We start from the raw sequence: 288,358 nt of genomic DNA, 5'->3' as shown, positions 1-288,358 counted from the left end.
CTTTTTTAACTTTTGCATAAAATGATATTTTTTTTTTGTATGAGCTGTGCCAGAGGAAGTTCCATTTTTAGCATCTATTATATGCTTGAAATGCACATAATGGAATTCAATCCAAGGCATTCATTCAAATGAATAGTGAGAAATTGGGACACAGCATGAAGAATGTCGTGTTTTTGCCTCTTAACAATTTTAGTTCGAGCTTTAAGCCAAAAAAGCAGTTTAGAAGCCAGAACTACTTTGATTAGACAACTGATGCGTCAACACTTTGATAGTATTATCTGTAGACTTACAATTTGAGAGTCACAATTAAATAAGTAATTGTTACTGTGTTGCAATTTACTGTTGATAGTGATGTGATAAAACAATGACTGCCTCCGAACTCTATTATCCGACGAACACAGTAGAAATCACTTAAAAAAAATACCCTGAATCAGAAAGGCAGTATTCTTATTCCAATCGCTAGTGTAAACTATTCCAGAAGAGTTCTTCTGAGGTGACGCTTTCATCTTCAGTAAAATAACTCTTTCTTAACTGGTTTGTGGCTTGCAGGACTGCTATTTCCAAACTGGTGCCAGAGTCTTGTGCTAGTTTTGCATTGTTTTGCACTGCGAGCCCCACATTTGATGCTGCCCTCCCAAACTGAGTAACTGACTTTCAAACCGGGGACCATAGGTATGCAAAACTTGGCATCAGTTTGCAGGGGATCCAGAATTTCAGGGTCACATGTTAATGAAGCTTAGATGGATTTTCTTATGTCAGATTTTATGTAAGGCACGTCACTTGATGATCAAGAGATGTCAGCAATCTTTGGTGGAAAACCACTGTATTCTTGTTCTCTGCCATTTGGAGTTCTGGAGTTAATTTTGCTGGCAAGTGAGCACCCTCCTTATGTAACAGAGCTATATAGGAATCCATTATACAATCCACTGATTATAACAATCTGCTACAATACTAAGCTACATCACCTAGTAAGAACCACGGCAGTGCTTAAAATTTAATTTCTGGAAAACGTTTTGTAAAGCAATCTCAATCAACAAATTTTATGGGGATAATCCAGTCAGCATCATTCACTTTAGGATTACTCCTTATTGAAAAGTGCTCTTGGCAGTACTTATCTGGGAGTAAAAGCTAAATAGTTCAGCTAACACAATCAAACTCCCTGAAGTTCTTATCTACCTGATATACATTTTAGGCATCAGTGATGGTCCTATTTAAAAGGTAAAAGGTCTATTCATATAAAGGGCAATCAATTGCATTGTGTTTGTTTTTTTGTTTACCCACATTTTACCAGTGACAATGATGAAGACAGTTGAGGATGGTAAAACAGTTGAATTGTTCTTTGATAACTCAAATTCCTTATCAAATTAAGCAAGCTGTAAGCTTCTCTTCTCTCGCTGCAAGCGTATTTTCACTGAATTCATGTTATGAAAGCTGCAAAGCTTTGCAGATTTACTCGGGGATAAACCCCACTGAACAAAGTAGGGCTTTTATTGGAGTCTGTATGCATAGGATCAGACCTTCAAAGCCCCAGTAAAATGAACAGCATGAAAGGTAAACACAATGGATCTGGGTGCACTCTGAAGATTCCTTCACCATATACCTATACTCCCGCTTGGACTACTGCAATACGCTCTACATGGGGCTACCTTTGAAGGTGACCCGGAAACTACAACTAATCCAGAATGCAGCAGCTAGACTGGTGACTGGGAGTAGCTGCTGAGACCACATAACACCGGTCCTGAAAGACCTTTATTGGCTTCTAGTATGTTTCTGGGCCAGTTGGCAGGAGCTGGGACTGAACAACGGGATCTCACCCCGTTGTGGGGATTTGAACCGCCGCCCTTCTGATCGGCAAGTCCTAGGCTCTGTAGTTTAACCCACAGTGCCACCAGTGTCCCTTGGTTGGTGCTGACCTTTAAAGCCCTAAACAGCCTCAGCCCAGTATACCTGAAGGAGCATCACAACCCCCATTGTTCTGCCTGGACACTGAAATCCAGCTCCAAGGGCCTTCTGGCAGTTCCCTGACTGCGAGCAGTGAAGTTACAGGGAACCAGGCAGGGGGCCTTCCTGGTAGTGGTGCCTGCCCTGTGGAACACCCTCCCACCAGGTGTCAAAGAAATATATTTAGTTAGGGAAGCTATTAATATTTGATGAATTATTGTATTTCAATATTCTGCTGGAAGCCGTCCAGAGCGACTGGGGAAACCCAGCCGGATGGGCGGGGTATAAATAAATAAATTTGTTGTTGTTGTTGTTGTTGTTGTTGTTGTTTCTCAGCTATTTCTCTTCACCACTGCTAACCAGCACTTTCCCTAGTGCATAGCTGGCATGTAAAAAGTCCAAATTCAACTCTTGACACCTTCAGGTAGGACTAGGAAAGATTCTTCTCTAAAACCCTGGGGAATAGTCACCGCCTGACAGTATTGACCAGTGATAAGGAACCTGTGGCCTTTCCCGACCATTGGTCATGTGGACTGGACTTGATAGAGTCCAACAATCTTAGTACTCACGTACAAAGCCCTAAATGGCTTTGAACCCAAGTACCTAGAAGTGTGCCTCTCCCAGTATCAGCCATTTCAGGCCCTGTGATCAGCTGGGAAGGTCCTGTTGGTGGTGGCCCCAATCGGTGCTGCTCAGCTGACACTGCCCCATTACAGGGCCTTCTTGGTGGTGGTTCCCCATTTGTGAATGCTCTCTCTGGAGAGTTGCACCCTCCTTCCCTCATGTTTAACATGCACGAGAAATATTAGACCAATTCCTCTTCACCCAGGCATTTGATAACTGATTTGTGCTGTTTTTGAAAACCTTGAAAGTTTCAGCTGTGAGGGTATGTTACTGTTTCTTAATGAAAACCAAACCAAACCATGTTCTTAATATTTTTTAAAAATTTCCAATATGCTTTTGGTTTATTTTTAATTGTGTTATTTTGCTACTTTGTTGATTGCTGGAGTCCTTTGGAAGGAAAGACGTGATAGACATTTTTGTAACAAGAAGAAGAACTTGTCAGGAATGCTGCTTCCTGTACTGTTGGAATAGTTGACCCTCCCAACTCTCAAATCCCATGATTCTGTGGGAATGAGTCATAGCTCAGTAGCAGAGATCTTCGAGATAAACACCTTTGCCAGAGATCTTAGAGAGATACTGCGAATCCGAGTAGACATACCAATATATCATATCTTCACATCAGTCCTTGTTGAGCCATATTAAATAGATTGGATCATCACCCTCTCCCATCCCTCCAAACTTAATATTCTTTTTAAAATCCCTTTTACAAGACAACAAAAGCTACCTTTGATCAGTCCCATTGAAAGCAGCACACTGGGACATTCAAACGGGGCCATGTTTGCTCCGAAGTGCTTGTACTGCATTCATTCACAAGTATTTTGGTAATAAAATGGATTTGGAAGACAAAACCCACTGTTGATATCAAACTTAAACCTATGCATAGCAGAAGGCCTTTCAGGTGCCACATAACACAAAATGCACCAAGTTGTATCTACCACTACATTGGCTATTTTTCATTTTTGAACATACTGGATCATGTGTTACTATCCTCCCCTGCCCCTTTTTATATTACTTATGTTAAAGAAAGCACATTCTGTTCTTGTTTTGTTTTGTTTTACAATCAGAAAATGGCAAAATGTAGCGTTTTGGTTTGTGTGTGTGCCATGATGTGCACAGAGGTCAGTCTGCAATGCCCCCTGCAGGACAACCTAAACATTTATTGGGGTGAATTACTGACTTGAGCATTTAATTCATGCGTTTGAGCTGCCTGAAATGCTTCACCACTCGCCTTCCCTATCTCCCCAGCCACTTTCATTTGCACCAGCTTCAGATCTCTCTCTGATATTCTCTGGACTGCTGGAACTGCTAGATGCAGAATACATCTTCCGAGTTTCATTTATACAATCAGGCTAACTGCAAAGATTAGGTACACATGGCATAGGAGACTGTACAGGCTGCATGTTTAGGACTGTATAGGATGAAAAGTGTACAGGTTTCCTATTTAGGAAGGAATATAGGAAGCTGGCTTCTGCCAAGGCAAACTGTTGGTCCATGTAATTCATTCTTGTCTCCACTAACTGGCAGCAGCTCTCCAGCATTTCAGATAGAGGATAATCCGAGTCCTAGCTGAAGATGTCAGAAATTCAGCTGCTACACACAAACTACTACCACAGAACTACAGAATTCCAGGAAGTGCCGTTGGTTAAGGGTGCCGAGAGTTGTTAGTCTGAAGGAGCATCTCCACCCCTATCGTTCAGCCTTCTGGTGGTTCCCTCACTGCGAGAAGCGAGGTTACAGGGAAGCAGGCAGAAGGCCTTCTCAGTAATGGTGCCTGCCCTGTGGAACACCCTCCTATCAGATGTCAAGGAAATGAACAGCTATCTGACTTTTAGAAGACATCTGAAGGCAACCCTGTTCAGGGAAATTTTTAATGTTTGATCTTTTATCATGTTTATTCTGTTGGGAGCTGCCCAAAGTAGCTGGGGCAACCTAGTCAGATGGATGGCATATAAATAATAAACTATTATCATATTATTATAATACAGTGGTACCTTGGTTTTTGAACGCAATCCATTCTGGAAGACCATTCGACTTCCGAAACATTCAAACACCGAGGCACAAAGGGTAGTATGCCAATTCGGTAGAGAAAATTGTGAAAAACAACAGATACATGCAGTGGAAGCCGTTCGATTTCCAAGGCGCGTTTGAAAATGGAAGCATTTACTTCCGGGTTTTTGGCATTTGAAAACAGAAACATTCGGCAACAGAGACATCCGAAAACCAAGGTACCACTGTAATTATTATTACTGATCTGCATCCTCATCACAGAGCTATACTTTGCAGAGTTCTCTGGGAAGAGAGATTGCCTGTTTAACTACTCTAGAAATGGTAGCTCTCTGAGGGGAATAGGGGGTCTCTCAGAACCCTTAACAAATAGAGTTCCCAGGATTCTCTGGGGAAAGCCATGTTTGTTTAAAGTTGTATGATACTTATTCACAGAATCACAGAATCACAGAACTGTTGGAAGGGACCCTAAGGATCATCTAGTCCAACCCCCTGCAATGCAGGAATATGCAGCTGGTCCATACAGGGATCGAACCTGCAACCTTGGTGTTATCAACACCATGGTCTAACCAACTGAGCTATCCAGGCTCATCCATATCTTAGACCAGGAGGGCGCAACTTGCCTAATTCCAAAAGCCCTCTCGGGTGATTAGCAGAGTCCTCTGTCATTAGCAATCTGTCCCTTCCCTTGTTGGTGGGAAGGAAGAGCAGGTGAGCCCACCCACCACTGATATCATCCCCGCCCACAGTTGAGATGCAGTCTTCCTAGATATATTGGCTCCGAGGGAATGCAAAGGAAAAGGTTGTCCTTTCTATTGCAAGCCTGCAGGCAAGGCTTGATTTGTTTTGAGTTGTTGTATATTCAACAGATACTGAAGGAAGTATATGTTTTATCAATGGGCCTCTAAAGTGTCTATCATAGGCTAGAGGGTGCGAGTGACATTTGTCACACTTGATAGCATACTATGAGGTATATAATTGAATCAGAATAAGTACTTGTTGCGCAAGGAAAGTATCATGCGCAAAAGAGTCCATGGCAAAAGCCCTCTGGCAGAATGTTTGGGTGAATACATTCAATGAACACATTCAACTTGTTTCTGTCTTTTGGATCTATATTGCTCTTTAAAAACAATTCTGTCCTGCTTTTCTAAACTGGATGACTACAGAGTAATATAATAGGCAGTAATGTCAAGTGGGGACGTATATGTGTGAAGGAATCATTACGGTAGGCTTCACAAACCTGGTGGCCTTTATCATCATTATCATCATCATTTACCCACCCTTAACCTTGGGTCCCCGGGCAGGTTACAACAATTAAAAATTAAAAACTAAACAGATTGTGATCACAAGCATAGGGTGGACCCTGAAAAGAGGTGCCTCTTCAGCATTCAGTGAAGGTTGTACTGTATAGTGAAGAAGCCAGACACACCTCTATGTGGTTTACAAGAGATATTAAAATTATCCATAAAAACCAGATAAAAACAATTTAACACATTCAAAAATAATTGCATTAACAATAAAAGATTGAAACAATCCAACTTGACAGACTCTAGGGTTGTGCGCTCATTTCACTCTAGAGGCCAGGAGCCAGCGCTGTCCACAGACACTTCCGGGTCACGTGGCCAGCGTGACAAGCTGCATCTGGCAAGCCAGCGCAGCACACGGAACGCCGTTTACCTTCCCGCTAGTAAGCGGTCCCTATTTATCTACTTGCACCCGGAGGTGCTTTCGAACTGCTAGGTTGGCAGGCGCTGGGACCGAACGACTGGAGTGCACCCTGCCGCGGGGATTCGAACCGCCGACCATGCGATCGGCAAGTCCTAGGCACTGAGGTTTTACCCACAGCGCCACCCGCGTCCCTTGCTTAGGCTTGCCTAAACAAAAACGTTTTCAGCAAGCACCAAAAAGATTACTGCCTGATGTCAACAGGCAGGGAGTTCCAAATGTGGGTGCCGTCAGAATAAAAAGTCCATTTCTCACAACTGCAGGATGATGTGGCACATCTGCCGATTGAAGCGGTTGAGTGGGTGCATATGGAGGAAGGCGACCCTGCAAGTCAACTGGTCCCAAGTATTTAAGGACTTCCCAGCTCCAGTTCGAAAACATGTCAAAGTGCAAGTAGATAAATAGGTACCACTCCGGCGGGAAGGTAAACGGCGTTTCCGTGCACTGCTCTGGTTCGCCAGAAGCAGCCTAGTCATGCTGGCCACATGACCTGGGGAAACTGTCTGCAGACAAACGTTGGCTCCCTTGGCCAGTAAAGCGAGATGAGCGCCGCAACCCCAGAGTTGTTCGTGACTGGACTTAACTGTCAAGGGTCCCTTACCTTTTTTTTTAAAAAAAAACCTATAAAGTAACTGGATGATTAGTTTAAAGTAACTGGATGATTACTAATGTAACTGGATGATTACTATAAAGTAAAGTACCTGGATGATTACTATAAAGTAACTGGATGATTACTAATGTTGCAGTGTGGGATGTTCCTGTTCATCAGCCCTGTCCATGCTTTCCTTCACGAGGACCTGGGATAGCTCAGTCAGTAGAGCATGAGACCCTTAATCTCAAGGTTGTGGGTTCAAGCTCCACGTTGGGAAAAAGATTCCTGCTCTAGAGTGGGTTGGACTAGATGATTCTTGTGGTCCCTTCAATTCTGTGATACCCCATTCCATTCTCACCACACCTGGCTTTGCCTCCCCTTCCTCGCCGCAGCATTCTGTGGCTCCTGAGCACACTCAGTCTTTGCTGGATGGTTCTGAGTGTGTGTGTATGTTTTCCTGTTAGAGATGCGTTGCACTCCTGCCAGCCTCAGGGTTGCCCAAAGCCTTCTGCGGCCTTCCTTCTTGTATGTGGATGGGTGCCCTTTTGCCTACACGCTGCCCCTCAGAGCATTTGGATCGCTCTCAGTCTCCATGACGACCCCAGTCACTGCAATTCAAAAGAGCGAACCCAAATTTTGTTATGACTGATCTGTCTTTTATGCAGGAAGATAATGCCCTTTCTACGTCTCTGGACTGAGAACGGAGAGGAAAGGTTGGCATGGCAATTATCAAAAGACCTTGAGCAAGCTGGCTAGGGAGCCCCACGGATATGCTGGATGCGTCAGCTTGGAATGAGGCGGAAATTGTTCAAGGGCTCTCAGAGAAGAACAGAACCAAATCTCAAACATTAGGCTGATGACAGAAAATGCTTTAGAGTGCTGTCAAAGGAACACAGGAAGCAACCTTAGGCCAGGTTATGCTATTTGCTCATTTAGCTGGTATTGTCTGCTCTGACTGGCAATGGCTCTCCAGGGTCTCATAAAGGAGTCTTTCCTATCAGCTGTAGTAGCTATGGGAAGGGCCATAGCTCGGTGGTGCAGTATCTGCCTAGTGTACAGAAGGTCCTCAAGTGGGGTCCTGGGTTCAGACTCCTGCTTGAAACCTTGGAGAGCTGCTACCAGCCAGTGTAGGCAATATTGAGTGAGATGGACCCAATGCTTTGACTTGGTATGAGGCAGATTCCTACCTAGCCCTTTTACTGAACTGTCCTGGGATAGAACCCGCTGGGACCTTCTGTATGCAAAGTATATATGTTCCAGTAGACCCAGAAACAGAGGTCTACTGCAGTTGGCTGTGCCAACCAGATGCCTGTGGCAAGCAAGCAGGTTTTCAGCACAAGGGCCTCTCCCCTTCTGTAAGGTAAAGGTAAAGGGACCCCTGACCATTAGATTCAGTCGTGACTGACTCTGGGGTTGCGGCGCTCATCTCGCTTTATTGACCGAGGGAGCCGGTGTACAGCTTCCAGGTCATGTGGCCAGCATGACTAAGCCGCTTCTGGCAAACCAGAGCAGCGACCGGAAACGCCGTTTACCATCCCACCGGAGCGGTACCTATTTATCTACTTGCACTTTGACGTGCTTTCGAACTGCTAGATTGGCAGGAGCAGGGACCGAGCAACAGGAGCTCAGCCCATCGTGGGGATTCAAACCACCGACCTTCTGATCGGCAAGTCCTAGGCTCTGTGGTTTAACCCACAGCGCCACCCGCATCCCCTCCCCTCCTGTAGTTTCCAGCAGCTGGTATTCAGAAGCAGTGCTGCCTTCAGCTCTGGAGACAGAGCCAAGCCATCATGGGTAGTAGTAACCATTCTGAATACCAGTTGCTGGAAATCACAGGAGGAGAGAGGGCTCTTACGCTTGGGTCCTGCTTGCAGGTTTCCCACAGACATCTGGTTGGCCACTGTGAGAACAGGATGCTGGACTAGATGGGCCATTGGTCTGATCCAGCAGGCTCTTCTTATGTTCTTGCATACTCACCCATAGAACTCAGTGTGACTTACTTCTGGGTAGGATTTGCATAGAATTTAATTGTTCATTTCAGTGATTCTAGATTAAAGCTGCAAAGAGGTAGAATCCAAATACAGTGGTGACTCGGCTTTCAAGCATCTTGGAAGCTGAACATTTTGGTTTTCAGACGCCGAAAACCCAGAAGTATTTGCTTCCGTTTTCAAACGCTTTTTGGAAGTTGAACGGCTTCCGCTGGTTTTTTTTTCAATTTTCTCAGTTGATTTTGCCAACTGCCCTTTGTGCCTTGGTTGTTGAACATTTCGGAAGTCGAACAGACTTCTGGAATGGATTATGTTCGACAACCGAGGTACCACTGTACTAAGTAAAAGCATAGATTAGTTAAAAGGGTTCAGAGCTGAGGAATAAGTACAGTGGTACCTCAGGTTAAGTACTTAATTCGTTCTGGAGGTCCGTTCTTAACCTGAAACTGTTCTTAACCTGAAGCACCACTTTAGCTAATGGGGTCTCCTGGTGCTGCCGCGGCGCCAGAGCCCGATTTCTGTTCTTATCCTGAAGCAAAGTTCTTATCCTGAAGCACTATTTCTGGGTTAGCGGAGTGTGTAACCTGAAACGTATGTAACCTGAAGCGTATGTAACCTGAGGTACCACTGTACTGTATGGTAGAGTAGGGAGTTTATGGATTAAAATTATACACAAATTATAAACACTACCTTTGAGTTACTCATAAAGCCTAGTTTGGCTCCCATCCTAAGCACATTTAACCAAGAAGTAAATCTCACCGACTGACTTCTGTGCTTAAGGTTCCACAGTGTGTTACTCAGGAATGAAAAATAATGGTCATCTTTTGGCTTTACTGTGCGGACCAAAGTCATGATGCCTGCCAGGGATGGCTTTGATAACAGGGAGGAACAGTTGATCTTTCAGCCGGCTTGGTAATCAAAAGAAAAACACTGTTGCGGAAACACAATGAGAAGAATGAAAGGACGGGGCTTTGCTACCGCTCTGTGAAAGCCAATTAAGTGTATGGAGGGGAAGAGGTGAAATCAGAGCCATCGATGGATTTATTAAGCCAGAACAACAAGCGCAAAGTCGAAGGACATTCCTCCCACACGTTCTGCTTTTAACGAGTTTCTCATGTCCCCTTGCCTGCGCAGGGAAAGATATGAGGTTTCCGGCTGCAATACAGTGCAAGGGTAAAATGTCTACTTGGGGAAAACAAATCAGGTAAGAGGCTACCTGGGTTTGAATATAGCAGCCTGCTGCATCAGGCCCATGGCCCATATAGTCCCTGTGATCCTGTTCTCACAGTGGCCAACCAGATGCCTGGGGAAAACCAGCATGCAGGATTTAAGCACAAAAGCACTCTTCCTTCCTGTAGTTTCCAGCAACTGGTATTCAGAAGCATCGCTGCCCCCATTTCATGGCTAGTAGTAGCCACAGATGGCCTTCTCTGCTGTGTATTTGCACAATCCTCTTTTAATACCATCCTTGGTTGCCTCAGGAGGGTGAGGAAAATTCTCAGGGGTAATTCACACCCTGGCCAGCACTTTCTTGATCTCCTGCCCTTGGGCAGAAGATATAGAAGCATGATTAGTAGCACCAACAAGGTAAAGAACAGCTTCTATCCGTGGGCTGTTAGGCTGCTGAATGAAACGATAACAACAGGGCAACTGACTTTCGGGTTTGGTGTGTGTGTGTCAGTAAACGAGGGGAATTAAGACTAAGAATGTTGAGTGGGGGGTGCTCATGTAATCTCACTGTATACAAGTTGTACAAGTGACAATAAAGTATTTCAATTCAATTTCAGTTCAATAAAGCCACCAGCTTGGCAGCCAGCTCTGTCCCCTATGGGAGTGAGTTTCATAGGTTGCCTATGTGCTGTGTGAAGAATTACTTTCATTAAGACTGCAGCTCTACATATGCGTTTATCTGGGAGTAAGTACCATTGAACTCAATGGAACCTGGAGAAAAAAGGCATAGGATTGTAATGCAACACTTAATAGTGCTAAAATAGGCATAGAACATCACTTTGTAATTCAATTCTTCCATTGAAGAGTGCTTAGTATTGTGGCCCAAGATATCTGTTGTTCTGAGGGGAGGCAAGGCAAGTAGGTATTACAGTGGTACCTCAGGTTAAGTACTTAATTCGTTCCGGTGGTCCGTTCTTAACCTGAAACTCTTCTTAACCTGAAGCATCACTTTAGCTAATGGGGCCTCCTGCTGCTGCCACACCACCAGAGCACGATTTCTGTTCTCATCCTGAAGCAAAGTTCTTACCCTGAGGTACTATTTCTGGGTTAGCAGAGTCTGTAACCTGAAGCGTCTGTAACCCGAGGTACCAGTGTATTATTATTATTATTATTATTATTATTATTATTATTATTATTAATTTTTCATACTGCCCTTCATCCAAGGATCACAGGGCAGTTTACAATATAAAAACACAAAAATACATACCATAATGACAAACAAAAACAACCCATCACATATAGTTTAAAAGGCCATAGATTGTTTAATTAGCCAAAAGCCTGGGAGAAGAGGAATGTTTCTGCCTGGTGCCTAAAGATATGTAATGAAAGTGCCAAGTGAGCTTCCCTGGGGAGAATGTTTCATAAATGGGGAGCTGCAACAGAAAAGGTCCATTCTCATGTTGCCTCCAGGCATTTCACGGAGGAGGCACACTAAGAAGGGACTCAGACGATGATTGCAGGGTTCAGGTCAGTTCATATGGGGAGAAGTAGTCCCAACAGGCATTGAGGTCCTTGAGGCATTGTGGTATCAGCTGTTTAAGGCAGTATAGGTCAAAGGTCAAAACCAGCCCTTTGAATTGGGCCCGGAAAGTTAACTGGCAGCCAGTGCAGTCAGGCCAGGATTGGTGTTCTATGCCGAAACTGTCTTGCCCTGGCAAGCAACCTGACCTCTGAATTCTGCACCAACTGAAGTTTCCAAACCTTCTTCAGAGGCTTCATCATATATAAAGCATTGCAGCAACAGATCCTCCAAGCATCCCTATTTTTCAGGGACAGTCCTGGATTTACAGAAGCGGTCTTGGTTTCTGATTAGATCCCAGAATGTTTTGCTTTTCCTTTGTTCTTGTTTAGTTGTTTAGTCGTGTCCGACTCTTCATGACCCCATGGACCAGAGCACGCCAGGCACTCCTGTCTTTCACTGCCTCCCGCAGTTTGGTCAAACTCATGTTAGTAGCTTCGAGAACACTATCCAACCATCTCGTCCTCTGTCCTCCCCTTCTCCTTGTGCCCTCCATCTTTCCCAAAATCAGGGTCTTTTCCAGGGAGTCTTCTCTTCTCATGAGGTGGCCAAAGTATTGGAGTCTCAGCTTCACGATCTGTCCTTCCAGTGAGCACTCAGGGCTGATTTCCTTAAGAATGGATACGTTTGATCTTCTGGCAGTCCATGGGACTCTCAGAGTCTCCTCCAGCGACATAATTCAAAAGCATCAATTCTTTGGCGCTCAGCCTTCTTTATGGTCCAGCTCTCACTTCCATACATCGCCACTGGGAAAACCATAGCTTTAACTATACGGACCTTTGTTGGCAAAGCAATTTCTCTGCTTTTTAAGATGCTGTCTAGGTTTGTTATTCCTTTTCTTCCAAGAAGCAGGCGTCTTTTAATTTTGTGACTGCTGTCACCATCTGCAGTGATCATGGAGCCCAAGAAAGTAAAATCTTTTCCTTAGGATGTCCCTATTTTCATTGGAGAAATGTTGGAGGGTATGGAGTTATCCAGGGCTTCTTTTTCTGGGGGTACGCATACCCCTAAACATTTTGTGAATCTAAGTTTGACCTCATTGAGGGGCAGTATTTCAATATGAATAGGAAAATGAGAGTACCCATAAGCATTTTATAGGGGGGGGGGAAGCACTGGAGTTATCTGACCCCCGAGCCATCTGAAGGAAGCCTTGTATAGGGAAGGAGTGTTTTTTTTTTTATGTTTAATGCTTTATTATGTTTTTATATATGTTGGAAGCCGCCCAGAGTGGCTGGGGCAACCCTGTCAGAGGGGTGGGGTATAAAGAGTAAAATTATTATTGTGGAATAGAGCGTCCCTATTTTCATCAGAGAAATGTTGGAGGGTATGCAGTAATATAGCCTAGAGGTTACCTGCATTGGTTCTAGTTGTTTGTGGGCCACATTTTACAAGGACTGCCCCTTCTGAGATCTCTGAAGTAGGTTACAATCTTACCCATCACGGCAGCAAAGCAGATCTGCTCAGAAACTAGACTCACTCTGCTGCTGCCTGTTACCACTTCTTGTTCACTTCCACTTCCACTGAAGCCCTGCTTCGTAACTTCACAAAGAAAGTTCTGGAACAGCCAATTGCAAATCTTTTCTACAAAGCTCTTACAGGGAGCAATGCAGCACTGAATCAATCTACTTAGAAGAGACTTCCTCACACATTTCTATAGAAATTACTTCCAGCGGGTGGCGCTGTGGGTTAAACCACAGAGCCTAGGGCTTGCCGATTAGAAGGTTGGTGGTTTGAATCCCCGTGATGGAGTGAGCTCCCGTTGCTCGGTCCCTGCTCCTGCCCACCTAGCAGTTCGAAAGCACAAAGTGCAAGTAGATAAATAGGTACCGCTCCGGCGGGAAGGTAAACGGAGTTTCTGTGCGCTGCTCTGGTTTGCCAGAAGCGGCTTAGTCATGCTGGCCACATGACCCAGAAGCTGTACGCGAGCTCCCTCGACCAATAAAGCGAGATGAGCGCCGCAACCCCAGAGTCGGCCACGACTGGACCTAATGGTCAGGGGTCCCTTGACGCTTTTACCAACACTTTGAATCATGCCTGGAAACATACTAGAAGCCAATAAAGGTCTTTCAGGACCGGTGTTATGTGGTCTCAGCAGCTACTCCCAGTCACCAGTCTAGCTGCTGCATTCTGGATTAGTTGTAGTTTCTGGGTCACCTTCAAAGGTAGCCCCATGTAGAGCGTATTGCAGTAGTCCAAGCGGGAGTATAGGTATATATATATAAGGTTGGTGGTTCGAATCCCCGTGATGGAGTGAGCTCCCGTTGCTCGGTCCCTGCTCCTGCCCACCTAGCAGTTCGAAAGCACAAAGTGCAAGTAGATAAATAGGTACCACTCCGGCGGAAAGATAAACAGCGTTTCCGTGCGCTGCTCTGGTTCGCCAGAAATGCCTTAGTCATGCCGGCCACATGACCTGGGAAAACTGTCTGCGGACAAACATCGGCTCCCTTGGCCAGTAAAGTGAGATGAGTGCCGCAACCCCAGAGTTGTTCGAGACTGGACTTAACTGTCAGGGGTCCCTTACCTTTTTTAAAAAAAACTATAAAGTAACTGGATGATTATTACTATTGGACAAGTGGGACCTGCAGCAAAATGTTGCAGTGTGGGATGTTCCTGTTCATCAGCCCTGTCCATGCTTTCCTTCATGAGAACCTGGGATAGCTCAGTCAGTAGAGCATGAGATCCTTAATCTCAAGGTTGTGGGTTCGAGCCCCTTGTTGGGTAAAAGATTCCTGCATCACAGCAGGTTGGACTAGATGACTCTCGTGGTCCCTTCAATTCTGTGATACCCAGTTCCATTCTCATCACACCTGACTTTGCCTCCTCTTCCTTGCCGCAGCATTCTGTGGCCCCTGTGTTCTAGATGTGTGTGTACGTTTTCCTGTTAGAGATGCATTGCACTCCTGCCAACTTCAGGGTTGCCCAAAGCCTCCTGTGGCCTTCCCTCTTTGTCATGCTGGCCACATGACCCGGAAGCTGTATGCCAGTTCCCTCGGCCAGTAAAGCGAGATGATCGCCACAACCCCAGAGTCGGCCACGACTGGACCTAATGGTCAGGAGTCCCTTTACCTTTTTAAGTGTGCTTAAGATTGCCACCTGGATAATATAATTTAGAGATAACAGATTAATAAGGGGCCCTCATATTTTTGGGACTAGAGACACAGCAGGAAATGTAAGGAATTGTTGTGGCAACCACAAAATACCCATTTCATAGAAGAAAAGCTAGTGATGCTCAGAACACTCCCCCTGTAGGTAAAGCGCCTATATTCGTAAAACAAACAAAGACAAAAAGTTCCCAACAGAAAACTCCCTCAAAGCCAAACAAAGTCAAATTTAAAATAAAAATGGGGAGAGGAGACCTTGTCAAACATCAAGGGTAGTGTCTGAGAGTAGCCTGGTGCCCAGAGATGTTGGCAGCCTCAGTGATGGAATAGTGTATTGATACATTATTTGTCTATATTCTTCCCTATTGCGTTGGTTTCACCAAAATCCTGCTGTTGTGTGCTGAACTAGAGTAGTCAGGTCAAAGGAGGACTTGAATCATCTCTTGTGATAATTCAGAGCTGCGTTCTTTTATCAGCTGTAGTTTGTCACACAGGGGTCAGGAAAAAAGCTGAACTGGATGAAATTATCCCTTTTATGAAAAGGTACTACTCTGACTATTTTATGAAAAGTTGTGGTTTAAAAAGATAACGGCACTCTGCATGTGCCCTGAGGCTCTCTTTCTTTGGGCAAACAGATACCACAATAGCTATACCTGGCATCTGTAGAGGGGAGATCCTTTTAACCTGTTCTGCTACATTTGCATGGATGCCTGGGCCGCAACGTAATTTGCAAGCCACTAGTAAACCAGATGGTGCCAACCTTTTGGGGCAACCACTGTTTCATTCTAATAGCTTAACAGAAGTTTGGATTTAACAATACAACCTATGCCATGAGCATCTGAGGAACAATGCATTGACAGCTGCTTAAAATGCATCTGTAAAATGCATGTCTGTAAGAAGCCAAAAGTGGATACTAATGCCACCCCACCATGGTGTGTGTTCCGTTGTTTCTGCACAGGATCAGACCAGAAAAGCAGCAGGTTCATTGCCAAAGGAGGCTCCCATCTTCTCTTTGGCTCCCTAAGCTGCATTTTAAATATCTAGAAGCTTTCCCTGTTTTAAGCATTCGCCATTATTTTGTTGAGATATACAGTGGTACCTCGGGTTACATACACTTCAGGTTACAGACTCCGCTAACCCAGAAATAGTACCTCGGGTTAAGAACTTTGCTTCAGGATGAGAACAGAAATCGTGCTCCAGCGGCATGGTGGCAGTGGGAGGCCCCATTAGCTAAAGTGGTGCTTCAGATTAAGAACAGTTTCAGGTTAAGAACGGACCTCCAGAACGAATTAAGTACTTAACCCGAGGTACCACTGTAGGTGGGAACGGGAGCGATAAATCAGCGAAGATTGTAGGGTGTTCAGACGCAAAGGGCAGGGGGAGCATTTTAACAGGTGAAACTTTTCTCATCCTTGAGCTGAACCTGTATGGCAACCCACATTGTGCCTGCTGTAAAGCCACCACCCCTCTTTACCCAACTACTAGAGCTTCAGGAGTTCTGTCTACCTTTATATTAGTTTTCTTGGAAAAGAGAAGGAAGGCTGAACATCAATATTTTTGGACATGCCCCCTGACCCCACCCTGAGTTCAATGGGGCACACTCCCAAGTACCTGGGCATAGGATTGCAGCCTGATTCTCCCTGTATATATAATCCATGAGAGTCTTCAAATTGTGTTGCTTTCCTCGAGACCCTTGAACTAACACTCATAGGCTGGCTGCTTACTTGTACAAACCCCAGACCACTTAAATCTATTATTCATTGCTAAGTTTTTTAATGATAGGACACTGAATGCTTATCTCTAAGTTCTGCTACCCAGAGAGCTGGAGCTTCAACCATTTCGTTCGATAGCCTATCAAGAGACATGTGCCCCAATAGATATCTGTGAATGAACGAAATGATTGGTTCCAGGCACAGAGCTAGTAACTGAGTAACAATTCACATATTTAAGCAGCACATTGCAAACGTGGGCTGTGATCCTGTGCAGACTTCCATGTAAGACCCATTAGGACATAGTGAGACTTAACTTCTGAGTAAATATACATAGGGTTGCACTGCTGAGCTGTGGATTTCTCTATGAGCCAGATAACTTAAAAAAAAAACCCAACCCACACTGACACCAAACTCTACATACATTAAGCATAATAGAAACAACGCTACCCGACCCCACCCCCACCCATCTCCCCTCCCTCCACCCCCTTTCTTTTTTTCTTTTTTTTTCTTCTCCCCCTAATGCCTCAATAAATGAAACGGATTTGTAAAAATGTTACATGGAAGAAAAAAATACGAGGCATTACACTTACACTGGAAAACAAGAAAACCCTTAATAAAATATTTTTTTAAAAAAAAAACTTCAGCGTCTGAGAGACTCGGCTGTATGATTTAGCTAAGAAGCGGGGCTGAATCCTGCCATTGCATATGGATATGGATATGGCGCAGCATTTTTTAAAATATTATATATATATATATATATATATATATATATATATATATATACTTTTCAGTTTTATACATTTCATTAATTATACAATCATTTTAACATGTCAAAACTTGACTTCCTTCCTCCTCTTTCTGTGGTTCCTTAAATTTATTTTTTAATATCTTCTGCATATCCAAATTCATTTAATTTGCTCATTTATTCATCTACTTTAAATATATATTATAAAACTGCAGGTTATTACAATGTTTTTATCTGTTTGCAATTTATCCGTAAAAATTCAATAAACCATTTCCATTCTTTTATAAAAAAAAAACAACCCCAACCCAACAGCAACATACCCTAAAAGTACATTACAGAGTTTCAAGGAAATATTGGAATAAATGCATTCTATGGCTTTTTATTCCCTATTATCACTGACCCCAGTTGTTCTTAATACTGTATTTGAAAGAGAGTGTGTATGGGTTTTTTTGCAGGAGAGGGGGTGCATTTTCAACTAAATATATGTAAAAAGAAATGCCCTAGCACCCCTTTTCTTTTCACCTTTTATATGGATAGAAGCATTGTGTTTTTAGCAGCTGCAAAGTAAGTAGAAATTTAACATGTGAAGTTTATTCCCTGTTCAAAAGTGGGGGTGCTGTGATAAGGAAAGCTCCTGTTCATTTGTCTCTCAGGCAGTTGTTAAAGACACAAAGCCTCTGTCCATATAAATGAACAGATGAGGCTTTCCCTATCACTGCATCCTTATTCATGGAGAAAACTTTACCTGTTGAGTTTCTACCCAATTGTCCCCTGCACTTAGCTTCTCTCAATAAATAAAAAAGCAAGGGGAATAGCTGTTGCTCAGTGGCAGAGCATCTACGTAGTTAGCAGACAAGTGTCTTCAGTTACAGAGCGGAGGGACCCCTGTGTGAAACCCTGGAAAGCTGTTGCCAGTCAGTGTAGGCAATACTGAACTAGATGGAGCAATGTATATAAGGCAGCTACCTGTGTTTCTGTGCAAGAGTTCCCAATTTTATCCCTCCCCACCCCAGTTTGAACAAGTAGTTATTGATGAGATTTCAACACACAGAGCTGGTTTCGAGATGAGGAGCTCCTGCCCTCAATGCAGAGTAACCTCAGCACCCCGGAATGCCCGGTTTTGGTGGAACCTAAATGTTTTAAAAGTGTACTTAAACTTCTCTGGTTTCCATGGGGTTTAGGAGCATGTGTGCTGCCAAGCAGCCTTTTAAGAAGATGTTGAAATGTTGCTTTTGCTTAACCACACTGCAGTGAACCCCAAGTGCCATTGTGTTTCAATATACAATTACCACACCGTGAACCAGTGCACCAGTTGTTTGCTTGTTGTGTAACGTTACAGTTTCGGGATCATTGGTTGTGTGTGTGTGTGTGTGTGTGTGTGTGTGCAGAGGCACCTAGATTTAAATTAAAAGATGTTGAGGCACCCACAAACACATTGAATCACCCCAAACTAATTTCCCAGTCCGGCTAAGCGAAAGCATTGCTACAATAACACACGGTTTCTATTTCTTCCCTCGCTCTCACTCCACCCGTCTTAATGCAAAATAAATAAGAGGCATAAGTGCAGTCAAGAGTTCTTTTATTGTTCAGCAACTCAAAGGGGAAGCACATTTACAAACTGAATGAAGCCAGGAAAGGTGACACAAAACAATCAAAGCAACCACATTTTCCCACAAATTGATAGCATTTATGAACTTGTACTTTTTGAACATTATTGCAGTGTATGCTTAAAATTCAATACATCATTAAATTCAGCACATCATTATGCAAAGTTCTGTCAGAAAACATATAGGCATATTACACAGCAATTCTATACAGATGAGTAAGAATTAGAAAATTAATTGAACTGAAAGGGATGCAACAATCTCGAAACAGATCTTTAAAAAAAGTAAGGCAACGATTCCCCCGCTGCTTTAACATTGAGAGTTACATGAAAAATGATCTGTGGATGAAACAAAGAAGAAAATTAGTTTTATGTTCTCTTATATTCTAACAATATAATATCACATAATCACACCCAGGCTTCCTTACTGAGAAACACTTGCCTTTAGCAAGACAGAAATAAACAGATAGAGCATTTCCTATTAACTGATTCCCTGTGCTGGGGAAAGCTGCACCTGTTGAATTTTGCCTACTATGCAGCCGTTAAAAGCACCGATCCTTTGACTACGAAAAGGTGGCAATTCTAAATGAGCTCTACATAACAGATTTCCTAAATCAAATGCTAACTCACTTTTAAAAAAGCATGATTCACTACACTTTGAATTACAGCCAAAGCTAACCTGCTTATTAGATTAAAGAACCTGTTTTTAAGTACCCTTTCACATTCAAAAACCTAACTGGCATGCAAAATAATAATCTTTAGAATTCATGCAAGGTTCTCATACAAGCGGTTTTGCAAATCAACCCTACAGCCCAGTTTACTCAGAAGTCCTCCCCCCCCCCGCTCCCCACATTTTGCCTGTGGAAGATGTCTTGCCGCAGAAGAGCAGGGCGGTGGAGCACCTCAATCGCCCCATTTTCCCATGCCGTATGCCTCTTTAGATCAGATTCTCAAAGAAGTATATGCATAGGAAAAAGGAACAACGAGCAAGTATGGACAGGAATCCTGCAGCTTGTAACAGAGGTCGCCAAGAAACCTAGAAGAAAAACATACATGAAACACACACAAATATATTCCCTATGCACCCATTTACATTTCCACATGAGGAAACATTAATTTATTTGCAGTGCCCCCATTCACTGCTTCTTTCAACAGCATCTAAAACACAAGAACTAGATATCTCAAAGAAAAGACACTCACATATGGACCAACGTGCGGCAGGAAGAAAAAGACTGAACAAAAAGTGATTTCGTTGCTTTAAAGAGTGGCACAATGCAAGAAAACTCCTCTGTAACCCCAGGAAATCTCTTACTAGTGCCATAGCGTTGCAAGAAAAAGTAGAAAAATCTCCCCAAAAAGTGCCCGGAACACCGAAGGCGCTGGACTTGTCTCCTGCTCCCAATGTGAAGAGGAACTCCTCGCAATGAGTCTTACCTGATCAGTTGCCGGGGCTCCTCTGTGCTCCACGTCCCTCTCCCTCAGAATTTATCCTTTGGCCAAGACCTTGAGGAAGGATTACAAGACAGTGTTGCTGTTTTCTGAAGCGATAACCATCCTTCCCCCTTGCCAAGGCCTCGGCTGCACCTGCAGATGGGGGCCACGCAAGAACTGTGCTTTGCTGAAGGCTTGGGAAGTATCACTTTTGCAAGAGAGGGGAGGAGGGGAGGGAACGCAGCTGGCAAAGGGGGGGCTGATCCGAGCCATGGGAAGGCACAGCCCAAGGTGCCCCGTTATCGCCTGTTTTTCATTCACATACGTCAGCAATTTCTGAAATGTTAGCCTGGGAGAGGACTTTCAGTTCTGGGAAAAGTTGTTTTTCATTTTCTTCCTTTTGTAAAAAAAGAAAGGCCTTTCTTGCTCACATGTCTGTCAAGGCCAATGCTTCCCTCTGTTTTTCTAAGCGCTAGTCAGGATCCCTGAAATTTTATTCTTTATTGCTAATGAAGGAAGACATTCTTTACTTTGCACAGAACTACAGTTCCTAGAGTGGTATAATAATCAACCCCCTTTCCCAGGGAATGCTGGGAACTGCAGTTCTCTGTCAGGAGTAGCGGTCTCCTAACAGCTCTCAGCATCCTGAACAAACAACAGCTCCCAGAACTCTTTGGAGGAATCCATGACTGTTTAAAGTGGTTTCAAATGCATGGCTTTAAATTTGTGTTGTGATTGTGGCCTATGGTGCCCCTACTTGTGAACTGTTGGTGAAGGATTTTAGCCAGTCTAAATGTGAATTTTGTGAATGATGTGCAAATTCCAGAAACTCTAATAGTTGGTGATAAAGTGAGATTTGACTAGGAGATCCTTTTTACAAAGATATCTTTGGGTTGTGGTGGTTGTTTTTAACCAGCTCTTGAAACATGTTTATGAATTTATATACAGCAGACCCTCCAAGTGTCCCTATTTTCCAGGGACACCCCAAATTTACAGAAGCCATCACAGTTTTTGATTTGATCCCAGATGGTCCTGCTTTTCCTTAGGATGTCCCTATTTTCATTGGAGAAATGTTGGAGGGTATGGAGTTATGTGACCCCAGAGCCAAGGAGATAAGTAACTATACAACCTTTAGAAGATATCTGAAGGCAGCCCTATATAGTTTTATTATGGTTTTAAAGTGGTACCTCGGGTTAAGTACCGCAGGTCTGTTCTTAACCTAAAACTGTTCTTAACCTGAAGCACCACTTTAGCTAATGGAGCCTCCTGCTGTCGCCGCGCCACCGGAGCATGATTTCTGTACTCATCCTGAAGCAAAGTTCTTAACCTGAGGTACTATTTCTGGGTTAGCGGAGTCTGTAACCTGAAGCGTATGTAACCCGAGTTACCACTGTATATGTGTTGGAAGCCACCCAGAGTATCATCATCATCATTATTATTATGAAATAGGACATCCCTATTTTCATTGGAGAAATGTTGGAGGGTATGTATACATACTTTTCTAATTTTTTTGGTAAGCTGTTATGGGTATTTATTGCAGAAGACCAAGATATATTACTGTATTTTTCGCTCTATAAGATGCACTTTTTCCCCTCCAAAAATTAAGGGGAAATGTGTGTGCATCTTATGGAGCGAATGCAGGCTCCATGGCTTCAGCGAAAGCAACGCGAAGCCTCCAAAGCACAGCGGGAGCGCTCCCGCCACGCTCCGGAGGCTTCCCGTTGCTTTCGCTGAAGCTTGGAGAGTGAGAGGGTTCGGTGTGCACCGACCCTTCTCGCTCTCCAGGCTTCAGGGATAGCCACCTGAAGCCTCCGGAGCACAGCAGGAGCTCCCGCTGCACTCCAGAGGCTTCATATTTCTTTCGCTGAAGCCAGGAGAGCAAGACTCTCCTGGCTTCGCTTCACTGGAGAAGCACTGCGCAGCTTTCCCTCTCTGCGCAGCGCCCCTTCAGCAAAGTGGGAGGAGAAATGGAAGGGGCTCCGTTTCTCCTTCCGCTTCGCTGAAGGCGCACTGTGCAGAGAGGGAGATAATTTTTCCCCCTTGTACTCCCCCTCTAAAACTAGGTGCGTCCTATGGTCGGGTGTGTCCTATAGAGCGAAAAATACGGTAAATGGCATTGTCATTATTGCTGCAATTATATACCCACTTATCTGGCTGGAACTAAAACGTATTGAACTCTGTGGGTTTTTCTTCTAGGTGGACGTGCACAGGATTGCACCTTTCTTTCATTGAGCTCAGGGTAGTGTCCATGGCTCTTTGGTCCCTATTTTGTCATCACAGCAGCCCTGTAAGAAAGGCGAAGGTCAGTAACTTTTTATCCAACTAGTATTGAAGTGCTTTTAATCACATCTTGATAGGGTAGATGATACTGTTTATCAGCCTGCTGTGGAAGGTTTCATGCAGCTGCTAAAGGCCATGTGGGCTTTTCTCCAACTTGGCAGTGTTAGCTGCAAACTCTATCTCAAAGAAAGACCTACTGAACTTAGGAGAGCTTTCTTCTGGAAAAGATATGCATGGAATTGGGCTGGAGAGATTTTAAAGCAGTCAGAACTGCGAAGTCAAAACGTTAATATATGGTGGCTGCGTACACAAAGACTACATAGGCAGAGAAGACTTCCTGGGATTTCAAGCTCTAAAGTGGAAACATGTAGGGACCCTCTGTAACATATAAAGTACGAGAATCATATAGTGCCCGTAATGATCAAGTTCAGTTCTCACAAAAGATGATTTTCAGAACTTAGCTCTGCAGCTGTCCCTTCATGCTGTCTTGTGTGCATTGCAGGGTTTGTTTACTTGTTGGTGGCAACTTTAGACATATTAAAATTATGTCCCTTGGAATGCTGGGGGTATTATTCAGCCAATAAGATGCTAAGCTTCCTCCACAGACACCTAAAGGGAAGGCAGAGGTTTCTTTTAGTACCCTTTAAAAAATTACCCCATAAAAGCGGCCCTACTGTTAGGCAGATTGAGGTGGCCACCTTGGGGGACAGGTGCTGGGGGCAGAGGTGGCACTTGCCCTAGCTGTTCCTCTTGATCTCTATGACTGTTCCTTCTCTTGGAGGAGAGACCTGGGTGTGCCAGACAGCCTGTCCTGTGCCCCATAAACTAGCAGGAGGTGCAGGAGAAGATGTGATTCCTTCACTTTTGTGGGACAATTCAGGAAAAGGCCTCAAGCCTCTTAACCAGGTTGGGGAAACTGGGTCCCTTCAGACATTGTTAACCCCCATCAGCCCCAACCAGCATGGCCAAAATGGTCAGGGATGATGGGAACTGGAGTACAACATCTGGAGTGCCACAAGTTTTCAAACCCTGACATAAAGAAAGCTCAGATATTTTAAGTTGTTTTATTCTGCCCTTCCTCCAAGGAGCTCAGAAAGGCATATACTATATGCCACATATAGTTCTTCAAGTCACCTTTAAATAATCCTGTGAGGTTGGTTGGGCTTGCTTTATAGATGACTGGGAATATCTTAGACCGCCACGCGAACTATTACAACCATACCAGCTCTTATTTGGGGGACGCTGGCACTTTTCTTAGCACTTCCAGGTGCCCCAATGTCTTACCTTTTGATTTCTGCCTGCAATGAACCAAATATTATAGGCTAATTGATTTTTTTAAAAGCATGCCCTATCAGACTGTACATTTTTTTGTGCTGCATAAGGATGGCAAGGTAGTTAAAGGCGGGCCAAAGACTTTCAGCACTCCTGCATTTGTGCACCAAGACACCTGAGCCACAAAGTTCCCAGGAGAACAATAAATCACACTGACACGGAGTATTTTGGTTTATGGGTTCAAATAGGCCACAACTTTATTGATTACAGATGTGAATGGTTTGGCTTAGGCATTGGGGTGAAGCCAGGCTATATCTTGACTGCTGCCCATCTGCAGGGAGTCCACGGAAGGGTAAACCACTGATATAACTTACATCAGATAGTGGCACCACCTCGAGGGGTCCCCGTAGGGGCTGTGACATGGCCCTAGCCCACGCCAAGGCTTCAGACAGTACTCACACCCTGATCCCTTTAACAGGGAACACTTACTGAGGAGGGGCAGGAGAAGGCAACAACCTCCCCTCCAACCAAACAAAGGCATACCCAGTGCCTAACCTCACAAAAGTTGTGACGATTGCTACTAGGTGGGTGGGAACCAAATGGCCGGTGCCAATTTGCCAAGTGGAAAAAATTCCTACCCGGCCACAACAACATGGCGACTGACAATTGCCATAGCAAGGTCATCTCAGAGCAAAGCATGAAAAGAGGGTGGGTGGGCAGGGAGACCCGACGAAGAGGCAAGGAAGAGGGAGCTGGCTGGCTGCACCAAGATTAAATGGCCCACGGCCACACCCACCCTGCAAGCTGATTGGCTAGGGCTGTTCCTCAACACAGGTGAAGCAGCCGGCCGTTGCATAGGGGTGAGGTGGTGTATCTCCACCCCTACGCTATAAAACTATTGAGGTCATGAGCAAGAAACAGGTTGTGCTCACACTGCCAGCATACGAGGTCTTAAACTGAGTTAGACCCTTGGTCCATCAAGCTCAGAACTGTCAACACTGCCTGGTAAAATCTCTACAGGGTTTCAGGCAGGACTTTTCCAGCCCTACCTGAAGACGCCAGGGATAGAACCAGGGACTTTCTGCATGAGAAGCAAGTGCTCTAACATGGAGCTACAGCCCTTTCTCTTAAATCCTGGTCAGTGAATTGGAGTGCAAACCTAGACTGTGGTAATTAGTCTTAGTTCATTAATTCATAGTTCAAGGGGCGAATCTCACCTGTATAGCACATGATCTTTAAAAGAAACCCTGGAGAAAACGAGACCTTTCTTTTGTTTATGAGAAATGGAAGCCTAGCCAAAGGGGGGAAAATGTGTGTGTGTTTAGAAAAGGCTTCATATCTTTGTGTACATACAGTGTGAAATGTGAGGAGTTTACCAGCTTGAAACTGTTCTTTGTTACATGCTTATCAGAACATTGCTTTCTCACTCGGGTTTTCTGTTAGATCATCTAAAGCTGTGGAGGCATGGAATGCATAAACAAGTGATGCCCAGATCTCTTTGTAAGTAGCACAAATGCAGATGGCCCGGAAGCGCTGGGGGGAGAAAACAAAACAAGCAAGGTATTGTGAATCTGAAGTGTAACAGCTAGAAGAATGCAAAAATATAATCTGTATTCTCTTCCATCTGCAATTTCTCCACTTGGCCCAGAGAAAGCCTGTACAAGAAAGGGGCAGACAAAAGAAAAGGGGAAGCTCAGCTAAACTGTGCTTTGAAAGAATCAGAAACATATTAAATGCTCCCTGTGACAACGACAAGTTCCTATTAACTATAGGATGTATGTGGCTCACTCCTCAATGCATATTCTGGCTAGGACAGTAGTTCCCAACTGGTGGCCTGGGGACCCAAAGGTGTGTTCATAGCGCCAATCACATAGCAAAAACTACGATAGAGATATCAACATTTTCAAAAGTAGGGGGTCCATGGCTTGGCTTTTGAAAAACAAGGGTTCTGCAGTACTAAGTTAATTGGGAATCACTGGGCTAGGATTTTCAGATGGATGCAATGGTGAGCTTCTTCTATTCCTTTAAATCCTCATCTATGGAATAAGGCATTTCAACAACTTTGGCTGGTCATGCAGCACTGGCAAAAATGGCACAATCTTACCTTGGCTCCTTTACACAACTGTAAAAGACACACAGAACCTAAGGTATCCCTGGCACTAGGGTTTTTTATACCTTGTCTCATTGGGGGCATGGTCCGCTATGCAAGATCAGTACTGCATTGTGCACTGCATTGCATCGGCAATAATAATAATAATAATAATAATAATAATAATAATAATAATAATAATAAAAATAAAAAATATGGGTAGCTTCCAGCATATTAAAAAAGCTTCCAGCATATTAAAAAAACAACAACATTAAACCTTTAAAGGCTTCCCTTATACAGGGCTGCCTTCAGATGCCTCTTAAAGGTTATAGAATTACTCATCACCTTGACATCTGATGGGAGGGCATTCTACAGGGTGGGCACCACTACCGAGGATGCCCTCTGCCTGAATATTACAATTAAGGCTTCAAACAGCTTTCACAGCTCCTTACAGTGACAACTGCATCCTGTTGTCTGAGCTTAAGCAAGAGCCTTTTGTTACTTCTAGGTAACAAGTGTGTAGCCTGGCAAGACTATCCATCAGGCAGATGGGCCAGGAGGTGCTAGTGCTCTGCTCTACATCTCTAGGTAGGACCGGGAGAGACACATGCTTGAAACCCTGGAGAGCTGCTGCCAGTCAGGGTAGACAGTGCTAAGCGAGATGGACCAGTGGTCTGACTCAGTAGAAGACAGCTTCCTATGTTTCTGTGTTCCTATTCTAAAAAAGGTTTGTGCCACCTCATCCCATCCGCTGCCAGCACAGAAATTGACCCAGCCACCATGCCCCACTGTTCTGAAGTAGAGAGAGCCTTCTTCCCCTTCCAGAGAGGTGTTATGTGTTTGGGGAAGGAAGTGCCATCCAGCAGCTTCTAGGCTAACCTTAAAGGCAGCCCCACACAGGGTGAACTATGATAATCCGATCTTGAGGTTCATAGGTCACTGTGGCTAGGCCATCTGTGTCAAAGAACAGTTGTTGTCTGCACACCAGCAGAAGCTAAGAAAATGCACTGCTTTCCACTGCAGCCACTTGAGAAAGGCTGATGGCAAAAAGTTAAAAGGTAAAGGTAAAGGACCCCTGGACAGTTAAGTCCAGTCAGAGGTGACTATGGGGTTGCAGTGCTCATCTCGCTTTCAGGTCGAGGGAGCCGCCGTTTGTCCACAGACAGCTTTCCGTGTCATGTGGCCAGCATGACAAAACCAATGGGACACCGTGATGGAAACCAGAGCGCACAGAAACACCGTTTACCTTCCCACCGCAGCAGTACCTCGTTATCTACTTGCACTGGCATGCTTTTGAACTGCTAGGTTGGCAGAAGCTGGGACAGAGCAACAGGAGCTCACCCTGTCGCAGGGTTTTGAACCACTGACCTTCTGATCAGCAAGCCCAAGAGAGCACTCCCAACCTGTGCACTTGCTCCATTTGGGGTGGCTGTAGTACAACATTGTCCAGAACACACAACCACAAGGCTTCCATTTGGCTTTCATCTTGCCAGGTTATGGCTGACCTGTCAGAAATTGATTTCTGGACTAGATGGATGTTTCTCAGAACCCTTAAGACCCATAAGATCATAAGTACCATCCAGCAGAGACTACCTTTTACTTACTTTAGTTTGCTCCTCACCAAGCTACACTTCCCGGCACCCTTACCATACTACATTTCCCAAGATTTTTTGGAAGAAGCCAGGTGCTTTAAAGCCAGCTGTGATTCCTACAAGGGGTTGGACTGCATGACACTTGGGGTTCCTTCCAATTCTATCTTTCTTAGATTCTACAATTTTATAGTTATAAAACCAATGATTCATCTGTTAGCTAATGACATATGCAAAACTTATTTTTGCTTATTTTTGGAAAAATTATTTGAGGGAAAATACATAGTAACCTTCATGGAAGCTGCAATTTTAATTCATAGGAGCTCAAATAAGGAGACCATTTTCTTCTTTTAACCTTATTTTGAAGGGGAGTTCTGTACAGAGGCGATTTAGCCTTCAAGAGAGAAATCTAAACCGGGGACCTTGATGAGAGAGGAAGAGTTCACATAGCCTTGATGCAAGTTACAGATATCAAACAGGTGGAGGAGGGCGGAAGACACGCAGGCGGAGGGAGAATTATCTTTTAGCTCTTGATGTGGGAGTATCAAGAAAACGAACCTTGGAGAAGGGAAAGCATCTGAGCGAAAACACAGTGACACAGCTGCAGAGTTATGGATACAGCAAAGCCAAAGGCCTGTAATTGATGAAGGTCACTTGCTTTGCAAGCTGTGTTTTCGTAAGCGATTGCTGAACATGTAGGCTCCAAAGGCAGTGGGAAAGAGAGCAGAGCTTGCGCAGGGTCTAGCGGCTCAAATGGGGTTGGGGAAACTGTGCCCCTTCAGATGGTCTTGGACTCCCATCAGCCCCAATCAGAATGGTCAAAGCTCAGGGCTGATGGGAGTTGTAGTTCAACAACATCTGGGGGCTGCAGATTAGCCACCCCTGGGCTAAAAAGAGAGAGCCATGAACCAGGATGTCCCTGGGTAAAATCTCCCCTTCCCCATGAACACCAGGGACAAGCAGCAATAAGATCAACTCGGGGTGCCTTAAGTTGGATATCCATTTACCATGTCAATGCCCATGTACTTTTTACATGTATGATGCCATGCTCTTCTGTACCTTTGCTAGAAGCATCCAGGCACTTGTTCTTCCTCAGCACGCAGACACACACACACACACACACACACACACACACACACCTGCTGTACTGCTGCTTTTCCTGGGAATGACAACAAAACGGCAAATGTGATTCAATGCATGAAGCACATTGCAGTAAATAGAGATGCACACATGCACACACACATCCCAGCTCCACATATACTGTATTCTGATGGGGTCTGTGTTGGTGGTGAATGACCAGGAAAGGGATCTTGGCATTGTGGTAGATCGTTACGTAGATGCACGTAGGGACTCAGCATGCAGTAGCTGTGGAAAAACTGAAGTCACCCCAAAATAAGGTATTGGAGCACCCCAAATTGTTTGCTCAAAGTAGGTCTACTTGAAAGGCAACCCATGAAGGTCTACATTGTTGCATACCCCTGATTATTATTTTTGTACAATAATAAGGTAGAATAGAAGACTGTCTAACCATAAAAGGGATGTGGGTGTGAGGGGGCTTGGCTGCCACTACAGTAGCAAAGGAAGGCAGGGCCAGAGGGCCCAGGGTGCACCGGAAGCTGGGGGGGGGGATTGTAGGGAGGCAGTGGGAGCTGCAGGGCTGGGAGTTGCTGGGAGTCCCAGGCGTTGCAGGAGGGAGGAGCCTCAAAAGTCCAGCAAAGGAAGTTTTGACGTTATTTCCCTAAACAGTTCAACAGCTCTCCATCAAAGCTCTGCCCCAGGCAGAGTCCCTCACTTCTGAATTTGAGGGTCCCACACTTCTGAATTTGCCACCACTCTACTATGTATAAACGCAAGGTGTACAATTACGGCCCTAGTAAATAGGGAAACAAAAAGTGCTGTGAAAGAAGATACGTTTTTGTTTTTTTTCTTGTAACTGTTGCCAAGGTCTTATTAATGACAAGATTCAACCTATTGGGTCATGCTGCAAATTAGGTGTAAAATGGAAGAAAAGCAGGCAAGTGGGGAGGAACCGAGTCAGTTTAGCTGGATGCGACGAGTGCATTTAAAATAATGATCAGAATGGCCAAAACTTCTGAAGAATAGGATCAAGCAGATAATGAGGGGAAAGTGTCATTAGGAAAATGTGATGAGAATTAAATTGCTTTTTAGCAACAGGCGTACTCTGGAAACAATTTAATACTCAAGTGCAATTCCCACATGACAATCTATTCGCTTTATCTTGCTTGATCCTGTGTCTCGGGATGGTAATTTGAAAATGTCCTTAGCCCTTCTGATGTTTCCTGGACTGGATGTGAGATTTTAAAAGTTAAAAATGAAACGCAGCTGGTCCAAATAACAAAAGCACTTCCCTTGGAGCCTTTCTGATCCATAAATGCAGCAATGCTTCTGAATACCAGTTACTAGAAACCATTGGAGGGGACAGTGCTTTTGTGCTCAGGTCCCGCTTGCTAGTTTCCCACAGCTTTCTGGTTGTCCACAGTAAGAACAGGAAGCTGGATTGATGGGCCACTGGCCTGACCCAATAGGCCCTTCTTATGTTCCTAATAAAAGGGATGCGGGTGGCGCTGTGGGTTAAACCACAGAGCCTAGGACTTGCCGATCAGAAGGTCGGCGGTTCGAATCCCCGTGACGGGGTGAGCTCCCGTTGCTCGGTCCCTGCTCCTGCCAACCTAGCAGTTCAAAAGCACGTCAAAGTGCAAGTAGATAAATAGGTACCACTCCAGCGGGAAGGTAAACGGTGTTTCCGTGAGCTGCTCTGGTTCACCAGAAGCTGCTTAGTCATTCTGGCCACATGACCCGGAAGCTGTACGCCGGCTCCCTTGGCCAATAAAGCGAGATGAGCACCGCAACTCCAGAGTCGGTCACGACTGGACCTAACGGTCAGGGGTCCCTTTACCTTTTATATTCCTAATAACAAATATGGTGTAGGCAGAATATGGCTACCCTCAGATAGGTGAATGGACGTTCTGTTCCCAGAGAGGAAATAAGCCTTCTCTCCCAAAAGCGTTGCTGATATCCAGGGCAAAAACTGGATGTTTTAGTCACTGGAAGCCAGTGGCCACTTACAGAAAAACAGCCTCAGGATTATTTAGCACAGACAAATAGCAAGTCAATAGTGGGGATGCTCAGTCTCCTGCACACAGTACTAATTCCTCTCCAAAATGTGGGTTAACTCTGTTGCGAGGAGAAGCTACAACACAGTCTCTTGCTTTTCTGTGTCATAAGAAGCTTGTGCAGGGGTGGGGAACCTGTGGCTCTCCAGACAATGCTAGACTTCAACTCCCATCAGCCCTAGCTATTTACCATGCTGGCTGGGGCTGATGGGTGTTGAAGTCCAACAACAGCTGGAGCACCACAGGTTCCCCATTCCTGACTTAGGATGGGCAGAGCTAGTTCCAGCTTTGAGGAGTCTCTGGGCAAAGCACCCTTTGATGTCACCTTCCTTCCCTTCAGGGCCCTGTTGGCCTTACTTTGCAATTGCGGGCAGCAGAGACAAATTTAAGGCAGCGTTACTAATAACTTCCCACTCACCCAGCATCGATGTTTGTAATCAAAATTTCAGACAATTGCATTTTATAATCCCACCAAATCCATTTCCATCCTCTTTAACAGGTTTCTTAATATGTTCTGCTATTTCCCCTCTTAAACTTCAAACCCCGCTGTGGACTTCACATACGGAAAGCAACTTCACATATGGAAAGGTTTCCAGTCCTCCTTAAAGGAATCTAAATTTGTGTCTCTTATCAGTGTTGTAGGTTTTGCCATTTCTGCGCACTCCAAGGATTTCATCAGCTATTCTTCCTTTGAGGGTATTCCCTCATCCTTCCACTTCTGTGCATAGAGATTCCTTGCTGCTGTGGTTGCATACATAAATGCAGTTGAAGCATTCTTTGACATAGTGAATTGAGCAGAACGGAAGGCAAAGAGGTAGGGAGTGCTGAATTTTGAGCTCGCATAGGGCGCGGCTGAAATTTGAAAGACGGAAGTCCGCCCCTGTGGGTAGCAGCTGTGCTGGGTGACTGGGCTTACTTGACATTTTAATTTCCCCATTTTAATTTCCCACAATGGCTCACATAGATCATCCAGGGGCACTGTGGGAAATAAAAATGGCAGCTAGATCCAGCAACATGGCGCTGCTTGGAGATTAGGAGGTTAGTTTAAACTTGGAGGTTAGTAGGTTTAGTTTAGTTAGGAGGTTGGAGGTTAGTTTAAAGGTGGATTATAGAGCTGCTCTCTGTGATTGACCTGCCAGGTGCTGATGTCACCCTGCAGTCAGGTCAACTCAACTTGGGCTAAAGGGTTTGAGTACACAGTCAGTCATGCGACTTCTCAGACAAAGGCTGTACTCCTCCTTTTTTCCTTTTTTTAACACTTCTGCTTATCTGGGAGTAAGCCCAATTGTGCAGGATAGGACTTCTGAGTAAAAATGCCCAGGACTGCATTACACATACTGGATAATAGCTGAAATTTCAGGTTTCTGTGTGTGAAAGTCAGCATCTCATTAGAAGTTACCAACATCTAAAGTCTGGGTAGTGGTTGTGTCCCATCATTTTCCTCTAGGGCTTTCGCCAATGCCATTTATTTATTTATTTATTTATTTATTTATTTATTTATTTTTAAAAAAGAATCTTATGCTTATTATGTATTAATTTTCATTTACTGATAGCTGCTTTGAACGCCTGTTAGGGCCATGAATATTTAAAATGAAAATGAAAATAAAAGCAAACTAATGAAGAAATGCTAATCTTCCTAAAATGTCTTTCCTTTCCCTAAAGTACCTCCTACACTAGTTTGCATTGTTCAGTACAGATACATCTGAAGATGCCAGTGAAAATTCTCCTTCCCCCAATACGAAGCTACTTCAAGATTGAAAATAAAGGTGCTGGTCTTCCCAATCCCTGTGATCTGTCACATGTGTGGTTTATCTTGTGCGGACTAATACATAATTATGACATAGAGTTCAGATCATTTCAAAAGGGAGATGGCAAACTGTCCTGTTTTCAGACTTGTTTCTGGTGAACAGGATGACCTCTGTTTGTGTGTGTATGTACCAAATTTTAATACACAGATGCATGCTCATAATTTTGATGCCCTCAGTAAGCAATGCCCAACAGCCTTTTCTGTGCACAGATCTACACCACTAATTTTCCTTTCTTTCTCTGTATGTGTTAGTGGTTTTCAGATGATATGTGCACACCATAGCAAAAGAAAAATGGGCATATTGCGGGGCTGGCCCTATCATTAAAGTGAGTGAGGTGGCTCCCTCAGGCAGCTGAACTTGGGTGTCATGAAAAGGCAGCAAATGGTTTGTTCCTCAACTTGTTGTTACTGAGTTTTTATTGCCAGGTTGGGAGAGAAGTGCTTGTGGGTTTTCTGTCACAAAATAGCTTGAAGGGTCTTCTCTACTGCACACCTTGACTTGTGGTGCTGATGGTACTATTTGCTGCTCTGCCTCAGACAGCGAAATGTATTGGGCCAGCCCTGATAGGCCTAGTGTGTGAAGACTGGCACCACAAATAAGCAATGCACAAATCAGCAATTATATAATGTGAAGGTTTGGTCCAATGCCAACTGGTTCAGTTGCATCATTACCCTAGGCACGTCCACTCAGAGGTAAACTACTCTTAGTTCAAAGTTAATGCCATTTAATACTAGGTAAATGGGTATATTTAGATTGCAAAAACACCATGGCATAGTTTGAGGGAAGATCTGCAGGCCATGGGAGCAGATTCTAAAACTGCTAAAACCCAATAAATTTAGTTTATGATTCATGGAGACTCATCCATGAATCATAAACTGAATCTAAATATCTCATAAACTGAGTCTGAATGTCCAAGTGGCGAGTATAGCCTTGATTCTTATTCAGTAACATGGTTTGGGAAGCTGTTCTCATAACAACTAACTATTTTTCTTTCTTTGAAGCAGATTGGGAATGTTGCAGTCTAAACTGGCAAGCTTGTATATATTTTTCTCAACTTTTCTCAGATTGTTGTCCCTGGCGCTATCTGTGTTGGCCTGCTTGCATTATCAGTTTCCCAGCGATTTCTGTAACGGCAGAAAAGAGACAGGGCAATTAAAATTCCTGCATGTATGAGGCTGCCTTTAAGACTGCAGTTGAAGGCTAGAACTGCAAAAAGCTTGCTTGACAATATTTTTTATTGATTTATTGGTTCTGTATCCCTTTCTCCTTCCTCTAGGATCCTAGGATCTAGGCTCACAGCAACCATAACATATCTGAAACAACAATTAAAATCATTATCAACAATAAAATACAATGCAGCAGACATTACTGAACTCTTCTCCAAAGACCTGAACGAACAAATATGTTTCAAGTTGTTACCTAAATGACAGCAGTGTAGGAGACAGTTGGATCTCCATATTGAAGGAATTCAGTAACCAGGGTGCCACCACTGCAAAAGCCCTGTGGGTACTGAGAAAAACACTACTATAAGTACTTGGGTCCCAAGTAAATCAGAGTTTTGTACACCAGTACCAACACCATGAATCGGGTCTGGTAACTCTCAGGAGATATGAGTGGCTACAGCATTCATCATAAGGGAACTCCCAGACAATCCAGTTTGAGAGTTCCCATACGGCTGCAAAATTCTTTGTGTGATTTGAAGGTCAGATTGTTTGCATATCTTCCCTGATGGATCCAACCCAAGATTATATAGTCCAGCATCCTGTTTAACACAGTGGCCAAGCAGAAGCCCATGAGGAGCCCAAACACAGGACATGAGGACAGTAGCTGAGTGCTGCTCTAGTAAAAAGGCCGAGGGGAAGAAAAGAGAAGACAAAAAGATGGTTTGCCCCATCATGCTGGGTGCTGATGTCAGGCCAGAAACCCACCATCCATATACAGTGGTACCTGGGCTGGCAGACTGCAGTCCTGAACACCCTCCGGAAACTGGGTTTTGCCCCTCAAGCCCTTCTAAGTCTGGGCTTGGGCCAGGCAAAAGCTATGGTCCGGCAAAGAATATTAGACACCGAGAGACAGCAGGACTGTGCAATTGGAGAAATTCTATAGTCCGCACCGGCAGTATATCTCTTCTTTCTCGTATCTAGGGATGCAAGAAGGGCCTTTACACTTGCCAGAAGCTCGGCTCTTCCCTCGCTGGTCCTGGATGGAGCCTTTAGAAGGGTCCCGTATGCTCAGAGACTTTGCACCTGCCCATTGGGAGAGATAGGAAGCCCAGAAGACTTGTTCTTTAGATGTCCCTTTTATAAAGAGGCATGTAGTAAGATCTTGGACACCCTACTGGTGAGGCTCGCCAACCTCCCGCAAAAGCAAAAATGTGACCTTTTGCTGTTAGGCAAAGGTCAGAAGATGACCTGGATGGTCGCCAGATTCTGTGTACAGATCTGTAGGCGCAGACCACCGCCCAACTCAAAATAGTCCGGCATGAAAATCCCCAAACACGGCTCCATGGATGATTCTGAGTCAACTCCCTGGGACAGTTTATTGTTGTACATTGTTGCTAAATTTAGTGTTGTACATTGTTTTAATTGTCTGTTTTAACCATATCTGCACAGCAGTTTCTAATGTTGTGAGTGTCCTCTATTTAAGAGGCTTCTACTCTGCAGCCTCTTATAGTTGTTTTAACTGCGAGTCTTTTAGTTCTTTTGCTCTTCCAGTTGTTTTAACTGTGTGTCCTTGTTTGTTTTTAGTTCTTATCTGTTTTAATTATCAGTTTTTTATCCATCCACTATCCATGTTTAATCTTGTATTTTATCCAGACGTTTTATCCTATGCCTGTTTCCTTGTCCTCATTTGCTCTAACAATTATTGGTTAAAAAATTCTAACTGCTATTTTATCTATATGCTTTTTTAATCCTGGTCTGAGACCGTAATAAAGTTCATTCATTCATACAGTGGTACCTTGGGTTACATACGCTTCGGGTTACAGATGCTTCAGGTTACAGACTCCACTAACCCAGAAATAGTACCTCGGGTTAAGAACTTTGCTTCAGGATGAGAACAGAAATCATGCTCTGGCAGTGTGGCAGCAGCAGGAGGCCCCATTAGTGGTGCTAAAGTGGTGCTAAAGTGGTGCTTCAGGTTTCAGGTTAAGAATGGACCTCCGGAACGAATTAAGTACTTAACCCGAGGTACCACTGTATTGGGGACAAACAATATTTTCAAAAGCAACTACAAAACTTTTTCTGACCCTCCCCCCACTCTCTCGTTCACTAAAAAGAATCATTCAACAGACATACACAGGCCATTGTCATGCCCAAATGCGCATGCATATTTTAGATATGCTTCTAGGAACTAATGTCAGAGACTTCAGCTCGAAACATTGCAACACCTTGAAAAATGGGTGTGACCAGCAATCAGAGCAGGCCACATGTGTGCACTGCAGGGATTAAGTCTCTACAATACAATCTCCAAACATCTGGGAGCTACGGTGCATGCTGAGCCATAATGATCTCTCCTGTGAGCATCAGTGCCGATGCCCTTGACTCCCCAGGGGAAAGACTCTGATGTCGATACAGTTCCAATCATTCCGAAGCATTTCCCTCCAGCTGTTAAATGATTTGTTACCCATTTCTGAAATGTTAACACCAGATATGTTGCAAGACTGCGGGTTATGATGAAAAACACCGACCTCGATGACAAATCTGACACATGCGTCGCAAGAGATGGAGGCCCCATTATCCACTTTTTCATAAGCGCAAGATTAAGAAAGGTTTGAAATTTGAGTGGACTTAAAATATAGCTGGGAAGGGACAGATAAGACAGCAATCTCCCTTGAGGCTTTCACCTACTTCTTCTCCTTCTGAGCTTCAAGCTACCCCTTAATGTTTGGGGCTTAATCTTTAATGTGCTTTTTAGACTCCAGACAGAATGAAGTCCCTGTTCTGTGCAAGATAAAACCCAATTCCATACTAAGAGCAGCTAAATTGACTATATGCAGGTGCACAATTGTGCATCTCTTGAGAGGAATGAAAAGCAGGGAAAAAGGAAGGATGACACAGAAATCGACTGCTCACTTGCCATAGAACAGCCCATGCCACTGCAATGCTCAAAACATTATTTGTGTGTGTGTATGTACACACACACACACACACACACACACACACACACACACAATATGAGCTTTGAAGGCTCAGAAGACCAGACTCAAATATTTTGCAAGCGGGTCACATGTGGCATAATTTAAGTCCTGCTCAAAACAGAAGCAAGTTAAGTGAGAATTGCAGTCTGTGGCCTTGGAGGTACTTGGTCCATGTGGGATGAAGCAGGGGAAAACCAGACTTTTCTGAGCTCTTGCATCCGTCTGGCCTCTGCCAACTCCCTTGCTTCACCTCTGTGTGGCACCCCAAGCCATTCCAGAAGGTCCCCTCTACCCGAAGGTATGTAGGTGCAGGGGGAGTATGGCAGAAAGGAAGAGAGAGGAAAACCCTGTTTAGTGAGTGGGGTTCCATTTGTGAGAAATAAGGCCCAAGCCATTGCCTTTGCTGCAGGCAATCTCTGTGCACACAAAAGAGTGGATGGCCCACCACCAAATCTCAATTTCACTGGAAGATCATCAGGGTTTTTTTTTGCCACATACATTTCCTCTCCATCTTGCCCTGAGAATCATCCTTAGACCCTACACAATAGCCATCAGTGGGATGGAGCTGCTCTTGTGGTGCTCTGAAAACGGTCAGGTCTGCTTTCCTGACACTGTGACAATGTCTATTTGTTTATTTATCTTACCATTATATCCTGCCTTTCTACAGTCATGGAACCCAAAGGGGCTGTGGCTCCAGGCACTGGCCATACCCAGTCATGCTTAGCTTCAGCAAAATGGTGGACCATATCTTGGGACCAATCATTTAAAGCAGGATGGGGAATCTCAGGCCTGGAGGCCAACACACATTCAGTGAGAGTCAGAGAGAGTTACAGCCTGGAGAGATGGGGGGCGGGTAGCTGGGGAATGGGGGTAGCCTGGAAGCAATCCTAAGGGTCATCTTTAAAGTCCAAGCTGCACTCACTCCCCAGCCAACCTCCATCCCTCCAGGCTGTAACTCTCTCTGACTGTGTGTTGCACTCTTCTTGGCTGTTTTTTTCCTGCCCAGATGGTGTCCTTGAGCCCTGATAATGCCTCTTGGTTGCCTGGAGAACAGAGGAGTGAGCGAATATGTTTTTAAAAATCAGCTTGGGTAAAATTAACATTCACTGCTCTGCCCCCTTTGCATCTGGCCCTGGAGACCACTGGATTGTGGCCCCCAGAAGGGAATGTGGCCTTCGGGTTGAAAACGGTTCCCCATTCTTGATGTGAAGGCAAAGTGCTCTGCACAAGCTTTAAAAAGCAAATGTGGCTCCCCGCCCTCTTCCTAAGCACAGGCTGATCCTCTCGCTGCAGTAACACGAGCTTCTGCTTATGTAATTTCAAGCGGAAACAGTGGTGTTGGGTCAGATGCTGTGACACAAGCTTCCAAAAACATTTGCATATATATATATTTAAAAGGTTTCTGCTAACCAGCAACACTTAGTTGGGCATGACTTCTGCCACTGATGAGTCACACAGAAATTTAGCTGGCTGATCCCTGACCCATCGGTCCCTGGAATTGTAATGCTTGGGGGGGGGTTGGTTCTTTTTTTAAAAAAAATGCTTTCCAAATGAATGGTTTCGAAATGAATTTGTGCTGAAAAGGGTATTTAGAATGGGGGTTGTCATTTTTTGCATTCTGCTGAAATGCTTATAACAAATGGGAAATTAGTGCAATAATGGGTTCATGGCATGATTCTCTCTCTCTCTCTCTCTCTCTCTCTCTCACACACACACACACACACACACACACTGGGATAAGAAATTTAATTACATTGTATTGGAGGTGAGAACTTGGCTTTAGGGTCCTGTTTTGTTATTATCTTGGATATGGTTCCCCCCCCCCTAAAGTTCTCCAGCTGACACTAAGAAATCAATCAGTTGTTATGGACTGGTGGGCCGCTCACAAGACAATGGCCTGGAGACAAGAAAGGTCAAGGCTGAAATTATTTTTTGGCAGCTGATACGTTTCTTCTTTACCAAACAATATAAAAGGTAGCTTGGCAAAGCAACACGAGTCATTACTTCTGAAACGAGCGTGGGATATTTGCCTACATTGTAAATGCTTGTACCTAATTTCTTTGTGTTGGTTTGTCAACTCCACCTTTTCTCCAAAGATCTCAGGATGGCATTCATGGCTCCTCCACTTTATCATCACAATGGCCCTGTGATGCTGACATGGGACCTGACTGGAGGACTGGACTAAGTAATGGAGGGCAGTAAACAAAATGGTGGCATTGGCACTGTGGAAGCAGCAGCAGATTGGCTGAGGAGGTGCCAGTCTGCCACCCCCTTCCGATCTGCCACCTGAGACATAGGGCTCAGCTTGGTTAATGAGATAACTGGACCCATCTCAGCTTAATCTACCTGAGTGGATTGTTTTTATGATAACGGAGGAGGGGGCACAAATATCTAGCTCTGGGCTCCTTGAAAGAAGGACAGGATAAAAATGGGCTCAAAATTGGTTCCAGTGCAGGGTAATATTAAAAATACCCTCAATATATATTTTATCAAACTGATGCCTTGAAAGGAAAGAGCCAGCTGCCTTTTGATTACAAAAGCTTCCCTGCTTACTTGGTGGAATAACCATTCCCTATTTACTACTGGCAACCAGTAAGGAGGTGGCTGTTTCAGTCCTGTTAAAGTTAGCAGGAATGCTCCATTATTCAGTTCGATTCTATTCCACAGAGCATCTCATAAACATGGTCAATAAACACAGGGAACTATTTGGCAAGAGGTAGTTGGAAGTTGCAGCAGGTTTGTTGAAATCAGTGAGACAGAAGTGTCCAGTTAAATGCTTACGTAAGCCCCACTGACATCAATGCAACTGAAGCCTGTTTCTCACATCATAGGTCCAGATTGGTTCCTGTTTGTCTGCAGCCCGTGGTAACTTAACAATATAGAAACCACACAGATAGGGGTAGCGTCATGAGAGTGAGGGAGTTTGTGGCAGTGGGTGAGTGAATGTATGGGGGTGTGGAATTTGTATGCATCTTGAGTCTGTGGAAGCATATTGGGTGAGTGCAATCATATTTTATTTTATGGATGTGGTGGTTTTATTTTATATACTGTATTTAACTTTTATTGAGTTTAATTTTTGTTTGCTCTTCCTTTTAGACCTTTTCTGGTGAAAAGCATTATATAAATACTTGAAATACTACTACTACTGTTGTTGTTTAGTCGTGTCCGACGCTTTGTGACCCCATGGACCAGAGCACGCCAGGCACTCCTGTCTTCCACTGCCTCCCGCAGTTTGGTCAAACTTATGCTGGTAGCTTCAAGAACACTGTCCAACCATCTCGTCCTCTGTCGTCCCCTTCTCCTTGTGCCCTCCATCTTTCCCAACATCAGGGTCTTTTCCAGGGAGTCTTCTCTTCTCATGAGGTGGCCAAAGTACTGGAGCCTCAGCTTCAGGATCTGTCCTTCCAGTGAGCACTCAGGGCTGATTTCCTTAAGAATGGAGAGGTAATAATAGATAATTGGCACTTGCAAAATTGAGACCACTGTTTCATATTACGACTGTTATGTGAAGCATTTCTTGAACATGTCCTACAGCACTAGATGGCAGTATTACCTAACTAAAACAGATACTTTCCCTTAGAGTTTATTGTCAAAGATGAAACCTTATCATAATTTACTGTCTTTGAACCATTATTTAACAAGAAGACAGAAACAAGAAATTTGTTGAATCACTTTGCTCTGAAGTCTGGGAACGTTACTGACCACATCCTGAGAATTCAGCCTTGATCGAACTGCCTCATTAACTTTAGCAAGATGTCTGAAAACTGAGCATTTGGGACGGGGTGGGGGAAACATTCCTTTCTCTGTAAGTTTAAACTGAATGCAAGATGAGATATTAGATGCTTTATAAAGTTGTAGTGGAATGGGGACAGTATAGGATAAGTTATAGACAGGTACTTGCCATGTGCATTGATTACTTACGTACAAGTAATACATCAAAATAAAAAGCACTTGCTGCTATCAATAATAAGGTGTTTCTCATTCACTCCGTCGGTGAATAATGAAGCCAAAATGGATGCAACAACAACAACACACTTGGAGTTTGTTTTTTAACAAGTAGATCAAGCTGCCAAAAACCCCCAAAAGTCTAGCTTTCCCCCTGTCGATAGCACTCTTGCCAACAAGATGTTTGTAGCCGAGTAAAGATAATGGGTGCCACTACCTCATTTTGCCTGGTACTGTTCCTGTGCCTTTTTAGATGCAGTCTAAACTTTGCAGGAGAAGCTTGCCCAGAGTGGAGAGAAGACATGAGAAAAGGCTGGATTTCTATGTGCCAGGTCAGGAAAGGGGAACCAGGTAGCAACCCCGATAATGGGGTAGGGCTGTAGCTCAGGGGCAGAGGATCTGCTTTGCATGCAGAAGGTTCCAGGTTCAGTCCCCAGCATCTGCAGGCAAGATTGGGAGAGGTTCTGTGTCTGAAACACTGGAAAGTCATTGCCAGTCAACATTACTGGACGAGATAGACCAATGGTCTGACCTGGTATTCTATTTATTCTAAAATACTCCTAGACTGCTTTAATATTTTTAAGTTCCAAAGTGGTATACAAAGAAGCAAAAACAGACCATGAATAATATAACCAGTTTAAAAATAATATAATACACAGTTCCAGACTTTCTGCCGTGACCAATAATCTACCTGTCCTATATCATTACTTTGATAATGCATGAGTAAATAAAAAGGTCTTTAGCATATGCTGGAAACATGAAATCATCCAAGGGGAATGTTTTGCATGGCCTCTTCAGATGATCTCACTGTCTAGGCAACTCTTTATGGGAGAAGGTCTGTCTCTCAGGTGTCTCTCAGGCCTACCATTCTCAGGTGCAGACAATGGTAAATTTCCTTTATGTCTTGCTTGACTCAGGCTATGAGAACAGGTAGTTTAAGATCTGTGAGTTTGCTGGTTGATGAGAAGGGTTCTCACAGCTTCCATCTCCAGATATCCCACCACATGGCTGGCCTGGAACAGGCTTAATCTATCAGGTAGAAAGAGATGAAGATTTGCTCACCCCCTGTCAGGTAGATCCTATCCATACCTTTCTTCCAGAGACTACCTGAAAAGGAAGTGGAATTGGTGGGAATATTAGGATCAGACATGGTCTACTGGGAGGTTATTTCCAGGGCAAGGGCAGAGGTGCAGAATTTATTTAGACTGCATGGACTTGGAATGAGCTTGCCTCCAGTGGACCTACCATACTAGCAGCCCATTTTCTGATACTCCTTTGTCCATAATAACTTCTTCCCAGTTTTACTGTAAAATGTTGAACTTTGACATTTGAAGATAGAATCCTCATGCTGTTCCAGGTAACATATTATAAATGAAGCTTCAGAAGCATCCAGATGCACAGTGGAAGTATATGGACTTGTCAATCGATATATATTCCTGCCATGGTCATTGTTGTTCATCTCACCATCACCACCACCTCAGCTTAAATGATCAAGGAACAGCATCTTCCCTTTTCGTTTTCATTTTCTTTCCATTTCTTTCACTTTATTTGTCCACTAAAATTTTTCAATAAAATATAAATATTAAGAAATCTTCCCAACAGCCCATTTCCTTCTTTAGATTATTTACTAATAATCACTATGATGAGTAGTCAGATCTAACCATAGTGATGTCTGCCTTGGTTATGCACCTTTGAAGATGGTTTGAAAATTGTGCTGGTACAGAATGCGGTACCTCAAACACATTTGTGAGTTGTGCACTCATTCTACCAATCTTCACCAACATGGTGCCTTCCTGATGTTTTGGACTACAATTCCCACCAGCGCCAGTTATTGGAAGGGTACCATGATGGTGAACGCTGTAGTCTACCTATTCTGTATTGGTTATTTTGGCTGTCTAGTCATTGACTTGCAACTATTGATTGGCTGAAAGTTGAAGGTGCTGGTTTTTTACTTTTGCCCTGAACAGTTTGGGACCAGGTTATACAAAGGACCACCTATTTGAGTCTTTCTCAGTGATGGCCCCACACATTTGAACTCCCTTTATAGGGAAATATGTACAGTATGGTCTGATCAGTGCTGATCTCTCTCTCTCTCTCCCTCTCTGTGTACAGTGCTTTTTTCTTTAAAAAAATGTACTCTTATTTTGACTCAAGAAAATCACAATTTTATAGTTCAAATCTGGAAAAATAAATACAGTAAATAGACAAAAGTACAAAGATTCACAAAATGTTTCAGGGTATGCGCGTACCTCTGTGCTCCCCCAGAAAAAGTACTGTATATATAGCATATATATATACTTTTTTATTCCTCTGCTTTGCTAAATTGGGCTGTACTTAAAGAATAAGTAAATTAGCTGTCATGCTGACATGAATGACTGCATTTTTAATATGATGTGCTTTAGAGACTTGTAAGTACAGTGGCACCTCAGTTTAAGAAACTCTGGAAAACCAGAAATAGTGTCTTGGTTTAAGAACTTTACCTCCGTCTACGAACGGAAGCCAAATGGTGGAAGGGCACCAGCAGCGAGAGGCCTCATTAGGGAAAGTTCGCCTCAGTTTAAGAACTGATTTGGTTTAAGAATGGACTTCAGGAACGGATTAAGTTCGTAAACCAAGGTACCACTGTATTAGGACATTGCACCCTGAAAAGCGAGTTGCACATCTTTAAAACAAATAAATAAAGGTATAGACTCTGCTGGGATCTTCGGGCAGTAATCCATGCTGATCTGTAGAGTGTTTATGTAACTGTGACCAAGGGAGGTAGGGCACATTTTGTTCCTAAGGATGGCTTCTCCCGCACACACCGAATTATTATTAATAGTACATATTTTATACTCCATCTTTTTCCTGGACACAGCAGCTGTTTCTACACTATCAGAGATTATGTTGGACACCCAAAGAACTGCAGGGATATGGGTGTGCTGCGATTATGGGCTGCTATACTTATTCATTGGGGAGCAGAAAGGCAATTCGAAGCAATTTTGCTCAGCAAACTCATAGTATAATACCAGAAGAAGACAGGAGACCATTAGTTACTGTCTCAAACCCTCAGGGGCATCTCAGAGAATTTTCTTCCTTTCTTTTTCTTTTTCTTGTCTGACTGAACTAATAACATTTGGAAAGGCAAAAAGGAAGGTCAGCTCCTGCCCTCAGCTGCAATATAAAATGCTCCTTATCAGTGAAAAATGGCCAAGCAAATACCTCTGGCTATTAACTACTCAGGGTTGCATTATGTCTTGCTACCACTAATGATCTCTCCTCTTCAACTTAAATCTTTAATGTTTTATATATATATAAAAAAAACCCTCTGTCTTAACTTCAGTTGCATTGGAGACTACCGTGGATGCTACATTTTTAATCAGTTATTCTCCCTATGAGTAAAAGACCCGCCTGTCAGAGTATAAATTATAGCTCAGGAGAAGTCCAGGACATAATTAATGCCTTCTTATGAGAGAGGGAAGAGTTCCAGCCACTCTGAAAGAGGCAGTTGTTCAGAAAGATTTTTTGGATCATAATTATTGGCCAGTCACAAATCTGTCCTCCTTGGTATTTGAGGTAGCACTAGCCATGGTACAACTCTAGATGATTTTGGATGACATGATTTGTCTGGACCCATTCCAATCCAGTTTCAGGCTTGGTTTTGGCACTGAAATAGTCTTGATCATCCTGAAGGAGAGAGAGTTGGTTCTATTAGACCTCTTGGTGGCATTTGATGCCATTGATCATAGTACCTTTCTGGACTCATCTGGGACCATGAACATTGGCCCTGATAATGGGAAATCGTTCTCAGTTTCACCTCAGCGCCCAAGATCCAGCGCTGGCTACATGTTTTCAGATCTATGCCTCCTCATTGCAACAAGGGCAGGCCACCTTATTTATTTTTCTTATTCTTACATGTATACCCCACCTTTCTCCTCTCATGGAAAAAAGGCAACATGTATGTGGTATATTGTGAATCGCCCTGAGACCTGTGGGTATAGGACAGTATCCAAATTTATAATAATAATAATAATAATAATAATAATAATAATGATGATGATGATGATGATGTACCCTGGTGGTTACCAATCCAGGCATTTACTATAGACCTCCTTAGTTTCATCAAGGTGGTGGACCCATGTGCCTTCTGACATATCCTGGGACTTTGATGGTTTTCTTTTCCTTTTCTTTTTTAATTAAAGATTTTATTGTTTTACAGAAGTATGTGTAATGTCTCTCGTATTTTTTCCATGTAACATTTTTACAAATCAGTTTCATTTGTTGAGACATTAGGGGAAAATAAGGGGTGGAGGGGGGGGAAGATGGGTGGGGGTGGGGTCGGGTGGTGATGTTTCTATTTTGCTTAATGTATGTAGGGTTTGGTGTCAGCGTTGCTCGTGCAGGTTCTCTCCTGTTCATTTGTGTTTCTTTGGTGGTGAGAGAGGTTGGAGTTGGCCTAGGGTGTGGTTGTTTGTTTGTGATTGGCTGTGGTGATCTTTGTTTTCGTGTTTGAGTGGGGTGGGTGGGTGTTTTGGATCAGGTTAGCCATATTGATTTGTATGCTGTTGGTAGATTATTGTCATTGTCTTGTTGGGCTGTGATATGATAAAGGGGAGCCTTCTTCTGTTTTTCCCCGTGTCAGTTTCAGTTTATTGGTTAATTTTTCTAGTAGGGCTGTTTCCCATACTATTTGGTACCATTGGTCCATGCTTACTCCTGACAGGTCTCTCCAGTGTCTGGATATGGTGTTTCTGGCTGCTGAAAGTTGATGGTTTTCTTTTAACCTTTTTCTCTCTGTCCGCTTTTCTTATTATCTTTTTATCTGCTCTTATAAAGCAGTTGGCACAATGTTGTTGCTGTATACCATCAGGTGTGCTGGTTGACTATTTGCAGCTGGGGAGAGAGGAGTGGCTGGAGATGGACTACACCAGGGGCCAGCAAACTTTTTCAGCAGGGGGCTGGTCCACTGTCCCTCAGAGCTTGTGTGGGGCCAGACTATATTTTGAAGGGGGAGAATGAATGAAGTCCTATGCCCCACAAATAACCCAGAGATGCATTTTAAATAAAAGCACACATTCTACTCATGTAAAAACACACTGATTCCCAGGCTATCCATGGGCTGGATTTAGAAGGCGATTGGGCTGGATCCAGCCCCCAGGCCTTAGTTTGCCTACCCATGGACTACACTGAGCTTTATCTTGAGAGTGGAACAGCTTCTGGTAAAAGTTTATAACAGCTCTCCCTTCTGTGGGTGAGTCATGTGGGGTTGTGGGGATGTGGGTGGCACTGTGGTCTAAACCACTGAGCCTCTTGGGCTTGCCAATCAGAAGGTCGGCAGTTCCCAGTTCCTGCCAACGTAGCAGTTCGAAAGCACACCAGTGCAAGTAGATAAATAGGTACCGCTGCGGCGGAAAGGTAAACAATGTTTCCTTGTGCTCTGGAACTCTTTGTGGTGTCCCATTGCGCCAGAAGCGGTTTAGTCATGCTGGCCACATGACCTGGAAAGCTGTCTGTGTACAAACACCGGCTCCCTCAGCCTGAAAGTGAGATGACCGCTGCAACCCCATAGTCGCCTTTGACTGGACTTAACTGTCCATGAGTCCTTTACCTAACTCAGAAGAGATTTGCCCCTCTGGGATATCACTTCGGAGACTAACAGGGACTCACACTCCCCCCGATGCCACCCATTGGGAACTGGAATATTGGCCAGCTTCTGAGAGAGGGACAGGCCTGAGACCCTGACCTAGGAGGAGTGCCTCTCTGTGGGAAGTTGGGTATGTGTGGCACCCCCTGACATGAGAGATAAGGAGAGGCATGTGACTAATTAGCTAATATCTTCTGACTGAGCAGTGGGTGGGATCCGTTTGAACATTGGCTCTTATTTACTACCAGTGGCCCTAATTACTGGATTTTAGTCAGTCTGGAAGAGAATTAATGCTGCTCGCACTATGGCCCCTTAATCTTTATTAATTGTTCCGTGCAGAAAAGCTGGCACTCTATACTCAAGTGTATTGGAAACCTGGCACTCAATGCTTAACGGCAATTGGCTGCTATAAAATATCCGTTAGGGATGCAGTCTGTTAATTGCTGTTATGCTGGTGGATTTGGCAAGAGGAGGGTGCCCCATCCCTGGAGGAGGGGGGAGCAAAGTCATGGGAGCTACAACCTCAGCTGTGATGGGGAGGGGGAGGCATGGCAATGGAGGGCAGAGAAGGAGTATTAGATACAGTGAAAGTATCACTCCTTCTGGTCTTCCCTCCAGCCAGCAGAATATTGACCTCCAACTTGGAAATGCCAGGGACTGAATGGTTTGGAAGCAGCAACTAAAGGAGCAGCAGTGGTACAGTGGTACCTCGGGTTACAGACGCTTCAGGTTACATACGCTTCAGGTTACAGACTCCGCTAACCCAGAAATAGTACCTCGGGTTAAGAACTTTGCTTCAGGATGAGAACAGAAATTGTGCGGTGCTGGCGAGGGGGCAGCAGGAGGCCCCACTAGTTAAAGTGGTGCTTCAGGTTAAGAACAGTTTCAGGTTAAAAATGGACCTCCGGAACGAATTAAGTTCTTAACCCAAGGTAGCACTGGCCCATATAACTTCAGCACAAACAGCTGGGCCTGGTGAGCATTTAAGGTCCCCATTCCTAATCTGTGGGTTGCCATCTGATTGGATTTTATTCTGATCCTGATCTGATTTTAGGATGTATTTTAATTGATTGCCTGCTTTTATGTTAATGTGTTATACATTTGACATTAGCTGCTCTGAGCCCAGTTTTGGCTGGGGAGGGCGGGATATAAATAAAAATTATTATTACTATTATTATTACTGCCTGGATGGATGGATGACAGAGAGGTGTGTGTGTCAAAACTGCCTACCCTGTACAGGTAAAATGCACTTTCATTCCTCCATCCACTTTTGCCTCTGGCCCTGCTCAGCATTGGCATGTGGCCCCCAGAAGGGATTGTGGACTCCTAATACCATCAAAAGCCCCTCTGTCGAAAGGATTTCCAGAGGAGCACAGCAAGGCTTGTGCTTGCTTGCATTCGAGCTACCCTGCAAAGCGTTTGAGAAATTAAAGCAGGAGAAGAGCAAATCCCTCTCTTGCTGGAGTCGTTCACATTATGCCAGCCAAGGGATCCATTTATTGGAATTGTCTGTATAAATATCTCATCACCATAGCCCTGCATTTAATTTGGCTCCGAAGTGAAGCTTCCAGCGAATGGAGCGCTCTCTCTCTCTCTCTCTCTCTCTCTCTCTCTCTCTCTCCCTCCCTCCCTCCCTCCCATAGTTGCATACAATTATTACACCTCAGGCTCATGCCACACTCACCCAGGTTCTGCTCTTAACTACAAGCCACCAGGAAATGAATTCAATCTGTTTGTTTTATTTAAAAGAGTTTCATGTGAACATCTCCTATGGATGTCTCTTGAACTCAACCTAATTTTAAGAGAGAGAGAGAGAGAGAGAGAGAGAGAATGGGCTGGGGGTAGGAGCTAAGACAACAAATGTGGCATGACCCTAGTCAAACGACCTAAATAAAAATGAAAGTGCAGCAAAGCAAACCTTTGAGAGGGCAGTTCTATAGAGTTTTTTCTTTAAAGCGTTCTGCCAAGTTTAGATAAGGCAGCTATAAGCTGTCAAGATACTCTCCTCCCCCAAACTGTTCTCTCCAATTCTCCCATCCTAAAGAAAAGCAGACGTAGTAATGACACCGTTGAACCCAGCAGCAGGGAAGTTAACATCTCACAGCTTTTCCAACTGCACCTTGATTAGCTTTTCAGTGCTAAAATTAAAACTGTGAGAGCTCAAGATAAACTGCCTACTCAGCGAACCCTCATTTTTGTTTGCTTAAGAGAGAGAGAGAGGGATGGAAAGAAGGAAAGAATGAATAAATCACCCTGATCTTAGGAAAGTCCATTAAAAGTAGACAATATGCAAGATCGCTTTGGGCATTGCAACTACAAGGCTGATGCGGGGTGAAGAGCAATGTGCTCTCTTTCACAGATTGCATCTTATTCCCTAGCAAAGAGACAGGATATTGGAGCCAGGCTGACCAAATTCAAAAAACGAAAACAAAATTCCACCCCGCTTTCAACCAATTAACTTTAATTCTGGAATATATGTGAACTTAGTCTGACGCATATGTCAATGTCTGAAATATGATTCCCCCTCCCTTTTGGTTCGTAATTCCAACAGCCATTTGTAAAAACCAGGAAACTGTTCACAGCTAAATTCATCAGTAATGGAACTGGTGTGATGTAAAATTGCTTATTGGTTTCCATTATCACATTATATTTGAATTCTCCTTGCACTGAATTCTCCTTGATTAAAATAAAGAGATTCATTTTATCCCTACATTTTTCTTTTTGTGAAAAGAACTGTGGGACTTCTCCTTACGCTTAACAAAAAAATTCTTCAAATTTTCTGATACACTTTTTTAGACTGCAATATCCCATTAACGTAGGACCAAACCAATCACATTTACGGTTTTTGCATTTAATGTGCAGGGTCTTTGTTGTTGTTGTTGTTGTTGTTGTTTTAAAAAAGTAAATAGAGCATCAGCTGGGGACAGGAGTAGGGTAGGGTGGAGGCTGATAATTGCCAGGAACATAGTGGGGAATGATAAGTTTAACCCTTTCCTCCATGATGCACTCCTGAGGAAAATCCCCTTTCTGAGGCTGCTACTTGCATTGAGAGGAAATCCCCCATTTTTGCCAATGCAAATAGCCTATTCAAGTGAGTACAGCAGGGGAGGAAAGGGTTAAACTGGCCTTTGCCACCTGATCATTATTAGGCTCCCTACTTGCCAGCAGTTAATTTAATATGCACATTAAATGCAAAGACACATTTAACATCACACTTCCTTCGGCACCCTAAGACATCTTATTAAAATGAACATGATCCCACCCACTAATGACTTGGCATGGAGTTGCCACCACCATTCCTAAAATGATGCTGACAAAGAGATGGTTGCTGGGAAGAAGTTTAACATTGGACAAGGTTTCAATGCCTTGTGGAAGAATTCCCCTTTCATTAAACTAAGGTTACCAGACTTTTTTCAAAGAATCTGGGGACACCTTTTTTAAAAAAAAAAGAGAGAAAAAAAGTTATTTAAAAAAATATTATTTTTTTAAAAAAGAAGTAATATCTTCTCTTCTGTGGTCTCCTCTGTCGCGTGGCCCAGGCCTGCTCTCTTGGAGCGCTAGCCACCGTGGAGTAGGCTTGGGTTGGGCCTGGGCTCGGCCACGTGTCCTTACCTACCTCTTCTCCTCAGCGGCGGCAACAGCAGCAGCGCAGCAAGGTCGGGGTTTCCCTCTTTTTTCTCCTTCCTCTTTTTCTCTCTTCCTTCTCCTTCTCCCTGCATCGGTTCCAGGGTTTTTACTGGCCCCAGAGCACCGCTGGGCAGTTGACCAGGTGCTCTCGCTCCCAGCTCAATTTGGGTCACGGGGGTGGGTGTGTCAGTGGATCCCCCTGTTGATGCGCCAGGAATCTCCGGTTCTCCCTTGGCAGTGGCGGTGGCAGCAGCAGTCTCAGCAGCCCAGAGCCAGACTGGTAGAGCAGTTGGTTCTGGCTGGCTTCAGGAGCTGCTCGCTGCCGTGGCGCTTGCCATTTTGCCTCACCGGAAGTCCCCATATGATGTCTCTTGTGCCGTTGAACCAATCACACAACATTCATTCCCTACTAATAAATCTACAACACTTAAAACATAATTCCGGGGACATTAAATGAAATCCAGGGACATTCCGGGGACGGATTTTGTCCGGGGACAGATTTGTAAATCCAGGAACTGTCCCCAGGAAATGGGGACGTCCAGTAACCATACATTAAACCAGCCAGTAGGAATTCTATTTTCTTAAGAAATTCCCTCCTCTTCCTGAAGTTTTATAGTCAGTCACATTGGGAGGTGGGACGCCATACATGGCAGCTCAGAGCAGACAAAATTATTGGATTTTTATGAATGAGGATTCCACAGAAAGCCTGATCTTACAGTGTTCTAAACCACTTTATGAACACTAATGTGCATACTTCACATAGGAGCAAAAGCAAAAAAAAAAAAGTAGGAAAAAAAGAAAGCAGGTCCCTGCCCCACAGAGCTCACAATCTGAGAAAGGGAGAAACAAGAGTGAAAGGCGGTGAACATCAACTTTCAAGCCAGGCTTGGGCCTTTTTCCAGTTGACAAAGAGGTCTGTTAGGTTTTAAAATTTACAGACAAGAGGAATTTGGCAGGATTTATTTTCTGTTGAGGGCCGTGGTTCCTCAGTGGTAATCTTTCAAGAACCTCATGCCGGCAGTGGGTGGGGCTGAATCCAGCAGTGGGTGGGGCCAGAGCCAAGTGTGGGTGGGACACCACTCCTCACTACCCAATCCAGAGGTCCGGCTGCCAGGGGAGTGACAAGTCGCTCTTGCCAGAGGTCTGAATTGCTTGCTTGCAGGGGGCTTTCAAAATTACGTCAACGGCAGGAGACCCACCCCTGTGTGAGAGAGCACTGGGTCTAGGAGAGAGTAAATGAGCTTGCATGCCTATTCCCACTTACCTAGCCATAAGTTCCATTGAACGCCACGAGACTTACTTCTGAGTGCACACGTATAAAGTTGTTCTGTCAGTCACTGAAGCTTTGCACCAGAAAGCAGCAGCTAGGATTGGATGACAAAATCACTTCAATGTCCTGGTGGTTGTGTGAACTAACCAGGGATGGTATGCTGGTACAACAAGTCTTGTCAGCATTATTATACCAGAGACAGCAACTATTGCTAACAGTTGCAATGCTTTTGTAAAAAAAAAAACAAAAAAAAAAACTAGCATACATGTGCTTGAAACAATACATATCATGTGTCAGAGGAAGTGCGTGACCAGGTGGAATTTATGGCCTTTGAAGACATTTTGGCCACTATGCAAGAATTTATATCAGCACAAGTCTGATATCAATATTGAAACTTGTGGGCAGCATAGATTGTTCCTGGTTTGTAGTGTGGATTTTTTTTCTTGGCTCAACCCAAGAGGGGTTCAGCACTTCAGCATTCCTGGGTGACACAATCGAGACCTCAGAGCATGATTGGAAGCCTCCATTGTGTCACTTAAAGACAGGGCCTCAGCCTTTCCTGCCCCATATTTGCCTTCTCCTCTCCACAAATACATTTGGGAAAGGATGGTTTAGAGAGAAACTGAGAGGAGGAAAGGTTAGGGAAGACTGGTGCTGAGATGAGCCAATGTAGGAGAGTTTGTCTATTGTTTTTAGAACTGAGGTTTCCAGCTCCACTTCCCAATTCTGAAATTTGTTGCCACCCCTAATTGAAATTAACAGGACTTGGGGGTGGGGGAATGCTTCACTATGGCTGGATCATCCCTATGGTGTTTGCACCCTGGAAACCGTGAGCCTTAAAAAGAAGTGTAGTTTCATGCTTATTGCACATAAGGATTTGATTTATTCTAGATCCATTGCTTGACTAGGACTTGTCATTTCTAATCAAAGTCATTGGAAAAACCCCAGAGCTCAAATGAACCAAGGTGGCTGCCTTGTTAGAAAGATCCCTGAAGGAGCTGCGATGATTATCAGCCTTTGAAGGGTAAGCTAGTTATTTCAAAATTTTGAGGGAGTGTCAAGCTCAGGGGCAGTGGGCTTTTCCAAGTATCTCTTGGAATTAATGTTGATGTGTTGTTGCGAGGATTGCAGCAGATGTAAACATGCTTCCTAAAGTTGATCTGAGCTTTAAATAAAAACATGACAGGCTATCTTGGTGGAATTCCTGTCAGACATAGACAGCTTTGTGTCAAGCGTGTATCTACAGAAGATGTTATCTGACAATTACACAGGATAGAATCTGCTACCAGGGAAGAGCGTGCAAGTAGATTTTATGAAGCACCTCTGGGCTGGTTAACCTTCACTAGGTTAATTTAAACTTTCAACTCCTCTCATACTGCCAGAATCACATGCAAGTAGGTCATATTTGTCTCAACAAGCAACTGCGTTCAGGACTGGAGCCTCTGTGTCACCAAGGCAGGGATGCAACATGTGAGTCTGCAAAATGAGGGGAAGCAAAATCATTTGAAGGTCAATGTGATTACAAATGAGCAGGGCAGAAACAGAAAACTTGTGGGCCTCCAGGTGTTCTTGGACTTCAACTTCCATCAACCCCACCTGATGTTGCATACCCAATGTTTGCACATGTGGGCTTTTGTAAACCAAAGTGCTGCACCAACAAGCACAAATCAACCCTTCTGCTGTGCCACAAATCTAACTTAATGGTATAACGTTGGAAAATGTCGATCACTTCTCCTACCTGGGCAGTTATCTTTCCACGAGGGCTGACATCGATGCTGAAATCCAGCATTATCTGAGCTCTGCGAGTGTGGCTTTCTCCTAATTGAAGTGCAGAGTGTTTGAGGACCAGGATATTCACAGGAAGACCAAAATGCTTGTTTACAAAGCTATCGTACTACCAACTTTACTGTACGCTTGTGAAACATGGACCACTTATAAACGCCATCTCCAACTCCTTGAAAGGTTCAGTCAACGGTGTCTCTGAAAAATTGTACATATCACTTGGGAAGGCAGGCAAACTAATGTCAGTGTACTGGAAGAAGCAAAGATCACCAGTGTCAAAACAATGATTCTTCAACATCAGCTTCGTTGGACTGGCCATGCTGTTTGGACATTTGATTATTGTTTTCCAAAGCAACTACTCATTTCCAAACTTAAGAATGGAAAGTGAAATACCACTGGACAACAAAATGCCTCCTCCCTACAAGACACTTGTGCTTATTATACACCTGGATGTGCAGGAAGGAAGTACCATGGAGAGCTCCTAGGGAGCTGCCAAGCCACAGTATATGTTTAAAGCACTCTTATACCACTCAGCTCCTTCCAAAGAATGCTGGGAAATGTAGTTTCTTAAGAGAACTAAGAATGGCTATGATACCCTTAGAAAATGACAGTTCCCTTGAGCTTGTTTGGAGGTTCTAGCAGGGGAGTGCAGCTATTGTATACCCTTGACCAAAGAACGGTACACTCTTTCTATCTGGGATGGTCATCCTCTTCCACTGAGCGCGCAGCTTCAGGAGGGACACACATGGAGCGGTGAGGGAGGAAGGGGACACCCGCCTAGCCAGCCAGATCAGCTGAATCAACCCTGAGGATCAATGGGGTGACAGCCAGATCACCCTCACATGTGCTTAAAGTATTGTGTGGATGTAGCCCAAGACTTTGCTTCCTTGTTGCCCTGCTGCCTTGCCTTGCGGGCTTTCCTTGGAAGAACAGGGAATGTGAGCATCTTGGAGGAAGGAAAGGATAAGATAAAAATATACTAAACTATAGCAAGTTTCAATTTGCTTTTTAACCGGCACTGCCTTGTCTTCAAAGAGATTATGCAGGTGTTAGTTTAATGTTTCTGGAAGATTCCCTGTTAGAGATCCCTGCTCTATAAGCAAAAATGTAGTTCTCAGCATTTTTGGGAAGTGGAAGAGAGAAGAAGCTAAGGAGAATCTGTGTCTGTAGCATATCTCTGCAGCAAGGGGAAGCAGAGGACAACAGGGCAAGGGCTGTAGAACACAGCTAGGTGACATGGTTTGCATGTAGAAGGTCTCAGGTTGTTCAATTCCCAGCATCCCCAGGTTGGGCTGGGAAGGTTTCCAGTCTGAGCTCTGAAAGAGCTTCTGCCAATCATTGTTGGCAATACTGAGCTGGTTGGACTATTGGTCCGACTCTGTGTAAACCAGCTTCCTATATATCTAAGGCTGGCATTCAAAATCGGGAAAGAAAGATGAAAAGCTACATTTCAAACAAAAGGGTACCATGTGCATTATTGATTTTTCCTTTTGGGGGGGGGAACATGACTGAAAACAATGAAGGATGTTATTGTGAAGTAGAGTAATTGGCTCGAGTTACCACTTGATGTCATCCTGGCGCTACAGAAAGCAGCTGAAAGGCATTTGCCAAACCCTGACTTGTGCAGAAAGCATGTTGGGCATGGCTGTTGCAGGCAGCTTGGCATATTTCTTGTCTTAAGGGTTTTTTCTTTAGCTCTCAGCGGAACTTTGCTGTCAGTCTCAAAACTTTACTGAAGACAGCTTAATGGGAAGGCAAGTCTACTTTTCCGGCACAGATTCGGGGGGGGGGATACCCAAGGCTTTCCCTCGTCTGAAAGAGTATAATGTGGGTGAAGATAGCATTCTGCTGAGAGATTCTTCCTTTGGCTTAAAGTCAGCTCTGAGTATTTGCAGAACTTTGGTTTTAGTCTGCAGAGAAAGGTAGGAAGTGTGAGATACTTCAGAAAATATGGTAGCAAAAGGTTAAGGTGCTTCTGAATTCCATGGCACTAACAATCCATTTGTAACTGGAAACTGCCTCAGCCATACTGGCAACCTCAACTTCACAATCAAAGCATAGATACCCAAGCAAGTTTTAATGTCGTCCCCCCCTCCTTTTTTTTGGTCAGGCATTGTTATCGATTTGATTATAATTCTCTTTCTTTGGGCAGTTACTAAAAGAACTAAAAGAAATCTGGGTGGTGATAGAGGGCAATTCTCTGGCTAGTTCTAGTTCAAATATATTTGCAAAAAATCAAATAGGTTTTCATTTCAACCTTCCCAATTGTGAATGTTGTTAAATTTAAAGACTGGGTGGGTAGGTATTGCTTTTAAAATTATTGAGTGTTCAGGTTTCTTTTTAATAAAAAAATATATTCAATGCTAAATATGAAATCCAAAGCTTCAATTCCAAATTCCAAACCTTTGGAATTCCCAAGTATTGTCTATTTTGGGTTGTATCCAACCCAATTTCACTCAGAACAGACCCACTGAAATGATTTTCATTGAATCTGCTCAGAGCATGATTAATATTAGAGGCAAACCTTTAAATCTGGGAAACATTTTCATATTGCAGTCCATCCATGCCTGCACTCAGTGACCTGGAAAAGTACTAGATGATCAAAATAAGGGACACTTTTGTACATACTTTTGCATATTAGATCTGTTTACCAATTTTGCAATGATGCACAACTGGTTCAATGGACACCCAGTGCTGCTTGGCACAATTGTTGATGTAGTAACACAACGCACAGAAATGCTGGCCATGCTGGTGCTAACTTTCCTATATCCTATGCCCATTTTCCTAGCGGCATCTATTTCAACCCACAAGAGTTTATTTTTTAAAAAAGAAATAGACATAAACAAATCAGGGGGATGGCCTCACTTCATGGTAAGATTCATGGTCAAGATTCAAATAGTCTTGGCATGCTTGAACACGATGACAAAAGCTGCAAGATGAAATTCAACAAAAAATACATACAAAATCCTGCATTAACCCCCCCCCCAGGCACAAAAATATGGTGGGGGAGGCCTGGCTTGGCAGAAATATATGTGAAAAGAATCTTAGTGTCTTAATTTATCACAAGCTGAACGTGAGCTAGTAAGAGTATGTTGAACCTGCTGAGAAAGCTAATGGAATATGCATGAACAGAAGCACAGTGTCTAGATCAGGAAAAAAGTTCCACTCTATTTTGTCCTGATCAGATGGCATCTGAAGTACTGTACCTAGTCACAGGCACCACATTTTATGGACATTAGCAAACCAGAATGCATCCATAGGAGGACTTCCAAGATGGTGAGGGGTCTGGAATGCAGAGCTGATGAAAGAGCTGGGCATGTTTAGCCTGGAGAAGAGACGAGCAGGGAGACATAATAGCTGGCTTCAAACCTCTGAAGGCTGTCATGTAGATTTCACATTGTCAAAGACGGAACGGATTCCTTCCCTGTTACCTCAGAGGGCGTGACTAGTACTCTCATATGCATCTAGTTGGCCACTGTCAGAAGAGGATGCTGGGTGTAAATGCTTCTCTTTAACTAGGCCTTTGGCTGGTTAACATTCTATCCTTTGTGGGAAGGGAGTTATTAGTTTGTTTTTGTTCTTTTTCTTCTTTTTATTATGCATGTTGTTTTCTCATTTTGTATTTTTATGTTGTGAACTGCCCTCTGACCTTTGGATGAAGGGTGATATACAAATTTAATAAATATTGAGAATATATAATAATTCAAAACATTGGGAGGGCTCCAGGTTGGGTATGGATGCAAAGGGATTGTATTGGAAGGAGTAAAAGTAACCTTGTAGTGGGGGGAAGGAACAGGGGGTTGGGAATTCAGTTGGGAAGCCAGATGAAAGTTGTGATGGGGGATGGAATCAGCTGTACTTCACATTCTGTCCAGAGAATAACAGGAGCAGGAAATAATGTGTCCAGGGCTATAACTTTCTGCATCTCAAAAGCTCACCATTCTTTCCAGCTGCTACAATCCATGCATCATCATTACCGTGGTTACTGAAAACTGAAGAGATTTCGCTTTCTCCTGTTGATATCTTTTAGTAACGGTTTTCATCACACTTCATCAAATGACACTTTGTTATTTTCAGCTACCACAGTGATAAAGGCAAAAGATGGGCTTTAATCACTCTTCGCTGAAGGAGCCAGGATTACTTTAAATCAAACTATCTATACAATCCCCATAGTCACAAGATGCCAAATGTACAAAGCATTCATGCTGTAACAAGAACAAGCCAATCTGAATTATTTTAAATTGAGTGCCTCTATCCTTAGATTTCATTTCGTATTTGCATTCCATTTTTCCACAGTCAGGTTGTGCTTCAAAGCTGTAGTTGCATACCCTCCAATATTTTTCTGATGAAAATAGGGATGTCACATTCCATAATGATAATTTTACTATTTACTATTTTACTATTTATACTCTGCCCATCTTGCCCCAGCCACTCTGGGCAGCTTTCAACATAATAAAACTATAAACTTTTTTTTTCTTTTTAAAAAACAACCCTTCCCTATACAGTATTGCCTTCAGATGGCTCGAGGGTCAGACAACTCCATACCCTCCAACATTTCTCCAATGAAAATAGGGACATCCTAAAGAAAAGCGGGACATTTCAGGATCAAATCAGAAAACGGAACAGCTTAACTAAATCAGTGATGTCCCTGGAAAACAGGGGCATTTGGAGGGTCTGTAGTTCTAACAGCATATAAATAACATTTCAATCAATACAAAATAAAAAAATTCCTTCCAGTAGCACCTTAGAGACCAACTAAGTTTGTTATTGGTATGAGCTTTTGTGTGCATGTACATGAAAGCTCATACCAATAACAAACTTAGTTGGCCTCTAAGGTGCTACTGGAATTTTTTTATTTTGTTTCGACTACGGCAGACCAACACGACTACCTACCTGTAACTATTTCAATCAATATAAGTCAAGAAACAGTATCAGCACCAATATCTCAAGAGCACAATAATAAAGCAATAAGCTGTTCTCTATATCTTGTGTGCATATAAGTGTATTTCTCCATGGGGAATGACCATACATCCTGCACCCATTTATACAACAGGGGCTGACATTTTTTGCTTTTTGCCCTCTCCAAATTCTAATCCTATTGTGATCTATCTATCTACATACACGCTGGCACAGTCCATCTGTAATGCTAAAATGAAATATGGCATAGCACAAATGTGTAGGTGTGTCAGCTCCAGATAGGAGATTGTGGTCACTTTGCTCCTCTGGTCATCTGGTGGTTTTGCTGCTGAGATTTAAACCCATAGTTTGGCTCTGTGTGTCATCCCAACCTGGTCTCATGGTGCGCCATGAGCTGTGAAGCCAGAGCGAAGTGGGATAATCCACAAGCCCAGGTTTGAATGGCATGCTAAGACAAACCATTGCTTAGTTTACAGCAGCAGCAGGATTGGGGAAAGAGCAAGCTGCTCTCCAGCAACTCATTCATTTGCACTAAGCAATGGTTTGGCCTAGCATTAAATGCAAATAGGGTCAAAGTTTCTGTGTAGAAACTCTTCTGTGACACAGCTCTAAATCTTTGCCAGGTTTTAGTCTGAAAATATGTTTCAGTTTCAGAATAGAACCCTGGGCCCCATGAAGGAATCACAGTGAACAGGTGGCCCCTGACCATGTGCAGAATGTTTTCACTTTACAGTTGAATAGCCCTTGCCTGCTCAATCCACATTTGTCACTGAAGTGGTAAGCACCTTGTCGAGAGACAGTTCAGCATCCAATCTGGCCTGAACCCTGGCACCAATTAACTTCTAACTATATTTAGAATTGAAGCACTGGTTCAGGTTAAATCAGGGCTAACACCATGTTAAAGGGAAAGAGCTTTTTTAAACTTCAATCCCTGGAATGGTCAAATGCCTAACAGGCTGCAATCTGTATTTGAATCAGACCTCAAGCGACTCAGATTGAGGTTCCTTAAACTCTCTCCAAGGTATGAGAGACAGAGTCACCAACATTCTGACCTTTCAATCCAGAAACTTACTTTATAAAGCCACAGTAAGGGGGGAAATACTTCTGAGTGCATTATCTGTTCGCTGTGTCCTAAATCTTACAATTTCCTTCAGAGGAAGGGAAGACTATTTTTAATGGTTGTTTGAGTGAATTCTAATAATACCTGTTAATGAACCTCACATTTTAAGGCCAAATTATCTTTATTTTTATTTATGGGTTTTTAACCCTGCTTTTCTTCTCCCAGAGGTATGATTGCGATGACTTGCAATATTCCAAAGCAACACACTCAGACTGAAACAATCAATGAAATAAATTAGGACAGAACAGAGCAAAATTCAGCCAAAAGCATAACAAACTGTCTGAAAAGGAAGGGGGGGGATAAAGCCCAAATAGTTACCTAAGAAACAGCAACAAGAAACATATTCATCTGATGCTGAAAATTGCAATAATTGAAAAAAAATTATGGGCAAAGTGACTAAATACTACTACTACTACTACTAATAATAATAATAATAATAATAATAATGAAAGTAAAGTATCATGTTTCAGGAGGTACTTATGTATCACAAGAAAGGAAGAGATGCCTCACCCCAAAAGGTCAAGAGGATTCAGATTTGCGTTAAAATTTGCAAATTAAAATATGTAAATTTAGAAATAATTATTTTAAAAATATCAGGAGCAATACAGTGCATCTCACCATAGTGGAGAATACTGATCTGGTAACCTGGTGTCCCTGCTGAGCCAGCTTTCCAGGTGCTAGCGAGGGAGGGGCTCCAGCTTTCCCTTCTTACTTTATTTTTAAACTGGTTTTGGAGTGGACAGCACCTTAAAAGGTAAAGGGACCCCTGACCGTTAGGTCCAGTCGTGGCCGACTCTGGGGTTGCGGCGCTCATCTCGCTTTATTGTCTGAGGGAGCCAGCATACAGCTTCCGGGTCATGTGGCCAGCATGACTAAGCCGCTTCTGGAGAACCAGAGCAGCACACAGAAACGCCGTTTACCTTCCCGTCGGAGCAGTACCTATTTATCTACTTGCACTTTGACATGCTTTCAAACTGCTAGGTTGGCAGCAGCAGGGACCGAGCAACGGGAGCTCACCCCATCGCGGGGATTCAAACCTTCTGATCAGCAAGTCCTAGTCTCTGTGGTTTAACCCACAGCACCATCCGCATACCGGACAGCACCTTAAACAGCCCCTTAAACAGAGGAAAAACAGAACGCATGGCTATCCTAGCCAGTACTCTTGGGTTTCCTTAATCTGGGTGCTGCCAAAGAAATTCCCCTCCCTCAGACCGTAGTAAGACTCTCCAGCTGACCACAGGGGCCTGGGCTGGACCAAACAAAGTGGACACTCCTTATGGTATCTGAAATTAGATATGGTGGCAGCCCATGGACTGATTCCACAAATGTATAACTTGATTTTCCTCAAGTTATTGTTGACTAGCAGCTCAAGAAAAAAACCTGATAAATGTCATGTGACGCTATCAAGGTTTTATCTCACATATAAGCCATTACTTAGGAGACACACATGGGCAAACCACTCTTGTCTTGTAGAGGCTATAGAGGCCAATCTGCTACATGATGACTGTTGTACACTCATTGCGGGGTTTATGTAACCCCACAAGAAGATGGCAGACTAGCATCTAGTCATGTGCTGAACCAAATCTTCCTTATTTTGAAATGTGGAATAAAAAAGTTTCAACTATTATTATTTTTAATTCCCACAGTCTCATGTTCTTTTAAATTTGGCCTTTGGAGCACATCCAGTCTATATTGGTTTCAGACTTTCGGCCTGGCTGTCCCAAAACAGAAAGTTACCTCTAACAGGTTTGATTTCAGCTTGCACAGTCAAATTCATCTCCTCTCCCTGCATGCCCCTAGCCCCCTGCAATATTCTCTGAAGGTTTTCCCAACGTGCCCCCAAGACCTGATATGGGGGCAACAAGTGCATGCTGGGAGAATAAGGAATAGGAGTGAGCAGCCGTTATTCCACTTATGCAATGACTTTCTGGATTCAACCTATAGCTCTATCTGACCTATTACACCTGTTCCTGCTAGGTTCTGCCTTGCTACATGCACAGCACCTCTATGAAGAGGGAAACCATTTTCTATGGATAATATTATCCCTCCTGTGCTTGTAGACCTTTATCCTCGAATTGCTCTGCGTTTCTAAAAAGATGGCAAGGCCCGGTTGCTTTGTCATTTGAAACTTTCACAGACTCAGGCTTGCATGAAAATCTGTGACGGGCTGAGCACTCCGTGAGCATCTAAGTTAATACAAGAACATACTGGCTTTTGTTGAAATGGTTTATGGCATGACTGAGTGCGCCATCTCACATGTGTGGCTGGGAGCCCACAGCAAGCGGCTGTCACTCACATTGCTGTCTTTATGAGCAATTTTGTCAAGCATATATGATTCCAATGAGTTTTTAACAGCTGCGGAAGACAGATAGAGAAAACAGTGAAAGCCTCCAGGAATGGGGGTGGGGGGAGAATGGAAAGGAGAAATGTGACTGTATTACCATAAGAAAAACTAAGAGACACAAGCCCAGGATAATTGAGTGTAAAGGGGGGGAAAGTAGGGATTGATTGAGGTGAAGAAGGTTGTGAAGCGCTTAGGAAGAGCTGATTTACCTTTTCACATTATGCCTCAGTGCATGAGGAAGTGAAGGGGGAGGGAGGGAGAACAGCATTGTGATGGCTGCTGTAGTTTTCCTGTGCATGCATTCCTGGGCCTATGAGCCTTACTTCTGAGGAAACAGGCATAGGATTGAGCTGAAGCACAGAGCTGTGAACCAAAACATTGGGCCTCATCTGCACTATTCATTTAATAAGCAGTATCATACTACTTTAGGTAAAAAGGTAAAAGGACCCCTGGACGGTTAAGTCCAGTCAAAGGTGACTTTGGGGTGCGGCGTTCATCTCACTTTCAGGCCGAGGGAGCCGGCGTTTGTCCACAGACAGTTTTCTGGGTCGTGTGGCCTTCATGACTAAACCGTTACTGGTGCACAGAGGGCTGTAACAAGTGCCAGAGTGCACAGAAACACCATTTACCTTCCCACCACAGCGGTACCTATTTTTCTACTTGCACTGGCATGCTTTCAAACTACTATGTTGGCAGGAGCTGGGACAGAGCAGCGGGGATTCAAACCGCCGACCTTCCGATCGGCAAGCCCAAGAGGCTCAGTAGTTTAGACCACAGCGCCACCCGTGTCCCACTTTAAACATACCACTTTAGAGAGCCATGATTTCCCCCAGAGCATCTTGGGAACTATATTCTGTTAAGAGTGCTGGCATATGGGCACCTTCCTCCTTCACATGATGAACACATGAAAGGGGATTATGTTCTCTTCCCACCCTTGCTATTAGTGAGAGGATACCTATGGCTTCTCCAGTAGCAGCACCCTCAGGGAGAGTCTGTTTGGCCTCCCCAATAACAGCATTATATAACATAATTTCCACTTTATTAGTACAGTGGTACCTTGGTTCTCAAACGCCTTGGTACTCAAACAACTTGGAACCCAAACACTGCAAACCGGGAAGTAAGTCCTCCAGTTTGTAAACTTTTTCGGAAGCTGAACATGCTCAGCTTTGAGTGTTACACTTCCAATTTGAGTGCCACACTTCCGTTTTGAGTGTTACGCTGAGGTCTGTCTGTTTTTGCTATTTATTTTGCATTTTTGCGGCTCTTTTTTCTTTTGTTTTTGTAACTGTGTGGAACCCAGTTCAGCTACTGATTGATTGTGTGACTGCAGTACATTGTTTATTGCTTTCATTTTATGGATCAGTGGTCTCATTAGATAGTAAAATTCACGTTAAATTGCTGTTTTAGGGGTTGTTTTTAAAAGTCTGGAAAGGATTAATCCATTCTGCATTACTTTCTATGGGAAAGCACACCTTGGTTTTGGAACGCTTTGGTTTTGGAATGGACTTCCGGAACAGATTAAGTTTGAGAACCAAGGTACCACTGTATCAGAGTGGATGCAATCCTATGCTAAAAATACAAACAATATTGCAAAGAAATGTTGCCATTTAAACTGCTAGTATGAGGAACCCTATCAAAGAAGAGAAATATCCAGTATTTGCTTAGTTAATTCCCTCATTGTCTGGCTTCCTCTATGCTAATCTCTTACCCTAAATTTTTTTAGCACACCCTGAATGACTCTTTATCTCATAATTCCCTTGCCAGAGTAAGGAAGATCCATCAATTACCTTGGTGTTCCAGCAGCTATCATTGCTGCTGCTCTGAAAAAAGAAGTCCCAGAGATGTGCTCCCCTGCCTTTCCCTTCCACTGCACTACAGTAGTTCAGCTTCGAGAGACTACTTGTTGTGTTGAGTTGTAGTGTTGAGTCTGGGGTCCATTGCTGGTTCCAGCACAATGGCGTCTGCTGAGCACCAGATGGTTAGAACATAAGAAGAGCCTGCTGGAGCAGGCCACTGGCCCATCTAGTCCAGCACCCTGTCTCACAGTGGCCAGCCAGATACTAGTGGGAAACTCAGAAGCAGGACCTGAGCATGGGAGCGGGTGGCGCTATGGTCTAAACCACTGAACCTCTTGGGCTTGCTGATCAGAAGGTCAGCGGTTCGAATCCGTGCAATGGGGTGAGCTCTGTGCCAGCTCCTGCCAACCTAACAGTTTGAAAGCATACCAGTGCAAGTAGATAAATAGGTACTGCTGCGGTGGGAAGGTAAACAGCATTTCCATGTGCTCTGGCTTCCGTCACGGTGTCCTGTTGTGTCAGAAGTGGTTTTGTCATGCTGGCCACGTGACCTGAAAAGCTGTCTGTGGACAAATGCCAGTTCACTCGGCCTGAAAGTGAGATGAGCACCACAACCCCATAGTCGCCTTTGACTGGACCTAACCTTCCAGGGGTCCTTTACCTTTAGGACCTGAGAACAAGAGCACTCTCCTGAAGTTTCTGGCAACTGGTATTCAGAAGCATTTCTGCTTCTGACCATTGAGATAAAGGGTAAAGGGGACCCCTAACCATTAGGTCCAGTCGTGGTCGACTCTGGGGTTGCGGCGCTCATCTCGCTTTATTGGCGTACAGCTTCCGGGTCATGTGGCCAGCATGACTAAGCTGCTTCTGGCGAACTAGAGCAGCGCATGGAAACGCCGTTTACCTTCCCACAAGAGCTGTCCCTATTTATCTACTTGCACTTTGAGGTGCTTTTGAACTGCTAGGTTGGCAGGAGCAGGAGCCGAGCAACAGGAGCTCACCACGTCGTGGGGATTCAAACCGCCGACCTTCTGATCGGCAAGTCCTAGGCTCTGTGGTTTAACCCACAGCGCCACCTATGTCCCATTGAGATAGAGTAGAGCATAATCATCAACATAGTAGTTACCATTGATTGCCTTATCCCCCAATAAGGCTAAAGAAGCAGAATTGCCACTTAGTTAATCTTAAGGACTTGAATGAATCTCAACAGTTAACATTCACATGGAGATACTCATTAATACATATTTGAAATAATTCCTAATATTCTAAAAAGGGAACGGGAGCAGAAGAATGACAAATTGATATATGAGGAACAATATATGTGACACGGCTGATAAATTATCTTCTAATATGTTAATGAGTTTCAGTTAAAGAAGTTGGCAAGAGAAGATTTATTAAGATTTTAAAAAATAATTTAAAAAATGAAATGAAATGGTATGAATGAACGAATCCCTCTGTACTGGGAGAGGCAGATGGATAACATTTGAAAGAAAGTTTATATCCTTTAATTTTCTATATCCAGGAAAAAGAAATGCTACGCTAATTTTCCAAGCCTTTCAAATATGCATACACGCTTACTTCATTTGACTAATTAAAAGTTTTAAAAAGGTTTTATTAACATAAATTTCTAACAAACAGAATGAAAAACAAAGTCTGTATGATTTGAAATCTACATATTTGATTAATTCTTTATTAAAAGATATATATATATATATATATATATATATATATACACACACACACACACACACAGTTTAGAGCTAAACTGAATATTAGATAAAAGTTCTTATCTGAATATTTTAACTGATTAAAATATTCTGTATTAAATTGTAAAAAAAAAATCCTCTATGAAGTTTTTGTGAGCTTTTATAACCAAACCAAAGCAAAGCAGCTTAATTAATGGTCAATGCATTTATGGAAATCACAAGAAGAGCCCAGCTGGATCAGATCAAAGGCCCACCTATTCTAGTTTTCTGTTTCTTACAGTGCCTCTACAGATGCCCATGGGTTCCACTGTCGTCCCCCAGCAACTGATATTCAAATGCTTGGCCAGCATTTCCTTACATTATGTTTCCCACTCTCATTTCTAGATTCCAGCCCCATCAGACATTTTGAAGAGATAATGGACTAGCCCAAAGAAATGAAAGTACAACAGGACTTTCTGCTGTATAAGATGATACTGGTTCCATTGGATTTGATAGCACCTATTTCCTTTAGGTCAAGGGTGCCTGTGCTGGAGAAATTAAATACAATTCACACATGCAAATCCATTTTGGCGAAAGGAGATTGTTGTTATGGGACCCAGTTCCAAAGGCCAGGCAACAACACAGTTCAAGAAGAAAATATGTCTTCTGAGTGCATATGGAGTAGTAGTCTTCTGTTACTGTTACTCTGCAACTGAGCAAATACGAGAAGTATTCATGATGAAAGGAAGCAAGAAAGTTTATCAGAAAGAAGGCTGCTAATATTTGTTCTTGGTCGCATGAAAACAGATTCCCTTTCCCCCCTTTTTTGCATTTTATTTATTTATTAACATTCTTCTATTACATCGGTAAACATTGTCATATTACATTACGGGACTTACTATCATATAATTTCCAACATGTATACAAAAATTATATACAAATTTTATATACCTAAAAAGAAAATGAAACAAAGAAAAAGAACAAAGAAAAAAACACAAAAACATTTCCCTCCAAAAATCATATACATACCAACACACTAGATTTTCTGTCTTTCCCGTTGTATATTCCTTTTTTACAAATGAATGTACTCTTATTATTGTATATTTCTTTACATATTATCTAATACATTCCTATATCAATATGTGCTCTTAGTCTTATTTCTCAACTCAGTCTCACTCCAACGTCAATCAAATGCTAGCATAGGTAGCGAACCTTTACTGTATTTTTGAACATATGTTTTATATCTATCCCACTTTACCATAAATTTTTGTTTTAAATTGCCTCTCAGATTCCCAATGATCTCAAATATTACATGTGAGAAAGAGCTCTCAGATGCTAGGTCCAAGAACTTCCTTTAATTTTCTAGCTGTTTTTTTTATTTAATGCATATGTTTGAGTCACTCTCATAAACATGCAGAAAAGCTACATTAAAGTATATCAAGTATGGAATAAAAATACTGCGAGGCATCTAAAATGCAATACACGAATGAGTTTTTCAAAATAAAATACACAATGCATGAATTCAAAAATGCCTTCCAGTGAATCTGGAACAGCTTTCAGTTCTTGCTCCCTCTCTTGAATTCCCAACTTTGCTTGTCTCTTAGCACTTATTATGGTCTTTGTGACATCACAGCAAATTAACCAATGGCGGCACATTCCATGGCAGGCCGGCCACACCATTTGCTCTTATATTTTGCCAAGAGAACATGTTAATTCATGCAAAATGGTTTGAGTAAACCAGCAAGCATTCTGTTTGCCCCTGTTCTTCCTTTTTATTTATTAATTGTGAATCTTTATAAGAAATTTGAATAATTATGGCAGTAGGATGAATTCCACCAGGAACTGGCTTATGAGACTGACTCACCATTTGAAGTAGATACCTATCAGCTAACTAGTACATTATCATATTGCAGCATCCAGGAAAAGTAAAGTACTTTGAAGTCCCATTGATGTAATTGTGAAAGACCATGAGATGAGTCCATATAGTTGGTGAGATTCCATAATGGAGCAATTGCCATATCCAAAGCCCTTCTGGCTTATTGTAGACAGAAGGGAATCCCTTTTTGGGAGATGGCCCAATTCTGGCCCCCACTGCTGGTGGGACTTCTATGGCTGCAAAGCTCTCTGGGCATACTGGTGTTGTGTGCACTCTGGTGCTATAAGTGCCATCCCTCAGGTTGACCTTCCTCTTCATTGGCAGAGCAGCAATTATGCCAGTTTCAGCCAGTTTTAGGATGGTTTCCTAAAGCATGTCATCAACTCTCCCATCAATGCGACTTTTGGCTGGATAGTGTCCACCCATTGTGGAGATACACTGTGATTCCTAAGGCATCACAGATATACAAATATTTCTTCTCTATTGTTGGGACAACATTCTATCGCATCTATTTAAAATTCACTCCTAAGTCTAAAATGGGATATGGCGATGAGATAGGCAAGAATCTTAATTGCTTTTGAAACAGCAGCAGGTGAAATACAAGCCAGTGTAAAATAATGTAGTGGTTAGAGCACACAGTATCCACGGGGAGAGGTGGTCCTTGAGGTACAAAACTATCGATTTTAATTGAAGCTGGAAACTAAGTGGTAGCCAGTGCAGTCAAGCGAGGATTTATGTTGAATACTGAGTGTTACATATTAACATGAAAAACAATACTGCACATTTGGATTAATGGGAAAATGACAATATAATGGCGGGAAGGAGGTGTAACTTTAACAGTTACAAAGCAACAAGGTTCAAATGCACAAAGAGTAGGAACCCCGAGCATGGGGTTGCGTGAACTTTTAAGACCTCTCCCCATTTCCCATAATACATTTTTCAACAGCATCATCGATACATCACAGATATGTCACAAAGTAGGAGCATTTGGCATGTAGAAACATGAGCCCATCACTCACCCCTGTCAATAACTCCAGTGTCCAATACCTTTTAACTACCCACTTCCCTCCAGAACAGTAAGAGTATTTACACATCCCTCTAGCTGCAAGGCTTTCCTGTGCTTCTCCTTTGAAAGTATCAGGATTCAATCCACCATCCTGATGGGTTTCTGTCTGGGATATGTGCTGCCCTTGATTGCCTCCTGCCTCCTATTGTGTGCACTGGCAGAGGAAGGGGGGTGCGGGGGATGAGGTTCACCCTGGGTGTCATCCCTGAGGGGGGTGACATCGCCGTAAGTGGTGCCCCCCTGGGATGCTTGACGCTTGCCCCGGGTGCACAGCATGTGCGCTGCATCAGGTGCCGGAGCAGCTAGCCCCGCCTCTGATTGTGTGGCTAAGTTCACACCTTGTGGAGGGGGAAGGGGTATGTGACCTTATGCTTAAGGGATTATAGAGACAAGGGGAGACCTGGATTCCCCTCTTCCAGAGGAGTCATTAGCCATTGGAACCAAGGAAATCTGTCAAACTGTTGAATTTTGGCAGTTGTTTGATTCTGTATTGGATAGTTAGAGGAAACAGGACAATACTGTCAGAAGTTCAGCCTACACTTGAGTAGGACCCTGGTAGAGACACATCCCCGGCAGGCATGTTCCCTCCCTCCTGGTCGATCGTTCAGGAGCTTCATAAGCTTTCTTCTGCCTAAACATCACAGTGACCGATGCCAACCGACACCGGCACACTTAGGGATCTGCAGAGTTTGCGCATCATGCGCGTGGCAGAACTCAGCATTTTGGCTAATCTACTTTATTTACATATAAACACACATGGAGCACTGCAATATGGCTCTTTCTATCTCTAGCATCAGACAGCAAAGAGAGAAAGAACAAAGGACAATAGTCCCACTTCACAGAACACAGTAACACAAACATCCTGTCTCCATCACATCCCACTCTGTGGAGTCAAAACATACACCATCATGTGATAGACAAAAATCCCATGACTGTAATCATAGATCAGGAATTCTAACAGATAGATGGTATCCGCTTATTGCTACAATTTTAGACTGCCTTTCTGAGCCTCTTTGCTGTTGTGTATGCATGGTGCCTGTGTCAATGGTCATTGTCCTGGCCTTAGTTAGAGACTGTGGTGGGGAGTTGGGATTTTGGAAGTCGCTTAACTGCCTCTGTATTCCTGGTTTTAACAAAGCAGAAGCTGAATGGCCATCTGTCATGTGTGATCTAGTGAAGCTTTCTGCATTGCAGGGGGTTGCACTAGATCAGCGTTTCCCCAAGTGGGTGATACTGCCCCCTGGGCGGTGCTGGAATGATCTGGGGGGGGTAGTAGCCTTGAGTGCAATTGGTGGGCATTGAATAAAAAATAAAAGGATGGTGGAAGCATTAAGAAAGAAGAGAATTGGGGGGGCACACGTTTGTACATGTTTCATCTGTTGTGTAATGACGCTTACCGCCAGGTAAGGCACCATGGCGAGATTGTGACAATGCCTTCCCTGGATCTGGCAGTTGTGCTGAAGGTGAGGGGTTTTCCCCAAGCTTGGGTCGACCCTTTATGGCTTCACCTGGGCCTGGGAAGTGGATAGCGACTTGCCTGCCTATATGACCAATGGCAGGCCGGCTGCAGCGCTGGGCCCGCCCCTGGGGAAGATCTGACTGAGCCAGCAGACTTCACTTGTTCTCTTAAAGAAGGTAGATTTCCAGGGGAGCGCTGAGTTTTCTTTTTTTCTGAAAAGGGGGGAGCAGGCCAAATAGGTTTGGGAACCTCTTCCCAGGACCCCTTCCAACTCTACAATTCTACGATTCTGTGAATTTTATGATTCAAATGAATTAAAGAAAAAAACCCCAGAAATTACTATAGGAATCAATACAACAAAGAATCTATTTTTAATAATGAAAAACTTAAATATACTTGGGAAGACAAACCAACAAGACATTTAGGGATAAATCCAACAAGGAAGCTGAATGATTTATACAGAAATATATAGGAATAATTATGATTCATTAGTTAAATAATGTGTGTTATTAATTAAGTAGTAGGAAAATTACCGGTATATCCATCACTCTTTGACAGAGAATTACTCTAGTTTAAATGACACTGATGCCTAAGATGAACTTTTCATTTCAGTTTCTCACTATTAAATTTTTGGTCCAGTAGCTTAACAGATGGCAGCAACTCTTTCTGAAATTGATCAGGAATAGGGGGTGGGAGACAGAACCAGAATGAAAATGTTGGTACTCAGTGATAAAAAGAAAAGAGGTGGACGATTGAGTCCTAATATAACATTATACTGCCATATAAACTGTTGCCAGATAATAATTTAATAATCTAAAATTACACTAATTGGCAAATTGAATATATTGTCTAATAAACTGATGCATTGCAATCTCAGTTCTTCTGTTTCTTTGTTTGAAAAAATCTCTGACCAAATTACATGCTATATCAGGCATAGGAAACATTTGTCTCACCAGATACTGCTGAACTACAATTCCCATCATTCCTGGCCATTGGCCATGCTTGTTAGGGCTGATAGGAGTTGCAGTTCAGCAACATATGGGAGACTAATGAGCAATATAATAGGGTTTTAAAAATTGCTTTAAAGAAAAAGGAATGCAAATAAGTGTACATAGGATTGCAGGCGGTTAAGTTGTCATAGGAGGGCTTTCTGAATGAGTACAGTGCCACACCTAACTATTTTAAATCTTGCGGCACGACAGTTTCCTGTTAAAGAATGGAAACTTGATTTTTTCCCCAAGAGAGTATTTCAGGTTATTTTATATTTTAGAATGCATATATTTATTTTATATATTTTTTCTATTATTATTTTCAAACAAGCTTGCAGTAACCAGATGAAAAAGTAGTAAAAGAACCAAAGTGCTTAAAAAAATGTATTACAGTGGTACCTCGGGTTAAGAACTTAATTCGTTCTGGAGGTCCGTTCTTAACCTGAAACTGTTCCTAACCTGAGGTACCACTTTAGCTAATGGGGCCTCCCGCTGCCGCCACGCCGCTGCCGTGCGATTTCTGTTCTCATCCTGAAGCAAAGTTCTTAACCCAAGGTACTATTTCTGGGTTAGCGGAGTCTGTAACCTGAAGCATCTGTAACCTGAAGCGTCTGTAACCCGAGGTACCACTGTACTGTAAAGACAATCAAGTACAATGGAAAGGCTGTACACTGATTTTCCCATTCATTTCTTTGGAGCCCCGCCTGAGAGTCCCAACTAGTCAGAAATTCAGCCCTGTCTCCTCTCACTCCTCTCATTCATCATTAAGTGTATTGCCAAAGGCAGAGGAAGAAATTCAGCTATGCCTGTTTTTTCCACATTTGGTCTTGCTTCAGTTCCCTGAGAGAAGGTTTGACAGGGCAAGGGATCATTTCCTCTAAAGCAGCTGCAGCCATCCAGATGGTCAGGGTGAAATAATAAGACAATTATAATTAATTATTATTATTACACAAGAATTGGATATCAGCAGGCTTGCCGTAGGGGAATCTGAAAAATGAATAGGTGGACACTGACTGTTGTTTGAGAGGGGTAGATGCAAAAGCAGGTGGATGGGGGAATGGAATAGCTTGGAGGATGGCACTGAACAGAAACGCTCTGTACTGCAACATTTTGTTGCGGATCCCACTTGCAGGTTTCAACTGCTTGTTCAGGATAACAGTAGGTAAAGCTGCAACCCTGTATATCGTCTCTTTCCTCTTGAATCCAGGGAGTAAGAAGCAGGGCCTGTCAGAGAGGGCTCAGACGGGCTTCAAGCTCAAAAAGAGGTTCGGATGCATGTGACCATCAGTTCAAAGGCTTGGGTTAACCCAGCTGAGCTCTGCTATTGAAGGACTACAGGGACTGGGCATCTTACTTCACTCCTAGGCCCAGACCCACCTGCTGCAGAATGAATCCAACTCTGCAGCCTGAGGAGGAAGAAAAACAGTTCCTATCCCATGCTGCTCTGCTTTGCTTTGCTTAAGATTGCAAGCTGCAGTACATGCAGGTATACTCAGCACCCTGAACACTCACTCTCACACACATACAAAACTCAAGAAGCCAGTACATACAATGTATAAAACTTATGAGTGTGCTAAAAATGCACAAAACCCGCTTTCATTTCTCATACTTCAGAAACGCTCAGCACCATCCAACTCAGAACACGTACCTGTGGCCCCAGCAGCCCAGCTACACCTGGACTCGCAGCTGAGAGGCAGAAGGGGCTGCAAGTCCTCTCAATAAAGGAGGACTCCCTCTTGTCCTGCGCTACATCCTGGGTGGGTGGGTGGGTGTAAGAAATCCGCAGTTGATAAAGTCTTGCAGCTTTAGGCACTGCACCAAATTGTATCACAGGCTCTCAGGAAAGTCCAGAAAAGCATTTGTTAAAGAAACACAAAATTCAAATTATGCCTCACTCTATCTTTGGTGCTTTCATTTGTTTCAGAGGTGTGGTCATTTTAACTTTTACTTGGTCTTAGCAGCCTCAAAAGCTGGAAGTGGACTGGGCCTCACTGGACCTCTGAGGTGGTCTGACAAGGGACATAGAAAAGATAGCTAAGGGCTTGTTTTCATTTTCATCCTCTCAGCTTTGGGATAAACATTTTAAGGTCATTTCTCTCCATTTCATAAATTAGTAAAGTCAGAATTAATTCAAAATTTCAAAAAGGGAGACAAATCAAAGCCAAGCATTGAGTGACAGTGAAGATTCCTGGAGCTGTCACAAAATTTGTGTGTGTGTGTGTGTGTGTGTGTGTGTGTGTGTGTGTGGTATTGGAGTGGTGGACATATTTTGTTCCCAGTGCAGTTCCCCAGCTACAGGTTCCCCAATAGCCATTCATTCATATGGGGTGGAAATAAAAGGGTGCACCCTATATTCCTTCGCAACCTAGAATGGAACAGACAGTTAGTGAGGTTGGGGTGGCATGCTGAAAATCAGCTTTCGTGTGACATCCTTTCCTGAACTTATGCTAATTTTAATCCTTTTATTAATTATACAAGCCTTCACTGGCAGTCGCTAGCTGGGACAGATTGGAATAACTTCAATGGAAGCTTTCACTGCCTACCCTCCAAACGATGCCTTTTGTGCAATTTCCCTATTTGTTTCCATGGGTCTTTGATACCAGCAGTGACCGGCGGATGATGCCCGCACTCAGCAACATAAAGCATTTTATATTTCACACAGCTAATGTGCTCCGGCCTAATTAGGTTTAATTGTTATACATGGCTGCCTTCATCCCAATTCAGCAGAGGTCAAAAGATGCTCTGGAGTGCAAATTTGCCACAAGCGCTCTGTTTTGGAAATCCTTTCAGCTTCCCGAAGAATAGCATCTGGTCGCGGGGACTCGTTCCTATTTTGGGTGCCCGAGTGTTGCATCATCTGCATTTGAGACATTGTGTCCGACACGGAGAGCAGGCCCTGAAGGCTTTCTGAGGACAAACACCGGCTTCAAGAACTCTCTGTCCTCTTCCAAAATGAAAAGTGTCATATATTTGAGAAGACAGACTTGTGACACTTTCAGCTAGAGATATCTGCAGCCTATTTGGAAAGAATGTGGCTTGGTTATTGTTTGACTGTTTTTTTGTAGCCCAGTCCAAAATAGTGATGGACAAATCTTTCAATTTCAGTGTCTTATTTTTCTGGATTTAAGGTCCCTTAGTCACATTTCTGAATCAGTTTAGGTCTACTCAGAGCTGGAGGGCAGTTTCTTGGATCCCAGTTTCTGGTGGTTTTGAGAATTGATAAATATTTGCTTAGATGCTAGTAGATATGGGTGATGTTCTGTTCTCGACATCAGTTTGGGATTTTTTAAAGTCCACCTGAATATCCATCAACATTTTAGTATGAATTTATCCTGATGTACAGTATTTTTTGGTATGCAACTTTGTGAATATACAACACATGCAAAGCAACATTCCCTGATATAATGCATTATTGTCTGTTATTTTCACTAATACATATATTTATAAGCACACTTTACCCTGGTGTATGCATTTCTGTACACATTATTTGGCTGCATAACTGCACTGCAGATTTTTAAGAAGTGTCATTTCAAAGGATAGCTGGGTTTCAGTTTGCCTGTTGTTCCTGAAAGTGCAAATTAGGCAAATTTGCCTTTAAATGTGAATCAAATCAAATTTATATAGTTAGCCTCTGTGCTCGCCACTGGCTCTCTTCCTAACTTTTCTGGGCATGTGCAGAGGACTCAGGGGAAAATGCAGGGATTTCTGGAGCGATTCCTGCTGTTATTTTATTTTATCCAGACCCCTGTGAAAGTGAGATGAGATCTGGCTTCTGTTTCAAGCCCTCTAGCATGGATAGGAGGATTGAGGGAAAGCCAAAGATTTATCTCATTTCCTTTGAGATTTGTACAAGGTAGGGAACAGCATGAGTCTCTCCTATGCTCAAGCTGCCTCTTATCTTCTGCAAAGTGTGTGGAAGGGAGAGCTTGGGAGAGGGAATGGCCACCACTGGCCAGCCTTCTCACCTTTTGGTCTGAGGCGCTTGGCCCTGGCAAATAGATTTTTGTGGATGCCTGGGCAAGACAATGTTTAAGCTGCTTTGCTTAGGAGGAGGACCGAAGCATTAATGTGAAGAGTGAATTTGGACTGGGAAACATCTCAGACGTGGGAAAATGAAAGGAGAATTGTGTGCATCCGTGATGGCAAACCTCTGCCCTGCTGGTAGTGGTTGTTGTTGTTGTACTCCAAGTTCTTAGATGGCATCTCCAGAGCTGAGGGAGTTGTAGTCCAGCAACACTTGAAGACAGATAAGAATCCTCACTCCTGACATCTGCAAACTTCTCCCTTTGGAAGAATGTAGAGGCCATGTTGAGAAAGACATGCAGGACCAATTTCTAATGGGAGAGGAAGTGCAAGTCCTCTGTGCTTCTTCTCTTCCACTGTTCTCATCATGTCTGAAATACCCTTAAAACCAGAAGGCATCACCAGGCCCAATCTCCTAGTCTAAGGAAGGACCTTCTGCTTATTAAGGTAGTTAAAGTTAACAGGGTTCATATATATACACCAACCACACCATTTTTATTACAGACAAATGATTGAAACAAGCAAACTGATATAAAGCAATCAAAACATTCAAAAGATCACATTGAGGGGGTAAAGAATAGATAAGTAAAGCGTGAGTCCTCATTACTTTTGGAAAGAATACATCTATAAATGCCAAACAGACAGGATCAATTACAACAGCAGACTTGCAAAGTTAACAACGAGAGTCTTTATGCTTTGGAGAGAGTCTGTGTGACATGATATCTAAATAAAGAAAATCTGAAATATCAAGATAAAGTTCAGGATTGTGTTGCATCTAAGGGATAAACTGAAGAGATCCTACCATTTTCTCAGTTATTCCAGCAGAAATTGCTGGTGGAAAATGTTCCATTTATCTTGCACAGTTGTCTCCAGAGTGCTCTATAAATAGCAGTTGTACCTGGCACCTGCTTCCCTCTTAACTGAGAAATGGAGCAGCTCTGACATAAGATTTACATACAGGTGCACATTACTTTTGGCATTTAATCACTGTGTTCAAAGGCCTCTCGACTGAACACCTGAGATCAAGGTTCAAACTAAGAAGTGAGGGCAGGAAACCCTACGAAAGGTGGGACTGCCTCAATCAGATATAGAAAAGGCGTGAGGGGGGCTAATCTAAAAGATCAAAAAGCAGGAAGGTGGTGGGGCTGCCAAGCCCTCCCCAACCCATAGCTTACCTCTGTGCTGGGGCTGGAAGTGAGACAGCTGCTGCAGGCAGAGAGCCCCAGACGTTCCTCCTCATCCTGTTGCAGGCAGCCATCCTACACTGTATGCCATCTAGCCTGGTGAGAGGACCCCTGCCCTCTGAACTGCATTTAAGCCAGGTTGCTGAGGTGTTTTTGAAATGCAATAAGACCTATACCAGCAGACAATACTTCCAGGAAGCTGGAGGAAGAGACTGACCATCATTGCCTTCCCTGACATTTGTCTTTTGTTGCTGTCAGCTTCTTTTGGAGGCAAGGTGTGGAAACCAGTTGTATGCCATCTGCCCCTCCCTGGCATCCGAAACTTAGTTGTGTGTGTACCTGATTTCTAGTGGGAGGGAGTGCCGTAGTTTTGGGTCCACTACACCGAAGGCATGGCTCCTTGCTGACCCGAGTTGTGCTTCTGGTCCATGGGAAACAACTAATAGTACTCCCCCAGATGATCTTAGTGATCACCCTGGGACATAGGGGATAAAGCAGTCCTTATTGTGCCCTGCTAGATGCTCAACACGGGTGGTGCTGTGGGTTAAACCACAGAGCCTAGGGCTTGCCGATCAGAAGGTCAGCCGTTTGAAACCCCGTGAGGGGGTGAGCTCCCGTTGCTCAGTCCCTGCTCCTGCCAACCTAGCAGTTCAAAAGCACGTCAAAGTGCAAGTACAGTGGTACCTCAGGTTACAGATGCTTCAGGTTACAGATGCTTCAGGATACAGACTCCGCTAACCCAGAAATAATACCTTGGGTTAAGAACTTTGCTTCAGGATGAGAAAAGAAATCGTGCAGCAGTGGCGCAGCGACAGTGGGAGGACCCATTAGCTAAAGTTGTACCTCGTACCTCAGTTTAAGAACACTTTCACATTAAGAACAGACCTCCAGCATGAATTAAGTTCTTAACCCGAGGTACCACTGTAGATAAATAGGTACCGCTTCAGCAGGAAGATAAACGGTGTTTCCGTGCGCTGCTATGGTTCGCCAGAAGCAGCTTAGTCATGCTGGCCACATGACACAGAAGCTGTACGCCGGCTCCCTCGGCCAGTAAAGCGAGATGAGCACCGCAACCCCAGAGTCGTCTGCTTGACAGACACATGTGTTTATAGTTCCAGACAGTGAGTGAAAACAAGAAAGTTTTTTGAGCCCCTCACTGACAGCCTTTTTCAACTTTGGGTCACCAGACGTTGTTGGACTACAACTCCCATCATCCCTAGCCAGCAGGACCAGTGGTCAGGGATGATGGGAGTTGTAGTCCAACAACATCTGGGGATCCAAGGTTGAGACAGGCTAGTCTAAAGGTTTCAGCTGGCTGGAAGTAGTCTAGCATTCAGTCTCCAAAAGTGACTAGCCAGATTCCTTTCAGAGCTCACAAGCATATTGCAGTGGTGATAGCCACCCCTTATTTCACATGCCACCCCCCTACCCTTGCCAGGGTAACTCTCTGCTAATGAGAGCTAAACTGTCTCTGTTCAATTTAACTGTCATGTTTAAGACTGCTTCCCAAATCATCCTGCGTGACTTTGTCAAATCTTTTGGAAAGCCATATAAAATAGCGGCCCTCACCACATGACGTTTTTGTGTTTTCTGCAAGTTAATTACACATTGTGTTAAGAAGTACATTTTCATTTGTCATGTTCGGAAGTGGACTATAAATTGAGGAGAAAAGAAGAAAAGCAAAGAGCTCATGTTCTGGGAATAATGTTGTTTAGCAAACCGTCTTTATTATAAGACCAACTGCTGTCACTTTTGCAGATATGACAACTTTGAAATTGACATTCCCTTTTTAAAAAAACCAACGGTTTAAACATGATCTACATTAAACAGCCCAAAATGAATTCCTAGTAGCAAGATTTTAAACACAAAGGTGCAATAAATTATTTTGTCAAACAGATCAAGATATTTTTTCTTCTTTGCTTCCTTTTCTATTTCTTTATTCTCATCTCTTGCTTCTCTTCTATTAATTTCTTTAGATCAGTTGGTTTTTATTGCATTTTATGTTGAAAACTGTCAGTAAAAATGGATCTTTTTTTAATAAAAAAAGATCATTTTATATGTATCAATAAAACAAATTAGCTTGACAGCTGTGAATCTTGCAGTATCGTCAAAATGGGTGAAGAAGCATTTTACCAGTGGTGGGGAGGACAGAGCACAAGAATCATTTGTAATATTTAGTTCGGCTTTAGGCAATTATATTTAAGCATAATTGCTTTTTTAAAAGTAAATTTTCAAGATAGCATTAATGGTTCCTTCAGAGTGTGTGTGTGTGTGTGTGTGTGTGTGTGTGTCTTAAAAAAATTGCCTCAAATTAATTCAATATTAATTTATTTTAGATATGCCAGAAGCATCAGCCTATGATTATTAAGTTAAAACAGACAGCAGGAAATGGAAAGCCCTTCCTTACCCTGCCAGAATGCATCACTGTGTGTATCCAGAAATCTGTGTGAGATGTTGACAGAACAAGGACAGAGAAGCAAATAACAGCAACTCTTTCCTCCTCGCAGTAAATGTTGTCATTTATATTCCAAGTTTAAAAAACAACAACAACCGCAACTTCCTCACTTGTCATTTGCTAACTCACTGAACTCTGATTTCTGCTGAAGACCTAATTGAGAGAAAAACGGATTACCCATTATTAGGAACATTACTATCAGATGTTTAATTCATACGCGAATGCTAAAAACCGTGCTTGTTATGGAAAGCCAAGACGCTCTTGCTGGCGACTGATTGTGAATAATCATGGATTGCAATGTGCAATTCTCTCTCTTCGATGAAAGAAAGAAAGTAGCTTTCAGAGTGGGGGCTACTTGGGGTGAAGGGTAACTTCAGACTTTGCCTTATGCAAAGTCAAGACTACTGGGGCATCTAGCTCAGAACCAACTATGCTGACCAGCAACAGCTCTCTAGCATTTCAGAAAAGTGTCTCTACCATAAGTGGAGGTGCCTGAACCTAGGATCTTCTGAAGGCAAATTGGATCCTCTACCACCATGCTATGCCATTCTCCAATGAAAATAGGGACGTACTATTTAATAATAATAATAATTTCTATATATAACATATAGAAAAACAAAATAAAACATTATATAAAAAGTCCCTATACAGGGCTGCCTTCATAGGTCTTCTAAAGGTTGTAGAGTTACTTATCTCCTTGGCTTGGGGGTCGGATAACTCCATACCCGCCAATATTGCTCTGATGAAAATAGGAACGTCCTAAGGAAAAGTGGGTCCTTCTGGGATCAAATCAGAAACCAGGATGGCTTCTGTAAATCCTGGAAAGTGGGGACACTTGGAGGGTCTGCTATGCATATCATTGTTTTCTAAGTAGGCTGACTGCAGTCCCCTTCTCAAATGTCTTTTGTGTGACTTTCCCCCCATGCTGTGAAGATAATGTCAGGAACCCACATGGTGGTTCCTCCCTATGCCAGCAATGCTCCTCTTCTAACAGATACTAGGTCAACCAAGACCAAGGAGGGGAACCACAATAGGAGTCCCTCCTCTGTGGCCTTGTGCTTGGGTGAACGGGCTAAGCAGTCATGGAGTGCTAAGTTGGGGAAGAAAAAGGATGGAGTGGGTATGGAGTACTGCAGGGGTGAGGAAGCTCATTTATCCTGGGGGGTTGTGTGGGCAAATTCCTTTCTGGGTGGCCTTCCAAGGGCTACATGCTAGTGGTGAATGGGCCAGAGAGAAACAGTGCATTGTCAGAGGCAAAGGTGGACAGAACAACAAATGTGATTTTTTTTACTATTGTACAGTTGGCTAAATTCTTCACACTTACAGGACCCTTCCTATCCTCCATCCAGGCAAACAAGAATACATTCCAACCAGGCAAAGCCACCCAAGGAAAGTGGGTGCTGAGGGTTGTGGCTTAGGAAGGTTTGTAAGTGTCCTCTGGTGTAGCAAAACATCAACGTTTGAGGATGAAGGAAATCTCCACGCGGTGGTGAGAAAACAAAGGGTATTTATTGTAGGGTATTTATAAAGGCTCAGTGGGATCACTCTCCAAAAGCTGAGCCAGCCCAAAAGGGTGGGGCCTGCTTAATATACATAGCTGTTGTCTGTTAAAGCAATACATATGCATAAACTTCCTCCAATCTAAAGTTACAACACAATACTAATTATACCATGTATGGTCTTTCCTTCATTACCTATTCATTAGGCAAGGAAACAAAGGACTCTCTCTCTAAGCAACCCCTGCTGCACATGGTCTCTTTGCATTCCTTTCTACCTGAGAGGGTTAGCGCATCTGAGCACAGCATGTGTCATTGTCAAATGTAGACATTTAGAAATGTTGTTTACAACCTTGGGACTAAAGCTGCTCCTAGCACAAGACAAGGCACAAGGCCTCTAGACTGGCTAGTTAGCTGAGCTTATAGGTCTCTATTTGCATCACTGGGAGATTCCAGAGGGCCAGACAGAGAAGCTTGGAGGGCCAAATTTGCCCTCCTGGGCCGGAGGTTCCCCTTCCCCGGAGTAGGGTGTAGCTAGCAGGATTTCTGAAAGGGAATGCTCCTGATGGAAGGTGAGGATAACACTGCCACATTTCATTACAGGTCCCACTTAGAGCGGGGGAACCTGTGGCTCTCTGGGCATTGTTGTACTCCAACTCCCATTGGCTCCAGCCAAACGTTAGGGATGATGGGAATTGTAGTCCAGCAGCATCTGTAGGGCTGAGCATTTAGAGGGACACTGCTGCTGTGATATTAGGAGACTTTTAATTTTGGGGAGGAAACTGTGAAGTCTGACTGCCAGCAACGTTAATACAACAAGGCAGTTGGGGGGGGGGAACTTTCAGTTACAAGTGAGAGCAGAAGTGGTGTGGTTAATGGGGGCTTGTTTTTGTTTTCATCCTCTCAGCTTTGGGAGAAGCATTTTAAGGTCAATTCTCTCCATTTCATGAATTAGTAAAGTCAGAATTAATTCAAAATTTCAAAAAGACCCTGTAAAGGGAGACAAATCAAAGCCAAGCATTGAGTGACAGTGAAGATGTGTTTATGTAAAATAAACACCTTGGGCTCCAGTATTAAAGCTGAGGAGAGGAATCCTGCTTCCTTTGATCAGAATGCGCAGAAGGGTTACCAGATCAAAATTTCAAAAATAAGGAGCCGTCTCGGAGCAGAGGTGTCTGTGCTGCACAGCTGGGTTCTGAATAAAGGAATCCATTACGGGCCAGCAGGGCCTTGTGCTCTAAAACAGACCTGATTAAGAGAGTTTCCCAAAGAGCATCTCAGGCAAGCTGATAGCCAGATATCCTTTGGCAGGAGGGCCTCCGGGGAGTGGGTGGGATGCAGAAACAGTGCCAAAGAGTTCTAACATAAATATATGCAAATTAATACATCTTCAGTTATTTTAAACACAGTAGCCTAATAGGTTTTAAGTGTGTTTCTTCAGAAGGAACAGCTGAGTAGAATACTGCCTGCATGATTTCCCTTTTATCTCCCCAGGTAGTGCTAGAGACTTATTTTTCCCTTTAAAAAAAAGAAGAAAAGGAAGAAACTGCAAAATTCAATATATATATATATATATATATATATATATATATATATAAAATGTGGAATAAAATAATAACAGTGAAACAAATTGCAATCTTACTTCTATGAATTGCAGAACTGTAGAGTTGGAAGGGACCCAAGGGTCATCTAGTCCAACCACCTGCAAAGCAGGAATCTCAAATAAAGCATCCATGACAGATGGCCGTCCAACCTCTGCTTAAACACCTTCAAGGAAGAGAATCCCCTACCTTCTGAGGGAGGTCATTTCAATGTTGGACAGCTCTTACTGTCAGAAAGCTTTCCTGATGTTTAGTCAGAATCTCCTTTCTTGTAACATGTTATATAAATGTCAGGTGCTATTTAAATGCTATTTCCAGCAACTGGTGCCCAAAAGCACTGCTGCCTCAAGTTGTGGGGGCAGAGTATGTTGTTGTTGTTTAGTCGTTTAGTCATGTCCGACTCTTCGTGACCCCATGGACCAGAGCACGCCAAGCACTCCTGTGTTCCACTGCCTCCTGCAGTTTGGTCAAACTCATGCTTCGAGAACACTGTCCAACCATCTCGTCCTCTGTCGTCCCCTTCTCCTTGTGCCCTCAATCTTTCCCAACACCGGGGTCTTTTCCAGGGAGTCTTCTCTTCTCATGAGGTGGCCAAAGTATTGGAGCCTCAGCTTCAGGATCTGTCCTTCCAGTGAGCACTCAGGGCTGATTTCCTTAAGAATGGGTAGGTTTGATCTTCTTGCAGTCCAAGGGACTCTCAAGAGTCTCCTCCAGCACCATAATTCAAAAGCGTCAATTCTTTGGCGATCAGCCTTCTTTATGGTCCAGCTCTCACTTCCATACATCACTACTGGGAAAACCATAGCTTTAACTATACCGACCTTTGTTGGCAAGGTGATGTCTCTGCTTTTTAAGATGCTGTCTAGATCATGTATTGGCATTGGCTAGTATTGGCATTGAGGGTCTTCCCCGCCATGAATTTGTCTACTCTTTTAAAGTGATCCAAGTTGGTGGCCATTGCTGCCTCCTGTGGGAGAAAGTGCCATAGTTTAACTATGTGCTGTGTGATGATAAACTTTCTTTTAGCTGTCCTGAATCTTCTAATGTTCAGCTTCTAGCCCCCTTCCTGCCTTGACCATGTGTTGAATACATGGACATTGGCAAAAGGAAAGGCTGTGTGTGGACAACCTCCAAATGGGTAGGCTTCCCCAAGATATGGAACCTCAATCACGCATGGTTCCTGATCTTGTAGAGATATATGCATGTGAGCTTCCTTTTCACAAACATTGATCCTCAATGTATGGAAGCAGTGGGAAGCTGAGCCACTGGCAAAGGTGTATTGCCTCTTACTTTTATGGAACTCACTTTATATCATGAATGCATGAAGGCGGCTTGCTTAAGAACCAGATACCTGACGAAGCTTACTTTGTGCAAGCCTAATACATATTGTGAGATCGCTTAAAATGTGCCGCTATTTCTATAATTTATACTTAACATACATTAAAAAAAATATGGGTTGGCATAACAGAAGGTGGTATGAAATAATATCATTCACAGCCCTGAAATGAAACAATTCAAAATCGACCATTTTGCTCCTTTTTTTATGCACCAAAAAAAATAATTACTCTTGGAATTGGACTATAGAAGAGCAAAATGAAAATCAAGTGCATTTACTGTTCCAAATAACTAAGAGATAAAAGTGTTTGGCCAATCATTCAGATGTTAGCCACTGGGAGTAATTTATTTAATGGATTACTTACTGGAATTAATTTGAAAGCGGCTGTGGTGTTTTTTTTTCACCTGATGCAAATAAAATTATTTAGGGCTGTGTTCAATGAAGGAAAAATACAGTCCAAATTTCAGTGACAAAACTCTACCCCCTCAAAAAAGACTTAAGCCTCTTTCTTATGTTATCCTACTAATTATATCCCACCTTTTGTCCAAAGAAAGTTCCAGCCCACTCAGTTTTATCCTCTCAACAACCCTGTGAGGTCGATTAGACTGAGAGACACTGACTGGCCCAAAGTCACCCAGTCTGTGGACTTCATGACTGAGTGGGACTTTGAACCCTGGTCTCCCAGGTTGGAATCCAGCACCCTAACCACTGCACCCCATTGTCTCTCATGATTCAACTATAAGAATGTCACTGTAGCAACTTTAATACCCTGCAGCACACCTGCAGGAGTGGCTGTCATGTGGGAAAAACAATTCTGTGGCTTCTCCCTAGGCTAGCATTGCCTGTTAAGAAGCTAGGACAGCAGTGCTATAAGGAGTCAGTGCCTGGGCATCCCATATTGCCGCAACAGCACAAAAAAGGACTGCAACAGCTCCCATCTCCATGTCCTCTGTGGAAAAGCATCCCTAGGGACTTTCCACATGGCAGTGCACAACTGCAAATATCTTTGGTGTATGGCAGAGATGCGGAGCCTGTGGGTGCCCAAAGGTTATTGGACTCATATTGGAATAAAAAAACATATCCATGTTGGGCATTTTAAAACTTGTGGTAGCTGTGGCAATTTTTATTTAATCATTTTTAAATTTGGCACATTTTTAGATCTACCTCATCAGGTAGATCATGTCTGCCAAGTTCCTAGTGAAAGTACCATTCTTACGTGCTGTAGAATCTAGAGGTTTATATTGGTTTTGACCCCCTTTTTAATTACAAAGGCTTAAAAAGGTGTTTCACAGTGCAATCTGTAGGGAAATCTCATTGTTTCTAGTGCAGCTTACCTCCAGGTAAGTGTGTGGATGTATAGGACTGCAACCTTAATTTTTTAAGAAAGGCAAATAGCACAAGACTCCCAATAAAATATCCAGAAGCGCTAATCAATAGTAGCCAAGACTGTTGCATTCCAAGGGAAAATTAACCAACTGCTTTTTGCAGCAACCGATGGGAATGAAAGCTACTTGGAAGTTGTGAGAATGGCCCCTTGAGTGTTAAATTAGGCTGCTCCTCAAGTCTGTCTGCAGGGAACATAGGCACACAAGGGAAAAGAGATCATTTTATTATCGCCACGGCCAGTTTTCTGCAAACTGAGTGAAAAAGGCAAGCAGCATCTTGATGGCTGTATCTTAGCAACGAGAAAGGGGATCAAATTAATTTTTAATAAGCAACAGCTTAAATTTTCAGTGTGCCAGAGACTTCTTGAAGGCAGAAGCTTAGAAATACATTTCTTCTTTGTGGAAGCTTAAGCTGAAAGGGAGCCCAAGGGTGATTAGGTGAGAACTTCTCTCCTGATCAGAAAAAAATCTACAGCTGCATCATTCCTGGACAGGTGCCTTCTTCCAGCTTTTCTTTATCCCCCTCCAAGGAAGGTGGTTCTGCACATGCTTCCCACAGGCAGGTAATTATGGTGCTGATTTATTCTTGCAGGAGGGAAGCTTGTCCACGATACTTAACCTCATTTTGCCATCTTCTATTTTAAACCACTCCTTTGTGTCCTAAGAATGAATACAGTATGGTGAACCATTCCCCTCTCTCTCAAGAGCATATCCTCACTTTACATACCTGCTTCTTAGGGCCAGTCTATATGTTCAGCAATATCTTATGGTCAAACACTCTTTTAGAACTGTACACTAATTCAAAACTGTGTTTTCTTTGATAAAAGTTTTCAGTAGACTTCAGTTCATAAAACCCAAATTGAATTGTCTTGTTGTGCTAGAGCAGAGATGGTGAACCTTCAGTAACTAGTAACATGTGGAAGGCTACAGGTTCACTTTCCCTCTGCAGTAGCTCAATGCTTTTGACTCCCATGCAGTTGGCATCTCTGGTACAGTTTCAAAATTAATTTTGCTACTGCTGGCTGGCTGCATGTGGCATGCACTGGTTCCTCTTCTACTGGCATCCTGTTTGAGGATATTTCAGAGCATCATTTGTGAAGATTGTTTGGGTGTAGCTTGGGCCTCATGCCCAAAAGTGTATATGTCGCTGTCAAGAATATTGAATAAAATCAGATCAGATCAAAGGGGAAACAAACTTGTCAACAATCAAAAAGAGAAGGGAGGCGAATTCTAGTCCTGCTAGAGTGGGGGGACATACCACAATACCAGAGGGATTATATAGGCTTGTAGTGTTAGCAAAAATGTCAGCTCTCCATTTTGCTGCTCGGATGTCTTTATTGTGAAATGAATTATAGGGAAATGGCTGAAAAGTTCAAATTCAGAAATGATTAAAATTGTCTCAGCCTTAGAAAACTTCAAATTCTCCCACTTCATTGCAAAGGAAACACAAAGCAACTGGGGGAAAATGTAAGAAATTACGCATTGTTTGCATATTTTCTGGATCGGTTTCTGTTTTGGACATGAAACACATAAGCAAGCACTTGGATTTTCCACTCCCGTTTCCATCAGAATTCTCTGACATCCCTAATGGGCACACATCAGGGACAAAAATCCAGGGAAAATGAGGATAACATTTACATGTAGAAACTGATTCTCATTCCTACAACAATTCCCTAACAAGGGGAACAATATTTCGTGTAACTTTCCCAATTTAGAGCTTGGTTGGCCACTGTAGGAATAGGGCTGCTGGGCTTGATGGACCTTTGGTCTTAATCTAGCAGCCATCTTCTAACGTTCTTATGCTGCTGTGGAATTGGATTAAAAAATGCAGCCTAAGGAACAGGTTGTTGTTTTTAAAAGGTGGCTGGTGCAGTTATACTAAGCCCAATAGAGCAGTCTCCAGTATTAGTCTGTTATTTAATTGAGTTCATTCTCTCAGCAGTTTCCCCAGAACTGCTGAGCAAATAATGGATGAAGGCTCGGCTGACAAGTCTGGTAGATTTATGTATTAGTAAACCATCCAGATCAGCATTCCTTGAAATAGGTTTTTTAAAAAGAAAAATCAGACACTTAACATATTCACAGTTGCACACAAGTTTTTTTTGGCATCTGGTTTGCTGCATCAGGCAGTGCAAATCTAGGGTTCAGCTAATATGGCTGTTGCTTTCTTTGCAGCTTAAAGTATCTGGTTAAAGTATATCTGGTTCGGCTCCTATGTGTTCCTAGTGGCACTGTCAAAAGCATGGATGGGTTCCTCCAGATGGTGCTGAACTACAGCTCCCATCATCCCTGACCACTAGCTATGCTGGCTGGGGCTGATGAGTCCAACAACATTCAGAGAACCACAAGCTTCCCACCCCTTATCAAAAGCATGATAATAGAAGTAGAAAACAGAGCTAACAGAGCAGCCCATGATAGACTTGATAGGGTTTCTATCAATTCTGCCACCACCTACATGCAATGATGTTGCTCCTGATGATTGTTGCACTTTAAGGATTCACAGAAGACACTAATCAATAAGCAGCAATATGCAGTAACGCCATGATTATGCCCCTTAATCCATTCTATGCCCCTTCTACTTGCTGCCAGGAAGAGTCCAATGCATAGCTGATGCTGTAGTTCAGTCATTAGAATATATGGTACCCATCAGAACTCCCTTCAGAAAACAGTTAAAAATTTGCAGACACTCAGGACACAAGTTGGTGCTGTGGAACAGGAAGGAGGAAGTGCAATTCCCAGCTGCTTCTTTTTATTTAAAGCAAGAGTGAGGACAACCAGGACAAGTTGGTTTATCACAACACTGCTGGCTACTGCTCCATACAAAGCCTATTGAGTCCTGGTCTATGCAGCTAAATTGTGATTTGGGGGATTATAAAGTCCATACATATGTCTTTTACTTGCTTGTTCCTGTAGCAGGCCATTGATGTGTAGTGAATCAAGTACAGTCAAACCTCGGGTGTTGAACGTCTCGGCAGCTGAACGCCGACAACCTGGAAGTGACTGCTTCCGTTTTTGAACGTGAGGCGCATTTCTCATTTTTAAAAAATTAGATTTGCCAACCTCCCTTTGATCCTCGGTTTTCAAACGTTTCGGAAGTGGAATGGATTACGTTCGAAAACCAAGGTTTCTCTATACTGTATAGGCATTAGCCTTTGCCTCCAACCTTCGTTACTTTTTTGTATCCAGTAGCACTGTGGGTTGTTATTGCTAGGCAGCCAAAAGGTGGTCAGTTCAATGTTTTCCCATGGCAGGTATGTCCTGCAGCTTCTTAGCATAGTTTTACTCTTCCTAGTACATCACGGAATCATAGAATTGTAGAGCTGGAAGGGAGTTTGAGTTTCATCTAGTCCCCCCAACCCCCACAATGCAGGAATCTCAAGACATAGCCCCACATCCAATTTGAAACCATACCAAACCCTGCTTAGCTTTGCTATTGTCATCTGGCAGAAGCTTGCTCCCCAGTGCAATGCTATTGTTTGAAGTGTTTCCATGACAGCCTCACTTCTACAACAGGACTCCAGCCGTTCTCTGCAGCACCAAGGGGGTTTACAATCATGCTTCTTCCTGACAGAGTAAAGGCATGCAAGTTTTTCAGTATCAGCCTTCCTCAAACTGAAGCACCCCAGAGATCTTAGACTACCACCCTCATCAGCTCCAGCCATCAGGGCAATGATCACAAATAATGTGGAGTCCAAAAAATAAAAAATACAAATCTGGAGCATGTGTGTGGAAGGAGATTGGGAAAAGCCACCTGTTTGCCTGGGGGAATGATGGCTATTTTCTGACTGTGTTTTTGCAGCCAGGTGATTTGAACCCCTGTATGCACACAGCCCTAAAGTCTGTTAGTTGCATAGCTCCTGTTTGCTATACCACGGAGGTCTATCCTAAGGAGTATTATGGTGTCTTTTAACTGTTGCATTCTGTTTTGCATATGTGGTGTGCAGGGTGATGGCCTGAGTTTGTTCTTCTGTCACCATGCATTCATTGATTGGTTCCTTCCATGCATACCTGCCAATGTTGCTGCATTATCACTTGTTTCAACTGGCATTGTTTGACTGGTTTGCCTAGCTGCTGGCAGTGCACAGGATCAATTGACATTATGTAGACATTATGTTTGGACTCATCTACACAGCTGCAAATAGAACGTTTTAAGTGTTGTAAAGAGCAATATACAAATGTGACACCAGATGGTGACAGTGGGCTATGCAAAATTCAATGTATTTTTCAAAATGTTAAAAAAAGCATTTTCACAGTGTTTTTTTAATTGTGTGTAGATTCCATCTTGGTATAGCAGATGTAGTGAGTCTGTAGTGCCGAGCCTCCTTTCCATGTCTTTGTCCGGACTTCTCTCTCTCTCTTTCTCATCTTTCCAACTTCCTTTGGCACCTTGCATTACCCATTCTTGGCGATCTTATTCATGTTCATAGTTTTGACATATTTCGACAAGTTATTAAAAAACTCTTTCACCACTGGTGGTAACAATCATACTTCAAACATTTCTTTTTTTACTAAAACATATCTTAAGATTTCTGTCTGATGCTCTGCCCAGAAGCTAGTCAACCATATTCATATTTGGATGACATAACAACGCATGTGTCTTAGTTAAAGCTATCACCAATTCCCTTGCAACAATTGGCATTTATATGCACCTATCAAATCCACTAAAGTAACCAACTAAATTTTACTAGCCAGCTTCCTTTACACCTATTTGTGTCAGCCATTTAAAGAGAACCAACTTTTGTAAGGTTTTCTTGCTTGGGCCCTGTGGTGGGAGACGAAGCAAGTGAACATGTAAGTTGTTATTTACATTAGTCTGCTCCATCTGGAGTAGGGCTGCCATATTTCAAATAGTAAAAACCAGGACACCAAAAGAACATAAATTCCCCCCAACGTCAATTTCACCTTTGAAGTCCTGGTAATGACCAGGAAAATCTGGACATATGGCAGCCCTAATATGGAGCCATGCTTGCAGTTCTATAAATATAAAGTCCAGAGCATAATAATCTTCATTTTGGTGGATGGGTGGATATGAAAAGTAGCGTATTTAAAAAGAGAGACAACCATTACTTTATCAAGTAAAAATATATTATAAACAAACAAATTCTAATGCATTCATGTAGATGTATAGTTTTATAGATAAACCAGAAACCCATACTTGATATTTTGAATATTGTGTGTATAGTATACAATACCACATGAAATTACTTTGCACTCTGAGTACATCTTATGATTTGCAAATAGATATTACAAAAGTTACTCCACATTTTGGAGAGCAGGCAATTAAACTTTTTTTTTGCAATAAACTTTGTGCCAAATTAGTTATATAAACTATTGGAACAAATGGTTACAAAATACAAACAAGACCAATAATTGTGTATTGATGAAGGGTATTTTTTTTAATAAAAAAGTAAGTGGCTCATGATTTTTGTGATTAAATGGACACTTGTGTACTTCTTGATGTCTACTGTGTAAAATGGGATTATTTTAGAGCCCTCATTTGTTTGCATTGGAGATATGAAACGCTTAACACTTGTATGAACAGGTTAAACGGCTTTATACCCATGCACATGATGAATGTCTTACTTAATATAAAGACCCTACATAGAGGGAGCCATAACAGGGAGCAGCCTTGAGGCTCATTTAAGTGAGATATACTTTTTACAATCATTATTTCACAAAAAAGATTTTAAATTATATAATGGGACCACTTCAAGTCATCTTTTCTTCTAATATATAATTATTTCACTGTATGAAAAGTTATAGAAATCAATCCCACTGTCATGGAGCTAGATAGAAAAATAAAAGCAGTCAACAAAACCTGAAGGTTAGAATAATACCATTTCAGTTACACAACCCTTTTTTTTGTTATACATCGGTTAAGGAATGGTTTTCTGTCAAACTCCATTTGCTTATAACTTTGAATAAAGAGAGACAAATGAGTCATCTCGGCTATACAAGTGTAAATCTGAAATAACTCCATTGAAGTCAGTGGACTTGGACTGGTGCAATCAAGTTCATTATTGTAGTTAAAAGCCAACACTAAGCCTATTGCCCCCAAGTACACTAAAGAGTGTCCGCCATTAATGCAATGGACTTCTAGTGTTAAACCCCAGAGAAGAAAACTCTGCTCTTCATATCAAGTTGGATGCAACTCAGAGTTTATGAGAAGTGCTTGAAAATAAATTACTGCAGGACATTAGAAAACAAACAAACTGCCTCCCCCCGCAAGTTACTAATGCCAGTCAAAGGAATGATTAATCATTCTGTAAAAATTTGCATTGTGCTCTCTGAAGTAGGAGTAAAGTTGCTCTAAAACAGTACTGTTGACAACAGGATGTGGCCGTCCTTTTGATTCATGTAAACATCTCTCTCTTCCATCACTCCTAATGCAATAGAACCCCTTGGTCTGGTTAAAATAAAAATTTGAAGACATAATTCTGGATGGCAGGTTCAGAAATCTTTCCACTTTTTGTAATTCAGGAAGAGGGTCCTTGATCAAGGTATTTCCATCTACTATGTGAATCTGATCCAAATGGAAATGTTTAAGCCACCTCTCCATGTGGATGTCATACAGACTTCTCTGGATAGCCTTGTATTTGGTATTAAGTGCTCCATTTTTAATAACAATGTCTTCAAAGAGCTGAACAGGCTTGTGGCTTTCCAGCCTGTTGTAATAGACTTGGGTATAATCAGAGATAACTCTCTCTGTGGGGTCTCTTAGAATAAGCAGCAGTTTAATGGAACTATTCATATCATGAATCCTTTCGGGAGCCTGTGGCGAGGTAAAATAGCCTGGTGTTTTCTCAATAGTTATTTGATTTTCATATGAAAACGGCATCAGGCCCCTGTACCAGTCAATTCCTTTCACGTAATTCTCATCCCAGTCGAAGAAGTGAACTTCAGTAGCCGCTACCACAATGTTTGGGTGAACATCCAACATTTCCAGTAAGGCCCTGGTCCCTCCTTTGCGAACTCCAATGATGATTGTGTGAGGTATTCGTCTGCTCGTTCCGGGAGGTCTCACTTGTGCTGAATAGTGTTCACTCTTATTGCTGAACAGCATCACTTGGGACTTCAGCGTCTCCATGAGAGCCCCGTTCTCAACTGGAGCGCCATGGGCATGAGTCAGCAGAAGGTATGCTGACACCAGTAGAAAGGCCATGTGGAGAAGAAGGAACTCTCAGTGCAAAATGCAGTTGTGCTGGTCTGATGAAACAATGAGCACGTGTCTCTGCAAGGAGGCAGCTGATGGAACCGGGGCCAAAGCAGCAACAAATTTCTCAAGCATCTGTGGGTCAGAAAGAACAGGACAGCAATCAGCATCTTGTTTACCTGAACTCTATAGCAAAAGACTTGCATATGGAACCTGACACCTCTAAAAAGCCATGACAGAAAAATACAACCCAACATACATACATAAAGAAATAGTGAGGCTTGTGCTTTCACCTGCAAGTTTTGAAGGCAAGTGAGGCTTGGTCATTTTGTTCTAAATAGCACCACTTCACAGACCAGGGATGGGGAGACCTTCTCAGCCGTGCCACATTCCCTTCTAGGCAGCTTTCTGAGGGCCTAAAGTCAGGCTACAGCAATAAATGTAAATTTTTACCATTCTACAGTAAGCTAGTTTCTATACACACTCACAAACCACTTTCTTGGCTACATTGAAACAAGCAAGAGGCGTTATTAATGTTTAAGGGCACAGGTCAGTTGGGCAAAAGTATTTGGGGCGTGAAACAGGGTTTGCGTGGCCTAGAGAGAGAGTTCTGAGGCCAGATAGAGAGAACCTGAGGGCCAAGTTTGGTCCCTGGGCCCTGAGCAGCTGACAGAATGAAAAAAGGCAAAATAAAATTATTCATTTATTGGGAAATCAAGAACCCTGTAAACAGGTTGAAGTGGGGCTGTTCAGCAAGTCTTACTTAGTCTTCCTCCCCAAAAAACTTCCTCCCCAAAAAGAGACCAGAGTAATTATTTTCTTCCTTTTGGATGGGAGACCTCCATATCATATCACAAACAGCTTTCAATCATCTCCAAAATATTAAAATTCATTTGCTCTGTGGAATGAGGGAGGCTGCCGTTTTAGAAACAAGCTCAAGCTCCCTTGGATGTGTTGAACTAGTTGTGCAGTCCCCATCCAGAGTTTGTAATTACAAAGTTTATCATCCAGTTTGATGTTCAGCAACTGAGTCCTTTCATATATTCACGTGTTTCCTACTAAATATGTTCAACATATGAAAGTTACAGACATATTTGTTTTGTGTTCTAATGTTTTGTACAGTTAATCCGTTCACCAATTTTTTGTTCCCTACTATGCTAGAAATCCCTGGGGAATTATTTCCACCCCTTATTGAAATTTAGACTTGCAGTGTATGAACAAAGTTATGAGCACCTTGAATTGTCAAGACAATACTCTTTAGGAGAGTTGGCTGTATTCTATTGTTCATTTCTCCTATTATTTTCAACCTCTATGATCATTAGAGTTAACATTGCAATAGAAGTTCAATGGATCTAGGCCCCCAGGAGGATATAACTGTCTATGGCATTGCAAGTTGGTAGTTTTTAGAAGTTTCTCCATGTGGTAGGTCACAGGCTCAGAGAATAAGACCCACACAAAATGTCAACACAAAGAATCCCTCATCTGTTATTTTGGGAAGGTTACATTTTCAATTTCAGCAGGTCAGGTTGAGACTGTAGCTCTGTTGAAGGTGTGAAGCAAATGATAAAATAGCAATAGGTAAAAGCTAACTTGGTTCCAACTACCTGAACAATAGTCCAAAGATAATGCCAGCTGTCAAGCAGTGAATCTTTTGTCTGTGCAGCTTGAAAATTTGTATATTTATGCAAAATGAAAGGCACTTCTTTGAAATGGAAATAAATGCCATGTTTAAAAAAATAATGACAATTTTCCAAAGGAAGATGGAAATGCCAATGAAAACAATGTTCAATCATTGACTTTAAGTGTAAACAAGATCTGGTTTCATATTGATTCACAATGTCCTAATTAAGTCTATGGAAAGGCAAATCATTACACATGGGAAAACAGTTTCCTTTCAATATCTAGCACTATGGAAATAAAATGATTCTTAGTCAGACTAAGCAAGTATTCTTGCTGTAATAAGGAATATTTTACTTCCACTCCACAGGCTGTAACACACATTTTAGAAAACACAAATTATTATTTACTGAACAGCATCATGAATGTTAACACAAAATGTTTACTCACAATCATAGGGGTACTGATACAAAATATTGACTGCAAGTGTCATCTGTAAGCACACTGTGCTTGAGAACAGCTTTGCGTCTTATCTGAAATTCCTCTCTCTCACACACACACCTTACAGTACTGAGCGCGCACACAGCTATGATATGCCTTTCATCAGTTTTGGCTGGTGGCCCAGAAGTGGCATAGCATGAGTTGCCAGTGCTTAGGACAAGACGCAAAAGGGGGCAGCATCCCCATGGGAAAGGGGCTAGCACATCGTGGTGGATCCTCCTCCCCAATTTTTAGCACAACCTCTGAGATGCGGAGGCCTGGACTGGGGGCTCTGTGGTGCCACAGGGGCCCTGTTTGCCTTTGTCCCAAAGTGGGGGCAGGAGAGAGCCAAGGGGGCCAACTGGCACAGAAGCAACTCAGGGTGCATGGCAGTGGTGGCAGCCATAGCATGTGAGAAGCACGTGGTGCATGGTGCCTCTGAGCAAAGGATGCAGAACTAAGGTGCTGAAGGGAGTGGGCAGCGAGATACCTGGTTGCCTGAGAGACGCTCATACTGTGTTGCTGGACTAGGAAAGGGATACCTCTCCCTCCCAGTTTTGCAGCATCTTTGGGACCGCTGCAGTGCAGTACTGTAGCACCCCTAATAATTTTTGTGCCTGAAGCAGCTGCCTCTGCACCCCTCTCACACGAACACCAATGGGCCCAGCTGCACCCCTATCAGGACAGGAATAATAATAATAATTTTATTATTTATACCCTATCCATCTTGCTGGGTTTCCCCAGCTAATCTGGGCAGCTCCTTGCAGAATAATAAAAACACAATAAAACATCAAATATTAAAAACTTCCCTAAACAGGGCTGCATTCAGATGTCTTCTAGAAGTCAAATAGTTGTTTGTTTCTTTGACATCTGAAGGGAGGGTGTTCCACAGGGACGGCGCCACTACTGAGAGGGCCCTCTGCCTGGTTCCCTGTAACTTCGCTTCCCGCATTGAGGGAACTAGCAGAAGACCCCTGGAGAAGGACCTCAGTGTCCGGCCTGAGCAATGAGTGAAGATGCTCCTTCAGGTATTCTGGGCTGATGCCATTTAGGGCTTTAAAGGTCAGCACCAACACTTTGAATTGTGCTCAGAAAAGCACTGGGAGTCATATAGTGGTGTTTTACTATTCAATATTTTATACATGTTTTTATCATTTTTAGTTGTTTTAAATTTTTCTGCACTATTGTTTTTTGTTGCTGGTTTTATTTTGATGTTCTTTTATTGTAATTATACACACACACATACTGTTTATATGGTATTTTATGTCCATGCTTTATTTTTATACTTCCAGATTTTCACTTCTATCTGCATTGTCCAGATAACATTTTCTTAAAGAGCAGTAAAAAGGTAAAAGAGCAGTAAAGTAATGCAAATAAATAAAGCATTACTTTATTTATAGCCTGCCTTTCTTCCATAATGAAATTTAAGGCAGAATGCATGGGGTTCCCATCCAGGCTCTGACCAGACCCAGACCAACAAGATGGTCCTCAGACCATGACCCACTTGCAATTTCTTTGTAAATGAAAACTGTGATTCCCAGTATGATTTGTGCTTCCATAGGCTAACCATGGAAGTATGAAATACATTCAGTCCTTGGACTCAGCTATACAGCAACAAATAAAACATTTTAAATGTTTTGTAAGGTGCAGTATACAAATGTGACAATATACGGTGACAGTGAGCCATGCCAAATTCAGTGTATTTTTCAAACCTTTTTTTTTTTGTAAAAAAGTATTTTCACAGCAGTTTTTATATGTGTGTAGATTCCACCCTTGTCACAGACAGCTCTAGCAAGTTTGCAGATTCATTTATTATTCTATATGGCAAAAGTTGCTGCTGAAATAAAACATTACGTAGGAATATATTATGAGGGATAATCTGATTCGGAATGCATTATAGAGCTGAAGACTAAATGGATCAAAACTGCCTGTGGGAGCAATTCCATTGAAACAACCATTCCAGATTCAGCCTAAGAGAATTGATTGATTTTGATGAAGCTCAGAGATGTTAGTTCCTGTGGTTATGTTATAATTGATATGTGACTATAAAGACAGTTTAAACTAGATTTAGATTACAATCCTATTACTTAGGAGTAAGTCCCATTGAACTCAATGGGGCTTACTTCTGAGTAGACATGTGTAGGACTGTGCTGTTAGAGCAGCTAATTGAAATGTGTTATCTAAATAATATCTGTATTTTATCATCTTGGTGGAATTAAATGCACAGTTTCAGAAGGCAATATGAATGAGTTTGTGTAATAAAAACAATGGATTTGAAATTGCAACACTGCACATTCTCCCTATCTCACAGTACATTTGCAATAGCTCCATGGTGCATAATTAAAAAATTAGTTCTGTCTCTCCCACCCCCCAGCTCCCTAGTACAGCATCAGAATTATGGCACCTTATTACATGTTATGTTTTTCTATTATTTGGTAATGTTGTTGCTTAGATACAAAATGATATTGTGTACATTAGGCAAAAAGAAAAAGTAACACATATTAAGAAACCAAGGCTCATGAATGAAAGATGGCAAGATATTTTGAACTGCAGGAAATTTTAATCACAATGTTTGTAAGAATGAGGCCTAACAAATGATCTTAACTACATAGACAACAGAAGCTGAATCAATTTAAATTTGCATTGTGGAACCCTTTAGTTTGGTAGATCTCATAGTTTAGATTTTGCTGCGTTGAAGTTTGTGGGCCTCTAATAAGTGTTTATATGCTGATGCCTTTTTTTTATTGCTGTGCCAAACCCTATTTCCTTGCAATGGTCTCATGAGGTAAATGAATATTCACATAGAAGGCCAAACAAAACTGAGCACAGAAAACAGAAATTGTGGAGGAAAAAATTGAAGGCGCTTGGCTAAGATCACTAGAACTTACTTTGCTTTCATAAATAAATGCCGAATGTTATCTGCCTTTTGCACAAGGGTGCAATAGGCAGCCATTGCTATTTGAAAATATTCAAATATCCATTCCACCATTCAATGTAAGTTTTTTGTTCTAGCCATGTTCATGACAAACCCACAGCAGCAGTATGAATAGAATACAGATCATACCTCCATAATATGAACCAACATCCCCAATGGAAGAACAACCATGATGTAAGAGAAATGTTACCAGAGACACCAACAAACCCAAATCCAGCTTAATTTCAGAGTAAACCTCTGAATCAGCACAACAATTTATAGCAATTTTATTTAATTTCTTATTTTCTGATTCTCACCCCCCCCTTTTTTGCAGCCAGTGCATAGAGGGTCACTCTGTGTTTTATGAAACTATTATTGTCACTCAAAAGAAATTGAGCTATTGTTCTGGACTGTCCCTGGTTGCTTGTGTGAACACAGATTTCAGAAAATGATCTCTTCAGTCTCTATATAAAGAGCAGGCTACTGCCAGTCTGTAAAGACAATATTGAGCTAGATGGACCAATAACTTGACTCAGTATAATGGATTTCCCAATGTTCTAGAATAAACCCATTGGAATGAATAGAACTGCTATTTAGATGGGTCTGCACTGAGCATGACTAACACTGATTATACCCATGTAGTTAGTATGGCTAACATTAGCTAATGCTGATAGAAAAGTTACATCAAAGTGTGTCTTCAGGAATGTACCAATATATTACCCCATAAACATAAAACATAATTCATTTGTTTTGGCATAATTCATTTAAATATATTTGTTCTCAGCACACATGTTAATCTATGTGTTATAATCTGCTCTAAGGCAAAGACGCACTGCTGGTGAGTTTTCAGTCTGGAAACCAGAATTGTATTCTGATAAATTCACTGAACCTTGAAGCTGCAATAGCTAATAAGTGCTTAAAACACTTTCTTCAAATCTTACCAAGGCCTGTTGTTGTTCAGCATCTTTATAAATGCTCATCAAATTTGCAGATGACACCAAACTAGGAGGGGTAGGTAATGCTGTAGAAGACAGAATCAGGATTCAATATGACCTTAACAGATTGGAAAACTCAACTCAAACTAAGAAAATGAATTTCAGTAGGGACAAATGTCAACCTAGGGCAACTAAGATGATCAAGGGTCTGTTAACCCAGCCTTATGAGGAACTGTTGAGGTAGTTGGGTATGTTTAGCCTGTGAAAGAGGCTAAACTGAGAGGAATTATGCTAGCCATCTTCAAATATCTAAAGGGCTGTGACATGGAAGATGGAGCAAGCTTGCTTTCTCCTGCTCTGGAGGGTATGACTTGAACCAATGGCTTCAAGTTACAAGAAGGGAAATTCTGACAAAACATCAAGAATTTCCTGACAGTTCAGCAGTGGAGATTTAGTTGAGATTTCTGTTTGACTCGGGGTTGGGCTAGATGACCCTTGGAGTCCCTTCCAACGCTACAATTCTGTGATTCTATGATCAGAACTACAAACATGCTATGGGAGTCCCTTTGGCTTCCTCAATAAAGTATTTGAAGGGCCTGCCTCCCAAAGGTAATTCAAATGGTGTGCCTGTATCACAGCACGTGATTGATTATGTGGGGTGGGGCTTATATGTGCTCCCCAATTATTTTATTCAAGTTGGCATCCCTGACTGGATATATGGCAAATTGATACTTTACAGGCTTTTCAGACGGCCCAGAAAACTCCCTCTACTCCCAACTGGCCTTCCAAGCATGTTTATTAGGTGGGAGATGGTCCGGTTGAATTGTGTTATTTCTGGCTATGTTAATGCATTTTTAAGTGGAGCAATGCCACATTATCATTTTAAAATAGTTTTATTTTTTTCTTCTGCCCCCCCCCTATTTTGTAACCCATTTTGGATAGGTTCCTGCTCAGAAAAGAGGCATAATGATAACAATAATAATAATAATTATATGATATTAATAAGGCGTGTTTGCATACATACACATCTGCTGCTCAAAGAAAAAAGTTCAGATACCCCATGTGCATGGCTCTTTGGAACATTGCTAAGGTCTCTTAATGTACATTTCAATTCCTTATTTTATTTTTCTTTTAAAGGCTTTCCCCTTTTATTTAGACATTGCCAGAGAGCATTACAGATACAATAAAGGATAGTGAAGTGGTAAACTCAAGCACCCAAAGTCTGCAGTGAAGCTACATGGTTGGTACTTGTGTTAATGAGGCATCATTTCCATTAAAAGCTCAAGAGTCAGGAACCTTGAGGAATAAAGGGAAGGGGAAAAAAGCCAACAACTTGGTGGCTAAAGATATGAGTTGCAAAGCAATTGCAATTGGCTCCAGGCTTCCTTCTTACCAGGTACACAGACTAGAATAGATTAAAAAGTAATGCTATGGAAGGCATAAACTATAAGTACATTAAATGGTTAGCAGGTGATGTTTTTAGATAGGCATTTTAGAAAGATTTATTTTCCCCAAGGCTAGAATTATTCCCCCCTCCCTATTCCTGATAACTTTAGGTGTAAAATTCCCTGATGAAAAAGTATAGCTTTGAGGAAATTATCTTCATTTTCTCTGCCACCTTGTCACAAAATAAATGCATGTATACGCCCACAGAGTTGTGTATCAAATTCAAAAGACCAAGTGTGATGGTTGTACATCAATCATTCTTTCAATATTGATTTGTGGTTTCCAAGCAATCAACAAAGAACAAATGATAATTGAAGCCATTTGAAAGGGAACTTTCCCCTGTACAGGTCACATTCTAGAAAAGCTAAATTGGTTTAATGAGATTCAGTCCTCTAAATGACGCCAGTTTCAAAACATGTTGTATATTATTGCAATATACAATATTATTGCTATATACGGCAGCTGTAAATTATACAGATCTACAACAGGTTCTGTAACTGAAGGGATTTGGTGAAAGATAAAGAGGCACACTATTTTCCCCCTTTTTCAACTTAAAAAAAAATTATTTAAGATGAAGTAGGAGTCTTTAAAACCCTACTGTACTTCAAGAGAAGAAAGACCAGCAAGATTTGCATGGCTTTTCCTACACGGCCTGATCCAGATCTTCATACTATGTTGGCCCAACCATAGTATGAAGATCTGGATCAGGCCATATGAGTGTCTGATCATTCCATATGAGTGTTGGGAGTTGTCCTGGTTCACCCAGTGACTAATGGGCTTTTCTAGCAAAAGGAAGGTATAGCCAGGAAAGCTGCTGCCAGGAGACTCAGGTGCTCTGCTGCTAATTCTCACATTCTGCTAATGCAGTTTCCCATATTTAAGCGGGCTCAAGCTGTCTTTCCTGCAATAAAAGTGCTGGGTTCTTTAAGAGTTTCACAGACTGGGCCGTTAGACAATTCAACAGATTCTTGAAAGGGTGGTCCTCAAGTCCTCAGAAATAAAAAAAACCTTCAACTCTGGCAGATACTGCTGAGCATTCTGCACTTAAAAGATAGAAATCCTGTCATCTGTGAAATGATTATGAATCATTTTCCATTAGCAAAAGGAGCGGGAAAATGTCAAGAGAGAGGAAAAAAGCCAAAGAGCCAATAATTTAACAAGTAGTTAAATCCATGCTGATGCCATCTATTCTTGGTCTTTTTGGCCAAGCACATTGCATATTTTCAGTACTGAATGCAAGAAATGAACAGATGGTTAAATAGATAAAATAATAAAACATCTTGCTAATATCGCTATATTAATACATTCGGCTTTTTCTCACAATAAGGGCTAGCACCTTAGCACATCAAGCAAACGTGGAACAGCTCATTTCAGGCATATGAAAAAAGAAGAAAACTGTGTTGCTCCGTAAGGAAAAACAACAACTTCCAAATCTGCAGTTGGGCAATACCTTTATCAGGAGAAGTATGTGGCAAGCTTTCAAGTTCTTCAATTCAGGTTGCAGATCCCAGAAGGGGTGCCATTTTTCTGCCTCCTGGGTGACATCTATGGTGTAATTAACTGTGACCTCCAATTCACAGGTGTATATGTGATGGGAAAGTTATTTCAACTATTACCTAACACTAGCACAGCGCACAATACCCATTGTATAAGTAGAGTACCAATATAAGGTAGAGAAATCACATGTACTCCTGCCTAATTTGGAATGGTGAGGATAGTACACTGCACAGATTCATTTTTGCCTGACCCTCCCGCAATTCTTTATTGTTTTCCTATCACATTTACAAAGGAATCAAATATATTGCCTGCACTATGGCTTACATTTGTTTGCAGACAGTCCAGTTCTGCCAAGATGAGCTGTGGCTTGCATACCTCCTTTAGATAAGGCTCTCCTCCTCAAAATGAAATTTTATTTGACTGGCCTTAGTGCCTTGGTACTTTCCTTCTCAACATGTTTCCTAAGTTTGAGATTTCTTTGAGCATAAAAGGTTGGACTAGCATAATACTCTTGTCTTGACCCATCTTTAGTACAAGGCAATTGATGGATGCCTCACTTCTTTCTCTAATCAGATCCATGGACTATTGGCAAACCTTTACATTTGTGCTCTATGGAATTGCTGTAGAATAACATTTGGCTCCTAAACTAGACTTGATACCTCCACAGAGTCTTTTCTGATTGGATTTTTCTCTGAACAGAGCTCTTGCCTATCAGTCAACTGTCAGCTTTAACTGACTAAGATTAAGTAGTTGCTGATATGTACCACAGAGAGTGCAAGGAAATGGACAAGAGAATACACAGGACTTTATTTCAGAAGTCTGAAATCAATATTTCTAAAACTGTGTTGCATCCCTGAAATCTTTTGACTGCATGAAACAAGAAGGGTTAATGAACGTACTCAGCAAAAAACAAAAAAACCACACACTGAACACGTCAGGATCTTAGTGTACTTTTAAGTACTTTGTGCTAAAATGCATAATGAATCTTAAATATAATTAAGCTTTTTGGTTGTTGTTGTTGTTTTAATAAGAAAAGTCTATATTCCAATCACAGTATAAGAACATATCTATGCCAAGTGTCTGATGTACTGAAAATAAAAAAGTATCACATTGAATAAACAGTTTTCAGTATATCTTTAATAGTAATTTTAGAAAACTCTAGGTCTTTATAGCTTGAAGGCTGGCAGGCACATCCAATATGGAAGTATTTGCACTGAGCATATTTAGCCCTCAAATCAACAGTTGCCAGGGGGGAGCACCATCATCATCAAGATTCAGTTCAGATACCGATATGGCACTTTGAGAAGCAGCTCGTATCATCCTGAGGTGCTTCATAGTCTTCCTGGTTTGACTCAGGGTCCGGATCCCACTCTGCCTCAGGAAGAACCAACTTTTACCATCTCTATTGTTGAAGCCTCTTTTGCAGGATAGGAAAACTACTGAGAAATTTCAACACACCACTTGCGCTAACCACAAGTTTGATTCATGTGTTGTAGTTGTACAGTCTTGGGTTCCTGTTTATGTACTTCCTCTCAACTGTCTTCCTTTGTACTTTCACAAGCCTCTGCTACGCCTGCACCAGCTGAAACCTTTACTGCATCGAGATCATTATGTGATTTCTTCTATGCCAAACTTTTTCAATTCAACAGTCCATTTTACCTGGGGCTTTTGTCCTATGGCTACTATCTATAGTATATTCGTGACATATTAAACCATTAGTTTCCTGCAAGCTGTTTCCTGTAACACAAGCAGACGGCACGCCTTCAGATCCACTGCCAATTCAAAGCAATGCTAGAATATACTCTGCCTCTTGCTCCCGCTACTGTTCACGCCAGCTTCAGAAAGAAGCTGAGTATTGCTCCTCTTGCCTACATCAGTGTTTGAGTTTGAGAGAATTCAGAACAGGCAGTGCTGCTGATGCTAATACTTCTGCTACTGCCATTACCAGACCCACCAGTCATTTGTCTAAACCTATCAGTAGGGTTGGGGGCCAGGGCACCCGATGACTTGCCAGGTGCATGTGCCTCTCATGAATAGGAGTGGTGTGGGGGGGTGCTTAAAAGGGGCTGAAATTAACCAGTTCACTCTGGCAGAGTCAGAGAAAGGCACACACACAACTGGGGGCTGGGCCTGAGTGCATGAGAGAAACAAGTGGAGTGAAAAATAAGATAAAATAGCTCAGTTTAATTGAAAAAGATTCACATGCGAAGTCCCAGATCTAGCGTGGGGCAAGAATAAAAACTCTACTAAAAAGGAAAATACAGGAAGAACAAACTGAACATCACACATGAATACCAGCCCTAAAACTGAAAGTAGGAGAAAAGAGGAATAAGACAGCACACTAATAAAAAAATTGTGCAGAAGTACTGGAACAGAAAGAAAAAAACAGAATGAAAATAAAGGTGGTAGATGTAATGCGTTATTTCTGGTAAACTGAAAATGATTCAGAAGTATAGTCAGTAGGAAGAGGGATACAACCTAATCCTGCTCAAGAGAGAAAATTTGCTAAAGAACAATGAGCATTTGAGACAAATACATATATGTTTCTCTCAACTTCTCTCCCATGAAGCATTGTGATTGGAGAGCCCTGTTAAATTCTAAACCTCTCCGTCAAAATGGCCTACCCCTCCTTCCCTCTCTGCCCACACTTTCCCACTCATTCAAGGGCATTTCTTGTAAACTTGGTTTCCTTTGTCACAAAAAAATTATAGCGATGGGTAGGTGGGTGGGTTGCAACCAAGTCATCAGAACAGAACAAAGCTGTTGGGATTCCCCACTTCAACTTATGGGACCTTGTAGAAACCCTGTCTCACCTGGGACAAGCCCTGAAACGCTATGGGGCACCCTGGTTCAGAAGCCACCGCTATAAAAAACAAAAAACAAGCACTCTAGAGCAGAGGCAGATGAACTTCAAGCTTGAGAGATCTATTTTGCTAGATCCCAAGATCTACCAGCTGGAAACAAAATAGTGGCTTAGGACAAGGGGCAGACAGCCACTTAGAATTAAGGAAGAGGGCATCTGAGTGAATCTTATCACAGGATTTCGTTTTTGTACTGAAGTCCCAATCCTTTCACTCAAAATGCATTCTTGATCCTGCCCCTCACCACACCCCAAAAACCCCAAGCCATGTGTTCCAGCCACTTAATTTGGAAAAAGGTTATTTACCTACATTTTAAAAAAGCTGAGAATCAGAAATCCTTGGTGCTCTTCTGCATATCATCCAAAGATCAACTATATTGGTGTTCTGCCCACTTCAGATTTATATTGTAATTAAGGGCTTGCATATAACAATGACACCTGTATTATTTACAGGATTTTTCTCTCACTTTACAACACTGTCAGCTGAACTACTTTCAGTGCTGAATTTCTGTTCAATCTGAATTAATATGGTGGAATTTTAAAACTATTCAGAAATTGAGTTTATAAAATGTTAAGAAAGGCCTCCAGCTGCATGAAATCCATGGGGTGCAATATAATTAGAGCTTGGAAAAGTTTTAGCTGTGACAAATAATTCTGCTGACACTGATACATCTTAACATTGAGGTAGGAGAATCTGGAGTGAAATTGGGAGCTGGACAAAGCAGCAGTAATACTTTAGTAACTTTCCACACCTGTGTAGTTGCTTTTCTTGTTGCTAAAATCATATTGGTAGAAACCAACCTAAGAATCAATCCATTCCAGTAACATTTTACTACAATGTTTCTGCAGATTAGCAATGGACTACATTAGGATTGTTGATGTTCAAACTCTTAGATTTTAACTAAAGTTTTGGGGAAAGGGAAGGAAAGCACTCTTGTAGACACGTTGAGTTGCAATCCCACTCTGTTACAATAATGCAAGTAGGATTGCACCCTAATCTCAAGAACCAATAGGAAGAAATCCACATTCATCATATTTAAAATAGCGAACATTACTTTGAATGTGCCTAGAAACTTAATGGCATGCATCCACTTAAGGAATGCTTCTATAAATGGATGTAGTAAATAAATAGTTACAAGAAGTATAATTTGATGTAGTTATCAGTAGAAAGGAGCAGCACTGATAACCACATGTAAATCAAATATGTACTATCATGGGACAAACATATATGCGATTGTACTTAAACATTCTGGACCTGAGACAATTCCTTTCTCTCCTCTACCCATAGTGTCTCATTGTTCCCCTTTCAGTACTTTTCTGTCTCCTTCCCTGCCTGCATCTGGTCCCTGAGATCTATTGCCATACTTTTTTTTGGTCTTTTTTCTTAATGCACCATTTACCGGTATTTATTTATGTTTGGAAGGAAGATGTCTTGTACCAACTCAGACAAAGGTCCATCTAGCTAACTATTGTCTACACTGTGGGACTACCCTCCTGTGGAGAACTATTTATCTACAGTGACTTGCCATGCAGAAAAGGCTCCTTTCACCCTGCGACTACAAACCAACATTTTGGGTTATGTGTTTTAGGACTTCTAGGTTGCAAAGGGCTTTACAATTTTTTAAATCTCAATTCATCCTCACAAATGGGCATTTAAAAGGGTACAAGTCTCCATTATGGAAGGGCCTTAGTTTTTCATTGACACTATATAAAAAGGATAGCTGAAAGTTTATCTGCCATGCCTCTCCTATGAAGCAAGGGTAAGTCATGAAAAATAGGAATTTTCTGCCTGATTGCCTAGAAAGTCTTCAATGTGACATTTCAGTTAAGGAGACAGATTAGTGCTCCTAAAAACTATGAACACAGAAATGTCACAACAGTCATTATCCATTTGTATGTAACTATTCTATTTGTATTTAGACATTTGATCTCCTTGAAGATCCATGGGCCAGTGGTCTCTTTTTGGAGTCAGATGACCATAGTGTAGTTTGGAACAAAGGCAGGTCTGTCCTGAGACATTTATACTTTTAAACAAAGTGTAGATCTGGTTCTGTAGAACATTTGACTAATGATTTCAAGTGTTGTGAATTTGGAATCATATATGTCATATCAATAGTCCTAAGTATCCGATTGTCCATTTTAAAAAGTTTAAGTTACATTTTTATCACAATCATGGTTGTGGTGGCACTTTAGGGCAGAGCAGTACTTTACTTCAGCAAACACAACAAGAAGAAGAACAAATGGACTGAAATTTGAAGTTTGCTCCAATTGGCAGTGGCCCTGTGACAATTTAGCCAGTTGTAATTGGAGATGCCAGGGACCGAAACTGGGACATTTGGTATGCAGAACATGCACACTACCACTGAGCTACAGCTCTTCCTTTTCTCCTGCATTCTTTCCTCCCCATCCATTTTACTCCCAGTTTCCCCTAGTTAGGCTCCCACAGTTGGCAATTGGTCTTGGACGGAGGTGAAGGAAAGCCACTCCCACTTTTGTCCTTCCTTCCTGAAAATGTTCCCATGCCTTCCTGTTATTCTAGAAACACTGCACTGGGAACCTAGTTTTCATGAGGTAACATGTCTAGCACTTGGAACTAACTTCTTTAGTCTTTGAATTCACATTATTGCCCTGGCTATAATATGGTTAGATCATAATTTGGGGAATTAAAGACCCTTGACACCTGAGGTAAATATTTTAGGGCTCACTCAAATTCTTTCATCTGTGACATGTTTTAACTTATTTCATTTTTGTTTGTTTTTTAAATTGTTGTAACCCACCCAGGGACCTCATAGTGAAAAATGGGTAACAGTATTAATAAAAAATAAATGTGAACTGCTCATTTACTACATTGAAGTATGAAACCAACAATTCACGACAATTGCCAAACCTTCAAATGGCAATTCCAGGCTAGGAACTAATTTGTAAACACTAAAAAAAGAACCTGTGTACATGCATGAAGAAATGTTTAAGATTATTTCATTTCAATTAATTAGGTTGGTTACACTGAAACTTTGTCATAAAATGCCTCTGATCTCATAATTTAGGCCAGCAAACAGAAAAACAACAAATCAATTAGAGTCATTTAATTTCTTTTCTTGTGTGCAACACATCAGGAAAAGAACAATCTTGATTGTAATCCACCTCAACTAACATGCACTCAGGGTTTTTTTGTTTTGTTAAGGAAAGTGATACATGTGATATAAGACGATTTAATCTAGAAGCTGGAGGAAAGATGACAAGTGGATGAAAAGCAGCCAAGTCAAACAAAAGCACATGCCATAGATGCTCTAATACAAACTGACTACTGCCTTTCTGGAAAGAAAACACAGAAGTTAATGCTGATGCTGAAAGGCAACAGGCTGAGATCAGAAATACATTTTCATTAACAAAAATTACATGGCACCAGCTCAATCAGATACACAAGGAACATAATGCAGAGCAATGGTCTTACATTCTTCATGTGAACATAGGAAACAGAAGCAATAAAGATTAATTCAGAATGTGTTACTACTTGATGTACCCCTTAACAAAGTCTTTGACAAGCCATCTGGAGGACATAGGAGCTATTTTATCCTTGGATCATATTGACAAATTCCACCACTCACACAAATGCACAACCATGTAAACCAGGAATGGAGAAAACCTTTCAGCCTGAGGGATGCATACCTTTGTACAGCCTTTTAGGAGCTGTATCCCAGTGTGGGCAGGGCCAGAGGAAAATGTGGGTAGAGCAAGGAATGTAAATTTTACCTCCATACATCAGAATAAATTTGTACATACAATCCTTCACCCAGGCAGGCAAGAGACATAATCAGGGTCCAATACAAGGGAGGGTTCATTGAGGGTGTGGCCTGGGGATAATGGGTGTGGCTGAGGAGGAGGTACAACTTTGGGAGAGTCTTGAGGATCAGACAGAGAGGGCTGATGTAAACGCTTGACATATAGGGATGCATACCGAAGGAGTTGGCATTAAATTCCATTATTGTAGCTGTACTGAAATAGCAGCCGGCATCCTTCATGCTAGCATCATTTTACAACTGTATGAACTAAAGCACGGTTTAATGATGATGAAGAGACAGAACATTTCTTTGCTTTTCAAGTTGTGTCACACAAACTGTTGCATTTTCAATGGTCTCTGTGTAGCTACCTGGTCATATGCACCAGTGCTTAAACAGGTAACAGTCTAACAGTAAAATAAACTTGGCACCCATGTACAACTGAGTAAACTGGAACAACCATACATTTATAAAAGAGAGCAAGTCAAAATGAGTTAAAATCTCTACCTTGCCACAGGCAGCCCAATAGCAAAGAACACATAAATTGTAGGTGGCTGTGTTGGTCTATTAGGAACAAAAAAAATCCAGAATATCCCCAGTAGCATGATACCTTTACTAGGACCAAGTAAAAACCACAAACTAGTGAGCTTTCAGGTTCTCCAGAAATCTTCTTCTGACATGAAGTTCAGTAAAATGATATGGGTGGGAGAAAAGAAAAGGCTAAGCATTGGCAGTGGACACACACAAAAATGCACCTAATTTGTCTTTTATTAATTCTTAACTTAGTGTACCACCTAAAATTAGTATCCAGCTTTGCTGATGCCATATTTCTTTTTTTCTGCCTTAGCAAAGGTCATAGCTTGTGGGTTCTGCTGAGTGCTGGAGACGGATCAAAGCACTTATTAGTGTTTATATTTTCCTTCTCCCAGTATGTCTCAGTTTAGCACCTAGCAGGGTCTGATCTAATTAAGACTGCAGTTTATGTGAACATTTGCCCAGGAGTAAGTCCCATTGAACTCAGTTAAGAACTATTTCTGAGCAGACTTGCATGGAACTGCACTGTTAAGTCTGCATAACACCTCCTGTGCTCCATTATAAGATTTAAAATAATCTGCTGACTTAGGGGCTTCGACATCATGCCTAGCTCCCCATCCACTGTTGTTTTGCTTAACGTTCCCACTTAGCAGAAATCAATCACTTGCCTATTAGTTGGTGACATTTTAATTGGTCCTAGCTTCTGTGTTTTTTGAATAGTGTTAAGGGCACCAGTGAAGCAGTATGCAATATGAAAGATATACCCCAGAATTTCCCAGATATACCCCAGATGACTGAGCATCCTTCCCAGGTTTCACATGACTACGCTTGCTTCAAAAGCTGCATCCCAGTATCATCCAAAACATTTCAAGGGAACCTGGGGTGTACATCTGGAATGATACATCCAAGCTGCTTGGACCATGGCCTTGTCTTATCCCAATATAATGAGTATGGCCTCACAGTGCCACACCACACTGGTTGCTAATAAATAAAAAAAAGTAAAATTAGCCTTTCTTCCCATATAATGACAATTGCAAAAGGAAGGAAGAGGCAAGAAAAGCTAAAGGCTTCAAGGGAGTTTAAATGCAAGAGCACATCTCTGTCTGAGTTTTGTTGTTTGTAGTCAAAGGTCTTTACAATACAAACAATAAAAAACAAAGAATCCAATCCAAGAGCAAGTTAAAAACATATTGATTTTTAGAACTGCAAATTATCTAAACTTTAATCCTGTAATGTAATTTGGATTTTTTTTTTAACCCACCTTGACAGTATACTGTTTTAGGTTTATAAAAGTGAATGAAATCTGGCTGTGACATCTGTCACTCCATAGATCTTTAGGGCTGATCTGCAAATGCTCGTGCTTGGCTCTCTTTGTTGATGACCACTGGCCGTTTCACTACTATATTTCATTTTATGAGATTAATGAAAAGTGTTGCAGTGAATGATAACTTAACTATTATCATGAAGTGCCCTTGTGGTCATTCAAGAAGGTAACATGCCGTCCTTCACTTGACAGGCCATACAGACACTCCTTTTAATCCAATGCCTTCAGAACTGATTCAATGCTGAATGATTTACCATACTATTCCTTTCAACACTTATTTTCAGTATTCCTTTCTGGGCTAAAATTGCTTTTTTGTGCCTCTTTATCTGAACATAAAAATGTAGGGATTAAAGGCTTAGTGGTCAGCTAAATATATGTTCAAATACTGTAGTTTCCATAGGTTCTTCATATCTTTCTTGGATCAAAAGACCAGGGTTATAGCAATCATTAAACATCAAAAAGACAAATGTGAAAACTATTTTGGTAAAAACGTCTGTTTAGAAATCATCATTGATCATATTATCTGACTACCTCTTACTTTTTGAGTTTTTTATTCCCTTTGTGCTTATGATCGGCAAAACTTGCTATATATTTTGTAGCCTATCCTAGTATCTCCCTCTCCAGTAATCATTCTTTTAAAATGATGCTATGTTGATTTTTGTCATTACCAACTCTCTTTTTCAGAATTATTTATAAAATGTGAAATCTCCATACCTCAGAAACATACATACAGGGGACAATAAATCCAAATTTGAAATTGAACTGTAAGTTATACAATAAACAGAAAGAGTTATTTCTGTTTATAACTCACTAAGAAAGCAATGAAATTGAAGAATGCAGGCTATCAGTTAATGATGGCAGCTCTTTCTGAATACAGTGTGTATATATATGGATATTTCCCAAAAATACATTTAAGAAGACAGAGCAGTTTCCTTCTCTCAAAACCTTAACTTTTGTATGTTGAGCTATTCTTTCTAATGCTGTATTATCATTACAAGATACATTGTGGTGGTAGCATTAACATTTACTAAGTAAAACCAGTTTCATGGTTAGGTCCTGCTAGCTATTCAGAGTGTGTATGTGAAAGAGTAATTAAATTAAACAAATGCAAAACCGACTAAAGGATACATTGTCAACAGTGATAATAGAAACAAAGAGGAGCTTCATAGGGGCTTGGAGTCTGCTATTGTAGCAAGTAATGTTCCAGGCATAGGAGCCAACTCCTAGAATACAACAAGGTCCCTTCACCCCCCCCCAAATATTTGAGGGTGTCGTCCCCCCTCAAAGTTGATGGGCATTGCCATTCAAATAGTGTGTGTGTGTGCTGCATCTTGTGATCAATAAATTATGTGGGGTGGGGCTTACCTTCCCCCACCCCAATATTTTATTAAAGTTGGCACCTCTGGTTCCAGAGGCATCCAGAGTGCTATCTGGTCTGTGGTTAATGGATGAATTTTAGTTTCCAAGGATGGGTACTGGTGACCATTTTTGTTCTTGCACCTCATTGCTGATAAGTGGTGAGAATGGGCCTTTTTTGTAGTAGTTTCCTGTCTATAGAATGCTGTCTCCAGTGAGGCCTGCCTGGCACCAACTTTGTCATCATCTGGGCATGGGCAAAGATCCTTTTGTTTTCTCATGCATTTGGGCAGCACCGATGATTTTTTTACTTTCATGCCTATGTATTTTTTAAAAAGTTATTACTGTATTTTATTTTATTTTGCAAATTATTCTTGTAAATTGCTTCAGGACATTTGTTGGGAGAAGCCATTTATTTACAAGTTCAATAAGCTATCTGCTGTCAAGAACTGCATCAACTGAAAATTCAGGAACCATGAGCTGTTTTAAGTGTAAGTACTCCCACTTTCCCCTGTCACATGCAAATGTGTGGGAGCCATAGGGCAACAGAAATCCAGCAGATTTATCTTGTTAAGGAAGCAGCAGGAAATATTGCCTAAGATCTCTGAAGGGCCAGGAATGCTAGAGAGGAATGACAAAGGAACCATCAGAGTATCCCCCTTGCTGAGATTTAACATTTAACATGAACCTAGTATCAGGATTAGCTAATATGCAAAGCATAGTGGTTTGAAACTAAATAGTAAAGACGAACTAAAATGGGGAACAGTTTCTTGCAGAAAAGTTCGGCCCCTGTGCACCCTCTACCCTCCCCATCTTGGTGATCTTTTGAGGCCATCAAATGGGGCAAAAATGTTTGACTCCTCTATATAACTATGTCAAGAATGGTCCACTTTTCCTACATTGTAAAACTCAACAGCTGGAAGAGGATATAAAAGAAAGAGGAGTAGATGATCATACTAGCTCCTGTGAAGACCTGCTAATCCCTGGAATCAGTATGAAGCCCACAATAATATAAAAATACAACACATAACTTACTGGGGAAGTTCAAACCTAACTTTTCTAATCCTCCATGCTTTAAGGATCAGGAATGTGCCCCAATTATCTACCTTTTTGTTTAACACTAGAATTGCAAATGAACTGATGGTTGAACCATCCTTTCCAAAAGACGCTTTAAAAAGTGCTTCACTCTGTCTTTAATTTCATTACCGTTTAACCTGCTTTAAAAGTTTCCAAAAATTCCTTTAGCACCCCTTTCTTTATCCCTCCTCTCAGTCCCATGCATGGTCAATAAGCAGCTGTGGATGTGTGAGAAAGCACATATTTAGCACGGAAAACACCCCAGCCTTTATGGGCTATTAGGAACTAAGTCTAGGAAGAGAAACATAACCCTGAATCTAGGTAGCCAGAAATGTAAGTGCATGAATGAAAAGACCAATGCAGGTAATTTGCTGACTCATGACTCAGTCATACTCCACGGCACCTTTCCTTCAACATCCTCCCTTCACTCTTTGCAGACACGCTTCTCCTATAAACATTTGATCAACAGCCAGTGTCTTCTGGTCATTGTTCCAGTAAAACCTCCATTGCATGTCCTCTTTCAAGCATCATCCCAACTGGCTACCCAGCCTGTCCTAGGAGCATAACCAACAAGGGAAACAAGAAGGGTTAGGGTAACACTGAGCTAATGAGGTCTCACCCTTGATTATGCTCCACCAGTGAATCTCTGGGCAAGACAGATTTGTACTCCTCACTTAGTTGGGGTGTTGTCCTCCATCATAGTGGTAGTTCTGTCCTGCCTTAGTGGGTTTAAGCTGGGCAAAAGACCACACTGGAAGTTTTCTATGAAATCCCTGCAACCACGTATTTATTCTGCAGCATTGTAAAGAGAGACAAAGCACTCAAGTTTTCAGTGAACAATATTTATATCATCACAAAACTCAAGGCAATTTTGCTTTGAGTTTCTATTAAGATGACTTAATAATAAGACTGCTTCAGGAACCATAATTATAGGACTTTCAGAGGAATAATTATTCACATTACAGTTGCATATTATATAGCTGCTTATGGGTTTCAGAGCGAGTCTCTTTATGTGACTGAGTAGGCAGCAAGATCCATAAAGACTGTACTTAATCATTAATTACAATTCTCGAATATTAGTTATGAGAAGACTATAGAAACGTTGATGCTATATTTAGGGGCCAAAGAAAGGAAACAAAGCAGCCTTTAGGGTGCATAAATTAGATCATGAACCATATCATAAACCCAACAGTGTATCATATACGGAATGTTTATGTGTGGTAGAGCTCCCTACAGAGAAAAAGGTTGTGACCCAGAGCAGCAATTTGCATGAATGCAAGCAAACTATTTTCCAATTCATAACTTTCTTTGTACTGTTCACTACCACAGACAAAGAGGTAAGAGAAGTCAGTTCTTAAACTAATATGCCTGTTTTGGCTGGATCAAGCATGAGCTTTCCAGAATGCTCTTCTGCAGTACTTTTCTTCTTCTTCAGGGGGTATGCAAAGGTATGCAGTGCTGGCCCTTTTTTTGTTGTTGTTAAAAAGTGTGGCACTTAACTTTAACAACTTCATGGTGAGTACTGGCACCTCTTTTTCTCTTCAGTTATGTGTAGCTGCTCACATGTAACATGTCTATAATGTTAGCCAAAATTTATCCACCAAACCTTTCACTCATTAGAATCACATTAGCAGGAGTTGTTAGGGACAATGGCTCTGTATTATTACTCCAATCTGCATATATGTACCCTAGACAGAATTCACTGTCTCTCCTCTTTGGTTCTCTAAGAGTAACTTGTTTCCTTCATCTAACAATCTAATTAAAATATGCTGTACTAGCTGCTCATCATATAATTCAAATGAACTATAGAACTTGAATAAAATGTACTGTACATTTGATGGTTTAAAGTGCCCCTTTAAAAACAGTAAACAAGTAATGGGATAATTTGCAGGGAGGCCTTGGTCATAGGTTTGTCTTCCTTGGTATGTAATTTTTTTCCATCATCAGATTATCCTACATTTTTTCTAAATGAGTGTTTGGTGGAGTTGACTATTTCAGCACTATTTTCATAGTTTGAGCCAATGACCAACAGAACAGCCAGCATTAGAAATAGAATTAGTTCTCTGAAGAGTGCATCTTGTGCCTTTTTGTCTATCAAATTAAGCAGGAACAAAGCAGGCTTGACAGATAGGGGGCTTCCAATGATGTTTAACACATATGCCCTGTGTCAATGTGAATTGTACACATTTGCTTAAAAGGCTAGTTCTCAGCAAAAATCCCAGCTGAGGCTTGATCCTGTTTCAATTGTCACCAGTTTTTTTGGCAGATAAAAGCAGATGTTTAACCGCAAGTACACCAGTTACAATAGATGCAAGGCACTGTATTTTGTACTCAGGAATCTGAATCTGAAGTACAAAATGTCACGTGAGAAGAATGTTGAGAACCAGCATTTTCTAATGTGTAGTTCAAAGTGTTGTAAAGCTATATTTAGTATTCAGGACCAGGCTCAATAATTAGATCAAACTGAGTTTTAGAATATATTAAAATATAATAGTGTCAATGGGTTCACTGTAGAGGGTTCTTAATGGAAGAAATGGAACATTTATTCTGCGAGGGGCAAGAGACTTTGTGCTGGCCATGGTTTTCCCCACCTCCATCGCCCTACCCTCCAGCCCCAGGAACCTTTGGGGGAGGGTATTTCAAAGGAAGAACTGTCTGTTCTCATGGGGTGACTGGTTTCACCTGTGCTGCCCCCAGCCCCAGCCTGAGAAACCTTCAGAGCAGAGTTGCTGCCCTGTGCATTATATTGAGGCTTCAACTAGTCTGACATGTATGAGTGAATAGGGAGCAGAAACAGATGATGAGAAAGGGCTACTTAAGAGAAATGACACCTTTATCATCTACTTCTGCCCCAGCATGGTGCCACCTTGCTTCCTCAGTAAGGAAAGGCAAAGAAGGGCAAAAGAGCCTCACCTCCTGTACCCTCTATCTGAGCAATAGCCTCTCCGAAGCCATTACTTTAAGAACAGCAGAAGCTGGGAAGGGAGAAGAGGAGTTCAGGATACATTTTTTTAAAAAATAGTTGTGTATCTTTGTTTCTCAATTTAATTCTTCTACATGGCTTTGTATGTATTGTGGTATTTCATGCATTGCGACTTGCTTTTTTATTGAGTATAGTTTAGTAATTATTTATTGTAATTGTTAAGACTGAATTTCTGTATAATTATTTGCTAATATTTTTATATTTACTTTTATTGTGTACTATTGTGTTATAGAATCATAGAATTGCAGAGTTGGAAGGGACCCAACTAAAACATCAATGACAGAAGGCCATGAAACCTCTAAGGCTACCACCCGTAGGGTGGCCATATGTCCTCTTTTTCCAGGACACGTCCTCTTTCTTCATGGGTGATCCATAGTTTAAGGTAGAAGTTGGCAAATGTGTCCTCTTTTTGCTCTTCAGAATATAGCAACCCTATCCAAGAGAGTCCGTTCCACTATTTAACAGACAGATGAACCCCTTGTTGCTTCTTCCACCTTCTGGGAAATGGAATTGTCAGTGAGGCAATGGAGGAAATGGATTACTGAACATTACTTTATTTTATATGTTTTGTTTATTTTAAAGTTATGTTTTTATTATATTACGACTTTTTTGTATTGGATCAGATTATTATAAGGTGTGTGATTCTTATATTCTGTTGTTGCAAACCACCTAGGTGGTATACAAATTAAAAGTGAAATGAAATGAAAAATTATCAAGCATATTAAACTAGATAGTCCCATCATTTCCAGAGGTGTTCCATCATCATCACCACCACCCCGCCCTTCCCTGGCATAAATTGTTTTGATATTCTTTTTTTAAACTTAACTTGCAGTTAACAGAATGATCTGTTTCCCCACTGTGTTTACCCTTTGGGGGGGAAATGAATGATGCTTTATCTCCAATAGCATTTTAATTATGTATTGATAATCTACAAGATAATAGTTAAATGTTCATAATCCATGCGGGAGACAACAGACCACTTCAGGGATTGAAGGAAGAAAATACTTCTGTAATTATAAATGTTTAAAGAACAAGGGCCAATTAGTTGATGATTACTGAAATTACGTTGTCTGTTCTTCAGACCTAGCCAGGAACCAGCCACTGTGATAAACTAGTGTTTTGTTTTTTTGCTTTACAAAGGAACATGACAGGGGAGAATGCGCTCAACAAAACAACTTCAATCTTGGGCAGCATCTTTTCAAAATGACACAACTTACACACCGCCACAATATAATTTCTTTTTTTTTCTGAGCACAATTTTAAATATCTGTATGTTTTAAGTGGTTAACAATTAAAAAGACCCTCCCCCAGGCAAAAATAGGCTGATGTACAAAACTATGATGCCAAGCATGACAGAAGATTCAAGTGAAATGAACAGCCTAAATGAAATTACTGGCCCAATATTTTATCTTGAAATTATGAAGAATGCTGCATTATTTTATCTAGGCATCTTCATTAGTATACAGTACACAGTCCTTTAAATCTATTTCCTAAGGCCACCTCGTATTTTAACCTTACAACTCCGTATAGTAATACAAGATAATTTACAAATATGGGGTACAATTCAACCCTTTCCAAATACCAAGTAATAGTCTTATGCCTTTTATAGATGTATCCAGAGGTCCCAGTCATCTTCAAGCATTGGCTTGCAGGCTACCATCATAAAAAGCATGTGCTTCTCACAGCTAAGCAGATGAGCTGCAATGAACCTAACCCAGTAGCAGCACGTTCAGACGTTATGGGGATTCCCTCTCGTACACAAGGAAGGGATGGATGGTGCTTTATTTTTCCATCAGCTTCTATAATTCTTAAATATACCCAACAGTTCTTATTACATCTTACAATATTATTTATTACAATGATAAGTATGCTTATCATATGTAGCTCAATTGTTCCTGTGCATTTTTGAGTATAATACTAAATTTAAACTCCAGACTTTTTAAAAAAACAACAACAAAGAGAGGGAAATGGTCAAAGACCTGAAGATATAAATTGCACAATGCGCCATTAAGTTTCTTCAAATTCACAGTACTACTGTACCAAATGGACAGTTCTTTCTCATTTCAGTAAGTGGTTTCTGTTCCTCGAAGGGAAAAAAGGCATATATATTAATTATTTCAAAATATTCTTGTCAGTTTTACAACAAAATCACCGAGAGGCTGTTTTAATTCTCTGTTCCAAATGTGATACTTCACCACTGCTGAACTTGTCAGACCTTGATTAATATTCCTTACAATATACATTACATGTTTGCAATTTTCAGCATTTGGTCACTTTTTAATTAATATTGGGAAGAACTTTGCGAATTGTTTCATCATTTATCTATCACACAGAATTGTCACCTACGAAAGGATAGCACTGAAAGAGAAGAAGTTAATTAACTCAATTTTAGTAGTTTCTTAAAATAAGCTACTGTTTTATAAATACATGACATAATTCAAAGTTAAGAATAAATGAGAGAATGTGGGCCATTGCATTTGCAGGTATCCATTCTAAGAAAAGCACTACAAATGCTTGAAAATGAAGAACCCAGTATGGTTTTTTGATCTGGGGTGTGCTGGGGTTTGGCCGCTTTTACATACTTGTTCTTCGTAATGCAGAGCTACTTTATAAATTATATTTTGTAAAGATCACCCAGTCCACCACGGACTTAGCATTTGCTAGCCTACTGTGGGATCCCCATGGGGCATGACAGAAAGCATTTCCCTGTTTTGCCACTTCCGCATGGAGCTCAGGCTATAATGGGCAACTGAATGCCTGGTTATGCTTCTCATGGCACTCCAGTTGTTCTCAGGTTTCATCAGCCCAGTTGGCACAGCCAATGACTGGGGATGCTTGCTTGTCCCTAGTGTGTAAGCTAAGAATCACTCTGTTGGATCTGACCAAAATGCCTATCTAGTCCAGCTTCCTGTTCTCAAGAGTGGCCAACCACACACAAGCAGGAGGTAAGGACAGCAGCACTTCCCACACATACTCCCCAGAACTGACATTCAGAGACGTACTGCCTCTAATACTGGAAGTGGTACACAGCCATTGCAACTAGTAGTCATTGATAGTGTTATCCTCCATGAATTTGTCTGGTCCTCTTTTAAAGTCATCCAAGTTGGTGGCTATCACTAGGCCATGTAGTGTTTAATTCCATAGTTTAGCTAGGTATGTGCTATGTGAAGAAATATTTCCTTTTGTCTGTACTTAATCTCCCAATGTTCATCTTCAATGGATGGGACTGGGACAAAAGCTTCTTTCTATCCACTTTCTTTATATTCCAATTAGGTCAAATACTTGAGAAGTGTCCTCCAGTTTGCCCTCTTACATTCCTATTGCTAAGAGTCCAGAAATATGCCAATTTCTGTAGTTCTGACTGCAGAATTCCTTTTTATATATTGCAGATTTCTTGAAGCCTGTCTCCAAACCTGTTTTTACAGAGGGAACCAGCATCTGTAAAGTAAGGGATTAGTCTAAACACCTGGGTTCTTAAATTAGGGCTTAGAGTGGTATCTCAGTTTTGATTGTTATTCTGAACACTAAAGAAATATGTCTTGGATCTATTCTGTGCCACAACTGTGACAATCTGATTGCACAATATTAAAATAAGCTATTGGCAAACTATGCTGAGATAGAGTTGTTACAATTATATCCCCCCCTTTTTACAAACTAGTAAATTCTCATTTCAGTTTTAATGAGTATACTCAGTTTTAATGAGTATAATGAGTTGAGCACCTTTATTTACACTGAAATTTGCAAGAAATGGAAGAGGATTTTTTTTAAAGAAAGGTAAGCAGATCCTTGAATACATGCAGTTAATTCTAACAGTAAAGCAGTATACATAAACACAGAGTCAACTGTAGTCAGTGTATCAACTCTGTGTTTAAACACACATGTTAATAACATAGCTTTCCTGTGGTAGGTAGAGAAAAGGAAATGTATTGATAATTTTATTTATTTATTTATTTAGGCCCCCTAACTTGAAGTAATGCTACACGAATCTCATTTTTTTAAATATACAAGCTTGGTGGATCAGGGAAATACCATGGACATAATATATCTTGATTTTAGCAAGGCTTTTGACAAAGCCCCCCATGGCAGTCTTGTGAAGAAACTGGTAAAATGTGGACTGGGTGAGGTATCCATTTGGTGGATTTGTAACTGGTTGACTGATCAAACCCCAAAAGTGCTCACTAACTGATCCTTGACATCCTGGGAAAAAAATGACAAGCAGGGTCCTGAAGGGTTCTGTCCTGGGCCCGTTGTTGTTCAACATCTTTATAAATGACTTGGATGAAGGAATTGATGGGATTCTCATCAAATTTGCAGATGACACCAAACTAGGAGGGATAGCTAATGCCGCAAAAGACAAATTCACGATTCAAAATGACAGTAACATATTGGAGAACTCATTTAAAACTAAGACAATGAATTTCAATAGGGACAAATGTAAGCTTCAACACCTAGGCAGGAAGAACCAGCTGCCCAAATATAAGTTGGGGGATACCTGGATTGCCAGTATTACATGTGAAAAGGATCTAAGAGTCTTAGCAGACCATGAACTTAACAGGAGTCAACAGTGTGATGCAGCAGCAAAAAAAGCTAAAGCTATTCTAAGGTGGCATCAACAGAAGTATACTGTCATGATCAAAGGAAGTCATAGTGCTGCTTTATTCTGCCTTGGTCTGACCACACCTGAAGTACTGTGTCCAGTTCCGCAAATCACAATTTAAGAGGATATTGACAAGCTGAAATGTGTGCAGAGGAGGGCGGTCAAGATGATAAAGTGTTTGGAGACCAAGCCTTCTGAGGGAATTGGATATGTGTGGTGTGGTAAAGAGGAGACTGAGTGGTGCAATGTTGCACTAGAAGCCAACTCTAGAAGTTGAGCCACCACAGTTTGTGCCAGCTCCAGTTTCAGAGAAGCCTTATGTACAGCACATTACAATAATCCAAATGGGAAGTTATCTGAGTGCGCCTTACTGTGGCCAGGCTATCCATGTCTGGAATGAGATATAGCTGGGAAACAGTACTCTGAACCATTGCGGGAACCTCGGCCTTCAGTAAATGAGCAATCCCAGACTACACAGCAGCTCCTACAAGTATAGTGCAACCCTATAAAGACCAGGCTGTTTCCTAATTTCCAACCCAGAAATTGTCCAGCCACAGCATCTCTTTATCAAGGTTTAGCTTCAATTTATTATCCTTCAGATAGCCCACTACAGCAAATAGAAACTAAATTAGTATTTTCTACAAATAACATCTTTAATGCTATCTCCCAATTGTAAACGTCGCAATACTACTAAATGTGGAAGAAAGTACTGTTAAATCATTTACATCTTAAATATAGTATAAATATATTTTTAAGGAATATGATGCTAATATTTTATTTAAAAATTCCCTAGAATTGGTATTAAGGCCATATTTAGTTATTGAACAACCATTCCACAATAAACAAACAAAAATAATACAGAATAAGTATATGTACAAAGGAAAACATGCAGCATACAATAATTAAAATGCTAAGTATCCTTAGCTTGAGTGTAACATAAACAGCAGCTGATGAGATTACTCCAAATAAAAAATATGCTTGCACTACACCATGTACCGTATCAAGATTTTCTTAGCTGAGTTATATCATATCACCACTTCAAAAATTGTGCACTCTTAAGAACCATATTTATTTATGTCTGATTTGTAAATACTGAAATAAAGGAATATGTTATTTATCTGTTTCTTCCACAATGTCTGCATAACTCTTCATCAACCCTTTTTGAAAAATAATTTCTTGATTTCAATTAGCCTATACTCCAAAGCATTTAAACTGCCAGAATTTAGACCACTGTTAAAATTATAAAAATTATGGGCATATTTATGAATTTATTTTCATAATTTATGCTTCAATAAATATGAAATGTGTATCCATGTTCCCTTTTGTTTCAACGCTTCTATAGTGTTAACATCCATTAATTATTTATATGTTTTAGATACCACTAATTATTGTTATTTATAAGGTCTTCAAAGGGTGTCCTGTTTAAATTAAAAACCAGTATCTTCTTTGCATATAACATCTTACTTGTAAGGATTGAAGGAATGAGAATTTTCTGAATAAAAATACTTTATGAGGCAATGTTTGCATATTCTATAAATCAGTAAGCATCAATAGATCATTTTTCAACCAACCATCAAATGACACCACAGATACTGTTTAAGCCAGATTATGCCTTTACAGTATTAAAGTATTTATTTATTTACGATTCTTCTGATACGAAAATATATGATTGCAACCCTGTTTAGTTAATCAAATTCTGTGTTACTACAATTAATTCCACGATTGCTGTGCACCTTCTATGATCTCTGGTGTCCTAGGTATCAATTTATAAAAGCTGCTTGTGCAGCTTATAGCAGGGGTTCCCAGACTGTGGCCCACAGACTACCAGTGATCTGTGAGCTTCATTCAGGTGGTCTACAGTATGTCTGTCTGCGAAGAACAGTGTAAAGCTCTATGGAATTCATATTGTATGATTTTTTAATATATTGCATTTTATTGTACAGTCGCACCTCTGGATACGCACACCTCTGGTTGCATATCCTCCAGGATGCGAACGTGGCAAACCCAAAAGTATTTTTCTGAGTTTCGCCGCACGTGCATGTGCAGAAATGCTCTACCGTGCAGTGCGCATGTGCAGAAGCAGCACCTCCGGTTGCGAATTCCTCGGGATCCAACTGGAGCTCCAGAACGGATCCCATGCTCAACTGGAGGTACCACTGTATTACATCACTTAGCGCAGAACATTACAATTGCTACAACAGGTAAAAAACATCATTTAGTGGTCTTCCAAGACCTTCAGCAATTTTCAAGTGGGGGGGGGGGAGTTGGGGAGCGACTGGCATAAAGAATGAGACCTTAACAGAGCCTTGGAAAGCGATTGGTCTTATCTTCTCCATGCTGCTAATTCACTTCCATCTCTGTGTCACCCTCTGATCATATAATTAAGTCAGAGATTGAATGAGCTAAGATTCTGCAATGCTTTCAGTTTCTTAACTATTTATTGTGAAGGGCCAATTTCTATGAGAGTTTTCTCTCGGAATCCTTTGCATTCAAGTGGATTTAGAATCTGAATCCCTATTCCGCCCCCATACCATTCTTATTTAAATAAGAAAGAATATTTTTCTTAATGTATCAGTTCTAGGGTTTTTTAAAAAAACAATTATGTTTGGTTTGCATTGTGCCCACACACTAACAGCATGATAATCTAACATTTAGATGGTTGAGTAGTTTGAGGTTTTCGTTTTTTGTTTTAAAAAAGAGACATTATTCCTGAGTTGTATTTCAAATAAACATATGAATGCACAACAGGAGAAAAGCGGAGAGCAAAGCATATAATTTGACGAAGGTTACTATTATTGCACAATAGGATTTTAATTAGCTAATTACAGTGATGTAGACAAGGGCAATAGGGCACTGGACACATAGTGAAGGAAAGGAAACACCCCATCTTTATATGTTTGGGGAAGTGGAGATGCAAGATAGCAAATTACCGTGGCAAAAATGGCAACACAAAGCAATCAACATGCTGCTATAGTAGCTTGCTATGAAATTGCATGAATACTCTAAACTTCTGCCCTGGCTATCAGTACAGGAAAACAATGGGAACTCTTTAAGATCAACTGCCAAACACTTAATGAGCTGTACATAAGTCAGGTTACAATGTCTTGGTTCCATGCTACAGTAGAGGTTAAAATACGTGGCTAGGTGGAAGCTAAGACATTGATCCAACGAGTAATCTCTCCCCTGCATCTTCCTTTCAAAGTGCAGGGTGGGCACAGCTATTTGCAAGGCAAGCAGTCCAAGTCTTGCCTACCCAGAAGGGACTCTTCACTGACAGGAGGTGCCAACAGAGGCAATTCCACTGCAGGTGGTTTTAGGCTTGGCCCCTCCCCAATATCTGAACCTCTACCTCCCAGGCCACTGGGCCCCTCTTCAGGGCCAGACAGCTTCTGGGATTCTAGTGTTTCCTCCCAAAACCTGCTAGGCCAGTGGTGGCCAAACTTGGCCCTCCAGCTGTTTTTGGACTACAACTCCCATCATCCCTAACAGGACCAATGGTCAGGGATGATGGGAATTGTAGTCCCAAAACAGCTGGAGGGCCAAGTTTGGCCACCAATGTGCTAGGTCATTCCTCAGGTAATCCAGCTCAAACTGCCCCATCTTCCCCCAGTCATCTTCCACAGTTGACCACCCGCTCTAAGACGTCTCCACAGAACTCATCACACTTGCAGATGAGAACAATCTAAGTATGAATTAAGAGACAAATCCTTGATTGTGTCTGCTTTACATACAGCATTTCCCTGAAATAACACAACATTCATTCAGGGGACAAAGAATATCTGGAACAGTTATGTCACTGTGTGAGAGATTTTTTTAATTAACACTTTATTGATAATTATTGTGAATCTATGGGGGGGAAACTATTGGACAGCTCAAAAGTGTGCTTACCTGGATTTATTGTGTAGCAATTGTTAGAAACTCTTGGAAATGATAGAGAATTGTTCCAGCAACTGTACTGTGACAGGAGGAAATCACATCATCAACCCATAGAGTAATGTTTCTTTCTGAATTTATTAAGACCTGTAAGGAAAACATACACATTAATGTCTTAAAACACAGCAACATACCCCACAAAACCCTCACCTACTGGGCAAGGTAATCTTTAATAGAATTTTGGCTCAGAGGAAATCTTCCAGGTGACATGCTTAGCAACAGTATGTGAACATCTGATTTAGCAACTTTTGTTTTCAGTGAGCAACGCCCATTGTCTTAATGCACAGTGCATCCTGGCTGAGCAAGAATATGCTAAAATATGCCTTGGGATATTAACACACAGGCAGTGAAGAAGATAAAAATGTTAAGCATTTCCTTGTGTAGGGTTTAGAAAAAAAGTGTGTGTGTGTGTCCATTCTGAAGTTTATATATGGGCCACATTATATTTTAGTGGGTGATCAAGACTAAGTAGGATTACTAGAATACAAAAAAAATATGTTTCCCTCTACCGATGAGAAAGTTTTAGTAGGCCAATTAAAATTTCAACTGAGGTAGGCAAGAAAGAATCTTGCTATTATGAGAAAACGACGGCTTCAAGGGTACAGCCATGATGGATGAAAAATCATCTGCACAACATTAAGATTATAAATGCACACCATTTCCTCAGAATCATTCAACATACGGTAAGTTTCTTTTTTGCATCTTGGAGTTTCCTAGAAATTATTCCTTTTTAAATAATAGCAATTTTGAAGTACTGACAACATGGGGTTGATAGGATACTTTTTACAATAGCAGTTAGAGCATTAGCAATAGATTTCAGCAATCTCCTAACTGCATCTTTCAGAAAAACTTGCAGTCTAATATACAAAGCCACCCCACCCTGTGGGATGCTGAAAAAGAGCATGCTTTTCTGCTCCTTTAAGGATATCAGCAGTCATCTGTAGAGTTAACATGGCTTTCTTGTCAATACCTGCTGGTAGCAGTTGGTGGAGAAGTAGATTCTGTTATGATGTGCTTGTTAATTAAGCATGACAATAGCCATTCAGGATTAAAATTTCAATACCACCATTCAAGCGTATAACAACAACAACAACAACAACAACAAAAGAACATCAGATACATCATCATATCATCATAAGACCCTAATCTCTGAGTGAACACTTGCTTTCTATCGTACTGCAGGGGAGATTTTATTGATTTATTTATTTAGGAAAATGGGAGCATAACTCACAAATCACATAGCTTTGTTGCATAGCTGGAATGTGTGGCTGTGCCAAAAGTTCAGAGAATCAAGGGGGGGGGAGAGAGAGAGAGAGAGAGAGAGAGAGCTGCTCAAAAGGTTTCAAAGACTATCAAAGGCAGATTTTCCTGGAAATTTGTATTACAATACTGTATTTGCACAGTAAATAAATGCAAAGCTATTTAAGCTGCTTCCATGTGAAATGTTCCTTTATGGTTTTTTTGGAAGCCAAAATAAATGTTTGGTAGGTGAATCCACATCAGTCACTTGCACCTGTGAAAAGTATTAACAAGTAATGCTTTTTCGAGTACTTCATAATGCCAGAACTGACCTGAAGGCAGCTCCCCAATGTCACACTGAACTTTATTTGCTTCATACCTGACATGCTCCTGGATGTTTTTGAACAATGAACCTCAGTAGTGGCAAGGTCTAATGCAGCACTTTTTATATTAAAGTGTGGTTTAAATATCAATTGCTCCTATGTAAATGCCAGGGAGTAAAATGACATTGGTGATATTTTCAAGGCATAGGCCACAATCCAGATAACTGTTCACTATGGGACTAAGCTAGGCAAGACAAGTGGGGCTTTTAACTCATTAATTTTGAAAAGTAACCCTCTTTTCCACCCACATGGCAAATCTTTTATAAATTTAACAGAGTTGCAAAAGTGAAGTTTGAAATGTAACATTGGTGCTTGCTATTCAACAGGGTATTTTAAAGTCTTCTTCACAGGACCTTTCCTTTCCTTTCCAGGAGCTATGTTGGGGTTAGATCATAATTGAAACGATGCCCACCTTTACGGAGAGAACTCTGTGGTGCTGCTGAGCCAAACCTTAACCTACTAGCCCATTCCAAATGTCCAATTAGTTTGGGAAAGCTGATAACAAAAGAAAACTATGTTCCTTATGCCCAGGTCATTAGCTATCTTTCTTATGCAAGCATGACTACAAAAAAACTGGGGAATGTTTGCTTTACACACCAAATCATGGTTGTCCTTCAATTATCACTAAGATGATTGTAAACTAAATTTTCTTTAATAGATAAGCTTAAGAAAGCAGGTGCTTTATAATCATATATGAATAATATTATTTTTACTTAGAAACCAATCATTTCTACTAAAACTTCATGTGTCAATAAAATGTTGCACAAATGAATTTGTTAAAATTCAAGGTCATCACAATATAGATCAAACAGAGGTATACCTATATTTAAGCTACATTTTTAGCAATCAAAAGTGTATTTATTGTAATTACTTCTCTAAATGTACTTTGAACTTGGGATGCTATTTTTCTATATGTGAGAGAATAAATACACTTTTGTTAAACAGATGATACCTAGATAATTTGATATATACCTAGATATACCTAGATAATTTAAGCTGACTCTAGTAAGTGGTAACTAGGGACCAAACTGCATCTCTTTTGGTTATATATGGCAATCTATGACACCAAGCTGGCATCTGTACATTAGTCTTAAGGATTATTAATCTGCATAAAATGTAATTATAAAGTAAAATTGTTTAGAATTAGTAAAACATATTCTAAAACAATTACATAATCTGGTATGGCAGTTGTAAACTATATAAATTGGTACGGAAATTCTCAAAATTCCACTTGACAGAAAAGCTAAGAGTTGATGCTATTACTATAATAGCATCCTCCTTGGGTATCCCTGCTTCAAACCACACACCCAGACCCTCCTTTGGCCTTGCAGATCAGAACAGTCCCTAGCTGCCAAATTTTGATATTGTGCTCATACTTATCCACCATAGCAAGCATTTGAAAATCCTTTGGTAACTTTGTTATTAGATACCTTTAAAGCCTTTGATACATTAGAGTGGGGCTATCTTTTTTTAACCCTGGAAGTGTATTATTTCGGAAGGAATTCTGTATAAGCTTCAGCCCAACTGTATCAGCGTAATAGGTCCACTATATAGACTATTGGCCTGGACAGAAAACCATTATGGTTGCACAAATCAGGTTAGTTATCTCTTTCTGCTGCCCCACAAACCAGAAATACCTTTAAGGCATCACTATCAGGTGAAGGTCATTGAGCACCAGTTGAATTTATACGCAGATGTGGCCCTAATGTTCTGTGATTCAATTACAGTGCTCCTTAAGCTCAATGAAGAACTCCTGGCTTTGAACCAGTGGCAGACCTCCATACTATATAAGATATGAAATGATCATTAACCCACGCCTGAGAACACAGAATAGATTTGTATCTGACATAAGATACCCATTTGCCATAAATGCTTTTGTTACTTGGGAGTTCAAGCCAATCTCAACAATTTTTACACAGTTTGCCACCGACAAAACAGATCAAGAAATATCTGAAGAAATGGTAAAATAAAAATTTGTCGGTTTTAAGGGAAAACTGCTGCTGTCCAAATGAAAATAGTCCCAAAATGCCTATTTTTATTCCAAACCATCCTCATATTGATCATTCCATCTGTTCTTATGCGCTTCCAATTGGTTATCGATAATGTTATGTTTCAGTGCAAGAAGAAGAAGGCACTTAAATTGCTGTATCAGAAATCACAGCATGGAGGTAGGATCTTTCCAAACTTGGCTAAATATTTTGCCACCTTTCATCCTAGGCAGATCACTTATGCCAGGCGTGTTTGCATGTAATCCCTCTGTCCCTCTGGTTACTTTTCGATATGCAGGAAACTGCTTAAATGCTGAAGCATTCAAACAGGCATCTGCCACTCCCCATGTCACTTGCAACCAAGAACTGTAGCATGCCATTCTGATTGTACAGTGTGGGACTTCATGGTCATTGCACAGCCTCATTTTTCATTTTGCTCATGATTCACTGTCAGAGGAAATTCTACGGCAGCGTATTTGTATTCCCAAAATTTATGTAGCGATAGTCCTGGTGATTTAAGAAATCAAAGATCTTGTGACAGAACCAGAAATTCGACCAGCAAAGTCATCCCATTATTGCCTTTTCAGCCTTGGGGTGAGTTGCAGAACAAGAGAACTGTAATAGTTTAACCCAGTTTCATGCAGCTGCTTGAACTCAGAAAATAAAAATTGCCTTTGAGGCTCTGTCATGCTAGTTGTGCCAACTGTGAATGTTAATGCAGGACAGAATGTGAAGAGAAGAAACTGAATGTACAACATTAGTTTCATATGTTCCTCAGTGTCTATGCCACCCCCTACTATGCTGAACACAGATCTTTCAAATTGTCCTGATCAACTCCTACAGTCTATTATCTCAAGTAAGTAAAGGCCAAGCAGCAGGAGGCTTGCATGAGTTTAACGCAAAAGTGTGAATCACAGAGGCAAAATTCAATAGAGATTTGTTTTAGTAGGGGAAAACAGTCAGACATAAAAACTGATAAAATGCAAAACAATTAATTGCTATCCTAGGTGTGTTTATTTCAGTAATACAGGGTGACACATTTTCAAAAAACTAAACAAAACCCACTGCTTGATTTTCTACAAAAAATAATTCAATTTTCAGAAATTTATTGTTTCTTCAAATGATTAGTAATGATGAAGGAATACATGTAATCCCATTTAGGTTACCCCACCCCCAAATAAAGGCTCCTAGAACATATGCACCACCCACGCACCTCTTTTTCTGAAATTAAAACCACCCAAAAAACAAAAGAAGGAACTAAGTGAATACTTTTTAGAACTATCCCCATAGTGTAAGGGAAAACCACCACCCTTTTAAATGCTGCCAGTATTCATCACCTTGGAAAGAGTTATCATGTCTGCACATTTAATCAAGTTCAGAAAAAAGTAGATGGTTTCTTTAAAATATAGAAAAGATGCCCAGCACATAAGTCCTACTGCTAAGTCATCATTTACAAGATATTTAGAACTATTACAGTAAAACTTGGAATTCCTACATAAAACGTTGAATTTGTTTGAAAGTTAAAACTACACAAGTGTTGATTTCCCTATATATTCATATATTCTAGTTCACTTACTTCTTGCTAGCTTGTAGAAAATTTTAATCATGACACACTAGATCTGCTTTGATTGATACAGCACAGCAAAATCTTCTGGAAAGTATTCCAGAAACATTCTTATTCATAATTTCCTGACAACTGATAACATTGCTATATAAAATTTTTTTGGATGAGTAGTAGGTTACAATAGCTGATGAGTAGCAATTACCACTAAGTTTCTATATTCTCCCCTCTCTCTCATGGACAAATGCTGTATTTCTTTTCTATTACAGATAAGAAAGCATGAGAGGGACACAGATCTGCTAGAGAACACAATTTTCACATTGTCAACACCATCATAACGTATGGGTGGGCTTAGTGAAGAGCTAACTTGTAGATATTTGGTGATTTCAAAATCTTACACAAGCAAATAAGACAGGCAAGGAAGGTACGTTATAATCTAGTGTAATTAATTTGCCTTTATTAAGCAAAATTTCCACAGGGTATTCTCCTAATCCAGCCAATTGCACCACAGCATAAAGATTGAAGAAGCAAAAGACAACTGATAATAGTTCTAGATTTTGAGAACTGTCCAGTAAACTGTTCCTAAAGACCTAACTATTCCCTCACTCCTCAGGAAGGGTTGATTTGTTGTGGATAAGTAGAGGCAGGAGAGGAAATATTTAAATATTTTTCTTTGCTACTTCTGTACCCTGAATCCCCAAGACATCCTCCCCGCCCGCCTCACCATAGGCTTCCAAATATATGTTTACAAATATGTATTCGGACCATACAGGATGCTGATGCAGTTTTAGAGTGGAAAAGGTAAAGAAAGAGTTTAGCAGAGACAGCTGTAGGGAAATGCAGCTCAAGTAAAACCATTTTTGTTTCATTTATCATTTTATTTGTGACACTCCCATTTGTTTTGTCTTTCATTTGTTATAGTTCTCATTTGTTTTCTTTTACTTCCATTATTGTTTCATTTGTTATTGTTGTTTGTTTCTCATTTGTTTTGTTTCCACTTAGATTACTGGGAAGACCCAGCCTTTCTTCTGATGCCCACACTCAAAGTTTTCCATCCTTATAACACTGAATTTTCAGGTGCTGTTTTACTGCATCATCCTTGCCATATTTCAAACAATTTGGCCAAAAGAGTCCTCACTTGTTAAGCATTTTGAAAAGGGACAATATCCTCTAAGTTTTCCAGTGCTTTGTGTTTCAGATGGGACTATTTTCATGTGTTTTCACCCCAATATCCCTCTTTCATACATAATGTTATCTGAATGTTCCAATACTACCAATCTGCCACGGAATGCAATATCTCATATCAGTATCCAAATTCTCTCCTGTCAGAAAATGGGATGATAATAAATATTAATCATCATCATCATCATTATTTATACCCCACCCATCCGGTTGGGCTTCCCCAGCCACTCTGAGGAATAAAATGATATAGGAATCCATCAATATCGGGAGGGCCACAGGCTCCCAACCTTTGAGCTAAGTAGCACTCCTTTGAGGGTAAGACTTGAACCTTGAACAGACAGTTGCTGATCTGTATATTAGAAGAGGAGGAGGAGGAGTTTGGACTTGATATCCCGCCTTTCACTCCCCTTAAGGAGTCTCAAAGCGGCTAACAATCTCCTTTCCTTTCTTCCCCCACAACAAACACTCTGTGAGGTGAGTGAGGCTGAGAGACTTCAGAGAGTTGTGACTAGTCCATGGTCACCCAGCAGCTGCGTGTGGAGGAGCGGGGACACAAACCCAGTTCACCAGATTACGAGTCCACCGCTCTTAACCACTACACCACGCTGGTGTTATAAACTCTAATAGTATTTAAACATTGATGAAAGAGTTTAATGGTGAACCCTTAAATCTGATTTAGAACTACTGGTTTTCAGTGTTTAACAAATGGAAGTGTCAGGGAACTGACATCGGAGATCAACGGAGAGGGAAGACGCTCCGAGGATGCAGGGGAGGGAACCAGCAAGGAGAGAGGGAGAGCTTCGGCTGGGGAAGGAAACCAAGGTGACACCAGGAAGAAAGGGGAGGCTGAGAGTACTTCGGAGGGAAGGCTCCGAGACTCTGCCAGGGAGACCAGTGGGGAGAGCGCAGGACCTCCGCTTGGCACGCCTACTCTGCGCAGAAGGCTTCCGCGCAGAGAAGCTAGGCGGAGACTGTCGGGATCCAAGCCAAAAGCCAGAGCCTCCAGCTCAGCTCTTAGTCCAGAGGAATTTGGCCACCCTCCAGGTGCCCGGCTTGAATCCTTAAGACCTCCTGCCAGCGTCTGCCGGCAAGATCAAAGGAGGTCTCTTCGGCGATTCTCCTCAACGTGAAGAGAACACACCACCACTCCCCCTCCCATCTCCGGGGGGGGAATGAGACAGACAGAAATATATCTACATGTCTTTATTTCTGTCTTTCAGCAGTACAGAGAAACATGTCTGTACACTTTGATTCCCAGCTGCAGAGAGAGAATTAACTCCACCCATGTACTTCCAGTACAGGGTCATGTGCTGCTCTGAGGTAACATCCGGCTCTCAGAGCACTTTACAGACAGTCCCAGTTTCCCACGGGACAATCCAATAACATCCATATCCTGTTTACCATTCCAGCCACCTGGTGCTTGCTTCTGCATTGCTCCTTTTTCGTAACATCCTCCCCCAAAAGAATCAATGCGTTTTGCAGCAAGCAAAGCATGATCCAGAGAAGAAAACAAACAGTTGTTATACACATAACACTCCCCTGTTGTTTCAGTTCCACCCTTGGAACTCCCCGCCACTGGTTTCCCCAGTGTACCTCTCTGGTTGTCTGGTTTCCAAGGAATGAGTGCATCTGCATTACCTTGGCTAGCAACTCTCTGTTGTGTCTTTGTCTCTGACTTAGACACAGCTCCAACCTGTCCTCGGTTGTTTACAACAGCAACACATGCAACAGCTAAGTTAGCAAACTCTTTTGAGTACCTCTTGGGTGGTTGACCCTTTGTAACTCTCTCAGACCTACGTATGAGGTGCTGATCCTCTCTGCTCACTGGTCCAGTCTCAGGACTCTTTGGAGAACCAGTTCCAATGGTAAACAGTGGTTCATCCTTCAGTTGTGAAGGCCTATCTATTGTGTGAGACTTCCTCTCAATGACTGTGACAACTGAGCTCTCCGAGCTATCAGTGTCATCACTTTCAGTACAGCTGAAATCAGTGAAATCATCATCATCTGAATCGTCCTCAGTGGGAAATGTGTGTACTATCACTCTCTCCTGTTCAGGAGCACTCTCTAGAAATTTTGTGAGAATCACCTGACCAGATTCAGACAAAATTACTCTGTAGAGACCCTTTTCATACCCCACAAAAATGCCTCTGGCATTCTTTACTCCACCTGGAGCTTCTGTCCTCACATGAGACCCAAAAACCTTGAAATGGGCAACAGAAGGTTTTCTGTGGAACAGTTTCTCAAAAGGAGAACTTCCCAACTCCTTTGAAACCTTTCTCACTTTCGTATAACAGTACGACATCAGAGACTCGGCCCAGAACTCATGTGGCAGATGTGAACTAAGCAATTGCGCTTCCATCCCCTTTAGCAATTCTCTGTTCACCCGTACACAGACACCCCTGTTCCACGCTTCCGCTGAAACAGCAATCTTGTGTCTTATTCCCTTCTTATGCAGGAACCTCTGGAAATCCTGTAAAAGAAAAAGCTGCTTCTCATCTGTGAATAGACAATCAATGTTAGCATCATGCATACTCTTAACTTTGTCACAAAACTCCTGAAACCTCTCCAAGGCTTCCTTTGGCTTTCTCAACACATAAACCCAGACATAGTTAGAGAAATGATCTACACACACAAGATAATATCTTGCATTGCCTCTAGAAGGTTCTAGAGGACCAATCACATCAGCATACACCCGCTGAAATGCTCTGTTGACTCCGGTCACCTTCTTGCTCACACCTGCAAGAGAAACTAGGTTAGACACAGATGAATTACATTCCATGTAATCACTTTGTGCAAAAGTCAACAAATATAGTCCATCCTTCTGTTTGGCAGAAAGATATAACTCTCCATCTTTGTAGATCTCGCAGCTCTCAGCATCGTAGGACAGTTTCAGTCCTCTCTTTGCAATCTGCGAAACACTCAGCAGATTGAACTTCAACTCAGGAACCAGGTAAACATTGTTTATTGTCAAGTTCAGACTCTTAAGATAGACAGTCCCCACGCCGGCCGCTTCTAGCTCCTGACCATTGGCCTGTGTCACAGTGAAGCTTTGCTTCTTAAACGTTGAAAAGAGTCCTTTGTGTGGGGACATATGAACCGTCGCTGCAGTGTCAATAATAAACGCGTTCCCAACATCTGGCGTGGTTCCTTTCGCCATCAAAGCTTTTCCAGGTTTCACCGAAGTCTTGGTGTGACCTTTGCCTGACGCCTCAGGCTTTGCTGAGCGGCCCTTCGCTCCTTTTGGCTGACGTGGCTTCTTACAGCTCCGCTGAAGATGCCCAGCCTGTCCACAACTGTAACACTGGACAACGCTCAAAGCTACAGCATCCTTTCCAGTAGCCTCATCGGTGGGGGAATTAGAACTCCGTTCCTCCCTCCCCCTGTCCTTTACTTCCAGTGCAGCATGCCGGCTGTGTTCATCCAGAACCACGGCACTCAGGGGCACTCCCCCCTTCTTGGCATCCATGCTGAATCCAAGGGTCAGTTTGCACTCAATCCCAAGCCAGCTTTCACTTTTCAAGCCAGTAAAACTCCAAAAGTCTTTGTTTACTGCTTCACTGGCAGGCAAACCTTTGGGCTGTTTTTTCAAAACCCTTGCACAGCTGCGCAGATACACTTTCGATTTCCCAGGCTCTTTTTAGCCATTCAGTAACTGGCAGACGTTGCCTAGCAACCTGCTCAGGACGGAACTCCTTATCTAAACCACAGGAATTCCTGGTATGCAAGCTTGCTCTTTCAGAGCTTGTTTTTTCAAAACGGAGCTTGTGAACCAGAAAATAAATCTTTCTGCGTTCATTCTTCTCCCCAGCCCGAAATGCAGCATACCTTCTCCGTTGCCTTGAAACACACTCCTCTCGGTGTCCAGCTGTCTGTTTCAGCTTTCTGGCTGGAGGCAGACGCTTTCTTTATCTACTTAGGTGCAGAGGATGGCAACGATTCATCAACCTCTCACCTCTCATGCAGATTCTCACAGATCAGATAACCATCGGTCTGCTACCAGTTGTCGGGATCCAAGCCAAAAGCCAGAGCCTCCAGCTCAGCTCTTAGTCCAGAGGAATTTGGCCACCCTCCAGGTGCCCGGCTTGAATCCTTAAGACCTCCTGCCAGCGTCTGCCGGCAAGATCAAAGGAGGTCTCTTCGGCGATTCTCCTCAACGTGAAGAGAACACACCACCACTCCCCCTCCCATCTCCAGGGGGGGGAATGAGACAGACAGAAATATATCTACATGTCTTTATTTCTGTCTTTCAGCAGTACAGAGAAACATGTCTGTACACTTTGATTCCCAGCTGCAGAGAGAGAATTAACTCCACCCATGTACTTCCAGTACAGGGTCATGTGCTGCTCTGAGGTAACATCCGGCTCTCAGAGCACTTTACAGACAGTCCCAGTTTCCCACGGGACAATCCAATAACATCCATATCCTGTTTACCATTCCAGCCACCTGGTGCTTGCTTCTGCATTGCTCCTTTTTCGTAACAGAGACTGGCTGTTAAGGAATTCTTATGCTGGAAGAAGTTCAGGAAACGCCCACTGACGGAATCTAGCAGTGATTAAGACAGTGGCATTTGCGAGGCGCTGTCAAACCAGGGAAGTTTGAGCTATATAACCTGCTTGGAGGCAGTTGGGAGTTTTACGCATGAGCAACACCTTTTCCCATTACAGGAAGGATATCTTTTAACTGGTAACACCTGATGTGTAAGTTTAGAATTTCTGCAATAAATCCAGCAACATTTTCATATGGCTAAGTAACACTGTTTTCTAGCCTTCTTTGATGGTTGATTTGGATCTTCCTTTTTTCAAGATGTTTCAAAAACAATTGTTAACATTAGTTTTCTTCAGAGATAAAAGTTAGAAGAAAACGCAAAAGCATCAGTTTTTTCTTTGATGGCATTTACAACTTGCATACATTATTCATATAATTGCATGGATATTAAAACCCAGCAAAAGCTGTTAAAGTTAAAGTTATTCTAGAGATATGGTATGATTGCTGTTTTATTGTTTGTTTATTGTTTATTGTATACTAATAAGTGAAACTTATATTTTAATATGGTACAGGCTGCTACAGAATCCACCTTCCTCCAAAATGAATATTGTTAATGAATGTGAAGTGGCGAGTCATATATAAGTTTTTTAAAAAATACTTATACTCCTAGCTTCTTCGCACATTTATTTCTTCTTCATGCTTTAGATCGTCCTGTAACAATCTGTTGGTCACTGTTATGAGGCTCACTTCATGTCAGGGAGAGAAGTAAACTTATCCTGTTTACTAATAATCAGGATCTGTTGGACTATTTGTATCAAATTACAACTTTTTATGCATTGTGGAAGAATCATAATTTTGATAGCCCTGTTAGGGAGCAACTGAATACATCCGGGATATTTTAAATTTGCATCTATGAGCTAAGTTCAAAATTTTACTGATTATACCATATCCTAGTTGTCCTAGTACCTTGAAGGTTATAGTCCACTGAGGGCCACTTTACCAGCAACAGAGTGTGGGGAGTATAATACTGTTATACTAATGAAGAGATGAGGAATCAGATAGAGGCAAAGCAGTTCTTTGTGAAAATTCAAGACAATGAGATGAGTCATGGCAAAGGTTGAGGAGAGTTTGGAGAGGAGAAGAATCTTAAAATAAAGAAGTAACAATTGGGGGGTGTTGTCAAAAAAGAAAAAGCTGAGTCAAGCATCTAGATGAGAGTTAGTGTGTCATAGAGGCTAAGAGGCTGAACTATGAAACAATGTTCTCAGTTCAAATCTTCCCTCTGCCATGCAATCACAAGTCATTCCCTCTGTCTTCTCTCACACTCAATCAGCAATATAAGGAATGATACCTTATCACTGTTGTGTTGTAACTAAATAATGCACGTAAAGTGCTTTGGACACTTGAAAGTATTGTAAAAAAGTATCACCATCCTTTTATTAGATCTGATAAGAGATGGGGTTATGAGGCAAGGTAAGACTGTAATATGGAGTAGAGTGCATGACTGCAACAAGGAGGAGTAGATTCGTATAGAATAAACTTTAAAGCCTGAAAAGGGTCTGGAACTATTACAATTTAGAAAGACAGTAATGGCTATTGCTGCCACTACAGTGGTCTTCAAAGCAAGGTGCCTGGCAGAAGAAGCAATGTCTAAAGGGGAAGAGTTGAATTTTGGTGAGAACAAATAGATGGAGATCAAGAGATGAAAATATAATGGAGGACAATTACTTTCTGGATGAAAGAGGTGCAGTTTCACAAGAAGCAGGAAAAGGGAGCCAGTAAATAAGGGTGGGATTTGGGAAGAAGGGATGTAGGTGCCATGATGGTAGAAGCAACAAGCAGTAGGCAGAAAACAGTACAGGGATGGATGGATAGAATAGAAACTACACAGACTAAGAAAAGATTCTAAGGAGGAAGAAGCTGGGCTTTGTCAGAGCAGCAGAAGTAACAAGATTGAGTGTAGTTAATCAACTAATTTACTAAATATTTGACAATCCTATATTACATGTATATCTCTCTATGAAAGTCTATGTCAGTAGACCAAACTACAATCAGATTTATATTTAAGTTTATTGTCTATCTTCTGTGTCAACAACTACATCCTGAATGCTGCATCTGAGAGAATCATTGCTCAGGGCACAAACTTCACACATTTTTCAGTTTTCTTGCCAACCACAAAAGGATTTTGCTTTTCGAAATGAATTACCAAAGCTAAAATGGTTCTGCTTCTGACAACTGTCCTAACAAATGGTACTATATGAATTTTCATTCTGTATACTGGACATGATTTAAGACAAGCAGAAAAATATATATGATTAAATCTGACTAGATTTATGCCTAATGTAAAAGGTGCTAGAAAAACTACATAGCGACTGCTGTTTTGTTTGCATTGCCTTGCTTTTCATGACCCCTTTTTGCCTTTTGATCTTCTATCTGCTTCTTGCCCCTCTAACCATCTACTGCTACCTTGGAATTCAACTTTTCACCTGTCTCTGACTCTGTACCCTTTGACCCACATCTTCTTGAGCCAGTGCTTGACCTCCTGTACTCAATTTAATGCCCTGCCAGCGCTTTCCAACCTAAGCCTGAACACTAGTTGCATCCTGCCTTGGAGCTAAGTCAAGGCTTGACACCACCTGAAATTGCAGTCATCAAGTAATGAACACTTATGTGTGAACTAGCCTGCAAATTTAAAGGCGAGAGACATGTGCAAATAAATTGTAGAAAGAGAACCTACTCTGCATGGATAAAATCACCGAACCAATAAGAGATAATATAACACAGGGTGCAGCATTGTAGTCACTCTTTGGATTCTGCACTGAAGTCATGTTTGTGTATAAGGAAATGATAATAAAAAAATAGTAGCACACATGGAAATGATAGTCTTAAGGTCACAATTTCCTCTTCATATAGCTATTCTTGAAAAAGAAATTATGCCATCTAGTATCACAGATAAATCAATACTGACTCGTTCTTTTCCTTACTTGAATATTATTTTAGAAAGATTCCATCACCATAGTAGTGACCTGCAAGTACAGAATCTTTCTTAATGATTGATGAAGTCAGGCCTACATCTCCTAAAGCCAGCCTACACTATAAATATTTCTAACCTAGAATCAGCTATACAGAATAAGATCCAGAATATTGCAGCATGCCCTTCCATTTCCCCCCTAATGTTTTCCTAGTATCTATTTTAAATGTATTATCAAGGTATACAGAATGTGAATTGCTTCTTTTCCTCACGTATATATGTCTCATCAAATCAAATTACAACAAAACAAGACTCAAATCTGATATTAAGTCATCTGAAGACATAACAAAGAAGAGGAAGAATGCCAAGTAGAAATTTGTGTCCTAGATGCAATCTTACATCTAGTACATTTTTGACACTTGAAGTTACTGAGGGCAAAATTTCCTCTCTAGTCCTTGAAACATCATTGGCTCAGTGTTACAATGGATGCTGAGTGGATGTTCCTTATAAAGGGAATTTGTGCTTTGCTCATGATCTAGATAATGTAAACAGCAAAACCATATAATTATTATTTTTCCTTTGCATTGACTGTGCACAAAACTAAACTTGCATTGTACAAAGAAATTATAAACTAAAAACATTGTCTACAACTGTACACAGTAACTCCGTTTTGTAATGAAAAAAATCATATCCCTAAAGGAAACTGACGGGTATTACTCTTTGGCCAGGGAGGCAGCTCTGTGTGACAAGCCAATTTTCATGGTTCTAGTTACCCTAAAGGAAAATGAAAGGTCAGAACCGACATAATTTTTAATGGTGGCAGCAGATTAACTGTCTGCAATTTTCCTAGCCAACTAATCAAGGATTAAAAGCTTCTTTTCTGAAAGGGTTCTCTCTCTCTCTCTCTCTCTCTCTCTCTCTCTCTCTCTCTCTCTGCCTCTCTGATTTTATGCCCACAAAACACTGTCCTAGTAACTCTGTTGTGGGCACATTTCCCCTCAAAGCAGGGAATGACAATCTGCTTTCAAAAGCCTATATTTTGGAATGAATCCTTGCCAGAAGACATACTATCATCAGGAAGTCCTGCCAGACTATATCTTTTTGTACCTTATAAATGTGAATAAAAATCCCCAGCTAACACGATTATAGCAATGAGACTGAACATTTGGGATATCCCTCAATTTCATTTCTTATCCTTTAAGCCACGAACGAAGGTGTACAAGAACCAGCATTTACTACTGCTCAGTAGCTCTCCAGAATAAGAACTTTCATGCATGCTTGGCAAGGGGCAGCTTGTACAGTGAAGTACCGGTAACTCTAGAGAATTTCTCTTTGCTCACCACAAGGATGAGCAGCAGAGATACCATTTCTGGTTTGTTTTTTTAAAAAATATATTTATCAGCAACCTTTGCTACCACCTGTATTTTAAAGGAGTAACACAATCCTCTTCAGAGTGGTTATAGCTGAAAGACAATTCCCAAGAAACTGACAACCCAATAGTATTCATGGGATGGGGGATCAAGCGGTAGCAGAAGCACAATTTGGGTAGATCTAGGGATAATAAGGAAAGGCTTTGCTGGAAAAGTGGGATTTAAAGAAGAACTTTAAAAATAGTAAAGGTGTAACGGCTCAAGGAGAGGGCCTTGGCACAATGAAACCTACAAGACACAAAAGCTGTGGAAATGAACATAAGGTAAAATAAGTCAGAAACAGGAAAACAGACTTTGACAGTCAGCACCATTTGTAAACCATGGAACATAATGAAATCACCAAAGGGCAGAGAAAAACTATATGTATAGATGGGGAGGGAAACCCAGGGATTTAAGTAGGGCAGGGTTAGTTAACCTGTGCTGCACCAACATCTCAACAGGTGCCCGTTTCAGCCGAAGTATATAAACACCTCGACAGCCAAAGGTTAGCTGTAGAGTGCAGAAAACTAGACATTCCATAAGAGAATTCTGAATGGCTGAACCAAGTGTTTTAGCTTACATTATAAGGTTCACAGTGAGGTGAAAGCTATACAAACAGTGCACAAACAAGGTTGTGTGTCAATAAGAAGGTTATGCTATTAAAACTGGTGGTGAGTAGCTGACATCTGGAAGATATCCCAAAAAGGGAGTGCAACTGGAAAACACTACCTTTTAGGGAAAAAAAATCTTTTACACTAGCTTGCACGCCATCAAGATTACCACTTGTGCATTGAAATTTTATGGTTATGGGTAGTTAGCTCACCACGCCAGACTAACCAAGTAGCGACATTTTCCATGGCAAGCTGCATGTTAAACAAATATTTTGACCACTGAGAAAAATCCACATGGTTGAAACACATTTGATCTTAGGCATGATTCATTAATTATATATTAGTCATGTTAGTTTGTTGATCAGGCATTGCCCTGGATCAACGAGTCCATTTACTATTGCATTTTTGCAATGTTATCTATTTCCTTAATACACTGTAACATTATTATTTGGAACTAATGCTGCATGTCATTTTTTCATACTATTTAGGTGTACTTAGAATAATATTTGTTCTCATACAATCAGTGTTTGAGTTTACCTATAAAAACTGTAGCCTGAAAGACAATAACTAAATAAAAGATGAAAACCATTTGTTTTAAGATGCAAGAATCTGCAAGAAGCAAAAGGTAAAGGTAAAGGACCCCTAGATGGTTAAGTCCAGTCGAATTCAACTTTGTTGTGTGGAGCTCATCTCCGCCTTCAGTCCGAGGGAGCCAGCGTTTGTCTGCAGACAGATTTCCAGGTCATGTGGCCAGCATGACTAAACCACTTCTGGCACACGGAGGACCGTGACAAGTGCCAGAGTGCATGGAAAAGCCGTTTACCTTCCCGCTGCAGTGGTGCCTATCCATCTACTTGCACCGGTATGCTAGGTTGGCAGAACCTGGGACAGAGCAACGGGAGCTCACCCTGTTGTGCAGATTCAAACTGCTGACTTTGCGATTGGCAAGCCCAAGAAGCTCAGCAGTTTAGACCACAGCGCCACCCTGTGTAATTCACTGTACAGTGGTATCTCGGGTTACAGATGCTTCAGGTTACAGATGCTTCAGGTTACAGACTCCGCTAACCCAGAAATAGTACCTCTGGTTAAGAACTTTGCTTCAGGATGAGAACAGAAATTGTGGTGCGGCAGCAGCGGGAGGCCCCATTAGCTAAAGTGGTACCTCAGGTTAAGAACAGTTTCAGGTTAAGAACAGACCTCCAGAACGAATTAAGTTCTTAACCCGAGGTACCACTGTACGTATGTGTCAGCGCTGCCCAAGGTCCCAGCTCACACAAGACCAACGCTGCTTCTTGCTCAAGTTTAAAAGTCTTTATTGAAGTTCAGTCTCATTTCCAGACGTGCAGCGCGCAACGCTACATCTATCCGTCAGACCGTAGAAGTCCCATCTGAATCTCCGCCCCCCTGACACCAGCTTAAGATTCTAGCTTTACTCCACCTCTTCCTCTGTTCCTTCTTTCTCTGGGTCCTTCTGCTAGTCGGAGTCTCTGCCCTCCGAGATTCTTCTGACGCTGATTCTCCCGACTCCTCCCCCCCCCTCTTTCGGGCTTTAGGACCTGGCTCCCAATCCGGGTTTTCTGCTGTCCCGCGCTCCTCCACATTTGAACTTGGCGCGCGCGCGCAGCCTCCCACTTTCCTTCTGACCGTTACACTTGTGTCACTGCTCCCCCTTTCGGGGAGGCTAGCTGGACCTGGCCTTCCCTCCGTCTCCCCACTCCCCGATGGAGGAGAAGCTGGTCCTGACTCACGTGACTCTTCCCCCCCACTGTGCTCTGGTGGGGAAACTGGCCCTACTCCTCCGCTGCTCCTTTGGGACTCCCCTCTGGTTCCTTGTTTATGTATCGTCCCCTCTGGGATTCGCCTCGCCCTTACCATAGGCGCCCTCTCCTGGGAATCTTCTGATTCGCTGGAGAAGCTCATGGAATCTCTCGGTCCACTGTCATATTCCCCTACGCTCCCCTCTGATTCCTCTCCTCCGCTCTCTATCTGCTCTCTCCCCTGCTCTTCTGCTCCTGAGCCTCTGACATCCATCCCCCCCTTGAAGCCCCCCCCTCCCCCCTCCCCCTCTTCGGGTGTGGGTTCCAGGTGCTCCAGCGCTGGGGGTGTGAGTGCTGGCTTCTGTTCTCTCCCCCTGGTGTGCAACCGGCCCGCGGGATCAGGCCCCCCCACGATGGGTTCGTCGACGTCGACTTCCCCTGCTTCCATTTCTTTGCTGTCGTGCTCAAAACCAAGATCCTCCCCCCACACGTCCATGTCCTCCTCTCCACCCGGTCCCTCGGGTGAGGCTGTGTGCAAGGGCCCCCTCAGCAGTTCCCTGCTCCACCCCACTTCTGGTTGAGTGTCCCACCAATAGGAGCGGTCCGTGGCAAACCCCGAGAGCGACCCCTCCGGGGAGCTCATCCCCGGCGTCGGCTCCTCATCTGAGGAGAAACCTCGGAACGTGCTGGCTGACAGTGTGGGTGTGAAAAGCCAGTCGTCGAAATACTCCGCCGGCATGGGTCTGTGTGGGAAGATCGAATGGAACTCGTCTTTGAGATAGTGCTCCTCCACGGCGTAGCACGGCACCCACTCGTTGGCGCTGGCCGGAGTACCCTCCCTGGCGAGGAGATATTCAACTCCCTCTTCCCCCCATCTGGAGTCCAAAATCTCTGTGACCTCGTTGAGTGGCGTCGCCCTCTGTGGTCCCTCCCCTGTTGGCGATGAGCTACGTGGAGCTGGTGCGGTCCCTGGCGCCTGAAACCTGTGGGGTGCCTTGTAAGGCGTGAGCACTGACCTGTGAAAGACTGGGTGCATTCTGGAGCCCTCCGGGAGTGTCAACCGGTAGGCCACTGGATTGATTTGTGCCGCGACCTGGTAAGGTCCCAGCTGCTTGTGTCCTAGCTTCCTCTTAGCTAGCGTTCTGGCCGGCACTGCCTGAGCTGCTAACCAGACCCAGTCCCCTACCTGTATGTCTTCCCCAACCCTCCTGTGCCTGTCTGCCTGCATCTTGTAGGCGTGTTTCGCGAGTTCCAAGTGCCTTCGGAGTTGCTCATGGACCTCCTGTAACTCTGCGGCTAAGTGCTCTGCCCCCCGTGGCTCCCCCTCTGCCTCGGTCTCCAACCCCGGGAAGGTTCTGGGGTGGCGCCCATTGTTGGCGAAGAACGGTGTCACCCCTGTAGACCCGTGCTTCGTGTTGTTGTAGGCAAACTCGGCTAGCGGTAGGTAGTCCACCCAGGTCGAGGGCTGTTGATTGGCGTAGCATCGCAGGTACTGCTGCATGATGGCGTTGACCCTCTCCGCTTGTCCGTTGGTCTGCGGGTGTCGTGCCGACGCTAAGTTGATCTTGACGTTCAGGATGCCCAGCAGCTTCTGCCAAAAGTTCGAGATGAATTGGCGGCCCCGGTCGGACAGGATGGACCGCGGCAGGCCGTGAGCTTTGAACACGTGGTCTATGAACAGCTTGGCGGTCTGTTCCGCTGTGGCCACCTTCGCGCACGGAATGAAATGCGCCATCTTGGTGAAGAGGTCTACGACCACGAGTACCGCTGTTTTGCCGCGCGAACTGGGCAGATCTGTAACAAAGTCCAGGGCCACTTTCTCCCATGATTCGAGCGGCGTCTGCAGCGGTTCCAGCAGACCCGCCGGCTTCCTGTGTACTGGCTTGGCCCTTTGGCAGGTGTCACACCTGGAAACGTAATCCGCAACTTCTCCCCGCACCTTGGGCCACCAAAAGTCCCTGGTGACTAATTCCGCCGTCTTGTCCTTGCCGAAGTGCCCAGCGCTGGGCGCGTCGTGCAGCTGCTGCAAGACTCTCGCGCGAAGGTCGTCTCCCGGTACGTAGAGAGCCCCTTTGCGGAGGAGTAGTCCGTCGCGTATCTGGAACTCTTCGTCCCTCGCTGTGCCGTTTCGCACCTCCTCCATCTTGGTTTGCGCAAACGAATCCGCCAGTAGCGCGCGACGGACTGCGTCCAGGTCCACCGCGGCTGAAGCGCACGCCCACACCTCTGGTGCGAAAATGTGTTTGGCCGCTGCCGGTGCCGCTTCCTCGAGATACTGCGGCTTCCTGGATAGCGCATCCGCCATGACGTTGTTGTCTCCCGGGATGTATTCTATCCGGAAATCGAAATCTGCAAAGAACTCCGCCCAGCGGATGTGTCTCTGGTTCAGGAACTTCGCCGTGCGCCAGTACTCCAGGTTCTTGTGGTCCGTGCGAACCTGCACCATGTGTCTGGCTCCGACGAGGAAGTGCCGCCACGCCTTGAAAGCTGCATGAATGGCCAGCAACTCCCTGTCCCAGATGGTGTAGTTCTGCTCCGACGTGCTGAGCTTCCTGGAGTAGAATGCGCACGGTCTCCAGTCCCCTTGCGGATCTTGCTGCAACAGGACCGCCCCCACCGCTCTGTCCGAGGCGTCCGTTTCAACCCTCATCGGTTTGCTGGGGTTTACGTGTAGCAGCTGTTCTTCGGACGCGAAGAGACGCTTGAGCCTCCGAAAGGACTGCTCCGCCTGGTCCGTCCAGGTGAACTTCTTCTTCTTGGAGCTGAGGGTGTCTGTGATGGCCGCCGTCTCCTTCGCGAACCCCTTGATGAACTTGCGATAAAAGTTGGCGAAACCGACGAACTTCTGGACCTCCTTCCGGTTGCGCGGGCTCTTCCAGTCCAACACTGAGCGGACCTTGGCGCTGTCCATGGCAAGTCCCTTGTCGGACAGCTTGTAGCCCAGGAAATCCACCTCTGTCGTGTCGAACTGGCACTTCTCCAGTTTGGCGTAAAGTCTGTGCTCCCGTAGTCTCTGCAGGACCTCCTTGACGTCCTCCTCGTGCGCCTCCTGCGAGTCCGAAAAGATCAGGATATCATCTAAGAAGCAGACGCACTTCTTGTAGAGGAGTCCCGCTAGCACGTGGTGCATGAAAGCTTGGAAACAATGGGAGCCATTTTGGAGACCAAACGGCATGACTCTGTATTCATAGGTTCCTAAAGGCGTAAACATGGCTGTCTTCCACTCGTCGCCCTCCCGCATGCGTATAAGGTTGTAGGCCCCTCGTAGATCCAACTTGGTGAAGATCCGTCCCTTCCTCACCGTCGCGAGCAGGTCGTCAATTTTGGGCATGGGGAATGCTGTGGGCTTTGTCCTGGAATTGATGATTCTATAATCCACTATGAGCCTCCGTTCGGGCGTGTCTCTCTTCTTCACGAAAAACACGGGACTGCCCCCCACTGCTTTGGATTCCCGGATGAATCCCCGCTTCAAATTGCGATCTATGAACTCCCTGAGTTCTTGCATTTCGTCTTCAGACATGGAGTACAGTCTCCCAGTCGGCAGCGTCGCCCCTGGCAGGAGGTCAATCTTGCAGTCGTAGGGTCTGTGGGGAGGCAACTTGTCTGCTTCCTTCTCGCAGAAGACTTCCAAAAAGGCCTTGTACTTGTTGGGCACCGCTTGCACCATGCCTAGGTGTAGCTGCGGTGCATCCTCTTGCCCCTCTTCTTCCCGGCAGGCCTGGATGCAGTGCGCTGCGCAGTAGGAAGAGCAGAAGGTCAATTGCCGCTGGTACCACGCTAATGCCGGGCTGTGCCTATCCAGCCAACTCATGCCCAACACTATGGGCGTGTCCGACAGGTGGGTGACGTTGAAACTGATGACTTCGCGGTGGTTCCCAATTTGCATCACCAGAGGCGGTGTCTGCTGTACCACCTCTCCTCCCAGTATCTTCCTGCCATCTACCGTGACAACATTTAGGGGCGTCGTGGCTGGCAGGAGTGCTATGCGATGCTGCTTGACGAAGTCCAACCCTACAAAGTCTGCGTTGCTACCAGAGTCAATGGTAATAGGGACCTCCAGGGTGAGCCCATCGGGCAGCTGGAGCGATGCAGTGAGTTGCACCACTGGTTTGGGTGGGAGGGGGTCTGTGGGCTGCAAAATCTCTGGGGACTGCTTCACTGACTCGCCTGGTTGAGCCCCAGAGCCTCCATCTCCAACCAGGCGTCGCCTTTTCCCTGCTGCTCTACTCCCTGCTGAATTGCTCCTTTAACAGTTGCTGAGGCTGCAGTGTGCTTCTGGAGCCTCTGGGGACACTCTTTCGCCATGTGCTGTGCACTGTCGCAGATGTAACACTTCCTGCTCCCTCTAGGAGCCTTCGCCTTGACTGCTCCTGGTGTTTGGGCTCTGCTTGCTGTCTGAGCCCTTGCACCTCCGATTTCCATTGGCTCCTCTCCACTCATCAGAGGAGGCGTGGACTGAGCGCGCTCTGTCTCTCTGGGTAGGAAGGGAGTCGTTCTAACTGACGTGTTTGCTCTTCGCCCCTCCTCCCTGCTCCACGGGCGTTCTTCCAGGCGCACCCCAATTGCGAGCGCCCTTTGGACTACTTCTGCTGTATTTTGGGGTCTCTCTCCCCTGGCCAGCTCATCTTTCACGGCTCCATTCAGCCCCTCCCAGAACAGATCCCTGACGGCAGCTGAGTCCTTCTGCCAGCCCAGCACATTTACTAACCCAAAAAAGCGGGAATGATACTGGCGCACCGTCGCTCTCCCTTGTCGCAATCCATGCATTTCCCTTCTAGCGACATCCACATCCACCGTTGATTTAAAGCAAGCGTCCATGGCTCCAATAAAAGCGCTTGAATCTTTGAGGGCGGGGTCATTTTCGCGTAGCAAGGTTCGCAGCCACGACTTAGCTTCCCCATGCAGATGAGTGATTATGAAACCCACTTTCTCCTCCTCATCTCTAAAATCTTTCCGAAGCAAATTGAGCGCGAAGACTACTTCTGCTCTGAAGTTAGGGTACTGCTGCAGGTTCCCGTCAAAATGGGTCACAAGGCTCGCCCCCCTTTTCCCAAGGCTAACTCCCTCCGGCTTGGCTCCCAGCTGCCCCTCCTTTCCCCATTTGTCCCACCTGGCTTGCAGATCCTGGCAGAGCGCAGCTGTGTCTTCTTCTTTTTTCTTAGACGCAGCCAATTCTGCGTAGAGCGTTGACACCGCTTCCTGCAATTGCTTGACTTTTTCCTCAGTCGTCATCTTTGCCTATCTCCGTGAGCTTGCAGAGTTTATAGAGATGGGACTTACTGTCAGCGCTGCCCAAGGTCCCAGCTCACACAAGACCAACGCTGCTTCTTGCTCAAGTTTAAAAGTCTTTATTGAAGTTCAGTCTCATTTCCAGACGTGCAGCGCGCAACGCTACATCTATCCGTCAGACCGTAGAAGTCCCATCTGAATCTCCGCCCCCCTGACACCAGCTTAAGATTCTAGCTTTACTCCACCTCTTCCTCTGTTCCTTCTTTCTCTGGGTCCTTCTGCTAGTCGGAGTCTCTGCCCTCCGAGATTCTTCTGACGCAGATTCTCCCGACTCCTCCCCCCCCCTCTTTCGGGCTTTAGGACCTGGCTCCCAATCCAGGTTTTCTGCTGTCCCGCGCTCCTCCACATTTGAACTTGGCGCGCGCGCGCGCGCAGCCTCCCACTTTCCTTCTGACTGTTACACTTGTGTCACTGCTCCCCCTTTCGGGGAGGCTAGCTGGACCTGGCCTTCCCTCCGTCTCCCCACTCCCCGATGGAGGAGAAGCTGGTCCTGACTCACGTGACTCTTCCCCCCCACTGTGCTCTGGTGGGGAAACTGGCCCTACTCCTCCGCTGCTCCTTTGGGACTCCCCTCTGGTTCCTTGTTTATGTATCGTCCCCTCTGGGATTCGCCTCGCCCTTACCATAGGCGCCCTCTCCTGGGAATCTTCTGATTCGCTGGAGAAGCTCATGGAATCTCTCGGTCCACTGTCATATTCCCCTACGCTCCCCTCTGATTCCTCTCCTCCGCTCTCTATCTGCTCTCTCCCCTGCTCTTCTGCTCCTGAGCCTCTGACAGTATGGATGCTTATAATAAAGCTACCTGAATATTATTCCAATCTGGTTATTTGTTACCTTGGTAGAGAAATTCAAGGCAAGATTTTCCTGCTAGAAAAGACTAGCAAATCTTTTCTTATGAAAATACTAGTAGCCTTGTATCTGGTGCATGAGAATTCTAAGAAGCAGTGCAGTTTGGGAAGCAGTGCTTGAAATCAGTGTAGTTGTGAAAGAATCAATGCACAATCTTTATTCAAAATGGTGTTAAATATTCTCCCAAGAAACAAAAATCTGCTCCTTGATCTTAGGAACCATAATGCAAAATTGGTTATTATATCTTAAGTGCTGTCCAACTGCAAGGTGAGCAAACATGTTCCCAAAATATATAGTACAATATATATTCCCAAAGCCCTCCACCAATACCTACCAAAAATGGATTAAAAGGGCATAAAGCATTCTCAGCAGAAAATTATGATAGTCCTATAAAATGTGATAAATTGTTTTGTGGAAAAAAATCATCAGTGATATAAAACTGATTTCATAACTGATGCCACTTAATGTGTACCCATCCTCCAATTTGATATCCAATTCATTCCTATTTGCCATGTAGACATGCAAATTATCTCATACTGCATCATTCCTGCTAAAAGAGAATGTTTCTGTTTGCCCACATTAGCAGAATAATTAAAAGCAGAAGCTTAGCAAGTTATGGATTACAGGCAGCACATGCCAAACGTGTATTTAAGAACCAGTGAAAGATGCAGCTTCAGAGGCTGGAAGGAGAGGAGGAAAGGAATTCTCAAGAGCATCCATGACTTGAATGCCCTCAAGGTCATTTGGTTGAATGAGGTTGCTCTGCAGTCAGATGGCTCAAACAGGTTTAATGCTTTTATATGAAAAGGGATTAGCAGTATGCCAAGTTTATGACTATGAGAAGGGAAAGACAGGAAAAACTTAATACATTCTCATAAAAGAATTATAAGATAATTTGATAATTTTGCATACTTTATATAAGTAATATAATGGGGAAAGGGGGAAGAGACATTTACACAATGCGAGTACTGTAATATCGATATGAAGCCAAACAAAATGCAATGAGCTTTGTTGCAGATCCACAGAAACTAAGAATAATATCACTTCAACAGGCTTTATTAAATTAGTTTCTGAATGTGGTGAAGTGATGCCCATGGGGCAAGACACGATGCTGCACTGCATCACTTGAAAAATGAAAAAATATTTGCATTCCCTTTCATACATATGGAGAACACTATCTTCATGGACTAGTATAACATCCTGAATTTGTGATGCTGTGGAATGAACAGTGAAGCAATCCACCAGAAAACAATTCTATCAAACTCTATCCATACCACACCCCAAGTATTAGTAAAAAAATACCTCAGCTGGTCCTACTATAAGGTGAGGGGGTAGATCTTGAGACAGGGTTTCCAGCAGCCAATCTCTTGCATCTTAGCTCCTGCGACAGCAATATTCAGGTGCCTCAGAATTCCACCCAAAAATGCATTAGCTGACAGAAACCTTGCCCTGCTTTCACAATGTCATACCCTAGAACATATAAAACCCCTGAGGTCAAGCCTGTTTGTTAGTATGAACCATTTGTTACTACAACTGGTAATATAGACCATATTTCCTGAGCCTGACTTCTGGCCTGACTTCAGCTATGTTTCTGCTTCTGCCCCTTGTGATTCCTATCTAAATCCCCGTAACCTGATCATCAGCCAGACTTTGACCATGCCTTCTGTCTCTGGCCTTGCTGCTTGTGACAGAATCAGGCTTCCCCCCCCACCCCAGTTGTGGCTTGTCCAGCTACAGCCTCAGACCTGACAACCAGGTTGAGCACACCAAAAAGTTTACCTCCTATTCTTGTAAACTTTTTTTTTTTTTTGGAGGGGAAAGGAATAAACTATCTGTGGAATTGCTGTTTGTGATGCAAACTACTAATACATAACTGCACTGAAGATTTACTTCTTCAGCAAAATAAGTAGATAGCAAATAAAGACTATACTACCACCCAATCTGGTTCTTTGTATGGTAAAACAGGTGCATTCCAATTTGTTTTAATGACTGACATATATGCATATTGTGTTATTGTTCAATAATTATATGTATATATTTATGGGTAAGACAATGCTGAAGATAAGACTTTAAAAGGATTTAGGTACCGGTAGTTCTTGTATAACAAGCAGGAGCATCTCAGATCTGCAACGTAGGTGGTGTAGATGTCTTCTTTTAAAAAATCTCTACGAAAAGGGTGCTATGATCCCTGTCAGTTTTATTCTGCATAATGTGTGTGTGGGAAGATCAAATTACTTGAAAGTTAGCTTTAAAACATATCCTGCTCTTTTCTAATCTTATTTAATTTCCCCTTTCCTCTCTACACTAAAACAATTCTTACAGTAATGCAAGATTAATCATTATCCTATACAAGTGTTAATTCTATTGTTCTACTCTTCTGGTGGTGGTGGTGGTTGTGTGTGTGTTTTTAATATAGCAAAAATATTGAGTTATTCTCCATTAAAAAAACCCAAACCAAGCAGTTCTTAAGGTGGCGAGGGAGAATGGTGGAAGAGATGTTTTAGAGCAGGCATCCCCAAACTCGGCCCTCCAGATGTTTTGGGACTACAATTCCCATCATCCCTGACCACTGGTCCTGTTCGCTAGGGATGATGGGAGTTATAGTCCCAAAAGATCTGGAGGGCTGAGTTTGGAGATGCCTGCTTTAGAGCTCCAAATAGTTTAGAAGAAAGGTCTTATGAATTCAGAAATACATTTTGCTGCTAGTGAACTCTAATGACTATTCATAGCCAGGACAGTCTTGTCCAAATAGCATATTATAAGGGTACCACAGGTCATTTCTGATATATCCTTCAAAGGAAAATATAACAAGAAAAGGCTGCATATATATATATATCTTTATTACTTATGTGTGGAAGAGAGTAAAAAATGTGAACTAACATGAGCAGTAAGTAGTTTCAGTGCGGCACTTGACATGATCAGTTCCTCTGGAGACATGTGGTACTTTAGCAGAATCTGTCTAACCACACATTTTCAAGTCCAGCAGATTAGCAGAACTGGGCAGGTACCCAGTCATATGATGCTAAACAGGAAAAAACATCATTCTTCCAAAAGCCAATCTGATCCCTAAAGCTGTTTCTTGTTAGTCCCAGATCTCAGATCTTTCCCAAGTTTAAACGACAAGTTTTCCTTCTAAATCCTAATGTTGCAACAAAGTACCTTCAGCTATCAAGCTATGCAGAAGTCTAGGTGGGGACCATTTTGTATAAGTCAATATTTTGAAAAAGCAGCAGCAGCCTAGAAGACAACTCCATGTTACAATTAAGGTTCGTTGAAGGAGTTCCTACTATTTTTGTGGACTAGTTTGATCCTCTTAGTGGTTTAAACTAAAGAGCTTCTTTGAATGCCTAGAGGGATTCAGCATTTTCTTCTTTGAAACGAAGACTCCTACAATGTATCGTCATGCATCATGGAAGTTCACATTGGAGAAGGTGGCGTGATGCTGTCAAAACAAACAACCCCCAAAATCTAAGGTGGAATTTCTGTGGGATGCACAGAATTAGTTGTACAGATTTTTTTAAAAATACTGGTAAATAGATAATTACCTACAATTGATGCATGCACCAGGAAACTATGACACATCAGAGTAATGAATGAGCTTCCATACAAAAAAAAGGCTCTAGGACAACAGGACTTATTCATTCCTAGAACAATAGAATCCTTTTATTATATCCTCAGTAGGAAGAGGCAAATAGAAAAAGTTACTCTGCAATCCTACCCTAGGAACACTCTCCCCAGGGACACATACTTTACTAATTTCTATGTCAGGTAAAAATGTTTTGTTCTCATGGGAATATGGGCAACATTAATGATATTGCTAAAGTTACTTATCTTGGGTTTGAGTATGCATTATTCTAAAATTTACTGTATTGATAATGTGCATTATTTAATGTTTTTATTGTGCTTTTGTTGTACTATAAAGGTAAAGGTACCCCTGACTGTTAGGTCCAGTCGCGAACGACTCTGAGGTTGCAGCGTTCATCTCACTTTACTAGCCAAGGGAGCTGGCGTACAGCTTCCGGGTCATGTGGCCAGCATGACTAAGCTGCTTCTGGCAAACCAGAGCAGCGCACGGAAACACCATTTACCTTCCCGCCAGAGCAGTACCTATTTATCTACTTGCACTTTAACATACTTTCAAACTGCTAGGTTGACAGGAGCAGGGACTGAGTAACAGGAGCTTACCAAAAAAACAGAAGATTTTTTTATTAAAAAAAAACGAAGATCATGGCCACTGGGCCCATCACCTCCTGGCAAATAGAAGGGGAAGAAATGGAGGTAGTGAGAGATTTTACTTTCTTGGGCTCCATGATCACAGCAGATGGTGACAGCAGTCACGAAATTAAAAGACGCCTGCTCCTTGGGAGAAAGGCGATGGCAAACCTAGATAGCATCTTAAAAAGCAGAGACATCACCTTGCCAACAAAGGTCCGTATAGTTAAAGCCATGGTTTTCCCAATAGTGATGTATGGAAGTGAGAGCTGGACCATAAAGAAGGCTGATTGCCGAAGATGTCGCTGGAGGAGACTCTGAGAGTCCCATGGACTGCAAGAAGATCAAATGTATCCATTCTTAGGGAAATCAGCCCTGAGTGCTCACTAGAAGGACAGATCGTGAAGCTGAGGCTCCAATACTTTGGCCACCTCATGAGAAGAGAAGACTCCCTGGAAAAGACCCTGATGTTGGGAAAGATTGAGGGCACAAGGAGAAGGGGACGACAGAGGACGAGATGGTTGGACAGTGTTGTTGAAGCTACAAACATGAGTCTGACCAAACTGCGGTAGGCAGTGGAAGACAGGAGTGCCTGGCGGGCTCTGGTCCATGGGGTCACGAAGAGTCGGAAATGACTGAACGACTAAACAACAAACCCCGTCACGGGGATTTGAACCGCCAACCTTCTGATCGGCAAGCCCTAGGCTCTGTGGTTTAGACCACAACGCCACCTGCATCCTTTGTTGTATTATACATTCAAAAAAATTCTCAGAGTGATTTGCAATTTGTTGCACTATACACATTGCAAATCACTTTGAGTTTTTTTGAAGTATAAAGTGATATGTGAGTCTAATCAAAATCAAATCAAGTAAGCACCATTGAGTTCAATGGGACTTTTAGTTTGTATAAGATTGCAGCCTCAGAGAATGAGCATTGCTATGGTATTAGGATAACTATATGTGGATTTATCTTGGAAGGCAGCCCATTTAGGAGAAGGAAAATCAAATCCAAACTATCACTGCCTTCTGGCTATACTGATCCATGGAGTAAACCCCAGGAAAAATCCATACCCGCTGCCTTGTGGGACATCTTCAGGGGAAGAAAAGGCTGAGGGGTAAATATTACACAAATCTGGAGTGGAGTCCCTAAAGACGTTGGATGGTGCCTTGTATGCCTCCTTCTGACAACTGCTGAAGCCAAGCTGATGACAAATGTATTGCTTTGCTTTCCTTTGGATCACATCAGCAAGGCTAAGAGAACGGTCTTGCCATTTGGGCAGCCCAGTACTTCCATATACACTGCGAAAGCGTGCACCCCCGAGATGTCACTTTGGTTCTGCTAACACAGCATAAACAACATGGGAAACAGCAATTATGAGTTACCGGTCTCTGCAAACACAGCAGGTACTGTGATTCTCCAGTGGTTTGACTTCACCCCTGGAGGTTCACTCCACTGTCACCTGAGACAGGTAGCCACCAACAACATCTGTGGATTGGTTTCAACTTTATTCAATTTATATTTTGTTGTATTTTGTCATGTTTTCAATATCATACCACCCACAAGAACCAGTTATACAGCTCTTTAGATACTGACTCTTACATTTCTAAGAGGTGAACAAAAAAGTTAAGTGTGTGCATCTAAAGGCTTTTCATTTAATTTCCTTAAAATATCATAAGATCAATTCTCCTAGATCAGATCAGAGGCCTATATCTAGTCCAACATCCTGCTTTACACGCTGGTCAAGTTTATGTTTATGGGAAACCCACAAGCCAGTACATGAATGCAGCAGCACTCTCCCATTGGGAAAGGTCCATGGGTTAGTAGTAAAGCACACATTTTGCATGCAGAAGGTACCTAGGTTCATTCCACAGTATCTCCAAGTAGGGCTGTGAAAAACTTCCTGACTGAAACCCTGGAGAGTCACTGTCAGTCAGTGTCAACAGTAGTGAGCTAGATGGGACAATGGTCTGACCAGGGCAGATACCTATGTCGCAGCTGTGGTTCCCAACCATTTATTATTCAGAGGTCTGCTGCCTCTGTGCCTGGAGACAGAATAAGACATCACAACTGGTCATGGGTATAGCCAAAAGTGGGGGGTGGGGGCACCTGCCCCCCAGGTCAAGTAAAACAATAGAAATACTTAACTAACTGACCAATCACATCAGTCCTGCCCCCCCCAACAAAAATCCTAGCCAAGCCCATGCAACTAGTAGTGATTGATAGGCAGAATATCTCTTGAGGAAAAGGTTCTTTTGTGTGAAGTAATTGACTAAAGTGAAGGCACAAACCATAAACCATGCAGGTTAAGTTTGTAACAATCTGACTAATCTAAGTAAATCTTCAGGAGGCACGAATGCGAATCATAACCTATAATATACTCACAGTCATACTGGGTAGGGCAATTATAATGCATATTATGGGGGTTTTTAAATATAAAAAACCACAATCTTTCATATTCCATTTCTATCCAATTCTCATACCTTTCCATTGAGCACATATTTCACTTTAATCTTTACCCCCAAGAGCCATTACATATTAGACTGCATATGGCAGCTATTAACCTGAACTGAAGTTCTTCAACTCGAAATGTGACTACATTGCTCCTTCTAATTTAGGAGAATTTGCAAACGTGGAAGCCTCTCTTTCAGTACCACAAGCCTAACACCATAAAAAAGACAAAAGCTTTCCCTATGCAACTTTAGTAGCATCTTCCCTTTCTATCTAAAAAGGATTTATTGATCCTGTTTTGAGTCACTAAGCTTCCTTTTTAGGTGTGATATATACCTTTTTAAAGTCTCCCTGGATTTCTACATTTTACACATTAACCAGGATGTCTATATTTAAAACTCTCAATCCTTCTATCTGAACCTTCAATTTTTGAGTCAGAATACATTAAGAAGTATCTCAGTCAGCTAGCCCAGATATCTTAGCTGGGAAGGACATCTGCAAGGCACAGCAGCGAGTCAGAGTAATCAACAGAAATCATGTCAGAACAGACAAGAGTCAACCCAAGAGGTTATTCCACAGAAACCACGTGACTGCTGGCAAAGCAGGAACAGAAAATGGGATGGGTGTCATGGCTAGAGCCCAAGAAGAAATAAATAAGGCCATAAGAATGCTGAATACAATAGTCTATTATCCAACACGGCAGTTCTGATGGCAAAAGGGACTTCCAAATACCTCAAGGACTGCTTCTTCCCATATGAACTGACCCGCACCCTGCGATCATCATCTGAGGCCCTTCTTTATGTGCTTGCTCCATGAGAGTTCCAGAGGCTGGGAACAGAAGAATGGGCCTTTTCTGTGGTGGCTCCCCATTTGTGGAGTGCTTTCCCCAAGGAGGCTCACCTTTTGTCTCTGTTACATATCTCTAGGCACCAGGCAAAAACATTCCTCTTCTCACAGGCCGTTGGCTAATTTAACAATCTGTGGCCTTTTAAACTGTGATGGGGGGTTATTGTTTTTGTTTATTACTATGTAAAATATGTATAAACATGTAAAATATGTATTCTAGTGATCCCCAAATGAAGGGCGATATAGAAATGGAAATAAATAAAATAAAATATGTGCAATAGAACTTCCTTGCTCTCTCCTATTGTCATGGGCTGGCTCAGTCATATGGGATCCTCATAACAGAGGGTCCTGGTTGCACGCGGGACCCAAGAGCTCACCTGATAGGGTTAAAATGGGGGGGGGAGGAGAAAGAAGTCCTGGCCATTCCCCTGGGATCACACCAGGCGATTTTAGCCAATAGCCAGTGGGTGGCATGATCCCAGGGGCTTTAAAAACAGCAGTGTGATGCAAGGAGCTTCACACTGTTGAACACCCGCCCACCCTCCCTAGTTTAGGCAGAGTCGCTTGGCCTTGCTTTGGTTTGGGTCGCCTGTTTTGGAACAGGGGCTGGGTAGGAGTTTTTCCATTTGGCAGATTGGCTTTAGCCATTTGGTTTTTGCCTACCCCTTAGCAAATCGTCACAACTTGTAAGGTGGCGGTTAGGCATTGGCTCAGTTGGATTGTGGGGAGAGGAGGTGCGGCCATCACCTGCCCCTCCAGGAACTGGGTATTCCGTTAAAGGAATATGGGGGTCCTGGATCTCATCTGAAGTCCGCTTGAGGGGCTAGGGCCATGCCAGGACCACAGGAACCCCAGGGTGAGCTTAGGTTGGTCTTCATCGACCTAGCTCCCTCGTTTGGTTTACCCCATTTGCCGATCACCCTGAGAGGTGGGGCCAGTTATAGTGGGGAGTCAATGCCTAAGCCAATACCGCTCACGTGATTGTATTTCAATAAAGTTGTGGCCAAAAATTTTGCCCCAAAACTTAAACTAATGTAAGTGTCCATGTGTATTTATTCTGGGGGTGGGTCTTGGGGCCTCGAGACGCAACCTGACTTGGACAGCCCATGACACCTGTCTCCTTCATCCTCTCACATGCCCTCATGATTGGCTCCAAGGGGTTGGGGGGACCTCCCCCCCACAGAGCAGATTTGGGAAGACGAGAAGACACAGAAGTCCCATTGCACCAGCAGAACCCCACTGGTGTAGGACTGAATAAAACTCAGTGACACTTACAATGCAATTCTATACATGTCTACTCAGAAATAAATCTCATTTAGTTTAATGGTACTCTTCAGTCTGTATAGGATTGCAGCCTAAGTGAAATAGCCATAGCAGAAAAGCCTACTAATGGCCCAGGAGGATGATGACAGAGAGAGCATACAGCAAAATAGCTCAGAACTACACTACTAGTGCTACAGAAGTGGTAGCCCACATAATTAAATAGAACAGATTAATTGCTTTCCATATTATATGAAAATAAAGAAAACCATATCCTTTCAGCATTCACAATTGCTTTCCTTGATATTCCACAATTGTGAAATACCTGAATGGCTTCAAGGAAGCAACATTTGCCACAGAATAGATATCCTACTATGGGGGTCACCAACATGGTATTGAAGGGCACATATACCCTTGCATAGGCTTATGCTCCCCATCCGCTTGCTGAAAATAGGCTTGATAGAAACATTCAGCTGTAGCCAATAGATCAGGCTTGGGTTGTGCTTGGTTGCAGTGAGTGTTGTAGTGCTGACCTTAGTTTCTTCAATATGCCAATACACTCACAGACCACAAAACATAGTCACCCTTGCACTACTATGCAAAGTTAAGCTGATGTCTGAAACCATACAGCAATACAGTATTGCAACAGGGAGAATGGGTAGGAGTTCCAAATCGAACTTTGGATTTTACCATTCATTCTCCAACATGTGAAAGGAGGTTTTATTGTTCCCAGAGGTAGGGATGAGACTTACTGTTGCTACTGCCTTTAATTCTGTATTCCAGGGGAAAATAATAATACTTTTTAATTTTAGCACAAACACTGCTCAAGATTAGATTAAAAGAGTTCAGCTGAATTTCTGGGAGGGTTTGGGGGGTACAGCTCTATATGCTCTACAACTTTGATTTTTAAAAATGCTTTTACTGCATTTCTTGGTTGTACATGACAGAGTTAATCCAAAATTTACCCCACCGGGCAAAATAAAACCATGCTAGATGTTTTTGTATCCCCATTGGCTTTCACTTGATTAAAGGAACTGCTTCATTATAGGAGCAAAGTAGAACAATTCCCTATGGGATCGAAGGACAATTTTCTAAGTGCAGCACCATGCAAGTATAAGAAAGGTACAATCTCATTTTCTACATACACATCAAAATTGGATTTTATTAATATTTTGATGAGATTTAGAATGATTGGCTTATCTAGAAAAGTTTCCGAATGCAGGAGACTCCTAATATTTTTCCCTCTATTTTCCCCAAGGCTAGGGTATAAAGCTTTGAAATTTCTTTCTGCTACCAATGACATATTATTACATTATATCTACTACAGATGTGCTAAACAGACATGAATATCACAAGCAATGATTCAAATTATTAGATTACTTCAGTAATTTGATTGTGTAGGCAGTGGCATCACTAAGATGACATTCAGGTACTTTGGAATTTCTACTTCATCACCCAGAATTGGGCCTTGGAGATGTATTTCTCGACACAGGCAGTCCCCATTCAATAGGTGTGTGACCATGTATACGTGAATTGTGCCGAACTTGGAAGGGACCTAGAAACATCACAAAGATGTCACTGAAATGTCACTAAAAGGGTGGGGCAGGGGGAGAACAGGGTCTTTGCAGCCTTTTTCAATAGGTTTTGATTATACAGGATTGCACCGGCGTGCACAGTGCATCAGAACGGCTGACAAAATTATTGGGTAAATGACTACGTTCTAAAAATACAGAATTAATGGAGCTTCAAGTAAGTTAGCTTTGATCTTACCTTTAAAGCTTTATATGTGTGCCTGGCACATACATCTGGGCAAGGGCATAGGATCATATAAGTTACATTTGCCATGATGTTCTGCAAAGCATAGGCAACTGATCCTATCCTCTGCAACCTTGACAATTTTGTAAGCCTCATACTGTCTGCTAGTGGCAACTGAAATTATGCAGTTGACTCTTATAATCACACATGCCTTTTAATTAGTAATTTCTGAGGTACAGTACTGTGATACAACATAAGCAAATGCCTATCACTTGCATAATGTCCAAGCAGAAACACATGCTGCTACTCTTGAACAAGTAGGTCAAACATCTGTTGAAATGATTTATTATTACTTATATATCACCATCCAGGTATATAGTGAGGGGGACAGGGATACCAAGGCAGTTCAACTTTAAAAATTGGAAAAGGATGAAGTTTAGTTTCACTTCATATTTACCTGCATCTTGCTGAAAACCAGTAGCTTTGTAGAAGCTTAAATATTGCGCTTTCCCTATAGTAATCAAGGGACCAGGATTCAACAAATAACTCTGTCATGGGCAAATAAGCCACTACCCTCTAAATGGGATTAACTGTCCTTCCCCTAAACACTAGAGATGCAAAGATGGGTGGAATCATCTGAGCTGCTGTGTAGCAATCCCTGCCAACTCCCAGGTTGAGAGGAAGGCTAGGGAGGTTGCTAAGCAGGTATATGGTGAAGGCATCATTACTTAACCACATAGAGACAAATCAATAACCCTCCCTCCAATAAAAAGTTGGAGTGGCAGGTGGGGAAGATGCTAAGGGTGCTACCCAGTCCGCCTTTGGCCAGCAGTGCCAATAATGCATGCTTACCTCTACAAAGCCTTTTCCTCAGGCTCCCCCTTTACCCACTTTTCTCTAAGGAAAGACCACAGGCATTGGGTGTTGCTGTACAAAAGTGCTCTATTCACCTTTGCGAAGCAGTGACCAGCCATGCATGATTTGCCCTCTCCAGCCTTTCCCAAGAAATATGGGGAGGGGCACTAACAACCACAAATTTTGGCTTTGCCAACAAGGCCAACCGACAAACCATTGACTCCTGCCAAAGATACAGATGCAACACTATCATGATTACTATTTTTATGCACAACCAAACACCTCTGTTTAAGAAACAGATGAAAACTACTGCATTTTCTTTTATCAAATGCAGCATTGTCAAGATGCATTCATAAGATTTTGGGAAGATATTTTTTCTAGTTTGGAAAAATAAGGCTAAAGATCAAAGACTGGAAGTTGCTTTGTTCTATACCGTTAGCGGTGCTTCAGTTCAGACTTGATTGCCATTGCTGTCAACCTTACAGTCATTTCTCCCCAATTCTTCACGTTTCAACGTTCCAAAGAGATTTGTCTGCTGTAAAGAGCAAATACACTAACACTCTTTGTTCTCCCCAAAGGACTATGCACCAGTTCCCAGACATTTAAACAAAATGATATTGAAGTGAAGAATCGGAAGCTCTGCTCCAGCTTATTCATGAAGAGATTTCACAGTCTCTGAGAAATGAACTGGAACAATAACACTTGGGCTTCAAATATGGTTATTATCACTTTTTAAAAAGGGTATACAATGACCAAAAAAATAATACAGATGAGGGAGAAAAAACAGCTGTCAAAATCTCTCTAGTTTCACATATTCTGGAAGGGTGTGCATCTGGTCCTCTTATTTAAATTATTTTCTCTTCCTTACAAAGGAACTGACTGAGATATCCACGATCTTCAGAAATGAAAGGCTACTCTTTCTGATCTGAGCAGCAAAACACCGTTTCCTACCTTTCTTTGCTTGAAACATAAAATAATCTCATGTGTGCATACAAATGTACACTACACAGATCACCAAAAGCTTTTCTCCCTGTTGAAACAATTAACTGGAAAATCCCTGATGTTACCAGAGTGCTCTCTCTCCTACTCTCTCTCTCTCTGTGGACTCATGTCTTACACATCGAAGTACTAATTTGGGGGCCTCTCCTGTAGTTGACATTACTGCACAGCCTAAGATTACTTCAAAATATACCAGTATCATATTGGTCAAACTTGGAGAGTTCGACTGTGATCAATAAATGCCAAGGTTATTTTACATGCTATGGGGAATAAGCAAAGGGAATTAACAAGAACTACAGAATTTGTTATTAGTGTAATATATATTTACACCAAATGACTGACAGGAAATAAAGACAGCTTTGTGACTTGAAGTGCAAGTAGAAAAATATGAAAGAATAAAAAGATTATTTGTTACACATTGTAAAGGACACCCACCCCACACTGCCCAGACCATACAGTTAAGCAGTTTGTAAGCAGAGATGTGCCTGACATGCATTTCTGTAACAGGAGATTAAATAAACAAGGAAGGCTAAAAGTTCACATGCAAATAGTTCAGCTTTGGTTCTCACTAGAGCAAGACTTGTGAAATCACAAACACAGACAGAAGTGAGATGGATGGAACACAATGGTTACTTGTCTATTGAGAAGATGGGAGAAGAAGGAAGAGGTTAGACTCAGGTTTTTATGTTTTTACTGTACACAATTCATTGATGGCTACAGCTGGACTTGAAAATGTCAGCAGGATGTGTTGTATGAGACTCTAAAGTTAAGATAATCCTTCTCCTTGCCAAAGTCCTGGAAGGGGCAGCTGAAAAGCCAACTTGGGGGCCAAATTTTATATTTGCCTCTGGAGTCCTAAATAGTTAGGGGGGAAACGGGGCAACTTCCTTGTAGAAAGACACTGGCTGGAGCCCTCTATACCATAAACTGATTAGTCCTGGGGGAAACAACAAACGTGGACTAAAAGGCAAGGGAGAGGGTGATAATGCTAACTAAAGCTGGAGAAAAAAGAGGAATGTTCCTGCCACAATTAACAGTGTCAGAGCATCTCAAAAGGAGAAATATAAAGCAACCTAGGGATGTGTCCTAAAAGCTGAAAAAACTCAGGGTGTCTAGTTATAGGATATGGTTTATCTACAGGCAGAAATCTAAATTTGCAAACTGATCTCATTAGTGTCTAAGCTGGGCATGTGCAACATTAAATAACAGAGACATGATTAATGAGCTACCCTGTATGGTTATGAGTTATAGCAATTTTGTTTCCTGCCAAAGAGTTGTGGAGGAGTTACATGGACATTGTAACAAATCAGGTTGTGTTTAGCAAGTATCCCTGTGATCCTGGTAAGGACTGAGCTTTGATTCTTCAGAAGAAGCTAGCCAGGGTACTTACTTTAATTAGCTAGGTGTATGCTTGCTGGAAGGAAGCCATCATTTACTAGAGATTATTAATTACTGGACTTGGGAATTCCTTGCATTGGATATGGCACCATGTTCTGGGGGGTTAATTAGGTTTATGAAGACCTGCTCATGCCTGTGGCTTACCATCATCCTGTCAGGATCAGACTTGGCTTAGACTATACCTGCTGTCTCTGATTTGACCACAATTACACTATCCTTGCACTCACTGCTCCAAGCATAGCTAAATTACATACAGAGTCTTGGGGCACATGAAGAGTTCCGATTAATCCAAGCTTATTGGTAACATTGACTAATAACATATGGTTATTATAACAGGCACTCAAGGTGCAGATTGGCATTTATGCACCCAGGGAGTCTTGCCTGGCACCTTCATTGTATAACTTGAGGCACCAGGTGAAAACGTTTGTCTATAACCAGCCCTTTGGCTGATTAACAGTCTATGGCCTTTTAAATGTATGGGGGTATTGCTTTGTTTTTGTTTTATTATGTATTGTGTCTTCTCATTTTGTATTTTTATGTTGTGAACTGCCCTGTGATCTTCGGATGAAGGGCGGCATACAAATTTAATAAGCAAATAAATAAAGTAACTTGTGTGTAAATGATCTGTGGTGTTTGAAGGACTTGTTCAGAAAGCATGCATTAATTATTGCCCCCACCCCAAATTAGTAAAATGGGTGTTCCATGCATGAATGAGCTAGCAACAAAATGAACCAACAAAGAGTGTGGGACTGAAGACTGGTGATAGAGAAGGGGACTTGGAGGTTTTAGTACAAATTTGCTTTTTAAAAAAGCTCTGGAGTGAACAGGAAAACTTATCTGGATTCAATAATAGGGAAGGGGTTGAAGAAGTAAACCCCTTCACTCTGTTCAACCTTCACTCTCATTCCCCACAACATTCATACACACAAAAATGATACCTTGACAACAAAAAAATTTCAGGGGGGGGGAGTTTCTATCACTGAAGAAAGGGGAACACTGACAATTGAGGATTGTGGGCTTAACTTTCTAAGCAGACTGTAGGGAATATGCACCATTAAATGCAGTGGTATTTTCTTTCTAAATAAATATGCTTCTTTATGACAAATTCAATGAGGAAAAGAAGGGTTTGGGTTTTTTTTTTTAGCATGCTAAGTGCTAAATCTAAAGCAAAAGCAGTGAGCAAGGAAGAAGGAAAACAGTCCTGGATTTAAGTACAGTTATAAAAAAGCAATTATAGTACAATACACACAAAAGAGTGTGTGTGCTGGGGTAGAACTATAAATGTTTCCAAAATTAAAGTAACAAAAACTTTTGAAGGTGTATTGTCAAATGGGAAGAGAATGCAAACAGCAATGTAGAAGGTTCAAACAGTGCAGAGAATGGAAGCAGTTGAAAAGGACTGTATAAATACAGTAAGAGAGAAAGAGAGTGATAGAAGCCTACGTAATGGGACTAGAAAGAAAGGCTCATCTCTCTTGATGCAGTTTTCTTCGGGATAAACTTGCCTGAGATTGTAGTCTTAGAGAACTACTGTAAAACATTCTCTAATAAACATGAAGGCAAAGAAGACAATAATAAGATTTAAAAGGTAGATTTGCCAAGTAATTTTCTTAACTGCGGTTGCCACCATGGAATTAATAGCTATATAACTCCTGTTTTCTTCTATTAGGTCTTGTAGTAAAAGTACATTGCCTTTCACCATTTTCTTCCTGTGGCATATCCAACTGTGAGTTTTTTTGTATCCTTGTCACCTTCGCCTTCCAGTTCCAATTCATATTCATGTGCTCTTGCATTTGTCAGCATTCTCTAAATTTCCTCAAAAAAAATGCTATCCTCCATTTCAGTCCCAATTATTTTTGTTTCCTTACATGTCAAGGAAAGAATAGACTTCCCACATTGCATACTACTTCATGCACCAGTTGAGAGCCTATGGATTATAAATATACTATGCCAGGCCTATGGATTATAAATATACTATGTCAACGAAGTTAAAAGTGACATTTGGGTGCACAAGGCACAGATTCCATGTTGTCCATTGACAATATACACTATGTACAACTTAATAGTTTTTATAAGGCTATCTATCCTGTGATGACCATATAGGTATTCTTTTTAAAAAATACTGTACATGAACAACCCTTGTGGGAGTTGATGCCTCAGGTCCTGCAAGTTCATTAATGTATACAAGGCTCTCTTTCACCTTGATATTTGACTAATGAGTTGCAACTGCTCAACTGGGGCTTGTTATTTGGGATTATTAATTGATATGATTTTAATCTGGACTCAAATGTGTCCCTACAATATATGAATGTGACTTATTTCCTTTGGTTCAGAGCACACCCTGGACCAGGACTTCTCCTGTCCTAGATCACGTCTCATTATTGTCAGAGAGGTTTGAACATTGCAGTCATATATACCAAGAAAGAATGAGTGATCTGTAAAATCTAAATTAGGAATCTGTGCATTAATTCTGTGAAGAGACATTACAAGCAGACTTAAGTAACATTTCTCTATGTAGTCAGCGTTAGTCAGCATTTCAAAAGCTCACTCATTTGCTTGTATCAACAAAACCTACTTCACTTATTTTCACAGAATATAATTTATGAAAGATTGTGTTATGGCTGGAAAGTTAATCTTGGAAATACAAAGGACAGCACTGTCTTCCTGGGTGTGTAGAACAAAGGCTCTCTCGCTGCTGCACAAAGTTCTTTCTCAAAGCCTCAGAAAAAGAACTGACTGAGACTATTCTGTTTTCACCTGCTGTCATACAAAAGTCTATCAAAGTACTGAAGCACTTTCAGCATCACTCCATGAAGACAAAGCTGAGAGCAGCTGCAATAAGTATACATTTTAAAGAGCAATGGGGAGAACAATAGCTATTCTTGCAAGTCTTCAAAACTGTTCCTGCTATAGCTAAGAAAATAATTTCATGGAAGTTAGAAGAAAGCTTATTTTGCAAAGGTTAATGCTGTAGAAGCACACCTGCCGAAATGTATACTAAACAACTTCTATACTGCAAAAAATAAAAATAAAATAAAAATGGAAGAGCAAAATCCCAGGTTTAATATTTGTCATATTTTCTTCTCTACCAATCTTCAATATTGTCCTTTAAACTTATAAATTGGTATATACATTGATCTATGCTAAAAACAATGGCTTTCATCCAAATATCCCTTTCTTTTTGAACAAGAATTGCAGATTCCCCTCTCAATTTTCAAGTACTCTTCTATCTTTCTTTCTTTCTTCCTGCACAAAAGCTAGCTACCTTGGCAGTAATCTGAGGAAATTGGTTAGCCAAAAGGTAGCCAACCTGCAGCAAGATTATCTTCTATCTCATCAAACTGATTCCAGAGGACTCATGTGACTTTCTTTTTTCTTTTGGGCCCAGATGGTCATGGAAGGGACAGGTAGAATGGGTGACCTCCATCTTAAGTTCTTTCTACCCACATACTTTTCACTCCACCTTGGTAGCCATTTTTATCACCATCTTTAAGTGCTCTTCATGTTCCTAGGCAGTACTCAAGGTGCCTAACACCAATAATGAAATCATACAACAAGAACAATCAAACCAGCAGCAAACAAAGCAGTTAATTTGGAGCCAACAACAAATCAGAGCTCAAAGAGCAGAATACTGTCAAAATGTTATGCCGCTGCTATAAGAATTACATGGCCCTGACAAGTAGCCACTGAGCTAACTTCAAGGTGCTGGTGTACAAAGGCCTTTACAGCTTGAGACCAGGACACCTAAAAGAGAGTTTCATCCTTTATGTACCCAACTGACCACTGCACTCTGCAGGAGAGGGAGCCCTAAAACCATATCATCTTAACAAGAAGTCCATGCTGCAGAATGTAGGAATCAGGCCTTTGGTCTGGTGGCAGCTGCTCTTTGGAGCTCTCTCCCTTTACATCAGACAGGCACTGCCTTTGTTGTCCTTACGGTGCCTGTCAAATATTTTCTTCTTTCAACAAACCTTCTAAGTGGATAATTTTCTTATCACAGTCAGTAACTGTACTGAATTCTAAATTGTTTTAAAACGTGTAATTGCTTTAGCTGTTTTTATTTATGTGATTGTTTTATTGTGAAATGGCTTTGATATGCTTTGCAGAAAGCAATTCATAAATAAAATTAAGAATCGTATATCCACAATTTACTTAAACAGAGCGGAAGAGATGAAAGAGGAGGTCCCAGCATACATCTCGGGGGAGGGAGCTACATATTCTGGGTATCTCAACTTAGAAGGTGTGTTTCTGCCCACAGAGCCTGAAAAGCTGGTAATGTAGAAAGGCGCCAGCACCAGCATTGCTCTGACTGAGAAACAATAGAGACAAAATACCTGGAAAATGGGCACAGTGACATATATTGAAAACTGCCTATATCACCACTATAAATTGTATTGTGCTGCCTTGCTCCAAGGGCTGTGTCAGAGGCTGAGGCTTCTTACCCGAATGATAGCTTTCCCATGGAAGGTGGGAAGCCAGTAGCATTACTAGCTTCCAAATTCCCAGGGCTAATTAGTCATTACTTCAAGCAGGCTGAGTTTATAAATAAAGAGCACTGCCAAGACAGTTAAGAACAGGAGCTGTTCTCCTTATTTTAGCCTTTTATTATAAAAATAGATTTTCTTGTATAGGAATAAAATAGGATGGATCAAAAAGTCAAGAGTAAGGATGGATCAAAAATCAATAGTCCATAAAAATACAATCCATTCCTTCCCCACCTCTGCTAAAAGTCCCAACAACTTACCGTAATATTAAAGCAGGCAGGCAGATAAACAGAGCACTGACCCACACGTATCTTTTTTTGCTCCAGTCCCATATCTTAACCCCTTTTCTCTCTCCCACCCCTATTCAGCCAGGAACTCAGCTATGCAAGGAAAGCCAGGCTGAGCTGAGGTTTTTACATCAGGCACCATGATAACACTTAAACTTAGCAGCCTCCCAAAAATTTCCATCACATCACTTGTCCATAAGTGGATACCAAAGTGGCTTTCCCTTGACCCTCTTTGGAGACTTCTCTATTTGGAGAGTTCTCCATTAAATGGCTAAATACAAGCTGGGCCATCTGGGATATTTCACAGCTGTGTATATGGTATTCTCTTCTGTCCATCATCTATATCAGTGATGGCCAAACTTGGCCCTCCAGCTGTTTTGGGACTACAACTCCCATCATCTCTAGCTAACAGGACCAGTGGTCAGGGATTATGGGAATTGTAGTCTCAGAACAGCTGGAGGGCCAAGTCTGGCCATCACTGATCTATATCTAGGGATCCAATGCTGCAACTCTGCTGGTTCAAGTGACTTCTGTGCCTGCAATGGGACATCCTCTCCATATCCTGTCCCTTCCAGTCTCTCATTCACCCTCACAATCAGCTCTGGAAACTTCACCCTTTGGAGTAGATTTTGGCGGCGCACAGTAGAAAAGAGGGAATGGAAGTTCCACTGGTCCAGCGTAACCCCACTGGTTCAGCACTGAATGCAATCCCTATATCTACACACACATACAAAATCACCATATGAAATAGATCAGCCTGCAAAAAAGTCCCAGGGTCCTTGAGGGAGCTTTATATCAGGCTTCCTGATTCAACACTCTATGAGCCACACCACAGTGAATGATCTCCATTTAACCCTGAGTTAGTAAGGTTCATTTGACACTGACAAGAAATAGAGCCTTTAGTGTCATTGGCGCAGTCCTGCGGAATGGTCTCCCAATAGTGACTCAGCAGTTGTCTTCTATATTGACCTTTAAACGTTTGCTGAAAACTTCCCTTTGCTGCCAGTCTTATGCAGACAATTAGGCTACAAAGTTTCTATAATAGCTGGTGATACGTTTTACATTTTTTATGTGGCTTTTATAACTCATACCCAGTTGTTGTAAACTGCTTTGATTTTTTATGATGCTTGCTCAGGAGCAGCTTATTATGACTTACGATTGTTTCATGGTTTGTTATGAATACAGTACTGTACTAGGAAACTTTACGGCTGGGTCTCCCTGCCTCAACCCACTAAATGACAAGAAACACCGTAAGTGTGCATGCACACGAAAGCTCATACCAAGAACAAACTTACTTGGTCTCTAAGGTGCTACTGGACAATTTATTTATATATATATATATACACATACATATACACACACACACACACACACATATATATATATATATATATATATATATATATATATCAAAGAGTGTGTGTGTATATATATATATATATATATATACACACACACACACACTTCAAAGAGTATATATATTTCTACTGCATCAGACCAACACAGCTACCTACCTGAATCTAGAACCGTTTTAAAATGTTACACAAACACAGAAAGAATGTTGCATAGACATTAACTGCTAAGAAGGCTTACCTATATAGTTATAAAATCTCCACAAGTTATGAAAAACCTACTTTCTAATAATAATAGTATTTTTTTATGAAATCTGAGTATCTTGTATACATTCTGCTTCTATAACTTAGGTCACTTAAAGCATTTCAACCTTTTTAAAAACACAGGATTATGATGACCAAAGGGAATTAATGTGAACAAGGGTTTGGAGATTGTGCCAGTAAAAGCAGGCACCAGCAGCTAAGGAAAAGAGAGATCACTTAAATTGCAAGTTTCAAAGCATTTTCTCCCTAACCCATGTGCAGACTTGCTGGTCTACAAATGAGCACTCTGTACAGTTAACATGCTCACAGACTTAATATGTTTTCGTAAGAAATGTTTGCAATAGCAGACAACTTTGTTTTGCAACAGAAGTTGAAATGGTTGTTCTAATCTGTAAGACAGTAAAAAGAAAAGCTATCAAAGAGTAAATAGCTCAGCTAAGCACTCCTGAACTGTCAGGTTTGCAGTTTGAAGACAGATGATGCCATCTAGTAAGGTTCTGTGCACACACAATTCTTAAAAAATGTATGGCTGCAGCTGACCCCTGAGAAACATATTACTGACATGTTAATCTCTAAACATACTGACGTACAATTTATGATGCCAAGCACCAGTGAATAATGTTCAACTCAAAACTAGATAGCTAGAGAGAACATGCTCATATCATCACCCAAACACACCGGTAGTCTTAAGGTGAATTGTGTATCATTTACAGTTTGTTGAGCAATGTTGTGGCTAGTTTCGCCCTGCTCAGCTCCTTTTAAACCATGAATCATCTGCAAACATGTAGCACCAGGTTTTTAAGATTTACAAAGACAAGCAAAACTAAAGCTGCAAGAGTTGATAAAGCAAGATAGAACTGTTTTGTCACACATCATTACAGAAATGTATTGATATGGATTGATCAACAATACAAAAGGTAATATATTCAACTATACTTGTTGTCCAATGAGCTCTAACTAGCATAGAAAACAAAGGTGAGAAACAACACTAAAATAAAAGCACACTAATTAGCCAACTAGTCATGTTTGCTTTTCTGTTCTGTTACTATAAGAAAAATAAGTTTTCAGCCCCCTTTCTGTATCAGAAACCCACTAAGTTTCCCCATCCTGGCATATTAGTACAGCATATGCCAGTCACACTCAACTTAATTCACAGACTAAATTCCAGTCTATTGAAAAGCTCAATAGCTACAAAGTTCTCCAACACTGTCACAGCAAATTTCCCCAAAGGCAAGAAATTAATGGGTTTTGATCCTTTCACAAATATAACCAAGACAAAACTCAAATGAGTCAAGTATATTCTCATGCCAGACATAAGGGCAGGGAGAGCAGCAAAAGGGAAGAAACAGAGGGGGGGGGGGGGGAGAGAGAGAGAGAGAGAGAGAGAGAGAGAGAGAGAGTGTCAAGCAAGCATAAACAGGGCCTGTTTTTCCAGTGGGTTCCAATATCTTTTAAATACCATAATAAACGTGAACAGTCAAACCAACAATCATGTTATTAGAATATGGCAGCAGAGAGAGGGAGAACTGCAGTTTGTATTCTAACCCATTTATGAGATATGAAAGAAATGGGTGGAGGTAAACAAGAAGAAACTTGTGTCTCTGTAGGATGGTCTGCCTCATTCTTTAAGAACATTCATTTTATATTGTGTGTGAATATGAAATCCTGACTCTTTTTTTTTTTAAGTGCAAAACTCACAGCGACATCAAAAGTGGAAGATTTTCATTATAACTGGCTTACAACAAATCACAAACCTCACATCTGTTATACCCCATGTGATCTGCCATGTTGTTTCAATGCTCTGAACTGCACCACTGTTAGATAGGGGAAATTAGTAGTAATGAAGGGCACATTCTACAAAATCACCACTTGTGATTTTATTTTTAAAAATACCCTGTTAAGATTTGAGGGACCATGTGGTGAGCTTCTACATGTGCAGTGGGATTTATGGTTACCATTTTGAACATGGTTCCTTTTGCTACTAACCTAAGTAGCTACACCACAAATTGAAGGGGAACTTCAAGAAGTGCACCCAAGAGAAAATCCCTGGTCCAGAAGGCCCAAAAAATCTTGAGAGACTATTTTGAGATAAATTTGAATACCACGGTTGAAAAAAGAGTAATCTGGGACGCAAGCAAAGCGGTCATGAGAGGGTTTCTGATTCAACAGAACGCAATAAAGAAGAGAATCCAAAATGAGAAGAAAGATAAAATCTTGGAAAAAATAAAAGAAGGAGAGAAGAAATTAAGAGCGAAACCAAAGTCGCAAGAGATTCTGAGAGAAATAAAGCTATATCAAGTACAATATATGAAAATGATAAATCAGGAAGTAGAATGGAAAATTAAGCAAATGAGACAAAAGACATTTGAATCGGCTAATAAATGCGGGAAACTGCTAGCTTGGCAAATGAAAAAAAGACAAAAATTAAACACTATCACAAATCTGGATGTGGAAGCAAAGAACATACAGAATCCATTGGAGATTAGAAAGTGCTTCCAGAGATATTTTAAACAACTATATACACAAGGGCCACAGAAAGAGACTGATTTAGACCAATTTTTAAGAACAAATGGATTACAAAAAATCTCTCAAGAAAATAAGATAATGTTGAATCACAAAATTACAGAACAGGAGGTAGAAGGTACCATTCAGAACATGCAGTTGGGTAAATCTCCAGGGCCGGATGGTCTAACCTCCAAATACTATAGATCTTTGAATGACTGGTTAATTCAGCCACTAAAGGAGGTCTGTAATGAAATTTTGGAGGGGAAAAAGGCACCAGAGTCGTGGAAGGAAGCTTACATTACACTTATACCAAAAACTGAGTCTGAAAAGACACAACTCAAGAACTACCGCCCCATATCCCTGCTTAATGTGGATTACAAAATTTTTGCTGATATCTTGGCTAATAGATTAAAAAAGGTATTAGTTGAAGAGATACCTAAAGATCAAGCCGGCTTTCTCCCAGGTAGACATCTGTCTGACAATACGAGGAATATAATTAACATTTTGGAGAAGCTGCAAGTGAACATCAATACCAAAGTAGTTTTAATTTTTATAGATGCGGAAAAGCTTTTGATAATATTTCTTGGAATTTTATGAAGAAAAATCTTCAGGGAATGGGGGTGGGCCAAGGGTTTGAAGATGGTATAAGTGCAATTTACTCAGAACAAAAGGCTAAGTTAATAGTCGATAATGTGATGACAGAGGAATTTAAGATAGAGAAAGGGTCACGACAAGGATGCCCAATTTCCCCATTGCTTTTTATTTCGGTTCTGGAGGTTTTGCTGAATATGATTAGAAGGGACCGTCTGATTAAAGGTATTCAGGTTGGAGCCAAACAATACAAATTGAAAGCTTTTGCAGATGACCTAGTTTTGACGTTACAGGAGCCAGAATCTAGTACGAAAAGAGTATTAGAATTGATTCAAGAATTTGGTCATGTGGCAGGATTTAAGCTGAACAAGTCAAAAACTAAAGTGCTTGAGAAAAATTTTACACCAATTGAGAAAGAGAGGTTTCAGAAGGAGACAGGTTTAACATTAGTTAAGAAAATAAAATATTTGGGGGTTAATATGACTGCTAAGAATTTAAATTTATTTAAAGATAACTATGAGAAATGTTGGATAGAAGTGAAAAATGGAAATATGGTCAAATTTGAAGCTTTCCTTGTTGGGTCGAATTGCAGCTATAAAGATGAATGTATTGCCAAAAATGTTATTTCTGTTTCAATCATTGCAAATTTTGGATAAGATGGACTGTTTCAAGAAGTGGCAGAGAGACATTTCTAGATTTGTCTGGCAGGGCAAGAAGCCTAGAATAAAATTTAAAATATTAACTGACGCAAAGGAAAGAGGTGGATTTGCCCTGCCGGACCTTAAACTTTACTATGAATCAGCAGCATTCTGCTGGTTGAAAGATTGGCTGCTTCTTGAGAACACAGACATTTTGGACCTAGAAGGTTTTAACAACGTTTTTGGATGGCATGCATATTTGTGGTACGACAAGGTTAAAGCACATAAAGCATTTAAAAACCATATTGTCAGGAAAGCATTGTTCAATGTCTGGATAAGATACAAAGATTTACTGGAAAATAAAACCCCAAGGTGGTTGTCACCAATGGAAGCGAAGGCTCAGAAAAAGCTCAATATGGAGGCCAAATGGCCGAAATATTGGGAAATATTGGAACAAGAAGGAGACAAATTGAAATTGCAGAGTTTTTGAGAAATTAAAAGATAAAGTGTGAGGCTGGCTTCATTATTATCAAATAAGAGAGGCCTATAATTTGGACAAAAAAATTGGCTTCCAGGTGGAAAAATCAAAATTGGAAATAGAACTGTTAGATCCCAAAACTAAGATACTTTCAAGAATGTATAACTTGCTGTTAAAATGGAATACGCAGGGTGAAACGGTTAAATCTGTTATGATTTGTATTTTTATTTTGTATTTTTATTTTTTATGTATTTTTGTATGTTCTTTTTTAATCTTTTTCTTTCTATATGATTTTTTTTCTATTTTGTAAACTTATGTTTTTGTAAAATCTCAATAAATATCTTTTTTTTAAAAAAAATCCCTGGTCCAGTTTTATCACACGATTAACTGTTTGTCTAGGTTAAGGATTGGAACTTTATGGCCCTCTGAACTCCATCACTGAACTCCAGCTCCCATCAGCCCCAGCTAGCATGACCAATCATCAGGGATGAAAGAAGCTGTAGTTCAGCAACATCTATAGGGTCACAGGTTCCTTCCATCCGCTGGTCTAGATCATGCCTCAGACATGAATGGAAGACTTTTGCAGGTATCATTCAGAGTTTTGAGTTTAGCAACTTTCCCGTGCATGGTCTTCTAGGTCACAAGAACCCCAACATTCCTGGATTGACACAGCCCTGGCCCATTTTTTTAAAAAAATCCCACATAGAGTGGTCCCATCACTGCAGCCACAGGAAGGTAGCAACATACATGTCATTGCCACAACACCTTTCTTGGTGATAAAGTTCCAGGATGCCCCCACTGTCACAAGATTTGTCTCCCTTCTTGACAGAAAAATGTGAGCAGGGCTTCCAGAAACTCACATCTCAGCATGGCCAATATATGTGAAATAATAACCTCCTTCACTTTCCAAAAAATTATGAACTAGGATAAAGCACCTGGAGCACAAGGTTAATAATGGTGCTAAAGGTATTGCTAAACCTCTGACTGTTGAAAGCTGGGAAACAGAGGAGAATTGTGTACTTGTTTATTGGGCTTACTGTAAAGAATCTTCCTTCGTAGCCGCAGAGGTTGGGAACTGCAGCCACATGACACCAGGTGATTGACAGTTGGGAAGCCCCACCCACTGATCAATGTAGCTCACAGAGGGTTGGCCAGCTGTGAATCCAGTCCTCTGGTCAGTTCCAATTTCCCATCCCTGCTGTAAAATAACAGTAAAGCTGGCATACCAGTAGTGGTATAACTAGGTGATTATCACATTTTTATTTTTGCTGTCGTTAACACTAACCCCTATCTAGCAGAACTTGCACAGCACTTCATTCCCACATGATGGATTGGAATGGGGACCACTCACCCTTGTTGCAAAGAAAGGGGGAAATTGTCATGCTGTCTGGAACTTTAAACACACACACACACACCCCATAAGGACTTCAGCACTGGCTATGCAAAGCAAGGGAGCGACAGCCATAAACGAACAATGAAAAATCCAAGCCAAGAACAGTAACATAAACGATTATTATGTTATTTATTTATATCCAGCCTTTCCTCCTGAAATTGACTTAAGGTGGCTTACAGTTAAAATAGAAACAACGGGGGCAGTTAGAAAAATACAGCAGTTTACGCTTTCAAAGCACCACTGGATGAGCATTCCAACACCGAAGTATGCCACTGAATACCAACCACTGGAAATAAAGTGCAGGGGATGCCAGTGTGCTCATGTCCTGCTTTGGGTCTTCCCATAGGCATCTGGTTGGTCACTGAGCACAGTATGCTGGGCTAGATGGTCCTTTGTTCTGGTCCAATAGGGGTCTTCACACGTTCTTTAGTAGCATACCAGTTCATACTCTTTGGGGTCATTTTTAAGACTGAAAAATTAGAGTTCACAAAACGATACAGGCACATGAAGGGGAAAGTTGTGTGCAGCTATCGTTTATGGCAACATAGACCACAGCTAACAGATGCCACAAGCAATGCATTTGCAAGGTGGAGGAAGAAGTGCATTTCCCCAGCTATAAAGCACATCAAATCCACCAATGGGGAAATGTGTTGTCTCTGCAAACATTGAAAGGAGATTCTGGATTGTCTACAATGAATAGGTAATGGTGGCATATTTAATGCATCAAGAGCAACCTGAAAATGTCCTTTGGGGAAACTATTTGTAATTTTGCCTCTTGGTGAAGTACAGCTGTAAACAGCTGGGAGCTATCTATCTAAACAGACACAAACTGAAAGGAGGTTTAGCACCATACAATAGACTCTAACTTGATCCTAACCACATTTACCAAGCAATAAAGTCCACTGGAGCAAATGAATTTACTCTCAGGAAGGTAGTTACGCATGGTGCTCATAATTTAGCAGCTAGCCTCTTGAAATTAGGAAGAATTACACTGTCTGACATGTTCAGTTATTTATGTTCATCTTTCATGGTTCCCTTTCAAGAATTAGAAATGGCCACAACCAAAGGTGACATATCAGATGGATCATGTTAAATATGTTTTTCTTCTTAAGGTGACAGGATGGGTTTTGCTGTCACACCAAGGAACTGGCTGTCATATTTGGCTCCAAGATAAAGGCTGATTTTGTAACACTAGGGAAGAACTTTCAGAGTCTCTTCTCTCAGGTGTCCGCATAAATACTGGATATTGCAAAGCTGCACAAACAAACTTGAACTGACATTGCTCATTTTAGACAGGTTTTGTGCCATTGCTTTTAACAGATGCTTTGCAGATTTCTCTGTAAAATATGCCATTACAACAAACACAAGTTTTGCTGATGTTCAATTACGGTACATTCCATCCCTTCCCCATACAATGGGCTTTGTAAAACAGATTTTAAGGGAATGGCCAGGTCAAAAAGTCAGACCACCAAAAGAATCCACAGTTTAACCATAAGCAAAAGGCACTGTCAAATTCATTCATTTTAGTTTAATCACAAACTGAACTAAGAATGCATAATAAAACACACACACACACACACACACACACACACGGAGTGTGGCCTATTAAATGGATAAGATGATACTGAACAATATATGGCAGCTTTACAAGACAGTACTTCTAGGAGTGTCTACAAGTTCTTACCCATTATACTGAATAGAGCGCTTGAATGTACATGATTACCTTTTAAAGAAACAATTGAAATTCAACACATCGCCTATTTAATGACAATCATGCTATAGTTTAAGTCTGACACAGATTTCACTTTTAAAAAAAGAAGTAGCAGCCCATTTTACATTGACTAATGTATGTGAATCAGTGCTCAATGAAGAGCATAGCTCAAATAGAGAAACTATTTTCAGTGCTGGGGGCTCAGTCACGGAACACATGAAGCAATAAGCATAGCACACATCTGAGCACATGCAGAGTTCCTTTCCCATGCTGCAGAACCAGCAGCACCATCCTCAGCACATCTGGAAGGGAGCAGTTGAGCTACTGGATCAGGAGGCACAACTGCTAGGCAGGTATGAACCCCGGGGCAGTTGACCTCTTATAAATTAAGCAAGTAAATTATCTGTGCTTAGATTAGAAAAGACAACTCTCTCTCACTCCAGGCTTGCAACAAATGACTGCAGCTTACTGCAAACTAAATTAGTTAGCCTGCAATTGACACCACTTCAAACCGCACCACTCTTTCCCCCCCAAGTAGGAATTTTAACACAGTTCTCTGGAGATCTGCAGGGCGGGAGAGGGGGCTAAAGCATCACCGCCAAAAATAAAATGTATTCACTATGATTCTAGAGGGTGTCATTCTTATGGGATGGAGAGGTGAACTGGCATTTCCTTCTTCCTTCCAAGCTAATTCCCAGTATGTAAATTCATTGGCAAGCCTTCGTTACTCTTGTGTAAGGAAGGGAACAGGAAGTCAGAGAGCCTCAGCTGCGTTTAGTACACTTCATAGCCCCCCACCCACCCCGATGCCATCGCCCAATGACCCGCAAGTTTGCCCTGGGTTTCCCCATCCCCATTTCAAAGGGACAAGGTATTTTTGTCCCCTGACAGCACCAGCGGAGAGGAGTCGAAACTCAACCTGCGCCAGGCAAAGGCGGGTTCTCACGGCTCCGCGGAGGGATTTTTATTTTTTTGGGCGGGGGGGTGGGCGGACATCGTTTTCACACATCCGCGCGACCCATTTACACGTGGACTCCTCTCCCTCCCCGTGACTACAGGCAGCCAAACCCTGAGGGAAGCAGTTGGCGTCGACGACGCCCCCCATGCCAAGCATCGCTTTCGTGGCTTCCCCTCGAAATTCCAGGTTCTTCCTTCCCTGGAAGAGAAATCTGGCTTCCTTCGGGGGGGGCGGATGGGGAAGAGACCCCCAAAAAGAAAGACCCCTGACGTTCTTACCTCCTCAGGAGCCATGGAGAGCGGCGGTTCTGTCTCTACGGCGGGAGACGGGCAGGCGGGCGAGCGAGGAGAGCAGCGGGGTCGGCTGCAGGTGTCGGAGCCCGCCGCGAAAGCGGGAGCCTCGCTCTCTCGCGCGCTCGCTTCACCCCGCCGTGTGAAGGCTGAAGGCTGCGGTACAGTCTGTCCCAGATAAATGCATTAACAGCAGCCACCTCATGATTCATTAATCAGTCCCAGTGACCAGAACCACAGAAAGCGGCGGGTGCTGGGGTTGGGGGAAAGGGGGGTGGGGACCAGAAGAGAGAGAGAGGGAAAGCGAAGGGCTCGGAGGAAACGCGAGCGTGGTCCCCGCTGGAACTCCGACGCGAGCGGAGTTCATTAATGGATTCATGACTCTCGCATTCTCCCGCCTTGGCGCTCAGCGGGAGGGGAAGAGCGTGCCGGCTGCTGCCCTCGCGCTTCGCCAGCCAGCTGGAGCGCGCGGCACTTGACGACCGGCGCCCGGCGCGTGCCACACACACGCACGCACACCCGGGCGCCTCGCCTCTTCCTTTGCCCGGCTAAGGCTAGGGCGGGACCGGGCTGGGAAAAGGGGAGGAGCTTCGGGGGCAGGTGACTCCCTCGCAGGCGCCCTCGGCTCCTCCTGGGAAACGAGCGCAGAGCTTGGCTCTTGCGGGGCGGGTGGGGGGAGAGAGAAAGAAAGATAAAGAGGGCAGCGCCTCGCACGCGATGCAAGCGCGGATTTGTCCAAGGTTCGTCAAGGGGGGTGAAGCGAAATTGGGCGGCCAATCAGAGGCAGGATCGCGGTCAGCGAGGAAAGAGCGCGGAGTGTTAGGGTGCTTGCAAGTGAAGCGGCCCTCCAGATGTTGGTGGAGTCCGGCTCCCCTCAGTATCAGCCTGCATGGCCAGTGGTCACCACACTTGGAGAGCCACAGGTTCTCCCATCTCTCTTTCCCGCCCTCAGGCACCGTGGCATAAAATAAGAATACGCTGCGTCAGGGAAACATCTGGGGGAAGTGTCCCTCACTTAATTGAAATAAAACCTCAAAGCGGTTTACAAAAAGAATAAAATTCTCAGTAAAATAAAACGTTAGAACAGTTATTTAAAACATTTTTTAAAATGAAATTAAAGATAAACTGAAAACCAGATTAAAACACATTTGACTGGTTTGGATTGGCTTTCCTAAACAAAGATGTTTCAGCAGGTACCAGAAAGAATAAGTACAATGGAGGCACCTGCCTGATGTCAATAGACAGCGGTATTACTTAAACTATAATCCCACACATACGGGAATAAGCTCCAGTGGACTCAATGTGCGATTTCATTTCAGAAATGTAGAAAACCTAATTTCAGAACTGAAATAGAAACTTTTATGAATCATGAGTGTATTATGGGATGGGGTTGCAGAATGTGTTTGGGAGGGTGGCCATGTTGCAAGATTGTTCCCCGTCCCCAAAAAGTGAGGATTGGGCCCTGTTCCCAACAACAATGGCCAAACATGTCTTTCAGCATCTTATTCCTGTGAGCACAGTTGAAGTGCTGGTGATGAGATTTAAGGCCCTACATAGTCTGGGCCATGGGGATCTTAAGGAACACTTTCTTCATGGGTACCACCTTCTTCTGTCTCAGATACATGGAAAAGATGGTCCTCCATGTCCCATCTATAAGACAATTGCATTGTCCATGGTGGAGCGGCAACCACACTCTGAAAAAGCTCTCTGCTAGCTACATCCTTGCTAGTCTTTGGTGCTTAGTTAAGATGCTGGTTTTCCAGAAAGTATTTTCTTTTTCTTTTTGTAGGTTGTGTGTGGGGTATCCAGCAAGCAGGTCCCAGTGTCTTAGCTCCTATACAATTGGCACTCTGCCTTCTCTGCAACTTTGGTTGACCTAAGCTACAATGCTATACACCCTTCCCACTACAGTCTGTGGGGCTTACATACGTAGACTTGCATACAATTGAGCTATAACTGTTGCAGTGATCTTAGGTACCCCTGACCATTAGGTCCAGTTGCGAACGACTCTGGTGTTGTGGCGCTCATCTCGCTTTATTGGCCGAGGGAGCCGGCATACAGCTTCCGGGTCATGTGGCCAGCATGACTAAGCTGCTTCTGGCGAACCAGAGCAGCGCATGGAAATGCCATTTACTTTCCCGCTGGAGCAGTACCTGTTTATCTACTTGCACTTTGTTGTGCTTTCAAACTGCTAGATTGGCAGGAGCAGGGACTGAGCTCACCCCATCACGGGGATTCAAACCACCGACCTGATTGGCAAGCCCTAGGCTCTGTGGTTTAGACCACAGCGCCACCCGCATCTGCAGTAACTGTCAGCTGTCTTCCCCCCTCCCCCGAACCAATCACTATTCAACCTTGGCCAAGAATAGGGAACCTGTGGTCTTCCTTATGTTTGCTAAGCTCCCAACACCCTTAAGTCCGAGACAGCGCAACCAGTGGTCAGGGATGATGGAAGCTGGAGTCTAGCAACATGTGAAGTACTTTTAATGATTGCATATTTAAATTCCATTCTAAGATGGTAGCAAAACAACACAAAATTAGATGCGGGGGGGGGGGAGGGACTGCTCTCAGAGGATTTTTGCCTTTACAGTATTTATTAGCTTTTTATAGTTTTCTCTCATTTCTCTCTCCCATGCCCTTTCATATAAATTTTTATTTGTTTCCTATAGAAAAGACTGCAATGGTTTGAAATCCTGGAGTCAAATTTCACTTCTACTTGTATTGTTAAATTCAAAACTCTATATTTCATGCTTGAAAGCTTAAATTTAAACCCAGTTTGAGAAAGCAGTTATTCCGAGGACAATTAAATGCTTGTAGATAGAGAAGAAGGTTTTAAATGATCCACTTTAAAAAAGTGTAATCTGTTGAGGAGTTTTTTTACTCCCCACCCCACCTCAATATTTTTGCCTTAATTTCCTCTTGTTGCAGCCGATGTCCTACAAATTACAAGCCATGAAGTTAACTGAGATAGAGAACTGAATAAATATGGCTGTAGACCTTAAGCATACATATACAGTAATACACTTTGTTGTTGTTTAGTTGTTTAGTCGTGTCTGACTCTTTGTGACCCCATAGACCAGAGCACGCCAGGCACTCCTGTCTTCCACTGCCTCCCACAGTTTGGTCAGACTCATGTTTGTAGCTTTGAGAACACTGTCCAACCATCTCGTCCTCTGTCGTCCTCTTCTTCTTGTGCCCTCAATCTTTCCCAACATCAGGGTCTTTTCCAGGGAGTCTTCTCTTCTCATGAGGTGGCCAAAGTATTGGAGCCTCAGCTTCAGGATCTGTCCTTCCAGTGAGCACTCAGGGCTGAATTAAGATGGATACATTTGATCTTCTTGCAGTCCATGGGACTCTCAAGAGTCTCCTCCAGCACCATAATTCAAAAGTATCAATTCTTCAGCAATCAGCCTTCTTTATGGTCCAGCTCTCACTTCCATACATCACTACTGGGAAAACCATGGCTTTAACTATACGGACCTTTGTTGGCAAGGTGATGTCTCTGCTTTGTAAGATGCTGTCTAGTTTCTGCTGAAAGCAACAGAAGATATATCCAGATGAAGGTTTTTGTTAATGTGTTTGGTTTAGGGTGTGACACTTTAGTGACACTTTTGTCACACCCTAAACCAAACACATTAACAAAAACCTTCATCTGGATATATCTTTCATTGCTTTCAGCAGAACCAAGTTCCTAGGAGGAGTTTTTAGAACAGGAGTGGGGAACTTGTGGCCACCTGATGTTGTTGCACTCTAGCTCTCATAAGGCGCAACCAATGAGGCCAATGGTGAGTGTTGCAGACAAATAACATCTGGAGGGCCAGAGGTTTCTCATCCCTACATCCCATACACAGCTGTATATGTTCGCATGCATGTTTACTCAAAGTAAACCCCACTTGGCCTGTTTGGAAATATGCCATGTTGAATTCAGTGGACCTTACACCTGAATTGATGTAGATAGGCTTATCCTGTTAGGCAAGCACAGCAATAAGGTGGCCATATGCTGAAATTCCCTCTTCCATTACAGCTGCTGGAGTCCTGTCCTCTTTTGCATATGGAAATCTGTGACTTCTGCACATAAAGCTATATTTTCACAGCTGAAAGTGAACCTTATAGACTACAAACCATATGAGTTCCTTGCTTGGGTAGCAGGAGAGATTTGGTTTCTAAATACTGACCACACATGATGATGAAGATGAATTACCACAGTATGAAAAGTTCCAGCCATCCAGACACCTATGATTGTGTGAATAATGTGTTGGTGATCCCTGAAAATTCAGCTACAGGGAACTAACCAAGAGGGAAGGCATCTTTCTTTTGTTATTTCATGCTGTGATTCATTTTGAATTATTAGGAAAAGCAGTGTAAAAATGTTTTAAATAAATTCCTAGGTTGGGAAATGAACTATGACTTATTAAATCTAGTTCCAGAAGGAAACAGGAATAATTCATCTTTGATGCATCTTGTCACCTGGAATTGATACAGTTGAAGCTCTAGTACCAAAGGCACCACAGAATATATTTTATCTGGTGCAACAGACTAAATTCTGAAGCAGCATCAGAGACCTACAGTATGGCTGGATGAGGATGATTATGCTGAAACTTAAACCAGATAAGACTGAACCACTGTTGGTTGGGAATATGATTTATTTAGGTACAGATTTACAGCGTACACTGGGTTGGACTTCTGGTAACAAACAACTGAATTTCTACTCAGAAGTAAGCTTCGTCATATGGAGTGGGACTTACTCTCTAACAAGTGGAAACAGGATTTTAGTTTCCTTATAACAGGGATGGATAATCTATGGCTCTCCAAATGGTGCTGGATTCCATCTCCCACCAGCTCCATCTAGCATGGCCAATGGTCAGGAATAATGGGAGTTGTAGTCCAACAACATTTGCAGAGCTGCAAATTCCCAACCCTACCTTATCATCAAGTGCCTTCAAAACAAAATAAAAAATAAAATAAATAAATATTAAATATTAAAAATAAATATTAAAAATAAAAAGCTCTCTCAGATATTCCTTCCTCATATATTTTTCTTTTAAATGAATTTTTATGTTCCCACATCTCTAAGTCTTATAATACCGGCCACACTACCAGCATGTTAGTTTCAGGAGGTGTTTTCCCCAATCCCTCATGCTGCCTGCTTTAGTAAGATGTTCTTCTAAAGTTTAAGGGACTAGATAAGCTGAGACTGCAGCTCTGTGCATACATATCCATAAATAAATTCCAGTGAACCTTTGAGTAGACATGCACAAGATTGTGAAATCAGCCTTGTTAACCCTTCAGTTGGTATGGACTTTGAGCAGAAAAGATAACTGCTCAAGATAATTTTGTGACAGACCCTAATGTGGGTGTTCCTTTGGAATTAATTTTTGGTGTAATCTAATGGGAGCTGGTGGAATTTACACTGTATTGGCCTAGGTTTCCTAAAGCACAGCTCTGTATCTTCAAGCTGATATCTAAATATTGTGTGTAGATTTTGTAAAAGACAGATGAACTTTACAATATCAGAACCCAGGAGGTTGGCTTCTACTTCAGTTGGCATTTACACAACACTAACCTTTTAACGCCTCCAGAGAAATACATTTTGTATAATGTTTCTTTAGTAATTAAGCACTATAATCCTTGACCTCTTAATTATAATGAAACAATGTTTTCCACAGAAGACATGCAGCCAGTTAGAAAGTCTTATGAATATTAAAGTGACAGACTGGAAATACTGGGAGCATGCCAGTAAAAACATATATTCTGAGTTGATTTGTGCCTGTCTTGAATGGTTAATGTTAATGATATAAAATTTGACATTCTCTGTCAAATTAGGGACAATTTCAGAATTGTCACACGGTTCTTCAATTACTCTGCTTCCCACTTCTTCTTTTTTAAAACAAAGATCCTTCCCGATTTTACAAATTCACACCCAATTTGCACTGAGAATGTAGTTCAATGGCTAAGTGTGTGCCATAAAAATGGACATACAATTGCTTCAGCAGGTTTTAAGGTGGGTGACCCAACCTACTTTTCTTCTGTAACTCATACAGTCTACTTTGAACAGCTTTATTTTTATTTAGTTGTATAATAATTAAATAAATAAACCCTGTACTCTCAGTGCCAACTGGCATTCCTGGGCTGCTTAGATGGATAGAGAAAATGCAATCTTATATTATCGGTGGTAGCGTGATATATGCTGTTCAAGCTGCATGTGTGTGGAAATTATTTAATGACAGCTGCTGCACATGCCAAGTTCTGCACATTTCCAATCAAGTGGAAATTTTCCATGTGCCAGTCTTGTCACGTATGTGGATATCCACACCCAAGTGCAAAACGTTAAAGGAAAATTATCCTTGCAAGATTTTCAATGTTGAGTCAAGTAAGAAATTAAGGAATTTTTTTATAGCAGATGGAATCTGCAGTGTAAAATCTCTCCTGAAACATGTGCTCTAGGCAGTGACATAGCCGTGGGTGGAGGTCCATACGGCTGGTTGTTAGGGGTGCAAAATTTCAAAACCGAGTGCTTCCTCAATACAGTGCAGCTGTATTGAGTGACCTCTCAAGACAACAGAATGACTCTTCTTTTCTTATCTCTGTGACTGTGATCTCCTGGCTGACTTGGATGTCATTAGGGGCAGTTGAATGCACATGTGTACTCCCCCCTCCATGCAGCCCCGGGTGCTGGCAACCCACGCTACACCACTGGCTCTTGGTAAGAGCCTGGCAAGCTACGGCCTCTGCTTGGATCCCATAAGATATAATGGGATGAAGCAGGGCATTCCACTCTCCCCCTTCCACTTCCACTTTCTTCTCTGCTCCCCCCCCCCATCTGAGGTCACATCCACTCTATGCATTTAAAGCATTCGGATATCATTTTAACACTTATGGAGAACCCTGGGAAATGTAGTTTAAAGGTGCTGGGAACTGTAGTTCTGTTAGGTCAGCATCCTTAGGAAACCACAGTTCCCAGGATTCCCTGGGGGAAGCCATGACTGTTAGAGTGGTATAAGAGTGCTTTAAATATCTGGTGTGGATGTGACCTGACACTCAACATTCGGTGGCTACTAAGCATGCCCAATTCTCATTGTGCTGGTTTTGTCATTGTTTTGAACCCTAAAGTTCCCTATTTACACACACATACAGACACACACACATGAAGCCGAGTTTGCTATTAGAAGGAAACAATTGAAGTAAAAGAAAACAAGAGATATAGTCAGAAAACAGGGCACCAAATGCAAATAACACCTGGCCTTTTCTCAAAAATGGTTGTTTTAACATGACCTATGATTCTCATTCATGGATCATTAGCAAAGGGATTGAAGATGTACATTTCAATTAGCCTGCAGTTGATCGGTCCTAGTTGCAATCCTACAATGCATTCCAAGACAATTTTTTGCAAATCTCAGTTCCTTATGTGGGAAGAATATGCACCCCATGAATGATCCTGGTCTTCAGTCATATAAGGTGGTTCTATCTCCACTTCTGTGGGTTCCCATATAGCCTGAGAAAATGTCACAAGATCTGAAAGTATCTCGTATGACCTTTTTCACCCAGTTCCTCTGTGAAATCACTGCACCAAGCTAACTGATTAAACTTCCATAATAAATTAAAATTTGAAGAGACTGAAAAATGCTGAAGTTCTGCAATATGATTACTGTGGGGCTGTAAAGCATACAATATTAACAAATGAGAATTGTAGCTGCTCCCTGATAAATTGCCCACAGCACAATCACAGGTTTTCCATTTTACTGAGCAGATTCTTCTGTGCTGCTGAAAATTAGCAGCATAGCACGGTCATGAATTACACTTCTTGCTTTGCTAGAATGCGGCTCCTACCACAACCTTTGCACTCCCTGCCAATGTGGATTAATGCAGTAACTTTATACCATGATAGTTGCTTTAATAAAACCACATGTTTATAGTTAATCCATAAGTCCCAAAAGTGCTATACACATTAACATATAAATAACTATTGTATAGCCTTTCTGCTGGAAGAATAGTCTGCTCAAAGAGTTATGCCGTTGTTGAGTGTGAATATGAATGCTCTACCACAACAGCAAAATTAACTCCAAGTGTTGGCTGGATTAGGGGCTAAGGTCTTATTTCGATGTCCAAATGTCACTGATTTTATTGAATACCACAGGTGATGTATTGTTTAGCTATGTAAACCCTGCAGCATAGTTGTTACCGGTAGTACAGCAGAAGCAAAGCTATGCAGAGGCAACAGAAAAGTTATACAAATGGCATCTCACTGCCATACCCTCCAACATTTCTCCGATGAAAATAGAGACATCCTAAGGAAATGCAGGAAATTCAAGAATCAAATCAGAAACCAGGACAGCTTCTGCAAATCTGGGACTGCTCCTGGAAAATAGGGATGCTTAGAGGGTCTGTGCTGCTCCTGCTTCCCTAGGTAAGGACCCTTGAACATAGTGCATATGTGAGAATTCTCTTCCCTTGCACCCCAGTGCAGGTGGAATTCTGTTAGCAAACTTCAGCAGACATATATTTTACATACACATGTTCTAGGAGATTTGTGAATTAGGATCTTTAGACATTGGCAATAGCATGTCTTGGCAAATTTACCTAGTGATTTACACTCACACGTCTTAAAAATTGGGATATTTATTGCACTCACAGAGAGAAAGGGAGAGAATCACAATATACACATTCATCATCAATAGAGAACAGCTCAGCAAAAATGCAATCTATTAACATCAGTGGGGATAGCTCAGTCACAGTATCCTTATGTTTCTAAGGCTTAGCTTAATAATACTAGAGTGGCCTAGGGCTTGCCGATCAAAAGGTCGGCGGTTCGAATCCCCGTGACAGGGTGAGCTCCCATTGCTCGGTCCCTGCTCCTGCCAACCTAGCAGTTCAAAAGCACATCAAAGTGCAAGTAGATAAATAGGTACCACTCCAGTGGGAAGGTAAACAGCGTTTCCGTGCGCTGCTCTGGTTCGCCAGAAGCGGCTTAGTCATGCTGGCCACATGATCCAGAAGCTGTACGCCGGCTCCCTTGGCCAATAAAGCGAGATGAGTACTGCAACCCCAGAGTCATCCGCAACTGGACCTAATGGTCAGGGGTCCCTTTACCTTTTAAATGCTGAGGGCAGCATTATTCTCCATATTTTGCAGGTGGTGGTGGCCATTGCCATCACCTGCTGCTTGTTCGTGGGCAATGCCAAGGATTGAACCTTCTTCATGCAAAGGATGTGCTCTGCCATTGAGCTGTGATCCCTGCCCCATTAATGGCTAAGGTGGGATTTGAACCAGGGACTCAGTGGCTCCCACTCATAGTGACTACATGATATCTGCTAACAAGTTTCAAATCTTCAGCTCCACATCAAATGCCCTTGGTTTCCCTGTAAGGCCTCCAATCCAATTACTTAGCTGGGCACAACCTTCCTTGCGTGTGAGATCTAAAAAGATCATAGCCTGAGGTAGTAGGGCTGCTGGGATTTAGCATTTATTCACAAATCTTAATTAGAGTTTCTTTTTTGTTGTGTTGCTTTTCTCCTGATAATTAAAAAATAACAAACACAAAACAAAAGAGTCATAGTGAAACCTGACAGCCGGCAAAGTTAAATGCAACAGAAACAGCAGTGCTGACATTAGCACTTCAAAAGAGGGTAGCTATTTGAAAATTTAACTGCCTAACAAACACAGGCAGAGAGAGAATAAAATAAAGGGTGGAAAAGGGAAGAGGAGGAGGAGAAAAGCAAGGAGGGTAAGAGGATGAACTTGACTTGTTAACAGATGTGTCAACTCTTTGGTTTTAAACTGGTCTGATGGTTTTGCAAAACACCAATTTAAAGGATAAAAGATTCTGTTAATAATGCTCAACATCAGGCAGTTTTGAATATATCTATCTCCTGCAATGAGATATGGTTGGATTTTGTCTTTTATGATAGGCAGAATTCTGCTGTCTCTTCATTGCTCATTGACATCTCAATAACAAGGGGAAACTGAGCCGGCCTTTGCAATACAAGATCAGACTAGATGGCATCAGGTGCCTGAAGCTTACTCAATGTAACTGGCAAGGAAGAATCCCAACTGTACTGAATGTCAGGCTATGTTCTTGCCAAATGTTGTATCATTATGATGCCTTATGTTTTCTTTCCTGTTTGTGGCTCTGTTGCTCTTAATTTATTCATAAGCAAAGGAAGAAGGCAAGAACTGGTACAGTGCTATTTGCTGAAATTAGCCATGCTACTGAGTAGATTTCCCCAGTGAATTAGGTCCAAACTAGAGAATATATTTGCCACATGGGATGCCCTAGCACACAACATCTTTTAAAGAAAAGTTGGCAAGGGGAGAGCCATTTATGTATCATCGTGGGTCAGGGATTCCTGCCCACTTCTGCTATTTAGAACGAGAGAAAAGCTCTCTCTGGCACCAATGAGAGGCTTACCTCCTGTTGTGAATAGCAGAGGTGGGCAGGATTCCAACCAGAACTCCAGCAGATGGTAAAGGGTTAAAGTCCTCTGCTTCCACACCATATTCCTGATCCAGTCCATCACTTTGTGTTAGATATATACACATCAAGCTAATGATGTAATACATACAGCACATATAAACTAGGAGTGAAGAATCTATCAGTTTCGGCTTCTCTCTCTTTTTCACTCCTAAATTCCATTTGCCCCGTTTCCACATCGGTTTGCAATTTTTCAGTAAAAAATGCACACTTTTGTGCACAATTCTCATAAGCATGCTTTTCATGTATTTAGGTTTCCTATTGAGTACATTGTTTTTACTATTGTGCGCATTTTCGCACATTTCTGTATGCATTTTTGGTCGGAGAACTTGCAGAGCAAAATTTGGAGAAGTGTAAATTTCAGAGGATAGCTGCTGTTTGGTCTGTGTGGAAAACGCATATACTTAAGTAGGTTTTCCCTGAAATGCAAACCAAGCAAATTTCTCCTAGATAGTCCTTGGGTAACAGCACATAGAATTTTGTTTGCATATGAAAACAAGGCATTAAACGCTCTCTGGACACATAGAAGAGGGATGGTTGCTTAGCACTGGAAGATTTGCCACAGTAGCAGCTGTTTAATTGCTGTCCAGAACAAACGGAATAATAGTAGCGAGAAGAAGCTCTTGGAGTGCTGCCCAGAGGTGCCATCTACATTAGGATTTGGTTTAAATGTTACATCAGTCTATAACCCTCTTTGTGTATTCTGGCAAGAAGCACTTTCCCATGGTAATGTGGTGTAATAGGCCAACCTTGGCCAACCCAGTGCCCTCCAGATGTTTTAGAGTCTAAAATTTAGTCTACAACTAGACTGATGAAAATTGTAGTCCAGGCTGGTGTATGCTGTACTATAACATCAGTCTGTAAGATCCCCTGCTCACCTCTTTAGAAAATCACAATTACTTGGTATCTCTGTTCTAAAGCTACTTTTTTAAAATGAAAGGATATTCGGTGCATGAGCTGTACTCTTTATTGTCCTTATCCTCTAGTCATGGTAAGTGAGGAAGCAGTGTTGGTAAAGAAAAAGCGATTTATATGTGTTGTATGTGCGATATAACATTGTGCCACCAGATGGCGGTGTGGAGTCCTGTTTTTCTCTCCCTGTTTTCCCTGCTTAAATTCACAACGCTTTAAACTGAAACGTTTCATTGATGTGTCTAGATCCAGCCCAATTCTGAGCTCATTGAATTCAGAACAGGAAACAGAGCAGCAAAACCATGGTCTCATACCTTGTGTCTGACCACCAATTATATATTCAGGTCCATATCCTATTGATACATAGCTGGGCCCTTGACACCTGTCGGCTCTATCAGATACTGTATATAACAATTCATATGAGTGATATAGGTCTATGGATATATATATATTTATGGGATCACTTGAATGGTGATTAGCCTTATGAAGAGGTAAGCAGCAATGTGCATGTCCTGGTCACTAATGCTGCTAAGTGACAGAGGTGTGTAGGTGGGATACAATTGTAGGCATTTCATAGAAAGGGACTAGAGATCGTACAATAATTGCAGTGTAATAGCAACTTTAAAGAAAGGGTCTCAAATGCAGGCCTTGAAGGATTATTATCCAGTCTTGTTGGCAAAGCACTTCCCCTGGTTAGAGGTGATCCCCCCCCCAATTATTCATTATTTGTGGAAAGACTCAGGAGTAGAGCAAGAGTTCTTTCTCCTCCTAACCTGAAACCCTTATTTTCCTGCCTTTCAAAATATCTCTTGGGGATGTATTTTGCAGCCTGGATCATAAGAAAGCACAAAGGAAAAATATATCCTTAACAAAAATTTCATGTCCTGATTGAACAGTTGGCCTGATTGGAGAATATGACTCAGGAAGGTAGGAGAAACCGCAAGAAGGGACATGAACTCTCTTGGTAAAAAGTAATGGGACTGTGAACGTTAGTAGACTTTGAGGATTTGCAAAGGGAGCAAAGTTCTTAGGGTTTGTCTGTTGGGCCTTGAGTAGCTGGTCTTGTTTACATACCCAGACTATACTTTATCACGTTACTAAGACGCCAGAGAGGGATTTCCTTCAAGTCACACTGAGAGATGACCTATATTATCATAGCAGCATCCTTTGCATTGTTAGGCTGGGCTGTTGCAGTTATCTAGGCATATATTTCTAAGCAGGACAACCAGGGGTGAGCAGCACACTTCAGTTCTTCAGTGTAATTGTGTTTGCTTGCCTGTTACATTCTTTACTGGTGCTTTAAGAAAAAAAAGGGGGATTTGGGAGACAGGAAGAAAACAAACACTAGTTATTTGTTGCAAAGTTTATTGTAAGAACTAGCATTCTAAGTTTGCTTTTTCCTTCCTCCCTCCCTTCCCAAACCTTTCCCTTTTGTGCCTTCCCTTTTCGATTGGAAGTCTGACGGCTGTCTTCTTACTGATGTTTGTAAGTTCCTCTGTGAGTGGGGTAAACATGCTTCCAATAAGGAAACACATTTTTATTTATACTTTCCCCAAGCCCACCATCCAGGTGGTGAAAGATTCTACCTTGGCATGGGAAGGAGGGGACTCAGTTGCCTTTGAGTCCACTGGTAGTTCTGCTGTTCCAGATTCTCCAGAGGTCACCTTGTCTCACAAGAGCTAATTTAAGTCCAAGACTGACTGTATGTATAATGACATGAAGAAGACACATATTTCCATCTTTGTGTGAGAGGGTTATGGAAGAGATACCTTATTTTAAAAACTGTTCCACATTAATTTTTTGGTGCTGAGAAAATTGAAGCTGGGAATCTTATTTATCCAGGCATTGGGGAATGATCATTATCCTCTTTATCAAGTAAAAGATTCATTATGGTGTAACAGATGACAAGGATACTTGCAGAAGAAAGAAATGTGGAGAACAAAGGGAAAGCTTGCTGGCATTACTGCTGTCAAAAAGAGAATGTGGAGCCCCCTCAGTCAGTGAGGTAGACTAGAGGATGACTGATAAATGATTATATTTTTGAATCTGCTAATATACTGTCCCTTCAACTTATTTGTTCTGACTTTTGTTCGCTTTATCTTAGCATGTGTAGGAAAGTTCCCACATGAAAAAAAAAACAGAACACCATTTTGATTTCCCATTTTACCTTTATGATTGGGTTACCATAGTTTAATTTTTTTAAAGGTAAAAATTGGGATTTGATTGACATGCTTAAGACTTGAATTTCTTTGTGGTAGCATTTGGGAGATCCTGGCAACAGGACTGGATATGTAGAAGAAGTATATTTTGAAAGAAATCTCTTTCCTAAAATAAAATAATAATAATAATAATAATAATAATAATAATAATAATAATAATGCATATCAAAAGGTAAATGGTAGGGTCCATTAGATCAAAGGCTTTATCTTTGCTGCACAAATATACCAATTTTAATTTAAAGGAATGTGAGAAATTCTGAAGTGTTATGAATATTCTATGATGGGAGGGGAAATAATGACAATGAATGGGTTAGTTAGTTAGTTAGTTAGTTGACTGAAATCAGTGTCATTTTAAGGCCTTCCTGCAAAATTAGTACATGCCTTTACGTAATAACTTTGTCCTTTCACTTTGAGAAGAAGGAAGCAGATCAACATACATCTTCACAGTAGCTAAGCATGCATCATGCACCAATCTGGCTATACTTTGATTCTGAAAACAATATACGTCCTTGGGATGGAATTCGTTTCAGCGCCCAGAGCTGGAGACTCAGATTATTCTACCAATCTTTTAAAAACTGCTGGCAGTTTGACAGAACTTGGCAGAACATCTTTTGGGAGACTTTCAAATGTATTTTGAAAAAGAAAAAAAAATTAAGGAGTGTCCTTTATAGTAAGTGACCACCCATCCAATCCTATCCCCTTAAAAATATATGAAAATATATTGCCTGACTTCTACATGAAATGTACACACATCAGTTGTTGTGCAAAAGGTCTTCTTTGCATGATGGTATACTTTACTGATTGACATTTCCATCCTTCCTACCTGATACAAGGTGATACAAAAATTTAAATCACCTCCCTGTGGCACCCTCCAACATCAACCCAGTGCCCTTGTTTTGGACTACAATTCCCATCAGTCCCTGGCAGCACAGTTGGCTAGGGCTGATGGGAGTCATACACTGCAACATTTGGAGGGCACCAGCTTGGTAAAAGCTGTCCTATGGGCTTTAGCCCTGGCAGCCCAAACCACAAACAGCTTTCATTGCTGCAAAAGGATACGGCAACGGAGTCTTTCCACATGCTAGATTGCAAGAGAACAAGTTTAGCTTAACTGAGCTATATTGAGTTTCCAACTGAAAAACAAACCATATATTAATACAGGTCATGAGGTTCAAAACTGCCTGCAAGGAAACACATGGATTGCTTCTTTGAAAGTTGATAATGAGAAAAATATCTCACAGCTATGATTGCTACATGAAAGGCTTCAAATGTCCTAATTTAAATATATATATATATATATATATATTCAGAGCGAGAGTGAGAGCAGGTTGTGTGTGTGTGTCCCCTCCATAAATGGTGATTGTTATTTCGTCTCAACAGCAATGCTAAAAAAAACCATCAATTTTATGAAATTTGCACATGATTAAATTGATTTACATATGCAAATAGTGTCAGGGAACTGCCATCGGAACTAGAGGAAGAGGCGAGGCTCCACAGCGATGCTGGAGAGGGGCCAAGCAGGGAGAGAGGCAGGTCTCTGGTTGGGGAAGAAAATCAGCACAACACCAGGGATAGAGGGGGGCAAATGGGGGAAGCAGAGAGCAGGCTCCGGGACTCTTCACTGGACACTAGTGGGGAGAGCACAGGTCCTCCGCTACCCACGCCCTCCCTGCGCAGAAGACTTCCACGCAGGGAGAGTAGGAGGAGACTGGGCGTCAAACAACTTTTATGTTGGAAAAGGTTTAAGAAACGCCCACTGACGGATTTTGCCAGCGACTGAACAGCCACGGAGTGGATGGCTGTCCAGTGAAAAATGGTTTAACCAGCCAACCTAGCCCAGAGCGGCAGCAACTTACGCACAAGCAACCCCTAAAGCCATTACAAATAGATATTTGGAATTTTGCAAATTCATATTAAATAACAGTAACCAGGCATCCCTTGCGCCTTCCACAAACAACAACAACACAATTTCATCTTTTAAAAAAATTGGGATGCGGAGAGGCCTCACTGGGAACCAAGGGGGTTGCCATGGGTTGGAAATTCTAGACATGAAAGCAGACCCTAGAAATGTTGGAATGATGTGGAATGCTTACCTTGATTAAATAAATAAATATATAAACAAGGTGTTTATTACCTGTGTGACTAGCTGTGACCTTCCTGCTTGTCTAACATTTGCATCAGTTCTTTTATCTGTTATAATCCTCCCCGCTGTGAAGCAACACCTCACCTCACTTGTTCTTCTTTTCCTGCCTTTCTCTCTCCCCTTCTCCATCTGCTTCATTCTCCTGATCTGGAAATAGAAGCTTGGGCTGCTAACACCTTCAACAAGACATCAACATTTGCGGGTGGGGTGGGGGGTGGTACTGAAGTTCTAACAAAACTACATTACTGACCTAAAAAAAGGTGAACTATTACTTTTAAAAAAACCCCAAAGTTTCTCTCTTGTGTTTAGTACTAATTAAAACACTAATTGCAGGAACACTATGATGGGAGGGTGTTTTCAAGGCCATAGGACTTTGTTGGTCCCTCTTCCTCCCGCTGCTGGTGTAGACGGAGATTTGTGAACCTCTTTGTGCAGCCATGGACGTTTCTCCCTTTGCCAACGGTGATAGGAGGGAGAAAGGGGTGTGTCAGGGCATGTTCACGATGGTAGGTTTTGCAAATGCTGGGTTTAAAGTCCTGTTTCCCCCTCCCAAAATTAAGCCACTATTTTCATGTCTGTTATAAGGTGCTGTGAAGAATCTGAATGCATTAGAACAGTGGTATATAAATCTTTTCCAAGCACAATTCAAAGTGTTGGTGCTGACGTTTAAAGCCCTACGTGGCTTCAGCCCTGTATGCCTGGAGGAGCATCTCTACCCCTGTCGTTCAGCCCAGACAGAGGTCTAGCACCAAGGGCCTTCTGGTAGTTCCCTCACTGCAATATATGAAACTACAGGGAACCAGGCAGAAGGCCTTTTCAATAGTTGCACCCGTCCTGTGGAATAAGCTCCTGGCAGATGTCAGAGAGTTAAACAATCATATAATTTTCCATAGACATATGAAGGCAGCCCTATTTCAGGAAGCTTTAGATGTTTGATGGTGTTGTTGTTTCTTGTGAATTTGCCAGTTCATCCACTTTCACACAGGCACACACATGATAGGAATGCCGTGAAAGCTGACATCCTTAACGACAAATGTGAAGGCCATACATGTCTGCAACAAGAGGTTTAATTCTCTCTCCAGGTCTATAACCTAGGAGACCCCAGCTTTTTATCAACTCCTCCCATCTCACACTAACACTTCAGGTAGCCAGTGATTAAACCTCCACAAACATCTATTAGGCAGCATGCTATGTGAACTTAACCTGAATATTTTTGGCAAACATATCTTGCGTCAACTAAATCAGGGATGTGGGAACCTATGGCTCTCCAGATGTTGTAGTTGGATTCCAATTCCCACCACCCCTGACTACAGTCATACCTCAGAAGTCGAACGCCTTGAAAGTCGAACGATTTGGCTCCTGAACACCGCAAACCTGGAAGTGAGTGTTCCGGTTTGCGAACATTCTTTGGAACCCAAACGTCTGGCACGGGTTCCATAGCTTCCAATTGGCTGCGGGAGCTCCCTGCAGCCAATCAGAAGCTGCATCTTGGTTTCTGAATGTTTTGGAAGTCGAACAGATTTCCAGAGTGGATTCCGTTAGACTTCCAAGGTATGACTGTATTAACCGTGCTGGCTGGGCCTGATGGGAGTTGGAATGTAAGAACATGAGAGCATTGGAAAAGCCTTCTTGGCTAGTGTGAGCAGCAGCTTCACGTACGTCTGCTCTGTCCGAAAGCAACGAACAAGGAGAGCAGATACATCTTGCATATGTATTAAACAGAGCTAAAGCCCTTTCCTTTGCACTACTGCGTTTTTTTTTTTCTTTTCAGATGGGGCTTTCCATATTCCATCAGTGTTAAAAGTTTTCAAGGCAAAGGTGATTGCAACAATAGCATATGCAATCCCAATATGGGGGTCCTTTGTTAATCTAACCCATTTGGAGGTAATCCAAAACCAGCTTCTAAGAAGGTTGCTAAAATTACCCAGGTGTGTAAGCAATACTGCTATACGAATGGAACTAAATGTTACATCTCTAGAAACCACATTATGGAAATGCATCCTCTGTTACTGGTTGGCATTATGGCATAAACTTCCAAATCTCCACTTGATACAGTGTCTCTGGAGAGATGACTTCCCTAGCCCCTGGGCAAAAATAATACATGGGAAACTTGTGTCCCTAGGACTATCTCCATCTGAACTATTAAAATTGGATTTAATCTCTGCCAAGAGAATTATAACTCACAAATTAGAGGAGATGGATTTACAATTTAATATTGCGACAGGTGGTGGCACCTGTTCGCCGATAAACCTTGGCTTAACACCACCAACGAAACTTCCATCTTATTTAACTACCTTATCTGTGGTGACGCACAGGTATGCCTTTATAAAGGCTAGATTCAATGTTTTCCCATCAAACGTGTTGGGTAACAGACTCTCCAACGGACAGATCTCACTCCTCTGTGACTGTAAAAGTGGATCTATAGAATCGTTATATCATATAATCTTCTGTTGTCCATTACATTCGGCTTCACGGTCCAAGTTTCTGGCCCCATATTTATCGAGAATTGCTGACGGACCTCAGGAAGCCCAAATAATATACTTATTAAACGACGAAGATACAAGTAGATCCCTTGCAGTCGCTAGATACCTGATTAATGTTTTATTTCAAAAGAGGAGAAATGGATCACTGTATGACTCTGACAGCTTAGCTAAACTTAAGAACCATCAATAAGTGCCAGAACTAAGATGCATACCCCCCAAAATCTGATGGATTTGAATTGCGGTTTACATAGAGCTTATTGTGTATAGTGTTTACTTAACTGAAGTAAAATTGGTTTTATATGGGTGTTTTAACTTGGAACTGTTTAAATTTTATTGTTTATGGATAAATTTTGATGTATTGTTTTCGATATGGGCCAATGGCCGCAATAAATCTATCTATCTAAGGAGAGCAGATACAAAAGAACATAGGACAGGCATACAGTGTCTGTCTTCCATTCTCACTCCTATCACAATGGAATGTAAATGGTGGATCACGAGATCCAACAGCAATGGAGAATGAAAATATTAACAGGGCCAATGCCCCATCTAGTCCAGCATCCTGTTCTCACAGTGGCCAACCTGATGCCAGTGGGAAACCTTCAGGCAGGACACAAGGACAAAACTGCTCTTCCTTCCCGTAGTTTCCAGCAACTGATATTACTGCCTTGGACTGTGGAGTCAAACAAAGAGCTACGTGTTCCTTCACTCTGAACTAAATGACAATGCTTAGCAATTAGACCACTTTCAAAGTGATTCATATGCATTATATTTTTGCATTTCTTACACTGACCCTGTAAAGCAGTTCACAGCTTTTATTCCGATGCCTCAGATGGGAATCCAAGGCTAAAAGAGAGTGGCTTGAAATACTCAAATGCAGTGAATCCACAATAGGAGATTTAAACCAGGAGCTTCCTTTTCACTCCCCAGCCTCTTAGACTGCAATCTTTTATGCACTTTTCTGGAAACAAAGTCCACTGAATTCAACTGGACTTACATCGGATTGCACTGTTAGCCATTATGCTAGTTGTATATCCTTGGATTTTTGCTTAAGTGTTTGTTACTTCAGCTGTCCTCTGTGAAAACTTCTGTTCAAATGGCATCTTAAAAAAAACTTCCAAACTTTTAAAAATAAATCTATGTAACCTTCAAGGTTTCATAGATTTTGTGTGCGAGTTCCTGCTGAACTCAATGGGAGTTTTTTTTAATATGCAAAATCAATTGCCTTTTGTTCAAAGAAAAATAGAAGGCTTGCCGACTCAGAAATGCAGTAAAATAGAAAATAAAGACTTAATCCACATTGTTCTGCCAAACTGTTCTATTTGGTAGCAGGGGTTCTCAAACTTTGTGGTGCGAGGGGTCACTTGGGAGTGCTGAACTTTCACACAATTAAAATGGTGGTTCAGAACAGAGCTAGTCACAAAGTGGTGGTGAAGTGGGGGTGGAACCAGTTGCAAGGTAAGTCATACTCCAGAAATCACACACCCCACTCACTCACACACACACATACCGATTCATCCATTGACATGCACACACCTATGTACATCATGTCTCCTTACTTTCCTATTTTTCCACCTCCTTACCTGCTGCTACTTCTGCTGGGTAGGCCCCTACCTGCTAGGTCACTGAGGTGAGGTGATGGCTCACTGAAAACATGGTTTACATGGTAGGTGGGAAGGGACATCCTCCTTCCTCCAGCCCCCATCACCGCCATTTCAGTACCCCTAGGGACGACAGAGGATGAGATGGTTGGATGGCGTTCTCGAAGCTACCAGCATGAGTTTGACCAAACTGCGGGAGGCAGTGGAAGACAGAAGTGCCTGGCGTGCTCTGGTCCATGGGGTCACGAAGAGTCGGACACGACTAAACGACTAAACAACAACAACAGGATGGAAATGGAAAGCAAGTTGATGTGCTCTCACGGTATGGCAACTCAACACCCCAGCTGCTCAGCATCAGAGCCAGTGTGGTGTAGTGGTTAAGAGTGGTAGACTCGTAATCTGGTGAACTGGGTTCGCTTCCTGGCTCCTCCACATGCAGCTGCTGGGTGACCTTGGGCCAGTCACACTTCTCTGAAGTCTCTCAGCCCCACTCACCTCACAGAGTATTTGTTGTGGGGGAGGAAGGGAAAGGAGAATGTTAGCCGCTTTGAGACTCCTTCAGGTAGTGATAAAGCAGGATATCAAATCCAAACTCCTCCTCCTCCTCCTCTTCTTCTTCTTCATTACTCCTGCTGCTGTCAGAGTTAGTGAGTCAGCAGGCCAGCCAGTGATCAATGAAGTGCACCTACTTCCATGCCCCCACTTCTGCTACAACTCTCCCACACCTATAGTGCTCTCCTTCCTTTTTAGGTCAATTGGAAGAGGGGGAGAAGGAAAGCAGAGCAGGCCCGTCTGGGCAACTGGGGAAGGGAAGATGGCGGATGAAGCCGTGTTAGGCCCTTCCAACTTCCCTTCTCTTTTCTCCTGCTGATTGGAGCAAGCGGCCGGCTAACTGCTCAGAGGGGGAATCGCAGCTGCTAGGCTTCAATCCCAGAGGAGACAGCCTCACACCCAGGTAGGTCTGTATAAGCTTTCAGCCTTACAGAGCCACCCTAACCCCGCTTGACAGCACTGGGGTGTGATGGAGCAGGATAGCTACTGCAACATCCACAGCCGCACTTCTCATGCTGGCTGGGGAGTGAGTAGCAAGGGAGGGTAAAATCATGCTCTGCTAGGATTGGGCCCCAATCATCACTCTGCAGGCAGACGCCCCCCAACCCTAGCCTTGGGGATTTGTAGTGCAGCCTTAGTCTTGTCACAACTTGCCCTTAATATTTCTAGAGTAAGCCAATGGTGCTGGTCCCCAGGAGAATCAGTAATAGTCACTTTATAGGCAGTTCCTCCCTGAATTCCTGTGCTTTCTTAAACTTGTGTTTATAATCTAAATCAGTAATACTTTTTATGTCCCAGTGTACCCCCTCTTTAAAAATATCTCTTCCTCTGGGCTTTATTCCCATACCTCTACATTAAAGGATAGGATTCATCAGATCACAGTCATGCCTGTCTATTCAACAGTTCAAAGTAGCCCGTACCTGTGAATCTTTCAACGGCATCAGTAAGATTTTATGTCAACGAGTCTAAATCCATCTCTCTTTTTTGTACCTAAGCTTTGCCATTATGCAGGATAACAAACACCTATACTACTATTTGAAATGGTAGACAACAGCCAGTTATTACACTTTAAAATAGATTGCCTGTGTTGCCTGCTGAGCCAAGAGGATGCAACGCTGGTCACCTGGAGGTTTTTCTGATCTATTACATGACAAGGTGAGGGTGACATATTTATACTGGCAAATCTTCCAGCCCTGGATGGGCCCCCAAATCCCTCGGCTTTCAGAAGTGCTTTTCTGCCAGACAGATGTTTTGTGCCTTTAACAGCTTTTGTAACAGGCAGAAATTTAGCAGGCACAGCTTTCCCTCTTCACTTCCTCCCTGTATAAGGGCACACATGTTTTTATAGTTACAGCTGCAGTATAGCATAGGTTTTCTTGGATTTAAGACTACATAAACCATAGTTCATATGCATGAATTTATTTTTTGCATGAATGAGTTCAAACGCCACAAAAATAAAAATGGCTTAATTTGCTGGAATTCAAAATACAAGAATACATATGACCTGGCATGATTTTGGAATTACATGTGTGCTTATCTGTGTCCGTAACTGTATTTTGGAAGCATGATTCTTCTTCATTTATTTTTGTTTTCAAAGCAAATTCCATTGCAGCAAAGCTACTTGGTACTTTTTATAGAAACAGCACCTTTGCCAAAGACATTTCTGTAAATATAATACATTCAGTTGTTGAAAGTACTTTGGGTGAGATGATGCTTGCGTGGCCTTTTTTCTTCCTTGTTAAAGGTTAATATTTTCATGCATTTGTGAAGTACTGTAGACTAGCTTGCTGGCATGTGGGCTGCTCATTATCAGATAATTGTCTCAAAGATTTGCTGAAAGTGCTTAAATATTAAATATGTGCCACTTATAAGCAAATAGTCACAGGGATTTCAGCGCTGATGCTCGAAAAAATGTAGGTTAACTGATAATGGTGGCTGAACACTCAAGATAACAAGGCTGTGGGAAGTTATAAAGTTATGCTGCAAAATATACCTTGTTTTGTATTTATTAGTCGTTTGTATCAACAATGGAAAAGATACCGATCAGCTGAATACAGGGGACATCTCTTCATAACACAGACAAAAGTTTCTGCCTTGAGAGGTGAGCAGGAAGAGGTTCAGAAATCACCCCATATAATTCCAACATTTTGGACATGCGCGTCATTGCTTATGTAGCGAAAATGGCACCATCCACGTGAAAGAGGGAGATATCAGCAGGCATGCGAGAACCTGAAATACAAAAAAATGCTTGTTTCCATTGTACTACAAAGTAAACATTCAGTCAGTACAAGAATTGCTGCCCCACACTCTCTCCCAAATCTGCTCTGCAGGGTTGGGGAAAACCCCAGAATAGCATACAGTGGTTCCTTGGGTTAAGTACTTAATTCGTTCCGGAGGTCCGTTCTTAACCTGAAACTGTTCTTAACCTGAAGCACCACTTTAGCTAATGGGGCCTCCTGCTGCACCGCCGCCACACGATTTCTGTTCTCACCCTGAAGCAAAGTTCTTAACCCGAGGTACTATTTCTGGGTTAGCGGAGTCTGTAGCCTAAAGCGTCTGTAACCTGAAGCGTCTGTAACCCGAGGTACCACTGTATAGGGCAAGGAGGAGAGGTGAAGCCCCATTGCACAAGCACTAATCCTTGCATTGATGGGATGGTTACTTAGCTCTACACCAGGTACAAGCCAATCTTTAGGGGACAAAACCATAGAGGGCCATCTGAAAACAGCCCAGTGAGGACTGCTTAGTAGTTATGCACTACTGACTGTCAGGGAATCAAACATAGAAATGGGAGTGGGGTGATGGAGTGCTTGGAAACCTTAGCAGCCACACTCCCCACACTACAGCAGCTTGTTGCAGCTCCCGTTTGTAACTCAACAAACCAGATCTGAATCATACAGTCATATGAAGCTGCTGCTGAACTGCATCAGACCACTGGCCTATTGAATGGCCAGGTGGCTTGCAGTGGTTTTCCATGACCACATGAATGGCTCTTGAAAGGTAAACACAGCCTTCCAGAATCATCACTGGCATAGACTGATGATGTGAGAATGGGAAAGGAAGGACGGGAGGAGGACTCACATGTAGTATTGTGGAGGAGGGCATGGCTTGCTGACTGATTGGAACAGTGAACAGCAACATTTTGTTGCAGGCCCCATTCAGGTTTTCTTTTCTGTCCAGTCCGTCTGTTATAAAGGTAAAGGGACCCCTGACCATTTGGTCCAGTCGTGACCGACTGGGGTTGCGGCGCTCATCTCACTTTATTGGCCGAGGGAGCCGGTGTACAGCTTCCGGGTCATGTGGCCAGCATTACTAAGCTGCTTCTGGCGAACCAGAGCAGTGCAAGGAAACACTGTTTACCTTCCCGCCGGAGCAGTACCTATTTATCTACTTGCACTTTGATGTGCTTTCGAACTGCTAGGTTGGCAGGAGCAGGGACCGAGCAACGGGAGCTCACCCCATCGCAGGGATTCAAACTGCCGACCTTCTGACCGGCAAGTCCTAGGCTCTGTGGTTTAACCCACAGTGCCACCCACGTCCTGTTATAGTTTATCGATATTGTATAAGTCACAAGGAGAAGCAGCAATTTTATTGTACTAGCCACTGGCCATGGATACTTCAGAGAAAACAATGCAAAATTTGTGTTACACAAAAGACAAGTAAACGAAAGTTTCAAATTCGGTATAATAAAATCCTGCTTTAGACTAAATGAAAAAGATCTGTTATCTGCTTTAGACTCCCCTACATTAACTCTCTGTATCATTTCAATTTATTCTGCTCAGAATTTCTTTTCCTTTGACTAAGTCTGAGGACTCTTCCAGATGACCCGTTTAATGAATATTCATCCTGATTTTCACTGCAGGGAGATTAGATGGCGTTGGCTGTTTCATCAGCATCCCTTCATATTTATTTGTGGGGAGGTTAGACGACATTCATGCAGCACATAATTACCCCATGGAACTCCCTCCTACAGGAGGCAGTGATCACCACCAACCAAGACTGCTTTAAAGGAGGATTAGGCAAATTCATGGAAGAGAGGGTCATCAAAGGCTATTAGCCATTATGGAGATGCTCTGTCTCCACAGCTGGAGGCAGTTATGCTTCTGAGTGCCAGTTGCTGGAAGCCACAGGAGGGGAGAGGGCTCTTGTTCTCAGGTACTCCTTGCAGGTTTCCCACAGGTATCTGGTTGGCCACTGTGAGAACAGGATGCTGGACTAGACGGGCCATTGGCCTGATCCAGCAGGCTCCTTTTACAGTCTTATGTAAACACAGCGTTAAGGAAAGTGTTGTCCCACACTTCCACATGCATTTTCTCGCCATTTTCCTTAGTATCTTTTGGGGAAGCAAATTTGTTGTGCAAGACCTCCCAATCAACCATAACTGTACAACCTAAATTTACCACTATGTGATTGAATCCCATCTGAAAATAACGACAGTCTGGAAACACCCCAGATTTCCTTCGTTTAATGAACTGGGTGATTCTTTCCAAAATAGTAAAAAAAAAATGGCCATAGTTCTCCCTAATTCATTTCCCATTAAAAATGATGAAATAGCAGAAATAAAATCTAGAGTACATTATCATCCTGTACTTTGTAGATGTATTTTCAGTGCTAACCTTCTATTTAAACCTTGCAGTATAATTCCACTGACAGGAATTTGTTTGGTTTTTTATTTATTTTCCACCTGTTGCATCTTTGTGTGTGTTTGAATGGTATTTTCCCCCCTTCATTGAGTTTAATAGAGAATGTATTTGTATAATGTTTTCATTCAAGAAACTTACACTAATAGCAGTAAGTATCTTTATTCATGTCTGACAATGTCAGATCTACCTGAGGAGCGGAATCACATTATGCTGGCTTGTTATTAATCTGCACTACACTCAAAATGAGGTATCTTATATTGATTTTCACATTCTATCACAGTTGTTCAGATTGGGAGGTAAATAGTTGCAACCGTACATAATCTGCATGTATCTACAGTACTTAGCAGTTCCAGTTGTAGATTTCCACACCAGATCAGAACTGTAGGAGCACAAGAGGAGCTGAAAGTTTTCTCTCACAATCTGGCAGGATAATACAGGATGGTTACATGCTCTTGGTGGGAACTTACCACTTGATAAGTGATGTGACTATTTCTGTTCATAGGCACTGGTCATACAGCTCCACGGGTTTCTCCAGCCGCACTCCCCAATAATTCAGTTCCACCATGAACTTGTTCCTTTAAAGCATGGTTGGGGGAAGCTGTGCCCTTCCAGATGTTGTTGGACTCCAACTCCCATCATCCCTGATCAGTGACTATATGCTGCCTGCAGCTGATGGGAGTTGGAGTCGAGCTACATCTGGAAGGGCTCAGTTTCCCCAACCCTCAGAAAAGGGGGCCTAAATGGTGCTGAGTGCCTCAGTGAATGGAAAGGAGGCAGAGGAGAAATTTGGGCCGTTACCTAGTTTGATGAAGCATAGGTGCCTTCCTTCCTTCCTTCCTTCCTTTCTTCATCAGAAGTTAACTGCTCCTTTCTCTAAATATGCTGACCATGGTGGTTCTGCCAACCTGCTGTTGGGCCTGGTGGTGCTGTACTGAATGCCATAGAGGACAAGAATCACAGGTACCTGAGTGGACAAACAGGGTGCAGTTGACCTCAGTCAACTATGCCTACCTGGGCACTCAGTTCAGCATCAGCTCAAACCTGAAGTGGTGGTGGTGTTTTGCTGCATTCTGTAAGGATTCCGCTCATCCTTCACCATCCCTGTCTCCAGGCTTCTTGGTGGACTGTGTACCACTTTTCAGTGTTTGTATATTGGGCTGGGCAACTGGGACAGATTGCAGCTTCTGCCCATTCCACTGTGCAGCAGTATTCTTGCCTGAACTGATGGAGATGGTTTCGGTGCTGAAGACCACTAGGCTGTTGATTTGGGGAGACTTCAGCATCCATGCCAAGACCTCCTTATCTGGAGCACCCCAGGACATCGTGGATGCTATGCCAGCCTCAAGGCTTTCCCAACATGTCACTTCCCTGACACGTATAGTGGAAGGATGTTCATCCAGAAGGAGGACAGAGTTTTCAGTAACTCCTTTGTTGTGGTCAGATCAGTTCCTGCCGAACAGTGGCCCTTCCTCTTTGCAGGAGCAGATGACCCATTAGCATAGTTCACACCCCAGAAGCAGATGGACTCTACTGGTCTCTACTGGTTGACATGGTTGACACTTCTGTTGATGCTCTGATCACCCTGGAGATGTCTCAGGAAGCTAATGCAATCCCTCCCAAGCAATCCCTCCCAATCCCTTTTCCAGGGGCCAGTTGGCTCTTTGGTGTATTGGATCATTGAGGGTAATAATGCAGGTAGGGAGATGGTTGGAATGCAAATGGTATAAAACTGAGCCTGACTAAACAGTAGTAAGAACTCAGTGGCAGTGGTAGGGAAGCAGTTCTCCTCTGACATCATTGCATCTTCAGAGTGTGTCCAGCAGAGTATTTCTGGGGGATTCAAGGCCTCTCACAATCTGGGCCATCTGTGACTATCATGAGGCCTTAGAAGCAAGTGGCGACAAGTTTCTGAAAGCATTCAACAATACGAACACATCTGAGGACACACAACATGACTCCAACACCCCAATTATTTGATCAATTTTCACTTTGCATTTGCGACCACACTTGGGCCTTCTTGTGCATACTCCTTCTTCTTGTGTGCTTCTGCATATTATGCATGCATGCCTTGTATTGCTGCTGGGCCATTTCAGTTACAAGCAGCAGCAAAATTAATGACACAGTTTCGTCAGCTTAAACTGCCACAAGAGGGCAGCGGGTCTTGTCCCTCACCTGCTTGCATATGGTGTGCGATACACTAAACTGCAAATACCACTGACATTCGGAAGCTTACCTGTCATAATCAAGCAGAGAACTTGATAGAAGAATGTATTAAAGTTGCATCTGTTTGTTTTTAAAATAGCTGCAAACTAAAAGAAAAAGATGAAGTGCAGAATTGTCAGCCTCTGGTGTGAGAATATAATATGTGTTGTGGCATTTATTAGCACATCATTAACATATGAGTTAGAATACAAACATGCCATACATGGAGAATTTATTTCCCCCCTGAGCTCATTTGCATTTATATAAAATCACATCAGAAGGCTGGTTTGTTTTCTAGAAAAGGGTGAAAAATTTGTGCCCCAAGGTCAGATGCTAATTTTAAAGCAGATCACACATTGTGAATAATCTGTTTGATTATTTGACCTTATCCATGTTATTTTCCAGAGATGGAGCTTTGGTTAACTTTTCAGTAGTGATACTTGAAAAAAAAGAAAGAAAAGATTTCCTCTAAGATCTGCAAATTTCAAATGGTAAATACATTCTCCAGTCAAAACCAAGCAAGGTATGCTTGACATAGTGTTATCCATGAACTAGGTCTATGTACCAGTTATGGCTGCTTTCAGATGTCTTCTAAAGGTTGTATAGTTACTTAGTACCTTGACATCTGATAGGAGGGCATTCTACTAGATTCAATGGGAGCGTTTCCTTCCTCCTGGAAATAGCAGGGGTGGAGAACCCCAGCAGTAGGTATAGGGTTAACCCCCCCCCCAGGATCCCCAAGCCTGGCTCCCAAACTGGATGAGGGCTCCCATGCCTACTGTTTGTGCTATAAAAGGTACAACCTCAGAGCAAACTCCTTGATGAAAATAATATCTAGTTTGGCCCCTAGCATACCATTCTATGTTACCTTGTTATGTAACCTTCATTTCAGCACAAAGTGCTGATGGAACCGGGTTCCATTCCAAAGTACAGCTTGGAATGAGTTTCCAACCAGGTACACTTTGTTCCTAGGATATTCCTAGGAACTTATTGTGATAAGAACCTAAGAGAAGTCTGCCAGTCTGTGATCATATATGGAGGCTCTAAAAGCAGAGGGGGGCCCTTGTTATGTAGCCCATCTACCTCTCTGGTTTGCCTATCTGCTTGGTAGTAGTTCAGGGACTGTGGCACTCTCTCCCATTCAGTACTCACCTGGCACTGGTATCTCTGCAGCTTATCTAGAAGGCACTGGGGCACAGCAGGGTGATGTGAGGTTAAGGCTCAATGGGGCATGTTGGTTTGACTCCATTGGTATATCTGAGTAATACTGACTCTGTTGCTGTTCTGCTATGCCCCAGCACCACCCAGATAGCTGCACTGATGCCAGTGTTGGGAGGGCAACTCCGCAGTGCTAGCCCACCACGCTGGCTCCTACTGTTCTCCAGGGTGGTTTGTCTTGTCCCTTCTTTACTAGCTTTCTGCGAGATGGCAAGGCTTTCTTTTTTAAAGAAGGCCTTTGATTTTATGAGAGGTGTCCAATTCACTTATCCCTTCAGTGCAAGAATTTGTGCAATGGGACTTTGTCCCCTCCTCCTTCTCCTCTGTGAGTTCCTCTCTCCAATCTGCTCTGGAGGGTTAGAAGAACCCCAAATAGATTTAGGGGGCATGTAGGTAATGGGAATATGGGGGGGGGGGTATCCTGTTGCACAATCAGAAATCCTTGTGTTCATAGGATGGTTACTTCGTGCTACGTTAAGTTACTCTGTCTGTATTAGTTTGTGTCTGATCTCCATATCAGTATTCTTCCACTGGTGGTTTTAATGAGATCATTAGATACAGTTTTAGCCTGCTATTTTGAGATTGTTTATCTAGGGTACCATTTTGTATTTATATTTTTATGATTTGGAATTCAGCAGAGTATAATACTTTTAACCACCCATAAGAGCATAAGAAGAGCTTCTGGATCAGGCCAATGGCCTATCTAGTCCAGCATCCTGTTATTGCAGTGGTCAACCAGATCCCTGTGGGAAACCTGCAAGCAGGATTCAGCTACAAGAGCCATCTCCCCTCCTGTGGTTTCCAGCAACTGGTATTCGAAAGCATGATGGAGGCAGAGCACAGCCATCATGGCTACTAGCCATTGACAACCCTCACTTCCATGAACCCAGGATTTAGCACAATCCTATATGTGACAACACAGAACCAAGACCCCTTGGGTCACTCACTGGAAAGGATCTATAAACAAATAAACAGCTATTTCTATCACTAGTTCCAGCTTTGGGGCCTATATTCCTTACCAGTCTGATTTACTTCTGAAGTTTTTGCTCACATTTTCTCAAGAATGATTAGAAAGATGATTTCCATTTCCCCCCACAGCAAGACCTGAGATTTTCAAGATTCTGATGCAAACCTCTGGTGGCTGCATCAACTGCTGGAATCAATATTACCTGAGGATGGAACTGATAGTTCAGCAAGAACTGTGCTTAGGGCTACTTACGATAAAGATCCTATTTCCCTGAGCATTGATTTTATATGAATGCTCAGAGTTACCCATAGCTTGTAATCAGCTGAACGAGCAGCAGGATGAACATCAAAAGCTGGTATGTGTGCCAAAAGGGTTTTCAATCAGCAGCATAACATGGCCTATTTTTGTACCCATTGAATTATCATAGTAATTTATTTAGATGCCATTGTTTCCATGCAGTAAGGAGTGAGCTTCCCTGCTTTCTAACTATGCAAATCATGAGGACAAATTATAGTTTATTTTACTGTGTTGAAGGGTGAGTTGAAGGGTAGCAGTGTGCATGCACAAACTCTTTCTATGTACAGGATTTGTGATTTATGGAGTGCTTCAAACATGCTTGACCAGTGACATTTTTTGCTTCATCAGAGTTTCTTCCAAGTGATTGGTAGCAGTTGCTACATGAAGAGCAGTCAGAAACAAGAGCTTGTTTTTGCTAGCACTATCTCTTCTCATTCTACCCAGTCTTTGATGTACCAGTAAATTCAAGCTGAAAAGGAAGGATGGTTCTAGACAAATATTAGACAGCTGTACAAAATGAAACATATATCCAGAATGCTCATAAGCCATTTGTCACTAAGCAATATCAGCTTGGGCAAAGTTGGGAAGTTTTGTTTTAAATGAACTGATCTCACTGCAGTGTAGCAAAAAAACATAGATTTCCCTAATAGGAAAAGAACTACTTGCTTGGTAAAACAGTATGCTCCAGAGGCAAATGAAATGTGGATAGCTAAAACAGTTTCCAAGTTAAGAAAATTACAGCCAGTATTTTTCTGCTTCGGAAGCTCAGAATGAGATAGCTGGGAATTTATTTATTTTTATTAGATTTTTATCTCACCTTTCAGACCAAAATCCTGTTTTTCCTTTCCCATCATGGCTTAGAGCCATTTGGACATCTTACACTGGTCTTGTATACAGAATATTGGTTCTGTAGAGTAATCAGTGCCGGATTTATGTATAAGCTAAACAAGCTATAGCTTGTTTGGGGCACCCAAAAAAATTAAACACCCACTCTGTTGGGGGCACCCAAAAAAATTAAAGAAAAAAATCCTGGATGTACATTTCCAAAATACAAGATAAAAAACAAATAAAATAAAACCTACATACAGCAACAGTGTTTTGTGTTGTGTTGTGTAGGCTCCTATTTGTTATGTGCAAATGGCTTTAGATACCTATTAGGTCCATAAATTACCATATAGCATATATTCAACACAAAACCAGCGACAATTTGTTGTTGACAAAGGACAGCTGGACTTATAAAGGGCCCCATTACCTTGATGAGCTTAGGGCCTCATCAAACCTAAATCCAGCCCTGAGAGTAATAGGAACAACTTCCCTCTTTAGCAAACATTGCTGCTGTGTAGTGAACGATAGACACTATTTGCTCCTGGTCCCTAAGTGCAGATGCCTTCTCTACTGAGCTCCATTAAGGGTTAGTGGAAACCTGAAATTGACTAGAATGGATCTTAGGAAGCTTCTGACCCAGTCATCTGTACATCTAAAAGTAAGGCTGAACAATTTACATATAAGGAAATGGTCTGGAATGGCCAGGCATTGCTGTTGCAGTAGATTGCCTTCCCTCCCCTCTCTGCCCTTGACCAGTGTGAGGGCTGCAGATGCAGAGGGAGTTCTGGCTCCATCAAACTTCATCACTGCCTGGCTAGGGTTTGACTAGGGTTCATCCTCCTGAAGAGCTTGAAATAGGGTTAGAGTTCCCATTAAATTTTGTCTTGCATCATTTTGGGCTTTCTTTGCTTGAGCTGGATCTATTAATTCTTTTAAACCTACCTTTCACAATCAAGTTCCAGTCCTTTGTGGAGAGGGAGTTCCACAGTTAATGGGATTAATCTTACGGTGCCATCCTATCATTTTGTATACTGACCGTGCACAGCCCAAAATGCATTGCTTGAAAACATATACCTCTCGTTTCTGAGCATTCTATTTAGGATTGAGGCACATGGCTAGAGGACATAATCTTTTTCCCCCATTGCTTTGTTCAGCTCTGGAGCTAAGAAAATTGTCAACCATTGTAGTGAACATGGTCAACAAAACTGTACAAAGTGTATGCTTGACTGACCTTTGTTGATGCTTTGGTATAGAAAAAATATATATATTGTAAAGTCTTATTTCGAGGACAACTTATTCTTAAACTGGGGGGAAAGCATATTCCATAACTATTCTTTAAAAGGTCAGTGCTCAATTCAATTTCCAATCATATAACATGAGTTCTCTGAGACTGTCAGCCTGGCAGTCAACAAGGGGCATTGCCATTGCTACAAGAATGTTCCTTTCCAACTAGGAAACATAGGTGGGGAAGGAGGAACTGGAGATATATATAAGATCAAAAACCCAAACTAATACAAATATTTATTTGACACTGGTACTAATAATTGCTTCCTACTTTTGCATTGGTCATTGGTAAATATGCCTACATCTTGTCTACTAAACAAGGTAGAAAGACAAAACCTGACACAAGTAATACTTGGAAAACTGCGAATCCTGTCTTTATAGGAGCAAATCCCCTCCCCCCAATTTCCATACAATGGATTTTACAACACCTCACAGTGAATGCTTTCAAACATGGGAATTATTGTGCTGGTTTTCCTGGTTATAATGCTAGTGCTTCGGTCCTTGTTTCTAACATTCCTTTACACTGTTACATTATGGAACTGTAGCTTTTTGGTTCCTATAGTGCCATGTCACACCAAATCTCATTCACATCAATGAGTGTGGTATGACACAACAAAGGACGTAATTGGACAAATCGCCACTTTCTATGTGCATGTGTGCTTCTGTTGCTGCCTGCACCTGGCTGCTCCCTTAAACAGGCCAGGGGCAGGCTGAGTGCAGGCCCCTGCCATTGGTTAGCCTTGTGGGCACAGCCTACCCATACCTGAGAGGCTGTTGTGGCTGGAGGCAGGTGGCACCAGGTTACCATCTCCTCCCCTGGCTCTGCTGGAAGATGGCAGTCTTCTCAGACCCACTGCGGCGACGCCATGCGGCAAACGTTGCCCCTCCCTCCCAGAGCCTCAGGCAAGTGGTTGTTCCCCATGATTCACCCATGAAAAGTTGGGAAGTTCTGCCTGCCTGAATACCACCCCCAATTTCATCACATGGTGTAAGCCATGAAAACTGTGTGAAAATCACAGTGCAAAACAGATTTCACAAATGGATGTTTTCTGGAAGCAATCAACATGGAAATATGCACTAAACTTCTGCTGGATTCCGCTAGATTTCCAGAAGTGACTTTTAAGTCATGTGAAAGATCGCATAAAATGTGGAGGTTATCGAGTAAAGGAATGTTGGGGAAATGGAATGATGTGATCTGAATGCAGCCAATGTTCAGGGGTGATGATGTTCAAATTCAGTTAATGAAAATCTGGCAGAAGAATTTCGATTTCCAAAAAAAATGGGGATGTTACTCTTCCCTCCTGGTTCAAGAAAGTGTTGGTTTTTAAAACATATTTTCACACACACAAAATCATTTGGTATCAGTGAATTTGCAATAAGATTTTTGACTTCTTCTTTCCAAATCTAAACCCTATGGTTACATACCCAAGAATAACTAGTGTCAATTGCATTCTAAATGACACACTAGAAGAGGTAAGGAAAATGACTCATTTTTTTCCTCCTAAAGCTAAGTCATGCCGGTTATAGGCAGTTGACATGAATTTCAGATAGTCACATTATGTCACTGAAATACCATCTTGCTCGAATGCCAAATTAAAAAGACTGACATTTAACACATCATGTTTGTATGACTGCTGCTACTTCATCACCCAACTGGCATTAAGAAGCTGAGTATAAATAACAGAGTTTTACATCTTTCATTTACTTTGTTGCACACTTGACTAGCATGATCTTTTATCAAAATCCAATTCAAAGCCTTTGGGGAGAGAGACCTTGAAGAGATCTTATCCAGTTCTTAGATAAAAATGGTCAATTGCAAACAACTGTCTTTTCCTACCTACCTATCCAGAAGTAGGCACAGAATGGTGTGTTTTAACAGCAATGTGCCCCAGAATATAAATAAATCATACTGTCTGTTAATAGGTTTTCTCCCACACTGCCATGAAATATTACTGACGAGTACACACAGAATCTTCAGGCATCATATTGTGGAATGGCATATGTGTCAAGAGCATTGCAAATTGTACATGATGAAATTATAATAGAAAAATCTAGAGCAGGGGGGAAATCCCACCAAAAAGTTCTCTTTCACAAAGTTGATGTTGAGTTTCCCCCCCGATATTCCCCTGACATTTGACATCAGTATTAGATCATCAAATAAACATACATTCCAATATTTGATAGCTGGTTTAAGCATTTGGCAATCAATGTGAAATAGTATTTAGTATCTGATGGTATATTGCATTGACATGCAATAAAGTTTTCGCATTTGAGTGTATTTGATGGTTGATATGCATTGCATTTAGTATTTGATAGCGTTCAATAGCTGATATGCAGTTGTATTTGACAATATTTGATAACCTTAATGCAATAGTATTTGATGTTTGAAATATTTCCCAGTTGCCACCTTATGACATGTCATCATGGGCAGTTGTCGAAACATTCAAGAAATGGCAACACATCAAAGCACTCACATTTCAACCTTTTAAAAAATTCAGGTTAGAATACAAATGGGGAGGGGGGGCACTTGCACCAAGAACTTGAATTACAAAACATAGAATTGGTAAATGTAAACATATTTGGAAAAACTGTTTCTCTTGTAGAAGAAGCACTTAAAAGACTGAGACTACAGTGGTACCTTGGGTTAAGTACTTAATTCGTTCTGGAGGTCGGTTCTTAACCTGAAACTGTTCTTAACCTGAAGCACCACTTTAGCTAATGAGGCCTCCTGCTGCTGCTGCACCGCTGATGCACAATTTCTGTTCTCTTTTTTTATAAGATATTTATTAAAGTTTTCAATATTAATACAATAAGAAAAAATCAAAAAGAAAAAAAGAAAAAATAACAAAAATACAAAAATAAAAATAATTAAAAACACATAAAATTTCCATAACTTATTTTCCATTAACTTATTTCCCAGACCTCCTCCTACCTCCCTTTTTTGTATTCCAATTCAAATTGTTAATTCAACAAATCCTTGTCAATAAATTTTAACCTGCTTCTTTTTAGTTCAACAAATCCTTATGTTCCAGTTCAAATTGTTAGTTCATCAAGTCCTTATCACCAAAACCTTAGTTTTACCATATTTTTCTTTATATAACCCGCTTTTTAACTTTATCCAAACTTAATTCGCATCCAAACCTATATAACAGTGCTTATTCTTAAAACATTTCCCTAAGGTCGAAAGAAGGTTCCCTTCCACAAATTTCCAGTTCTCCTAAAAATAAGACAAAAAAAGATTGAACAGAAAAGCAACTTATATCATGTACCCTTCCCATTTTTCATTCCACCCACCCCTCTTCCCGGTTTCAGTCCCAACAAATCTCAAAATAAAACCATCAACCCGGTGACCTTATGTCCGAGGCTCTTAAGCCTCTCTCCTGACCCCTCTGCCAGTCTCTTTGATAGTCTTTAATATTCAAGACCAAATCTCGATGGGGCTCCCGCCCTGCAGCATCCAAGTTTCTTCCAGCTAGGCCTACGTACTTGAAAGTAAGGCCTATAAGGTATTCCACATCTTGTTTCATTCTCCTTAAAATTCCAAATGTCCCTATAGCTCCAACTTCCAGCTGAATCAAATTTATAATCCAAGTGTCATATGATCTCCAGATAAGGAGATCTCTCCATTTTTCATTTTCCAATTCAGGCCAGGCTTCCATCTTCAAAGGTTTGTTTCTTCTTATTACCATCATGTCAGGCCTCAAGTTACCGCTCACCTTTTGCATCTGCAGGGTTGGGTCATCCCCTTTTTTCTCTTCAATGGCAGCATTATTCTCCTTCTCGATTTCCTCTGTTTGTTCAGTTAAGTAAAAATCCTGTACCAAGTTCTTATCAAGTTCATTGCTAGAACTGGCTCTTGTGCCCAAGGTTATAACATTTGTAGTCAAAACATCTATTTGATCTTGCAACTTTCCCAAGAGAAAGAAAGTCTTGTTCAGTTCAGACTGTATTTCTTTACCCACGGCCATTCTTGCAATGTCCCAAAACTCCCTCTAGGGGGATTTAAGTTTATTTTTACTCCTTTCAGCACAAAACCAAAAGTTCCATACATTAAATTGTAGCAGTCCTTCCTTCTTTTAAAACATAAAAATGTAACCAATACTTATATTGTAGCCAATATAAGCAGCAGAGACAAAAACCTCTTTTTGTATCTTGACAGCTAACTTGACAGCTGTCAAATTATTCATTTACTCCTCAACCGGCTCTCACGGACCACTCCAGGGTCCAGGGGGGGGTGGCACGTCGGTTTTTAAATTTAGTTCTTCTCCCGCAGGTTCCCCTGCTTCCAAGTAAGTTTCCTTGTAATTTCAATCGGTATAATTAAAATCTTTTATAAAAAGTAGAGTTCTCCACGACCTTAGTTGGAGGTTCTTTGCTTCAAAATATTTACAGAAAGGGGAGGCAGACTTCCTGGTTTTACCTTCCCCGATCAGTGCCGAATTTAAAAATATTTAAAGGATCCAATTTCCGTACTACTCACGGGTTGTTGTTTTAAAGTCCCAATTGTTCCAGGAAAAGGCAGCGCTCTCTGGCAACAGCAATGCGGCTTTGCTCCACGGAAATAGCCGATGACTCTCAGCACTGCGCCGCTTCCCCCTCTTCACTTCGGAGCCCGTTGGTGGGTTCCTTAGTGGGTTGGGGGGGCGCTAATGGTGCCCGCCGAGTCCCATGGTCACAGGCTTCATCCGCCTGTGATTTTTGAAAGGGTCCCCGCTTCGCCGCAGCAGATACGACCCGTTTCGCGCGGAGCTCGTCCCTCCAGTTCAGAGGGAGGCAGCCATTGCCGAAGGCACCACCCCGGAAGTCCAATTTCTGTTCTCATCCTTAAGCAAAGTTCTTAACCCGAGGTAATATTTCTGGGTGAGCGGAGTCTGTAACCTGAAGTGTCTGTAACCTGAAGCGTATGTAACCCGAGGTACCACTGTATAATGCAGATCATGAGAAATAACATACTGCAATGGAGTCAGTAGCATAAGAGCACAGTGTTTGTATGATTTTCTGCCTCCACTGTGAAAAGTTGCATGCCCCTGAATGCCAGTCGCTGTGAATCACAAGTGAGGAGAACTCACTCATCTCCTGCTTTGGGGCTCTCCATAAGCATTTGGTTGGCCACTGTGAGAAGAGGATACTGATCGAGATTAGCAATTGAATCTTCTCGTGTTCTTATGATGGTCGAGCCTGACAACCTCCTAACTCTTCTGGGCCCTGGGTTTTTGAGCAACACCAACTTGCCCATGTGTCTGAAAATGCAACTATAAAGATGCAAAGCAGAATCCAGGTCTTTGTACAGTTGCCCTGCACATACACATGGTCAGGGCTTGCTAATTACTATATTCAAAGAGCTTTCTTGGCAGAGAAGTACATATACTAATCTAATGACTTGGAATACTCGAGTGATTTGGACGCCAACCTAGTGATTTGGACAGCAAACTGCCGATTGCATTAAGTGCTTTGTTTTGTCATTTGATGGCTATAGCTTTCTGGGGGACATGGGCATAGAACGGCTGCAACAGGATCAGTGCTACAGCTATCAGTAGAAAAAAGCTAAGAATAAAATCCCTCCCCCCATTTTCTGTCATCTGGGAAAGCCTACAGAGAATTTCTTGGAGCTGTTCCCAACCATTTCTCTTGTGCTAGATGAGTTATGCAGAGCAAATTCATAACCTCCCAGTGGAACAGATGGATTCAGAAGATCCTCCCACCTTCTGCCTCAGGATAGATCATGGCTGGTGCTATAAGAAATTAAGACATTTTTCAGCATACCATGACATGCCCTTTCCCTCGGCTTCAGATTTAATCATACATTAAATATATGGCCTAATATTTGGTAAAGAAAAATTACTTATCTATATAAGTGATGTTCTGCTAGAAGGAGTATTCTCATGAAGCCAGCTATACTGAAAGCTGCTTCATATATTACATCTATCTGAATCAACATGGATATTAAGATCCATATCAGTCTCATTTGGGCATTTTTCATTTTACTTCTCACTTCACTGTGGTGTGCAAAGCCCAGACCAAGCAGAGGTGTTTATTAAACATCTCCACTTGAGTCCTACAGCTGGTTCACATAAAACATCCCAAGAAATAGGTAGGAAGCAATAACCACCCAAAATTTGTGAGGGTCAACATGGGTACCGTCAAACACCCTTTAAAAATACCAAGCTGCATGAGACCTGGGTACCCTAAGGTCTGGCTTCTTCCATACGTTGCTTTCTATGTTGTTCAATCAGCATCTGAGGCTCTGCTCCAGATTACAAGATCTTTCAAGGCATGGCTGCTGGCAATCAGAGCTAGGGTGTTTTCTGGGGTGGCACGCACCCTGTGGAATGCTTTGCCTAGTGAAGGATGTCAGACCCCACAACTATATGATGGTATGGTAAGGATGAAGCTACTCAAACAGGCTTTTGGCCAATTTAAGGTAAAGGTAAAGGGACCCCTGACCATTAGGTCCATTCGTGGCCGACTCTGGGGTTGCGGCGCTCATCTCGCTTTATTCGCTGAGGGAGCCGGTGTATAGCTTCCGGGTCATGTGGCCAGCATGACTAAGCCACTTCTGGCAAACCAGAACAGTGCATGGAAACACAGTTTACCTTCCCGCCAGAGCGGTACCTATTTATCTACTTTCACTTTGACGTGCTTTTGAACTGCTAGGTTGGCAGGAGCAGGGACCAAGCAACAGGAGCTCACCCCGTCACGGGGATTTGAACCGCCGACCTTCTGATCGGCAAGCCGACCACAGTGACCACAGTGCCACCCGCGACCCTTTTGGCAAATTTATTTCTGCCCAATTCCTTGTTGTGTTTTAATTATGACTGACTTGGATGGGAGTGATTTAGACTGAGTTGAACTTGGGTATTGTTTTATGTTTGAATTTTTATTTTTTTATTTTTTGGCATTTTGATCTGTTAGTCACAGATCAAAGTTCTCCAGAACGTTAAGTTTTTAAAAGAAACTAAATAAAGCAAGCTACAGTGTTTGGTTCCCCAGTGAATCTGGGCATTGATGCATTCTGCAAGGAGAGGTTAGCCAAATATCCCAAGGCAGATTCTTTCTATACAGCAAGGGTGAGACATTCATACATGAAGACAATTCATATCGGAACAAAGGTGGCTTATCATAGAGTAAAAGCAGTGAAAAATAGCAAAATGAGAAACTGCATGATTAGTTGGGAATTTTGACTTTTCTAAATAATTTGGCTAAGATAGCATTCATATTTTAGCAGGTTTTAGCAGAACAAAATTACATAGGCTCCATCTCAGGCTGTGTTCCCACAGACTCTAGAGATTTCAACCAAGAAAGATGCACTCAAGAAGACACATAAGGAAGGAAGAGAACTGAATGGTTCAGGAACCAAGAGTACTGTTCTTGAATAAGAAAAGCCCGCAGAATTGGGCAGGTGGACCTGTCTCAGCTCTAGAGACCTACAAAGCAATGCTTTTCGAAATACGTTCCAAGGGACCCTTGGGCTTTTGGGAAATTTAGCAGAGATTCCTCCATGATGCCACTGAACCTCGGTGATGCTTTCAAAGAATCCTGGGGCAGATTCTGACTTGAGATGATAAGTTAGAAATAGGACATAAGCCCAGACCTGCACATTGTTCCTGGCATGGGTGGAAGGTCCTTGCATTGTGCTGCCCTAGGCTACCTACATACCATGCAAATAAAGTGCACAGTTTCCCACCATGGAACCTGGGGCCATAGTTTATCATTCAGAGCTGCAATTCTTTCAGAGCTTTACTCCAAAACTTGGGAGAATGCATTATAACCCCATATGGAAAAAGAAGGTATGAATCAGCATTATGCATATTCCTTGGCTGTACGTCATGCTGAAATGCACCAATTATGCATCAAGAGTGGTCAAAGGCTTGAATTCATAAAAGTGAATTACTTAGAGGTGTTCTGGGTTGTTTCAAAGCTCCAGACTAGTAGAAAATGCATTAAAGGCTGAAATATGTATTAGTCTCTTTTCCACTGGGGGAGGTGGGAATCTTACTGTGTGGAGCTAAACCTCCCATCTAGCAAACCCTTGCCAAATAATGTCTATGTGATAACAAAATCAGAGCTACAACATTCAAAAGCACATCAATAATCTTGTTACTAGGTGCACTGTGGCATCCATTGTTGAATTCTGATTGTAGAGTAACTAAAGAAAGGCACCTTCTCCTTTTTCCATACAAGATTACACATAATCAAACCTGAATTGCTATTAGTAGTCAAAAGTGATGTAAGCTAAATAAAAACAGTATTTTATTTTATTTTTAAAAGTGATGTGAGCTACAGCTGACAATACTGAGAAGTGGATACAAGCTGACCATTCCATATATGTTGAAGTGGACCTAACTTAATAAATGATGTGTGTTTATTCAGAACATCTTGTGAGTGCCTAGTTGCAATCTTAAACAGTCTTCGTTTCCTCTCTTCTATCAGGGGTGCATTTGCCCTTACTCCCCTTCCTGAAAGATGACTTGGAAGATTCACTCCCAAAGGGGGGTGTTGAAGGGTTATACCATGTGGGGTCTTTTGGCCAATAGGGAATTCTCATTAATGCAAGGAGGAAGAGCTCAGAGGCAAAGGTAATGAAATATTTGCCCCGTACCTCTCACCCTGGCTGCAGCAAACTGCTTGGGCTATGGGCAGAATCTACACATGTACACACAAAATATTAGTGCTTTGCCCAGGACATGGAACATAGTGGGGCTTGGTTCAGAATGAGCATGCATAGAACTGAGACGTACATATATTTTAATGAATTCTGCATCATGTTGTTTGTAATTTTAAATTTTTAAGTACGAACATTCCCCTTTTAAGGGAGTCAAGTATCCATTCCTTTCTTTAAAAATAAGAACAGGTTGTTTTTTCTCTGTTGGAAATAGCAGTTCCTGGTTTAAATGGTTAGTGTTCACGTTTTGAACTAAAGTTCCCATAATGCTTCATTTCCTTCACCTGTATTATTGCATCTCAGGTAGGCTGCTGCTCTTTTGGGTGCTAGAGTTCCCAGAATGCTCCAGATCTTCCATCACCATTGATAAATCTGAAGCTGGTTGCTGTTCATTTTTGCCCAGCAGTTCCCAGAGTCCTTCAGCGCTGCAGTATCTCAGACTCTAACCAAGCCTAGGCTCTATTCAAACATGTGCAAATGTATTTTTGTCCCCCACTTTGTGCCTTTGAGTGCACAATCAAGTGATAAGACAGCAAGTCCACGCATCCATTTGTGAATCTTCAACCGTTGAGTGATCAAGTAATGAGGCATAGAGCGAAGAACATGAAAGCACGAATCACCTCCCAAGTCATTTTAATGAAGGTTTCATTGCTGGTTTGCTACAATATTAAACTGCAGTATGCAGGGAGGCTTCTATAGCCAGCTTCTCATTGCTTTTGCCAAGCATAGAAGCCAAACCAGAACCTTCCACAAACTGTCAGAGGCACTAAGCTTCTGAATACCAGTTGCTGGGAAACCAACTGGAAGGGGAGAAAGTTACTGCACTCAGATCCCAATTGTGGGCTTCCCAAAATGGTTCACTGGTTGGCCACTTTGAAATCAGGAGGCTGGACTAGATGGACCACTGGCCTGATCCAGCACTCTCACCTTATGGTCTTACATTAACAAGAGAAGGTATCCTTTCTGCTGAAGAAAGCATGACAGTTTAATTAATCTGACATGCCATTTAATTTGCCTTTCTATTAGCATTCTTAATATGATTCTCAGCCCCCTCCCTTTCTGGGGAGACCATTTACAAAAAAAAACCCCTAAATTGGAATTCTGCTTCCCAAAAGGTTTAATAACACTGAAGCAATAAACAGCAACAGGAGGATCTGACAGGCTCTGCATGACTGCAAGCTTTCTATGTTGCTCCATGAGTGCTTTTGAGAAATGATAGAAGCAGACTGAATTAAAGGGGTGGGAGGGAAGACAAGATAAACAGAAAAGGAGTCATGGAGCTCGGAGTTAAATCGCAAGGGGGGGGGAGTGAAATCTCACAAAGTGAGATGTTTTGCCCCGAGAAAATTGTAGGGACATGAAGCAGAAAGATGACCAGAGGCTTGAAATTTCAAAATCAAGGAATAGGCCTTGAAAGTTCTCGGTGCGGGGAGACAAAATGGGAACTCAAGCACGGAAAACGGTATGTGACCTCTGTTTCTTTTTATACCAAGGACAGTTAATGGGAGAGTGCTATTCCTTTCAGAAGAATTATTTAGGTTTAAAGACCTAGATTGGTGATGTTCATAAGTAACAGTGGGAGATGCTGCTTGCTGTTGTGTCATGCTTCTGAGCTCCCTGCAAGCATCTGGTTGGGAAATGGGATGCGGGATTAGGTAACATTCTGCAGACTTGGGGCAGGAAATGAGACCACCTGAATTTCAGCTAATGTGCACAAGTTCAATCCTGCTTTCCAGTCATAGAACCTAGTCAACTCTCTACCTGCTCTACACCTAACATCTCATATGATGGAGGGCATAGTTATTTGGGGGGGGGGAGAAACAGCTCATGGGCCAAATGGGCAAGCCTGGTTGACTAAATTTGGGCCATGGGCTTGCGATGCCCCATCCCTGATCTAAAGTATATGTGTTATGTGTATGAATAGATGTCAGCAGGGCCAGATTTAGGTTTCATGAGGTCCTTTATATGTCCAGCTGTCCTTTGTCAACAACAATTTGTCACAGTTTTTTGTGTTGAATATATGCTATATGGTAAATTATGGACCTAATAAGTATCTAAAGCCATTTGCCACTGCTGCTGTATGTAGGTTTTATTTTATTTGTTTTTTATCTTATATTTTGGAAATGTACATCCAGGTTTTTCTTTCCTTTAATTTTTTTGGGGGGGCCCAAGAGAGTGGGGCCCTAAGCTATAACTTGTTTAGCTTATACGTAAATCTGGCACTGGATGTCACTAAGTATGTAAGATCATGGGACAGCTACCTCAGCCCTTGTTCTTCAAAGTCTTGCAAGTGGCTGAAGGAGAGGGACACTGAATGTTTCTAGGACTGAGGTAAAACTGTGAAGCTTGCTTGTTATTTTTGCTATTGGATGCTGTATGCTGTTTAAGTAATCTTGATATATTTATAGTATTGTAATGTGGGGTTTTTTTTGTAAGCTGCTTTGAGCATGATTTTTGTGTGTGGAGTATTTGTATTATGCATAGAATTGCTTGACATCACATGTTTGCAGATGAACACTAGTGTTAGTGTATGACAAAGAAAGAGTATATAATGTGGCCCCATCCATCCATTTATTTATAAAAATATTGATATACCACCATTTCATAGAAAATATCCAAAAGGGGTTTATAACAAAAACACACAAAACCATATAAAAACCTGAGAACAGACTTCAGCTAACCATTTTGGAAATATGTATCCTTAATTGCCTTCACAGCCTGGCAGAATATGAATATTCACAATCCAATTTGTGGCAATTCTTTTCCCCAAATGTCAGAATTCCCTCAGTTCCTGCTTCTCAAGCAAACCCTGGGGAAAGAAGCATTCACTGAAGGTCTCACTAAGCTTTTGGACCACTACAAAATGTCAACATTTCCCACATTTTGGACCTACACTTTATTTATTTGTGCAGAGATTTATATTGTACTGTTTCAGTCCTTAAACACCACTTGGGGTGGCCAATAATAATTATAATGAACTCCGAAAAGCAGTAACATTGCAAAAATACATTATAACAAAAACAGCGAGAGTTTCAGCAAATAAAACTGTTTCAGCAAATAAAACAAAGGCACCAGATAAAACAAGTTACCTATCCAATGAAAAGCATAATCCTGCCAAAACAAAATAGATTTTGTCATATGTTAAAATACTGCAGGAAAGCAGGACAATTTAGATGCAGGCAATGAGAAGATGCTTTGAACCTCCACCACAGGACACAGAGGTCAGTGGGCAGGCTGGTACAGCAGACTTTAATATATCTTATACTAAAATGAATTGAATTTTCCCTTGCTTGTGTAACCCTAGCCATTGATGTCCCCCCCCTGAAAAGAAAGTTTTCTCTTGTTATAAAGCATCCGGAATATGCTTAGAATCAGACTTTGATGAATCACAAGGGAAAGAGCTTCACAAATGTGGGTCAGCCACACGAGAGATCACTTGGCTAGATGCAGTGAGAGAGAATGCCTGCACCAGCAATCTGAAGACAGGGCACTGGCAGGGAAATAAATAAATAAGGTCTAAATGTGATGTATAATTAGGGTAGCATAAACAGTTGGAAGTCACGGTGTTCTGTGTGGGATTATAAAACACATTTCTGGAATCACCATCAAGGGACCTTTTTGCAGGCATAAGAAAGGTGGCTATATAGCAAAGGTGTGTGCTTATTTTGAAATGGATCTTAGAACGAGGAACAATGTAATTCCACATGCATAGGGAAAAAAATGAAGACTTGAATTAGGCTATACGTTGTCTCGGAAACTGAACAACAGGCACATTTCAGGGACTGCTCCACTTTCCGTAATTGCACTCTGGTTTATTATTCTGATTAATTCACTTTGAAAGATAGATTGCTTTCTAAACGACAGTCACAAAGAGGGTCAAGATATATTGGGGAAAGTATTAAAATATGTTAAGGACTAACTTTTTTTAAAAAAAAGTAATCTCTTCTTGGAAATTTGAAATGTCCTAAATTCCAAAATAGACAATACTGAGCAGTATAGACTAGTGTCTCAAATTTAAGCAGATGCGCTTTGTTGACAATGCTGAACACTGGCATGGCTATAGTTTTCACAGAATCATAGAGCTGGAAGGGACCACGAGGGTCATATAGTCCAACCCCTTGTAAGGCAGGAATCTTTTTGTTCAATGTGGGACTCGAACCCACGACCCAACTGACTGAGCTACTGGCACATACATTGTGAATGGTTTCAGGTGCTATGTCTTTAGTTTTCGATACTGGGAGACCTCTATTTGTGGTGCCTTAGGCTCTGCCCTCAGGATCCCCCCCTGAGGTCATGGTGAATTACGCCTTGTCCCCCGTTTCTCTCTCTCTGATGCTGGGTCTGCCTTGAGTTTGCAGGGGCGCAGATCCCCACCCGCCTCGTTGGCACGCTGCTCTGAAAGCCTCGGGAAAATACGATTTTGGTCCAACAATTCACCAAATCTGTCTGTCTGTCTGTCTATCTATCTATCTATCTATCTATCTATCTATCTATCTATCATCTATCTATCTATCTATCATCTATCTATCTATCTATCTATCTATCTATCTATCTATCTATCATCATTTGCAGATAAAATGAAAGACAAAGGGCTACATGCTAACAGCCTACCACACAATGAGGTTTAACTGTTAAGTCTTTGAGTGATACTATAGCATATGCAAATGATAACTATAGTGTGTCAGAAGAATAATGCAACCTATATTTCATATTATAATTTTAAAGACCATAATATAGGAGTAAACCATGTATGAGAATTTTGCCTTCGGCTCCTACATTAAGTTAATTAGACTGTGGTTTGTATTGCCGGGTGAGAACAAAATACAATTTTTTACTTCCATTTTTATTACTGCTGCACTAAAGATTTTACTAATATCTATAAAAATGCACACATTCTCTGGGATTTATTTGACCCTAGGCTCTTAACACTTAAAATGCCTTTCTTTTAGGTGAAAAGGGAAACCTAAGGAACACCTCTAATCTTTCATAAGCCTTAGGCAGTCTTCCTTTGAGAGAGACCGTGCTGTGGAAAGAAAAATCAAATCAAGGCAGCAGAATCACAGTTTATTGGCACATTACTATAATGTTCTTGCTGGATGCAAGTATATATTTCATAGCTTACTTCACAGCATATAACTGAGTCTCAGGAAAGAAAATAGTCTGCTTAGGTGTTTTTTAACTAAGAAGCTGATGGTAGTAGTTCAAAGCGTCAAATGCCTTTCTCTGCAAATTTCAGGATATTGCAAGGTAAAGTGTATTTTTTTTTTAGACGGAACATGGTCAAACTTTCATATTTTTGCACCACCATCTAATAAAACCATGGGGACCTTATTCTTACCCCAGGGGCAGCAGTTCAAGTCTCAGCAAGGCTGTTTTCAGTATAATAATATTTGCAGGAGAAATCCTTGGTATTTTCATGATTAAATTGCAAGCATTGGCAGTGCTGGTCAAGAGTATTTCTTGCGGTTACTTTTTATATCTCACAATAAGCAGAAACACTGGCAATTCTGTAGAAGAATGGCATGTGCCCCAAAACAAGGGGAAACAATTCCCCCTCCTGCCCTCCCTAACCCCTTTTCTTTGAGTCAGTATTCTCTAAAATAGGGTTGCCATGTTTTAAGAAGCTTGGGGGGGGGCAATCGTCCCAAGTTGTTGAGCTTTTTGGGCAACCAGCAGCAGCAGATGCAGATGGTGGGGTGGCGAGCAGACCCTAAAAAGTCTCTCTCTCTCTCATACACACACACACACATTTTGAAGTTTAAGCTATAGCAGAATGCTCTGTAACCCACATAGTTAAAGCAGTAGTTTTCCCAGTAGTGATGTATGGAAGTGAGAGCTGGACCATAAAGAAGGCTGATCGCCGAAGAACTGATGCTTTTGAATTATGGTGCTGGAGGATATTCTTGAGAGTCCCATGGACTGCAAGAAGATCAAACCTATCCATTGTTAAGGAAATCAGCCCTGAGTGCTCACTGGAAGGACAGATCCTGAAGCTGAGGCTCTAATACTTTGGCCACCTCATGAGAAGAGAAGACTCCCTGGAAAAGACCCTGATGTTGGGAAAGATTGAGGGCACAAGGAGAAGGGGACGACAGAGGACGAGATGGTTGGACAGTGTTCTCGAAGCTCCAAACATGAGTCTGACCAAGCTGCGGAAGGCAGTGGAAGACAGGAGTGCCTGGTGTGCTCTGGTCCATGGGGTCGGACACGACTAAACGACTAAACAACAACAAATGTAACCCACAATAAACCAAAGTATTATGCATGGGTAGGTAAACTAAGGCCCGGGGACTGGATCCGGCCCAATCGCCTTCTCAATCCAGCCTGGGGACGGTCTGGGAATCAGCATATTTTTACATGAGTGGAATGCATCCTTTTATTTAAAATGCATCTCTGGGTTATTTGTGGGGCCTGCCTGGTGTTTTTACATGAGTAGAATGTGTGCTTTTATTTAAAATGCGTCTCTAGGTTATTTGTGGGGCATAGGCATTTGTTCATTCCCCCCACCCTCCAAAAATAGGGACAGTGGACTGGCCCCCTGCTGAAAAAGTTTGCTGACCCCTGGGTATTATGCATGCTACAAATAGAGAGAACAGGAAAAAGGTCATTGTACCAAGGCAAGAGGAGAAGCAGAAGTCAATTTGATAAGTGATGCGACAATAAGCTCAAAGCACAAACTTTACCAGGAGGATCTAGGCCGCAATGGTAGTTCATTGGAAGAGGAAGTTGCCACAAGAGCATAGCTGCAAAGGGAATCCTACTGCACTCTTGTGTCATGAGGTAACTCAAGGAACCAATAGGGTTTCACTTGGTCATATAAAGCACCTGGCTGCCCTGTCTCTACACCCCAAACAATTTATCATGGAAACCCAACCTTGATATAACATTAAAGGAGTCTAAGCATTTATACTGCTTGGGTTCTGTGTTTTAAATAGCAACTTCAACTGTAGGGATGGGATGAGTTGAGAGGGAAGGGGTGCAGGATTTGGAACCATAGCAAATAAGCTATGGTCATTAGCTGTACTTTTACAAAAAAAAATAATGGTGTTGTATTAGTTGTATTATTGCTGGAGTTAGTGGGAGATTTCCCCCCCTAGTGCTAATTGCCACAGGTCGGTGTGGCAATTTTTGCACAGATTGCCACTGCAGAGGGAATATTTAAATACCCTCTTATCTACTGTAGTGCTGATGACAACTGTCCCCCAGCTCCAGGGGAGATGTTTCTGGCATTTCATTTTTTAAAAAAAGTAATTTCTAATCACATTGTTAACGTAACAAGTAATTAGGCCCTGAGACATCCTGACCCAGACATAAATAGTATAGATTTTACCATTCAGAATGCAGCTTTGCACATATAATCAGCACAGAAGCTCATATTTCACTGGGATGTAAAAGTTGATTTCCCTTTCGTGCATCTGAGAGAAATGTTGTACCCAGGTGTAGTCATCTCCAGATATGAAATATTTCATTAGCCTCCTGAGTGAACCGTGGGGTGTGAGAGATGCTTGGTGGATGGCAATCAGAGAAGTTCCATTTGATTTCACTGGCTGATGCAGAGTTTGCTTCAGAGGACTGCTTGCTAGAACATCTTGACCTGAAGGAGTCCAGAACAGAACCAAAGAGCTGTTCATAAGCAGCATGTAGAACGACGATTCCTGCATTGTTGTTCATATGAGCTTTGCTGTGAGAAAGGAACTAGTCCCCCACCTCAGTGTTGAATTTTGCTGTGCATTCTCCATATCCTTAAAAAGGGAGAAGTGCATTTCCTTTGGAGCAAAGAGAACAATGAGTGTTTGTTTATAAAATAATATTTGCTTATAACTATAAAGGCAGAGCAAAAAAGGAGGCAAAAAACATGTGCTCCTATGAGGTTGCCACCCCACAACAGATGCACATTTTTTGCAAACAGTTCCCCCTAATATACAGTGGTACCTCGGGTTAAGAACTTAATTCATTCTGGAGGTCTGTTCTTAACCTGAAACTGTTTTTAACCTGAAGTACCACTTTAGCTAATGGGGCCTCCAACTGCTGCCGCGCTGCCACTGTGAGATTTCTGTTCTCATCCTGAAGCAAAGTTCTTAACCTGAGGTACTATTTCTGGGTTAGCGGAGTCTGTAATCTGAAGCGTCTGTAACCTGAAGCGTTTGTAACCCGAGGTACCACTGTAATGCTACACATTTGCTTCCTTGCTACCTCTATGCAGATGTCTGTGGCAGCCGGCATAGGTGCCTGCTATGCTATTGGCTTGCACAGTTCAGCTCATTGGCTGGCCCTGGGCAAATTATCACATTAAGGCAGGTGCACAGAACCTTTGACCTTCCAGGCATCACTGTGAATTCCCATCATCACTGGACATTGACCATGCTTGCCAGAGCTGGTGGAAGTTGTCGTTCAGCAACATCGGGAGGGCCAAAAGTTCAGTTACTGTTTTGTAAATCTGAAACACGGCGGACTTTTAGGGAACCGTTGTGAAGGCAAACGTGCTATGGATTGTAAGGCGCTTAACACATGAAAAAGGCTGTGTAAATGATTAATCATAATAAAATTATATGCTATAAATAATGCCAGTCTACAAAAGCTAGGAGAGAAGATGCACTAGCAGCACTAATGGAATGTATTGAAGGAAAAAACCAATTCCTTTACCTTTAGGCTAAGATAAACAATTATAAGTGGATTGCCTTAAATCATGAAATCACTGAGGCAGGGACTCTTAGTTACAAATATGCGAGAGTGCATGCAAAACATATTCAAGCTCCTTGCAATTACTCTGCAATGGGAGGCTCTCAGCAGTGATTTATGTCTTCCCCTCAAAGACGAACCTCCTGCCCTGGTCAAAGATTTCAGCTGATTCAAATGGCAGTTGCTACAGAATGGGATGGTGCTTTTATCAACATAGGGAGCAAGCAGGAAATCATTTTCTCCAGCTTCCAATATTGGCACCGCAGTCCTAATAAGTGAAAGGACTCAATTAGATTTCACTTGGGGCACAATAACTCTGTACAGTGGTACCTCAGGTTATATACGCTTCAGGTTACAGACTCCGCTAACCCAGAAATATTACCTCGGGTTAAGAACTTTGCTTCAGGATGAGAACAGAAATCGTGCTCCGGCGGTGCAGAGGGAGGCCCCATTAGCTAAAGTGGTCTTCAGGTTAAGAACAGTTTCAGGTTAAGAACGGACCTCCGGAACCAATTAAGTTCTTAACCCAAGGTACCACTGTATCTGAAAGTGGAAAAGATGCTTGAGAAAGACTCTGATCTTTTAAGGCCTGCTTAAAGGATAGTTTTAGCAAGGAAAAGGAGAAGAGCCAGAAGACATGTCAAAGGACATCCATATCATATGTTGAAAGCACACTGCTTTCTCCAAAGAATTCTGGGAACTGTTGTTGGTTAAGGGTGCTGGGAATTATAGCTCCAAGAGGGTTAAACTACAGTTGCCAAGATTCTTTTAGGGGAAGCTGTGGACATGTATGGTGTTGATGTGACTGAAAATTAGAAAGTGAGATAAAAGATGAAATACCTTAAATAAAACTGGGAACAGAAAGGTGGGGATAAGAGAAGAAAGCTGCTACAAAACAAAAAAGTAAATGCAAAAGGGCCAGAGGGGAAAGGATGAAAAAGAAATTGGCAGGTTGAGTGTGGTGCAGGGAAGGTAAGGTACAAGCTGAGTGTGAAAGAAGACTTACAGGAAATGTGTAAGAAAAAGGAACCAGCAAATTCTGCCTAAAATAGGGCGGCAATATCTCCAGAGCTTGGAAAGCTGAGCAATGGAACTCCCTGTCACAAGGAAAATGCTATGGCAAAAAATAGCAATGTCCAAAGATAGATTTGATATGAATAGAAAATTATGTCAGTGATTGCCAATGGATCTGTACAGATTCCACTTCCATCCACCACCATGTTGTGGTGGACTCTGCACCTGTGCCACCATTTTGTAACTGGGTGCGGGGAGGTCAGTAATGTCCAGCTGTCTTCAATGGTCCTTCGGGGTTTAAAACCCCTGTTCTGATCCAAGGGAAGAAGAAGGATCGTGGTGGGTCAAGCCTGGAGGATGGTAATGTACTTAAAGGGAGTGTATACTGTCAGTTTCGTGTGCCTCTCTGCCTGTGAGGGTCCTAGGCTTAGCTGGAAAAACGCTAGGAAAGATTTGAACTGAACAAAAATGTTTTTCCTTAGAAACAAAATTATACAGAGCAACAAAGTAATTGCCTACATAGAGCTAAATTCATAAGTCAGTATAATTAACACAACAACAATTCAACCAACTGTCGCTCTTCATCCAAACTGAAATATGTAATTGTTACTTGGAAAGCTCTGTAGTCAGGCAGTGTGCACATGTTTCTTGTCTTTCTCAAGCTATTCCTTTGCAGACCATTTTAGTCCCAGAGCAACGGGACAACAGCACCAAGTGAAATTTGTATATGGCTGCTAAGAGTAGTTGTCGAACTTTTTTCTCTGGGGGGCCAAACTTTCAGAATAAAAAAATTACTCCATCCTTTCAGGGCTAAACCCTGAAGCTTACTGCCGCATCCAGAACACCTGCATGCACATGAGTGTGAACATAATTTCTCGCACACCCCTTCCCCCAGAAGATTATATATAGCCTAACTTCCTCAGCACTGATGGTAACACTTATCTTCCAGCAGGACAGATATGCTACATGGAGTGATCGTGTGACACACAATACACCTAAAAACATAAGAAGAGACTGCTGGATCAGGTCAAAGGCCCATCAAATCCAGCATCCTATTCTCATAGGGCCCCCTCAGATTCCTGTGGGAAACCCACCACCAGGAACCAAGCTGAAAAGTGCTATTCCCCTCCTGTGGGATTCTGGGATACAGAAGCATTTCTGCCTCTGATTGTGGAGCCACACAAAGCAGAGCCACCAAGGCTAGTAGCCATTGATCGCCTTCTCCATGAATTTGTCCAATCCATTTTAAAAGCCAGACAAGCTGGTGACCATAGTTCCATCATTCAACTATGTGCTATATGAGAAGAAGGATTTGCTTTTCTGAATCTTCCAACATGCACTGTGAATAGTATGGTGTTATTGGCTTAACAAGTCAAGCTTCCATGTCACAAACCTCAACTGTTCTGCGTAAGGAAACTCAGGAAAACAATAACCTCTCCAGTGATGTCTTTCACCCTGGCTCCTAGGTTGCAATCCTATCCATGTCTAATCAGAAATCCCATTTCATTCAGTGGGACTAGCAAGAACAATAGAATTCATTTCATGTGAAGAAATTCCCTGTGTTTTTATTGTCATTCCTCATCCTGGATAGTTAAGAGTGTGGACCAAAATTAACGCAAGTACAGGATTCAAAAACAGAACCGCCACCCCCCACTAACAAATATTTGGATCCAGAAGAAAGCACATGGAGCCATTATCCCCTATTCATCTACACATTCCCCCCCCCACACATCATTAGCTGAAGCAGGAAAACTGGTGCCTCTTCTAACAATATGATCTTCGGCATGGTAACAACCATTTTCTACTGATTCCCATATGCTGTACAGATGCCTTCTACCATGCAGGATAAGGCAGGTCAGATGCCTCTAATAGACACTGACCCATGGTGAGCAATTCATGTAAAAATGTGCTGTGCTTTTAACCCTCATGGCTGGGTAAATAAATCTCAAAGACAATAGCAGCATATGCTGATGTCTCAGAAACCAAGACATGAAATCAAAGCAAGCCCATATACAGCAGCTCTCTCTCCCTCCCTCCCTCCCTCTCTCTCTATATATAGAGATGTTGATTGAGTTTCTCTCATATATATATATATATATATATATATATATATATATATATCACACATACACTGTATGTATGTATGTACACACACACACACACACACACACACTGTTTTACAGTTTAAAATATTCATTTAAACAACCCTAAAATATCAATGACTTTCCTTCTTCTCTTTTCATGGTTCACTTTGCATAACACAAATTCCTGCATATTTTACATAAACTAAACCATTCAGTATTCCATCATTACATCCATAAAAGCTTATTTACACTGTTGAATTTATCTTAATGCTGCCAACATTTTCAAATGTACACAATTGCCCCCCCATATATTCAACAATCATTTTCCAATCTTCTTTAAACATATGTTCTTCTTGTTTCTTATTCTATAAGTTAGGTCCGCAAGCTGCATATATTCTATCAGTTTAAGTTGCCATTCTTCTTTGGTTGCGACCTCACTCATTTTCCATTTTTGGGCTAACAAAACATAGGCCACAGCAGTGGCATACATAAATAACCTTTTTTGACCCCTGGGAATTTCTGTCTGAATTATCCGTAACAGAAAGGACTCTGGTTGTTGTTTTTTGAAAAGTGCCTTTAAACATTTTTTTCAATTCATTATAAATTACTTCCCAATACTCTTTTAATCTTTTACAGGTCCACCAAATATGAAAGAACCTACCCTTGACCTCGTTACATCTCCAGTTTCTTTCCACATAGGGGATGAGAAGATATACTACAGTATAGATGTGCATATGAATTTGATGTATATAAACACAGAGAGGCACTTTCTGATGCATAAGGTCATCATTATCATCATCATCATACATAGCATTCCTATAAAGCTTTTTGTTACATGGTCTTACTGTAATCCTCCCAACAGCTCTGTTAGGTAGGCCAGTGTATTATCACCCCCAAATTGTAGATTGGATGAATGTGCTTGTGGGGGCTGTCTGCTTAAGGCTGCTTGATAAGTTCATGACAATGGTGAGATCTGAATCAATGGCTTCCTCGTGCTCTAAGCTGCTGTGCTGTACCAGCGCTCTCAGTGACTCTAGAGTAGTCCTGTACCCATCACTTGCATGCAGACAAGATGCTAGCCATTTATTTATTTAACACTGCATTTCTTCCACGCAGTGGTATTCCAGGCAGCTCTCAGGAAAATAAAAAAGCCATTAAAATAACAATACAGAAGCAGTAAAAACCCAATAGCAGCAGATAAAACAAGCCCATATTTCCAAAGCAGCAGTAATCAAAGCAGTGCCAGCAGTCCACAGACCATAACAGACCACCAGTGCCTTCCCAAATTGCGCTAATAACTCACTAATAACTCTGTCTACTAATTAATACAATGTAGAGCATCAGGGAGTAAGAGCCCTTTGGAAACAGGATAGCCTTTACCTGGAGCAAAGGAAGATAGCAAAGTTATGGGCTATATGCAAATTATCTACCTATGCACATACACACTCCATTTGTGATATGATAGAAACATGGCAAAATCTGTTTCTTTTGTGTGGCATTTTGTGTGCACTTTGGCCCATGGCATGGAGGACTTCTAGTTTTGTACGCTGAACTGGCTGTAGGCTTGTAAGTCATTGTCAAGGAGGCCAGGAGCTTAGTGCAAGTTTTGTCTGTTTTATATGCGCTGGCACCAATAAATTAATAAATGCAGCCCTGCGAGCCCCACGTCTCGGCAAGTCTCCCAAGAGCCCTTTCCCATTTTTTTCCTGTATGAAATGTGTGCTTTTGTAGGCCATAACTCACAATCATGCTGCTTTTGTATGTTTACTTGCTTTCTGCAATAATACGTTAATGTAGTTCACTTGGGGTTTTACGGGAGTTCTATAAACAACAATGTGATTTATTCTGCATCGCAGGTGGCCATTGTGCTACAGCAGACAATGGAAAAGGTCACCCTCGCGCAGAATTTGCATCTGAAGGTCTCCTTCCCCAGTTATGGGGCTGCAAAAGCTCAGGAAGGGAAGCTCTAAAGACACACAAAGGAAATGCCTAGCTGTCTCTTCAGGGCAACTTACCAGCTAATTTGTACCGCCTGAGTTCTAGCCTAGGGGATTAAATTTATGGGTTTGTGCTGAAGGAAGCACGCTGAATGAGGCTTCTTGAGTTTGCCCTTACCCTTCCTGAAATAAATTGGGAAGTTTCCATATTGGGAATAGAAAAGGCATCAGATGCTGTGAACAATTTTCAGAGTAGTATACACGGAGGTCTTTTTAATGCAGATGCTCACTGAAAATATGGGCAAAGACACAACCCCTAAGCTGTAAGTGTCCTTGGCTGCACTTCACCACCCATCTATTCTAGAGTAGCCCTATGAAAGTCAAATGAAACCACCTTGGAATGAGTGAATTGTGGATTATGACCCTTGAGAGACAGGGAAACCTAAGGGTGTGAGGATTTTTTAATAGACCAACTATTGAGCATATACTGTTTGCTCAGAGAATGTATTCTCCAGATTTCCATCTGCCTGCCCAATAACTGTGAGCATATTTCCCATTCTGAGCACTACTTCCTTCATTTCTGTGCAGTCAATTTCTCTGTTGCATCCAAGGAGCATACAAGAGCATGTGCCCACCCCTCAGATTATGTGGACTGTGTTAGAAACAGTAAATATATATACCGTATTCTATTCCTTCTGAAATAGTAACGCCTCACTACAGATGTGGACAGCCCCCATCCACCTGAGCCACCAGAACACTTACTGGGGAATTTAGAGAAATGCTTTCGTTAAATCATATTTAATCTGGGACAGCCCAATGGAAAATACCTGTCTGGTGCTCCACTTCTGTTAGAGGTAAAGATTCTGACCAGACTGGCACATTGGAATATTACTCTAAGATGGCAATGGGGCAGCATCCCCAATGTACCTGAGGACAGCAGGCTACTCTAGGGCGCTCAGGGAAGAGGGTGGAAGACTTCCGCCACCTCTGGCATCTGCCACCAGCTGCCTCACTCTATCTAAATGGTGTTGGGTGGATTTGAAGGGTAGGATAGGCTGTTATTTATTAACTATCCTTCTTTAATCATTTGTTTGAGTTTAACATCCAGTTTACAGAGTTTAAAATTACCATCCCTTTGCAGGGACAAAGGTTGCTTAACTTTATTAAGAATCATCCAGAATGATTTAGCTGACAGGATCTTTCCCTTTTTATCCCTTGAAAAAATAATCCCACAGAAGTCTGTAATGTAAAATATTGTTTACTTATATAAAGCTTCAAAATCAATTCAGCAGTAAGCAGCTGTGAAAAACAAGTCAGGCAGATTATACTTCTAGATTACAAAATACATAGTTGAAATCAAACAGAGTTGAAATTAAAATGGAGTCTGTGTTCAGACGAGCATGGGACTAGCCTCCATTCTCATCAGCTACTTCCATGGCAATGAAACAGACTGAGCTCTGAGCAGGAAGGAAGTAATAAGGAAGTAATAAGGATCATTTTCCCATTGTTACTTTTCCCGCCAGGGCAAGCAAGGGGTGTAATCTCACAGAGTATCCTCTCTGGGAATTTACAGTGTCATAACCCTTCGCTTATTTAGCAACACCTGAAATTTTATTTTGGCTGCATCATTATTTCCCACAAATGGGAGGGCCAGCCTTTTATTTACAGCAGGATATTCTTTCCCCCAAAGAAGCTATGCTACAGCAGCAGTTTTCCGAAGAGAAAACTCCAAAAAGCACAAGCCTAGGTGGGCTATTTACTCCATGCCAAGTATTTCTTCAAAGATGACGTTTTCCATGCATACGACGATGTAGCAAGAATCATGCACACTGTCCTTGGTATACATTCAGGAACCTGGTATACATTGCCGTCAAGTGTGCACCTATCAAAATGGACATTTTCACAATCTCTTTACACAGCAATGCACACTGACTGGAACGCCGCTACACCCACACACAACTTTCCTTGTGTAGGGTCAACATTTGGTGTGAGTACCCCCCCATCCTGTCCAGGGCACAATAGACATGCTGGTGATGTGATTTGCACTGAGATTCTGTGGCTCCTTTTGTTTGACTCCCTTGTTTCATCCGCCAAAGTGTGAAGTCTGACAGTGCTTCAGACGCTTATATTTTTGGCAAAATCCCAAGCGAAGATGCAGCAGAAGGGGGAGGGTGGAAAGGTAATGACTTTTATCAATGTTTTGTTTCTTCAGAAACATAGTGCTGTACATTTACATTGCGCGAGTTAATAAATGATGGCAAATTCCTCCAGGCATTATCAAACTGTGTGAATTTGTGTATCTGATCAAATATTTATCAGCTGCAGTCTCTTTCTCGTAGAATATCTTTTTCCCCCTTTTCATTTATTGCTCTAGGCCTTACTCCACAGCACTGTGGTGATACTCATGGGTTTTTGCCCCTGAAGGAAGGCAATCATTATGGAAAAAAATAACAACCCTTCTTTAAAACCACAGGCAGGATGAATTTTATTTTATTTTTTATTTGGTATTTCTCTGCTTAAGTAAACTACTATGCTATTTAATTATCTTTTCCAGCTAATTTGCTTGACCTATATTACAACTATGCTGAAACAAAATTTCATTACCAGAGCTGAAAAGACATACTAATTTCCACTGATATGACCTTTTTTTAGTCAGCTTACTCTTAGATGAAAGGGATTCTCAGTGCTACATGATGTCATAGTACAGAAAGGATGATACCTTTGTCATCTGTGTGCTGCTACAGTTCAACAATCTCAGTGTCAACACTGAAATAAAGTGTCATGTGTATAAACATATAAAGGTGCCTTATGCTGGAGACGGATGAATCTGTCTGCACCAGTTTCTCTTAGTTTCTCACTTGTAATTTTAGTTCTCCTCATTTCTGTAATAGCATGTGCTTTTTTTAAAAAAAAAAGTCTGAATGAAAGCGTGTACAAATTTCTGTATGCATTTCTTTTGCACACCTGAATTTTTGTATCAATTTTTGCTTAATATGCACATTGTTGCATGCAGTTTTCCCCAACACGATACATTGTTGTGCATTATTTTCATTAATATGCACACTTTTGAGCTCATTTCCCCTTAATGTATGCCTTTGAGGATGTATTTTTGACTTAGCCACATCTCAAAATTCAGAGAGATGTGAATCTCAAATTATATCTGTCTTTGGGAAGTATGAATAAAGTAGGTTAGCAGTAAAAGGTGAACCACATGCATTTCCCCCTTTACATTACCTTATACTGTCAGAACAGTGGCCCATCTAGCTTAGAATAGGCTACCCTGATTAAAAAGTCACTGTCTAGGCTCACAAAGCAGAGATCATTCACTTCTTGTACTATCAATGAACTTTTAAAACTACAGATGCTAGAATAGAGCTTCTGCATGCAAATAATGTACTCTCCATCACTGAACCATGCACACGTGTGTGTGTGTGTGTACTCATGTTATTTCTTTATTGCCAATCCAAATTATCTGTGTTGTATTCAGGTAACTTTTACTGACTAGATCCATTGACATTAATGGCCATGACTTAGGCCCATAAGTTTCAGTGTTTCTATTTTGAGTAAACGTTGGTTGAATGCATCCCATAATATTTAGGATGTGGCTTTTTAAAGGGGGAAGGGTGTGGCGGAAACAATTACATTTCCTAAGTATTATTTCTTAAGTGTAGAAGCCCATAGATACTTTACACAATAGTGTTGTTTGTTGTAGCTACATTGTTGTTGCCTAGGGACTGAAGTGACTTGGACTTCTCAACAGTCTTGGATCAGGTATGAATGAGGGGAAATTTCGGCTGTGGTTTCTGTGCTGTGTAGTAGAAATAACATGGCATTATTCCAGTTCAGGTATAAAAAGCAGCTAGGGACAAAGTAATTCAGGGTGTGCTGAGAACAGCTCAAACAATCTGAGCTGAAGGGTCAAGATGTGTTATTTCAATTAAGATACCCTTATCTTACTTGGAAGAAACCATTGCCTTACTCACACAATATATTGTTACACACCAATCTCCACAGCAGTATGAGATTCTAAGAGTTCCAGGCACGCTTACCCAGAGTCTATGTTTCCTTTTGAGCAATGAGGCACAGCAGAGACTGTGGTGTCTTTAGGATATATGGTTTATTTACACACATATACAACCTGAGCCTATGATGGGTAGGTCCCCAGAATTATAACCCCCTAAAGTCTTTGTGATGGCCTGGGAATCCGATTCAGAGGCTGAACTGGAGGAATCCCAGCCTGCACAGGAGTCCCCGCCTCCAGGGCCGGCTGAACTGGGGCAGTGCCTTGATTCTGAAGTGCCTGCACCTGTGCTGGATCCTCAGGAGCAGGCACCAGGTGAATCCACTCTGGCTCCAGAGGTGGTTGAGGACTCACTGCCTACAGGTGAGTCTCCTCCTGGGTCTAGTAACCCTTCATCCTCTCCTGAACTGCAGAGGCTCAGGGCAGAGAGGTAAAGGGAACTGGTTTCTCCCAGGAGGAGTGCTCGCCTTAAGGCCAGGAGAGGCGGGTCTCCTGGGGGCCGGGACCACCCCTGGCCTCAGAGAAGATAAAGGCCAGTCAGCCCGGTCCCAGGTTGCGGGAGCAACATCGTTGAGTACCTGCTCTTGCCCGGACCCAGACCTGACCTTCCAGTGTTCCTGTCCCTGCCCGGTTTCCTGCTTCGGACCTCGCCTCGCTCCTTGTGAACTGTTTCCAGACCAGTGACCCAGGACCAGACTTTGACTATGCCAACGGTAACCTTCCCCCCGGGACCAGCACAGTCTTGCATCTTCCATAGCCACAGTCTGGATTCAAGTAGTCCACAGCTATTTCTCTGTCCTCTACTTTCTGCTTGTCCTGGTCACGAAACTCCCTCCTCCGAGGGCCTAGCTCACATGGGTTTATCTGTGGAGTGAAAGGGGCCTTACCCATCATTTACAGAGTTCCTTTCATCTATTTTGTTCCTTTAATGCAGAGCTTTCCAAACTCTGTGTCGCGACACGTTAGTGAGTCAGTTGCAGTGTGTAGGTGTGTCACGCAAACTCTCCCCGCTCTCTTCGCAGTGATGGAAAGGGGTTAGTTTAACCTCTGGTTTGCTAGCAAAACTGGATTACTGTGTCGCGAAAGGATGCATGTCTAAAAAGTGTGTCACCAACATGAAAAGTTTGGAAAGTTCTGCTTTAATGGCTCATCCCCAGGCCCTACCTCATGAGGAAGTTAGCTTTGCTTAATTAGCCCTCAACACATGCTAATTTCAGAGGATCAAATGTGTCTAGTTTAATTAACTTCTAACACTTGATGATTGCAGGATTTAGAAGCATCTAACACAGCTTAATACACACAGGTCTGTCCTAATACACATGTGTCTAACACACAAGGTCTGACTATTTCCTGGTTTCAATGCTCCAAGCATTGATTAAATTCTAACACCTATGAGACCCATGAATTTAGGGCTAGAAGGGGCAGACCCCGTTTACAAAATCCTTGAGAGTTTCTGCCAGTCAATGTAAATAATACTGAACTACATGGAGATGTAATCTTTCTTTGTTCCTATTCTGCATAGAATCCTCAGCACGGTATCACCCCCTCCTAAAGCTTCATTTCTCCCTCTATATTTTTGACGGACTGCATTGCCTCTGATCTTGGCTTTGCTTTTTGCTTTCAGAGCAGCAAAACTATACACCATATGAGACATATGGCTGTCACCCAGAACTGTAGAGCTGCATCACTTCACTTCTCCCCCTTGGTAATGTGGAGCAAAAGAGATTTTTGGATGTGACATCATCAAGTCCTGAGTTTTCCTCCTCTATTGGGGGGGGGACTGACAGGATCAGGCACCCCAAATACATAGCTGCGAAGCTTGTAATCTTTATGAATGTGGCTTTCACTTTCTTAATTCCCCAAAACAGCAAGTGCTGGGAACCTTGAAGAGGTGACTATACTTGGAAAAGAGCGAATAACTTCTGCCACTCAAATCCTCCTGCTTTTGACAATTCAGAAGGCTCACTGACAGATCTGAAGTAACTCTCACTTAATCCTCAACAAAAGGACAGGACAGCAGAATGAGCACAGGAACATTTAAAAGCAACTTGGAGGGGTTAAAAGGCTTTCAGGTCAGACCTTTAGCTGCCAGACTTCTTGGGCTCACCGTGAGGCACAGAAGAGGAAGTAAATAGAATATCCTTTCTCGGACTATTTGGCTGTGTACACATTGTCAGCTTAAAACACAGACTGATTTCTTCCACTGAATTTCAAATCGCATTTCCACATCAGTATGGTTGGGTGTGTTTTCAAGTTGCCTGCTGTCTGTCCACACCAGTGGATGTTTTCATATGGCTTACATTTTCAAATTAGATCAAAGCTGATTTTTTGGGGGGAGGGGGGACACACACACCCAAACACAGCAATTTACAGAATAGATGTGGATTGTGGCTAACATTGTGTGTGCATGGCTTCACAAACCAGCCGTGGGAGCATGTGGATGCAGAATAAATGGGAGTGTGCGCACAGCCACCTATATCTAATGAATAAGCCTTATTCCATTGTGGTCGCACAACAATGGATTTTTTTGGGGGGGGTATTCAAAGCAAGAGGATGGAAACCCCAAATCTTCGTGATCACCCTCCATATGCATAATAGGTACAAAAGAAGTAATAATCAATACCAAGGTGATGGCTGAAAATGGTATAGTGTAAGACTAGAACAAGAGGTGCATATTGACATACATATACTTATATTATTTCCTGATTAATCAAAGGGGTTCAAGACTATGGGGACATGAACTCACGAGACTTACAGCATATCATAGCTAAAAGCAGTTAGCAACTTACAACATGAACAGAAGCAAAGCGAGGACATAAAGCATGCTTGTGCAAGACTTTTAGAGAGAAGTTTATTTTTGTAAGGACAGTGAAAAGGAGATAAAAGGATACAGATGGCAGAAGGGCAAGACTGGGAAGGGAGGAACTGCCTAGACTGTGAGCAAGTGCAGGAGAGAAGCAAGAAGGACATTTGTATGTGTTGTTAATTCTTTGGTGTGTTATTTCTGATTCTTTAGTCTATCAGTTCTGTTCTAGCTGCAGCTTAATAAATTGTTAATATAATGTGAACTTGTATGATCTGTTCCTGCTTGATTCAGATATTGGGAAGGCTCCAGCAAACTTCAGATTCGCACCTTTAAGTGAGATAGTAGGATCCCTGTTGGAAAGTGTACTTTGAAGAGCCTCATAAACATCAACATAAAATTCCCTACAATAGATGGATGTCATCAGACTACGGGGGCAGATAGTCACCAGAAAGTTGGACAAGGCATGAAACAGTATCAACCAGGAAATCTGACTCTGTTGAGCCAGGACAAAGCCTAGGGCTAAGAGACAGATAATGCCACAGGGAGCCAATGGATAATTTTGAGCCGGGGGGGGGGTGGAGAGGGGGTAGAGAAGTAAAGTGGCAAAGTGGCACTACATTTGGATTGAGCTCTTTTTCAAAGGTTAGAGTGAGTCTAGGAGCCTTAAAATACACTTCTAAAAGTCACTGTACATGATATGCAATTAGATGGATGAGATTCTGTATAATTTGGCATATGTCAGGGAAAGAAAATGCCCCCGCAGAACACCATTGTCTGGAGAACAGAAACAATGTGACTTTCCCCAGCACATAACGACAGTCATGTTAAGGTTTAGCCAGGGGGCGGGGCGGGAAACTTAACTGGAAGTCAATGAATGATGCTATTAAAATGCATTTAATCTAATACATGTAATATATGACATATATGTAAGTAGCATCATTTATTGACTTCCAGTTAAGTCTCCAGAGTGGGGAGTGGCTGCATAGGCACAACATTTTATTCTGGAATCCATGGAAACTTAGTGTTGGGTCGTCCCCCCCTACAGTCCACACACAATCTATATCTAATTGAAAAATTGGCTTAATCCTGAGGATAAAAACTCATTGCAGATTGATCTATATCATATATGGATGTCAGGGGACTGCCATCGGAACAGGGGAGGGAGGCAGGGGGGCTGCTGGAATACAGAGAGCCTCTGAAACTCCTAAGGAGCAGTTCCTCTTCCAGCAGTGGGAAAAGCCACACCTCCAGTGGAGAAGAGAGGGAAGGGGCCAGCCAAGCGAGGAAAGGGCCAGTAAGGACACATGTTCAGGGAAGTTTTTAATCTGTGATATTTTAGTGTATTTTTGGTTTCTATGGAAGCCGCCCAGAGTGGCTGGGGAAACCCAGCCAGATGGGCGGGGTACAAATAATAATTATTATTATTATTATTATTATTATTATTATTATTATTATTATTATGCCACTTCCGTCGCCCAGCTTGCACAGTGGGGTGAAACACAAGGAGGGGGGGAGACTGGGGGTGCTGAAGTTCTTATGTTGGGGGAGAAGCTGGAAGGGGCCACTCCTGGATTCTGCAAGTGACTGAGATGGACATGAACTTGGTAGATCTGCATTGTAAATAGTTTGCACAATAAAACCTGTAAAAGACTCACGAGCAACCACCATCAGCATCTGACAATGGAGATTGATTCTGTACCTATATAGTAATAGGAGGACTTTTACACTTGCAAGGTGTGCTGCCCTTCCACCTGCAGTTCTAGATTCTGTATCTTAGTTTTTAAAGGTTTAAACTGTTTAGAAGCCATCATCTACAAGGCCGGCCCTAACATTTGGCCAAGTAAGTATTTTCCTCAGGCAGCAGATGCTAGGAGTGCCAGTGAAATAGTGGAGGACAGAACTGCCTAGGCCAGAGGTTTTCAGCCTTTTGGGGTCCACAGCTTCCTTGACCAGCTACATTCTTTCTACAGCACCCCCATGGGGCTCATCAGTCAGTTTTTCTGCCACTCCTTGCCTGCAGAGCTGCCAGCCTTTCACCCTTTTCCGAACACCCTCCCTTGTGGAGGGTTCCCTCAGCCTCCTTTCCTCTCCCCTCTCTGGGCCTCTGGGCAGCCGCAGCTGCTGCCTCTGGTCTCTGAGCTGTCACACCCCACCCACCCAAAAGAGAGGTGCCTCCTCACACTGCCCCATAGGAGCCTGGGAAGCATCCACTGGCCAGCCCCAGAGGCACCATTCGCCTGGGCAGCTTGTAGCCAAGGCTGCTGCAGTGAATAGCTGTGCAAGCCTTTGGGAGGCAGAGACGTGAGAGGGCATCAGAGGAGGGAGGAATGGAAAGAGGGACAGAGGCCAGTGTTACTTTGCTAAACCCCTGACCACCATTCAAGGCACCCCAGGGTGCCATGGCACACTGGTTAAAAACCACTGGCCTAGGCCATGAAGCCTGCACTTTGCCTCCTATTCTAGTCTGTGGCTTGTTGCCATCAGTCATGGTGGAAGATGCTGTCTCATTGTTAGTGTTGAAGTAAAATTTAACTACCATTCCAATTCACGTCTGTAGATGGAATGCAAATGGGATGCTGTCTTGGGCCAGCCCTGTCACCAGGCCCATGGGACAACCAGATTTTTTGTTTTGAAGAAGAAAACTCTTTGCAACATGGCTGAGAAAGCAGAGAGGAATTTAGGAAGCAAGCTGTTAACAATCTCACAGGGTTATTGACACATATATCACAGGGGTAGCGGCTAGCCAAGGGCTACTTTTATCGAAAATATGGAGGTCTATAACTATTTAGTAAAAAAGAAAGGGGGAGGAGAGGAGAGAATGTCAAGCATTATTTGAAGGCAGATTGAATTTTCAAATCTCTTTAGCTTGGAAGCGAAGGAAAACCGAATGTTTGTCAACTTTGCTTTTTGAAGTAAACACACAAGCAATCTCTCTCAGGAGGCAGAGGCCTTTGGAAAGTAGTTTCACACATTCCTATCGTCCAGTAGGCTGAGGATGATTTGCAGTACACTGTCTAATGAATAAATTTCACTGCCTCCCTGCATCTCCAAAGGAGGCATGAAGGAGGTGTGAAGACAAAAGGAGTGTGCTGAGGTGTGCACATTGATCATGCGTCTCCTAAAGGTGGCATTCAATAAAGACAAATGTTAGCAAGCAAATGATGTAGCCACAGGAGTCGAGGGAGCCATGAAAAATGAATTAACCTTTCCTCTGCTGGAATCCCCGCGACATCATTTTCAACTCCATTGGGTGTTCCACCGTACTCAGTGGCGTTTCAAAGCACGACAGGTACATCTGGCAAACATCTGTCAGACATGCCAAGGAGGTGCAAAGTAGCCCAGAGCTCCTGCAGGAAAAATGCTGCCATATGGATAACTATGACGCACTGCAGAAGAGTCAACAGGAAAGAAACTTTTATGCAATCTGTACATTTTCACAAAGGTCAGTGCATACCTTCTCCCCCCCCCCATCAAATATCACTGCACATATATGCATCAGTGCATTGCTGTGCACCTTCAGTCTTCTGCTCTCCTTGACCTAACAAATCTGGATGCCACCGTATTTAGAGGCTTCCAAAGCAGGACTACCTGTCGGCTAAAGGAAGAATGTTCTAAGCAATCCTGACAGCAGCACTTAACAGCTGCCATAATCCTTGCAGCAACTGTTATTATCCCCTGGGGCGATGGAGCACAGATTACAGTGGTGTGACTAAGGCAATGGGGCATCTTGAGCTGAGCAAAACTAGGGCTTGAACTTTGTGGCCTGGTATCACTTGTGCTTTGCAGGGAGGGGGATGAAGTTTTGACTATTGTGCTCTTTAAACACACACCCACACACACACACACACACCACTCTTTATCCCCATGTTATTTCTTTTCTGGGTTTTTGCAGGCATGGTATTCATCACAACCATTTGGTTCTACAATAAGAAAATAGAAGACAAGAGCTGCCTGGTTGCTTAAGCAATGTGAAGCCACTTTGAGAGTCCTTCTGCAGGCTGGGAAAATGTAGTTCCATTATCTAGGTATCCGGGAAGTTCTTTCCAGTCTTCTGCTGCTGTAGAACAAATGGCTGTGATTATTGTTATGGCTCTTAACAGCTACTGAAGACACAAACACGAAGGTGCACTGGGCTTTATCCACTCTAACTTAGTTGAACATAGTTCCCATGGACACCAGTGGGACTCAAGCCCAACCATGTCTACTCTCTTCAATATGGCTTTTTTCCAGATAAGTGGGGTTAAGACTGCAGTCATGACTAAGTTTTCACATTGATTTCATTGGGTCCATAGGTCAGACTATTTGCCTAGGGCCTTCTCCCTCTGGGCCCAAACTGCAAAACCGCTCAGAGCAAACACAAGGCAAGCAAAGGTTTTTGCTGCAGGTGGACCTCTTCATTCTAGGCTTTCCTTTTATGATCAGCAAGACATGAGAACAGGCAATAACAGTGAGGAGAATGAGGAGCAGGGTGGCCAGGACACATTGGGTGAGCAGTGGCCTAACAGGGGCAATGACCTGGACAGGTGCCTGACAATGGTGTTGGGCCTGGACCTTATACAGTATTCTCTACTCTCAGCCACTAACCCTTCCATGCTAACCCAATCTCTCACAGTGATGCAATTTCTCCACTATAGTCAGGTGCGACGTGAATCCAATGTAACCCACAGAGATGAGTATGTAGATGTAGCAAGCAATCACAAAGCTACAAGTTGGCTTGTCCACTTCTACTATAGCAGGCAGAGGAAACTTTTCCAGCACAAGGACTGCATTCCTCTCTATGCAACTTTCCAGAGGCCACATGACAGTGGCAGGGGGGACCAAATTGAGAGGAGCAACAAATGCGAATTTTACCTTTGTACAGTAGGTTGGTTTCTACACACACTGGCGCACGCACCCTCTTTCCCCCATCCAGGCAAACAAGAGACATTCTCAAAGTTCAGAGTTCCAGTCAGGCACAACCACTCAAATGGCGTGTGTGCAAATAAGGTCTAGAAGGGTGTGTGGCTTCTGAGGGGTAGGGTCTGGGGAGAGTCCCAAGGGCCAGATAGAGAGCCCTGGAGGGCTGTATTTTGTACCCTGTACTGAGGCTCCCCATCCCTGGGCTATAGATTAAGTGTCTAACCCTTAAATTTTAGCCCTTGAGGTGAGGAACGAGAGGGAAGCAAAGCTCTTTTCAGCTGTTCCCCATATTCTTATACTCCTTGAAAAGAAAAGTGAGTTATGCTGTGAAGGACATATTTCCATGTGATCATCAATAAAGTTGCTCTTCTCTCTGGTTTATGATGATATCCTTTCTCATTTGGAGGGAAGTGGGCTGAGCAAAGTTGGCCAACAAATGTTCTCCTACCACAGTATTCACAGAAACACACACATAGATTTTTTAAAAAATTAGGGATGGGAGAGAAAGGGAGGGAGGAAAAGTAGGTGTCCTACTGTTCTGTTTTTGAAAGAAAACAAAAACAGCTCAGGAGCATAAAGAATTGCACTTAAAAGATATATCCTTTTATTGTTCATATAAAAACCATTTTAACTTATTGCCAATATAAAAGTGTTATTTAAAGATTTAAAACTGAGTCAATCTAAACGGGAAAATACCGGTAATTGCTGGAAATTCTCTGAGGTAAATTTTTTAGAAGCACCTCAGTGAGCCAGAAGCCCCAAACCTGCTCAGTGAGATTTCTGCTCTGCTCTGTTGTTAATTAACATGAAACTAATGCCTGCTCTGGGGTGGACAATCTTAGTTAGTGTCACAATGGAGTTGTGGGAAGAATCCATGGCAGAAGAACCACCATTTCCTAAACTCCACCTAGCTACACACCAGCCAGAGTGGAAGGGGAGGGGCCAGCTTTTTCTGTCCCATCTTTTTGTTCTTTGACTCAATACAGATAAAATAAAGTACTTCTTCATGCAGCACATAGTTAAACTATGGAACTTGCTCCCAAAGGAGGCAGTGGTAGCCACCAAGTTGGGTGGCTTTAAAAGATGACCTGGCAAATCTATGGAGGATAAGGCTCCTAGCTGTGATGGCTAGGCTCTGCCTCCACAGTTTGAGGCATTAATGCTTCTGAATGCCAGTTGCTGAAAACTGCAAGAGTGAAGATTGCTGTTGTATCTGGGTCCTGTCTGAGGGTTTTCCACAAGCATCTGGAAGGCCATTGTGTAAACAAGTTGCTGGACTAGATGTGCTGATAGAAGGAAGTCACTGAGCGATAGACAGCAATTTAATGTCAAAGAAGATTGTTTGCACTTGACTTCCTCGAAAAATTAGAAAAGCTAACATCTAGTTGGAAATAGATATTAATTGGCTGTTATCGGGAATTACGGAAGTTAAATGGAAAGAGATGTGAAAATTGCTTAAATATCTCATGGCATTATATCAGGGAATTATCGCTTAATTAAGAGATGTTTTCCCCTGCAAAGCATTCTCCCTGGAGACCAAAACTGATGGAAAAAGAATAAAAGAAAAACAAAGGCATCTCTCCTCATGTTATGCAGAGATTATCTATATTAGGGGAAAGGTGCATTTTGAATTTGAGCTTCGTGAGCATGAGCTGAAATCCTGGTGTCAAATCACAAGCTGTTTAAAAAGCTAGATTTCACTTGTGTTGGCCATGAAAGTGAATTCTTCCCAGAGCTGTTTCACTATAGATCAGGCTAACCTTTGGTCATTTGGATGTTACTGAACTACAACACTCATCAGTCCCAACCAGCATGGCCAATGGCAAGGGATGATGAAAGCTGCAGTTCAGCGGTATGTGGAAGGGTCACAGAGTAGGGTCACCCCTACTCTACGTGCAGCAATTCTGTTTCTGGTTGCTGTGGTGGCATTTCCTATGTCTAGAGCCAGCATAGTATAGTGCTTAGAGTGTCCACTAGGACCTGGGAGACCACAGTTCAAAACCACAAAACTCACTGGGTGACCTTAGACCTGCCCTTGTCTCTAATCTCACCTGCCCCACAGGGTTGTTGGGATTAAATGAGGAGGGGGTGAACCATGTATGCTACCTTGAGCTCCTTGGAAGAAAAGGTGTGCTATAAATGCAACAAATGTGCAACAAAATGTGCAAAATGTGAAGGCAGACTTGCAACTGTAAACATGTGAACCTCTGAAGAGCATTGATTGGCTCCAGCTCTCTAAAACGTGTCTAATTTGTGTTTAGGAAATTAGCTAGGTTCCTGCTATGGAGGGCATGTAGAAGAAGTATCTGTTTTTTTTAAAGCTGTTTCTTCCCCCTGGTACTTTCCTGCCATAGTAGCCAGAAACTGACTGCATAAACTGATCTGATTATTGTTCTTTTGGATGTTAAGGATGCTAAGGGTTCTGGTCCTTGACAGTCTTTAGGGTACACAGAAGGGTTAGCATGATTCCTGAAATCAGCACCATGAAATTTTGCATATATGCAAAGTAAAAGAGAGGTGGGGGACATGCTGCCTTCCAGATATTGATGGACTACAACTCCCACTATTTCTGAACAAAGCTCATGCTGATGATATTTGGAGACCAACATGAGCTGGAGGGCCAGAAAATCCCTATCCCAGAAAGTAAAGAATGAATGCTGCTTCCTCAAAAGCAGCAGCTGAGAAAGGATTGGGCTTTCACAACTAATGCAGTTCATGCACACAGTATTCTGCCATCTGCTACCTGAGCTTGCATGTAAAACGTAAGGTGAGAAGCTATCCCCCATGCTCTGAGGCCCGCCAGTGATGAAAAAGCCCAGCATCACACATAAGGTTGTCAGATCCTGAGAACTCAGGAGCTTAAGGGCTCAGAAGCTTATTGCGCTTTTCCTTGTGTGGTTTCAAAATATGCCTTATTCATGTTTACTTATCAGGGTGAAACTAGATGTTAATGTGGCTTTGCACGTAATGTCATGTTTTAAACATGTAAATAACAGTTGCTGGTGGGTGTGTTTGTGGTGATAATGATCAGAATTGCAGCAGGTAGCAAAGTGGGGGGTTAACCCATTTATTGCCTGCTGCATTCGTGATGAATACTCCTCTTTTGAAGCTGTTAATTGCAATGGGAGGAATTTCCCCCCTCTGATTTATCAATTCATTCTCCATGCCTGATATAGCCCTGATAATTATCAGCCCCTCAGAGCATGTTTGCAACTGTCCTCATCATTTGCTGCTCTCTGGGAGGGATTTGGAAGATGCTGGATTCTAACTCCAAAGTCTAGCCATACCTGTACCCCTTTCTCTTTGCTTTTAGCAACTGGTTTCTTTCCCTGAAATTCTGGGTTCCCAAAAATCCTGGGCAGAAGTCAAGCAAACAGCGGATCCTAAGATCTGACAACCCTGCAACACAGAAGAGGCATTAAAAAACACTCCCCCTATAACTGAATAATCAGTGTCTCCTTGGCTATTCACAGGCAGACTGTTGTGTGTGCAGCCCTGACTAATTCTGAGCTGGGAAAATAGAATGAGAGAGAGATGTAAACATGAAGCCTTCTTAACAAGGCAGATCTTATGTTTCATCTGTTCTGAAGATTAAGGGAAAGCTAGTGTGGCTTTTTAAAATTAAGGCTCTGTACACACTATACATTTAAAGCACATGGCTTCCCCCAAAGAATCATGGGAACTGTAGTTTGTGAAGGGTGCAGGAAACTAACTACCTGAGGGGCAAACTACAGTTCCCAGAATTATTTGGGTGGGTTTGAATGAAATGCATGGTGACTGTATACACCACCTATGTTCCTTTCTAGCAAATTACTGGCTAGACAACTGCCTAGTTGACAAAAGCTTTGGGGAGATTTCAGCTGTGATCCGGCCATCAAGGCCATCAGTCTTTCCAGTCAGTATTTTTGCAGCTCACACTTGCCCATACGACACCTCTTCACGTTTTCCTGCATTCATGTCTTCTTTTGTAAATTCCTGATCCAAGCACACACGTTTGTTCCTTTTATTTTATTCTATTGATTTATAGCTTTTTCTTTTGGTTCAAACCACAAAAGGCAGCTTGCATTACAGCATGACAGCCCCCATAAAAAAGCAAACACATTAAACATTAATAAAAACAACGATTAAAACTTCAGCAAAGTCAACAGACCCAACAGCATGACTATTGAACGAACTTTGTTGTTGTTATATTGTTACGGCTGAAGGTCAGCCACAGTTTTGTTAGATGGGTGGCCGTTTCACAGTCTGTTATGGTCAGCTGAAGTTTTGTCAAAATGGAGTTAATGGTTAGGTTGGAGTGACTTTGTTTTTGAATGAGAAAGCTCATCAGGTCTGGGGAAGGTAACACACACACACACACACAGAGAGAGAGAGAGAGAGAGAGAGAGAGAGAGAGAAGAGGAAACAGGAACATTTAAAAAAGCTGGTCAAAGGGCTATCTAGCCCAGCATCCTGTTTTCCATGGTGGCCAACCAGATTCCTGTGAGAAACCCAAAAGCAGATCATGAGGGTATTAGCCTCTCCAACTGTTGCTCCCCAGCAGCGCCATGATTCAGGATGGCTATATGTTTGGCAGCCATTTATCCTCCATATTATAATGTCTTGCATTATAATATGACATCTTGGGGTAGCAAATTTCATAGTTTACTTAACTATATGCCCTGTGAAGAAGCACTTCCTTTCGCCTGTCCTGAATCTCCCACCATTTAGCTTCATTGGATGGCTCCAGGCCATAGTATAATGAGAGATGGAGAAAAAACTTTGCTCCGTCTGCGCCAGGCATAATTATATCAACCTCTGTCCTGAACACTGAAACCCACATCAGGCATAATTATATCAACCTCTATCCCACCTCTATCTCACAGGAAAGTTGCTTCAGCCCCTGATTACGTTGGCTGTCAAATGCCAATACATAAATAAATAAAAATGTGTGTATGTGTGAGAAACAGCAATTGGCAGTTTTTTCAGAAAGGAAGGGGAGAGCCGAGAATTTCTAGCTGAAGTTAGCTGTTACCGAGTGGGTGGAACTTAACAGGTGGTAGGCCTCTGAGTCCTAGTTGCTGAGAATCACAAACAGAAAGAGTGTTATTGCACTCATGTCCTCCTTGAGGCCTTCTCACAGACATTCAGCTGCCACTGTGAGGGCAGGATATTGGACTAGATGGGCCTTGGCCTGATCCAGCAGGGCTCGTCTTCTTTTCATGCTGCCCAAGGTGCTCTTTGAGGGTCTACTTAGTAGGAGCACCCATCTTTCCCCAAGCATACTTGTATATTTTGTAAATATAGCAACCATCACAGCTAGACCATATGTCTCTGATATGTTTTCATCCAAAGGAAATTAAATCCAGCAACACCATCAGCCTTCTTCCTGCGCAGAAACTGTGGCGCGTGCAACAAAATACTTGGTGCACGCATGCCAAGTCACAGGGAACATAGACCTAAAAGGCACATACAGCATTCAGAGACAAATTTTAACAAATTTAGGTACTGCAAAATTTTCATTTTTGTTGATAATGAACTCTCTGCAGCCAAGCAAATGTTGTTGACATGCCTGAACTGTATGCTTAATAGAATTTTTATGGGGAATAGTGGTTGGTCTGAGAGCCAGTGCTGATTAGCACATATTCCCAGCACTGTGTTAATAGCTAATAATGCCGCCATTAACCTCTGTCACCACAGCCTTGTGGATAATTCATGTTAAATGGACAGAATCTTTTTCAAATGCAACAACCAGAATTCCAGACCGTACAGGTGCATGGTGGTAGTAACATAAACAGGAGTTGGCTCGCTAGCAGTCAGATATTGGCCTAAATGATATTCTTACTTGCATCAGCAAACTGGCTGCTGTAAGTGAATCGAGAGCTAAACAGAGAAACTGCTTCAAGATGCTTTATGCCATGTGATATGGGCGATATAACAATATATGATGGAAGATAATAGAGTGGGAATGGATGACTTACATTTAGTGATGCAAGACTAATTTGGAGAGTGAGTACTTGATTTCAACCATGGTAAATGCAGTGCTTGAATGAACTCATCAAGGAAATGTCCATAATGGCCCCTGCTGCAAATGGCACATTACTCAAAATTGTGTTGCCTTTGGAATAGCAGTGACAAGAAGGCATGGGGGAGAAATTCAATTCAGTACACATTTAAAGCCAAATCTGTCAAAGTTGCACTTTCTGAAACAATGTGAGAACCGCAATACAGCCATCCTTCACAATTTGCACTTGTTCAAAATTTGTGAGGCAGTTCTCCAAACAATGAATATTTACAAAAATGCACATTCCAGGGTAAACAGTGCATAAAAAGGTATATTAGTGTAATACAAAAATACATTATATTGTGGGGTACCACTTGAAAAACTGTGCACATTAGTCAAAAGTGCATACATAAATGTGTTTATTAGAATAAATTCACCACAGAACGCTGATTAAGTTTAAAATAAAAAAATCAGAAATTTTGGCGGAGAACCGAATTTAAGATTAGTGGATCCCAGGATTAGATTACCACTAGGCCACAATATCATCAGAACTATAGTGTCCAGATCAAGGGAAGTAATAGTACTACACTTTTCTGCCTTGATCAGACCACACCTGGAATACTGTGTCCAATTCTGGGCACCACAATTTAGGAAGGATGTTGACAAGCTGGAATGTGTGCAGAGGAGGGCAGCCAAGATGATCACAGACCTGGAAACCAAGCCTTATGAGGAATGGTTGAAGGAGCTGGGTATGTTTTGCCTGAAAAAGAGGAAACTGAGAGGAGATATGATAGCCATCTTCAAATATGTCCATTTAGTGACAGGTCAGTTGTGACCCTCCACAACAACAGTAATTGGTGATGACACTATCATTCTAGCATTGCTAAGTTAATTGTTTCTAACATATGATCCTTGGTAGTACTTCTTGTCAAAAACAGCCCACAGCCATGATTTTTTGGGTAGATGGTCCACATCTGTGAATTTTCAGAAATTGAACCTTAAAAGTAAGCTGGAGGCTGTATAAGATTAAATTCACATATGGAGGATCCTTGCTTTTTAACTGCAGCATTGTCAGGCTCGTGTGTGTGTGTGTGTGTGTGTGTGTGTGTGTGTAGAGACATCACAGACCATTGCCAGGAGTTTTATACTACCTCCCATCTTCTACAACATGTTTAGGTAGCCATTAACTTGACTGAGGTTTATACTGGGCAATAGTATGATAATATGATGGAGAGGCTCCATGGCTCCAGTGGTAAACCATGTGCTGTGCATGCAAAGTGTTCAGTCCTTAGCACCTCCAATTCAAAGGATGTCAGGCTATAGGGATGGGTAAGACTCATTGTCAGCCAGAATAGACCAGGATTCCACAACCTAGTGCCCTTCAGATCTTGTTGGTCTATAATTTCTGACCATTGGTCATGTTGGCTGAGGTCAATGGGAGTTCAACAATGGGAGGGTATAAGGATGACAAAGGATGTCATAAACTCTACTGGACTAGACAGACCAATGGTCAGAATAAAAGAGTTTCTAGTGCTCATATTTATTTCCTAAGATGCTTTTCACTTCTTTCTCCATCTCATATCTAAACTTTATGCTGCTCACCAAGCCCAATTTCCCATATTTTTCTAAAGTCATGCTGTGGCTTCGGTTTTGTGATATGACAATATTTCACTGTTGGTACTTTTGATAGGATGTAATTTATTATTTTTGATGATCTGTCACAGGTAACCCAGTGAAGAAAATCATTGTTGTAATACCAATTTTGTGTTCCCCCTGCAATTAATTGAAAATGTAGGTCAACATCTACTTCACACTGATTATATTAAATGCAAGGTAGGGGTGTGTGTGTGTGCGTGCGTGTGTGTGTGTGTGTGTGTGTGTGTGTAAGCTGCATAACAATAACTATTACACATTTATTATGTTTTAAAATAACAGTACTCTTTCAACTCTGGCAACTGATTTGTGAGCGTACAAGGGATTTTTTGATGCATGTAAACATCCCATTTCAAGAGAACAACATAATGAAAGCACTATTTTTCCTTTGGAGATTCAGTAATTGCCGTGCGATAAACACGCAGGCCTGGGTACAACTAATGAGTGGACTTAAATATAGAAACTAGTAATTAAATCGTGCTTTCTTACCACTCTAATTGGTATTTAATTCATGCACCTGATTTTTCAGGTGTGTGTATGCACTCATTAAACATGACCTCCAAGAAAGTTAGAGATGCCAGAGAGGAAAGGAGGCAGAATGACAAGTCTGGTGAAGTGAAGGTTACCCTTTTCCTCTTGTGCTGGGAAATGCTTCCCTAAGTACTGTAATTACACAAAACAGAAACGGTGGGTCAGCTTCAGGAACTTTTCACATTAGGCAGCATGACCACAGCGCCTGCCATCTCCACTGCTGTTCAAGACTTGTCAGCATTTCTCTTCTAAATCTTTGTTTAGAACTTTTTTTATATATGAAAAATTGCACTCTAGCTGCAAATGTGTTTTGCTCGCCTGCCAGAAACTGTTATTTAAGGTGCTCTTGTGCATGTATTTAAAAAAGCATCTCCCCCCCCCCCGCTTTTGTGCCTTCAGTTTCTCAGACAGAAAAGCAGTTTTTCTGATGGTGCCCATCTGAGCAGAAGTCCAGGGCCCCAGTTAGCAGAAGAAGCAGGAGGGTCCCTCAAAACAATGGGGCTCCCTAGCCACATTTTGAAGTAAGTATAGTACAGTGATACCTCTGGTTAAGAACTTAATTTGTTTCGGAGGTCCATTCTTAACCTGAAACTGTTCTTAACCTGAGGTACCACTTTAGCTAATGGGGCCTCCCGCTGCCGCTGCACCGCCGCCGCACAATTTCTGTTCTCATCCTGAAGCAAAGTTCTTAACCCAAGGTACTATTTCTGGGTTAGTGGAGTTTGTAACCTGAAGCGTCTGTAACCTGAGGTACCACTGTAATGCACATCACCATCTACAGAGTTACAGAGCCTAAAATGACCTAGCTGCACCCTTGGTTTTGCATAGAGCTATTTGGGGACATCTAATTTAGGATGGCCTACCAGCAATTTATGTTATTCTTCTTCTTTTTCCTCTGGCACTTTGGTGGGCCTTTTAGAAGCCATACAGCATGGATGAAGAGTACAGTGATACCTCGCGTTGCATACACTTCAGGTTGAAATTATCAATTTGTCCCTTGACACGGGGACATTCCCAGGGGAACTGAAGGAAGCAGTGGTATGTCCACTCTTAAAGAAAACTTCATTAGATCCCTTAGACCTATCCAATTACTGCCCTGTTTCAAATCTTCCATATCTGGGTAAGGTAATTGAGAGAGTGGTTGCTGAACAGCTTGGTAGGTTTCTGGAGGAAACATCGGCTTTAGATCCATTTCAGTCCGGTTTCCGTCCTGGTTTTGGGACCGAGACGGCTCTGGTTGCCCTAACAGACGATCTCCGTAGACAGCTGGATCGAGGCGGGTCAGGACTGGTGATCCTTTTAGATTTGTCAGCAGCCTTTGACATGGTCGATCATGATCTTCTGGACCACCGCCTCGCAGACGTGGGGATACAGGGCATAGCCCGTAACTGGCTGTGCTCTTTTATCTCTGGTCGGGGACAGAGGGTGGACCTAGGGAGGGAAATTTCGTCGCGCCACTCCTTGGTGTGTGGAGTGCCGCAGGGCGCAATCCTCTCCCCAATGCTTTTTAACATCTTTATGCGCCCCCTTGCCCAGATTATCCGGAGCTTTGGGCTGGGCTGTCACCAATATGCTGATGACACTCAGCTCTATCTGCTGATGGATGGCCACACCGACTCGGCCCCGAACACACTGACCAGATGCTTGGAAGCTGTGGCTGGATGGTTTTGTGGGAGCCGATTGAAACTAAATCCTTCGAAGACAGAGGTCCTATGGCTGGGTCGGGATGGCATGGGGATGAGGGACCAACTCCCTTCTCTTGCGGGGGCCCAATTAGTGCCATTGCCTTCCATTAAGAGTTTGGGTGTAATCCTTGACGCCTCCCTTTCCATGGAGGCGCAGGTTACAGCAACAGCCAAGGCGACATTTTTCCACCTTCGCCGCATCAAGCAGTTGGTCCCTTACCTTTCCCGCCCCGACCTGGCCACAGTGATCCATGCGATGGTCATCTCCAGGCTTGACTACTATAATTCGCTCTACGCGGGGCTGCCCTTGAAGCTGTCCCAGAAACTCCAGCGGGTGCAGAATGCTGCAGCGAGGCTCCTCACGGGGTCTCTGCCATGGGAGCATATTCAACCAGTGCTTTTCAAGCTGCACTGGCTCCCGGTGGAGTACAGGATCAGATTTAAGGTGCTGCTTTTGACCTTTAAAGCCCTTCACGGCCTAGGATCCTCGTACCTACGGGACCGCCTCTCCCGGTATGCCCCACGGAGAGCCTCAAGGTCAATAAATAGCAACACCCTAGTGGTCCCGGGCCCTAAGGAAGTTAGATTGGCTTCAACCAGAGCCAGGGCCTTTTCAACTCTGGCTCCGGTCTGGTGGAATGCTCTGCCTCATGAGACCAGGGCCCTGCAGGATCTGATTTCTTTCCGCAGGGCCTGTAAGACAGAGTTGTTCCGCCTGGCCTTTGACTTGGAGCCAATATGATTCCCTCCCTCTCTTTCTTTTTTCTTTTCCTTCTCCTCCTGCGATGAGGCTACATTTTAATATTTTAATGTTTCAATATTTTAATGTTGTATTTTTAATTTTGTTTTAAAGTTGTAATTGTTTAACTTGTTTTTATTATTGCTTGTAAGCCGCTCTGAGCCCAGCCTTGGCTGGGGAGGGCGGGGTATCAATAAAAATTATTATTATTATTATTATTATTATTATTATTATTATTATTATTATTATTTCCTAGGCCGTAACCCTCAAATGGTTTTGTGGTAGCACAGACAATATCCCCAGTTAACTAAATACCCTATGCAAATGATGTATCATTAGTGGGGGAATGCTTAATTCACAAACGTATCTTAAATATTACATGCCTGCAAATTACACAGAGCAAAGCTGTCACAAACTGTGCCTCCAAAGAAGAAAGATTCCCAAAGGGAAAATTGTTGTTTTCATAAATAAATTGTGTACACAGGGATCCTCTTGTTCTCCAAATATCCATGTGATTAATCATTAAATATCCTTGTGTTATCAACGCAGGAAGCAAATGCCTTAATATTCTCTTTGTTTCCTTTCCAAGTTGTGGGAAAGGGTGTCTGAAATGACAACCATCTTCTAAGAAAAAGAAAGTTAACAGAAAGTGTTCCAAATTAGGCCAGTGGTGGGTAGGATGCGACTCTGGCTCTTGTAGCAAATCATATGGCCCTGCAGACTAGGGATGCACACATCTGTCTGTTTTGGGTTTTCTCAGTTTTTCATTTTTACAGTTTTAAGTTCAGCTCTCCACATTTCCACAACAATTGGCTTTTTTTTTTAAAAAAAAGGCCCTCATGACAGTTAATCATAACTTTTATATGCAATTTTGCATAATATGCATATTTTTGCAAAGCTATCTCCCTTAAAATAATGCATTTTTAATCTTATTCCCCCCTAAGATATGTATTTTTACTTGCAATTTACACCAGTGTGTGAATTTTTGTGCACATTACTTGGCCGGGAAACTGAAGGGCAAAATTCACGGATCTGCAAATTTCAAAGGCTGTACAATGCATTGTTTTGGGAAGGGCACATTGTGTAGGTTCACTTTTAAATGTGAGCTGAAACAAATTGCCCCTCCATTGGCATTTCAGATTCAGTTGGCATTTAACAGTTAAGCACACCATAACAGCTGGTATAGGGGGAGCTATCTTCTCATTGAATGAATTGAAATGTCTACATGCACAGAAGCTCTGCATGCATACTGGTGAATACATGCTACTGAAATATATGAGTTTCAACTTGTTCTGATTTTGTAAACAGTGAGAGAAACTCATATTTTGGTTTGCAAGCCTGAGATAAGGACTACGAATGATAAATCACCTAGTTCAATTATGACAGTAATGGCAATGGCATACATGAATCCCACTGGGCTTTCTTTTTCTGTATTCCCTTTTTCTAGATTTCAAAGTTGTAGTGTGCTCTCTTTGTTAACTTTTGGCATGAAAGTGTATACCAGCAGCTTTCATCCTTTAAAGAAACTCCATTGGCCATAAAAGCAAGCAAAGATCCCTCTCTTGCAGCATCAAGTCGCTTTCTCTTTACTCCCAATTTTTATTACAGTGGCAACATTAATGAGTTGAGCAGCCACATCTATTCTTCCTCCCACACCATTCTTGGGAACAATTTGCTTTTAGACTAGGTTTGGGATTTCACTTCTGGGCAATGTTGCTTGCAGCAAGCAGGCAGTTGTAATATGTTATGAATCATGTTTGAATGGTTTGCAAAAAAGAAGAACCCTCCCATTTTGTTTTATTTGAAAAATAAAATATTAATGTTTTAATTAAAGAAATTGCAACTCTTTAGGCTAGGAAGGCAGATTGAGGTCGTGGAAGAGAGGCACTTTCAGGACAAGTTTTGTCCAGGAGGTAAGAAAGGATCCTCTCACAGTGGCAGCTGGTGACCACTAGACCTGGTAGGGTTGCTAGAAGGCCATGGAGTGTAGCCAATAAGGTCACGTGGACATGGCCAAATTCTGGTTTTCTCCCCATTCTTCTCCCTTGTAAACTAAACTAAAATATGTTCTACTTTGGCTCAGAGGGGGGTCCTTACTGCCACAGTTGTTTTTCTGGCATGGGAGAAATGTTGTGTGGTCTCCACCTTTTCCAGTTCTTTTCCTGTCCTTCTTTCTAGAGAAACAGTGGACACAGTTTTATTAAAACTTAGTACCTCCCGAGCTTTAGTCCTATGCTCATTTTCATGAATGTGCACACAGTTAAATCATACCTCCTCGATAGTAAACAGGTACCCAGGTCTCTGCTCATTTAGTAATGCTTTCTCAATCCTGGTTTTTTGGTGTGTGTGGTTTTTTTAAAAAACACACAATGTGAGTGAGTTGCTGGAAACTTACATTTCATAAGTCATGGATCTGATTCCTTAGGGAGACTCACCACAGTCCTGTTGGCACTTGGGAAGTAAAGCACACACACTCATCGGTTTTATTTCAAACCATGCAGGCAAAAACAAGTTATGTCATTGTAATTTAATATGATTGACAAGTTGGTGGCATCGTCCACCTATCAAATTTGTCCCATGGAGATGTGTGAAGAAAAGGACCTGGTCTGTCATCCAGCTCTGGTTCCCCTCACCTGCGCTATTGCTTCAGAGGGCAGGACTAGAAATAATGGGTAGAAATGGCAAGGAAGCAGATTTTTTAATATACTGTATGAGAAGCTTTCTAATGGTAAGTGCTGCTGACAACAGAACAGGCCAACTTGGGCTGTATTTGACTGTTCTTTGCTGGAAGAATATAAGCAGAGGTTGGACTTCCATCCATCAAGGATGCTGGAGTTGTATCCCTACATTGTAGGCCCTGTACAGAGCAGTGATCTAGGGTAGGTGGCATCCAATATCCCTTGGAAAATTTCAACACTGGACTAAGTTAACGTCCCATAGCAGCAAACTGCTTGTGCTAGTGGAATGGCTTGTGCAAGAGAAGGGCAGGGAGCCAGTATGGTTCTTGTGACTGGTTGTGCGACAGATTGCTGTATCCCTGATACTACTTCACCACAAGCTTTCACTAGCCCAACTGTTGTGTTGGATTTCACATTGTGCAACCCTTCTTCTCACCCTTATGTTTGCACAACAGCCTTGCACTAGCAGTCACAAGAATGTTGAGTGCAGGTATAGCTCGGCTCTCCTGCTCAATCACCCCTTTTTGTTTCATATATCCAAAACACACCAAGCTCTGAACTGAGATTGTACAGAAGACGTCCCTAACCTGATGTCCTCCACGTGTTTTGAACTACAACTACCATCATCCACAACCAGCATGGCCAACTCTCAAAGTTAACAGGGGCAGGTCATAGTCCAAAACATTTGGAGGACATCAGGTTGGGAGAGGCTGTTGTTGAGAAATGCATTGGATCTATTTTTATTCCATTCCACTATCGTATCTCACTGCTGCCAGGTCTTCAGATGAAAATGCCAGAGGAGAGTAGACATCCCCAAATGTTTTCCATCTGTATTAGTCAACCACTGCAAAAAATGACAAGCATGTTATGTAAAACCTGAGGGTACGAAATTACAATGTCAGGGCAGGCAGAACTTTAAACCCAAAGATAAAGGTCTACAGTAGAAGAACCAAATATTTAAGAGTTATTGAGAGGCGTAGAGAAGATGCAACACACAAACACACACACACCCCAAACACTAGGTAATACTGTATAAATGTATCTATAGCTGCAGTTTAACCCAGGTCACTTCTCAAATGTATCCCTGCTGATGAGAATTGTCTGTTTCACGTTATCTCCACTCTCTAGCTTGTAAGAGTTCTGTTGATCTAATGTGCAGGGAATATAAAAATGCTTTGCCTTCTAGCTTCTCTGCATTCCCTTCTTGATACTTTGCCTCTGGGAAGATATAATCTGATCCCTCTAGCAATGCCACTGTTTGTAATCTAATTAGTGCTGACCCCCATTCACACCTGCCATGTAAAGGGTTTTTTCTTTTTTGACATTGAACATTTCCTCTCTTACATACACACATAGAGTGTGTTGTGTAGCCTGAAAGGTCACATTTCTAGTCGTCCCCCCCTTAAACATTTGCTGACCCAATAAAAAGACATTGCTTAACTTGTTCTGCAGTAACAGCAGCAACAACATCCTAAGTGTGGCTACTCAGAAGTAAGTCCCATTGACTCCCAGGGGAGCTTAATCTCTGGTATTTGTGCTGAGAAGCACAGCCATGCAGCCCAATTTTAGTTCTCAGTATAATGGGACTTAATCATCTGTAAGAGTGATTATGACTGTAGCCTCAGGCTGCAATATAAAGTGTTGTCTATTAGGTCTTAGAGAAACCAATGGACTTCTTAAGACATAGGCTTGGACAGGAGGGGGGGTGGAATAAAGGGCTTGAAATCCAAACCAGAGAAGAATTGCTAGCTTAGGCCTTGTGGAATTTCTGCCCCCACCCTTGCCCCATGCAAGCTAAATGGACTGGTCCGTTAGTTTGCATAGTGGTGGGTCAGTGAGCTATGTAAGGGTGATTTTTGATACAAGACAATAAAGTGATTTCACTCAATTGAATTCTTGACTTATATACTAAAATATATTCCGCCTTTCCATGAGAATGTGCACGAGGCCGCTAACAACAATAAAATGAATGCAAAATAAACTATCACAATAAAAAAGTCACCATATAAAAATGAGATCAGATAAAAACAAATCAATGAAACAGTGGCCAATTAAAACCAGCACAAGGACACACACACACATGCAACACATAAGTTAGCTAGTGAGAGCAAAGAATGGTCTAATTAAGAAGGGTTGTCAGAGGAAAGTGATGAGAGAGGGATCTAAATGAGCATCCCCTGGGAAAGGATTTTCAGAGCCTAGGAATAGCCATTGAAAAGGCCGCCTCCCTAGTTTCTTGGGAGATTAGAATGTGCACTTGGTATATTTGCAGGAAAGAAGTCATTTCTCCCAAAGATCTTAAAAACCATGCAGCTGTGCATGGGTTGGTCTTTTAGGTATCCTGGTTCCAAGTCATTTAGGGCTTTAATAGAGTTGGAACCAGCTCTTTGGATTGTGTCTGTTATAATAGCAGGTGCTGTCTCCAGTCAGCCATTGGCAGTTTCTGAACACTTTTCAGATTTAGCTCCGCAGGGACCTTAGCTTTTGGAGGGGGCTAGGAGCCTGGACAGGTGAGATGAGAGGGAATTTTTATGAGTTCTTGGATCATCTGGGTGAGGGATGGGGAATTGTTCAGCAACAACCTCAGCAGTATGGAGACAAGGAAAGATTTCATCAGTACCCTGGACAGCTCTGTGCAGGTTGGAGGCTACATAAGAGCACAAATGTTAACTGAACAAAGCCTTTGTGTCAAAATCTGCTCCTGGGGCTTGGTGGTAGGGATATCAGACAATTCTCATGGAAGCAGAAATGGGAACTGAAATTGCGGATGTTCACATATTCATTCAATGTCTGGAATGGAACTGAAATTGCGGATGTTCACATATTCATTCAATGTCTGGAATGGAAATCAATCCACCGAAACCCATTGGTATCCACCGTTGTTGCTGCTCTCAGTCCACAAACAATGCGTAGTGGATTACATCCCTCACTTTGCATTACATTCCTTTGCATTGGAATAAATGGAGCGGAATAACATAATGATAATAAAACACACATAACTTACATAATTATGTAAATTATTAAAGTTTTGCAATTTTGCCATGGTGGACCATGAGACGAATAACTGTTTTTGGCAGAAGATGAACTGCTACTGAATGGAAACAGCACTGCATTGCAGAAGGGAAATGGACGTCTCCTTACATTTGTAGCCCAGGGCACAATCTCGGCTTCCCTCCACATATTCATCATATAATATATTTCACATGAATAGGGTTCCAAATACAACTCTATTTGTTTTTCTTGGCAAAGATTATTCTTTCTCCAAACACAGTGATGCAGGCTCATAATTAACTTTTGTACTCTCAGATTGACCCAATAACATTAGAGTATTCATCTTAAATTTAGTAGTCACATCCAATTTCACAGAAAATACCAATAAATCTTTTATTTCAGATACTTTAAAACCATTATTTATTTAGCTGCTTACCCTCGACAGCTTAGTGTACATTTGCAAGCAGTAAGAGATGTCATATAAAGGCACTGAATACCTACATATTAATGCACTCTGTCTGCTAACCAATACCAGAATGATCAGAGCATTAACCATGGAAACATAAAGGTTTGGCCTTCTGAAATATGCAGTTCAGGGACTCAGCAATGCCCTTTTACATCTAGACCTTGATTTAAGAGGCACCGTGGCTAAAAGCTTAGGAGATTGTGTGCCTGCTGCTGCTGCACTTTAGAAGGCTGAACTGAAATGAGTTCAGGGTGAAATGCTTTTCTTCATTTTAGTGCAGAATGGGTTAGGAACGCTAGTTAAATCTACATCTCAGGGTTTTGCTCTCTAAAGAACAAATTAGAATTTAGATCACAGCCACTATTTCATTTTCATGCACAAGAGGGATCCTCTTGGCAGGATCGCTGTGCCTTGAACAGCTGCCTGGCTGGGAGAATTTCAAAGAGGGCACTTTTCCCATCACGGAGCTGTCGTTCTGGGAGCTGTGCTTTTCAAAAAGGGAGCCCTCAGCCCACCCTCAACCTGGGAGTAGCCAGGGGCACCAACTGCTGGGGGCTGATTCAAAAAATCATGGGGTAGAGGAGACCGAGGTGGCACAGCTTCAGTGGCCAAGTCCTGCTCCTCCTCCTGCCATGGAGGGGAAGGAGGGTTGAAGCAGGTGGCAGCAGCAGCAGGAAGAGGAAGAGGAGGAGCCACCAGCCATTGAAGCCATGCTGTCACCATGTTCAGCTCCACATGCTGGTTCTTTCCGATGTCTTGATGTTGCGCGTGCGATGTTGGGACATCCCACACTTGCGATGTCACGTGCACAACATCACTGCTGCCCCTATCACCCTCGCAAGTTGGCGCTTCTGGGAGTAGCTATTTCAATTGCAGCTTTCGATCATTGCCAAAGTTATTCAAGATGGAGCTGCCTATAGAAACTATCTATTTTTTTAATTGTCACTCTTTCACCAAGTACTCAGGGAAACTTACTAATAAGAAGACTAAAATCCCAAGGGGTGGGAAGGAAATCTACCCAAATCAATTTAGCACACAATAAAACAGAATAGTAGCAGTACGAGAATCACAATTAACTGGGACAAATTTAAAAGGAGAAAAACAAAGCCTAGGCTGGAAAAATGGTAATAAAGGTTTGTTTTGGTTTTGGTTGTGCATTTTTATGGGTATATTGTGCAACATATTCATGCAGTAATAGTGCATTCATGATGGATTTATACTGGACCATCCACACAGCATTCAACTTTATTGGTTGCACTGTGATACATCTCTAATGTTGTGCCATCTGGAGGTGCATGTTTGTGGTATAGCACAATAAAAAAGCAACACCCCCCCCAAAAAAAAACCTATGAAAAATTACAGAATTTCAGCAAGAAGCTGCATAACAATCACAGCAACTTACAATACATATGTTACGGTATATGTTCTATGTGACTTACAAAACACAAATAGCTGATGTGGGAGGGGAGCAAAACAGTGAATTCAAATTATCAGACTAATGGAGGTTCTGATAATGCACATTAAATATTTGCATGCAATTTGGCCTACTGTACACATTATTTGCAACGGAATTTCCCTTAAAAATGCATTTTAGGTTATTTTCACTAATATATGCCTTCCTACAGACACACCCAGTATATGCATCTTTGTATAGATTACTTGGCCAAAGAACTGCATTGGAAAACAAATGGAAAAGTATGGATTTCAAAATAATAGCATTGTTCTGAAAACTGTGAATCAGGTGGACTCACCTTTAAATGCAAACTAATTTCCCCCACAGTCCTCAGCAAGCTCTTTCAGCTTTTGGCCTTTCTCCCTAGCTATTGGTGCACTCCAAGGATATATTCACTTTACTATTTATTGTGGTTCGAGGACCCGAGCCCCGCGATGTGAAATGATCAGACAAGGACACGTGATTAAGGTTAATGGGCAAGAAAAGGCCACAACTTTATTGATTACAGCAGTGAAAAGGTATTGGCTTAGGCATTGGAGGTCTCAAACAAGGTGGGTATATTCACCAGTAGGTGGAGCCTGTTGATGCTCATCCAACTATAGGCTCACCCCTGATGTCACCGAGGGTCGTGCCATGGCCTCCCGCCAAGCAGGCATCGGACAGAATACACGACCGCCAGATTCCTTTAATGGAATACCCAAAAATAGAAGGCATAGGCGATGGCCACACCTAGCCCTTCGACACACCACGACTCGCGACGGGACGACGAAGAAGAAGGCCGAGGAGGGGCTGGCGCTGTAGTATAAAGCTGCTGAACACGCCCCCTCGGAAGCACCTGGTTGGGTGCTCTCCGATGGGGCGTGAGCGCCAGCCAGGTGAGCAAAGGGGGCAGGGGGCTAACGCCCCCTGCTAGGGGCGGAGCTCGGGCTCCCGCCCACAACCACTCCCCTCTCTTCCAGGGAGGAGAGTCTTTGTGGCTCCAGTGAACTCCCACATTAGCCATTAGCCCTCTGCATCCTGTAGCTTTTATAGAAATACTCCTCTTTCATGTGCTTTTTTCCCTCAAACAGGCTTCCATGTGATTTAAAAACAGAAGTTGTGGTTCCATTGTGGGCGAACAAGTGAACATGCAGATGATGGCATGTGTGTGCAGATGAAAGTTTCTCCAACTTTAGAGTTCAATGTGGGGAAAGAAATGGTTGGGTGAAGACATACCCACCTCTGTTCTAGTGTGAACAGCAGGGGGAAGAGAACTACTTGGAAATGCAGTGGTGGGAAATGGCCTTGTTGCATTTCAAGCCACTAATGTGATCATAGCCCAAAAGATGATCTGCATTCAACCAGAGAGGGAAGAAGAAGAAGAAGAAGAGTTTGGATTTGATATCCCGCCTTTCACTCCCCTTCAGGAGTCTCAAAGTGGCTAACAATCTCCTTTCCCTTCCTCCACCACAACAAACACTCTGTGAGGTGAGTGGGGCTGAGAGACTTCAAAGAAGTGTGACTGGCCCAAGGTCACCCAGCAGCTGCATGTGGAGGAGCGGAGACGTGAACCCAGTTCCCCAGGTTATGAGACTACCGCTCTTAACCACTACACCACACTTGATCTTGAGCACCACCCTTCCTCCTCTCAATCAGGCTTCTGAAGCTGTATACCTCAATGGGAAATGACTTGTTGATATTCACCCCATGCTGTATCTATTCTAGGGGATCTCTCTGGCCTTAAACTTGACAATTGTGAGGTTTGTTTTGCTGAATTTCTTGGTGGGATTATCGTGCTTTAGCTACAGTGCATATGCAAGGTTGTGATTTGGGGCCTGACACTGCAATAAAAGAAGATAAATGGAAGATATGAACTCCCTAGGCAAAGTGGCAATTAATATGGCAGATTGATGCTAACGTAGTGGGATCAGGGACATGTAGAGGAGAAAGGCAAGAAGCTGAGAGAGAGAGAGAGAGAGAGAGAGAGAGAGTCCAGCAAACCTTGAAACGAAAGCATTAATATTGTAGAATCTGCATGATCAGGACCTCCATTAGTCAAAACCTCCGATGATTTCCTTCCGTTCCACAGCAGCTACATATTTATATAATCCTACAATGATCGTTTGTTTGTTGTTGCTTTAAAAGCTTCCTGTTTATGTTTTGGAAGAACATTTCATTCTTCACATTAGAACTAATGAGGTTGTTCTGTTTTATGAGCAATAACATAATTTCTATTACAGCTCTTTCCTCTTATTCACGTTATTCCAGCTTGTGGTTCATTGTAGATGAACACTGGACTAGACTATGTTGTTGTAAGGTCAAGCCAGAATCCCACTGAAGTACATAGGCCTTTCCCGGAATTGGAATTTGTGGATCATTGTGTCTGCATATGGTCCTGCATAAAACAACAACAGTTATGAAAGGCTTTGGGGTGATCCTGCCATTGATTTCAACAAGAAGAGGCTGAGGTCCTTTGAGAGGCCTGTGTTTGAGATCGATGTTGCTCTAAACCTTTCTATAATTCACGAACTCATGAGTTGAATTTCAAGATGTAACACTCAAAGTTAACACGGGAATCATCTGTACTGGGAAATATGACCCTTTATATAATTAACTGTTCAATAATACTTAGAATTCTGACGGTATGTTTCATCTTCAAACAGTTTGGCAAGGTTCATCTAATTAATCCTCACAACTACCCAAAGAAAACAGGTAATCTTGCATTTATTATCTTCCTTCGCAGGGGATAATAAATTCACACTAATGTAACCAGAAGAGACTGTATAACAACTTGCTTTAGATGTGCGATATACTACGAGCAAGGAAATTGTTGTTGTTTTTTGTATTCATTCCTACTAGGACAAATGTAGTGCCCCCCTTACCCACACACTTTAATTCCCACAAGAATGCCATTTAGGAATAGCGACTAGCCCAAGGTCACCCCCTTGGCACCCCATATAAAGACACAAATTGCATGTGGCCTTACATTTAATTGGTCTGCGTCTCAGAGTGAAAGGGAGTAGTGTCCTTTCCTGCTTTATCCGTTTTAGCTGGGATTGCTGAGTGCACTGAAAGATTGGCTCTTTCCTCCATTCTTGGGCTTTTCCTTAATTGTCTGTCAAACAGAGAAATTAAGCACAGCCAAAGGACCAGCTTCCATTTTGTCAATTATGATTTAATACGTATTAATTGCCTCATCCTGTTCTGAAGGTATGCTGAAAATGAAATCCTGTACTAATGATACTCCTGGCTAAGGGGAGAGGCAGGATTCTGCGTGTGCAGGGTGGGAGGAATCTGACTATGGTGCAACCTAGTGCTACCGCATAGCACTAATTTAAGCCAATTAGTTGCTTCAAGTTGTGTCCAAAACATCAGTTCTCATTTCTTCTTCTTCCTTCTTGCTCAACATGTTCTGTTCTACTTGTTGCTGCAGCTGGACTTGTGTTTATGTAAGTGCTGTGTTGTCCCTTTTTAGACTACCCATTCTCTTGAAATATTTGTTGCAATGGATTCGTTTTAAGGGGGGGGGGTTTCCAGGCCTTTCATCCAGGCCCAGCCTGACCACCTTCTTTCTATGGGACCTGTATGTAAGTGGCCTCTTTGGCTCTTTCTATCGGCCCATATGGGACCAACATGAGTGGCTGGGCCTGGTGAACTTTAAATTCCTTACCCCTACAGTTAGGATTTGTGGGTTCCCACTTAATTTTATTTTGATTTTAAATGTGATTTGAATTGTATTTTAAACTAATCATTTGATTTTGTGTTTTTAATGTATTATATATTTGGTGTTAGCCGCCCTGAGGCTGGTCTTGGCTGGGGAGGGCGGGTATAAATAATTTTGTTTATTTTTATTTTTATTATTATTATTTCTGAAGAAAAATAGGTGCTAGTACACACCATGCCCTCACCACTACCCCTGCCACTGCTTGCCTGCCCCACCTGCTTGATTGTTCCTCCCCCCCACCTTTGCTGCTTCCTCCTATTCCATTGCTGTCACTTCCCATGGAAGGCACAGCCTTCCAGAGGCACTTTGGTGTGACCCTTACAATTGCCAAAACACCTTCCAGAAAGGTGACTGACAAACAATCATCAAGCATCTTCCTCTAAGGCGCCTTGGCAACTCTGGGAGGCTGTGCTTGCAGCTGCAGGAAGCAGTTGCGATGGAGGAGGAAGCGGCAAAGGTGGGGGGGGAGTGAGCAAACAGGCAAGAGATAGCGGCAAGATGGTGGCAGTGGGGAAAGACGTGGCAGTACTCTATACTGTTGTGTACTGACCAAAAAAAAAGCACTGGGGGTCACCCACACTTTCTCTTTCCTTGCCACTTTCCCCCAGAGACAAGTACTCTTTAGCACTCAATTGGAGCAAACAGCAATTTGGGTCTTCTCCGGATTGACATTTGCTCTGATTTAGCACCAAAGAGCGAGTTTTCCCTGGGATAGGAGTGGGGCAAGGGGGAAACCACTCAGAACCCATTGCTTTCTAGACACAGGACAAGCAGAAGTGTGGATCAACCCGACATCTAAGCATGTTAAAATTTGTGGAGGTAAAACATGTCCACAAATCTAGCAGAAGCTTCCTATATGGCAAGAGAACTGATTCCCCATAGGACAGAGTTACAAAATCCTTCCGGAATGTGCCTTTCCAGAAGTGAAGTTAAAAAATAATAATAATGGATTCCTTCTCTCTCAACAAGTAACTAGGAAGGCGCTTCTGGGGATTCCTCCACACAGATGCAGTATTCAAAATACTGGCATTTGTTAATCAACCTCATAATTATGAGAGGAAGATTATTCCCAAGGAAAGGTGTTTCTATTAATTCAGCACATGGGGATTTAGGAATTTCTGGAAGACAAAAACATAAGAGAAAGTGTGCGCATCACAAGAAAGATCACCACGGGGGGGTGGGGTGGAGTAGAGGTGCGGGTGGAATAGTGAACCTCAGAGAAAATATAATGAGTCAGTCTGGGAGTAAGCTACCAGATAGTGCTAAAAATAAGAAAGGCAGTGGTGAAGTTGTGCAGACCTCCAGGGTAAAAAGGAACATGAGAATAAATATTCTACTCAAAGAGTATATGGCAGAGGGAGAGTGTGTGTGTGTGTGTGTGTGTGTGTGTGTGAGATTGGGTAATTCCAGCTCCTCTCTAATTGCTAAGAACTTCTGAGACACAGAGATGGTGAAAGATACAGAAATGAAGATGCAGCTAATGATTCACCAGAATTAATTAGGGATTCAAAGACTTGTCACTAACAATAGATGCTCTGTTGGTGCTGCATTAGGCAATAACAAAGATCTAAGCGCTTTTAAAATGTTGAAACAATGCTGCAGAAATATATATCTAATTATCCAGCTTTGATGGGTTACAGGGAGTCACAGGGTTTAAGTGGATTTTAAAAGAGCTGAAAGCAAACCAATGCACAGCAGGATGAGCCAGTGCAAATTGGTACACCGGTAGCTTCTTCACTATAGAGTAGCTGCATCATCGCAACTCATATGCTATGGAAAAATGGACACTTCTCACTTCCTTAGTCTTAAAACACTGTGGCAGAGGTGCATTCCACATTCAAAGAGGTCCAAGAGCCTAGCTATGAGTATGTTCATTAGTCTCTATGCATGTTGAATAAGCGGCAGTATTTTCCAAATATGTTCAGCTTGCCAGTCTGTGATAAAGCCAGCTCAGCCGCTACTTTGAAGAGACACATCACCGCCAGATGAAGTGGGCAGAAGTGGGCAAAGAAAGCCACAGAGGGATTCTTCTGTTGTTACTTATGCACCCAAAAATCATGCATGTTCGGTTTTTTATGATCAGGGGAACTATTTGTATGAATTAACCACAGAAGAATGAGAGAGATTTTTATCCAGCTTGTGATAAAAGACCTGCCGCAGTCTCTCTTTTTTAAAAAACAAAAAACATTGAATGTGTAAACTGCTCTTTAGTTTGGAGTACTAATTACTTGCCAGTGACTTTTTGAGCCAGTCATGCCTACCTCCATGTAGCTGCATCTTTGTGGTTGACCACTGAGTCATATTCAGTTTACTCAGAGGAAACCCATTGAAATTAAAGAATATGACTAATAATTCTTAGACAATCAGATACATTGACTGTCAGTTTCATTGACTGGTTAAAGATGCATAAAGCTGCATATAATTAAGACGTCGAATGGTATTCAGCTAAATTTAACTCAGAGGAGATGCATTGAAATTAATAAGCATGACTAAGTTAGGTTAATAAAAATCATTGTGTCTACTCTGAGTAAATCTTAAGGCATGGCAGGTGTTTGAGAATCAGAGAGGGCCTAGCAAAAATATGTTCTGGATGACATGGATGTGGAAATATCCCAGATGTGTGATGCAGTCATATGACTTGCTATCGTAAATGTTATCAAGAGGACTCAAGGAACGGAACACAGGATTGTGGTAGCCACCCTTTGGGGCATATCTAGTCTGGGTCAGTGGTCTAATGGCTAATCCTCCCTCATGTTTCCACCAATATTAATGTAACAACTAAGTCCATAAGCAGGTTCCCATATTGATGCAGCACTTGGTATAAAATATTACAGGCCATCAACACTGGCTCAAATTGGTATTGCGTAAATGGAACTTGTACAGCAGGCTGGTTTCTGGGTTCCCCATTTATTTCTTTTGATGGCCTTTCATAACTCACTTGTAGTTCTGCTTTGCTCCATCACTCCTGAGTTATGAGGTCATCCATAACTCCTAGAAATAAATGATGTGCCACAAGTTATTGCTCTGTACAATATTACATTAATGTGTGTTACTCATATCATTTAGATTTTCCATTGAAACTCACATAAATTTGTTTACAATGTACCAGTCTATTTACATCTAGTAGAGGAGGTTTTGTAAATGCAGCCAGACAGCTGAATGCTCTCTTAGCCTAAAACCAGATGCAGCTATAAAGAGAGATTGGCATCCTAAACCTAAACGCATTGGGTAGAATCCAAGGTAGCTCTGACTAATGTATGCAGTTCCTATTGGCAAGTAAGTCTGTGGAACTTACTTCTTTGTAAACATTCACAGGCTAGGAATGCATGATCCACTCCATAGGTTGCAGTAGGATTTTGTCACAACTAATTTATATTGGATTGTATTAAATGAGAGTTTACTCTTTGATGAATTGTAGTAACTGCTTGAAAACATCAAGATGCAAAACAAAAAAAAACACCTCTCAGACAAACAGGATTAGATTTCAAGTAAATATATTTAAAGTAAAGTACCATTGCAGGGGCTCATCATAAGGTACTCATCGCAGGGGAGGAGACTCTTGAGAGTCCCATGGACTGCAAGAAAATCAAACCTATCAATTCTGAAGGAAATCAGCCCTGAGTGTTCACTGGAAGGACAGATCCTAAAGCTGAGGCTCCAATACTTTGGCCACCTCATGATAAGAGAAGACTCCCTGGAAAAGACCCTGATGTTGGGAAAGATTGAGGGCACAAGGAGAAGGGACGATAGAGGACGAGATGGTTGGACAGTGTTCTCGAAGCTACCAACATGGAGTTTGACCAAACTGTGGGAGGCAGTGGAAGACAGGAGTGCCTGGCGTGCTCTGGTCCATGGGGTCATGAAGAGTCGGACACAACTAAACGACTAAACAACAACAACAACAAACCATTGCAGGAATGGGGAACATGTGGCTTTCAAGGTGGTGTTGGACTACAATCCCCAGTAGTCAGGGATGATGGGAGCTGTAGTCCAACAACATTGGGAAGACTACTAATTCTGCATTCCTGACCAAGAGTAACTGTTTCAACAGGAAGATCGCCCAAGCACACAGCATTATTCTTTTGAGAGCCTTATGACATTTGTTATTTGCTAGTTAGAATACTGTAAAGTCTAGTAGTCTTCTCCAAGAGTTCTGATCCCATGTCTTATGTTAGTTATGCCACCTGATCCTATCAGACATAAGCTCCAGTGATTTTGATAGGATTTGCTCTTCTATAATAACCTGAGCATAACTGGATGATCTTAAACACAGTTAATTGATCGGCTTAGGAAACTGGATGGAATCAGACTAAGAACTTTCGTATATTTATTACTTCAGAATTACAAACTATCCAATTGCCTGAGATGGATTCTAAATTTATTTCCTGAGGCTAAAGACCTTTATAACAAGAGAAGTTACCTTTCATACGGATTAGTTCCTGATTAGTAAAGTAGCTGCATCAAAATATTGTTACAATATTCATTGGGTAAATGAATATTGTATAAATACTTTTGATGCAGTTACTTTACCACTTCTTGAGCACCAAGGATTCCAGGATATGTGCAGTGCAATATTTGATAGAGAGATACTTTGACACATTCTATATAGAATTCAAAACATGTCTTGCAAGATGGCAATTGATAAGGCCATATGGAAAGTGAATGGCATCTTTTTCCAACCTACTCCTAGAAGAAATGCATCATGATTTTAACATTAAGCTAAGCAATATCAGAAAATGATAGCTTGAAGAAGCCCTCAGATTGAAACTATTTTTAAATACCATTCATAAATTGTATTTAAGTTGCTCATAAATGAACTGGAGTCAGGGGCAAGCAGCAAGATAGCCAAATTTATGAATGGCACCACATTATAGTGAATACTCAGGCACACTGTGAAGAGCTTGAAAAGGATCTCACCAATGTGTGAATGGAGAACCTGGCAGGTGACGTGCATTGCAGTTTTTTGTTAAAATCTAACCTATGTTCATTTGCATGAGAGTAAGTTCTATTCAATTCAATGGGGCTTTCTTTGGAGTAGGTGAGTTTAGATTTGTGCTGTAAACTGCTTTTCCAGCAAAAGACTCAATTTGTGCCCTTGAATTATGATAATGGCTCTTGCTCACCAAGAGGAAGGATGGAGAGGTATGTATAGAACCCTCCTGACTTTGTGTGGCCTGCTATACAAAGTAAGAGTAGCATCCATTGCATCTGGCTTCACTCACTGCAGGCATGTGGCCCCCAGATAGTTACCCATGAAGGAATGTGGCCCTCTGGCTGAAAAAGGTTGCCCACCCATGGTCTGTGTTGACCAGGAGCAGTTCTCTAGGGTTTCAGGCATACCTTGAACTGCCAAAGATTGGACTTGGGGCCTGTTGCCAGCAAAGCATGCATTCCACCACTGAGCTACAGAACTTCTGTGTTGGGGGTAATTGAGAAAGTGATTGGCTGGGGGAAATCGCCTCTATTTTAATGATATTATGTAAGGCAATGGTGAGGATGCAATTGGAATACTATGCTAGACTGAAGTGTGGTTGGTCAAGGAAGTAGCAGCCAATTCCACTGTGCCCACACCATACTAAGCTCCACGCTGCCTTGGCTTTCTCCCTCTGCCTCTTGGTAACCAGCAGTAATGCTCAGCATTGTGAAGCCAGGTCAGTGATGTGGCCCTGCTGGCCTCTACTGGGCAGAGGACTAGGCCTTCTCCTTGTGGACCAGATGGTGGGACATCCTAAGGCAGAAGGCCCATATTACTGCCTCTGAACTGAATTTCAGATGCCAGGTAAAAGCTATTATATTTTACTGATGCTTTCTCATTTAGTTGAATCACTCCCTTTTTCCCTACATATTTTTCTTGCAGTGCTATTTTCTTCTGCTCTTGCTATGTTATGTTAGCTTTTTCTTTTTCATTTTAGTGTTTTTAAATTAATTTTTAATTGTATTATATTTTAATATGCTTTTGTAATCTCATTGTCTCGAGGGTGGAAAGGTAGGATGAATATTTGCTTAATAAATGATAATATAGTTCTGATCAAGCCATCTCAAAAAAGAACACATAGAGCTGGAAAAGAGGGATAAAACGGAAACAATAATCATCCAATGACTTCAGCACCTTTCCCCAGAGGAAAGGCTTAAGTGTTTGGAGCTTTTAATTTGGAAAAATAATAACTAAGGGGGGAAATGACAGAGTTTCCCCACCTCTGTCTCATAATTAGTTAAGCCACCAAAATGTGGGATTGGTGGGGAGAGGGATTTAGGAAATGAAGTTCCACAGCTTAAAATAAAACTTGACAGTATCCGGAGCAAAGCAAACAAACAAGCACAGTTCTTCAGCTTGGAACATAATCTAAGCTGGAGAAGAACTCCTTGCTCAGTTGGTAAAACATGAGACTGTTAATCCCAGAGTTGTGGGTTTGAGCCCCATGTTCCTGAATTGCAGGGGGTTGGACTAGATGACCCTCATGGTCCCTTCCAACTCTACAATTCTATGATTCTACCAATAGTGCACTAGTTAAGCTGGCTTGACAGAAGAAAAGTCAACATTTGGGAGCAAGTATGGGTGGGTCACGCAAGGGACATGGGTGGCGCTGTGGTCTAAACCACTGAGCCTAGGGCTTGCTGATCAGAAGGTTGGTGGTTCAAATTCCCACGACAGGGTGAGCTCCCGTTGCTCGGTCCCTGCTCCTGCCAACCTAGCAGTTCAAAAGCACATCAAAGTGCAAGTAGATAAATAGGTACCGCTCCGGCAGGAAGGTAAACAGTGTTTCAGTGTGCTGCTCTGGTTTGCCAGAAGCAGCTTAGTCATGCTGGCCAACTGACCCGGAAGCTGTATGCTGGCTCCCTTGGCCAATAAAGTGAGATGAGCGCCACAACCCCAGAGTCGTCCACGACTGGACTTAATGGTCAGGGGTCCCTTTACCTTTTATGGGTGGGTCACACACACAACCTCTCCCATATAAGATGAGAACTTCAGGTTCTATTAGGCCTGTATAAGTGAATATCCCTCTGCACATCAGCCCACATATACACTCTATCAGAGACACAAAGGAGTTGATGAGTCGAATAAGTAGGAACATATAAAACTTGTCACAAATCATGATCTAGATATAGTGCAAGTGGCAGATTTGTAAGCACATTTCCATGCTCTTTGGGAGGAAAAACATGCCTAGCATTTTCCTGAGTGAGTGTAGCCATGTTTTCTGGAAATGGAGCACAGATGCCCTAAAGTGGGGGGGGGTGACTGAGCTCAAGCTGAAGGCCAAATGCAACCCCCCCAAGTCCTCTAGCCTTCCAGACTGTCCCCAGAACACACACCCCACTGAACTGGGCTCCAAATTCACCTTGAGTGTTTTTGTCTGGGTGGAATGTATCCATGATCTGTGAATGCTTTTTGCTTGCCTCATTGGGGTATTTGTGTAATGATGAATATAAGAGTTGCATCTGTTGCTCTAGGAGGCATCTGTTGCCTCTGGCCATGCCCACCACCTGCACATGGGTCCTGGGATGCAGTCATTGGGCTAAGAAAGGTCCCACCCCTGCTCAGGACAAATATAGCAGCAAAGAAAGGATTGCATGCAAGTATACAAAAGCATCTATGCACAAAATAAGAAACTGTATGCCCATCCTTAGGCACTCCAAATAACACTAACATTTCCAAGGACTGTCATTCAAGCTAGTACAATATATTCTCCCGGTACAAAAACACTAAACAGTCGCTATATATATGGGACACGGGTTGTTCTGGTTTGCCAGAAGCAGCTTAAGTCATGCTGGCCACATGACCAGGAAGCTGTATGCTGGCTCCCTCGGCCAATAAAGTGAGATGAGCGCCACAACCCCAGAGTCAGTCACGAATGGACCTAATGGTCAGGGGTCCCTTTACCTTTATAATGCTAAAGGGGAGGGGGAGGAATGGCATCTATAGCATCACAGAGAAAATTTACCATTCTGCTATAAAAAGAAAAAGGATATATTTAGGCCAGATGTCACCTACACGTTTCTAGGTAATTAGCAAAGAGAAATAGCATCAGATAGATACTTTTTTTTTTTAACAAGGAAGACTCTGGAGAATAGCAATAATTTAATAAGAGGTACTGTAACTGGCATGACAAGGAATTTCAAGCTTTCTGCCATTCTTTCTTTCCAGATACTTTAGAGGAGGTCTCAAAGTTCTTAATGGCAGATGGCATTACTTATTCATATTTTTAGAAATCTTTTGAAGAAGTTTCCAATGACAAACTTTTCTTAAACCTTAATTATTAGAATCTAAACTCAGACAAGCAAATGAATGAAGATCAAATGTGAAAGGAGACTATCGGTAAAACTGGTTTTTTGTAGAGTGGGTCAATACATACCGTACATGACTCAGAGGTAGACTCCTCAAGTGAGCACTGAAGCCTTTGTCTGATACTGCTATTGAGCCAACAAAAAATTGCTGCAGAACTAAAAACACCACTTCCATCGTCCGTCCCCCCCCCAAAATTTGATCATTTTCTTAGTAGGAGAACATTTCACATGCAGGTGCTTTCAAACAAATGTGAAACATGAAGCATCAGCTGGTAGGTTCCCTGTATGAAGACTCTACCATTATGTATATATGCATTGGCCTTCAGAATAACAGATAGGTTAGGGATGTGCATTCATTTTTTAAATGAATGGGGGAAATGAACAAATGAGCCCCATGCATTCATTGATGGTTATAGGCACCGACAAATGGGAATCTGAATGAATGACAATGAAACAAATGAAAATTCATTCATTCCATGCTTTGCATTGAATATAGCGGTCATTATTCTGTGTACAGTTCACAGAAAGGTCATTGGGTGGGTGGAAGAAAGTAGTAAAACTGACTTATAGGAAAACTCTATCTAGTAAAGATAGCAGTTATGATGCATCTGTATTCCTTTTGAAATTGCCTCTACAGCAGGAATCCTTTGTCTGGAATTTGGCCAGCAGGTGTGGGGGTGAGAGATGCAAGGATAATGCCATTTAATTTCAAACCATTTGCATAAAAAATGCTGACATTACAGTTGACAGTAGACTTGTTGTTTCAGTTACAGGGCATTTGCTTTGCATTAAGAAAGTCCCAGTTGCAGTCCTTGGTATCTCCAAGAGAACAGCACCTGAAATCCTGGACAGCTGCTGCTACTCAGTGTAGACAATATTGACTAGAGAGGCCAAAGGTCTGACATAGTATAAAGCAGATCCTATATTCCATAGAGTGCAGAATTGCTGTGGAACTCCCACAGGGTTTTGCAATACACCGCCCACAGCAGCACTTTCTATAGCTGGCAATCCAAGTAAGAGTGGAATCACTGCAATACTGTGGGAATGTTAAGGATAGTAGGAAAGATTATATTGAATAAGTATTATCCTTCCTTCACTCATACTAGTAATTGATGTAGCAATTGATATAGCTAGAAGCTAGTTTGCAAATTCATTTGAATCTCTTAGTTAAGATTATTTCCTGGTGTCCCCTTTAATCCCTCTTGAAAGAATAAAGACACAAGCGTCTTTCTGAGTAAAGTAACAAAATGTTTTCTCCCATTTCAGTTCACGAGTTGATCCCTGAAAGGCAGGCTTTACCTGGTAGTTACATAAAGAAAGTATGAGTTCATTTCATAGGGAGACTGAACTCATGTGCTGCTGGCTGAGAGCCAGCAGACAACAAAATTACATGAAGACAACAAAATGGCTGCAGGAGAGCAGCAACAAGACGACAGAAAGACAAAACTGCAAGTGAGAAATATGGAGCCCAATGGCGTCCGGCACACTTCTGTGCGCGACTCTGACCTTCCCCCAAAGACCTTTGACTCCAGCAGCAAGTAAACACAGCGGAACAGAAGCAGGAACGTCGTTCTGTGTGAGGGCAATAATTCAGGCTGGATGCAGCAGTCTCCTTATCTATGTTTTAAGTCTTTATTCCTTAGCAAAACACAACAGCTATAAATCTCCTGCCTGGCGACAAAGCGCTCATGGCTGCTGCTCTCTCCACGGAGCAAACACACACACACACAGTAAGAGAACACAGGAAACCACACCCCTCAGTGTTCTAAACCCGCCTCAAAATGTGAGACGTCACTCAGAACTCTTAACCCTGTGAGTTTTGAGCCTCTCTCCACACCCCCTCTCGAATCATATTTTGAGAGGACTTCTGAGTGTTCAACACCTTTCCCATTGCCTTCCGCCCCTTCCTGGCATCGTTGTTAGGCACCTGTTGAACCTCACAAACCTCAGGTTCGCACTGTGCGAAACCAACCCACGCATTTGTGACCTGAAACCTCTTAGGTGGAATTCCCTTTGTAGCCCGCGATGACCGCCTGGGCACAAACTGGGGTGCTCCTTCTGACCCACTGGGGCCAGCATGTGCGTCTTCCTCATCAGAAGACTCCCCCTCTGACTTGACACGTCTGTGAGCTTTCTCCATTATGCGCACAGGAGATGAGGGCTCACTCTTGGACACTCTCTTAACAATCTGTGGAGACGCCCTACTCTGTTCAGGGACCTGGTCTCCACCAGCAGGTTCAGGCTCTGGCTCTCCTTCCTCCTCAGAGTCAGACAGACAATCTGAGTGAACGTCAGAGCTCTCTTTGCGCCTTGCCCAACCATCCTGCTCAAAGAACTCAGCCTGTTTACTGACCAGAAGCTTGGTCTGATCACCTTCTGGGTATGCGAATCTCCACCCTTTTGTCGCAGGCTCATATCCACAGAAGATCATTTCCTGGTACCTTGGGCCACCCTCCTGCTGCAGAAACTTTGGTACAGGCACCATGGCTCTGCTACCAAAAGTGCGAAAGAAATGCACAAGCGGCTTCTGCCGATGAAGCAGGAAATACGGGGTGTCACCTACCACTGCATTGTAGCACCTGTTCATCGTGAAATTGGCTGTCTTTACCGCCTCCCCCCAGAAACTTTGAGGCAAACCAGAGTCATCCAGTAGCATCTCTGATGCTCGAACCAGAGCTTTACTCCTAAGCTCTGCCACGCCACTGTCCTGAGGAGAAGTCACCTTGTGACGTATCCCCCTCTGGCGAAAGAAACCCTTTAGAGCAGACCCAGTGACCTCTGAACCTCGGTCACACTTGAACCCCTGCACCTTGGTGGAGAACCTTAGTTCCACCTCTGCAACCCAATCTTTGATAAGTTGTGTTGCCTCCTCCTTAGTTTTCAGCGTGAATGCCCATGCGTTCTGCGTATAATCATCTGTCAGCACCATCAGCCACTTGGCCTTGCCCAGACTTGGCTGTGGCATACCAAAAAGGTCTGCATGCACAAGCTCAAAAGGCTTTGTGGTTACTCTCTCCACCCTGGGATGATTAAATCCCTTGTTTCTTGCTTTTCTGCAAGCTCTGCAATTCAAAGGTTGACCACATTCTTTTACCTTGCACCCTTTGGTGCACTCTGATAACATCTGAATGTCCTCACAGGACCCATGTGACATTCTCTTGTGCCACACGCAAGCACACGACACATGAGTGTGATCAGTGGCTTTCCCAGTATTCCCCTCACCCTCCAGAGGTGTTTCCAGAACAAAGAGGTTGTTCTGATCCTTTTCAACACTTATTAGTTGTTTCCCACCTCTGGAAATTGTACAAACATTTTTCTCAAAACTCACTGAATATCCCTCCTGTAAAAGGCAAGGTACAGATAACAGACAATGTTTTATCTCAGGCACGAAATAGACCTTCAATTCAGCCTGCAAGAAAGAGACAAACAGGTTAGCAAAATGAGTCACATGTCCCTGTGAACCAGTAGCAAATTTAACTGTTTTCCCAGTTGAAATAGCCTTGCAGTTCCACATTTGTCCATCAGGTGGCGCTGTTACCAGATGGCCATTAGCAGCCGAGTCCACAACCCAACGTAGGACCCTCCCCCCTCCGGAGTTGTCCTTCTTTGTTGCCTTAGCAACCGACTTCCTGCTGCCCCCGACCTTGGGGCCTTCGCTGCAGGTGTTCTCCAAAACTGCCATTGACGCAGTCAGCTGATAAGCGTTTCCTCCCTTCTCTGGAGCGCGTACAATCTGCGGTTTCCCACGCCTGCCTGCTCTGCAGGGCTCGTTGCCATGGAAACCCGGCTGGTTCCCATGGGAAGCAACCTTGGAAACATCCTGCCCTGTCTCCCTTGCTCTCTGTGGGCAGCTGCGACACAGGTGTTCAGCCGAAGCACAAACAAAACATCGCCGAGTGGAAAACTTTGCAAACTTGCCTTTGGTCTTCTCTGCCCCCCCAACCTTTCCAGCAGCACTCCTTGAAGCTTTTCTGCTGTTGGGAAAATGGCTTTTGGCTTCTGCTGTGGTTTCTCTGCAAACCCCCTCCAGCTCCTGCCAAACAGCCTGGGCACTCTCAAGACCCTTAGAATGGCCTGCACCCCCACTTGCAGGTGCAACTTTCTTCTCTTCTCTCAGCTCTTCTCCAGCACGCAGCTCATGTGTAGGGGCATTCCGGCAGCCCTCCAACACAGTCCCAGCCCCCTCTGGGCTTCTTGGGCGTCCCTCAGCCCCTCTTGGACTTCCAGCCCCCTCTGGGCTTCTTGGGCGTCCCTCAGCCCCTCCTGGGCTTGGTGCCTCCTTTGAGTAGCTCTCAGCCCCCTCTGGCCTGGCTCCCACTGTCTTCTTCAGTGCCTGCCTCCTGACCCAGGGCTTGCTCCCGTCCACCTTCTTAAAAGGGATTGACGACTTCTGGCTGTCTGCCATGTTCCCCCGGGGCCCGGCCTACTTACAGGTAGCAGTAGTGCCTCCCGGTCCGGCAGATCTCAGCTCCTCCCAGCGTACTCCTGGCTGGCACCAGCTACTCCTTAGCTGGCCTTTGGCTGCTCCTCAGCCGACTCTGACTGCAGTCTCCCTTCCCAGCGTCTCATCGGCTGGCCTTTGGCTGCAGTCTTCTCCTCAGCCGGCTTCCCCCACACGTACGTACGTTGCTTATCTTAATTGCTGATGGCCATAACCTATGGAGCCCAATGGCGTCCGGCACACTTCTCTGCGCGACTCTGACCTTCCCCCAAAGACCTTTGACTCCAGCAGCAAGTAAACACAGCGGAACAGAAGCAGGAACGTCGTTCTGTGTGAGGGCAATAATTCAGGCTGGATGCAGCAGTCTCCTTATCTATGTTTTAAGTCTTTATTCCTTAGCAAAACACAACAGCTATAAATCTCCTGCCTGGCGACAAAGCGCTCATGGCTGCTGCTCTCTCCACGGAGCAAACACACACACACACAGTAAGAGAACACAGGAAACCACACCCCTCAGTGTTCTAAACCCGCCTCAAAATGTGAGACGTCACTCAGAACTCTTAACCCTGTGAGTTCTGAGCCTCTCTCCACAAGAAAATGGCTGCATGACTTGCCTCTTTTATAGAGTCAGCCAGAGCCACACCCATCTCCCGGGACACATGCAGGGGAAGGAAGCTCCAGACCAGTGGAACAGGAAGTTACACTGACTGGATGTTGCCCTGCATGTACCCACTCTAGGGAAATAAGGAATCTTGCATTTGACTGTACCAATGGATTACATCCCACAAATAAAACCCCCCCCAGTCCCCCCCATAAGAATACAATGATTGATAGTATTGAAAAGAGATGCATAGCTGTCAAGCGTCCCTTATTTGAAGGGACAGTCCCTTATTCCAGCGTCATGTCCCGCTGCTGTCCCTTATTGATGGATGTCCCTTAAATGATGTCCCTTAAATTTCAAAGGAAGCAGCTCCTCTCCCTCCCTCTCTGCCGGCCAGGGAGAAGGGAGGCTCCAACTGTGTTGCTTGGCTGTGTTGCTCACCTAATAAGAAGTCTAAGAACGACTGGGGGGTGGAGCTTGCATGCCTTGTGCTGATCAAATCAGCTGCATTGCCTGGGGACTTGCCTTTGCTCAGCGCTTCCCAGCGGAGAGATGACGGTGGTTTTCCTTGAGGCTTTGTTTGGCTGCTGGCTGGGCTTTCTGCCTTTGGCTCAGAGGGGCTCAGAAGTTGAACATACCAGTGCTGAGTGCTTAGATCGGAATCGGATAGATACATCATCGACGGCCCACTCACCCTTGCCGGCGAAAAGGTCTGTCTGGAGCGGGGGCACATGGTGGGGGGAAAGAAAGGAGATCTCGTGGGCTTTTGAATTTGTTTTGGAGGCTCCTTCGATTGACTTATGGGGGAAAAGAAAGGAGCTGGTTGACTAAAATGGTGGGTGACTGGCGATCTTGTGGTGAGGGGGGGAGACTGTGTGTGTAGCTAGTTAATGCAAGCTGAGGGGGTTTTTGAATGCTGGACACCATTTTGTTGCACGTGCTGCTGCAAACTTTGCAGTGCAAAGCCAGGCCGGGGAGCCATCTTAAGTTGAGGCTGCATAGGCTTTGTGGTGCATGTGATTCAGATTCTATTCAGTTGAACCTCTGGTTACAAAGTTGGTTGGACGGTGTTCTCGAAGCTACCAGCATGAGTTTGACCAGACTGCAGGAGGACAGGAAGACTGGACTGCCTGGAACAGGTGATGCTGCAGGTCCCTTATTTTGGCTGCTGGTCCCTTATTTTCAAGGCTGCTGGTCCCTTAGTTTCAAATCTGTAAGTTGACAGCTATGGAGATGGTGGACAATAAACAGAGTCACACTCTCCCTGTTGTCTCTCTCCTGACACCAGTCATCATACAGCGTGACCAGGGTAGTTTCTATACCCAAACAGGGTCTGAATCTTGATTGAAATGCATCTAGAAAATCAGCCTTCTCCATAGTATTGTGGATTTTATTTTCCATCATGCATATAAGACTATCACAGAAATGAGTATATATCAACTATTCCCAAGGTTCCCTCATTCTCTGATGAGCGATGTACAGTGTGATGATTTCCCAGCATGTTCAATAAGTACACATTCTTCATACATTATAGAATAAAAGAACTCAATAAGAACATCATTATAAAAAAAAAGATTATCCTGAACTGGCACCCTAACATGAGTAAATTGACAATGATGCATTCAGTGGTCCTTATTAAAGACATTCTCTCACTGGCTATTCCAACATCCTGCACTAATCTGAGGGCTAGTGTAACTATATGTGCATTTAAATTAATATAAGCATATTGTTTTTGTTCTCTGGGAAAGGAGCAACCCAACTTTGACTCAAATAGACCTTGGACAATGATTAGGCTTCTGCAATCTGGAGCATGCAAAAGAAACCTATTAATGTTTTGAGAATAAAAATAGGATAGCAAGCCTTTTTCTATCCTCCCTGTTCCTGAGAGCAATTTACATCTGAAAGTACAATGGCAGGATAGGTGGAAACTATTTTCATAAAGGGTTCTTTGGGTGGGGGGAGGGGTCTGCCATACAGACAGTTTCAAATGGCACCATTCTGCCTGTAACTGGCTTTGTAACACTTTGCTTTAGAAAACTCAAAGTGTTCAGCATTTTCACTCAAACAGAAGTGCTTTCCTAATCACATCACTTGAGCAGGGGATTCTTCCCACATTGGAAAAGGTTAGAAGTGTTTTAGGATATTATCTATTGAGCTTTCAGTTTAGAGAGTGTTTCAGTTCTGTGAAGTGCTCTATTATTCCCCATATTACAAAGAGTGAAATGAAGTGGTAGAGTTCTGGGGCAATAAAATGAACGGTACCATTTAGGGTGCTCATTTTTTAATGTCACCCTATGTGAGAAACTCCCAGAAAGCAGAAAACCAGCATAGCAAATGACGAGATGGACTAGAACCTTCATTTTGATGTACTATTTTTTAAAAAAAATCACAGGAGCTCGTCCTTTATTTTTCTAAATTCAGGGAATTAAAAAAAAAATTGTATTGCCCAGATGCAGTATTACAGTCATCATACAATATTTTAAAACATACCGTATTTTTCCGTGTATAAGATGACCCCTATTTTGGGGGACTCCAAATTAAGAGAATGGGTGGAGATCCCCCAGAGTTGTTGAGCTTTTCCAACTCCCACCTAATTCCCAATCACCCACCTAATTCCCACAGCAGCAACCAATCAACAGCAGACCTTGCCGCAGCCACCAACCCATTTCCCAATGACAATCTCCTGCTCGAGGCTGCAACCAATCGCCCATCACACCTCTGCACTATCCGTGTATAAGACGACCCACAATTTTTAACATTATTTTAGAATTAAAAAAACACATCTTATACACAGAAAAGTATGGTATATACTGACATTCCTATAAGCGGCGAAACTGTGTGGCCATTGCTAACATTTTTCTCTTAGAGCTCATATGCCATCATAAACAGACAACAAATGTCTTTGAAATCAGAGCATTTGTTTCAAACAGTTCACTTTTTGTCATCTTGCTTACATTTGAACTGAATCACAAAATTCATGCATTCCAACAGTGTTTCAGCTGTTGAGGTGTTGCAAGATCCTTAAGAGTTGCGGCTGAAAATTTATGTGATGTGGAAAATGCTGTGGTCATCACAGCTTGTAAAGAAAGTGATCCACTGAACCCCAGCAGAAAAATACAATTGCATATGCAATCCATTCAGGATCTCATTCTCTCTCTCTCTCTCTCTCTCTCTCTCTCTCTCTATATATATATATATTCAAAGTAAGCAGCAGAGCAGCATGGTTGACAAGCCGCCCAGAAAAAAGTACATTCTTTCAATTATTTCTAGTCACTGATGAATTGGAAGTATAATCTCTTTGGAGTTTGGCAAAAGTGCAGCTGTAGCTTTACTGATTATTGCTGCCAATATTTCTTAGAATTCAACACAGTGGATTGGAGGGAGGGAGCAGGAGTGGGATGGAAACCTTCCAGAGGTAAGATTGTCAACATCAAGCTTAGTATGCATGGCTTGGCCATCAAACTAAGACAATGGGCTCTATTCTACAGAATTATAGAAACAAAGCCTTAAAACACAGTTCAGTTGTTCTTTTTCTCAGTTTGGATTGAAGCTGCCTTGGGGGGAAATGCATCACAACACAGTATTTTCATAAAAACCGCAGGATATATATGGATTGTAGCTAACATCATATGTGCACCACTACCCAGCACAGCAGTGGGAGTGCTTTGGATACAGAGTAAACAGGGATGTGTACTCAGCCAAAGAGATGACCAATGTTCTACCTTGGTAAATGACCTGATTTCTGTATTATGAGGGTCAAAACAATATAAGATGGGGTGGCCATGTTATAAGCCCACTCCCAGTATAACTTATCTCTTTACCCAGGCTTTTGGCTCTTAATTTGAAGGCTGGAATTTTGGCCTCCTTTAGTGTGATTGGACCTGTAAGTCCTGCCTTTTATCTGTACAGTGGTACCTCGGGTTACATACACTTCAGTTTACAGACTACACTAACCCAGAAATAGTACCTCGGGTTAAGAACTTTGCTTCAGGATGAGAACAGAAATTGCGTGGTGGCAGTGCAGCAGCAGCGGGAGGCCCCATTAGCTAAAGTGGTGCTTCAGGTTAAGAACAGTTTCAGGTTAAGAACGGACCTCTGGAACGAATTAAGTACGTAACCAGAGGTACGACTGTATATAGCTGTGTTTTTAGATTTTTATTGAATGTTCTTAAATGGATTTTAATGTAAGTTACTTTGGGTCACTCTTTGAGAAAAGTGACTAACAAACTCCACTAACTAATTAGCAATCGCAAGTTGAGCTCAGGTAATTTGTACCAAAGTGTGGGTACCAGAGGGCTGCAGGCAGGTCTGAACGCCAGCAAGGAGACTATACCAGGAGGGGCAGTAACTCCACAGAGTCAGACTCAGCTTAAAAGCAGCTTGGAGATGGCAGATAAAAGCCTGGGAAGAGATGGAGGAGGAAGATAGAGGGTTGGAGGTGGCGGGGGGAACCCAAAGGCCAGGTGAGATTGGCGGAGAGGGCAACACTTTTTGGGTGCTTGGGGAGCAGAGAGATGCCGCCATCTGTGGAGATGGTGGAGAAGGGGAGCATGGAGGAATACAAAAGAACAGAGGTTGCCAGGGGAGTGTTTACCACCTGTAGAAACATCTGAGGAGGAGTTTGTTGTCCTAAGGAAGGCATGGATGTTGAACTGCTTGGACTCTGCAGCAGGCTACCTGAATAAGGATACTGAGATTCAATGCTTTTCTTCTAGGAAAAAAAAGGTGCCAGTACTGCTAAACCCTTGAGTACCCCCATTAAAAAGCACTGCTGAGATTGGAACTCACTAGCCTCACTTCTCTCATGTTAGCTGTGGTCAGTCACAGGGCACACTGAAGATGCCCCATGGGTGAATGGGGGAGATTCAGTGGCTAAACGTAAAAGAACTCTCAGAGGAAATGCACACACACCAGCACTAATCCTGCACACAGTGACACTGCTTAAATGCCATTAGATTTGGTAAAGTTATCCATGAAAATGAAATGTGGTCATTCCTCCAAATACAATGGGAACCAAGGAAGGATGTGCGCCTCACAAATGTATTCAGCTGACTTAGTAACACAACAGTGAATCAGGTGGACCCTTGGACTGATCTTTTACATGTTTAGTGGTGTTTGAATGGCTTAATTGTGCACAGGATTGCAGTGTATGTCATTCTGAATCACCAAAATGATTATTGTGTCATGGCATAAGACGTGAGGTTCTGCCTCTGTAGCAGATCCTGGGCCTGGACCTATTATTATTATTATTATTATTATTAGCCATTGTGGTAGTATGTAAGGATGGGTCTCTCATCATCTCCACGCAGCTTGTTGGAATGACAGGTGGGAGTGGAGTTCATTATATCCTACAAACTGGTAACATTTTGTGGTTTATTAGCAGGGTACAAATATAAATTGCCCCCTTACTTTAAATCTATTAAATTGCCCTGGGCATTTTTAACTGAGATGTTTAATCTAGACATGTTTTAAATAAAATAAGTAAACACTGTTAAGACAAAATCAGGGAAATAACATCTAAGAAATATTCAAGGTGTATGCAGTTCCCGTAATACATCTTGTAGTAGCGGGATAGATGCATGAGGAATGTAAGCACCTCAGACGTTTTTCCAGTTTAGAAAAATAGGCTCTAGGGTGCTTTCTCCCATTAAAGATATATTTGTGCCAGTCTTTGACATCCCTTTTGACAACTATTAAAGACATATCAGTTCTAAAGGGCCTTTGGGGACTGAAGAAATGGCCGGCCAGTTCTGTATTGCTGCTGTTTTGCTATTGGGTAATTTTATGTCATATTTTACTGTGAGTAGTAAGCAACTAAGGTTTATCCAGAGTAAACTCACTGAAATTTATAAACATGACTAAGTTAGGTCCATTAATTTCAATGGGTCTCTTCTGAATAAAATCCAGGGACCTTTGGCTGACAGGTGGTCTAATAACAGTAAAGAGGAGGAGGAGTTTCATTCCTGATTTCTGTTATGGGTGCTTGGTGCCCACATCTAAATTTCTCCTTGGGTGAATCAGTAGTCTTCTGTGACAGTCTTGCCTGTTCCTGTTGAGACCATGTAAATTATTACAAGACTGTTGTCCATTCTACCACTATTGGTAAATTGTTGAACTGCCACATATTCCTCTTCGATACCACTTTATCATATCATACATACTATAAAAGCATTATAAAAATAGGTTCCACATCCAGAAAAGCAGACTTTTTCTTTACAGCCTGTATTTCAACACAGTATTTACCTTTCCCCCAATCGATACAAAAAATGCAAAATAAATGTTATATATTTCTTGCTTCAACAACTTAATTTTACAGGAAAAGACTGACTTAAGATAGGAGGGCTGCTTGGAATTTTGAACTTGGCAATTTGTCATTTTTCTATGAAGGGATTGTCTGGCTCTCTCATGGCTAGTGCAGAACAACTGCATTTTACATAATTTCCTTTTCCTTTTGCTGAAACACATTGTTGTATCTAGACTGAATCAGTTTGCATAAAGTTTTAAACAGCAGGCTAAAACCAATTCACCAAGAAATTGAGTCTTTAAAATTTTTTGTTGGAGTGACAGAGTCCTGGATACCATATAACCTTATCCTTTGCTTGGGGTAATTTGATTTTGAATATGTAACCTGGTTTTTCTTTTCTTTTCTGGTTCATTTGGTCTGACTATTTGTATATGTTTAAATAGTCAATACTGTAGCAGTTGTATAAGCTAGAATTCTTTATAAGATGACAAAATGGTATATCAGTATGTATTCATCTGTTGGGGGGGAATAGTACTTTCTATCTATATTATTTTTAAAAAAACTATTTAAGAATAGGTTTTGAGTGCTCAGTTTACAACTGTGTGCACCCAGTTCCAGACCTTGTTCCCTGAAGTGAATGGAGGAAGAATGAAGAGAAGAAATAAAAGGTCCTTCGTTTCCACTGGGGATCACTGCCAGTAGTGGACAACATGGTGGGTCACCAATGCTTACCTGACTTCCACTTGGTTGCATCACAGCTGCTAACAGGAGGTGGAGGGAAGGGACCACGTCAGCACTGTGCAAGTGCACTAGCAGAGCCAGTTCGACGCTCCAGCTAATGCATTAGCACAGCACCAGCCTTGTTCTCCCCCTCTCAAGCAGCAGGAATGTGACCAACCAGAGGTCAGGTAAGTGCCACTGCCCTACCATGCCATCAGCAACCAATCACTGTCTTAGAGTGATGGCAAAGTTTTTCCCATTGGAGTTTCCATTCTGGTACTTTACTTTGCAAATTCACGTTGCCAAGAATAGGTCTGAAATGCTCCTCACATCACCACTTTGCATAATCAGTTAGGAAACACAACCTGAAGTACGCAGCTACAGAACACTCTTTCCTGAGTGACTATCTTTTAATTCTGCAACAGGAAAACTGCTGAGATGCAGTCATCAAATACTATTTGTCGATGCTGTCCCTGTGCATTTTATCCTGGTATAAAATGATCACATTTGCCACTTATTAAACTGTAAAGGCTGCAATCCTAACCCCGCTCACCTGGGAGTAAGCCCTGTTGAATTTAGTGGGACTTACTTCTAAACAGACTCGGTTAGGATTGCAGCATGAGTTGTGCTAAACTGCAAGGACTGCAGAACAAGCAGCTTCTGACAGGCAATATGAAAGCATTTCCCCATTTCAACCTGTCTTTTGAAAAGAGGCAAATCATGAAGGAAGGCTTCAGTGTAATTGTATCCGGTGAAAATTAAACAGATCTGGCACTAGCAGAACTTAACTGATTCCCATTGTGTAATAATATGACAGCCCAAAGTTCCGAGGCCTGTCAAAGTGGGAATGAGTACAAAGGACTTCATAATGAAAGGAAAGGTGCTTCATAAGAAAAATCAATTGACTTAATCTATATGTATATGGCATGGAAGCAAAAGGAAGCTTTCAAAATTCTAGATAATCATATTAAACCAGCAGTTTTGAGGCAGGAGTCTATTGATTGCATTGGGGAATTGTTAAAGGAATCACCTTACAGCCTGGAGTGAGAAATTATGGCATGTAGATTTCCACTTGCCTTTGTCCTGTATCTATCAGCCACAGGCTAGGCGGCCAACCACAGATACAGAGGTAGACAAGCCCTTGTTGTGACATCCATATCTAGAACAAGTTTAGTAATAAGATATGCTTATTACTTTGATGTTGCTCTCTATTTTTCCAAGACATTATTATGTTTTTACATTTGTCAGAAGCTGCCCAGAGTGGCTGGGGCAACCCAGTCAGATGCATGGGGTACAATTATTATTATTATTATTATTATTATTATTATTATTATTAATGCTTAGTTTTTCTACCGGTTAGGATGTGGCTTGGATCAGCAGATTTGCAGTTAGAAGTGGCCAGCGAGTGTTTTAGTGGAGGTTTTCACAGCTAGCTGGCAAAATGGATACTTGCCCTGAAGTATTCCAGGGGCATGCTGTTATATATGGGAAGGAAATAATATTATTTCTTGTAAGGCACACTGGGAATACAATTGCAGGCCAAATAAAAATACCCATAGCACAAATTTCCTGCCACTCAAAAAAAGTGGTTGGCATTAACAACTATAACAATATAATGCATGAATTCTCAAAACTATCACATCTTCATCCTTGTGCCTTCAACAACTGTATCTCAGAAATTCAACAGCCACATGCAGCCTATGCTGAGGATGCAATGATGGAGGAAAGTTTGCCTGCTGAATTTCTGACTGTCAAACAGCATCTTTGTGGTAAAGTAAGTAGAACACTATGATCCCCTCCCTCCTCAGATGCTCAGACACACACACACACACACACACACACACACACACACGTAAAACTGTAGCCCACAGCAATCTGTTCCTGTGTCTGCTTTAGCTGTTGAACATGACACTCTGCAATAATGTCCATTGTTGTGCTATACAGATCCTGACAGCTGACAGCATCCATGTCAAAAATTTATTTTGGCAAAATGTATTCACAGTATCTGTCCACATATTTGGTAGAGATAACTAGGGAGAAATCTGAATGTATGTTTTAATAATCTTTGCTATCTCCTGATAAATTTCATTCCAGAATAAACAGAGCTGCTCTTTGAAAATTGCAGTTACCTGATTTTTTCAGTGTGGTTCTCCATTCAAACAAGGTTTACATCCATTAAGGGAAATTGTGCATATAAATGCAAAGAGCATATAAAATGTTATATAGGGGAAATTGATTGCAAAACCTGTGTAAATTAGTCAAAATGATTCATACTGGTGGGAGAACATACATATTGCCTGGATAAAATGCAGTTGACTACTGCAATGCGCTCTATGTGGGGCTACCTTTGAAGGTGACTCGGAAACTGCAACAACAACAACAACAACAACTTATTATTTATATCCCGCTCATCTGGCTGGGTTTCCCCAGCCACTCTGGGAGGCTTCCAACAAAATATTAACATACAATGGTCTGTTAAACATTAAAAGCTTCCCTAAACAGGGCTGCCTTCAGATGTCTTCTCAAAGTCTGGTAGTTGTTTTTCTCTTTGACATCTGGTGGGAGGGCATTCCACAGGGCAGGCACCATTACTGAGAAGGCCCTCTGCCTGGTTCCCTGTAACTTGGCTTCTCGCAGCGAGGGAACTGCCAGAAGGCCCTCGGCGCTGGACCTCAGTTAATCCAGAATGCAGCAGCTAGACTGGTGACTCGGAGTGGCCACCAAGACCATATAACACCAGTTCTGAGAGACCTAAACTGGCTCCCAGTACATTTCCGAGCACAATTCAAAGTGTTGGTGCTGACCTTTAAAGCCCTAAACGGCCTCGGTCTCCACCCCCATTGTTCAGCCCGGACACTGAGGTCCAGCTCTGAGGGCCTTCTGGCGGTTCCCTCCCTGCAAGAAGTGAGGTTACAGGGAACCAGGCAGAGGGCCTTCTCGGCAGTGGCGCCCGCCCTGTGGAATGCCCTTCCATCAGATGTCAAGGAAATAAACAAGTATCTGACTTTTAGAAGACTTCTGAAGACAGCCCTGTTTAGGGAAGTTTTTAATGTTTAATGCTGTATTGTGTTTTTAATATTCTGCTGGGAGCTGCCCAGATGGACAGGGTAGAAATTTATTATTATTATTATTATTATTATTATTATTATTATTATTATTATTATTAAATGCACATTCTCCAATACTTGTTGGAGATTAGGTACATTGACTGGGAAATATGTGCAATTCCCTTTTTTGTGGACAGATTAAGCGCAGCTTCCCCATGCAGTCTGGTGAATGTGCACAAAGACCAGTTTTTTTGCAGATTCACTGCTCAATTGACATCACCCCTAAAAATATGTACTGTTGTTTCCATTTTCCTGATGAAGACACTGACGCTTCAATAGCTATATGACAGGCGGGGGGGGGGGAATTGCCACTCTAATGTCACAGGAATGGGAGTGGGATTGAGACTAAGGATGAATGGAAGGTACAGCAAATGAGAAACACAATATTATTGATATGGCATTGGAAATTCTTAAATACAAGTAAAAGCTGCCTTTAAAAAAAAATCAAAAGAAGAGGAAGTGTCATTCTTTAAAGAGGCATGGATATATATGTGTGTGTGTGTGTGTGTGTGTGTGAGAGAGAGAGAGAGAGAGAGAGAGAGAGAGAGAGAGAGTGCTATGAAAAGATTTCAGGTATTTCACACTCACTAGTTACTTTCTTCAGAACATCATGGCTGTTATTTTGCTAGATTGCTCTGGCTCCCTGCAGCTTATTAAGCACCAGCACAGTTTCTCCTGCAGTTCTTTGCTCCATCTACCGCGTGGATTGGACATCTTTGGGAAATTAAAGTGGAGCGGGCTACAGAGAGAATGACAGCCGCCGATGCCAAAGTTTTGAAATCAATCCATCCGTCTTGATTTCTAAAGGAAAGAGAACAGGACATCAAAAATATGAGACAAAAGACAAATGGCTTCCTTAGTTGATCAGAGCAGCACAAACCTCTTTTAGACGTATATTTAGACAGATCTGTGCCCGTCAAAGAAAAGGCAGGCAGCGGAGAGAGCAAAGTGGAAGAAAATGAATTACATTAAAGAGCAGAGCACATTCATAAAGAACAGTAGATGATGACCCCCAGCGCCTAAGTCATTGATCTCTTCCCCACTTTTTCTTGACATTATGCCATGAGCCAAATTAGCTTGCCGTATTTGCTGTTTAGCAGAGCACCAAAATACGGTAGTGGCAGTGGTAAGAATAGTAGATTTATATTTAATTCTGCTCTTCTCCATTTTCTGTAATCAGTATGTATTGTTGTGACTCAGCTGTGGTGTAGTACTTGCTGTTACACTCAGCACACACACACACACACACACACACACACACACTTTCAATGAGGGGCTAAAACTAACTCCATCGCTCTGTGTTTCTATTTGTCCACTCCACCGCAGCCACCCACTGAGCTGATCAGCAAGAGACGGTACCTTTGCTGAGCCTCCTGTCCTCATTAAGGAAGATAAAACTGTGGCACATCTGAACCAGTCACCATTAAATCCATTTGAAAATGCCTTCTGGCAAGGATACCCTGTGCTCAGAATGTTCTCTTGTCCCAAATGTTGAGTTGAACTGTGATTGCCTCCAGACTGCCGGTATTTTGCGGGAAAGTTTCAAGCACACACTGGATACTTAGGTTTGCACAATTAAAACAGATTAAAGTGCTCCCTCACCCTGGTGCAACAAATAACTTTTCATATATTTATTTAAATTTCCCCAGAGACACCTCAAAATACATTATGAAAACCTGTTTTCCGGTACATATAACACAACGTATAACAATATACATCTGTTAAAATGTTCTTATTCATGGTAGAAGTGTATAAAATGATGCACGGTGTAGAGAAAATGGGCAAGGACACTTCTTCCTTTCTCATAATACTTGAACTTGGGGCCATCCACTGACACTGGAAGGGTGAGCAGATATTCCGCCTTCTCTCTATCATGTAACTGTTGACTACTCACATATAGTCTTTCTTCATGATTTCCCGTTTCTTCCATTTGTTATACATGCCTTCCAAATTTGTCTTGCTTGTTTCCCATACTCTGTGCATTAGGATAGAGCCAATGAAATGTTGAGTCATTGCTTCCAGCTGTTTCTTGTAGTTTCCTGCCATTTAGCAGGTTTCAGTAACACCACTTCAGTTTCCTGTGCATCCATGAAACTATTATTCCCTGTACCTGGTGTTCCCCTGTTGTCTATAATATTATCTTAATATTAAACCCTCCCTCTCAGGGTTTAGTTTAAAGCTCTACTGATCAGGTTTGTGAGACTCTTAGCAAACATATTCTTGTCAACTGCTGTGAGGTTCAATCCACTTCTTGCCAGAAGTCCTTCATCAGGAAAGCAGAGACCATAGTCCAGTAAGCCAAACCTAGTTTACTTCCAGTATTTTTCCTTTCTCTTCCTGGACCATGGCCTTCAACAGGAAGGACTGATGAAAAAACCACCTGTACCTAGAGTCTCAAATCCCCTTGATATACATTGAAGGCTGTGTCTAGCAGTATTGTTTGTACCCACATAAATCAAAACGAAGGTGTTGAGTTCAGTGGGCTTTATAAGACTTGACAACTTCTCTGTCACATCATGAATTTGGCACCTAGAAGACAGCAGACCTCTCGGGTCATCCTGTTACCTCCGCCCTGTCCCCCTCAGTAGGGAGTCACCTATCACCACCATACATCTCATCCTCCTCTGGGGAGTGGCAGAAATCATTCTGTACATTGTACCTTCCACACCTACCTCAGTACGTTCTGAGGTCTGCATCAGCTGTCCTTGCTCCTCTGACCCAGAATTGGTGTCC

The 288,358-nt window shown here is 42.3% G+C and overlaps 1 protein-coding gene and 1 long non-coding RNA gene across 4 annotated transcripts; both read right to left on the bottom strand.

The window, feature by feature from the left end:
- Positions 1–18,743: 18,743 nt before the first annotated feature.
- Positions 18,744–20,661, bottom strand: LOC128414080 (uncharacterized). The gene is made up of 2 exons (XR_008330576.1): positions 20,219–20,661; positions 18,744–19,123 (listed from the first exon to the last, which is right to left on the bottom strand). It is a non-coding gene; the product is annotated as an uncharacterized LOC128414080 (long non-coding RNA).
- A 67,910-nt stretch (positions 20,662–88,571) lies between these two features.
- Positions 88,572–174,453, bottom strand: LOC128414079 (heparan sulfate glucosamine 3-O-sulfotransferase 1-like). Of its 3 annotated transcripts, XM_053388792.1 has the most exons (4): positions 174,423–174,442; positions 156,247–156,327; positions 121,942–122,073; positions 88,572–90,792 (listed from the first exon to the last, which is right to left on the bottom strand). In XM_053388792.1, the coding sequence occupies exon 4, from the start codon at positions 90,664–90,666 to the stop codon at positions 89,737–89,739; it is 930 nt and encodes a 309-aa protein (XP_053244767.1). In that variant the 5' UTR covers positions 90,667–90,792; positions 121,942–122,073; positions 156,247–156,327; positions 174,423–174,442; the 3' UTR covers positions 88,572–89,736. The 3 variants fall into 3 exon arrangements, with proteins under 3 accessions (XP_053244767.1, XP_053244768.1, XP_053244769.1); XM_053388793.1 differs by lacking the exon at positions 156,247–156,327 and having other exon boundaries at positions 174,423–174,453; XM_053388794.1 differs by lacking the exons at positions 121,942–122,073; positions 156,247–156,327; positions 174,423–174,442 and adding an exon at positions 111,093–111,286.
- Between the last annotated feature and the right edge of the window lie 113,905 nt (positions 174,454–288,358).

Source organism: Podarcis raffonei, chromosome 5 (genome assembly GCF_027172205.1).
Source record: "Podarcis raffonei isolate rPodRaf1 chromosome 5, rPodRaf1.pri, whole genome shotgun sequence".
In the NCBI taxonomy this organism is placed as follows: Eukaryota; Metazoa; Chordata; class Lepidosauria; order Squamata; family Lacertidae; genus Podarcis; species Podarcis raffonei.
The sequence above is the reverse complement of the archived record's forward strand: the minus strand, read 5'-3'. Positions and strand labels throughout refer to the sequence as shown.

Excerpts from the sequence above, each read along its gene's own strand:
- LOC128414079 (XM_053388793.1), bottom strand. The coding sequence starts at position 90,666 with ATGGCCTTTCTACTGGTGTCAGCATACCTTCTGCTGACTCATGCCCAT.